This window comes from Hemicordylus capensis, chromosome 5 (genome assembly GCF_027244095.1).
Source record: "Hemicordylus capensis ecotype Gifberg chromosome 5, rHemCap1.1.pri, whole genome shotgun sequence".
NCBI classification, from domain to species: Eukaryota; Metazoa; Chordata; class Lepidosauria; order Squamata; family Cordylidae; genus Hemicordylus; species Hemicordylus capensis.
This window is the reverse complement of record NC_069661.1, coordinates 144,663,466-144,944,602: the sequence shown is the minus strand read 5'-3', so window position 1 is coordinate 144,944,602 and position 281,137 is coordinate 144,663,466. Positions and strand designations below refer to the sequence as shown.

The 281,137-nt window shown below is 43.0% G+C and overlaps 7 protein-coding genes across 21 annotated transcripts; 3 read left to right on the top strand and 4 right to left on the bottom strand.

Annotated features, from left to right (window-relative positions):
- Positions 1-10,871: 10,871 nt before the first annotated feature.
- On the bottom strand, positions 10,872-81,214 carry STK38L (serine/threonine kinase 38 like). 3 transcript variants are annotated; one of them, XM_053257106.1, is made up of 15 exons: positions 81,060-81,213; positions 44,901-44,942; positions 39,461-39,605; positions 35,113-35,164; positions 28,017-28,139; positions 27,472-27,555; positions 27,069-27,192; positions 26,562-26,716; positions 24,997-25,099; positions 23,097-23,158; positions 22,764-22,881; positions 22,439-22,562; positions 18,437-18,532; positions 12,837-12,928; positions 10,872-11,284 (listed from the first exon to the last, which is right to left on the bottom strand). In XM_053257106.1, exons 3-15 carry the CDS (start codon positions 39,592-39,594, stop codon positions 11,157-11,159), a joined length of 1,395 nt encoding a protein of 464 aa, XP_053113081.1. In that variant the 5' UTR covers positions 39,595-39,605; positions 44,901-44,942; positions 81,060-81,213; the 3' UTR covers positions 10,872-11,156. The 3 variants fall into 3 exon arrangements, with proteins under 3 accessions (XP_053113081.1, XP_053113080.1, XP_053113082.1); XM_053257105.1 differs by lacking the exon at positions 44,901-44,942 and having other exon boundaries at positions 81,060-81,214; XM_053257107.1 differs by lacking the exons at positions 39,461-39,605; positions 44,901-44,942; positions 81,060-81,213 and adding an exon at positions 29,414-29,516 and having other exon boundaries at positions 35,113-35,135.
- A 62,271-nt stretch (positions 81,215-143,485) lies between these two features.
- MED21 (mediator complex subunit 21) lies at positions 143,486-147,825 on the bottom strand. Its single transcript, XM_053253190.1, has 4 exons — positions 147,628-147,825; positions 146,476-146,590; positions 145,423-145,523; positions 143,486-144,051 (listed from the first exon to the last, which is right to left on the bottom strand). The coding sequence occupies exons 1-4, from the start codon at positions 147,667-147,669 to the stop codon at positions 143,878-143,880; spliced, it is 432 nt and encodes a 143-aa protein (XP_053109165.1). The 5' UTR covers positions 147,670-147,825; the 3' UTR covers positions 143,486-143,877.
- A 4,764-nt stretch (positions 147,826-152,589) lies between these two features.
- On the top strand, positions 152,590-187,774 carry TM7SF3 (transmembrane 7 superfamily member 3). Its single transcript, XM_053253185.1, has 12 exons — positions 152,590-152,901; positions 166,425-166,582; positions 170,134-170,284; positions 173,092-173,212; positions 173,911-174,082; positions 177,642-177,819; positions 179,129-179,215; positions 180,329-180,409; positions 181,422-181,574; positions 183,276-183,373; positions 184,071-184,233; positions 184,840-187,774. Exons 1-12 carry the CDS (start codon positions 152,829-152,831, stop codon positions 185,100-185,102), a joined length of 1,698 nt encoding a protein of 565 aa, XP_053109160.1. The 5' UTR covers positions 152,590-152,828; the 3' UTR covers positions 185,103-187,774.
- A 1,287-nt stretch (positions 187,775-189,061) lies between these two features.
- FGFR1OP2 (FGFR1 oncogene partner 2) lies at positions 189,062-204,039 on the bottom strand. Of its 3 annotated transcripts, none has more exons than XM_053253186.1 (6): positions 203,690-204,039; positions 199,298-199,434; positions 197,565-197,682; positions 195,859-196,028; positions 194,117-194,230; positions 189,062-192,288 (listed from the first exon to the last, which is right to left on the bottom strand). In XM_053253186.1, the coding sequence occupies exons 2-6, from the start codon at positions 199,430-199,432 to the stop codon at positions 192,154-192,156; spliced, it is 672 nt and encodes a 223-aa protein (XP_053109161.1). In that variant the 5' UTR covers positions 199,433-199,434; positions 203,690-204,039; the 3' UTR covers positions 189,062-192,153. The 3 variants fall into 3 exon arrangements, with proteins under 3 accessions (XP_053109161.1, XP_053109163.1, XP_053109162.1); XM_053253188.1 differs by having other exon boundaries at positions 194,117-194,227; positions 195,883-196,028; positions 203,690-204,029; XM_053253187.1 differs by lacking the exon at positions 203,690-204,039 and adding an exon at positions 203,487-203,531.
- Positions 204,040-204,174: 135 nt separating this feature from the next.
- On the top strand, positions 204,175-261,875 carry INTS13 (integrator complex subunit 13). 6 transcript variants are annotated; one of them, XM_053253180.1, is made up of 18 exons: positions 204,175-204,311; positions 207,324-207,555; positions 208,876-208,950; positions 212,149-212,351; positions 220,810-220,890; positions 223,368-223,458; positions 223,978-224,106; positions 224,248-224,271; positions 225,952-226,036; positions 234,373-234,462; positions 235,081-235,170; positions 237,183-237,361; positions 239,452-239,622; positions 241,837-241,991; positions 243,108-243,338; positions 244,440-244,579; positions 254,232-254,367; positions 261,626-261,875. In XM_053253180.1, the coding sequence occupies exons 2-18, from the start codon at positions 207,331-207,333 to the stop codon at positions 261,663-261,665; spliced, it is 2,145 nt and encodes a 714-aa protein (XP_053109155.1). In that variant the 5' UTR covers positions 204,175-204,311; positions 207,324-207,330; the 3' UTR covers positions 261,666-261,875. The 6 variants fall into 6 exon arrangements, with proteins under 6 accessions (XP_053109155.1, XP_053109154.1, XP_053109153.1 ...); XM_053253179.1 differs by having other exon boundaries at positions 204,271-204,426; XM_053253178.1 differs by lacking the exon at positions 204,175-204,311 and adding an exon at positions 204,318-204,599.
- Positions 246,102-250,459, top strand: LOC128326416 (uncharacterized). Its single transcript, XM_053253189.1, has 2 exons — positions 246,102-247,849; positions 249,376-250,459. The coding sequence occupies exons 1-2, from the start codon at positions 247,345-247,347 to the stop codon at positions 249,522-249,524; spliced, it is 654 nt and encodes a 217-aa protein (XP_053109164.1). The 5' UTR covers positions 246,102-247,344; the 3' UTR covers positions 249,525-250,459.
- LOC128326412 (dystroglycan 1-like) lies at positions 252,165-279,368 on the bottom strand. Of its 6 annotated transcripts, none has more exons than XM_053253177.1 (7): positions 279,243-279,368; positions 276,860-277,177; positions 275,873-276,141; positions 273,147-273,388; positions 270,047-272,235; positions 265,981-267,151; positions 252,165-253,830 (listed from the first exon to the last, which is right to left on the bottom strand). In XM_053253177.1, the coding sequence occupies exons 3-6, from the start codon at positions 276,128-276,130 to the stop codon at positions 266,010-266,012; spliced, it is 3,831 nt and encodes a 1,276-aa protein (XP_053109152.1). In that variant the 5' UTR covers positions 276,131-276,141; positions 276,860-277,177; positions 279,243-279,368; the 3' UTR covers positions 252,165-253,830; positions 265,981-266,009. The 6 variants fall into 6 exon arrangements, with proteins under 6 accessions (XP_053109152.1, XP_053109147.1, XP_053109146.1 ...); XM_053253172.1 differs by having other exon boundaries at positions 277,009-277,177; XM_053253171.1 differs by having other exon boundaries at positions 277,009-277,177; positions 279,266-279,360.
- Positions 279,369-281,137: the final 1,769 nt, after the last annotated feature.

The window sequence follows — 281,137 nt, the reverse complement described above, 5'->3', positions numbered from 1 at the left end:
GTGCCTGGCTCCCATAGGAGCATTGGCATTCTGCCCATGATTGATGCATAACCGCAGTGGTGCCATGGGTATTAGAGACTTGCTGGTAGGTTTGTGCTTTTCTGGGTTTTCTTACTGCTACTTCCCATCTTGTTCTAGAAGTGCAGAGGATCACCACTAAATTATACTGACATTACACTGGTGTTTCAGGGCCCATAGGAATCCTCTGCAAATAATTCCAATTTACACATGCTGAACAAGGGTAAAACACTTCCATTTTCTCTATAATGTAAGAATCTAATCGAAAAGTTCTGGTGACAAATGCAAAAGTCCCTATTTGTGCAAAAGGCAATGTGATACATTTTAGTCATTTTACAAGGTTCATTTGTAATACACAGGACGAGTGCCAGAAGTTAGCATAATTAGGCTACTGCCAGGGGTCTCCCTCCCTACGAACAAAAGGGCACAAAAGGGCAGTTGCTGAAGGCCCACTAAAAAACCTGGAGCTGGCCTTGCTAATATTTATTCGTTTTGCCTTTAGCTGCTGAGGCAACAAATGAAGATTGCATACTAAAATTATTAAAGCAAGCCTAGACAAGCGAACTTACTTTCTACCACAAACATGGATTATCAAATGTTTTTTCTCCACAGGGTTCATTTTTTTCAATGAAAGTGTCTTACGCTGAAAACATTCTTATTCTTATACAATCTCTTCACAGCTGGTGCCTGTTGTGTTTGGTTGCATTTTGCTCATTCTTTCTTTGCTGTCACAACTAAGAGGATCTCGGAGTGGGTGTGTTTTTTAAAGCAAAAAGCAAACTGTACAGTCATACAAAGGACTGTATATACTTACAGGCCATTCTGAATAGGTACGAGGTTTTTCAATCAATCTTTATTTTGGTTTTTGACCAGCATAAGATAAAACATAAAAACACCATCATTAAAAACAGTCTATGCCTGAGGAAAGCAGTGACTGTAAAGTTCGAACTAAGAACTATAGAATGTTATATAATTAAAATATGATAAAATGCATAAACATTAAGAAGTTTAAAACCATGAACATAAGACAAATCTATGATAAGCTATAAAAAAGTTAAGATTAGAAATAAAATTTGATTAAAATATGACAAAATGAAAACTGTAAGCTGGGTAGGAGAGGCAGCAGTGTAGGTATGAACTAGGTTGGGCCTAATTAGTTTTTGCCCGTGGTCAAATCCTGGCGGAATTTACACACCGCCATGCAGAACTTGGCAAAACTGTGTGTTGTAACAGAGCTGCAGTGAGAAAATAATAGGGAGACTCAGAACTAGCTTGTGCAGCCTGGCAGCCATGTAAGTAGCAGGAGGAGGAGGAGATTGGAGATGTGTCTATAAAATAGGCAATGTGCGAGGACTCGTTTGGTGGTTTCAACTTGCCCAGCATCGCAGGGCACAGAAGTTCTAGGAAGGGGATCTTCTTGTATCTTCCATCTACTACAGCTGAAGGGAGGGCACTGCAGCAAGCCAGGGTGAAGCCTCTCGTGTGGTTAGGGGACTCTAGCTGCATTAGATATGAGAAGGATAGTCTTAGCCAGAAGTTGAGTATCAACCATACTCTGACTTCCACTTTTCACCAGGCCTGCCTCCAGTCATAAACCAGCACTGAAGACACAGTGGGGTACCTGGAATACTGCTCTCCTGGCCAAGCTCCAGCAGTGTGATGTTGGATAGGGGGCCAGCTGGGCTCCATAGAGAAGTTGGCCCAGCAATTTAGCTTCAAAATAGTTTAAAGGCTGCAGGTATGCAATAGCTTTCTTTTGACCAAAAGAATTTTAAGATGGCAGCAGCGATCCTCCGGGTTTTGGGGGCAACATAACTGCCGTGGGCCTTCCTGGTGCCAAATGCTTGAAAGACCACCACGGGGGGGGCGGGATGAGCTGGGGGGGATGAGCCGGAGGGGGGGGGGATGAGCCTGTGACCACCCTTTCGGATGCCTAGAGGAGCCCACCCATGATTTCCAGGTGTGCTTCACCTGCCCTGCTCCTTCTCCCGCTCTTGACGGGCTTGTGCTGTGGCAGGTAGGATTCTCCTCCTCCGGGGACCAAGTCAAGGGTTCCTGTGTACCACCAAGGCTTCTTCCTGATGCTGCTTCTGCCACCACTGCGAATCCCTTCCTGTCGCTGCTGCCCCACCCACCCCTCTTGAAGGAGTATGGAGCATCACAAGCCTGTGATTATCTCCAGGCATCCGATAGGGCAATCACCGGCTCTCCCTTCCCACCCATGAGGTCCCTTGGTGGACAATGCTGCCTGCTGCCATCGAGGAGAAGGAGACCGTGTGTCCATGGCAGCTGACCAGTGGACAGGCCCACCAGCTGCTTTGCCTGCTGTTGTTGCCATCACCATGGGGGGAGGCCTGCGCTGCTCAGCTCACTCCCCTGGCTGTGCAAATGGTGGTGAATGGCAAACATTGGTATGGAGAAATGGGCATGGGGCAGTGGTGGGGCTCTAGGGAAGCCTTCCAGAACATTTGGAGGACCCCCCTGGTGACAGGCGGCCATGGACCAGATCGTCAAGGTCCATGGCTAAGAGCACCTCTGGAGTCCCCAGTGGTCTTCTAAGACCCATGGAAGTCCTAGAGAGAATTGCCGGCAGTGGTGGTGGGGATGAAAATACAAGTTGTTTAGGTGGCCCATATAGCATTTATGTAAAAGTTGAATAGAAGCAGAGCAAGTATACAACCTTGTTTGATGCCCTTACAAGTGGGGATGGTACTTGACAAATGACCTTGGGGGTTGCATCTGACTTTCAGGAACGTGCTGTCGTGAAGGTACAGATGAGAGATAGCAGATAACGATCAATCACTCAAAAAGGCTTCCAGTTTCCCCCACAATTTGGCTCAAGAGATGAATCAAAAGGTAAATCTTGCCTGACAAAGCTTTTGGAGTTCTTTGAGAGTGTCAACAAGTGTGTGGATCAAGGTGATCCAGTTGACATGGTATTGCTGGACTTCCAAAAAGCTTTCAACAAACTTCCTCAAAGACTCCTGAGAAAACTTAGCAGTCAAGGGATAAGGGGACAAGTACATGTGTGGATTGCTAACAGGTTGAAGGACAGGAAACAGAGGGTAGGGATAAATTGATAGTTTTCACAATGGAAGAAAGTAAGAAGTGGGGTCCCTCAGGGATCTGTACTGGGACCGGTGCTTTTTAATTTATTCATAAATGATCCAGAAGCAGAGGTAAGCAGTGAGGTGGCCAAATCTGCAGATGATACCAAACTCTTTTGGGTAGTGAAATCCAAAATAGATTGTGAGGAGTTCCAAAAGGATCTCTCCAAACTGGATGAGAGGGCAACAAAATGGCAAATGCGGTTCAGTGTTGGCAAGTGTAAAGTGATGCACATTGGGATGAAAAACCCCAACTTCAAGTATACGTTGATAGGATCCGAGCTGTCGGTGACGGACCGGGAGAGGGATCTTGGGGTTGTGGTGGACAGCTCTTTGAAAGTGTTGACTCAGTGTGCAGCTGCTGTGAGAAAGGCGAGTTCAATGCTAGGGATCATTAGAAAGGGGACTGAAAATAAAACTGCTAATATTATAATGTCCTTATACAAAACTATGGTGCGACCATACCTGGAGTACCGCATAAAATTCTGGTGATCACATCTAAAAAAGGACATTGTAGAACTGGAAAAGGTGCAGAAGAGGGCAACCAAGATGATCAGGGGCCTAGAGCACCTTTCTAATGAGGCAAGGCTACAACACCTGAGGCTATTTAGTTTTTTAAAAAAGATGACTGTGAGGAGACATGATAGAGGTTTATAAAATCATGCATGGTGTGGAGAAAGTGAATAGTGAGAAATTCTTCTCCCTCTAACATAACACTAGAACCAGGGGTCATCCTATGAAATTGATTGCCAGGAAATTTAGGACCAACAAACAGAAGTACTTTTTCACACAATGCATAATCAACTTGTGGAATTCTCTGCCACAAGATGTGGTGACAGCCAATGACCTGGGAGACTTTAAGAGGGGTTTGGATAACTTCATGGAGAAGAGGTCTATCAATGGCTACTAGTCAGAGGGCTATTGCAGGGGAGTAACAGCAGGATAGAGGGCATGCCCTCAACTTCTGCCTGTAGGCATCTGGTGGGCCACTGTGTGAAAAAGGATGGTGGACTATATGGGACTTGGTCCTGATCCAGCAGGGCTTTCGGCCAGGCAGAGTCCTATGTAGTTTGGCTTCCTGTCCAAGTGGTGTGTGAAGGGGAGTATATCTACTTCTGCGTTAGGTGGGTAGCACTGATAGGGTATCATATAGGGTATCATTGTCAAGGATTAGTCTGGCATTAAGATCGCTGCCTACTACTGTATTGAGCAAAGTAGAGAGAAGATCAGTTAGGTAGCTTTCCAGATCAGACCACAGTTCCCTAACCTGGGATTTCTGCCTTGGAGGTAGGTGGATGTTGATCACTGCAGGGTACAGTGTCTGAAGTGGATCATAGCAGCCATAGCATGTTGCTTAAATGAGAGTCTTACCGACATAGTAGAGACGATTACTCCCAAGCCATTTTTAGGTCTGCCCCTTCCCGCACTGGCTTCTGCTCCCAGTGAATATGAGCTGAAGTCGTTGAGTGAGAGATCCTTGGATGTCCAGGTTTCCTGCACCATTATGACATCAAATCAGGAGATGAAGTCTATAAAGACGACATCCCTGAAACTGGAGTGCCAACCTGCTACATTCCAGGTCAGGAGGGAGACCTCATGTTGGTCTTTCGAATGTCAGTCTGTGGTTACGTTGACAGATCTGTGACAAGGTTCCCAGTGGAGTGTCTTGAGGAACGGTAGCTGAATGCATCAAACTATGGAGTCCGAGAGAGAAGTCTCTTGGGAGATTTCTGGTGGAGTCAGCTCCAACGATCCTTCAAAGGGTGCAATGGCCAGCCTATTGTGGTTCTGAGAAATTTCCAGCTCTTGTGGCAATAATGACGATGGTGGGTATGTAGACAATTTCATAGGGGTTATTGGGGATACATGTGGTGACTGGAGCTCTTGAGATTCGATGGGTGATATAGGAGTCCCTACATTTGGAACAGTTGTATCTGTACCTTGAGTCAGTTAAGTTAATGTTAGATATGCATTCTCATTCCTTAGATCCTTGAGGCTTATGTGAGGCAACTGTGGCTCTTGAGGTGGTGTGGGCGCCCTTTTCTTTGGCAATGCAGTCACCATGTGGCCTGCTTGAGGCTCTGCAGCATTTAGAGGAAGCATGCAGAGAGGGATTGTGAACTGAGGTTGGGCAAGATCAGATAGCCCCATTCCCCCAGATATCTGGCTGTGAGGGAGAGATCTCAGTAATATATATTTTGCTGTTATCGACCTCTGTCACTGTTGGAGTCAGAATTAAAGGCAGTGAACTGAGAGTTTGTTTCTTGTTCTGGGTGGGGTCTTTGTGCTGGGATTGGTTGGGGCAGATATGCTATTATATCCTTCTGCTGTGACCTGTGGAGGGAGAGTGTCCATATCATTATCACTGTCTGTGCATTTAGTCTGAGCAGAAGAGTGTTGTCAGTGGCTGCTTTTGTGCTTGAACAGCCATGAATAGTTTTTCCAGTCTTTTTCCAGTCTGAATAGGTCTTTTTAGCAAAACCTAAGTATGGATTTATGGCTTTAACTCTTTCCAGGCCATGAAGCGTTAGTCTGCCGATTCTGGTTTGAGTGAAGCAGAGATGTTTCCAGGTTGTTTACTTAAGTCTAAGCTTGCTCCCCTGGAGACGTTATAATCAAGGACATTTGCAGAAGGCAGTTTTGCTTCTGAATTTCCCTGCTAGTAGTGGTTTTATTGTGCAGTCCTTGAACATTCTGATGGTCCTTATGTTGTAATTATGAGAGAGATGCCCCCCCCCCCCACCATTCTAACGAATCTGAGTGGGAGGGTTGAGCAATTGAAGGTTAGAAAATTTCTTTTGGCCTCTGGATGGATCTAAGTAAAAAGGTCTCTACATCTTCGGTGACAGTTTAAAAGCAGATTCAGAGAACTATGGCTGTGCAAAATGAACCCCCGGCCTACGTTACAAACTGAAGCAGCACCTGGGAAATTTGAAGTACCCATGATATATTAAATGAGTGGGGTTTGGGCTTGTGCAGAATTTTGGCAGAGTTGAGGGAGCTACATTGATATTGCTGAGTGCTGCATTCTGGATTTTATTTGGGCTTTTCTCCCCAGTTGTCTTGTGCTAAGAATGCATCAAAGGCATGCCTGAGCTTATATACCTTTGTTACTGTGTTTAGGCATTCCAAAATTGGAATTACAGTTTCAGTGGTTAAGAGGCAGGAGTTACCTAGGTATTCTAGTAGCAATTCACTGGGGTAGGGGGAGGTGAGGGGGACGTCTGGCCCTCTCATTTCCTATCTCTCTGCTGTGGGGGGTTTCCCTGGCCAGAGTTCTGAGATGGAGTAGGAGATGCCTGGTGTAATGCAGTCTTCCTTGCAGTAGACTCTTGGGGTGGTGATGTGAGGGAGGGTTTTCCGTGCCCAGGACTGCAAGTGTGTTTTTGGTAGAGAATGTGAAGGTTGTACTCATGGCTCCATTGGTGGGAAGGAAGGAGACTATCTCATCTTTTCCCCCTGACTTGTCTGGCTGTTCATTAGGGCAGTTTCCCCCCCCCTCCCCCTTTACTTGTCATGGTTAGGATTTGTGTGGTTTCTGCTTGAGAATTTCAGCTCCAACGAGAAGTCCAATTTTAAAGCAGATGCTCTTTTGAGTTGTGCTGATAGATCCTCTTGGAACCCCAATCGTTTTCAAGCTTCCTTCCCTCGGGAAGCCGAGCTTGTTTGCCAAAGAGTCAATTACAGGATTTTAGAGCTGGAATAAACACAGCTCTTCTAGTTCAATCCCCTGCTCATTGCAGGAAAATGTATAGAGCAGTACTGGCTCATGTTCAAATTATTGTCCACCTAGGTTCCTTTTCACAAGTATAGCTACCATTTAAAAACAAACCAACCCAAATGCAGAATTTTACATTTGTCTTTGTTGCACTTCATGTTGCTGGTTTCGACCCAATATGCAAGGTTGTCCAAGCCAGGTTAATCTTGATTTTCTTCTGCAGTGCTAGCTCTCCCTCTCCCCAGATTGGTGTCATCTGAACATTTGATAAGTATCATCTCTACTTCTCCAAATCATTTATGAGAATGTTGAAGCACAGGATCCAGGACAGTCCACTTGATACCTCCCTCCAGGATAAAGAGGAGCCATTAATGTGCACTTGGCTATGGTAGTTCAACCCACTGGGAATCCATTGAATATTAGCATGATCTAGCCTACATTTTACCAACTTGTCAACAAGGATGTCATGGGAATTTGCCAAATGCTTCTCTAAAATCAAGGCACTATGTTCACAACATCCCTCTGATCTACTAAGCTAGTGGCTCCATCAAAAGAGACTAGACTTACCTGGCATGACTTGTTCTTAACAAATCCATGCTGGCTCTTATTAAACCCCAGATTCTTTTCTAAGTGCTCACAGAAAGACTGCTTAATCATTTGTTCTAGGATCTTGCCAGGTATCAGTCTCAAGCTGACAGGGTCATCCTTTTTCTCCTTTTGGAAGATAAGGACATTTGCTCATCTCCAGTCTTGGCACCTCACTTGCTCTCCAGTTCTCAAAGATTACAGACACTAGGTCTGAGAATACACCTGCAAATTCCTTTAGTATCCAGGGATGTAGTTCATCTGGATGTGGAAACAAACTCGTTTAAAGTAGTTATGTGTTCTCTTACGATGTCTTTACTGAGGTGGCACATTTTGTACATCTGTTGCCCAGCTGGGCCAGACTAATATCCAAGAAATCATATCTTCCAGAAGGAGTGAAAGATTGCACTTTAAAATGCTCCCCCATGTAAAAAGTGTGTAGAAAGCTAACATGGCAGGAAGCAGGCTTGGCTAGATTTCTCTCTCTGGCATGCTAGCTTTCCATGGAAGTGCATATGTGAGTGAGGGAGTATTCAGTCCTATGATCCCTCAGTCTACATTTTGAAGTGGTACAGTGTTCAAAGGACTGCATCATGTGATACTATTGACCATCTAATTTGGTACTCTTTTCAGAACACTGCACCGCAACAGTTCAAGAGTGCCCATTTTAGAAAGAAAGAAAACAAAAACCCAACCGTGCTATTCTGGCAGCCCCAGGCTAAAAGACTATAGCAATTTCATCCACAGATCATTTCACTGTGCAAAATAGCAACTTTTGTTACATGCTGTGCTTCTGTATGGGGCTGGGAATGATGTACATTCACAAACTGAATGAGGATGTAAACCTATCAAGAAAAAGATAAAGCCCCATTAGAAGCTGATCCATCACAAGGAAAGGCCATTTGTGAACCCATTGAAAAATACTGATAATTTTAGAGCAAATGTCATATGCCTGCACTTCAAAGTACCTATTATGGTGGAAGAATTATTTTAACTGAATAGACAGTTGTTTGGGTGAAAGATCTTTGGAGGAATCCGGGAAAAGAAAGCTTCTAAAGCCTCACCATTCAACAAACCTCCCCCACTCACAGAGTGTTAACACATTTTACAAAAATACAATTTTACAAAAGAATGCCATGTTTATTTAATAGCTGTAAAAAGCGTTATATAAATCTTTATAATGCTTTCTATTGTAACTTTTCCCAAACCACTACTGAATCTGTCTATAAAAAAAGATAGATATTTGCCATTTCCATTCTTAAAGTGAACTTTTTAGATGCAATCAACATTAAACAAGGTCAAAGAACAGCTTGTTTAAGAGTTTATAAACATGAGTACTTTTGAAACCTTGACTATTTTACCGGGTAAGAACTGCTGCTGCCATGGACATTTTTTTTTTTTTAAGAGAGAGAAATAAATCCAAGACCAAAAACCAAGCCAGTCACAAGCTTTTCTGTATCCTAGAAAGATTCCAGGCTGTTTTGGATTCTAATCTTATAAAGCACACATGGTGAAATATTTCATCCTCATGTAACAGGGATCAGGAATCAGCACTTCTTGGACCAAACCAGTCCCCAGAATACACTTGCTAACTCAGAAGCAAGAGGGGTACAAAGCAGGAATGGCAGCTATAGGGATTTCCCAGCAGCTGTCCCTTTCCTCATATTTGCCTCCCAGTAAAACTAGTTGTTCAGAGTTCTAACACGTGCTTCAGCATTCTGGATTATGGACACTGTGCTAGATAGCTTATGAAACTGAAATAAAATGGATTTTAAAATTGGGTCCAAGCAGAGCACATAGCTTGTTCTCAGTTGTAACATTAACTAACATCACCTCCCTCATTTTGTATCCAGTTATTGTGGTTTTCAGTAACCCATCTGTAAAAAATAAAATTTACCTACTTTTCTAGCAAGGAAAATGAACAGTGCAATTGCTCTAGCTAAGGTATTAGATTCTGAATGCTGCCGACATTAGTTGAATCAGCATCCTTTGAACATATAAATCCTTGCCCATTATTTACTTTTTCAGGTCTTGTCAGATTGCACAACTTCAAAGGCTTGAGTGGGGAGGGGTTGTCCATGGAATCTTGGATGTTTGAGCATTCCTTCACATTCAAAACTCCTTGCCTTTAGAAAGCCAAGTCAGGGAGAAGGTTCTAGTCTTCTCTCCAGCATGCTGCTAAATGTCTATACACTGTATGTAAGAGCAGCACCCTTCCTTTTTTGTGGTTAGAAGACACAGCTTCTCAACCCTACATTCTGAAGAGGTACATTACCGAAGAACAGAACCGATTTATATTTCTGATTTTGCAGTTCAGCTCTAGGCCATGGTAAAACATGCTCCACATCCAGAAAGATGTCAACCCAACCACCATTGTATCCTGGCAATCCTCAGGATTTCAGTTCAGAAAAATTAACCCAATGCTTGTCAAAAACATGCGAGTAAAGGCTTTGGCCCATCTTAACATCCCACTTTGAACATAAGTGACCCACACAGATCTCTGGGGGAAAAGAGCTGCATAAGATTGCAATCAAGCCATTTCAGGATCTTTGGTACTCAGAGGAGAATAAAATGGCACAATGACAAACCATTACAGCAGAAGTGCTCAAACGTGGGTCCCCAGTAGTTTTTGGACTACAAATCTCATCATCCCTTGCCATAATGGCCAAAGGGATGACAGGAGTTGTAGTCCAACAACATCTGGGGACCCAAGTTTGAGAACCCCTACAGCAAAAGTAAATTAGGAGGATGAAACGAAATTCAAAAAGCAAAACATATGTTGCATTATTGATTTTGGAAAACATCTTCCGCTGTGCTGAGTGTATCATATTCCCATCTTCCCCGCCCCACCTTTCTGGAAATCCCCGCCACTATGAATCTGGAAGTCTAGTTTAATTACCTTTGATTTGACTACAGTGCCATTTGCCCCCTAAACATGAAGTACAACTCTCTCAGAGGCTCATTATGCTAAATTTACCATGCTACAGCTCCCACTGGTACACTAGACAGACTACCATCTGCAGTCTAACTTCTTTTTAGTGTTATATCTAGGAGCACTGAGCTGCACTCTTGAGCATAAGCTGTTAAGTGCAGAGAAAACCTTTCACAGAGTTAAGTTGGACCAGTGTGTTTTTTTTCTTTCTTTCAAAGTAAGTTCCCTGACAACTTTGTATGTTGCCACACTTCGACCCAAGGGCACCTATCCAACAGCATAACATAAAGTGGCTGATGGTTTTCCTGCTGTATATCTATCTAAAACCTGGCCCAGGTTACCAGCCAACACACATGATGGGGCAACATTCTTGAGAAACAGTTAATGTTGCTTCTTACATATGTGATATGTGTTTAACTACTGGGTGAATTAGACATACTATAGTACAAACAGAGCCACAGTACAAACAGAGGCATACTTAACCTTTACACACACACGCAGGCAGTGCAGATACAAAGATGATCCATTCCTTTTATTCCAGTACCTTTGTTATAATAAAGTTAACAAAAATATTCACTATTAAAAAAAAGAAAAGAAGAAGAAGCCAGCTGGCACTGCCAACTAATTCTTGTAGTAGTCTTAGAAATCCTAATCCGGTAGAATTTCCTAACTTCTGTGAAGTCGATGTGCACCAGTCTGTCTGTGTGAACATTTCAGTGTATCAAGATCTATGCCAAGCAGGTCTTGGTGATGCAGCAGCTACCTGAGTTCTTTTTGTTTTGTTTCTTGCTGTGTTTCATAACTTCCCTGCTTTCATATAAGAAGGGATGGAGCCACGTTGAGTGAGCCCTTCAAACCTCTTGTAGGTATAATTAAGAAAAACCCAGTCTTTGGACTTGTAATCGGGTTCTGTGGTGTTTGGCACTAGAATACAAAAATAAATGATGTTAGATACACACATGCACAATACAAAGTTCTAAGCACAGTCAAGTATGAAGTTGTATGATTGTTTTACATCCGATTTTAATGTTGAGTATCTTTTGATTGTAAAGCACCCCAAGGGTATTGTCAGTTGGGTGGTATACCAATTTAATACAAACATAACATTTCAATGCCAAGTCTCGAGTACTGCATTTGAAGACCAGCCATTTTTAAAAAGTTACACAGCATAGGACAGAGTTTTAGCTGGGATCGGAAGGTGAACTAATTGCAAAAATACATTGCCTCTTGTCCCTCTCTTCTCAGACCAACCTAGAAGCAAGAAACAGCTGGCACCTGTGGCAGAAATGGGCCGCATCTGTAGATCTTGCCCTTGATCTTTTATGCCTTCTTCTATGTTGCTCCATAGGCCTTGGAACAGCTTCTTCTTTCTAGCTACCCTCCTTTATGTTCTCCTCATAACACAATTCAACCACAATGCTTTTCTAAGAACACTGTTGTGTCAGCTTCACTGGGCAGTCTCCTAGTGGTTAAGTTCTCCTGTGCTCCTTTCTCCTTCATCTGTCTGTTACTTGGACCACAGCAGATATCGCTGTAATCTCATGACCAGACTGGGGTAAGTGGGGGCAGGGGGGCAGACAGGCTCATACCTGCCTCCTCGCAGACGATCAGAGGCTCTTCCTTGCTCTGCCAATTGCGTGCCCAAATAGCCGGCACAGCAGCAATCAGCAAAGCTGGGATCCAGAGGAGAAGTCCGTCAGTATCCCACAATGTGAGGAGTTTCATGCTGCCAGGCACTCTTTCCGCCTGGAAGCTCGGGATGCTGCTAGCCTAAGCTTCCACACGGCCAGAAAGTGAAGTAGGAGGGGGTGTGCTTGCTCTCCTACCCCACTTTTAGCTCAGGTACAAAACCTGGGCTACCCAGCAGAGGATCACCGGGATTGGTACTGATACGGGTGATTCTCATGACCCGCTCTATCTGGGCTAGCACTGCCCTACCCTTGGTAGGGCTGATCTGGACAACCACCTCACCATGTCAATTTAATGCAGGCACATAGCACACACCATTGGAGAAACTAGAAGCTTGTAGCCAGAGATCAACTTGAATCAGTATATGAAATTCAGGTTTCCTTGCTTCTGCAGCTCTCCCCCACAACTTCTTTCCTTCTCAGATTCCTCCCTTCCTCTGGAATAAATGCAATTATCTTTTCCTAAGCACCTCAGCTTCTTTCTTGACTAGGACTTGGTTCTCTTCCTTTCTTTATAGGATGTGTAGCCTCTGTGGATGTGCTCTGCAAATGGTGGGCAGAGCCCCTTTTGCCTGCAATGTCAGCCTGTGGAGTTAGGGCGGCTCAGCCACACTACATTTTCTGAGTCGCAAAGCATTTGAAATGAAGACCACTTTGGGTAGCTCACCAAACTACATGGTATGAAGCAACCATCAGGATAACAAAGCACAATTTTAAAAAGTAGAGAACTCCCTAACTCCTAGATTATGGGCAGGTTCAAAGAGGACTACAGCATTTTGTTCTCTCACCTGGCTGTAAAATATCGGATTCAGGGAATTCATCAAAATTGGAAGTGTCATCAATACTTTTAATTTCAATAGGGATAGCAGCCGGCCTCTCTCTGCAACAAAAGAAAAAGATCAGAGTAATTCACATAAGTAATAAGCAACTTTACCACCATTCAAGTATTATGCTTTTCTTTAAATATACAGTGGCACTGCTCTTTTATCGAGGGATGGATTAGGCATGCAACGTTATTGGCCAGCTCCAGAAGGGCCCTCCATTTCAATATTTCTTCTTTGTAAGGAAGTTCCTTGCAGCATTCCAGTGCTCCATTTTGAAGTGCTACATAGCACCTAACCCTCTTCCCATTCTACCTCATGCCTACCATCTCCCACTTAACTCTCCTGACCAGCAGCCTCTATATCCTTCACGTATCCATGGAATTATTTTACTGTAGAATTCCCTGTCTCACTGAAAATTTGCAACTAGGGGCCTCTTCCCAGTAATCCTCATTGGACAGGCAGCCAAGACCCTGTTCTCCCAGCAGCTCGGGATGCTGGGGGAACTCAGGAGCAGGGCAATTTCTCCGGCTGCTGTGGCCTCAGTTATGGAAGAGAGGGAGTTAAAATCACCCTTGCCACCCTCCTCCTTGTTGGGCCCCCTGATTCAGAGGAGAGCAAAGAAACATCTTTGCTTCTGAAAGAGAAATGAGTGAGATAGGCTGTTCCCATTCAAGCCAATGCAGCAAGCTGCACATGTGCTTAATGGGCCTTCTAGATCTCACAGAGAGGCTCAGTCTGGCTTCACTGCCATGAAAACATAGGCACTGTCAGCCTCAATGAATGACACTTTGGCATGTAAGTAACAGCTATATATTGAATTCCCTGGGGCTTCTTTTGCCCCACTGACCATTTGCAGGCTTATGTTCAGCCTCCAACAAGCTGGCAAGCAGAACAGCAGTGGTGAAATGGCTGATGGGCAGTAGAGAACAGTGTTCCCTCTAACAGGGATTCCCAGATGATGTTCACTATCCCTAGCTGCAATGGCCTTTGGCTGGGGATTGTGCGAGTTGTAGTCAACAATGTCTTGGAATCCCTGTTAGAGGGAACACTGGTGCAGAACCCAGACATTAAGTAGAATTATGCAACTAACTGTACATTTTATTTGCATAATTTTAAGAGCCCAGTATTAGAGTTTCCATGGCACAGAATTCACACTGCTCATATCCTTCTAAATCAAAACAAAATATGAATGAGAGCCAGTAGTAATCAATAGGTTTCTCTGTACGCATCCTTTTAAAGTATACTCAATATATTTTAAATAAATAAATATTTGCGGGGGTTCTGTTCTCCGCTACTATGGAAACAGTGAATACTGGGTTACTGGGGCAATTGGATTGTGGGGGTTAGGTTCCTGGAGCCCTAAAAATTAGTTTAGTGCATGGAGAGGGAAGGTTTTAAAGGGCAAAATAAAGTGCCCTACCAGTTCTGTTGGCCTCCGGCGATCCAGCAATGCACCCCCTGCCACCCGCCAAAGTAAAAAATAGTCCAATTTTGAGTTTTTAACCACGATTTTTTCCTGCGTAAACAAGCCATGAAATGGCTCCTGGAATTGACAGTATCACTTTAGAGGCTCTTAAAGCAAATATGACCTGGTGGATCCTGCTCCTCTCCTCTCTCTTCATGGCTATAGATGTAACAGCATTAATACCTAATGAGTGGAAAGTAGCTATAGTGGTCCCAATTTATAAAAAAGGACTTAGGAGCGATAAAAAAAAACTATCGTCCAATCAGCTTGCTAAGCATAATTAGCAAAATATATGCTAAACATCTGTACTTAAAGCTAAAAGATTGGCTTGAGGAACGGGATATCCTGGCTCTAGAGCAGGCGGGCTTTAGAGAGGGGAGATCCACTTTGGATCATGCCCTGGTTCTTCAATTTCTGTCGGCTAAGTATTCAACAAAGCCACGTAGAGGACTTTTTGCAGCCTTTGTTGATTTAAAATCAGCATTCGACCTTATCCCTCGAGAAAGACTCTGGAAAAGACTCTGGGATTTGGGCATCGAGAAAAGACTGCTTTTGTTAATTTTTACTTTATATTCTGGTTCCACTCTAAAGGTATGTTACAACCTCCAAGGGGCTTTGACCGCTGCAATCCCCTCAGATAGAGGGGTCCGCCAAGGATGTATACTGGCCCCTACACTATTTAACCTGTATATCAATTCTACAGTTTCTTTTATTTCCTCCCCTTCCACACATCCTCCCAAGATCGTGAATAGGCATATCTCCATTCTATTATATGTGGATGATATGGCAATTCTTTTGCTAACACCAATTGGCCTAAAGCGTGCTCTCCTTCTGTTAGATAAATACTGTACACAGGAGAACTTGGAGATCAATTATCAAGAGACAAAAGTCATGGTCTTTGCATCAGAGGGCATCAATGGTCAATAAGCTCACATAGGATAGAGCAGGTTAAGTCCTTTAGGTATTTAGGAGTTCTGTTTCATTCTTCCTGTTCACATAAACCTCACCTCGATTCGGCAATTTTAAAGGCTTATTATTACACTAAGGGTGCATCCTATGTTCCGGCTGTGGTCAAACTATTCTTGGCAAAGGTTTTGCCTCAACTTTTTTATGGAGCTCAGTTGGGCATAGTTAAAAATCTTGATCCGTTGGAGGCACTGCAGTCAAAAATTTTAAGAGCTGTACTGGCTGTTCCCAGATATGCCCCCATGGTGGCTCTTAGAAGAGAGGTCGCAATGATTAGGCTTCAGACATGCTTATGGAGAGTTATTATTCTTTACTGGTTAAAAATTTATTTTTTGCAGGAGGATTTGGTTGCTCTTATAAAACAGGATTCCTTTAAATTTAGATGGCATATTGAGGCCATTGATAAGTTGGCCCGCTGTGGATACTCCTTAGAGGCCATACAGGAGCTTGGTTACAACAGAGCTCGCATCCAAATTATTCAACGCCTAATGGATACTGAGTTGCAATATGAAATTTCCCAGATATCTAAAAGATCGTTCTTGAGTGACCAACTGACTGGATTTAATTTGGCCCTCTATCTCCAGGTAGTTACGATTCCTGAATATAGACGAGCCATGACGCTGGCCAGGTTGGATGTCCTTCTGTCTGCAGTTCTGTTTGGTAGATATGCAGGAATTCCCTTGGCGAATCGTGTATGTCCTTGTGATAAGGGCTGTGTCGAAACAATAGCACATGCCTTTTTACATTGTCGCTTTTATGATGAAGCCAGAGGAAAGCTACTTTCTCCCCTTCTGATAAATTTTAATGGAAGAGCAGATGATGTTTTATTGAGGTTTTTATTTTCTCTATGTGACGAAAATAAAATTAGAACTGTGGCTAAATCTTGTTATATTCTTTGTAAAATACGTGCAAATGTTTAGTTTATGTTTGTATGTCTGTATTTGTAATACTGCTGATCAAGGACCGAATAAATATTATGTATGTATGTAGTCCAATTTTGAGTTTTTAACCACGATTTTTTCCTAAGTAAACAAGCCATGAAATGGCTCCGATTCCCAAAATGGCAGGCAGAAATGACCTCTGCGGCCATTTCTGGCTGCCTCTGATTTGCAGATATGCAGAGATAATCCCCTTTTTTGCCATTTTTCATTCGCATATGCTGAGGTTGGATGTCAATCACCTGTGCGTAGATACACGAAACCACGGATGGCGAGTCCATAAATATGGGGGTCCTATTGTACATTTTCTTTTTACATCAAGACAGGCATAAAAAAGGAAGGAGGTATTTTTTTGCTGTGTTGTCAACTAAGTAGTTGTAAGTACAGTTTGGGGTGAACCTTACCCTCTGTCACCATAGGAATCGTTATCCATATGAAGCCAGAACTGGATCAGGGATTGATTCGATGGCTTAACCTATTGTTGCCATAATTGTAATGGGTTTTGTAATCTAAAAACCTATGATATTAATAAAATAAGCTCAGCTTTATACTTCAACCCTTTCAGATCCAATAGTGCAACATTTAATGCATACAACTGCATTTATTATTTTCCTCCCTTCCTTCCCCCAGCCTACCACAAACAGCAGCAATTTCTCCGTTTCCCTCATACTAACCAGAAGGCTGCATATTAGTTTGTGGAACCCATTTGTAACTTTCCCAAACTAGTCTTTCTCTGTCTCGAATGATGTGCAATGGTTTCTCCACACACAGACAGGGCCTTTTCACTTGTCACTTCACCCCTGCCCACAGATTGTGAACAGGCCTCAGATGCTTCTTTCCTGCCGGACACAACTGCAGAGGCCAAGCAGCTAGTAAATAGGCCCTTTCAAAATTATTCTTATTCATTCAATTTTTATACCACCTCACCTAGATGCTCTAAGCAGTTCACAAACATAAAAACCAAAATAACTCATTAAAAGCAGAAAATATTAAAACCAATTTAAAATCATTTCTGTAATCACTAAAGGCCAGGCTAAAAAGTTATGTTTTTAGGGCTCTTTTAAAGACTGCTAAAACTCTTAATATCCATAGGGAACACATTCCAGAGCGCAGGAGCAGCTACAGCGAAGGCCCGATTCCAAGTCACCACCAGGCGAGCTGGTGGCAGCTGCAGACAGATCTCTCCTGATGACCTTAATGTGTGGTGGGGATCATACTGAAGAAGGCAGCCTTCCCAGGTAAGTTGGTCCTAAGCCGTTTTGGGCTTCAAAGCTAGTTAACAGTACTTTGTATTTTGTCTGGAAACATATCAACAGCCAGTGGAACTGTTTTAGAACAGGCAAAATGTTATGGTCTCCCAGGGTTTTTAAACTATTTTAAATTGTTTTAACAGTTTTAAAACTGTTTTAATTGTTCTGATTTTATGGTTTTAAGTTTGATTTTTGAATCGTTATATTTTGTTTTGGTTTGTAAACTGCCCAGAGCCGTTGGATGAGGAGGTGTAGAAATGTAATTAATTCATTAAGTAATTTAAGTCTCTCCAGGAAACCCTGGAAACCAATTGGCTGCTGCATTTTGAACTAACTGAACTACATACAAACGCAGCCCCATGTAGAGCACATTGCAGTAGTCAAGCCTAGAGGTTAACAGTGAGTGCACCACGGTTCTGAGATTACATTCAAGGAACAGAAACAGCTGTTGTATCAACCGATACGACATGATAGAATGTGCCCCTGGACATAGCCTCCACTGGGGTGAGGCCTGGGTCCAGAAGCATTCCAAACTACATACCTGTTCCTTTAGGAGACTGTATGTCTTAAATGTTATGAGTTGTCCCCAACTGGGTGCCAAACAGTCACCCTGAAACTCATACCATCATTACTTTCCAATTACTTTCCCTAGGAAGAGGCTAAGCCTACAAAACTTTGGCTTTCAAAGCCAAATCATTTGCACCTGGTCCTGCATGGAAACAGCTGCCTCTCCCTGCTTACTTCCACATAGAGCAATCCATGCACAGCATTGAGAGGGGGTCAATTAAAGGAGTGAAGGTATGGGAAGCTTTAGTGATCTGGTGGAAGCTGTGCCGGCTGGCACATATGGAATGCTGTATAATGTAGTTTTTCTCAGTGCTTTCCCCACAGGCCTACTAGAGACCCACTTCCTTTTCCCCATAGCTGTATTTTCCATCTCTATACCTGATATGTCCCCAGTCAACAGCTTCAAAAAATGGGTGACTCTTAATTTCTTCCACTCCATTGCTACCAACTCTGCTTTCTGCATCAGTACAAAATCTAGAACAAAGGAAAGATGGGGGAAAAAGTTATAACCAAGATGAACAATGCAGGCAAACTAATCTTTGAAAAATACAAGGATGCCTTTGGTTTGTTTATTAGTTAGTTGTATATCCTGCTCTATCCCCCAGGCTCAAAGCAGCTTACAGCATTTGGGGAGTAATAATCCTGTCCCCAAGGGATTCACAATCATCTCTCTGTTTGTTTTTAAATGAAAGCTAAGGATCCACAAATCTGGCTGCCAATGGAAATGATTGTGTCAGCAACTGTCTATTCTGTTCTGCTCATGCCTAGCACAAAGATTCCCTCCCGAGCTCTCAGAAAATTAAGAGACTTGCACTGCTCCCAAGAGATAGTCCTGCATTCTCACACTCCAGGTGCAAGTAAGAAAAAGAACCATCCCTACCCTCAAGCCATTTAAATTCTAGAGAATGGAGGAAGAGGGTGGCAAAACACAAAGAAAATGCTTAGACCCCTGCCCAGAACATTTCTCCCATCACACCTTCAGAAAAAGTGCTACAAAAAATAGGTTCTGTTTTTTAGGCATTTATATCCCACCATAATTTGATGTCCAAGGCAGCTTACATCAAATAATATATTTTTTTTTTAAAAAAAATAAATTATAACAAAACAATTACTACTGGTATAAGCTTCCTACTAGAAAAAATTCTCTTGCCAAAAATTTCTAATGACAGGTTAATAATAAGATTCATAGGTGAACACTTAGCATCTACATTGTACATTTGATGTGGGCAATACTGAAAGGAAGGTTATAAATGCTCTCAATAAAATACACAAAAAATGCTCACCTAAGCCATCTAGTGGATCATGGCAGAAGCAATATCTGAATGGAGTTCACAGATCACACTTTTAGACTTGCAATGACTTACAAAGTGGGTGCTTTCTTCTTTGGAAAAAAGTAAGGAGATAAACCCCAGCAGTGCTGTGAAAAGTGTTTTGTTTTTAAAAACTCTCTATGGTCACAGAATGCATTTTGAATAACTCTTCCTCAGAGGAGACTACAAGACAAATTCAAATATAAAGTTAATGTAGTTTTCATGTACAAACATGAAAATATTGTTTGCATTCATCTTAGTGTTTGAACAGAGTTATTCAAAATGCATTAGGCACAGATTTGGTGTCTTTAAAAAGAATGACACTTATTTCTTAGTACTGTTTGTGTTTACCTCCTTGTCTGCACGCCCCCACCCCCATTTAACTGGCACTGCCCTTCCTTTGTCTGCATGTTTTTTCTCTTCCCCAATTCAATCATCAGGCTAGACAGGTATGGACCTGGTCAGAGATCATGGGAGACCACTGGGAGCCTCGTGTGGAGGAAGAATGGATTTCTTCCAGTCTATGGTACCTCCAATTCAAAAGTCCTAGCAACTGATAACTGCAACAGTCAGTCATCACAGACAGTACTGAACTAGGAAGACCCATGGTCTGATGACTTTGTATAAGGCAGCTGCAGAGCAGGCAAGTTCTTATATATTCCATTATATCTTGTTCTATTATTTTATTCACTCTAACAATGGAACTGAATTATACAAACACAAATAAGAGACTCAGAGTAGTAACACCCTGTAAATTTTCAACACAGAAGCAAACCCTCCCGCATAGAAGCATGAAGCAAGTCCAGACAGGTAATCCAGTAATCTAAGTAACGTTATGACAGACTATTCGAATGCAACAAGCAACTTGAACAACCTCTGCCAGCAGCATAATAAAAGCAGAGGTGAGGAAACATTTTTAAACAAGGCCAGCTCCTGAAGGTAGGCTACCCAGGCCTCCTGCTATTGGGACTTAGAATGACAGGTGAGCGGAGTCAAACAACAGTTTTTGGGAAAGAAGAGAAATTGACGTAAAGGGGTGCAGATAACTCTGAGCAAGGCAATGAAACTGTTCAGAGCAGTGCTTTTGGCCAAGCCCAGCCTGGAACAGAAGGATGGACGTTTCCTTCCAAGTTGTGCTGTGTCTTGACAGAGTGCTATTTCTTCCCTGCCCACATAAACTCTTAAGTCAAATATGGCCATGGATGTGCAACCATTTTCCATTTGCACTCCTGTTGTTGGGCAACTGAGGGGAAGACTAGCTAGCTCTACTACAAGACCATGTGTTGCAGTAAACTATAGCCACCACTATTAAAAACCACTTGTATTGTCATTAGTCATACACTTAATTCTGGCATGCCAGTTCCAGTGAAAAATAAGCAGTGACCTGTACAACACAGCCATTGCCAGAAAGATCCAGTGACTCATGCATGTATACAAGAGAACACGAGTAGCAATAAGCGAAATTAGCATTTGGAAATGCCGAACACATCTTCACTGGTGTTGCTAAATGTCAACAAGGAAGCAGAATTAGCTGCTGATCCTGTCGGACAAGTATACACTGGAAGGCTACTTAAGACATTATTTTCCTTCAAGCCCTTAGAATTACCTTTCCTGTAGAACTTCACTTCTGCATCTAATTTTACTGGTAATTTCACTTTCCGTTTTGACTCACCTTGCTTCAAGAATATGTTTTTACGATATACTAGAAGCACCTTCTGATGTTGCCCCAATATTATAGGAGCGGGTGCAAGGCAGATTGTGCTGAGGTAATGCTGGAAGCCAGAATTCATGGGGGAGGGCTACCAATCCAACAAGCTTTCACTATTGTCATTTTAGGAAGGAGTAAAGTTGTCATGCAAAGTAGCTGTGTTGGCAGCCCTTTTCAGAAGTATCTGGGATCCTAATACTTCAGAAGTGTACACAGATGAAACTACATAGCAGTGGCTCCCACAGCACTGGCATAACAAAGGGGTCCTAGATTACAATTTTAGCCAGTAATCTGAGCCATCAAAAGTCTGACTTCTGCTCTGGTTCAACAATATTTTTTAACTCTCCAATTCAATTCTGGTTCAGACACTAACTTATTTGATCATTGGTTCAGACTCCTTGAACCTGCTTTTGAATCTGTTTAGATGCATTTCATGCAGAATATAGAACTTTTTTTGCTTGGAATGCAACTCTATAAAATGAATATAACAGTCAATTCACTTGAGAAAAATTATGTTTAACTGGCTGGCGTCCAGACCTAGTGCTGTGCTAGCACAACAACAAAAGTTGTGCACACTTAAGTTTGGAGAGCTGCCCAGTTATGGTGCTCCGCTCCACTCCACCAGCATATTTCTCTGGGAAACATGCAAAGTTGCACAATGTGTTGTGCAATTTGTCTACATAGCGCAAGGATGCTCTAGGACATTCCTTTCTCTCTGCACAAAACTAGACTGGATGTTGCTAGCACAACACACCACTGTCTATTTTTGAAAGTTTTAAAGGTTCAAACACACACACCTCTAACTTCAATGGATGAAAAACCAGGAAAATACCCTGTTTACAATCAGTGGTAGAATGGCAACAAGGAGGACCTGCAGTATTACTTGAAACACAAGAAGCTTCAAGTCTTGGTTCAAGAATCCTCCACATTGCGGCCTTGTTGCTGAACAACATTTTGTGGGTGGGCAAGCCTCTCAGGAAGACTACCCGTCTGAGGCCTTACCATTCTCCTCTGCTCCTCCTCCTTTTCAGGTAGCTCACTGGGAAATATCGTTTATCCAAATATTGCTTGAGCATGCCCTTACCATGCTTCAAAATAATCTCCTGAATGCCCAGTTATTGAACTGTTCAGAACCGATTATCACTTTGTATTTTCAGACATTTGGTTAGGTTCAAGGCAACCAAGAGATTCTAGCTTAGAGTTTAGTTCTGGTTCACTGGGGCAGGGAGCCTATTTGAAGCAGTTTTTGTGTTTTTTTCCAATTCTCTGAATTTTAGCGCTAACAAAATGGTGCACTAATATGCTTGCTTCACATGCAGGAAATATCATTAAACAGAATTTCATTACATATTATCTACTCACTTGAGAATCAAGTCCTTGGATTTTTCTGAAATGGGCACTTCTGGAGGAAATACCAGAGTCTCTTTCCAGTTCATAACTTTCCGATACGTTTCCTGTGGTGTTTCAGAGCAGAAAGGGGGATACCCTGTATAAATGTGAGTAATTCAGAAGTCAGGAACTGTTTAAACATCAAGATTAGACTAAATTACAGCAACCTAATATTAACTCTGTAATTCTCTTTTATTCACTAGTAAAAATCCTCAGAAGAAAAAGATATTCTCTTTAAAACTATAGAGATGGAAATAAAATTTAAAAACATAATGAGAACAGGGCTAAGAATTCTTACCTATTAGCATTTCATACATAATAACTCCCAGAGACCACCAGTCACATAATTTATTGTACCCTGTCTGCATGAAAACTTCTGGAGCAATATAATCTGGAGTCCCAACAGTAGAGTAGGCCTGAAAACAATAAGTATTAGGTGAGATATTTAGTGAGCACCTGAAGCTTCTCCTACAATGCTGTAACCAGTACATAATCACTCACCCAACATCTAATTACAGCCTCTTTCATTTATTGCTTGGGACATGATAAAGTGAGTAGTATGGCTTTTATTCTGAAAATCTTTGCAGAAAGAACTCAGAAATTTAGCATAGCTGTCCAAAAGGGTACTTACCAGCTGTCGCCTATTCTTTTTCCATGTTTCTGCTTTTCTCTTTGAGTTCATATTCTGAAATGCTGATTCACAAAAACAAATATCAAAATGAATTCTTTTCAGCTTTAATAGCACAAGAACTATTTTTAATTTCAATTAATTTCAATTTTAATTATAGTTTAAATAATTCAATTAAGATCCAATTCCAATGTTACCTTTGCAGCATGGAGCCATTTTGGTGTAGTCTGTCTTCATACTGCTGTGGTAATGTGTAAACAAACATCGTGATTGTGGGAGGAGGAATTACTTGGTTACTTTTGCATGAGGATATGAAAAGTAACTTCATTATCTCCCTCCCCTGCCAAAACATGGCACCCACTTAGGTACATTATACAGCATGGAACCAGACACAAGCAGTCTTCATAGAAAGGTAACATCTGAATTGGATTTTTATAGAGATAAGCCATGAAGAATTCAAACAACTATTTCCAATGCTCTCAGAGTCAATTCTAAACAAATTCTGAACCACAATACTTTATTATGAACTCCGGTTCTAAAAGCTGACAACTGCACTTCATTTATTCCGATTCAAACAAGGTATGCAAGTTTATTTGTTATAATATTTGACCTGGTCTACACCTGCAGCAGAATGAGATGGTAAAATAGAGTGCACTAGATTGCAGGTGAGGTAGTGGTGATGTATTTTAAATGCTCTCTGTGTGTGAGTGAGTGAGTGAGTGTGTGTGAGAGAGAGAGAGAGAGGAACACGAATGAACTCCAGGGGAACAAAAGTTAGGATATTGTGGAGAAGAGTTCTAGCTCAGCCCACTCCTAATGATACTCGCTTTCCACCTGCAATTTCCCTCCGCCAAAAGATGGGATCCTTCCCTGAAGTCTGAAGTGGTCAAGTCAATTCTGCATCTGGGGAAGATTCTGCATCTTTGCTGGGGAAGATTCTCATCCACCAATGTTCCAAATAGTCAGCACGGCAAGAGAAGTTTTGAGGGGCTGCTGACTGATCATCCTGCACTGTCTTAGGGATGAGAGGACTGAGAAGCTCCTGCTACCATTGCCCTACATCAACCCAGTATCCTCAGCTATGGCTTAGTTTGAATGTATGAAATATTCAGGTATTTTAATTAAATATCTACACTTAGTTGTAATTAATTGCAACTAAAACCAGAGACGTTATGCTTCAGCTGAGACAAAGCCACTCTACTAGCTCATTGTTTTGTTGGACCCAGTACTATGTGTACTGAGCAAAGTCTCAATTCAAGGAAAGACCAGTGCATACAGAACAGAAAATATCTCATTCCTTTAACAGTTTCTGTAGACCAGGCCTGCTCAACTTCGGCTCCCCCAGCTGCTTTTGGACTACTACATTCCCAGCCACAGTGGTCAATATCCAAGGATTACGGGAGTTGTAGACCAACATCTGCAGGAGGACTGAAGTTGAGTAGCCCTGCTATAGAGAGAGTCCTCTTCACACAAATACTTCTGTGAACCTGAAGAAGAGAGCAGGACTGTACCCAGTGGCCCTTCTCCACTCAAATGTCTGCACATTTAACAGGCATGTGAAAGAGGCCGAATGTACATACAGCTGCACACACACACACTCACTCCTCCTCCTCCAGATAACTGGGAATGCCAACTGCATGGGGCTCTCAGATTGGAAGACGTGTGTGTGTGTGTGTATATAGAGTCTTTCACACTCTGGGTAAACCTACTGATGTTGGGGAGGCCAACAGGCATGGTCCCACTCTCCATTCAAACACATGGATCTGTTTGTGAGGAGAGAGTTTTGTTGTCAAACCCAGAGTTCTGACAAAACCCTTTATAATCTAGAGGCCTAAACTTGAAAGACCTAACAATCAAGAACAAAGAGTAACCTAACCCTTAAGCTAGAATATGCTACACTTACAGAAGTCACTTGGTGGATTGTGTGTAAGGTTTCTGTAGAATTCAGTTCTGTGAGCTTTCTTTAAACCTGTGCATAGTCCAAAATCAGAGAGTTTTACATGACCCTGCAAAGAGAAAACATTAATTGAGCTTTGAAATTATTTGAAAGTGTGCTAACTTTAACTAGTCATAGGAAGAAGTTGTTTGTTTTGTTTCAGATGTACAGGAAAGGAATGGACTAGGAAAAAGGAATCCATCAACAGTGCTTTCAGATGCAGATCAGTGCTTCCACAGATACAAAGGGGATTCCTTGATTTGCACTTTCAATGGCAGTGCTCAGTGCTGTGGCAGCTGCCACTCCATCCATCAGGAACAAATTTTCAAGGGATCATAGCGTGATGTGGAGGGAAGGGGAAAACCATGAGAAGTCTACATGTGGCACTTTGGATCCTGTTCAGAGGGTTTTTAATGGGCAAAGCAAGGCTGAAGTTGGCTCTGGGACAAAAAGTGAGGGTGGGCCCCTGCTCCCCCCATTCTTCAGAAAGGTGTGAAGGGGAGAGCAAAGAGTAAGTTATCACCCAGCCAGCAGGCCCCCCTCCCTCAGGGACATTTGTCCCCTTCCCTTGTTCAGTTATAGCTACAGCCCTGATGAGAGCACCTCACATGTGTTTAATCAACACCAATACCCACAGGTCATAATGGGATCTCCCTAATCCCCATAATGATCACTGGTTTATAAATATCTTGTCATGGAAACAATTTTCTTATGCACTAGGATATTTTTAGATTGTGAGCCCTTTGTGGACAGGGATCCATCTTCTTTGAATGGGAGACTGCATGTGAGCACTGTAAGATATTCCTTATGGGGCGCTCTGGGAAGAGCATCTAGGTTCCAGCTTCCCTCTCTGGCATCTCCAAGATAGGGCTGAGAGAAATTCCTGCCTGCAACCTTGGAGAAGTCACTGCCAGTCTGTGTAGACAATCCTGAGCTAGATGGATCAATGGTCTGACTACGGTATACGGCAGTTTCCTATGTTCCTGTGTTCTTTATTTGCTATTTCTCTATGTAAACCGCTTTGGAAACTTTTGTTGAAAAGCGGTATATAAATATTTGTAGTAGTAGTAGTAGTAATTTTCTTATGCACCAGGATATTTACTTTTATTCAAACAAAGGAACTAGAAAAATGGCAGCCAACATGGAACTGATACAAAAAACTTATGGAGTCAGCAATCTATCAGATTGTTCCATAAGAGCCAAACACCTGATGGTCAGGCAACAGGACAAGCTACAAGACCCTCCCAAGGCCCACTCTATGCATCTCCCCATCTTTTCAGGTGTCCCATTCCCCTTCTCTCTCTTCTCTCCAATTCCAGACTGAAAATAATGTCTATTAAAACCCACTGAGGTTTCCAACACCCCCAAAACTTTAATTATAGGAGCTTAGGAGGGGCTTTTACATTTTATTTTAATCATTTTCTTCAGCATTTTCCCTCCCCTCCCCTCAACCCCTTCATCCTCTGGTGCTGTTAACACCCAAGATCAGAATGAAGTTATAACACATCAGAAACCTAAAACCCATTTCTTACCTTTGCATCTAGCAGTAGATTATCTGGTTTAATATCTCTGTGAATAAAACCCAGCTGGTGAATGGCATCAATGGCTAGCACAGTTTCAGATATATAAAACTGTGTTTCTTCCTCTGATAAAGTATCCTTCTTCATAAGTAAGGTCATCATATCACCTGAATCAAAGAAAAGTGTACAACTGTAACATTTTACAATTCAATGAGAATCATCACTTCAAAAATGACAGAGTGCTAAGACCCTCCCATTGAGAGCAAGGGGAAAATATCCACTTCATGTAGTCCTTTTAGGCTGTCCCTGCTCTCTGACTTTTCCATCCTATTTAAATAGCTGGTTTGCCTATTGCTACATTATAGTGCAGAGTCAAGGCCAGCGCAATCATAGCATTTCCCACCCTTTAACAATTTTAAAGGGACTGACCCAAGAATTAAACCCACACTCCGCTCCCAATCTATCAGTCCAGACAGAATGATACTGATTTCAATAATCCAGTACAGAATATTTATTTACCTCCAGGTAGAAACTCCATGATCAGATAAAGATTTCGTTTGTCCTGAAAACTATAAAACATCTTCACCACCCAGGCACCATCTGCTTCTACTAGTATATCCCTTTCTGCTCGTATATGAGCCACCTATAATAAGAGTATTGAAAATCAACACAAAGTGCTTAGGTTAAGAGAAAGAACAATTGCTTACTTACTGAACTACCTTCCTCCATAAATAATCAGTTGGCCCATTTCTAGAAGCAATGAAAGAATTCATTACAGATAATTGTTGCTAAATGCTATAATCAGATACACAATTTCCCTCCCAAAACAGACTTCTAGTTCTTGTATATCACCCAGAGGAAGCACATACAAAAATTCAACATGATACATATTAGTCATCAAATACTTTTTAAAAAAGCATACCTGCTCTTTCTCCAGCATATCAGCTTTTCTTAGTATTTTCATTGCATAAATATGACCCGTATCTTTCTTCTGAACGAGGCGTACCTAGGGATTTAAAAAAAAAAAAATCTCAATTAGCATCAGGTTATTTCACTGTGGACAGCTGATGCTGACTATAAGAACAGAGAACAGTACTGAGCATAGTGGACTGAGAACAGTTATCGGTAATAATGTTTAGGGAGATTCTAGTCTTGTAACAGAGATTAGAGATGTCTCCTGCTAATTGAGCCAATAGGCACCTTTTTAAAGTGGGGATTCTCTTTACTGAGGAGGGGGAGAGCAACTGGCCTTATCCAGCCCCAGCACAGCATACCTCCAGTGGCTACTGCTGCTGTCTGTCTTATGTTTCTTTTTAGACTGTGAGCCCTTTGGGGACAGGGATCCACCTTTATTTATTTATTTTTATTTCTCTAAGTAAACCGCTTGGGAACTTTTGTTGAAAAGCAGTATATAAATATCCATTGTAGTAGTAGTAGTAATGGACAATCATAAGAAAAAGCACAAACCTCTCCAAATGCACCCCTTCCTATAACTTTCAAAGATTCAAAGTCATCCAGGCCTAGCCTCGTTCTCTTCAGCCGTAGAAATTCAGTTTCTTTGCGGGCATGCTGAGATCTTCGAAGCTTTTTCTGAAGGGAAGCATTATGTATTTAGACTGTGTGGAAAGCATAAAGTAACTAACTCTTAAACAAACAGTATGAATATGCAATACAACCAATAGACTATGAGACAGTTAATATATGATCATCACCACCACCACCACCACCACCACCACCACCACCACCACCACCACCACATATTCAGAAGAATGAGCTGTAGTTTCCTTGATCCTCCACAGAAGAGCAGGACCTAGGCACAGTCTATTCCCCAAAGATATGGATGTTTTCTTGACAGCTCCAAAGACATGTTCAGTTAATTCTACCAGCCATCTGTCAAGTTCTTGTGGACTTTTATAACAGGGAACTCAATTGGCTGCCCTCTCACGCTATCTAGACTCAACCATTTCCCTGGTACACTAGGAAGATGCAGGCAACAAGGCAGAAGCATCCATGGCTAGAAGACAAAGGAAGAAAAAAATGTGTTCATCCCAGAGAATATGGCCTGTTTGAAAGTCTAAGTTTATTCTCTGGCAGGGGTGGTAGCAACCCCCTGCCACACACACATTTTAACTCCACCACTATCCAACAAAAATTTGCTCAGTGGTGAGAGTAGTACAAACTAGCTCCCATCCATCTGAAGCTGAAAAACCCTTAACAGCATATTGCAGTAGTCACATTGATGACTTTATGAATAAAAGTTACTCCAGCCAGGATTCCATGTTGTGGGCAGTCTCCTCTTATTCAATAGTTCTGAATGAGTTTCAGTAGTAACAATTGGGGTGTGTGGCATCATTCAACCTACTATGTTCCTGCTTGATCCTTTTCCATGTTGATGGCTTGTGACAGGAAGTCACAAAATTTAGCTATAGCGATTCTGAATGTTTCTGCATAGAACGAAGTAGTGCAATCTATCCTTAAGGAAGCCACTGTAGGACTGTTACCAAAGAAATCTTCCTTCAACCCCTTATTATGAAGAACTGAGATCTGTTTCAAATACAAGGTTCCAGGCCATTACAGCTAAATGGGCATTGGTGTGAGGTTTCAGGCCAAGACAGCTCAATGGACCTCAGTGTATCAGTTCTGACATACCTCAGAAAGCTGTTGCCACTGCATATGCTGAAATATATAGGGCCTCTCCCTATCAAGGGCAGTTTCATATACCACTGTAATTTAAAGCCATTGTTTCATAACCAGCCTTGAGCAAATACGTGAATGTATTTTTGACATTCTGCAGGCTATGCACTGACTTGGAAAGACCACCAAATAATATTTTGCATCAAAAATACAGTGGTCCCTCGACTTACGTATTTAATCCATTCCGAACGCACGTTCGGAGGTCGAAATTTTCGTAAGTCGAAGAGCGCACCACGGAAGTCTGGAAACATTCGTAAATCGAGGAAACCGCATCTAAAAATTCATAGATCGAGTAAGCTGAATCTAAACCGGCAACTACTTCCGGTCTTTTTTGTCGCTCGTAACTCGAAAACATCGGATGTCGAGTAGTTCGTAGGTCGAGGGATTACTGTACTCTGAAGAGCTACTGCTGCCTACAGAAAAGAGCTTTTTCATTTAAAGCCACAAGAGGGCATTAGATACCAATTTATCTCTACAAAGAGATTTCTAGCTTTTGCCTGCTTCAGTGCAAAGGTTATTTTTTACATGCTGAGAGAGAGAGAGAGAGAGAGAGAGAGAGATCACAAGATGTCAGTTTAATGGCAAACAGATCATTGGGTACAATTCTGATGCCATTGGATATGAAGGGTAGAGACTACATCATCCCTTATTCAAAGAGGCCCATGGTGGTAAAATATTTTAAAGGCAGCAGCTTTTACAAACATGATGGCAATGTGTACTAACAATTGAGAAAATTATATTCCACATTTGTAAGAGCAATGGGATTGTCTATGATACTTTTTGCTAGTGGTGGCAAACCATTTTGTCCCGTTAACTAAGGAAAGAAGCACCTTTTTAAAGTGGCAATTCTCTTTATTTAGCAGAGGGAGAGCAACTGGCTCTATCCTTCCCAAACAGAGCATCTTTTCAGAGGCTGTTGCTACTATCTATCGTGTGTGTGTGTGTGTGTGTGTGTGTGTGTGTGTGTGTGTGTGTGTGTGTGTGTGTGTGTGTTTTCCAGCTCTTTGGGAACACGAAGCCATTTTATTTATGACTATGTAAACCATTTTGGGAACTTTTATTGAAAAGTGGTATATAAATATTCATTGTAATCATATTTTTGGCTGCCTGCCACACATATACTCTAAAGTATGAGACTGTGCCATTCCCGTGAACAGTATGGTATATAGGGAGCATCTGTATGCCTTGGTATGCTTTTACCTTTTCTCCACTAAACAGAGAAGCACCGCAGTGCAGACAAAGCTTGCTAGAGCAGAGGCAACTCTGCATGCCACAGCTGGACCCACGGCTGCCTGCCTCTCCCGCTTCTGTCAGGAAATGCCACCAACCCACAGTGCCTATGCAGTCCCAAGTCTAACGAAAAGGAATATTGTAACACAGATCCGTTACGTGGAGCAAGAATGCAATGGAAAGCAATTATTTTTCAAGATACCTGAAAGAACAGCTGTTAGACACAGAAAAAGGCAATGAAACCATACTAAGTTAATTGCTTATATATTACCTTGAGTACTTTGGCAGAAAGTAATTAACCAATTAATGTTGCAATCTTTTTTTTTAAGTGTACATAGATTATAGTCTTTCTTGGAGTAAGACTAAAGAAACACAGTGGGATTCACTTCTAGCTAGTCATGCATAGGACTGGGCTACATGTAGGTTTTTGTTCCCCATGGTCACAGAGATAAATTTTAAGACGTAATTGCCCAAATGCTAAGGAGGCAGAAATGAGGACACCCACCCACACACTCCTTATATTTGTTTGGAATCATGACTGTTGAAAAAAGCATATACTTAGGTTACAAACTACAAATAATGATAGTTGACATGTGCAGTGTAACCTGAGTGGTTCTGAGCGGCAACAGACAGCTAGAACACACACCAGGAGCCTTGGGCAAGAGCGCAAATATGTAAACTCACGCTATCATGCTTCCGTGATGGTATTTATTTCCAATATAAGTAGCATCAGAGAAGTGCAATCACACGCCAGTAGTCTTGAGCAAGAGTGCAAATATGTTAACTGTAGCATTGCAGAAGTGTGATCACACAGGTTTACTTATTTGCACTCTTGCCCAAGACTGCCAGCACTTTTTTTTAGATGCCCACATACATCTTATCTTAGAGAGTGCTTTCTTTGGTACGATATCCACCGCACATTAAGGTCATCTAAGGAGGTCCACCGTCTTCAGATGCCACTAACATGTCTGGTGGAGACTCAGAGGCGGGCCTTCTCTGTGGCAGCTCCTGGGCTGTGGAATGCACTCCTGGCAGAAATCTGTAATCTGAGTTCATTATTGGCCTTCTGGAGAGCCCTTAAGACCGATCTGTTTGGCCTGGCCTTCCAGGGTTTTTAAACTGTAAAGGTTTGGCCTGGCCTTCCAGGGTTCTAAAAACTATTTCAATTGTTTTAACAATGGTTTTATGTTGTTTTTACCATTTTTGATTTTAACAGTTAATTGGTTTTAGTGTTTTTAATGTAAACCGCCCTGAGCCATTTTTGGAAGGGTGGTATAGAAAAATCAATCAATTAATCAAATAAATAAATGATAGCCAGTTCAGAAAGGCTTGTCTGTGCAACAAGTCAGTACCTATATTTTACTATTCTTCAACGATTCTCCCACAATTAGAACAACTCACATGCAAGAGGAAGCTTAATGAATTGCTGGTTCCTGCTGCCACACCAGCGTGATGAGGCGGGGTTGTGCCCTCGTCACGAGGCAGGCATAGGCGCCATCTTGCCTCCCTCTCCACGTGGCAGGGATCGGCCAATGAGGGAAGGAGGCGAGCCGATTAGGTCCTGGCCACCTCCATCCTGTGCAGTTGCTCTGCCGCTTGGCACCAATGAGGATCACTGTGGCAGCTCTCTCATAGTGGCCACAGATGGGTTGGGACAGGACTGGCCATCACCAGCAGCATCGCAGCGGGGGCAACAATGGAGAGCGACGGCACCTTGGGGCCAGAGTTTCTCTGCGGCAGGAGCAGCAGCAAGAGGCAGAGAAGTGGTGGGGCTCACTGCCCCTTGGTGATTTCCCCTCCTTGCTCTTTTTAATCATCCAGGCCCCAGCCACAGCCACATACTCAGCCTACTAGGCACCAGGCACCAGCCTTGTGATCCCCTCAGGTGAGGCATCAGGCCCAAGCCGCAAACAAGGCCTATCACAGCCACGAATGTGGCTTACTAGGAACCAGGCCCCAGCTGCGAACAGGCCCCAGCTGCAAACGTGGCCTATTGCTACTTGGAGCCAGGCCCTGTGCAGTCTCGGTGGAATGGCTGCAGAGCCTTGCTTTGTGGGGGCATTGGGGTTTTAATTCGGCATTGTGTATTCTTTTCTCATTAATTTGGCTATACAATGAATCATTCTTTAAGCGGGGGGCATTCCTAGTTCATTCTGTTGCATTAATTGGGGTTGGCATTGATTTAATTCATTCAGCAGGGGGCATATTTCATTCACTGGGCTTTGCATTTATTTAATTTTAGTAACTAGGGGTACTCCTAGTTCATTAATTAGAGTAACTAGGAGTACTCCTAGTTCATTAATTAGAGTAACCAGGAGTACTCCTAGTTCATTAATTGGGCTTAACATTGATCTATTTCATTAAGTGGGAACCTTTCTTATTGCATTAATTGGGCACACAAGAAAGTGAACAGGGAGACTGGTAGAGCGGGTGATCTCACATCCTGGCATTCAGGTTCGGGACGCTTCGCTGTACGGAGGGGGGAGGGGAGGAGTACATTTGACTGATCGGAGGAATGAACTGTTCCTCTGGGACTTGCACCAAGGTGTTCAGGAACTGCTAGAGGGGCAGGGTAAGTGGGGCTTGCCCCGCTTTTGTGGCAGGAGAGTGCAGGTGTTGGGTAGGTAGATTGATTAACTATGTTTGGCAGGAGGGCCATTTGAGGTGAGGGCCCAAGCAACATCCTGTCAAGGTTTTGGTGGCCTGAAGGGTTGAAAATGGCCCCTGTGATTTCCGGGTGGTGCCTCACCTCACCAACTCAGAGTTTGGAGGCTTGAGTTGGGGTGTGTCAGGTTGGGTTGCCACCACCCCCAGCGGGAGAGCGCCTCAGCAGGGTGAGAGGCAGTCAGGACCACGCACCTAACTGAATCAATACCTGGTCCTTCACCCTGGTGTGGTGATGGCCCTCCCTAGGAGGCTGTCCCACATACGAGTACCACCTACACTCTGGTTAGTTAGGTACCTCATTGCAAGTCTTATTCTGCTGCACATTAATAAAGTGGCCTTATTTTACTCCAACTACGTGTATCCTGTCTTCATTGGGGCTGGGGGTGCAATATGCTATAACCTAGGCAGAATTACACATTATGAGGTAAAACACAGAGTTGCCAACCAATGTTTGTAATACTGATGCAGAAGTGGTACATTTGTACAGGATAATTGGCAGAGGGAAAGGGAGCGGTCTTTACTCCCCCTCCTCACCAGTTATTTCCTTCAAATGTCCTTTTCTCCAGTCAGACTCTGACTCAAAGTAAGCCCAACAGAAATGTATGCAGGCAGAATTCACAGGCACAAGGAGGATTAAACATCCTCCTCTGCTAATTCTCCTCTATGCATCCCCCATCCTACCATGACCGTTTCCTCAAACACAGGTCTGAGAACACCTTTATAAGTTCGCTTGATTTTTTTTCTGGCCAATTCACATGTTTCTGGTTACCAAGTTTCAACTTCATCTATTATTTCCATCTATTTCTATCTCTACACTAAATGTTTTATGTACTCAACAAAGGTGTGAATGTCTCTCAAGAGATTACATATTTGAATTCTACATTACAATGTGCTTTGGTGTTTAAACAATGCTGCTTGTTTAACATGTCAGTGGAACTACTAGATAACACCTAATTTACCACAAGAACCAGACAGGTGTGTACACATGCTAGATTCAACTAAAAACCCTGTACATTTCCCCCCATTAAGGGAAGGGCAGTTACTAGAAATCAGTTAACACCACTCATTTCTTGCTGCTGCTAATTCAATATGGATATTTACATGGCTTTTGTGCCTTTAATAGGAGCCAAAGGAACCACTGCCCACCATCAAACTCACACGTCACAAATTTTTGCTACATAACCTTAATCTGTACTGAATCTAGCAATCCTATTTCCCCCTCACAAGGAAGGTGGAGTTATTGCTTCCTGCATCCTCTTACTTCTGCTGGCTTTTTCTGGGCTATGTGATTTATTTATTTTTTTAATGATTCACGTACAGTCCTATGAATCATTATTTATTTATTTATTTATTTTATTTAGCACATTTTTATACTGCCCTAACCCAAGGTCTCAGGGCGGTTCACAACAAACAAATAGTAAAAAAAATTTAAAACAATTAATAAACAATCAAAAGTTTAAAAAATTAAAAAGCTAAAAAGCTTGGGTAAAAAGATAAGTCTTTAGACCCCTTTTAAAAGCCACTAGAGATGGGGAGACTCTTAATCCCACGGGAAGTGCGTTCCAAAGTCTGGGGGCGACAACAGAGAAGGCCCGTCTCTGGGTGGTCACCAAACGACATGAAGGTAGCCACAGACGAGCCTCCCCTGATGAACGTAGTGGACGATGGGGATCATGCAGAAGAAGACGCTCTCTTAAGTACCGTGGGCCTAAGCTGTTTAGGGCTTTATAGGTTATAACCAGCACTTTGTATTTTGCCCGGAAACCTATCGGCAGCCAGTGCAACTCCTGTAATATAGGAGTAATATGGTCTCTTCGAGATGACCCGGAGACCAACCTGGCTGCCGCATTTTGTACTAATTGTAGTTTCCGGACTACGTACAAAGGCAGCCCCACACAGAGAACATTGCAGTAAAGCATCAATCACAAACAATAATCAGAAAAGCATTCAACTTTAATTGCACACATATTACCTCTTCATCTGCTAAGCCTTCTTCCTCCATGGCCACTTCTAGTTTCTTCTGCCTATGTTGGTACATAAAAAGCACGTATTAGCACACAACCAACCTGCCCTTCCACGGCAAGATAAACTGTTTTCACTGTTCTTCATTGCATCAACAAGAGGAAACTTAATATGTAACTGCTGAACACAGTATACACGTTTATGACAGACTAAAAGCTGCTCGGCCAAGCGTTCTACTTCCTTCACAGACCCAGAAGACCCTTCATTCACTCCTGCTGAAATCCGTTTGTTGTTTCCCTAATTGGGGGCAGGGAGGAGGCAGTACCTGTAACTTGCTCGACAAAATCCCCAAAGCTTCTGGTTGCCAACCAAGACATGAGAGCATGGAGGCAACACTAGGATGGAACTTCTTCCCATCTTACATACCTCTTTTCTGTAAGGAATTACAGATATGCAAAGCTGCTACTAGGCAATAGCCTTTTATTGCCCTCTCCCATAAACAAGTGTGGCAATTATGCTAGCGGTGGGCTCTCCAGTGGCCTTTTTGGAGACTAGCAAGACTCTCCATACTATCTCAAGCTGTCTCCTCAAAGTGAACTTCTAGCAAACCTAGGTGCTACTCAAGCCCCTGGAGACTCTTCTGCTCCTAGTCAGCTCCCGCAGTGAAATGTGGGCGGTTCGGCATTGCCCATGCTGCTGCATGTGTCTAACACGCCGCCCATGCTGTTGTGGAACAGGGCTGTTCCACTGTGACTTAATTGCACAAGGCAGTTCCACAACGCTACCTCCGTTATTTCCAATGGAGATAGCATCACTCAACTGCTTTGTGCAGTTTTAAGTGACAGTGAAACAGCCATGCTCCGTAACAGCAAGGGCAATGTTTTAGATACATGCAGCGGCATGAGTGGTGCTGAACTGCCTGCACTTGGCTGTGCAGAATGTGAGCTCCTCTTTCTAACAATTTCACAAAAAAGTTGCCCTTGGTATAGCTAGGTATCTCTGTGCCGGCCTTATTTCCAGTTGTTCACTGAATGAAAAACTGCCCTAAAAGGTCCTGAAAAAGAAGGAAAAGGACAAAAGAGCTAACAGCCTGAGGAACTACTGGAGTCTTTTCAAGCCCCAATACAAAGAGCAACATGCATCACTGACAACAATTCTTATTTTTGTTTCAAAAGGGAGTCTCAAATGCAAGTCCATCCACTTCTGGGCCAGAAGGCTTCTTATTGGTACCTTGGCTGGCTCTCTCACTTCCATTCTCAGCTCAGCTTTTCACTGTTTTCCAGTTACTGCTCATATACTTAAGATGGTGAAACACACATTTTAAAAGGGTAATGGGGTGTGAGAGTGTGTGTGCATGCATATGTGCGAGCGAGTGAGAAATTCTTAGCTGAAGCTTAAGAGAGGCTGGATCTTTTTGAACAAGATAGCTCAGTTATTGTATTATAAAGTTCAGTTCAGATTCAGCCTATGACAGATGACTCTTATAGCTTCTGAGTTCCATTCGGACGTTATCAGGACTGTTAAAAGTGACTACAAAGCAGCATTTAGATCCACCATAGAAAAAAACTGAATGGTCATTACACAGAATGTTGTATTGTGGCAGGGGTTTTAATTAAGTAAGATACCACAGAATCGTCTTTCCTCAATAGTAGTCTGACAGACCTATAAATCGAAGGGCTGCAATCAATAATTTGTTATATTAAAATTAATTTTAACCCCTTTTAATCGACTAAAGCACTCCCAATTAATCTGAAAAGCCAATGAGCTTGTTCAGATATAACTCGGAGCCAGGAGTTCTGTACAATGTCCCTTTGCTTCACAAGTGTGCTCTCCACTCCCCTTCATGTAGGAGGGTTGGAAGACGTCTACTTCCAATTCTAGTTCAGAACAAGCCAGGAATTCTAGTTATGTCCAAAATAAGTAATCCTGTCTTATTCTAGCCAAAGCTTCAAACTAAATCAGGATTTGAAGCTGGATTGTGTTACAGCTTCAGAACCTGGTTTATTTGATACTCTGGCTAGAATAAGCCAGATTTGCTCAATTCAGATGCAACAGAAGAACAAGGCCTTTTCTAAACCAGAAGTAGAATTGTTCTGGGGTGGGTGGGTGTGCACGTGCACGCGTGCGCGCACGCACGCACACACACACACACACACACACACACGTGCCCAAAGCTATGGGATGTCACATGAAGACAGGATTTAATCATTGGTCCATGGCATGTCTGAACTGGCCCAACTTTAAGACGATTGTTTTTTCAAGTACCAATAAACTGCAGCTGGCAGTACCATTTGAGAACCAGCATTCCCCTTTCACTCTCACAGGAGGGCCAGCCTCTGCTAAGAAGATAGCTGGTGCATGCATGTGTCACAGAGGGTAACTACAAAGAAAAAATGTTTTCTTCAAAATTATTGTTTTAGTCTTATAAAAATCTAGTCCAGTAAAATTTGTTTGATTAATGACAAAGATGACACTTCCCCAGAAGGAACAGGCACAGAGCAGTTCAGCACCCAAACCTCTCTCTGGTTCTTCAGACGGTGGCAGTGGCCAGGGGTGCTTATCAGCTTCGGTTGATACTCCAGCTGTATCTGTTTCTGGTTGAGAGTAGTCTTAAAACAATAGTGCATATATTGGTAACCTCCAGGCTTGACTACTGCAATGCATTCTTATGCTGAACTGCCTCTGAATGTAGTCTGGAAACTGCAACCGGTGCAAAATGCAGCAACCAGGTTGGTTTCCGGGTAGCCCAAAGAGAACATATCACTCCCATCTTAGAAGAATTAAACTGGCTCCCAATGTGTTTCCTGGCAAAATATAAAGTGATGGTAATTACCTATAAAGCCCTAAACTGCTTAAATACCAGAGGTATTTAAGAAAAACATTTCCTTCCTCATGAGCCCCACCACTCATTACGATCATCTGGGGAGGTCCATCTACAGTTGCCACCAGAACATCAGGTGGCTACTCAAGGTCTGAGACTTTGGAATGCACTCCCTGTCGAAATAAGAACATCTCGAGCAGCCTTTAGAAAAATGTTCAAGATGCCCTATTTAACCAGGCTAGGTGTTAATTTAAGTAGTTTTAAAATACTTGCATTGTCTTAACTGCTGTATTTAAATATTTAAGGCCCTTGAATATTAACTTTTGTAAGCTACCTTGAGACGTGTGTGTGTGTATGTGTGTATACATGGTATATAAATACCATATGTCAAATAAAAATAAGATTTCTTGATTCTTGTGACATCACAAGTAAATGGAAATGATCGCACTGCTTCTTTGAACACTGCATGGGATGTATTCCATGCTGCTAGCTAAGCTGAACCACTTAAGAAGAACTGCCTCCATAATCTTGCTTCCCAGTTTAAGAAGCGTTTTCTTCACTGATTTTTCCTAAATAATTACCTCCAATTAGAATAAGGTAACTTTTGCAAGAACTGAACTGCTTGATGAAAGGAAACTTCTTTCAAGAGTTTAATTTCTCTGCATGTTAATTAATGTAATTCACATAAAACAAGTCTTGCCAACAGATAAATCCCAGAATAAGCAGTTGCAACATACAAGTTCTGCCAATACCTCTTTTGCAGAGGAATGGTATGGGCAAGCCAGTTTGGGCATGGGCCTCAGGAGTAGGACCCACACCTGCCTACCTGACCCCCTTGTAGATGGCAATAGTGGCAAGTGTTGACCACAGGCTTGTGCCCCCACCATCTTTGCCACTAGAAACTCCCTATGGCATTGGGAGAAGGAGAAGAGGCGTTGCTGTGAGAGACTCCACCTCTCCCACCAGCCCCTGAACATGGTCTTAAAGGCCCCTGCAAGGATGCCTTTGAAAGCAAGTCAATTGGCTCGTGGGACAGGGGGAGCTGCCAATAGCCGCTCAGTCAACTTGGGAATGAAGGCACTGACATTGCTTTTACTATTCATATAGAGCAGTGGTTCTTAACGTGGGATCCGCCAAATGTTGCTGAACTACAACTTCCAGCATAAATAAATCATGGCTCGGGATACTGGGAGTTGTAATTCAGCAACGTTTGGCGGACCCCACGTTAAGAACCACTGATGTCAGGAGGAGGAGGAGAAGGAGAAGGAGAGAGATTCCAAGAGCCCTTTGGTTGCCTCTCAGCCTGAATGGGAAACAGCAGGCAGAGCCAGTTCTGCTGAACACTCAGATCTTGCTCAAATCAAAAAGATCATTTCTATTAAGTTATTTGCCTGCCAGTGTTGTATAAATTTTCAATACAATATAATATGAATATCCCCCAACAATCTTGTCTGTGAAGCTAATTATCATTTTTATTTGAGTGAGTGAGTACTGTATACAAAACTTTCAAATTGCAAAGAATCCAATGCAGCAGTACCTGGTTTCTCTTTCCTCATGCTGTAAAATTAGGTTACTATAAAAGTTCTCCAGTGTGAGCTTGGCCACTGTCACTCTCTCCCGGGTGTGGTTGCTCATGGGAAAGGATGCTGGAGTCCCTGCAGTCATTGCCATAGTAACATGTACTGAAACAGAGTGCATACAATAATAAATTACTCAACAGAAGCAATTTTTTGTTTCTCCCACCAAAAAAATAGAACCATGATGAGGAACACAGAGTCCCATACAGTTTTAACTTTATCTGGAGTGGTTTAGTAATGGAGAATGTTGCACTACCCACCCATCTACAAACAATTAGTACAAATGAATACAGACTGAATCACATAGGAAAACAATTATGCTTGGGACAGGCAATTAAATGTGGATATTTTCAGGTTGCGTACTAAAGTACCATACACCCACTGCGATGCCTTCCTCCACCCAGAGAGGCAGCTCCACATCGTTTGGCCCCAAGACCTGCATGAGCAAGCTTGCTATGTGCTTCTCCTCTTTCAAAAATAATGGTTTATTCACGCACATTGGCAATGGTAACAGAACTTCCTCCCACAGGCTTATTCACTTCATGGCCAACTAATCCCACTCTCACATAAAGAACCAGCCATCCAGGGAGTGGATGGCTGCAGACCTGCCTTGCCCAGTCACCTATCATACCTTGGTTCTTTGCAGGGCTACCCCTGCATCTGCCTCAGCTGCCACCTGTCCCAGGTATGCCCACAGCCCACTCATGAGCTAAATGCCACCACCAGCCTCTGGCTCATAGCATCCCCTTGCCTACGAGGAGTCTGCTGACTGCTGTTGGCCTAGGCTCCTGGCTCCACTGACTTGCACCTGCTCCAAACTGGTTTAGTACGGATTATGCCCACCAATACCAAAAATGCAAGAACTACTGGGACAAACAATCCCTTAAAAGATGATCAGAGTGCATTTAAACACAGAAATTGTGAATATATTTAAATACATTCTGTATTTAACATACATTTAAATACAGAAATTGTATTCCACCTCAAGCATCATGCGAAATAGATGTAAAAGTAAAATGAAAAGTTACATTCTGATGCCTTTAAATGGCCGATTCTCATTCACAGTCACATACACCTGCTTATACTCTACATGTGGTAAGATATCACATGCTCCTTCACATACAGTCATGTGCATGTCGTGTACATGTGTATACAGAGTGTATATCTGCACACATCGTTCCACTGATCACTCACTCACTCAAAAAATAAACAGAGAGCGCGCAATGGGAATCAAGTCTATTGATCGCACACAGAAAGACACACACACACACACGTTTATTTATTTAGTCCTTTCTCTTAGGTGTTCCCATCACTAATCCCATGTGTGGCAGCTCTCATGAGAGTTCGCAAACTACCAGCAAGGGAAGAGGAAAGCGGCGGCACTGGAGGTGAGACGGGAAACAAAATGGAGGGGCGGGGGACAAAAATGTCAGTGGTGGGGAGCACGAGAGAAAGTGGCAAGGCGGGCAGGGGGGAAAAGTGGCAATGGCAGCAGCGGGCGGGCGGGGGAAGAAAGCAGCGACAGTGGCAGGCAGGCTGGGAAAGAAATCAGTGGCGGCAGGCAGGGAAAACTAGAGGCGCAGATACTCTGCACCCGGCCCAGCCATTAGGTATTAATTTGACTGGCGCAGAGCATCTGCATGCTAGTACCCCCATTCCCTCTTAATTACTCCCACACCTTGCCTTCCCCCTCTTCTTCAAATACTCTCTCCCTGTGCCAATCCCTTATCTGGTGAGGGGTCACTTCCCAGCTGAGACCACACCCCGCTCTCTCCAGCCCTTTCCCTTCTCCCCCCCAGGAGCATACTGGCTCATGGGGCCAGCGTGCCTAGAGAGGCAGCATCTCAGCCAGCCAGACCGTGGCTGCCCTCCTTCTCCCTGCTGCTCCTGGCTGCTGCCACCTCCTGTGCAAGCCCGACGAACACCCTCAGCCAGTCCTCCTTCTCCTTCCCACCTTGCTGCATCCGGCCCGCAGCGCCCACAACTGTTGCTTGGAGGCAAACACTGATGAGGTAGCGGAGAAGGTGGGCCATGGCAGTGGTGCTGACCCCAATCAAGATGATGACCCAGAAGAAGGGCCACCAGTTCTGGAGCCCTGCTGCCCTCGGGTCTTTCCTGCCTACTATGTCATGCTCAACCAGCAACGTTAGTACCAGTGTGGCAACTTCCGCTGCCCTTCTGTTCCTCCTCCTCCTAATCTCTGGCGATGGCTGCCCAATCAGAATCCTCCAGTTCCTTGGCCAAGATGCCCTCTTCGGCCACCACCATCTCTCTCGCCATACAAGCACTTAACACTGTGTGTGCGGGGCTTGCCACATACGACCTAAGCATTTGTGTATGCGTGCGCACGCTCTCTTTCTCTCTCTCTAGCCAGAGGATTAATGGAATGGGAAGTGTGCATGCTAGATGGAGATGAGTGACAACTGGTATCTTATCATACAATGGCACTTCATCTTTTTACTAGATAGTAAGCAACAGGCAGTGTGGGGCCTGTAGCATATGTCATGAAGGGGCCCCAAATTTTAAAAATGCACATAAATATTGAAACATAAATTATTTACTTGCATAGTAAAGTAATTCAATTTTTTCATTTGCCTAGTGCCCCCCCCCCCACTAACCACCCCATGCCTCCACTCAGCTGAGCCAGCCAGTCAACAAACTTTGCAAAACACACACACACTTACTTTTGTGACTCCTCACCATAGGTTTTCCTTTGGAGTTATTTTCACAAAGAGAAAGGGGGTGGGAAACAAAACTCTGAATGTTTAAATTAAAAGGTTCTCAGGAATTCTGTACTTTGAGAAATCTGAACCTATTAGCAATTTTGGCACACAACAGTGGATGTTTGATTCCAATGTGTGCAGAACATATTGGATCCCAGCAGCCATCACATTAAAAGGGCCATTTGACAATATTAAGAATATATTTTTAAGCGCTTGTGTAAGCCTGACAGGAAAGCAGATGTATATTTAAAATAGTTGATGCATTGCAAATGAATGTGATTATGATGAGGTGCATTAGCAACTTCCATGAAAACAGAAGTATCCAAAAGACAATCTTTTGGCAGAAGGCACAGCCTCTTTCAATCTAAATTACACTAACATGCTTAATATTAAGAGGAGGAAATGCACAAATCATTCAGTGCAACCCTAAGCATGTTTACTCAGAGGTAAGTCCCACTGAACTCAATGAGCCTTACTCTCTAGCAGGGTGGATTTGATTTAAATCAAACTGATTTAAATCACGATTTAAATCACTAGCAGGGTGGATAAAAATCAAAAAAATCCGATTTAAATTTAAAAAATCCGATTTTTTTGATTTAAATCGGATTTTTTTGATTTTTATCCACCCTGCTAGTGATTTAAATCGTGATTTAAATCAGTTTGATTTAAATCAAATCCACCCTGCTCTCTAGTAAGTATGTTTAGGTTTGCAGCCTCCGTTTATCTTTGGACAATTTCAACGGGCATCCCAATGTAAAGCTAATGAAGTTGGCAACGCAGCAGTAGTTATTTCAGTTCTAGAGGAGAGGAAAGGAGCTCACCTTAAATTTGGCAGTTCCTTGAAAAGCAATGATCACAAATTCCCTCCCAACAGCACTAAAGGAGGATATAAGTGACCTTACCCAACAAGACCATAATATAATCTCCCTCCAAGCTCCCCTCAATTGATCCACTAAACTTTGAGACTCCTCTGAGTTACTTCCAGCTTTCTTTTTCCTCTTAAAGGTACACATTCTCATTGTTTATTTTCACCCTCTCCCAATCAGTTGGAAAATGCTGGCAACTAGCATCTTCTTTAGCTTCCTTTCATTAATAGTTGATTGTTTTTTTAATCTAAACTGCTTTTATTTCTTTTACTCTCTCTGTGTATGTTTTTAAAAACTTTTACAGTTTAAACAAATAAGGACCAACTCCCTGGCAATTAAGTTATCTTAAAGAGCCCCTGGTGGATAGAGCCCCTGGTGACGCAGTGGTAAAACTGCCACCCTGCAACCAGAAGGTTACAAGTTCGATCCTGACCAAGGAGCTCAAGGTTGACTCAGCCTTCCATCCATCCTTCCAAGGTCGGTAAAATGAGTACCCAGAATGTTGGGGGCAATATGCTAAAATCATTGTAAACCGCTTAGAGAGCTTCCAGCTATAGAGCGGTATATAAATGTAAGTGCTATTGCTATTGCTATCTTTGAGACCCCTTTGCAAGCTATCTGTTCCTATTGTTGTTCTTACTACTCCCTCCCGTGCTGCTTAACATAATAGATAACCCAATCAACACCATGGTGCCAGGAAGACCTTGCTTAAATGCCTTTGAGCGAGGCGAGAGAATGGGCAGCAGCAGGCAATGAGGTGAGTCAGCAGAGAGCACCAAACAGAGAGCAAAAGAAGGGGCAGACATTCAAGTCAGGTGTGCGGGGCCCGTAGCAAATGCTACATTTGCTACTATGTTAATTCAGCCCTGGCAACAGGAGCTGCAATTAAATCCACACTCATTTGTATGCTTGCATCCTACTTTTCACTTTACTATGTGAAATTGTGGCAGACATCGCAATCTGGTGCCTGAACAATTTTGCAAGGAGACAACAGAACAATGAGAATCTCAATAAACCAAGATAAAGCCCAAGCAGAAATAGGTTGCAATCCAATTTAGAATGTTCAACTTTCTGGAGAATCTATACACTAGGCTGTAACTCAACATTTAAATTCAGTTTTGTATGATAGGGGGACAATTACAAATGGCTAGAAATGGGTATAAATACAAACTACACTGTGGAGTAATAAATACAGTTAAAATGCTATGCAAGTTGCTTATTGCAAACCTTACAGCAAAATGTTATGGAGAGGAGAGCTGGTCTTGTGGTAGCAAGCATGACTTGTCCCCATAGCTAAGCAGGGTCTGCCCTGGTTGCATATGAATGGGAGACTTGATGTGTGAGCACTGCAAGATATTCCCCTCAGGGGATGAAGCCACTATGGGAAGAGCAGAAGGTTTCAAGTTCCCTCTCTGGCTTCTCCAAGATAGGGCTGAAAGAGATTCCTGCCTGCGACCTTGGAGAAGCCGCTGCCAGTCTGTGAAGACAATACTGAGCTAGATAGACCAATGGTCTGACTCAGTATATGGCAGTTTCCTATGTTCCTAAGTTACCCATAAGTGAAGCAGCTGAGAGACTGTTGTGCATATATACAAGAGCAGCAAAACCCATCATTATTAATTTCTGCTATAATAATAACATGCTGCCTAAGTTTACTCCTGCAAGAATGTTATCCTCCATTTCTCAGCCATTACCAACATATACATTCAGAAATCATGGTTTATACTCTTGAAATCTTTATCACCTATTGCTTTTCAGTGGAAATTATAGTTTTGAGTTATTCAATTTGGTTTATAAGCTTCCAGACTCACATTAGCATGGAAGGGAAGCTGCTGCTGAGGCGATACAAGTACCTGTTAGGGAAGAGAACACACATCATGCCAGGAATCAGGAAAGCAAGTGCTCATTGGGCAGAGCCCCGAGGTTAGCATGGGACACATCACCACAAAACGGTCAGAATGACACTGTAAAGGTAAAGTGTGCCAAGTCGATTTCGTCTTTGGGCTCCCACAGAGCACGGTGGTTTTATTTGGTAGAATACAGGAGGGGATTACCATTGGCTCCTCCCGTGCAGTACCAGATTATGCCTTTCAGCATCTTCCTATATCACTGCTGCCCGATATAGTACCAGCAGGGATTCGAAACAGCAACCTTCTGCTTGTTAGTCAAGCATTTCCCCGCTGCACCACTTAAGGTGACAATGACACTGTAGGGACAGTATAAGTATTTAGGATCAGGATCAGTCTTTTGGTCCATTTCTGTATTGGACTGAAAACATCCTTGTACTTGAGTTTAAATGGCAAAATGCATGCAATTTAGGTGTGTGCATACAGGTTCAACTCAACATCGAGCCGGCCTCAAACCAAACCTGCCCCTGTTCGGCCCAATCTCAAGCCAAGCCAAACAACCCTGTTTGGGTTTGGGGGTTCAATTTAATTTTTTCAAATAGTCTGAAAACTCACCACCTCCCTCTCTGGGGGCTTCTCTGGGGCCACATGGAGTCTCCAGAGCATCACCCTCCTCCCACAAACCTCCAGTTTGTTACAAATACACCCCTTTGGGGTAGTTTTCAGCCCGTTCCAGGCCTGTCCTCCATGGTGGCCTTCAAAACGGCCACTGCCATGGAGGACAGGCCCAATATGGGCCAAAAACTGCCCAGGCATATTTATAACCAACTGAAGGTCAGTGGAGAGAAGGGGAAACACCTGAGATTCCCCACAGCCACAGAGAAGCCTCCGGAGTGGGAAGCGGTGAGTTTCATTCTTTAAAAAAAAGTTGGAAATTTTTAAAAAACTGAACCCCCAAACCCCAACTGAACCAGTAGTTGTTGGGGGATGCATAAAACTGAACATGCCCTGTCCGGTTTGGACTCGAACCAAACCAGGCAAACCAGTTTTGTGCATACCCCTAATGCAATTGTGAACAGTGGATGTATCTTTAAATGGGTAGCTTTCTCTGCCATAAGGATTGAAGCAGCAATTCAAAAAGGATTAGATCTTAGCTTCCATGCTTATTTCAGGGAGACCTACTTAAGATGTGCATGCACCACTAAATGCAGGTTTCATCATTTAAACTAGCCTTGTATTTAAGTACTTGTCTGGATGCCATAAGTGACCAAGATTTATATTTAGACAAAACCTGTTTTTAAAAAAAAAATGTGGGAAAGTGGTAGTGTCAAGCTGCCCTGCCCCCCATTTCTTTAACTTTCCAATGCAGCAGCCTCAGCAGTACTGATAATGTTCCTGTCAGCCTGCTCCTGCAGGTTGCCATTGTCCTCCCCACCATTTACATTCATGTACACCTGCAAATACTCTGCACATGATAAGATATCATATGGCCTTGCCCAAGGGCACACATTATGTATACAGGGTATATACTTGTATATCCACACAAATGGTTCTAGAGATCTCTCACTTGCTGTCAGAGAGAGAGGGGTGGGGTGGGGAGGAACCATGGGAATCAAGTGTATGTATATCACATGGAATGACAAATGTGTATGATGGAGGGCCCATGCTCCGCTAGAATCCACCAGGAAAATGACGCTACAATGTTACATACACTGTATTTCTGTGCATTCTGGGTTGGCAAGGGCGGTGGGGAGGCAATCAACAGGAGCTGCCTGTTGGAAATATTATTAGCACAACAAGCAGTGCTTGAGCCACTGGTGCTGACATGGAAATGGGGAAAAAGTTAAGGAACCCCGCCTGCCCGCCCCAGTGCTGTCAACAACAACTTTGATAAGTCCCACAAGAACTCCTTAGAAGTTCAAAGGGGTTATTTTCCTGATTAGACTTTCCCCTTTTACAGGGGCATAGCATGGTTGGAGTAGACTAGATTTGAAAGTGGGCCCCCCACAAACCATGTCCCAGCCCTGGCCATGACCTCGATGTGCCAGGCGTGGGGCTGGCTTCAAGGCACGGATGTGACACCCAACAGCCATTTGCCAGCAGAATGCTCTCCTTTTGAGCAAGGAAGAGAGTGAAGCACCGAACTGCAGATCACCTGGACATGCTGTACACCTGGACCTGAGGGAAATGCTCATCGGCAGGAAGAGGCAGATGGGTGGCACGTCAGAAGCATGCCAACATATTGGCATCTGCAGGCACTGGCGGCGTCAAGGCATAGATGTGCTGCCCATCTGCCTCTCCCAGTTGGCAAGCCCTTTGCATACCAGCTGGGTACCCTGGATGATCAGGTCTCCCCAAGCATTTATATACCACCACATTTGATATGCCACCCTATATAAGAGTCTCGGGGCAGTTGACAATCTGTACAAAGAACAACTAAAGCCTAAAAATCATATTAAATAAATTAGAATTACCATAAATAAAACACTAACTAAAAGCCTCATGGAACAGGTATGTTTTCAAAAGTCATTTAAAAACAACCAGAGAGGGGGAGATTCTGATTTCATTTAGGAGTGTGTTCCAAAGGCTCAGGGCAACCCTAGAAAAGGCCCGGTTGTGTGTCGCCACCAAGTGAGCCGCTGGCAACCACAACTGGACTTCCCCTGATGATCTTAAAAGATCATGAAGAAGGTGCTCCCTTAAATACCCCAGGCCAAAGCCATTCAGGGCTTTGTATTTTGTCCAGAAACTAATTGGCAGCCAGTGTCGTTCTTTTAGAATAGGAGTAATATGGTCTCTATGGGTGGCCCTGGATACCAACCAGGCTGCCGCATTCTGCACCAGTTTCCAAGCTACTTTTTTAATTAAAAAAAATACTCCACCGAGTGATGGGTTTTTGTAGAACTAGCCAAGTCTACTATTTGGCTGGGTAAAAAACAAGGATAATTTGTTTCCTTGTTATCTTGCCTATGTCCAGTGATGCAGACACCATCAAAAAGATACATACAAGATGCTGGGTTTTATTAAGCCTGGAAGGAGCAGATAAGAATTCTGGCACCAAACCATCAAGCTATAAATAGTGTGGGTGATTCCAACTCTAAACAAAGGAAAGTTACAGAGGAGTTCCCATCTGATGCAACAGGACATACAGCATTGCAAATTACATAAATGGTTATTGCCCCCACAAAAACTCCACTGGCCGCACTGCTGCTTTTCCTGCCCATTAATCTTCCAGTGCCAATTAACAGTGGGTTTCCAAGGACATCAAAACCCTCTGCTGGCTTAACTAATGAGAATGCCAAGGGAATGAGGAGATGATTTGGATTGGGGCCATGGTGTGTGGGGAGTGAACTCTTTAGCATGTGTCAATTTGGTAAGGAGAATTAAATCATCTCCTCCCAAAGCTGCTATTAGCCATGCAGGGAGAGTAGCTTCAGAAGAGTGTGGCATGGGCGGCAAAGCATTAAAACCCCAAAATCAACCAAATAAAGACCTGGCCAAAATAAAAATAATAAATGCTCCATGATCAGGGCAAAGGATCCAAACTCCACTCTCCCCTACACCACAAACCCAGTTCAAACTAGGCCCCACTACAACTGCTTTTTGAAAGAGAAAGATATCAGCAGCTCCGATTATGGAACTTCAACCTCATGTCTAGTTTGGCCTGGAGCTTCTGCTCCGAGGTTCATGCTTGTAAGCTAGATCCTGCTTTGGTTTTTTAAAAAAAAATTCCCAAAATACACACCATTCAGGCAACTATGCCTTTCTTTGTTGTACTGTTCACATTGTGCATGCATGCCTGTTTTATCCATAGAAATTTCATTAAAATATTCCCAAATGGGGTTTCTTTTATGACGTACTGCCATGATAAGTGTTTCCCTTCTATAATGGAGGATACACTCAGAAGTTTCCTCAGGACTGCATGAATGCATTCTTTTCACTTTCTATTCCTATCTCCTATCCCTTCCATTTATATCAAGATGACTCCTCACTCAGATCTACACCATCCCCCACCAATTAATCCATTGGCTGCCTTTGTCTTTGCACTTTTAGAGAGAGAGTATGTATGCGTTGCATGTACACCACCTGCAGAATAGCATTGATCAGGTCTATTGAATCTCATCCCCATATACTGCAGTGAACATGTTCATATAATATAATTAGAAGTTATGATTAATATTCATGATATCATTGACCTAGATTCTTTTTTAAAAAAATTTAAATTAAAGTCAGTTTTAAAATAAATTAGAATAAATTTGATTGATTCTAATCAAATCAATTCTGGGTTTTTAAAAAAACAAAAACTTGAGCATTTTTATAGTATAAGCATTATCTATATTATTATTTCTCCAAGACCTTGGGCCATGCATGGGGACAGGGTAGAAAGGAGGCGATTGGCTGACAGAGTTTGCAAGCAGAAGCACCTGAATGGGCAGTGGAGATTCCATATGTAGATAGGGAGAAGAAGCCTGTGAGAGCAGAAGCAACATGGTGATTGGGCAGTGGGGATTCCATATGCAGATAGGGAGGAGGAGCCTGTGGCACTGTGGTGATTGGGTAGTGGGGATTCCCTATGCAGATAAGGAGGAGGAGCCCAGTGAAATCTGACTCTGGGAGATCCGAGAGTGCTTGGAGGCGAATGCTAGCACCTGCTTGCAGCAGATTTACACGCTCCAGCAGAGGGGGGGAGCTAGTGAGCGAGCGAGCGAGGGGCGGCGAGCCAGCCAGCGCGCTGCAGGGGGATGCCACAGGCTCAGTGCACAATTGCACAGATGCTCTGTGCAGGGTCAGCTAGTACTCTTAATGTTTTACTCTTCAACTCAAGGTGCTTTGGCATGATATGGCAGGTCAAATACCTTAAATAATTAAAATAAAGTCCCAAGGCATGAAACTAAATCAGTGACTTGGTCGTTAATATCTCATTAATTCAGTGTTTGATTTCTAAGTAAAGCTGAGTAAACCATATTCCTAAGTTTCCATTACTTCTTTCCAAATGGTACCAGTTAACAACAACCACCACTACCACCACCAATATTTATATACTGCTCTTCAACCAAAGTTCTCAAAGTGGTTTTTACACACACACACACACACACACACACACACACACTGGTCACCTGTCCCCCAAAGGGCTCACAATTTTAAAAGAAACCTAAAATAGACACCAGCAACAGCCACTGGAGGAATGCTGGGCTGTGGTTGGATAGGACCAGTTGCCCTCCCCCTGCTAAATATAAGAGAAGTACCACTTTTAAAGGTTTTCTTTGCTCCATCAGCAAGGAGCAACCACACCTTTACACCATTAGGTGATCTGTTGCCACAGTGGAACACATTATGAGCAACATAAGCAACGGAAGTTGGAAAAATATTGCTGATGGGAGTTCCTATTCAGAATGTCATTTGAACACTCCACTCCCTCAACCCACTCTATTAGTTTTAAGTGTTTTGAAAAGGGGCCACCCATGTTTCTTGGAAATGCCCATAAAGGAGCCATTATCCCACCTCAAGATCTTGGCACCTGCATAATGGAATTATTCTGTCCTTGCAGCACTAGATGTATAAGTTTTTAAAACAGCATTTAACCAGTCAGTCTTATTTGGCTATAGCTTTCCCAACTGAGTACCACAGAGCCCAATCATGTACAAATTTTTCTTTTAATTCTGGAAAAAACCAAACATGGCTACAGATTTTAAATTTAGGCCAAAACTGCTTTACATTTGCTATTAGGAAATTATGAGATATTGTGTGTGGGGGGTGGGGGGAGTCTGTTCCCTTAGCATTAGGACCTTCTGCCCCCACCTTTGCAATTTGGAGAGAATACCAGTTTGCCTTTGTAAAGAGAGGGACTCATACACACATGCATACCTTAAACCACCCTTAAAGTAAATCAACTTATGAAGTCAGTTCAGTGGCAGATTATGTCAGATTCTATATTTTCCTAAAATAAGCTCTTCCATTAGTTAAAAATTCCAGTGAAATAGACATTCTTTGTACACTGCTGTGATACAATTTAGCCATTACAACAGCAAAAAAGGCTCTGCAACACACAACTGCACACACAACCGACCAAGAATATTGTGACATTCAGAAAAACTGTCAAAGTAAAACAGGAAAGGAACTGGGGTCTTGGGGATACGCCTGTATTCTGCTGTGGAAGCATCCTGTCCAGAGGCACGCTGGGAATACAACCCATTATCCTAGGATGGGCTCCAATTACGGTGGAAAACACTAATTTAACTCAACTATGGATTCTCTCAGTAACTCTGAGCCAAAAGGAGACATTTGGATGGATGGATCTCTCTCTCTCTCTTGGCGGCAGAAAGGCCTAACGCAAAGGGAACACGTGCTTGCTCAAAACCATCTAATAAGTTCACAGAAGATGACAACCACCACTCTATTTCCCAATGCAAAGCCATTCATCTAGAGTTAGAAAAGCTAAGAGGTGATGGTACTATAGGCATTGGCAGGACTAGGAAGCAATAGCATCTGATGCCCAGCTACCCAATGAGAGGAGGAAACACTCAATACTCTTTAAAAGAGGGAAACACTATGACAAAATATTGCCTATTATTATGTTCCAATCTCTACATTATACATTTCTACTTTATACAAGAGTACTAGAAAGAAAATCCCAAGTACTGGACAATCTGAGAGTTTTCGTTAGTTAGGAACATAGGAAGCTGCCATATACTGAGTCAGACCATAGGTCCATCTAGCTTAGTATCGTCTACCCAGACTGGCAGTGGCTTTTCCAAGGTTGCAGGCAGAAATAACTCTCAGCCTTCTCTTGGAGATGTCAGGGAGGGAACTTGGAACCTTCTTCTCTTCCCAGAGTAGCTCCATCCCCTAAGGGGAATATCTTACAGTGCTCATACATCAAGTCTCCCATTCATATGCAACTAGGGCAGACCCTGCTTAGCTAAGGGGACAAGTCATGCTTGCTACCACAAGACCAGCTACCCAAGTTATGATATACTTAAGAGATTCATAAATCAGATACGGAATATCAAAATATACCTTGCCAGGGATCGAGTGGGAAAGATGTTGCTTTTTTTGGCCCTTCAGCATGCATCCTTCTCCATTCTCACTTAAGCAACTACACCTATGTTCTTTATTGTAAGGCTTGGGGGGCAGTGGCAGCCTCCATTAATTCCAAGTGCAGCTGTGATTAACTGGTGCAGAACCACTTTTACGCAAATAGGGTTAGAACCTTGGAGAACTGTCAAATCATACAAATCCGTTAGAGACAGCTGAAGTTCAGTTAGCTGGGGATGGAGTCTGGTTAGGGACAGTCTCAAGGTGGAGATGTGCTGAGACTCAGTGCATGAGAGTGTCTAAAATAAAAGACTGGGTTATTAGGAATAAGGCAGTCTGAAACAACGACTGTGTGAGATACAATTCTGGGAATGAGCTCAAGTTTGCAAAGCTTTATGCACTGTGTGTGAAGTGCTGTGAGGAGTAAGAAGCAACAACTTTGTAATCAAGCAAAATTTTAGCTCTACTGGATAGTAGTGAAAACAAACCAACCTCAGGTATCAACTTAAATAGTCTTGTTTTGTTTTAAAGTGCATCTTAATTGAGTGATTTCTGTCAAACCCTCCTCACTTCTGCAAAGCTATGTTATCAAGCTAAAGGAACTATAAACATTACAGAAGCTTCATAATATCATTGGTAGGGATGTACAAGGACTGGTCCGTGCACTCCCAAGAGTTGGGTGGCCCCTAAGGAGCAGGGACGGTGCCCTTACCTACCCTACTGCTTCCCCACTGCTGGCACTCTTCCCCAAAATCATTGCCGCAAGACTACAGCAAACCTCCTTACTATACTGGTCAGCGTTGTACCAGAAATGGCCGACATACATGCATGCCATGCGCACATCAGCCATTCCTGGTTCGATGCTGACCGAGAGTGCCGGGGGGGGGCAGCAGGGCAGGTAAGGGCACCCTCTCTGCCTCTTAAAGGCACCCCCCCCCCAAATCATCTCCAACACTAGACTTCCAATCCGGTTCGGCACTCCAGAATAGGAGCGCCGAACCGGTTCGTGCACATCCCTAATCATTGGTGGCAACGGAGATAAAAGTACTGTATACATACTGTATGCCAGAGTAACAGTAAACAACAACAACAACAAAACATCAGATGTGAAAAACAACAAAAACCCTGAACAGCCATAGCAGCTCCCTGATGAATTTTTTATTGTGTCTCTGTGAAGGCTCTGCATAGCCCCCTGGCACCAAGCAGAGGCAACTGTTCCCACCGTGCAGTGCTGTGCCTTGCCCACTGCCAGTAAGGCTCCTTTAAAGGAAACCAAGCCCTCTTGAGAGCCCCTATCCCCACTTCTTCAGAGTGCTGGGAAGTGGGGAGTGCTTCAGAGAGGGCTCCATCTCTCCTAGTGCCTTCCCACTGCCAAAAAACAGTGAAGATCACTGAACTACACCATTTTAGGCATGGCACACACAGAGTATGTATCTAGATAAAGGCTGTGAGTGGGGTGAGGAGCAGGGTGAGCACGGCCAGCGAGGAAGTTGGAACTATGCTTACAAGAAAGCTTTACCATTTCCACAGCTCTACTATAAAAAATAAAATCTATTTTAATGGCTAGATAAGTAATTGGCACACAACTTTGATTATGAAATATCTGAAGCACAAGTGATATAGACTTCCGGTTTTGGTTGCTGAAGGGAGGGCAGCGTCCTTCCAAGCTCCTCTGAGCCTTGTTTTTAATTCTATTATTTTTCTTGTTTTAATCTTTTGAGGCTTTGTTTTTTCTCTCCCCTGCCCTTCATTACTTTTTACTGCTAACATTGAACCTGTCAGCAAGGTATTTCAAGGTCAGCACTTGGAGTAGGAGATACAAGTCCGAAGCTCCCATCTGCTTTCTATGTTTGCTGACTCAGTCTGAGTTAGACTTCAGCTGGTTACAATGGGAAGAAAGCGGTCAAGAAACAGCCCATGCAATTCGACCACGGAGCCCAATAAGCGTGCAAAGCAAGTTTCAAAGCAAGCTTCAAAGCAAGCTTCAATTCGTCATTACTTGCCAACTGCAGATACTGTAAGTTCTTTGGATTCAGGCTCTATCTACTAACTTGGTGGTGCAGGGTCACATGCAAATCTCAGGTGCACCAGAGCAAGACCTTATACAGCTTAGGCATACCATGGAGAGAAACGGAGCCTCCCAGAAGCTGTTATGCTTAGGGAATGACTTACTAACTTCAACAGAGCAGCCTACATCCAATGCTAAAGGGAGGAAACGGAGATCTCTTCAAGCAACTTCCCATAACTCCCAGAACTCTAACAGCAATGAGGGGATGGGTAAACTATCAGCCCCCAAAACTAAGATACCCCAAAAGCCTCAGCCTCAGCAGCCTACAGAACTTTCATCGTCGGCTAGTAGCTGAAATGCTCAAAGATGTGTTTGATAGACTCTCACTACTAGAGAGGAAAGTGGACATTGTTAAGACTCTTTTGTATGATCTCTCTAAAGGGCAGACTAAGGGGGGAAGTTTGATAATGATATCAGTGGGGAGAAGAAGCACGGCTGTGGCACTTATCAGACCTACCACAATTCCCATGTGATTCCAGGAGGAAGAAGCTCAGTTAATAGAATATTACAACCACACCGTATTTCTCTTGTAGTATACCTGAATAGGGTAAACTACAAGTGGTACAATGTCTATGCTATTAGATGCTCACTAAGCCAGCTCTTGAATTGTAGCCTGAGAGATGTAGACCTCAAACGATTTGAAAGGCTACCATCTAACCATTTCCAAAGTAGGTTTATGCTGGATTTTTATTCTTCCCGGATCCCGAATAGGATTTTCCAAAGAAAATCCTGGATTGAAGGTTTTGAGATATTCCCTAATCGCTGTTTTGCCAACACCATCTTGGAGCCTTTAATTTTAAAATCTCCCAGGAAAATACCAGAGCAGCCAGGTGAACAAGGGCACTGTAAACGTGCTGAGACAGAACCTAACGTGTCTAAATTATTTTCGCCCATGGAATCTCACTCAGTTAACTCTCTTTTCATGCAGTTTACAGAGGGAATTAACATTATAATCGATGAGCTGAACGATTCGGTAATTAGCATCTCTTCAATGATAGAAGATCCGACTGATATAAGTAACTAGCCTATCCGGAGACAGTCCGAGGAGCTGATGGATAATAAGGCAGACTTTTTTTCCTCCTCAACAGTTATGACTAGTGATCATATGCCTTCCTCACAGGGCCAGAAGGGGGCTGACTTGCAACATGAGCTGGAATTAATTAAGACCGACCTCCCACTTTTGGTACACCTTGCAGAGGTATTTAACCAGCCAGAAACTCCCCCTAAGAAAGATCGGTGGTTTAATTTGTTGGCTGATCCCCACGTTGCAGCTGCAGTTGCTATGCCACTTCTGAAGTCAGGCCAAGATTGTTTTAGAACTCCAGATTTTCTAACTAAAAGCATTACCTCTGAAAAACAAGTTGCTACAATGAACCCGAACACTCTTACTGCTCCATCGCAAACTCTAGCTTCTCACATAGATCCCAATCCAATGGTTCTGAAGGAAACACAAGAGAACTCCCCCCTGGAAACAAGTCAAGAGATATTGGCCCAGGAAACTCTCATGGGTAGAGAGGCTCCATTCAGCCACTGAAGGGAGGCAGATCAGCATGAGCTTGCTCTAGTGTCATGGAATGCGGGGGGATGGGAAGCTAGATCCAAGGACCCCTCATGTTTGAGCCTTTTGGACACATTTGACATCATATTGATGCAACAAACCTGGGTGCTCTCTGATCTGGTACTTAAAGAGCCCCTGGTGGCACAGTGGTAAAACTGCCGCCCTGTAACCAGAAGGTTACAAGTTCGATCCTGACCAGGGGCTCAAGGTTGACTCAGCCTTCCATCCTTCTGAGGTCGGTAAAATGAGTACCCAGAATGTTGGGGGCAATATGCTAAATCATTGTAAACTGCTTAGAGAGCTCCGGCTATAGAGTGGTATATAAATGTAAGTGCTATTGCTAACAGATTTTGTGTATTTTCCCTACAGGCCATTAAGAGTAAGAAAAAGGGCAGACCCAGTGGGGGCTTTTATCTCAACTAAGTTACGGGCATCATCAAAATGGGTTTCTTCTTTGGATAACATAGCACTGACTGTGGAAGTTGCTCATAATCAGACTGCAGTGCTGATAGTCAACGTATATCTCCCCCCGAAATGCAGGGCCCAGGAAATTAAGGAAATTTGGGGAAAGCTGGAAGGGTACATCGTTGCCCTCACAGAGGAATTTCCCAATGCAAGTATAATTCTGGGAGGCGACTTTTAATGCAAGAATGGGCCCCAGTGATGAATTTCTTTATGCCCGATATAAGAGAAGTCCCCTATTTGGGAAGAGTATGTGCTTCCATACATGCACCTCTCTAAGGACAACATCTCAAATTTGGGTGGATATTGTTTGGCCCAAATGACCTATGGCTTAGATTTATTTGTTTTAAATGGCTCATTGGACGATGACCACCCGGCAGAGCTGACATTTTGGGCGGGGAGGAGAGCGAGTGCCATTGACTATTTTATTATTTTGAGGTGCCTGGCCCAGTGCTCCCCAAGTCTGGAGGTGGTCCCACAAGTGGAAAGTGACCACCACCCAGTTACTCTGCTGCTGCAAAACCCGCTGGGCCCTAAACAGTATGAGTCAGTGCCTTCTATGAAGACAGAGGATAACTGCTGTTGTTTCAGATGGTCCTAGAGTTTGGCTGATAAAATCTCCACTCTTCTCCAGTCGCATCATCTACAGAAGTTGAGCCAAGATATGCTTGATCTCTCGGACCCGGTGCAACTCTTACAAGTCTATAACTCCATTACCTTGGAATTGCAAAAACATCTTATTTCTAAGCAGTGTGAATCCTCTAAAGGACAGTGGAGACCTTCCAAACCATGGTTTGACCAAGATTGTGTGGAGTGTAGACATCTTTTTTTGGACAGATTCCAAGCTTATAAGGTAGATCCCACTTCAACATCAGTCCAAGAACTATTGTTACAGAAAAAGCAATATAAACAGCTGATCAGACAGAAAAAGCGAGTCTATATGAAATCTTCTTAGGATTTGTTATTGTATTCAATCCGATCTAGACAACAGTCCCTTTTCTGGAGAACAGTGGCAGGGATTCCACTTGGAAGACATCTGACGCCCGATGCCCACATCCATCTGGAGCTTTGGGAGAGGCACTTTCGAAAGTTGTACTGGGAGGAAGGGACTTTGCCAGGCCCCTTTACATTCAATGAGGAGCCATTACCTGACTGGCCGCCTGTTACCACAGCAGAAGTTTCTGACCTAATACGCCAACTGAAGCCTGGCAAGGCCCCCGGCGCTGACTTGGTTCCACCGGAGTTGGTTTTGTCCAATGTGGACTGGTGGGCACTGGTGCTTCCATCATTGTTTACTGCTATTGATAGTTCAGAGTGCATACCGAAAGACTGGGGCCTGTCCATCATTGTACCTATCTATAAGAAGGGGTGCAGAAGTAAGCCAGGCAATTATAGGCCGATCAGTCTTCTGAGTACAGTTAGCAAACTTTACGCTAAACACTTTTATGGGAAGCTGAGGGACTGGATGGAACAGGATAACATTCTTGCAGAAGAGCAAGCGGGGTTCAGAGAACGGAGGTTTACTGTTGACCATTGTTTTGTTCCGCATCATATAGCACAGAAATATGCTCAGTCCTTGCATGTTGCCTTTGTAGATCTTAGGTTTGCCTTTGACTCAATCCCATGGGATAGGCTCTGGGATAAACTGAGAGCCTCCTCCATTGATTGGTGACTCTTAGCTCTAGTTAGAGCCCTACACGTATCGCCAACCATGAGGGTTAGGTGCAATCCACAGGGAGGATTAACCAGAGCTATTCTAATTGGAAAGGGGGTCCGTCAAGGATGTGTGCTGGCGCCCTTGCTGTTTAACTTTTTTGTTAATGATATGGTGACCCATCTGGATAGCTGTGATTTCTATCCTCCCAAGCTAGCTGGAAGAAGTATCTCGGTGTTGCTATATGCGGATGACGAGGCCATTCTGGCCAGAACCCCAGTCAGTCTAATGAGGGCCTTGGGGGCATTGGCTGTTTATTGTAAGAGAGAACGGCTGAGTATTAATTACCAGAAAACAAAGGTGCTCTCCTTTGCTAGGAGACCTAAGAGACGGGTATGGAAAATCGATGGACAAAGGATAGAGCAGGTCCAAAATTTTGTATACTTGGGGGCAGCTGTTCACTCATCGGGATCAAGACGGGCCCATGCCTCTCATGTGGCCCAGGCTGCCCAAAACAGTGCCCGAGCTATTTTGCGGTTCTATAGAACCAGGGGAGGGTATTTTATCCCCGCAGCCTTAAAACTTTTTCAAGTGAAATCATTGGCACAGTTACTGTATGGTGCCCAATTGGGTCCTTACCCAGATCTGTCCCCCTTAGAAGTGGTGCAGTCTAAATTCTTGAGAGCAATATTTCAGACACCCAAATGTACCTCTAATGCGAGGCTCAGATTGGAGGCGGGTCTCACTAGAGTTGAGGCCAGATGTTGGCAAATGGCGCTGTTTTATTGGCTGAGAATTTTTTCTTAGGACACAGGGCTGAGCCACTTAGTATTAGAGGATTCTTATCAGTCGACCTGGAAGTGTGCTCTGAACCAAAAGATGACCACTTTGGGCCTCGATCAGTCTGCCTTGCTTACGCAAAGTTTGGAGACAGCTAGGAAGCTCATCAAACAGAGAATTGAGGATATTGAGAGACAAACAGATATAGCAAGGGTTCCTGACTTTCAGAGCCAGGAATCAGTCAGATATAGTTTGGACCCAGCATCCTACCTCACTGTCTTGGAGGTGCCCCCACTTAGAAGAGTTTTTACCCTGGCAAGATGCAATGCCCTTCCTTCGGCCCTCTTAGAGGGCCGATATAGAGGGATTCCCTATGGGGAGAGGCTCTGCCCATGTGGTGAGGGTCAAGTGGAAACAGTCACCCATGTGCTAATGGAATGTTTGTTTTATAGAGACCTGCATCGGGATCTCATTTACCCTTTGATAGCTAAATGCCCAGGTCTTGATTCTCCTCAGATGATTGACAGGCTGTTGGAAGGAAGTAATTCCTGCGCCACCAGACAGGTAGCTAAATTTTGTAGTGCAGCCCTCTGTTTGCATGAGAGCCTAATAATGGGAAAATAGGTGATGGATTTAAGGCCAGAGCAACTTGTAGCTGTAATGTGGCGAGCTGCAGGTGGGCACGCAGGTACTGGTATCATCTGTATATCATCAGCAAATCTAACGACAATATTTTCCCAAGCTCCTGAATTGTTTCACCCCTCTCAGATTTAGGAGTTGAGAAGGCAACTGGTTGAGTTTTGATTTGTGTGTAATAGTCTCATAAGTATGAAATACTGCTGCCTCCTTTATTTTTAATTATTTTAGTAGTATTTTCGGTACCTTGATCTATGCTGAGGACTTTTAAAAATTTATTTGGTGTTATTGTTTTAATAAAAGTTTGATTGTCTTCTCTTCTACATTTGTTTTAACCTCATGCTGGTCGCTGACCGAAATAAAGAGATTATTATTATTATTATTATTATTACTTTCACAAGTGGACAACTTAATTTAAATCAATCCAGCCTGACCAACTGATTGCAATTAAGTCTGCAAAAGATGATATGACAAAATGGAAATTATATGATGCAGCCAGCTAGGCAACACAGCAAGAATGTCAAATTCCCATGTGCCCAAACCAAATTTTAGGAGCCTGTGCAGATGTCTTTTTTGGGCAGGGATTGTAAAAATGAACACCAACGCCAGCACCAATTTTTCAATGCTTGCATATTTCCCAGCAGATACTTGCCATGATTAATGAGCAAGACTTCACAAAACAAGACATTCATTGAGAATCTTCTGCTGGACACCACTTGTGCTATGGACACAAAGATGTGCCATCCCCTCCTCCCAGTTTTCTATGAATTGCAGAGAGCTTGAAAGCAGTAACGTTAGGAGCCAGAGGCAAGGTTGCAGAACTTCCAAAGCAAGGGAACTGCTGGTGGTGGTGGTGGTGGTGAGTACCGACAAATTATCACCAGATTTTACTAGCCTCCTATTAATTTTTACCAAACAAGTTGACGGTCTACTTCATATTATAAAATATAGATAACAAGAGTAGTTAAGACAGATTTTCTCCTACATCTTACAATCTTAATTAAAAACAGTCAAACTATATAAAACTAAACATAAAAAGTCAATGAGTATTTACAGAACATTTATTTTAGCCTCAACAATTACTTCCAAGCAGATGCTTAATGATAAAATGGCCAGAGTATAATCCAGCCAGACATTATTTATTACATTTATATACCACCCCATCCAGACAGTTCTGGAAGGTGCATAGCAACAAAAATAAAACCCACCAATTAGTCCTTCAAAAACTATCATTGCAAAACAATTTTAACATAGTATAAAACCATTAAAAATTAACACATTTAAAACAGTTTAAAAACCCTGGAAGGCCAGGCCAAACAGATAAATAAAACCCTGGAAGGCCTTTCAATTCCACGTAGGTTTAATTCCTATTGAATACAGTGGGATTTACTCCTAAGTAAGAGGAATGCAAACTACAGCTTTGGTTTCCTTAAGGTTTTTTACCCCCCAAATAGAAGGTTTAATATCAATCTCAAGTTTGCTTTTTAAATCTTCAGGATTCAGAAGTGCTTAACTTCAACTATAATGTTTAAACAAGAATCAGAAGCCCACAAAGCAGATTTTTTAAACTGTGAAAAACTTTGCTATTAAAACATGAGTTAGAAAACTCTTTCGCACAACGGCATACAATCCTAAAATTAATGCACACACCCCATAGTTCTCCTTATAACAAGCATTCCTAGTTTGAAAAGAAAAAAGGAGCACACAAATATTTTGGCCATTTAAAGTTATTCCGCTTTGTTCTATGGAATGCCCATTATGAGAGATCTACAAATAAAAGCAGATACAGTCACATAACTTGTCTAGTCATAACTCATAGCATACAAGAACAGGCTATGGGACTGTGAGAAAATATGCCCAAACTATTCACAGCATGGGAATAAGCCAGTGGATTGTCCTGTCAGTTAATGCAAACTTGATGGAATCAGAGAGACAGAACATTTTGAGGATACCAAGTCTGTAGTTCCTAAACTAAGATCTAAGACAGGACTGCACGACTTTGGCCCTCCTGTAGACTTTGGTGGACTACAATTTCCATCATCCCTACTGGACACTATAGCTGGGGCTGATGGGAGCTCAAGTCACTGTGCCTGATTTGCTTTACATTTTGCAAATAAAATCACTCATATCCGTTCTGACTTGGATGCCAAGATTTTTGCGGCACCAGAACTGGATGTTGCCAGCACACTGTTTGGTCTAGTTATATTGGATGGTTTTCAGACTATGTTGCCTGAGGAGGTGGGCAGACTGCTTGGAAGGTTGAGGCCTACCATGTGTGTCCTCGACTCTTGCCCTTCATGGTTGTTGAAGGCTTGTAGGGAGGGACTGGGTCCGTGGGTGGCGGGGGTAGTGAATGCCTCTTTGGAGCAGGGGGTGATCCTCCTTGCCTGAAGGAGGCAGTCATTAGGCCCCTGCTTAAAAGATGACTTAAATAACTTTCGACCAGTTTCAAACCTCCCCTTCTTGGGCAAGGTGTTGGAGAGCGTTGTGGCGTCTCAGCTCCAGACTGCTCTGGATGAATCTGATTACTTAGATCCTTCCCAGTCTGGCTTCCGACCTAGATATGGAACTGAAACTGCTTTGGTCGCCCTGGTGGATTACATACACCGGGAGATAGAGTGAGTGTGACTCTGTTAATCCTCCTGAACCTCTCAGCTGCTTCCGATACCATCGACCATGGTATCCTTCTGCGACGTCTCTTTGGGTTGGGGGCACAGTTATACGGTGGCTCTGTTCCTACATAGGGGGTCATACTCAGAAAGTGGTGCTGGGGGATGCCTGCTCTACCCCTTGGCCTTTGGCCTATGGGGTGCCACAAGGATCTATTCTGTCCCCCCTGCTGTTTAACATTTACATGAAGCCCCTGGAAGAGGCCATCCATAGGTGTGGGCTGTGGTGCCATCAATATGCTGATGACACCCAGCTCTACCTATCTTTTAAGTCAGCAGACACCAGGGAAGCAGTGGATACTCTGAACTGGGGCTTGGAAGCGGTTATGGACTGAATGGGGGCAGAAACTCAATCCAGAAAAGACGGAAGTGCTCTGAGTTGGTAGAACTGATCATCCGAGTAAGGAGGTAAATCTGGTCTTGGAAGGGGTCATGCTTCCTCTGAAAGACAAAGTCCGCAGCTTGGGGGTGCTTCTGGACCCAACACTGTCCTTGGAGGTGCAGGTGGCAGCGAAGTGCAGAAACGCCTTTTACCAACTACAGCTGGTATGCCAGCTGCAACTCTACTTGGATAAGTCGGACCTGACTTCAGTCACTCATGGATTGGTAACATCCAGATTGGACTACTGCAATGTGCTCTACGTGGGGCTGCCCTTGAAGACTGTTTGGAAGCTTCAGATGGTTCAGAACACTGCCACAAGGATGCTCGTGGGTATGAGTCCCTTCACGAGTATTATACCCATCCTGCATAAGCTTCATTGGCTACCCGTCCACTTCCAGGCTAGATTCAAGGTGTTTGTATTGACCTTTAAAGCCCTACATGGCTTGGGGCCAGGGTACCTGCCAGTCCGCATTCACCTATATGAATCTGCCAGGGCCCTCCGCTCATCATCTCAGGCCTGGCTCATGACCCCGCCACTAACAGAGATCCGGTTGGCAGGGACTAGAGACAGGGCCTTTTCGGTTGTGGCCCCTCGGCTTTGGAACGCCCTCCCTGAAGAGCTTTGCCATGCTCCCTCCCTCAGTGTTTTTAAAAAACATCTCAAAACGCACCTTTTAAGGAGGCTTTTTAAAGCTCCATTATTGTTTTGTTATAGCTGGAAGATTCTTTAGCTTTTTATAATTTTCAGTTTTAATTTGAACCTAATAATTGGGGTTTTTAATCTGACTTTTAAATTTTTTTAGTTAATTTTATTACTTTTATTGTATCTGTGTCTATCTTATTGTTGTGAGCCATCCCGAGTAGTAGTGCACTGGAGGGGCAGGGTATAAATATTTTAGTCCAACTACAGCTGGAGGGATGAAATTGTGCAAGCTTGGTCAAAGAGCTTTGGGCGTGAGGAGTAGTCCATGAAGTTAGTCCACAGCCGTCACTTGTCTTTTAAACACAGCCTTGCAAAGAAGTCCACAAAAATCATCAACCTACAAAAGATATTTATGACAGCTGTGAGGAAGGGGACTGAAAATAAAAATGCTAATATTATAATGCCCCTATACAAATCTATGGTGCGGCCACATCTGGAGTACTAAATATAGTTCTGGTCATTGTATCTTAAGGAGGACACTGTAGTACTGGGAAAAGGTGCAGAAGAGGGCAGTCAAGTTGATCAGGGGCCACGTTGTAGACTAACATCTGCAGGAGGGCTGAAGTTGAGCAGGCCTAATATATTGCATGAGCATAACTGTCAAACTTCAAGAGTAAAGTAAAACTATAATTAGCTGCATCTACTTAACCTGAGAAATATATCACAGCCACAGTGGCTCTTGTACTGCTATATTGTTTTAGGACCCATGTGGAGTGCTGGTCAGGCCAACAACCTTTATCACAAGCCATAAGAGGTAGCAGTGTGCCTTAGAACAAACCTAATGCTCCTCACATTACAGGGGAAGATCAGCAACAGTGAACAAGCTGTCATCCAGGAAAGCTTGTCCACCATACTGAACTTCCCACTGACCAACTCCTGATCAGCTTTCAGGGAACCTTGGGTTCCCCAAGACACAATTTGAAAAGCCACAATTCTAGCTAAAGGGGCATGGTTGCGACCTAGAAGTTAGCCTACAGCAGAGTCACCAAATTCTTTAAGCATTGTTTAAGATTGTTTAAGCATCATTTCAAGAGATCTTTCCAAGAAGTTCTGTGAAGACTCCCTCATATTAGGACTAAAATTGAGATGTGTCCCGTCACAAGCTAGACTGATACTGGTTACACACAGGAAACAGAATGAAGTGGGAATGAAATTGCAGTAGTCAGGTGGTAAAGTGGACTGTATTACTTCAGACTGTAGGTAGGAGAGGTTCACATTCTGTAATGCTGTTTTACACCATATGTGGGTGGTGGAGGACACTTTTTCTAAAAGTAGAAAAATTAGTATAGCAAAGAGATGACCAAGCTAGAATCCCTTTTCCTAATAGGTTAAGTTTCTACTTGCAGGGAGTTTTATACATGAGGTAAAATATTAAAAACAACGGTTGTGTTCTTATAATCAAAAGTGTAGCAGCAGAAATCCCAGTCGGAGGACTGGGAAGTGATCACATGTGAAGGGGAATTGTAGTTGGGCACTGCACTGAGTCACCATAGATCAGATCTAAGATTGGGAATGTCGGTTCGGTGTGGCGCCCAACTACAACCCCCTCACATGGGATCACTTCTCAGTCCTCCAACCAGAATTTCCACCACTACACTCGTGGTTTTCAGGAGCACTCATGGCTCTGAATCTTAGCTGGCTGCTCCTCAAAATAACTTTCTTGATTGTAAGGACGTGACCCAAAAATTGTTTTTCAAATGCTGTCTGAATTGCTGCAGACCATAAACTATTCTTTGGCATAACCTACCTCACAGAGTTACAAATAAAATAAAGATTATATGCACCACATCGAGCTTCTTAGAGGAAGGACAGAATAGAAGTGTGATGCAACAAATCCTAATGGCCACAATAATCCAGCAGAAGACATTAACAAATAAGATTCTCTCCAAATACAAAGCTGCTGTCACAGACCAGTGAAGACTGGTTTGCAGGCTGCCCATAATGTACTGTATTTTTATCTCCAAATTAAACAGCAGCAAGTAAGGATGCTACATGGGATGCCAAGCAAGTCTTTCAATCAACAAGTTTGTATCAAAGCTCATTTACCCAACAGGGTTACAAAAAATTTAACAGAGGATTATCTCAAGTTAATAACTTCAGCTTGGCTTCATTCATCGGAAGAGAGAATCCTGAATTTTCATTCACATTATTCTGCCAAACATCTTAGATCACTGTGCAATTACTATGAATGGCAAACACCATCTGATATTTTTAATACAGTCAGCTTATCAGAAGTTTTAAAAAGCCAGAAATGCCCCTGCTGATAATTAGCTATTTACTTTTTATGTTCCTTTAACTTCGGCCTTAGATCCCTTCATTGAATAAATGCATACCGTGAGTATGTTAAGGGGCTAGTCTAGAAACATGCAGTTATACAAAAGTCTTCAGAACTGTCAAAAGCAAATGATGGTTTTGAAACATGCTGTAACTCATATACAGGTTAAAGATGTTCTTGTTCTTTCAAGATATATTTATTCAGCTCAACTACCAGCTTTTAAAGTCGGCAGTTTCCTTTGCTAAGCTGCTGGCCAGAGATATTTTGCATACATCAAAAGTAACTTCAGAACATACAGGCTTTCCCTTATTCCCCTACATTGGCAGCACAAGTAGCCAGTAGTATCACCACCAAAATAAAACCATGAATGGAAATAAGCATATGCAAGAACAGCAATTGTACATGAACAGTGAATCATACGAGAGTGGCATGATTCCAAATGACTTTCTCATATAAGTCAGGTGCTTTGCTGACAATGATTAACATCCTTGAATACAAGGAAACTGCACCCAAACTACAATTTCAGTTTTTCCAGACATAAGCTTGCCTTCATCCAAGACAAATATGGAATTTACTTGGTACAGCCTACATATGCACAATATCTTGGCAGGATTATTTTATGGACTAAAGGACATGAAAGAAGCCCCTTAAAATAACCTCTCCAGTAAACCCAGCCCTGCCTTGGCTGCCAAAAAAGGCTGACAGCTATTGGCGTAAGTGTGATCAAGGAAAACACTATTTAAAGCTGAAGTCAATGAAGTCACCGTTGTAGGAAGATCAGGAAAACTCCTAGAGAAGAGGAAAAGACAGCCGCTAGAACTAAAAGGTACCTCCTCACATGTCCTTTAAAGCCCTCAACTGCTAGAATCTCCCAAAATGAGTTGTAGATATATAGACCCACTTGGTCACTTTCTGAGCGAAATAGTCAGAAATTGTTCCTAGATGAGCTATTACAAAACCAATAGCCATGCAACAGACATGGATGAGAGAGGCCTTGGGGAAGAAGTAGGAAGGGGAGAAGAGTACTAACTCCTTTCTATCTGTATTTATAAGTTAAATAAAACTGTTCACCCGATTCACTGATGTGCTCTGTAAACCATGGCAATACACACACACACACACACACACACACACACACACACACCTGCCAAAAGGGCTTATGAGCAAGGCTAAGACAAAAATGAAATTAAAGAGGAAGTGCTTCATAAGAAGCAATGCAGCTTCAATAGGAGAAAGTTAACTGGTAGCATGAAGTACAGGGGAAAATGGCAGTTACCCAAGAAGGGTTCTGCAGAGGAACAGAGTCCAGAAGGGCAACTACATCAGCTACCAGAAACCAGTAAATCAGCCTGGGAAGCTACAAAATATCTCCTACCTTCTACGTATTCCTGGTTCCCAAGTGGTTCTCATCATAGCTTCCTGGAAACATCTAGAGCAGATAATCTGAAGGCGAAGTCCCACTTGAACTTTGCTCTTCTAGTTTTTTTGTTTGTTTGTTTTAGACAGACCTCCTTTCATTCCACCTTGCATAACCTCCTGCATATCTACAAGGCTCAACTATTCCCAGGGTACCAACAATGGTGCCTGGAAATTTAAGTGTGGCACCTGAGCCAGGCAATGGGCAGATGCAACCAAGAACAGTGAGCAGTCAAGACAGGTACAGCTTACTCCCTCCTCTTCCTGGTTGCATCCATCAGATTCAGTAGGTGATGGACCAATGTGACCAGGAAAAGGAGGGAGTAACCTGCCCCGCTTTGCTCACACGTACACACTCCTCCTTCTGGTCACATCCATCCACTGCCTGCCTGAACCAGATGGATGTGACCAGGAAGAGTGAACAAGCAATGCAGAGAGCCCTCCCCTCCCCCCACCACCACATAGAATGGAGAGCATTGCCAGGGGCAAGTGATTCATCCACTCCTCCCACACCCCATGGAGAAGTCTGGCTCCTAAATTTTGGGGCTGGCTCCTAGAGCCAGAGAAAATTTGGTGAGCTCTGCACTACAGACTGCTTTTATGAACAGGAATGGTTAACCAATTTGACACAGCAATTGCCTTGCTTTTGCAATGGATGCTTGGATGGATCCTCCTGACCTGACAGCTTTGGGTCCACGGCTAGTGGGCTTCTGCCTGCTGGCCAGGCATCCAACCTAGTGGGAGATGGCATGATAAATAAGACTGGAGCAGTGCTTCACACAAGCAGTTTTATGTATCCCAACTATTTATAAAAAAATAAAAAACATAAAGTTTATTTTTAAAGATAAGTGTTTCAAAACTTGTTTTGTAGAAACAACAGTTCATATCATAGGAAGCTGCCATATACTGAATCAGATCGTTAGTCTATCTAGCTCAGTATTGTCTTTACGGACTGGCAGTGGCTTCTCCAAGGTTGCAGGCAGGAGTCTCCCTCTGCCTTATCTTGGAGATGCCAGGGAGGGAACTTGGAACCTTCTGCTCTTCCCAGGGCGGCTCCAGTCCCTGAGGGAAATACCTTACAGTGCTGCTCACACTCCTAGTCTCCTATTCATATGTAGCCAGGGTGGATCCTGCTTAGCTAAGGGGGCGAGTCATGCTTGCTTCCACAAGATCAGCTCTCCTCTCCTACACCTTCTAGACATAAAGACAGAATTACTTGATAGGATATGTTTTAATGGCTAGTCACAGGCAGCAGTTATACTTGTTCAAGCTTTGCAAAATGGTTTGACACTATACGGAGCAAAGGTAGCAACACAAAAGCTAGGACAGATAGACCAAGAAAGTCCCAAACTGGTGAAACCATCAACGAACATCCACCTGAAACTCTATCTCCCCAGCTGAACACACATTTTGAGGCAGCTACTGCAGACATGCAGTCAAAAAAATAAATAAACAGACTCTCATTCAGGAAATAATTTGTTTCTAGTACAAACATCTGCAAAGAAAGAACTGTAACCCCGGTCAGAGGAAGTCTGTGTTAACAATTAGCCCTCTAAAGAAACAGAAAAAAGAAAAAGAAAAAAGCCTGCCTATGGTGACAGACACTTGTTAGAAAGATGGTCATGGTAATCGGGATTAAAATACCTAAATTCCAAGTACAGAAGCTCTATACAAAATACAAGCTTTGATTTTGTTACCCCTTGAGAAGACTGAGCAATAGTTCTTTAAAATCCAATCCAGACATTATGTTGCATGCGCCCCCTGCTAAGTGAACAGAGAGGCACCCTTTAAAGTGATGATTCTCTTACATTTAGAGAAAATTGCTCCATCCAACCCCAGCATAGCATTTCTCCAGTGGTTGCTGATGGTGTCTACCTTATGTTTCTTTTTAAATGGTAAGCCTCTTGGGACAGGGAACCGTCTTATTTATTAAGGCATATAGACCGCTTTGAAGACTTTTGTTGAAAAGTGTTGAATAAATATTCGCAGTAGTTCAGGTGTGTGTGTGTGTGTGTGTGTGTGTGAGAGAGAGAGAATGAATAACTGCACATTTGTTCATTTTAAACGTGATCCTGGGTACAGGCCTTCTGAAATTCAGGATACAAGTAGGAACTATACTGCTAGATGTCATTTAAACCTAAGATGTGCATTACTGCATGTGTAGAGTTGTATGTGCAAACACTGTGTACAAACTGCTCCTGCTCTCAATATGCAAGGCATAAAGTCATATTTGACCCAATCCAATGTGACTCTTGACTGAATCAGAAGATACAACATGGTCACAGCACAGCAGTGCTAATCAGAGAGAATAAAAAGGTGTATACCAATGGACATTATTTGAATGGTCATGCCACTGTCAAAGCATACCCACCATGTTGTATTCAGGCATATTGCCTACCCAGGATTAAATTCAGGGGAAACTAATTCTGCCACTTGGCAGCAGAAGGCAGATGTTCACAGTACTGATTGGTAGCCAGTTGCACTCACCTCCCCTACAGAAAGATTTTGCAGTTAACTTTAAAATGAATTTCCTTTTAAAAAAGACAAATGGTAGCATCCAGACTAAGTCATTGGCCCTCAAACTATCAACACTGTGCAAATCGAGGACGGAAATAGCTGCAACCATCGTGGTTTTTGTGTTACTGTTTTATATAGTTTTTAAAGAATTTAAATAGAGATATATATTTTTATATTTAATATTTGTACTTTGTATTTTAATTGTAAAAGTAAAGGTAACGTGTGCCGTTGAGTCAGTTTCGACTGCTGGTTATCTCTGTAGAATACAGGAGGGTTTACCACTGCTTCATCTCGCGCAGTATGAGATGATGCCTTTCAGCATCTTCCTATATCGCTGCTGCCTGATATAGGTTTTTCCCAGACTATGGGAAATATACCAGTGGGGATTCAAACTGGCAACCTCTGGCTTGATAATCAAGTCATTTCCTCACTGCACCATGTTTTACTGCTTTGGGATTATTTTAATGAAAAGTGGTATAGAAACTAACGAATAAATAAGAGGCCAGAAATAGCATTATTTTCAGGTGACATGCTACTCTAAATCAACTTCTCTCTTCCTCTAAAAAATCACGTGTTAATGCTTCTACAGGAGATAACTCTCGATTTGGCAGTGAAGGGGGTAAACACTGATGTCTGAACACACTCAGTGAGGACTGCCAGGCTGCAACCTGGAGATTCTCTGTACCTTTACATTTATTTAACACATCTGTATACCACCCAAAACCCAAGTCCCTGGGCGTTTTGTTGCTGCTTTGGGAGACAAGAGAGCAGTGGCATCTTTTACCTGTTTTCTTTCTCAAGTTTTCCCATCTGCCCTCTATTGCTGTGCAGCACACCTAGAGGCCTCCTTGCTACAGAAAGATCAGCAGGCAGGAAGAAGTGAACAAGACAACTGGGGGCAAAACAGGCAAGAGCAGCCACAGTTATCTTGCCTTCCCAAGATAACAAAAGGCAAAAATATGCAGGAACTTCCCCAAACCTAGCAACACTAGACTCAGTTTCCTTGATTATTGAAGAGCAAGATCTTGCACCTCTCTCCCCTGTGGTACTTTTTATATTTAGTTTATTTACATCCTACCTTTCTGCCATCAAGAAGCTCAAGGTCCTGTGCCATCAAGGAGCTCAAGGTGTTCAAAGGGTTCCCAAATAGACTAGACTGACTAGAACCTTGCTTCAGCAAGGTTACTTTAAGAATGCCAAAGCTAAGACTTGGTGTACTTCAAAAGCAACTTCAAAGCTACTACAGAATATATGTTAAGAGTTCCATTCAACACTTGTACAATCTGTGTAAAGTGTACACAGATACAGATCTGTACACAAGTACAGTTATTCACTTTATGCTGAATGCATGCATAGCAATCAACTTTGTATCTATATCCTACACTTCATGGGGCCTGTAACACTTCAGGGTTCACCTTTAAAATGAACACATGTAAAGTCATTCACAAAAACATATGTATGTGTGTACAGATATCTCGATGCAGGTATAACTTGATGTCAGAATAGGGCTACAGGTACATGCTGAACTTGCACTTCCATAATAGCTTCCATACTTGTGTGCCAATGAGAATGTGCCACTGCACAGTTGTAAACTGGTGGCCTGAAACCAACTTAACAGTAACTGTATTATCTGAAAATAATGATAATGCCACCAACTGGTTCTAACAACCCAGGCTGACATCCTGACTAACCAAGTGCTTTGTGCCCCTCCAGAAACACAGGACTAACCCTCACGCTACACCCCAGGTCCTCTAGCAATGCATGTGTGCAATTGCAGAAGATGACTTAAGAGTCTGGAGGGATCCCCCACCTCATATGCTGCAGAACTGCGATGTATTTCAGATCTTCCAGAGTCATTCTGGAGTGTGCACTACTAGAGGACCCCAAAAGCAGTGTGGAGGCTAGTGCTGTATGCCTGCAGGGATTCAAAGCACACAAACTTCATTCGTCAAGATGTCAGAGACTGAGACAGTTCCTGCTAGGGATGTGCCGAAATGTGATTTGGCATTGTGGGCACATCCCTTTAAGATTGTGGGCTTACACAGCTCCTTTAAAGCACGAGGACAGCAGGTCCATAGCTGCTGCTCCTCCGATCACTGCCACTGCCATAATTCCAGTGCTTCCCCCCAACCTCGGTTTTGCCTCCATGTCATCAGAGAATCTCCCAGCTACCCCTGCGCGATGCCAACACACACGGTCTCTGTGCATGTGTGATGACCATGTGTGTGCCGGCATCACACGGGGCAGCTGGGAGATGCCCCACTAGCACGCCGGCTGGAACAGCTGGGAGGAGCACCAGGATTATGGCAAAGGTGGCAATTGGAGGAGCAGCAGGTATGGACCTGCTCTCCTCCACTTTAAAGGGGCTGCATAAGCCCTCGTTTTTAAAAGGATGAACCCGCAATTCAGATACTGAAACGCATTTAGAGAACATCCCTAGTTTTTGCCACTTCACATGACCATTTCCTATGCTGACATCACTTGTCATCACTTGTCACTTTAATTGTGTGTGCAAGAACACACAATTAAGAGTTTTCATTTTCTCTGCTTTCCTTACATGTGCATAAATGCTGTACATTCAGGTTTTCCACATGGACAACATATTCTTGTAGAAAGTTGTGGCTAAGTGGCTCTAAGTCTCTTCCACTTAGGAAAGCACAAAAATATAGAGTCATCCATAGAAATCATTGGTCAGTCTTCCAACTGTTCACAGCAATGCCGGGCTGTTGTACATATTATATCATGATGTTAGTTGATGCAATTATTTATTATTAAAGAAGCCTGAAGACAGAATTTAATGAGGATTTATTAAAAACTGTCATTCTCTAATTAAAGACTTCTTGTAGAGCTAATTCTCCTCCATGGTAGCTGCTGCAGAGAAGAACTTCAATATTAACACTGCAATGGCGCAGTGGGGAAATAACTTGACTAGCAAGCCAGAGGTTGCCGGTTCAATTCCCTGCTGGTATGAGCCCACTGTGGGAAACACCTATATTGGGCAGCAGCAATATAGGGAGATGCTGAAAGGTATCATCTCAAACTGCACAGGAGGCGGCAGTGGTAATCCCCTCCTGTATTCTACCAAAGACAACCACAGGGCTCTGTATCGCCAGGGGTTGACACTGACCCGATGGCACACTTAACCTTTATCTGTACAACAGCAATGAGATATATACCTCCACAAATAGGTCAATAGATAAGAAGTTCAATATCTCCTCAGTTTGATCCTTCCCTTCCTCCTTAACACCATCTTCTCTCATATAAACCCCTTCAAATGGTTTTTTTAAATGAAGAGACCCAATTTAGAGTGCCACAGCTTCAAAGGTTGGGTTGCCGCTTAATAATAGTGTTGTTTCAGTGGTGGCCCACCACCTGTGGAATTCCCAGGGCTGAGGAAATCTACTAGTCTACGAAGAGTGAAAAATGATGCCCAACAAGTGAAAAAAGCCTGGTGGATAATGTACCAACATAGGCCAAGGTCCGGCACCCTCTCCTGCTGCCCCTGCTCCTTTTGGTCTCCTTGGAGTGGCAACACTCAAGGCGCCCAAGGAATGGGAGCCGAAATAGCCATGATTAGCAGCTACTCCAGCAAATGGAACACGTGGAAGAAGCAAAGCAGCGGAGGGAGGAGCTGGAGGCAACTCCCCACTTCACAGGACGAGTTACAGCTGCTTGTTTTCCCAAGCTCTTGCACCGTTTTTGTGCTGGCTCTGGCAGGCAACAGTAAGTTTTGTCCTGGGCAGAAGTGCTCCCCCCGTTTTTCTTTTCTTTTTTTAATGGTGGTGGGTGCTGCCCTTGATCCCTTTACTGACTAGCCACCCAGCAACCAGAACAAGCAGGCTGACCCTGGCCAGCAAAGAAGAGCAGTAGCCAGCAGCTTCCAAGGGCATTTGTGAGTCCCCTCCTTTGAAATATGTTGGCTAATCAGCAATCTCAGCCTTGGTGTATTCACCAACTTCAGAAGGGCAAAGTGGAGCTAATGGCAGGTAGGCTAGGGCTGGAGAGCACGAGCTCCCTCCAGAACACCTATTAGCATATTCTGAAGTTTAAAAAGTAATATATTCCGCTAATTTAAGTGGCAGGATTGCCCGTGCAAAGCTTGGTATCTGCAACTCTGTGGGAAGCGTTTTATTTAGAATTTGTTTAGCGTACCTCTATAGCTCGAGGAACCATCTGACTAGTAAAATGTTTGTCCAGCTGGTGAACTGAGCCAACATTTCTTCACCCCGGGCATTCCCTTTCTAGCAAAGCTCATCAGGCCTGTTCTCCTTCATCTTACAGGAAGTCTGAAAGGACAGTTAAAACCCAACAGAGGCCAGCATGGTGTAGTGGTTAGAGTGCTGGACTAGGACTGGGGAGACACGAGTTCAAATCCCCATTCAGCCATGATAGTAGCTGGGTGACTCTGGGCCAGTCACTTCTCTCTCAGCCTAGCCTACTTCACAGGGCTGTTGTGAGGAGAAACTTAAGTATGTAGTACACCACTCTGGGCTCCTTGGAGGAAGAGTGGGATATAAAATGTAAAAATAATAAATAATAACTATTTCAGAAAGCTTTTGTAATGGCAGATTGAAGCAACAGCTGAAAGCTGTTCACGCATTGCCACCTTGCTGTGATTTTAGCTGGGTGAGGTGTTTTGCAGGTGGATTTGAGGGGGTTTTTTTTGCTTAATTTTACTGCGAATTTCAATCTGCTCTGCATGCATATGAGACCATAAACAAAGATGATAATAATAATCCCAGGCTACACTACAACTTGATATCGTCAACTAGTTCTTGAATACAAGATTGGGTTTTGAGTAAATGGAAGTTCTATGTCTTGCAATTAAAGTTTTACAGGAAGCTTTAGGATTAGGACAATAGAGTAACCAGTGTCTTTATGGCAATGCCCTCCAGGCTGCCAATTCTAATGATTTTCATTTCAAGATTTTAATTGTTTGCTTAAAAGCTAGTTATGTAAATGGGGAAGCTCTTTAGTTATACTTTGTTTAGTACTTCTTAAGACCTCCATTTTCAAGCTATTCCAAAGCAAATCATAAACCACAACAAGAATCCTAGTACCTATGAAATAAACCCTTACAAGCATGGCAGGAACATGGCATACAAATGCAAGGATAGGTGTGAGTGCTTCCACAATACTCTGCTGGCCTATCTAAGCTCTTGATTTCAGTTATTCTCAGAGTAAAGTGCCCTTTTATTCACTCCCCTTTGCAGATGGACCAACTGAGTATTTACCAAAAGGCATTCAGATACACATGGATACACAGATTTGTTAGCATGGCATGGATACACAGAATTGTTAGGCTGGGTCAGTCAGACTATTGAAACTGGTATTCTCTAATAGCTGAACTCCCCTTTGCATCTTCAAGCATCAGTCAGAAGTACACGGTTGCACCACCCTGCACATAGCTGAGGATCCATGCTTTAGATGTTGCGCTGAAACCTTGTGACTTTCAATATCTTCACTCCAATTTGATCATTGCTTGATGAAGATGCCTCAACATGCTTTTTCTTAAGTGGAATAAGATTGACAAACATTTCTATAACAATTAAACTTTACTTTGTTTGTTTACAGAACCCTTCCATTCTCTGAAGGAAGCAATAACGCAATTACTGGCAATAGAAGGTATCCTCTAAATGAACAGGGAGTGAGAGAAGATTAAGTGATTTTGTTTTCAATAGGATGTTTGATTCATGCAGCCATCATTATCCAAAAGATATGTAAAGTCTCCACTAGATGAACAAAACCAAACAATTTACTACATAATACCAGTTTACTCTTTGCATCCGAGTGATGAATATTGCATTTAAAGTAATTTTTTTAAATTGTCCTAACAGATGAGCATGCTAAAGATTTTTCACAGTATACTTCCAGATTAAGCTGCTTCACATTTGAATTATCTGCATCTGAGATAATATTGCCACTCAAAGTAGGATAGGAAGAAGTCTGGAACAATGTATTAAGCATGCACAAACTAAGTTAGACATGTAGTGTGTTGATCTATGCTTATAACAACTGTTTGCAGCTTATTACAAAGATAAAGCCAACCCAGAATTTTAATTCTATTTTAATTTGAATTTTATTGTAAACTATCCAGAGACATAAGTTTTGGGTGGTATACAAGTGTGTTAAATAAAATGAATGAATAAATAATGTGAATGGACTAAACAGAACTAGAACAAAGATCCCCAAGTTTCTCTGATTGCACCATATTTTCACTGATGTATGGTCGATGTTTTGTTCAATTTTACTTGCAGGGAAAATTTCTCTTCATCTCCATCTCATGGGGCAGTCACCCCTGAGAAAGTGAATCTATGGTCTCAGGCAGTGACTGGACTAGGAGGCAGTGAGTACAGGCACCCTGCCCTCCCCGCAATATTGCCTCACCTGCCTTCTACTGCCCTAGCTCGGTAATGCGCTCTCTGTGTGCCCCCCCCCGCTTTTCTGCTGGACCCACCTCCTTTGCCAGCCTCTTCCCTTCACCAGGCTGTCTCACTTCCCAGCAGTAGCAACTCAGCAAGGACAGGGCTTCTTGTATGTGACAGTGGCAGCCTCCCTCCCTCTCTCCCAGTGCACACGTTCCCCAATTTGAGGTGTTCGTGCATGCAGTGCGGAGAGGCTACTGCATGCATGAAGCTCAACCCTTTTCGAGTTGCTTCCACTGACCTGCAACTTAAAGCACCAGCACACCTGGAAGGTGAGGCAGCCCAAGAGAGGGGTGGGGAAAGAGAGGCAAAGCTGGCATCTGCACCAGGGTGGAGCCAGAAGCTGCTTGCCTTTCACTTCTGGCAGCAAGCTGGTTCTGTTCTCTCTCAATCTGGGTTTATGAGTGCCTAAGCATCTGCACTCCATAACTTAGTATCAGGGTTAATAAAAAGCAATGATTTTCATTAAAATAAAAAATCTGGTGTTGTTTTTTTAAAATTTAAATTGGATTCTTTGGATTTAAATTGATTTTTTAAAAATCATAAATAACCTAGATCAAAGATATCATCATGAATATTAATTATAAATTCTAGTTATACTAGCTGGGCCAGGCACAGAGCATCTGTGCCTCTAGCCAACTGCCCTGTCGCCGCCTACCCCACCCCCAACCACCACTGCCATTTCCCCCGTCGCTGTTTTCTCTCCCACCCACCCCCATCCAGCTTCTTCCTTCCCCTTCCTGCTGGGCCACACGATATCTTCCCCACCCACCATCACCACCCGTCTCCCAACGTTCTACTCGCCCGTCCTCCGTCGCACTGTCCCCCCCCCCACCGTTTTGTCCTGCTGCCCACTGCAGTTTTCTTTAGCCGCCACTGCCACCTTTCCTCTCTCACCCATCCCGTGGCTAGCCTATCCGGCAGCTCTCCAAACTCTTGCGAGACCTGCCACCCATGGGATTAGCCCTAGGTATGCCTTAGAGAATTAAATACAGGTGAAACTCGGAAAATTAGAGTATTGTGCAAAAGTCCATTAATTTCAGTAATGCAAATTAAAAGGTGAAACTGATATATGAGACAGACGCATTACATGCAAAGCGAGATAAGTCAAGCCTTAATTTGTTATAATTGTGATGATCATGGCGTACAGCTCACGAAAACCCCAAATCCACAATCTCAGAAAATTAGAATATTACATGGAACCAAGAAGACAAGGATTGAAGAATAGAACAATATCGGACCTCTGAAAAGTATAAGCATGCATATGTATTCAGTACTTGGTTTGGGCCCCTTTTGCAGCAATTACTGCCTCAGTGCGGCGTGGCATGGATGCTATCAGCCTGTGGCACTGATGAGGTGTTATGGAAGACCAGGATGCTTCATTAGCGGCCTTCAGCAATTCTGCATTGTTTGGTCTCATGTCTCTCATCCTTCTCTTGGCAATGCCCCATAGATTCTCTATGGGGTCAGGTCAGGCGAGTTTGCTGGCCAAATCAAACACAGTACACTGTATACTTTTCAGAGGTCTGATATTGTTCTATTCTTCAATCCTTGTCTTCTTGGTTCCATGTAATATTCTAATTTTCTGAGATTGTGGATTTGGGGTTTTCATGAGCTGTACGCCATGATCATCACAATTATAACAAATTAAGGCTTGACTTATCTCGCTTTGCATGTAATGCGTCTGTCTCATATATCAGTTTCACCTTTTAATTTGCATTACTGAAATTAATGGACTTTTGCACGATATTCTAATTTTCCGAGTTTCACCTGTATATAGAAGGAACATGTTAACAAAATTATATAGGGGATAAGATATAACAGCATACACACACACACACACACAGACACACACAGTCACGCACTTGCTCCCCGAAGGTCAATGAACGAATAGAAGATTTGGGAGGGGATAGAGTAGATCTGTGCAAGGAAGAGGAGTCTAGATATAAATGCACAGGGTGGGGAGGGGAATAGAAAGTGAAACCAAGAGTGAACAGAACATATTCATGCAATCCTGAGGAAACTTTTTCGGAGTCTATCCTTTGGGGAAGGGAAACATCTATGATGGCAGCAGGCAGTAAAAGAAACCTCATTTGGGAATATTTTAATGTAGTTCCTGTACAAGTGGATAAGAAAGACATGCTTGTGAAATGCAAACAGTGCAACAACAAAATGCAAGGCCTTAGTTGCCCAAATGAGACAGCATTATGAAAAGTGCATACCTACCTTCTAAAAATGAAACCTACATATCTAAATATGTATTAAGGTTATATCAGACAACAAGAACATACTTTTATAGAAAATGGTGATTAAATAGAATCTTCCTGACTAGTTATTTAACTCATGATTAAAACCAAATCAACCCTGCTTTGTATAATTTTATTATAGAATGAAACTGCATTTCAAGCACCAGAGTGGTCATCAAGAATATAGAAGCTGGCAATTTCTGACCTGGGGCACGGAAGTGGGTGTGTGCAGAAAAGATAAGCAGTTAGGAGGAATAGAATACGACAAAGAGTTTTTTCCTTCTCAGACAAAGGTGGTGTGTCACATTTATACTTTACCACTGAGGACAGGACAACATGTAGTGTCCTTCAGTAACAGACAGATTTATATCAAGTATTGGTAGAATGCAATTACTCCAAGAGCAATGTAGCTGTGTAACAAGCAGCCTATGGAAGTGGCAGAATCTCTTTCTTTCAAAAGCTGCCAAGAAAAGGTTGGACAAACCTATGCACATAAATCATTTCCAACAGGATGCCACATCTAATGGCGAAGGATGAAAAAAAAAAGTGATCTACCTATTTCCTCCTGATACTTACTCTAAATGCATGTCCCAGTTTCACAAAGTGTTTATTGCTGCCAGGAGGTCCTTGAACATGGGCCTCCAAGATTCATGTGCCATCCCAAAGGGGACAGAGCCTGCAAAGAGGCTGGTCTTACCTCCTCAAGACCAGGCTGCACTTCTTCAGCCCTTGCGCAGATGCTACAATTATCACACCTGACTATTGGCCACTGTAGCTAGGAATGATGGGAGTTGTAGTCCAAAAGAAACAGCTGGAGGGTCAAAGCTGCTGCAGCCTTGGATTAGACAAATTCATGGAAGATAGTTCTTAGCCACAACAACTAAATGCAAACCTTATGCTAGAGGCACTATGACTCTGAATGCTAGAGGACAAACCGCAGGGGAGGGCTGTTGCCTTCCTCTCTGCCTGTGGGATTCTCAGAAGCATCTGGCTAACTACTCTTGGAAACTGGATGCCAGACTAGATCCAACAAGGCTCTTAAATATATGCTACTGGAGTTTACTGGGGTCCCAACTCTGTTCAGACCTCCCTACTGAATAATGCAGAGGTCCCTGGGATTGTCCAAGTTCATGGAAATCAACAATACTTTGCTGATGTTTGGATTCTAGAAATATACCACCCACCTGCCCCAATATGTGTTTCACATTAGTAATATTTCTACTAAAGAAAGCAGTCATTAAGCAAGATTCAAAAGCCCAATGGACATCAACAAAATATCATATAAAGACAACATCATAAAAAGGAACCTCATAAAAATACACCAACATCAGCAGTGTAATATTTAATTTAGTATTAAGTTTACTAGTATGAGTGTGCATCATGCCTACAAACCAAAACATGTTCAAAGCTTCTGACATCATCAGTGTTTCCATTTTTAAGAAGTCTGGCCAAAGCTCATCAAGAAGTTAGTGAAAATAGCAATGAGTGTACAATATGCAGTGACTGCTTTAGCTTCTGATTAACTTCTATTTAGTGTTCTTTCTTTATGACTTTAGCAAAGGGAATATACTTAACAATATCCCCACTTTATCTTGCACACGAGGCATGATATTCATATATCTTCCTCACTAAGATATTTCTTCCCCACTCAGAAAGTGACTTTGCAGAACTGCAATCAGCATCACAGCAGCTAGAAAACACACACACAGAGCTTCGGACCTACTGATCTACACTTCTGTATGTAACAAGCACAAAAGGGAAGATGACATGAGCTCAACGTATGGTGGACAATGAAGTTGCTGAGTTATGTGGGATAAAAAGAGTATTTTTAAAAAAAATAACTCCTAAGAAAACAAAGACAGCCACCTATCACTGAAATTAATATTGTTTAAAAGGACTGACTTACTCTTATGAACTATTTTGTCCCATCTGTGTATTTGATGAGTCTGTTATAAAACAAGCAGCTTTACTTTTTTAAATGCATCAATTTCAAAAGCATCAAGTACAAAATTCTGACTTTTTATGCACTTTTAATTTTCATCTCCTAATCCATTATAAAAGGATACAGACCAAGCAGACTCTTAGATAAAGAAAATTGTAATGTTATCTTTACATCAGTTTCCATGAACTTTCAACATTACTTTACCCAAGTGTTAATTTGGTTTAAAGTGAATTATTTTTATCATTTCAAATTAACTAGGGTTTTTCCTTAATTTTAAAATCTATAAACAATATCTGAACCAAATATTCAAACCATCTAAAAATCCTATGAAATGACACACTCTCAAACATTTCTGTCAATGTGAGGTACCAAGAGTGGAGTGATCGTGGGGCAGCATGGGGGTGAAAAGGAGGAATGGAACATTTTACCTGGAAATCCCTCTTTAGTTACAAGTTGGAGATTCCTGCCCCCAAATATCTAGCACATGCTGATACTTCAACTTGTCAAAAGAAAAGTAAATCTGAGAGAATGCATTTCAGAAGCAGATCCTGACATCATTTACAATTTATCTGGGAATTCTATGTATGTCGAGCCTGCAACTTTTTCTGAACACACAGCTGCACCTGAAATCCAAAACCATCAAGTGTGCACATCCACGAGGTTTGGGGGGGGGGGGTGAAAGTGAAGGTGACATAGCGCATGCACCAATCATCCATCAACGTTTGGATGAGAAACAAATTATTTGCTTTGAGTTCACTTAATAACCCTTATACCCCATTAGGAAGGCACGGAAAGAGCCAATTCAAGGAGCAGAGCTAAATAATTTCACTCATATTGGGACACAGATATGAGAGTGGGTCCTTTAGCTGCTCCCTCTGTGAGAAAAGGCCCTTCTTGGCCACTTACATTCCCCAATAGGCTATACACAATGGGACCCCCATTCTTCCATTGCACCCCACATCTTATGCTTGCACCACGATGGAGAGCAAAGAGAGAAAGATATTTGGGGCAATAGAGGAGAAAAACCTATCATGTTTTACAGCAAGGATTGTGTATTAAAGACTACACACACCTTCCCAATCTCTACTCCTCACGAAACCTAAGCAGCTATTATTTAATTCTCCATAGTTATGGCCTCTACTGATGGTTGACGATGGTGATGGGGTGGGAGGGGGAGGAATTGGAGATTCCCCAAATGACCTCTCTAGGTGTGACAGTGCACCAAAGTGGAGCAAGTCTCCTTTCTCCCAACCTTTCTATCTTTTTTTTTTTTTAAAGAAGCCTTGCCTATTTGGGAGAGGGAAGCAGAATTTACGGGGGGGGGCTGTTTCACGGGGCGTCTCATGCGCACTCACCTCTGTATGCCTCAGCAAGCCGGCTTCCTTTGCTCTCGCAGCCCTGCCAGCCTGCAACCAGAGCGTCTGACCACTTCCCCCTCCTGAGCCTCTAATGGAGGGAGGGACGGCACAGCAGCAGCAGGAGCAAGAGGATCTATCTGTTTACTAGCCAGTTCTCGCGAGAAACAGGATCACCAGCACAAGAAAGGAAAGAGAGAACTGCGAGCTGTTGCTTATTGGCTCCTGGAGAAGCTGAAATCTGCTGAGTGGAAGGGTGGCCCACGTGTAGCTGCAGGAGTTCATAAGATTGGGAATCTGAGCACGATTTGCTAGGGAGTAAGTCGCGTTGAATTCCAAGGAACTTGACTCTGAATAAATATGCTTGGGATCGTGCAGAAAATCTCTGTTCGTACTGAAAACCATTCCGTGTTTTAGAGAGCTTTTATGGGTAGAAGAGAGACAAATTTTATTGGATTGTTGAGCTAATCTGACCTTGATCGTAAAATCTGTTTCTCCGGTTCCTTTTTACTATTTGTTTTTCCTGCTGCTGATTGTAGACGTGTAGACTACTAGAGTGTAGTGAGTGGTCCCAGCAAACAATCCACGTAATCCACGTAACATTTTCTGCAAAACTCAAATGCACAGATGCTGCCTAAATATTCTCACACTTTTCCTACAGAAGAAAAAATGAATGAGTTAGTTGGAATGCTCACACGAAACAATCTGTAGCTGTCTGCGGATAACCCACACACAGCAGAAAGGGATATTCTCACAAGTACATGGTTTCCCTCCCCCAGGGAAAAAATCATTTTCTTTCTTTACAACATACTATATACAATTGTTTTAAATCTGTATAATTTGTAAACTTGGGGGAAATCCACATACTTTGCATTTTACATTTACTGCAAATAATTTTTAAAAAATCAGGAAATTACAGCTTGCTTGCAGGAATATGACAGTCTAAACATCACAACACTGAGGAAGACTTATGATGATTAGCAGTTTGTGTTTACAGTACACAGTTGCATTTTTCCTAGTAAAACTGGTAAAGAAAAATCTTTCGCGCCAATTCTTATTTTATCACATGTTGATAATAGTGCTGCCAACTGAACAGAATTTCAGCTTCCGAGCCAGTTGCCAAAACACATTAACAGAATTACATGTTCCATATTTTAATCATTTCCCTTCTTTCAGTGTGTTTCTTGCTAACCATTAAAGGGAGCCTTCTATACATGCACAAGGGCAATCTTTCACTGATTGTCCTGTCCTTTGATTCCCATTCTGGCAAGTTGGAAAGGAACCCTGAACATGATCAGACTGGCCATGGGGTCCATTTGAGGGGATAAAGTACTTTGAGTACAGTGCGTACAATATTCATGCTTATTATTATTAATCCTTTTTAAAGGAATGCAAGTTTTGGTAGTGATTTTGATGAGCTCCCCATTGCATGGCTGGATCCTTCCTGCATTCAGCTCTGATCTCTGCAGAAAAGTGCCAAACTTCCAGAGCTGCAGGGGCGTAACTATAATAGGGCAAGGGGAGACAGTTGTCTGGGGGCCCACTGCCTTGGGGCCCCCCTAGAGGCAAGTCACATGACTGATTCCCCCAGCCATGCACCCGCCCGGGCTTCCTTCAGTTGTATTCATCCTCCGAAATTGATGTGAGTGTTAAGACCTGGAGCTACCAGAACAGCATGTCTTTCTCTAGTATCATTAAATGACTTGTATCTTCCACAATTTACAAAACCTTTTAAAAAATATTTTGGGATGATGTTCTATTGTGGCACATAGGTGTTTTTATATATATATATATATATATATATATATATATATATATATATATATGCTTTTTGTTACCACTATTCAGCCTCATTTAAGATGTCTTTACTTCATGAGCTGAGCTTAAGTGAGGAGGGGGTCCATTTTAAAATCTTGTCTCTGGGCATAGGGTTGTTGCCAGCAAGCCAGCTCAAGGAGGCAAGGCTTGTTGACAGGCTCCCACAGTCCCCTTGGGTGTTGGTTCTCTATCTAAGGTATGTTTGTGCCCTCGTACTGTATTTGCCTGAATCCAAGATTTAGGGTTTTTTTTCCAAGTTCTTTTGATATTAGAAAGTGGAGGGTCTTCTTAAATTCAGAGTCCTCTTCCTTTTGGGTAAATATGGGTATAACCTGTATTTAACCTCTGTTGTTTGAGGGGGTTGTCTTAAATTCAGGGTTGTCTTCTATTCGGATAAATATGGTACCTTACAGCTGCTGCACACTATGTGATAGTTGGCGTACACCAATATGTTTACAATAGAAGACTGTGGTGGAGCAAAGTTTGAAGGAGAGAAACCTTTGTAAGCATCATTGTTTTTGTAGGATTGCCATGTCCCGGAATTTAGGGTAGCCCCCAGATTTTGGCTCCTCCCCTCAGCTGCTAAATTCCACCTGGATTTGCACAGATTTCAAATGCGCTGCCCAGATTGCCCAGATTTTACTTTCGATCCGATCACATGGGAGGGAAGAGAAGGAGGGGAAAGTACACAAATCTGTCAAATAAATAAATAAACAAATTAGTTGCAGCTTAATTTGCATCATATGAAAATTAGGCCACCCAGATTTGGGAAGCGTGAATATGGCAACCCTATGTTCGTGGAAACATACCAGAAAGCCATAGTTAATGGCAATTCTGCAATGTGTTTGGGGACACATGGATCCTTTCACAATTTACACAATTTTCTACAATATTTATTATATGTATATAAAATAAAAATGTTTATTATATGCCTGGCCTCCATATAGCCAAGTATGGAATTTGCCTTTTCCATGTTGAGCTGACACTTTCAACAAACTGTCCACCACGACCCCAAGATCCCTCTCCTGGTCAGCACTGACAGCTCAGACTGCATAAGCGTATATGTGAAGTTAGGGGGTTTTGCCCCAATATGCATCACTTTACACTTGCTTACATTGAACCGCATTTGCCATTTTGTTGCCCACTCCCCTAGTTTGGAGAGATTCTTTTGGATTTCCTTGCAATCTCTTTTAGATTTCACTACCCTAAATAGTTTGGTGTCATCTGCAAATTTGGCCACCTTGCTGCTTACCCCAACTTCTAAATCATTTATGAATTAAAAAGCACTGACCCCAGAACCCCACTCTTTACTTCTCTCCATTTAGAGAGCTGCCCATTTATACATACCCTCTGTTTCCTGTCCTTCAACCAGTTGCCAATCCACACATTAACCTGTCCCCTTATCCCATGACTGTTAAGTTTTCTCAAGAGTCCTTGATGAGGAACTACTTTGTCAAAAGCTTTTTGAAAGTCCAAGTATATTAGTCCAGGTATACTATGTCAACTGGATCACCTTTATCCACACACCTGTTGACACTCTCAAAGAACTCCAAAAGGTTGGTGAGGCAAGATTTACCTTTGCAGAAGCCATGCTGGTTGTCCTTCAGCAGAGCCTGTTCTGTATGCTTGATAATTTTATTCTTGAGAATGCTTTCTACCAATTTGCCTGTAAAGATGTTAAGCAAACCAGCCAGTAATTTCCCAGCTTTCTTCTGGATCCCTTTTTGAAAATTGATATATCAGATGTAATTGGAAACTACATCTGATACAGAGCCTGATTGTAGGGATAAGTTATATATTTCTGCTGGGTGGTTGGCAGTTTCACAACTGAGTTCTTTAAGGACAATCAAATGGATGCCATCTGGCCCTGGCAATTTGTTAATTTTAAATTTTTACAGACAGTTTAGAATGTCATCTCTCATCACATGTATCCATATGCCAATATGGCTCTGTAGAGCTAAGCGATTCCTTCCTTTACAAAAAAAAGGTCAATAACCAGTGCATTATTTTTTACAATAAAACACAGAACCAACAGTGTAAAAGTGGCCTGACTGGTTTTTTTTTTACCTCTGGACCAGTTGCTGGAATCTTTTCTTTAGGAGAAAGAAGTTCCATCTGTTTGTCAATATACTTGAGTGAAACAGGAATTGGTGGAGTAAAAGTCAGCATCATCATTTTCACTTAGTGTGCACTCTTGAACTGTGTAGCCCTCAAATGTAGTCTAATAAAGGCCAGATTGCTCAGCTCAGGTCTGTTGTGGGGATTTCATTTTTTGTTTGAGGACTCAATGCACTACTTCACATGCTGCTGCCTAATGGCTTCCTCCTCAGCCAATCTCTCACAGATTCTGATAAGCTTAGAGAAACAAGCTGATTGGTGTAGTGGATGCGCAAACAGCAGTCACTCCTCTATGCTGCTCCGTCATTCCAGACCATATTCCAAGAATTGCATCCTTGGAAGACTACCATGGGTTTTTCAAAGGAAACATCAGTGGTGGTGGTGGACAATCTTCCTTGAAAGACAGCTTCCCCGCCTCTACTAGACTTCTACAATTGGCAGCCACAGGGGAGTATTGGCTGTATCTGAGGCACAGTTTCACATGCCCTCCACTTTGAATACAAAGAACACATTGTCTCCGGAAGACACCTAGACGCGAGTCTTTTATTTCATTGGGCTTAAGTGTACCATGATGAGGCCCTTCCATAGTTGATCTTGGGATCAAAGTTGATCCTGGGATCTGGCAGTACAGTTCATTTTTTCATTCATTCATTCATTCATTCATTCATTCATTCATTCATTTGATTTATATACTGCCCTTCTAAATTGGCTCAGGGCAGTTTACACTAAAATAAAAAAATACATAACAATTAAAATAAAAAACCAATTAAAAGCAGATCAAAATTACAATTAAAACTAGATAACATTAAAACTAAATATCATTAAAAGCCAGGCTAATAAGATAGATCTGTAAGGCTCTCCTGAAGGCCTCCAAGGAAGATTGTCCTGTCCTTTTATGTATTCTTTCTCATCTTCAGCTTTACTTTAGTCCCTTTTCCTTACCTCCTCCCAAGCACTGTGTTACTTTATGAGATATTTATGAGATATTTTTCATTTGGTGAACCAAACCAAAAAGTAGTATTAATGAATTGGAATAGCACTGCATTTCTCCATTCTGTGTCATTAGTAGGCGAAGCACGTTTAACACCACTTAAAGTTTGGATCTACTTCCTTTTCCTTCTCTCCCAAAGATGGTGATTCTGTTAATATGCACTTTAAAAGTATTAAGTATTATGGAAAGGTCCAGTTATATAATCAGTGATGTCTTTTGGCTTGATGTCAAAGAAAAGACAGATTTTGCAAATCTGCATATTTTTTCTTATTTCATGTTCATTTGTCTCCAAGTTTTATAGTTATGTATGTTATATATATTTTTAATTCTGCTTTTTCTAGCTAGTGGTGTGGCATCTAAGATACCAGCAGGCATTACCCACATACTTTCAAGCATATCTTGGTGTCCATTTGGGACTAGAAATGTGCTTTTAAAATGCTTTCTGGGATTCTCAGAAGGCTGAATTCAGCTCCTGGTGAAATACATTTGGTGCCTTTTCTGTGCTTCCCCCAGAAATGTAGCATATACTCAATTGTAGTAAAGAATGAGGAGCCCATTCTCATGACTTTTTAATGCTGCAGGCAGCCAATCTGCCAAATTATCAGGTTTCAGGCCTAGTTTAGTCACAGAAACTGCCTTGGTCGCCCAGTGGATGACTCATGCTAGAAGAAGAACAGGCAGAGGGTGATCCTGCTAATATTACTTAAAACAACTTTTCATTCCATCCACCATGCTGTCCTTCTGGATAGGTTGTCTGGTTTGGGAGCAGTATGCTGTAGTAGTTCTTCTCTTACTTGGATGGCTGATTCCAGAATGTGATTCTGGGAAACTACTGCTTGGCCATGTGTTATTTGTGCTAGGGATCCCACAGGGTTCCATCATGTCTCCTGTGCTCTTTAGCATCTACATGCAACCACTCAATGAGATCATCTGGAATTCTGTAGCGAGATCAAAACCTAACAAAGAATCCAAATTGATAACTGAATGCAAAAATTATTTGTAAAGAATTAAAATATATTGACAATCCAAAGAATTACACAAACATGTAGGAATATATAAGAAGTTTGTACAAAAAATCTACCCAATTCAAAATTGGGCAGATATCCATAATTTAGGCTCATTGTTGGCCTTTAAGAGAGGCCCTAAAAACTTATTTGTTTGGCCTGGCCTTCTAAGGTTTTAACATTGTTTTTAAGTATTTTCATTGGTTTTAAATGGTTCTGAACTGTTTTAAAATTGTTTTTATATTGTTCTAAGCAGTGTGTTTTTAAAATGGTGTTTGTTTTTATGTTTTTTTAAACTTCTTGTGCACTGCCCAGAGCCTTTGGATGGGGCGGTCTAGAAATGTAATACATAAATAAATAAATAATACAAAAATAATCAAATCCATAAGGGCAAATTTCCTAGATTGCCAAAGAAGGAGAATAACGTAAGCACCAAGATTGCTGCCAACGTCCAAATCAAACTGTTGTCAACTCCAAAAGGAGATGATCAAAAAAATCATATTCTTTAGTGAAATGCCATCAATAAGTTGCTGGCACCCAACTTTCATCAGATTCAGGTCATGTGGCTAAAGTGCTATATTATTGTCTCAGATCAGCAATCGTTGGTATGAGAACCAATATACTGAAACTCTGTCCAGAAAAGACCAAGGTTCTGTTGGTTCATCTGACCAGAGAGGTAGTATTCAACATGTTATGGACAGGGTCACTTTCTTCCTAAATAACCAAGTTCACAGTCTGGGAATGTTGACTGTTCCAGCTTTGTTACAGGAAGCACAAGCAACATCTGTGGCACACAGTGCCTTTCAGAAGCTGGGGCTGGTGCCCCAGCTGCAACAATTTCTGGGCAGAAAGACCCTGGTCTCAAATATCCAGCCTCTGATAGCCTCTAAAATGCAATGTGTTGTACATAATACCGCCTTTGAAGTGTTCTCGGCAATTCTAGTTAGTACAAAAATCAGTAATCCAAAACCCTTTGGTTTGAGATTTAAAATGCTTTAAATTTTCACTTGTGCTCGAAAAAGCATGGAAATTGCAAGTTAAGGTGTCTATCTTAACTTCTGTACTGTATCTGCTGTGGAGATGTCAAACCTATGCTGGCTTTCAAAATGAGGCTTCATGCACCCATGCTTTGCCTTGGCCTTTCAGCTCGACATTTTGCTGGAGAGAGATGCATCCAGGCATCTCATTCATCATGTGCAGCTTCCCCAATCACTTCAGCACACTCAAGGGGGAAAATCACTGATCTGGGTCCTTAGTTGAGTTTAATGGAGAATTCAGAGATGAATAACTCAAGAAATATAAAATAAAATAAAAATACATGGGATTATGCTTCAGCATATAGCTGAATTTTTAAAAGCACTTAAAGGGACATCAAAAATTATGTTGTATGACTGAGGGTGGGGGTGGGGGAGAATATAGCAAACAATTGCTTCCAGAGTGTTAAGATTCAATTTTTAAACTGCTGTATTTCAGCCATTTTACGGATCTGCACCAGATTTGAAGAGATGGTGCCACTTGTCATTTAGCTGCTGTCTAGGTGACAAGTGGTCTCTGCAAATATTCAGGCAGATTGGACAGACTGTTTCAATTGTATGGCTGTTCAGCTTGCAATGGTAGAATGTTGAAAAAACTCCTGAACTATAAACAGTACAGTAGTAGCAGCAGTATAATACAAGCTGCTAGACATTCAGGGAACATATCTCACCAGTGCTTAAACAGCTATTTTGACTACTGGTCTGCTTCCAGGCACAATTCCAAGTGCTGGTTGTTACCTATAAAGCCCTTAAGAGCTTGGGACCTGGTTACTGGAAGGACTGTCTTCTGCTTCATGAACCTGCTCTCATTCTTCATTGTAAACCCTCTTCTAGGTCTCCCCACCATGGGCAGTGACTGAGCAGGGAGAAGTCACCCTTGGTTGTGGTAACTCACATATGGAATGCCCTCCCTAGAGTAACTCACCTAACACCAGCCTTGATGTCTTTTTGGTACCAGGTGAAGATTTTTTATTTGCTCAAGTATTTCAGCTTGTTTCATAGCTGTTCATGCTTTTATAGTTTTGCTGGATTCATACTGCTTTTATGGTTGCTGCTGGTTCTGTGATTTATATTGATTTTTAAAAAGAGTTGTATGTATCTGTTTTTACTGTTTTAAATTGTTTTGTTTTACTTACTTCATCTTTCACATTGGTATCCTTCCACCAAGGAGCTCAGGGTGGCAGCATATATGGCTTGAGTTTATGAAACCTCACAAAAATCTCTGAGGCTGAATAACAGTGATTTGCTTAAGGCCACCAATGAACTTTGTCTGAGCAAAAATTTGAACAATGCCTGTGCCATCCAGGCCTGAAGAGTGCCTTAGCTTTTGACTGGTTGGAAGAGCAGTCTAGCCTCAGTTTGTCTGTTGTAACTCCATTGCATAGTACACTGTGAATTGCTTCTTGCTGAACTTTAATTAAGTTACCTATATTACACACACACTCTTCAAGGAGTATGGACCATCATGGGCACATTATATCCAGCCAAGCTCTTCCAAGTTGAGCCGTTTGCTCTAGCCTTTCCCGTCTCTACAAACACACAATAGACCTGTTCCTACATCCTGTACAAGCTGCCAAAGATGCCCACAGGTGATAAAGTTGCCCTCTCTTACTCTACACAATAAATTTCTATTTGTTATTTCTTTCCCATTCTGTTTGTATGAACATGTTCATCAGCATAGTTAGTAAGTACATGTAGAAGCCCATATGTTTATAAAAATGTTTTTACAAAATATGAAAAATTGAATTTCCATGTGTAAGAGATTATAAATAACAGTGACAGAAATACAAAAAACTATTGCAGGATTATTTTATAACAGGAATAAAAAGCCTAACTAATGCTTGAAGCAGAGCTAGTCATGCAAGAATGTGCTTGTCCCATGGCCAAGATTCATTTAAAGTTAACGGAATTTCTTTTTGACATTGTGTCCTAAATGGGGGACCAAAAAAATTGAATTAATGATGGTTTGGATCACTGAAAAATCATGTTTCTGTTACATAAGATGTTAATGAGTCCAATTAGGCAAAGGAATTATCCATTCAGTTGTCCTGAATTAGCTTGGCCCCCAGACCTTCCTGGCTAGTTTGATGGCCCCAGGGCTGTGGGCTCTTGCGACTGCAGAGATGCTTGTTCATTGTGCACTGCAAACTTCCAAGTGATACAACCGTTCCTGCTAAATTGTACACAACTCAAGTAAAACACACACACACACTACAGAGTGGACACAAGTTAACTGTGATGTAAGGCTGCAAACCTGCATATATTACTTGGGAGTATCATGCCCCACTGAATTTCATGGAGTTAATTTCCATGTGGATAGGATTATGTTACATGTCCCCTTGACTTAATTAGTCATGGCGAAGTGCTAAACTAGATGCAATAGTACTAGATTCAACTTTTAAATGTGCATTTGGTCAGCTAATATCTAGCATGAGTCTAGGAACCTTGTCTTAGTACAAAAGAGGTTTCTGAGTGAGTGGCACTGACCCTTCCCCTCATTCTGTTCCACCTGAACACTTCTTCTTTCAGCCAGGTTCAATACTACCCCAGGTGGAAGAAAACTGTCTGGAAGGAAGGGTTGTGGGAAGAGAAGTCTCGACAGAAGAGAGGGCTCGCTTTGCGCTTAAAACACACCACTTTCAGCCCAACTATATATATGATTGAAGCAGACCCATATTTAAAGATGTGAGCCTACTGCTATCATTTGCTTCCACTGGGATTTTGTTGCAAACAGCTTTATCTGGATTGTGTCCAGTATGCTCCATATAGGTGTCATCAGTGTAACAGATTTGACATCCATTCAAAAACTCTACATTTCAGACCAAATTTGTCAGTGTGGAATAAACTATATTGCAATAATTTACCTCAGCTAAAACCAGTTTTCTTGATAGGACTATAATTTATAATATTTTTGTAATCTTTTGTAAAACTGCCATATCATCAGGGCTGTCCTCTGTGCAGAATCCTATATAATAAAAGGCTAAGTGAGTGGCCGTGGCTTTGGAACGTTGGGGATCTGCGTCCCTGCCTCCCTGGGCTGTTCTGGGCCTGCGCGAAGCGCAGGCCCAGAAGAGCCCAAGGGACACAGGACCTCAGACACCAGTGTCCCACAGCCATGGGCGGCCATTAGCCGGTGTGTGGCGGCGGGGGAAAGTGGCCGAGGCGGCGGCAGAGCCGCCGCCTCGGCCATGAGCTGCGGCACGGCGAGAGGAGGCCGAGGCAACCAGAAGCGGCCGCCCTGAAAAAGGCGAGGGCAATGGCGACGGGGGAAGACCAAGACGGGGGACAGGGAAGCTGGGCGAGGTGGCGGCAAAGCCGCCAACGAGGCCCCCGCCCGCTCACAGCCGCTGCTGCCTGCTCACCCGCCCTCCCAGCTGCCCAAAATCACCTTCCCCGCTCCCCCCCCCAAAAAAGATTAAGGGCGAAAATGGCCCATGAGAAGGTCGCCGCCCCCGCCTATCGCCCTCCCAGCTGTCGAAGACCACCTTACCTGCTCCAGCCCGAGGGAAAAGAGAGGAGCTCACGAGCAGAGCTCCTCTCTGTGCTAGGTCACTGCTCAAACTGCCGCTATGGACGCAAAGGACGCCTATTGCGTCCATTGCGACAGTATGGGCAGCAGCTTAACACAGAGAGTAGCTCTGTTCCCGAGATCCTCTCTTCTCCTTCGGGCTGGAGCGGGTAAGGTGGGCTCCGGCAGCTGGGTGCGCGGGAGGGCGATAGGCGGGGGCGGCCACCTTCTCATGGGCCATTTTGGCCGTTATTCATCCACACACACACACCCCAAAAAAAGTAAAAGCAAAATAAGGAAGAACAAAAACAGAGACAACAACAAAACAAAAAACAAAAAGAGAGAGGGGACAAGGGGGGGAAAAAGAGACAGAAAGAGAGAGAGAGAGACAGAAAAGACGGGATAGAAAGCTAGCGCCCGTTATCATAACGGGCTTAAAAATACTAGTGAATGAATAAATGACTAATCTGAAACACCAACACAAAATTATGCAAACTGCATAAATAATCCATATTTACATATTTTGTTTATGCCACATACTTTTCTGGATTCTATTAGAAACTGGGATGAGCAACAACCTATACAGGGCACTGCAGTCCTGGCACCAGACCACTAGAAATCCAGGTGCTCCTTAGGCTTTTGAGCATTCACTTTCACATTTGCCTTTGCAGTCAGAAATGAAACTTTCCGGGGTTGTGGGGGTGGTGGTTCTAACATTTAATCAAGTGAATTGATTTTTAAAACTTTTGATTTATTAAAAAAAGCCCCTTGGTTAATCCAACAGTGAATTTTTGTTTTAAAAATTAGTATTATCAATACAGGACCTTGTTAAAACTGTAGGTGGCAAGTACCATCTTAGAAGAGTTTCACACATAAGGGGAGAATGCCTTTTCTAAGATGATGGCTGCTACTACGATGCATATGCATAGTCAATAAAAACAAAGAAAAAATAGCCTTTTTGTTTCAAAAAGATTATTTTTCTCATACGCAAATACAATCAATTCATTATTCAATAAAATGCATATGATTAATAGGATGTGTTCTACCTTTAAAAAAAAAAAGTAATAGAAGGCTGATTCTGCATCCACAATTGCATTTTGTGTTTTTGAGTATTTCTATGCACCAGGAGTCGAAATCGACTTGACAGCACACTTTACCTCTATATGCCCCAAGTTGTTTTGTTGCTGCCCAGCAATCATTTGAGGAATGTGTGTCATGGTAATGTGGGAAGCAACCACCAGTGGCTGAGGTAAGTGAGCCTGTTGTTTTGCCAGTCAGCCGAGATCTTTATTAAAAGGGTAATGCGTAAAGCTGGCTAAAGATTATTAGGGTGATAATACACCAGCACAATAGAACTGCACTTGATTATTGATTAACTAGCAACTAGGAAATGGTGGACTTTTGAAGTGTGAGGAATTTTGAACAGTTCCCAATTCCTTGTCCTGACTAAAAAAAAATCCTCACCATTGTTACCAAACCTAGTAAGTCCTGTGAAAATTTGGGGTTGCGGGGAGAGGATTTAGACCTAGCAAACAGAAATAGGGCTCAGATCTCTAGGTTGTATTTTGGTACAAGGGATCAGTCAGCAACAGTCAGACAAAGGCAGAGAGAACATAAGGGAGGTTACAAAGGGGTGAAGTTTTGTTTGCACTTTGCTGGTAATCCAATATTTATTAAAAGCAAGTGAAGCATTTCTTTTCCAGCACCATGCAAGCAGCTGGGAATTTCGGCCAATCGTTTTTCTTCTAACAGAACTCAACAGGTCAGATCTGGTTTTGCCTTGCAGAATACCCACCAGCCAGTGCGTTCCGTCTCAGCCACTTTAATGTTATGTTTATCCCTCAATAAAGAAATACAAATATTTCAAGTAGTTGAAATATTTCAAATAGTCTACCAAGACATCAACAGAATCACTGGCAGCACCAGCATTAAAACCTTCCAAGGCTTTTTGGAATCCTACTGGATCCAGCAGCTTTTTTGGGCGGACCATCCTGATCGGTTCACCATCCCTGCAAGGGTGGATTGTGGCTGAGAAACCAACCCTAACCAGGTAGTAGTCTGTCCATGACAATGGGGAAACCACTGGATCACCCACCCACGGAACACCCCCTGATCCGAACAAAAGACCAGATCGAGTGTATGGCCAGCAACACATTAGTTTTTGAGTTGGTTCGAAAACTAATTGGGATAGGCCCATAGTTGTCATGGATGCTATGAACTCCTGAGCCACATCAGACAAGCCAGCCCCAAATTGGATATTGAAGTCCCCCAACACCAATAGTCTGGGAGACTCCAACACCAACTCCACAACCAGCTCCGTCAGGGAGTCAGTTGGGCAGTGGGGTGGACGTTACACCAACAGAATCCCCAATCTGTCCCTAGTTCCCAGCCACACAGAGTATAAGTCAACTGTCTCACAGGGGCCCCGGTAAGGGAGATGGTATTCTTATGGACCACAACCACCCACTGCCCACTTTCCCCTAGCCTGCTACACAACAGAGTAGCCTGGTGGGAAAAGCTGAGCCCACACTGGATCACTAGCCTCCCCCAACCAGGTCTCAGTTATACATGCCAAGTCAGCTCCCTCATCCATGATCAATTGTACATGGACAATTTCGGTCTTATTCTGAACTGTCCAGGCATTGCAGAGGAGCAAGGCCAGACTCTGTGGGTAACTGGAGCTGCTCCCTGAGGCCTGAGAGTTGACAGGACAGCTAGAAGTGGAAACAGTAACTAAATTACTGATTCTCCTTCCCTGTAATGGCCAGCTGCTCTGCCAGTGCCAATTCTTCTATTCCCCACTACATACCTGCAGAGAGGCCTCATATTTAATATGATATAGTATTAACAAGTTCATTGTGATAAAATGTTTGTAAAAATAATGTCCATTAAGGTGTCCTATCACCTATTTATATCAGGATGCAAAGGCAAATGTTCGTATTGAAATCTTATCTGTTCAGACTTGTGCATATTTCAGAATTTGACCTGTCTGTCTACTAATTAATGTTGAAAGTTCAATTTTCAGGCCAATTAGTTTGCTTTTGTCCACTATGTAGATAAACAGTTCAATTGTTCATGGCAAATCAAACTATGCGGCTATGAGACTGTCAATAAATGTGGACAATTAAATAAATAATACTTGGTTTTCCTAGGAATAAAAGCTTGTGTTGCTTTGTTATAAAGGGCAAGCTTAATGGAAGATAGAGGCTGCAAGAAATGCAAGCACACACCAGCTGCAGACACCACAGCCTGAGAAGAGGCAAACATTGGTAATTTCAGACATTGCTAGACAGCTGGCTTGTGTGGCTGAAAGAGTCGGCGAGCTCAAGGAAACGCATCACTAGCTACCATAATAAGTAATCAACAAATAAATGCCAGATGGGACTTCTTAGGGGCAGACATCACCTTAATGGGTGCTCCAGACCAATGTATTCCATGCTGTGTAAGTGACATTTTGAAAATTTAGTTTGGCAGTGGAATAAATAGAACAAGGTGAAAAAGCAGCGCATTGGAGATGTCCTACAATTAGACATCAGTCGATTATATTTAGTGATCACACAAAGCCTCTTTTGATGGCATGAGATGTCTCCATCTGCGACAATCAATGGGCTGAGGGCTCAGCTGGTTTGAAATGGCATTCTGGCATTGACTTCAAAATTAGAAAGAAGCTCAAGGAAATGAAATATAGCATTTATCATCTGCTGCAAGGTCATGTTTACACAGGTTTTTAAAAACTGATCAAAAATCTGATAGCAAGAAAAACAACTTAACTTTAAGGCCAAATGGTATATACATGTACAGATTTGTATGTGCATGGATGCACAGGTAGATACATAGGGAAGTTTCCAATCATATTGTGTTTTAAGAAGAAACTGAGCAATGTGACTAAGGCATAATATGATACTGAGATCATCAGTCTGGGCTGAGTGTAGCAGAATGATAACAACAAATGCTGGTCAAACAAAAAGTTGTCCTCTTGTGGCATAATTCACCAGGAAGCTTTTCTTCACTCATCTGCATTGACATGTGTGGAAACACTACCATGCTCTTGTGCAGCTCCTACTCATTTCACAGGGGACTAACAGGAGATGTTCCCAGAGGATCATGCCAGTTATACTATACATGTATTGTCTGGAATGCCAACATCTGTCTGTATATCAGTCACCTCATTACTGACCATTTGACCTGCCTCTCTTACATATATGTCAGCTCAAGCCATCTATCCACTTTTCTACATCTCAGCTAAGTCCCATTAGTAAGTCAGATTACATGTATGTGCTCACATAAAATCTCCATGCCCTTTGTCTTTTTCTCATCAACCTTCTCCATTTCTCTATAGCACTTTTACCATGTTTGCACAGATGTGCGGTTACTGTCACACTATGCTTTTGGCTTAATTGGGTGCAAATATGTATATAGCAATAAAGTTGATCATGGGTAAAGGCAGGATCAGAGTTAAAATACTCAAAAGGGAGTAAAAGAATCAAGACAAGTTTCTTGAAAACAAAGAAGCCCACAAGATTAAAGTGGTAGTTGTCAGGCAGAGACGGAGATCTGGACTACAAGATGCTGATCCTTAAGCAGAGCATCAGGTTTCTAATGAATGCAAATTTGAGATGATCTTAGCACAGAGGGACAGGGAGAGACAGATGGGGTGATAGAGTTACAGTCTGTATACCTGTTCTAAAATCTGCACAGCTGGAGCTTCAGAAGTTGTTGTTGCCCTTCTCTGGATGGAATGAGGTGGATAGGCTGAACCTTGGGTTATGGTGGTGGCTGAGGGTTCTGGGCAGTTCAGAAACTCAAGTCTAGAACTCATGTTAACCCACATCAGGAAAACCTTAGTTATGATGATGGAAGTTGCAGGGAAGAGAGCTGCAGGCTGCAGCCAAGTCAGCCAGAATTCTGGTGCAGTGGAAAGGCAGCTTAGCCTAGGGCCACCAGTCCCCCACAATAGACCAGAGTCTGTGTGACTTGCAGTGCACAGGGGTGCCCAAGGGATAGGGGAAAATGGCAGGTACATGACGCAGATTGGCACACACATAGGAATCATGCTACATGTGGCACACACAGAGGAATCATGTTACATGAGAAAAGGGGGCAACTTTTATAGATTTTTCGTATTCCTGCCCTCAAGGTGAGGTTAGGTATGTATCCACACTGGAAATGATTTTTAATGGCCAAAGACAAAGGCTTGATTATACTGAAGCTTGGTGATGCTCCTTCGCTCTATTCAGGTGCCATACCTCACCCAGCTGGAGGTTTCAAAGCACAGAGGCATTCACTCTGGCTCGCTGTCATGGCCTCCCTTCAGCAGTGCTAGAAGGCCATTATAGAAGGACCCCATTTGCAGAGCGACTATGCCCCTGTGGCCTAGGGAAGATCAAAACTACAGAGCATGTTCTCCTCTACTGTTTCTTCTACAGAGACATATGCATCTCCCTTATCCTTCCATTGCTAAGCAAGTATCCAGGCAGGGTGTACCAAGGTTGGAGTGGGCCCAGATACAAGATTTTAAAATGGGCCCCTCGTTGCCTTCCTCTCCTTCTCCTAGCCCCATGTCTCCGCTGCAGAAAAACATTAAGGACATGTGTAATATAGTGTAGCAGATTAACAGAGGACAGGAGACTACAGTTACAAGGTGTAAACAACAGCAGAACCAAATAATACAACAGTATCAGCTTTGTGAAATACAAGAGGGCAATTCATGCTTGCTACCACAAGACCAGCTCTCCCCACCTTCTGTGGGCTCCAAAGGAAGTTTCTGTTCCAAGCTTAACCATTTTTGTCAGGGCTGTCACATGGTGGGATTTAATCTATATCTATCTCTATATCTATCTATATATTTTCATTTGGAAAAGGCAGGTGAAGGGATATCCAGGCAAACCAGTTTATAATTAGCAAACAATCAGGAAGAATGCTAGGCTAGTTCCACTTTTCCCCAACCCTCAAGTATTGTGGGCCATTCTGGGAGCAAGGAATATTTTGCTGAGAATTTGTTTGATTGAAAAACAATCCTCTATAATAAAAGGCTTGAGTGTGCGCCCGTGTCTTTTTCCAGCCCGTGTCTTTCTCGGCAGTTCTGGGCATGCGGCCGCGAAAGATACGGCCGTCCAGACACGGGCGGCCATGTTGGGTCCCGGTAAGCAGCGAGGGGAAGCACCAGCAGGAGGCGGCGGCGACTGGAGCCGATGCCGGCCGTGGCGGGATGCCAGGGACTGATGGCGGCGGTGGCTGCCGCGACGAGACAACGGGGCGGCGAGTGTGGCCCATGGCGGCGGCGGCCGCGAAGGGGTGACAGTTGGTGGTTGCGGGGCCGGCCCGGCAGTGGACTGGCAGCCCGCAGTGGGCCCTGAAACCAGGGGGTTAAGGTGGAAATGGGGGGAGCGGTGGCTGTCCGGCAGCCGGCCGCAACGAAGGACAAACGGCGGCAGCGGCCATGGCAGGCAGCGTGGTGTGGCGGGCCCGCCGCGGCCGGCATCGGACCCAGTCGCCGCCTCCTGCTGCTCCTTCCCCTCCCGGGCTGAGGAGAAGCGGAGATACCCACCACTGCGGCAGCGGGTGGCTCCCAGTTTGTTTAGGGGTTGGGAAAGGCGTCAAGAAGAGGACGACGTGCAGGAGAAATGCAACCTGCCCAGCGCTCCTTCCATCTCTTCTCGAGTCGCGGAGGAACTGCACGGCCTCACGCGCCTCCCTGCTGGCCAATGCTGTTGCATAAGGAGCGGAGAGGTGGCGGATGCTCCGGCCCCCGGTGGCTCATCCTCTCAGGCCACTGAGTCCGGCCGGTGCGTGAGGAATGCAGACTGGCGGCAGGCCAGCATAAGACCGGAGCAGCCCTCGCCTCTCCCCGGCCGCAGCTGACCGCCTTCGCTGCTTGCCGGCTGCGTTGGGTTCGGTCTGCTCCAAGCAGTTCCAAAAAGCCCTTATTAGGCAGAAGCTATTTAGTGTGGGCATGAGAAAGAACAAGCCCGCCCCGCAGCTGCAAGCTTAACTCGGGAACTTGAGCACTAATAGTAATAGACGAAAGTGGGTGAAAAAAAAGTGGGCAGGTGAAAAAAAAGTGCACTGAGAAAGTACAGATTAAAGTAAAAGGGCTTGAGGATGTCAGAACAGCCCTGCTGGATCAGGCCCAAGAAAATGTAAACTGTAAACTGTTTGCCGCCTGGGAGGAGGAGCAGAGGGCCAGTAAGATAAAAATTTAAAAATGCAGGGGGGGCAGGGGGAGGGGCAAGAGGGAGTGGGGCAGGGGGGAAGGGCAAGGGCAAGAGGGAGTGGGGCAGGGGGGAAGGGCAAGGGCAAGAGGGAGTGGGGCAGGGGGGAAGGGCAAGGGCAAGGGCAAGAGGGAGTGGGAGTGGGGTGGGGGAGGGGCAAGGGCAAGAAGGAGTGGGGCAGGGGGAGTGGCAAGAGGGAGTGGGCGAGGGGGAAGGACAAGAGGAAGTGAGGGAGGGGAAAAGGCAAGAGGGAGTGGGGCAGGGGGGAGGGGAAGGGCAAGAGGGAGTGGGGCAGGGGGAGGGGAAAGGGCAAGAGGGAGTGGGACACTCTTGGCAGCGGTGTAACTCTCCCCTACTAGCGCCCGTTATTTTAACGGGCTTGAAAACACTAGTTGAATATATTTTCAACAACCATGGCACCATCAAAGAACCAATCAATAAACCCCCTGCCACCACCCCCTCTTTCCTTTCCATAGAGAGGGAAACGATTCATTGCAATTTGGAAGAAGATCACTTCACTTGGGTCATCAGGACTTAGAGGAAAGAGTCCAATCATTTAAAAACATTTTCAAAAGTTAAAAATAGCTCAGGCACAATCTCTCTTTCTCTCTCCATAAATTTGGGAAGCAGGGGGAAAAAATCACACACCAAAAACACAGATAAGACTTTGACTTTCCTTTCCACTTGAACAGCTTTGTAGTTCGCAGTCTTAGCTCCATCCTAACTGCACTCAGTTGCCAAGTGGGGGAGGAGCTCAAAAAGCCTCACGGCTGCCGCTCTCCTCTGCTCTGAATGACAAAAGAGAAATCAGGAGTCACAGAGAACCTGCTTGGGGGGGTTGCAGCTCACACTCTTGGCAATGGGACTGGAGAGAGGGCAAGGACTGGCTTTGGGGGCCCCCTAAAGAGGGCCCCTCAGAGGCTGTGGGCCAGGAGACATTTGTCTCCCTTTGCCTTATTAACAGTGCGCCCATGGATTGTTCGAGCCAATTCTACAGCTCCTTGCTGCTCTCTGACTCTAAGCCTGCCATCACATATAGCATCGCCAGGTACTGTGCGGCTGCGATCAGCCTTCATTGGCAGATGGTAGGCAGTGAGTCCTATCAGCCTCAATCTGACGCTCGGTGACTCAGGGCGGGTTCTACAATTGCTCACTCAGTACTGATTCAATAGAAAGACTTACACTTCTCCCTTTTTTACTGCTCTTTATAGCCTTTAGTCTGGCTGTTATCCAGTTTTATTACTCAGGTTTTTATGTATTTCTGTCTTTTTAAAAAAACAAAACATTTTATATCTCACTCTTCCTCCAAGGAGCCCAGAGTGGTGTGCTACATACTTAGGTTTCTCCTCACAACAACCCTGTGAAGTAGGTTAGGCTGAGAGAGAAGTGACTGGCCCAGAGTCACCCAGCAAGTATCATGGCTGAATGGGGATTTGAACTCAGGTCTCCCAAGTCCTAGTCCAGCACTCTAATCACTATAACACGCTGGCTCTTCTCATGTCTTTTAACCTTTTTACATCCATTTTATCCCCCCCCCCTCCCAATTTATGCCTTTTATGCATTTTTATGACTCTTATTACTTTTCAGGCTTTTATGCTCTCATGCTTCTGATGTATTATCTACTACTTTTAGTATTTTTAGTATTAATATGTACTGTTCTATATGTAATAACTTTTTATCTACTCTCACTTTTAACATGTTATCTGTGAAGAGGGAGGATTTGGATTGACCTTGGCGGCTCCCCAATGACTTGCATTGTGCCAGATATGTTATTCCTTGGAGCAGAGAAGCTGATTCAGTACGGATATGCTTAGCAATATAGAGCTGCTCTCAGCCTTGTTATGGTAGCTGGCTATGCCTTCAGTCTGCTGCCACACTGGTATGGTCCCTCCTGACCCATTCTGATTCTCACTGTGTCTAGGGCACCAGGAATGCCAAATCAATGATACTGATTGCATTCCCATTTCTGGGAGCCAACTTTGGGAGCTACCCTCAGGAGTCGTAAGGGTAGAGAGATACCCTTGTGATTCAGTCTTGTGACTCTTCAACATTATCTCTGGCTGCCATTGGCTTGATTGTTCTGATATCACTGCAAACTGAATGCTAGTCTACAGACACTAAGGTGGTTTGGCAGTCACACCAGCTGATCAGGCCAATATAACATCACTTGAAGCCATGAATCATGCAAATCACTGGCATAACAAAGGGAAAGGGGCCCCATGTTCAGGCAGGTGTCCCTCATGACAGCAGCGACCCAGCCCCTCTGCCCCCTTGTGGTGGTGGCCCCTACCGACTGCTCGCTGCGTTCCCCATCCCATCCCTGGTGGAGTACCACACTCCACTTTCCCATTCCCATCACCATCCCCGGTTATGCTGCGCTCCTTCTGCCCGCTGCCACTTTCCTGACACTTGGGTCAGAAGTTAACCCCCAGCTGGCTGGGAAAAGAGAGTCCACATGCGCCCTCCATGCCCAGCCAGCTTGGTGTCAGAACCTGAGTGGAGGAGTGCAGCAGCATGTGGGTGGCAGAAGCACTGTGTGGCAGTGGGCAAGTGGCAAGAGCTTGGCAGTGGGCAGCAGTGGGCAGCAGAAGCACAGCACCACTGGGGGCACAGCAAGATGGATGTGGGCCTGCAATGGTGGCCTCAGGGGGGCCATATTCCTTGCCAATGCATATTCCTTGAATGCCCTAGAACAGAGTTTCTTAACCTTGGGCCCCCAGATGTTGTTGGACTACAACTCCCATCATCCTCAGCCACAAAGGCCATGTCTGGGGATGATGGGAGTTGTAGTCCAACAACTTCTGGGGGCCCAAGGTTAAGAAACCCTGCCCTAGGACACCATTAGCTCTGCCCCGATGCAAATATAATATAAATGATCTGAACACCATGAGGAAAGTATACCACACCAAATGATCATGGAATTTGGGAGGTAGATTTTTGAGGTGGAAAACAGAAGATCCAACATACCAGCCGCACTTGGGAGCACGGTTCCCTCTAACAGAGATTCCCACATGTTGTTCGCTACAACTCCCAGCATCCCGAGCTGCAATGGCCTTGGGAACCATTAAAAATTTGCATAATGGACCACATGAAAACCATCATACATGCATGGTAAGTGTAATGTCTAGACCAGTGTTTCTCAACCACCGGTCCCTGGACCGCTGCCGGTCCCCGAAGGGTTGAGTGCCGGTCCCTGACTGGGAGTCACCCCCCCCCAACTGAAATCAAGGCACTCACTTCCTCAGTTTTGCACATGGCACGGAAGAGGAAGAGTATCACGGAGGCATGGGACCCTTCTTGTGCCTTGCCTCCACATGCTGCTGAGATCTTCCTACAGCTATCTTATTCCCTATCTTTACAGCTTCAAACTGTATGCGGTGCGGGGGCATGGAGGAAAAAGTATGGCAGTGGGCGCCACTTGAAGGGCTGCTGGTTCTTGCATGCTCATTGTTTGCAGCCAAAGGTTGGTTGATTGAAACCGAGCTGCCTGTTGTAGTCGAGGCGCCTTGAGAGGGAACGCTGTTTCCCTCTTGCATCAGTGGGGTTTGCTTGTATGTTGTTTTCATTGGCCCCATGTAGCTTTTGAATTTTTCTAATGGCCCAACATCCCCTCTCCATTGAGTAATCACAAGCACCTCCACTCCAGACATACTGGAGACAAATTTGTTCACCCAGGCTTTTAGATTCAGGGGTTCTCAACCTTGGGTACCCAGACGTTGGTGGACTTCTACTCCCATAATCCCCAGCCATAATGGCCAAATGCCATTGTTGGGGATTATGGGAGTTTAACTGAGGGGCCCAAGGTTAAGAACCCCTAATATTCCATGTTTGCAAAAGATTCCACATTTAATTATTTTAATGCTTATATTATTTTCATTCTAAACTGCCCAGAGATGCAAGTTTTGGGCAGTATAGAAGTCTGATAGATAGATAGATAGATAGATAGATAGATAGATAGATAGATAGATAGACAGACAGACAGACTTGAAACCCCTTTACTAACTGCTGGTCCGGGAAACTGCGCATGAAGAATGTAGCGGTCCTTGAAACTCTGCACGAAGAATTTAGCGGTCCTTGACTCCAAAAAGTTTGAGAAACACTGGTCTAGACTGAACTTAAGTCTAGATACATAAGCTGAGAACCTACAAGGAAATGTTGATAGGAGATACCCCTTAGAATGCAATAGTGCTGACTGCTGAAGTTCAGGTCTGGGTGAGCAGGATGCTGCTCATCGAGCCCCAGACCTGAGCAGTTCAGTGCAGGGAGCAATAGATTGTTTACCTTCTTTCCCTATGCTGTACAGGACTGTATGCAATGGGTTCAAGTTTTGTTGGGAATTCTCTCTGGTAAGAAAAACCCCTTTTCATTATAACAGAGTGCACAGAGGTACAACACAGCGGAATTTAGTTAGGCATGCGTGTATGCTGAGTAGGGATGGGCCCGGACCAGTCCGGAGGCCATTAAAAAAGCCTCCGGACTGGTCCGGACCTGGGCGGTCCGGCTCGGGGGGGGGGGTACCTTGCAAAACGACTGCTGGGTTTTTTTGCAAGCAACGTCGGGGAAGGGGCAGCAGGGAGGTGTCCTGCTGCCCCAATTACTCTTAGGATTACGGCGCCAAGTGGGAAAGCGGCAGGAGGGGTAAGTAAACCCTCCCGCCGCTCTTAAAGGTATCCCCCCACCCCAGTGCCGGACCGCAGTTGGCGGTTCCGTGCACACCCCTAATGCTGAGAGTAAAGTAACTTGGAGTCAGTACATAGTTTCAAATCAATATATGTGGTATTTATTAGAGAACTCCATTCTAGATAGGAAAGTGAGGAGTTAGGATCTCTAATCTATCTATCTAACTGGATGCAGATGGATTCTGCATCTTCTCTGCACACATGGTGCAGGGGAGAGGAGCTTGCATGTTGCAAGGTAGAAGGAACAGGAAGAGAAGGGGGAGAGAGGAAGTGCAAAGCAGGAAGGAAGGAAGTTAGTCCCTAAGAGTGGCAATCTACATTCCAAAGGGATAGTGTCAGAGCAGTAGCGAAGGGGTGACCAGTGTCTTGACCCTCTAGACCTCTGACTCACTAGTCTGTCCTCTACTGTCTTTGAGACAAGAGACAGCGCAAAGTCCTTCACTTCCAACAAGTTTCATAGTAGCAGTACACACCCTCAGCTGTTTTTTCACCCCTCCATTTTTAACCTGCTGTTTTGCCCCCTTCAGACCTGTAAGAATGCAGGGGGTAGCAGTTAGGATTGGAGAAAGCCCTTTGAACATGCTCACATGGGGCAACTTTGAACTCGCAGTAAAGCCTCGCAGTAAAGGGACAGCCTGCTGTGTGAAAAACAACCTGGAAATGCCAGCGTTTGAACCTGGGACCCACTGCAAGGAAAGCAGGGGCTCTACTACTGAGCAGAGCCTTCTCTTCCTATGCTACGGACCCCCATATCCCTGTCCTTTTCCACACTGATGCTCAGTGAATCTGCACATGGGACACACACTTTGCCAAAAAGGGTAATGAAATGCCTGAATCACTTTTATATTTGTTTCCAACAAGCTTGCACAAAATTAACCTACACTACTGTGATTGAGCTTTTCATTTCCAGACAGATCACATCACTGCTGTAAATAACAACTATTTCTAAAAAAACCCACCCATCTAGACATTTTGTCATATCGGTTTTGTCTGCCAATACTTACAGATTGCACTCATACTTGCTTCAATTAATCATTAAGACAACAGAAACTCAAGCTAAGGTCATTGTACCCCCATGCAGAACACACCAGCAAAGGCATCATACAGATGATGATGATGATGTGGTAAAACCCTTCAAGGAAATGATTCACCACTTATTTTAACCGTGCTTTGAGATGCTCATTTGTGTCATATATAAAACGAGTGTATGATGAGTACACTTAATGCTTTGTGTGGCAGTAGTTAATGTGCTGTAACCTGAGGAGGAGGAGAATGAACAAGGAAGGGTAGTTGAAAATTAACTACTTGGAGTGATTTACACTTTAAGCCTCAGAATACCCATATAGTATAGGACCTACCAAGCACGAACCTGTTCAATATGAATTCTGGAATCTTTGCCAGTGGGATGTTAGGAAACTTACTAGGATCTTAAACACATGGTTGAAGGCTCAAAATGATGTTCTTGTAGTCTGACAGAAAAACAATGGATTTCAGGGGTCGAGGGGAAGTCTAATCTTTCAGTGTTGCCATTTAATAGTGTGTGCATGTAAGAGGACAGAGCTTGCAGCTGCTCTGTGCCTGAAAACTCTGCATATTCCCAGCAGGAAGGGAAAGGCACCCAAAGCCTGTGGTCTATGGTGAAGATTTAGCAGCTCCCTTGTGCTGGTGTTTGGTCCGGAGAGTCCAGGATTCCCCAACCACCCTGGCTTTTCCCCATCTGTATTGCCTCCAAATGGAACACTAATTCTGATTTAATGTGAACAATATGCATAAGGTATCGTGAAGGTGGGGAACTGGTACTGAAGAGGACTGAAGTCATACCTTATTTTATCAAGCTATAAAATGTGTCATGATCCCAGCCTGGAGTCTGGCCCTGAAGAGGGGAGATTAGTCGGGCTGGAGAAGCCAGTCCCAGTCTCTCCACTCTGACACCAGGCTGGCTGGAGTCTGAATCTGCCAGCTGGGAGACCCTGGAACTGAAGACCCCAGACTAGGGTTCCTTCTAACAGGGATTCCCAGATGTTGTTGACTACAACTCCCAGAATCCCCAAGCAAAGGCTATTGCAGCTGGGGATGCTGAGCTGTAGTCAACAACATCTGGGAATCCCTGTTAGAGGGAACACTGTCCCAGACCTGGAGACCCCAGGATCCCCACACTCAGAGGCTGAGCCCCCAATGAATCAACCTCTTATTGTAGCCTTATCCTCTCTGTTTGTTTTCCAATGACCACATACCAATCTCTAATTATCCTATTATTGTGCCAGGGTGCAGCTGAGATGTAAAAGGAGGAGTCATATTCTGGGAGGTTTTAAAAAAAAGATAATCTATGAGAAAACCCCACATACTCTGAGAGGGTAGCTCAGTTATCCAGGCAGATGCAAACAAAGAAATAAACTTTTAGTATGGGGAGCATGGGAAAAGACAGCTGCAGAAAGGCAATGCGACACAAACATACTCAAAATATAACTGGTATATCTGTTTCTTAATGGAATGTATTGCATTCATATAAACAGGGAAAATACAGAGCTGACCATGACATATTAATTTAAGAAAGATTACTAGGAGATCTATTTTAAAGGGTCTGTATGATGCCAGATGATGACAATTTATTGCTGAAAGTAAGCAGCTCTGACCTGCCTAGATGGAAGGTGTTCTAAAAGATTGCTATGGTTTCTCCCTGGGGGGAAAAAAGAATTAGTGCCACCCCAATAAAAGTGTTGGGCAATTGATTATCTTCCCTGAACTTCAGGGTCTCTTCCCCTTTGGAACTATACATAAGTCAGTGTAAACTCTTTACAGAAAGTTCAAAATTTTAAATTTTGTACACCACCTAGAGATGTGCATATCAGGCGGTATAGAAATATGATAGATAGATAGATAGATAGATAGATAGATAGATAGATAGATAGATAGATAGATAGATAGCCGCCCAGAGACATAAGTTTGGGCGGGGGTATAAATTTAATTTAGATAGATAGATAGATAGATAGATAGATAGATAGATAGATAGATAGATAGATAGAAGCAGTGGATGTAGGATGTATCATCTATCATCTTTGGGCAAAGGGACATCTTAGGTCCAATTAATACCAAAAATGTATGCATGCCCTCTGATACTGTGGTGTGTGTGTTTGTTTTATTGTGGTGCTTATGACAATTATCTTTGGTAAAAGAATGATTCACAGTCCACTTGCCACCATAAATGTTTCTGAAATGCCCATGATAATCAGAAGACTAGTGGTTTGCTATATACAGAATTCAATACATTAAAAAGTTACTTATCACATTTGCAGCCCACTCTTCCTACAAAGAACGCAGGGTAATGTATATGTATATGTATATGTATATGTATATGTATATGTATAAGTGTTACAAACACACTCAGACACATATATACATAGTACAAAAAGATGACTGACAACAGAGTATGAGAGGAGACCAAATTTTAGTTGAATGTTTCGGCTTATGCCTTCATCAGCAACAGATGGATATATATCAATCACACACAGAGAGCTCACAAGGTGGCAGTTATGAATTCTGTACTAGCAGAAAAAGTGTGTTTGCATGTGTATGGCCATTTTATCTTCATATTCTTTTTATCTTCATGATAAGCCTATACTAAAAGATACAGGGCCTGTTATTATGATCCATGTGATAGTAGTTAAAGGTGATATAGTGGCAATGAAATATGCATTATGACAAACCTGCAACAATACTCCTTAGAAGACCTTCTTTATTGCGCCTATATAAAAGGGAAATTATAAAAGGGAAATTAATCCAAAAGGTTTTTATAAAAGCAAGTGTTTCGACATTGTCATCATCAGTGCTTGATGTTTCACTGTTTGAACAGACATTCTTATATAGCGAGTTCTTCCAATCAAACCCCTGAAGTTAATACATAGCACGAGTTAAAGGGTTAACTATTATGGCAAAGCTGGGCATGCTCCCATGGAGTGCAACATAGGAACCCATGCTGTACTGGCCATCATAATCCCACCACCATAGTTATCTAGGATTAAACTACGATTGGCAACTATGATCTGATTGTAGTTGCCGATTGTAGTTTAATGTTAGTTAATTGCGGTGGTGGAACTACGATCGTACAGCACAAGTTCTCACATCATGCCTCCATGGGAGTACCGTTGGCTTGGCAATCATGGTTAACCCTTTAACTACTATTGTGCAGGTTGTAAGAACAGGCTCACTAACTTGCTTGAGGCTATCCTGTAAACTTCAGGTGATTTGAACCCTTGTTTGTTTATTTATTTAACACTGTTATTAACCGCCCAAAACATATGTTTCTGGGTACAGTAACTAGGTCTCTAGTTACCATACCAAAAGCATTATGATTGTGTTATTCACAGTTCTGAGACTCCAAATGATATATTTGTCATATTAAATGGCACAGATTCAACCAGTTTCATCACTGAAACTGTGATGACTGAAATGAAGAAAGCATGGAGCCATTCCTGTCTATCATTCTTAGAGCAATCCTGTGTCCCAGTTACATTAGAAGCCACGTATACCTGTGCAATGTCAGTGTAATTATCTGAAATTTTACACAGTCCCAGAACAAAATGGAAAGAAAAAACAACAGCATAAAGGGAAAGAAAAACCAGAAAGGTGTAGTTGCACCAGCTACTCCCATAGTGACTATGGCAACACTGCCAGCACATACCAATCACAGGGTGGCATATGGGCCAGGCATGGAAGGAGCAAATCTGTTGAAAGTAACACCCTCAGGATGTCAGCATACCTCCCTCACAAAACACAAAACCTGCCTGCTGCAGCATCTTCTACTGCATAAGCTCCTGTGGCATGAACAGCAACAGACAGCTATCAAGGCCTCAGGAGTAGGGTTTCCAGGTCCAGTTAGTGAAAAAAGTCCATATCCATCACCAAAAAAGTGAAAATAGAGGACACTTTTCACACACACAAAAAAAAAAGTCTTCAAAACGTCTCCACTTTGCACAAAATTTGCTTATGTTTATTGTGGGTGGGGAGGTCTGTGTGTGTACACATTTTGATAAAAATTGGATAATTTGGGAATAAATACAGCTCACCACTATGAAGCTGACGACCAGGTGACTGTGCATGTCTGCTCAATCTGTTGTCTAGGTGCTGAGTTCTCTAGGCCGCTGCTTCTTAACCATAAATTCATCTCTTGATTAGGTTTGCCACACACACTCTCCTCCTGCCCCATGGGTCACTTAGCCTGCTCTCCCCAGCCAGGCTAGCAACTTCACCAATTGGCTCAAGGCAGGGCAGCCTGCTAGCTACCAAGCCAGCCTCTTTGAATGCTAGCACAGCGGTACATGCATGGACTCCCGCTCGCTTGCCATTCTCTATGACTACAAACATTTTTATTTTATTTTATTTATTTATTTATTATTGTTAAATTTATATACCGCCTTTCATTAAAGCAATCCCAAGGCGGTTTACAGAAGAAGAAGAAATTAACACAAGATGGTAAAAAAGACACAATTAAAATATTAAGGGGGGGGATTAAACAAATCTGATTAAATAATTTAAAACAAAAGCATAAAAGCAATAAAAACTATAAAGAGCAGCAGCAGAGAATCAAATAAATGCCTGGGCAAAAAGCCAAGATTTTACACATTTTCTAAAAGCTGTGATGGAGACCAAGGAGCGAATAGCCACTGGGAGAGCATTCCAGAGTCTGGGGGCAGCAACAGAGAAGGCCCTGTTCCGTGTGCACAGCAACCGAGTCTCACTCATTGTTGGCACCCGGAGCAGAGCCCCCTCAGATGACCTTGTCAAGCTGGCAGCAACCCTTGGCAGCAGGCAGTCCCTCAGGTATCCCAGGCCCAAACCATTTAGGGCTTTAAAGGTCAAAACCAGCACCTTGAATTGGACCTGGAAACAAACTGGTAGCCAGTGCAGCTCTTTCAAAATGGGTGTGATGTGCTCCCACTGGGCAGCTCCAGATAAAACCCTAGCTGCTGCATTTTGCACTAGCTGCAGTTTCCAGATGTTCTTCAAGGGCAGTCCCACGTAGAGCACGTTACAGTAATCCAGCCGTGATGTGACTAAGGCATGAGGAGCTGTGGCTAGATCTGCCTTCTTGAGAAAGGGACTCAGCTGGTGCACTAGGCGAAGCCGTGCAAAGGTACCCCTGGCCACCGCCTCCACCTGAGCTTCCAAAAGCAGAGCTGGGTCCAGTAATACCCTCAAGCTGCGTACTTGCTCCTTCAAGGGGAGTGCAACCCCATCCAGAACCGGTAAAATCTCCTCATCCCGATTGGCTCTCCTACTGACCAACATTACCTCCGTTTTGTCTGGATTCAATTTCAGTTTATTAGCCCACATCCAACCCATCACGGCCTCCAGCCCCCGATTCAGGACATCCACCGCCTCCCTAGAATCAGGTGACAAGGAGAGATAGAGCAGAGTGTCATCCGCATATTGCTGACAACTCAGTCCAAATCTCCAGATGACCTCTCCCAGCGGTTTCATGTAGATGTTAAACAGCATGGGGGACAAGACTGAACTCTGCAGGACCCCACATGCAGAGGCGTAACTAGGGAAAATGGCGCCCGGGGCAAGCACTGAAATGGCGCCCCCCCCACCGTGCCCCCCCACCGCGCCCCCAACATACTACATTATACTTAGGTTTTTCCTCACAAGCGCCCGCCGCTGCCGCCAAGCCAGCCCACTGACTGGCTACCAGGCGCCAGCAAAGCAATGGGGGGGGCGCAGGCGGCGCGGAAGGGATCGCTCATGGGGAGGGGGGCACCGACACGCTCCCTTGACTGCTGCAGCGCTGCTGCATTGAGCAGGAAACATTTGTATTAACAAAAAATTTAAAAAAAAAATTAAAAAATTTGGTCATGGTGGTGCCCCCCCACGTGACCAGAAAAGATGGCGCCCGGGGCACGTGCCCCCCCTGCCCCCCCTATAGTTACGCCTCTGCCCACATGCCAACGGCCACGAAGCCAAGCAGTAGTCCCCCAGCACCACCTTCTGGACCCTCTCTCCAAGAAAGGGACTGGAACCACAGCAACACAGTACCTCCGATTCCCATACTCGAGAGGCGGCCCAGAAGGATAGCATGGTTGATGGTATTGAACGCCGCCAAGCGGTCCAGCAGAACCAACAGGGACGCACTCCCCCTGTCTAGTTCCTGGCATATATATTTATATACTGCTTCTCAACAGAATGTTTCACAGTGGTTTTCATAGAAATAATCATAATAAGATCTTCCCCTGTGCCCAAAGGGCTCACAATAAATGCACGGTAACACTAGCATCAGCCACTGAAGGAATGTTGTTCTGGGGTTGGATAGGGCCAGTTCCTCTTCCCATGATAAACAAGAGATTCACCACTTTAAAACTGATTCACCACTTTAAACAGAGTGCCCTTTTACTCAGTGAGTGGGGTAGCTGCTGAGTAAAGTTAGTTAACTAACTTCTCATGGCTGCCACTGCTGCTGCCACCACATGAAGGAAGCAAGCTGCTGGCCCCACCTATCCCTGCTCCTGCACCATGTGGTGGTTCTGCAACACACCACGGAAGCAGAACCTCCACTCTGGCTTCACCATTGGATGGGTGGTCAGTAGGAAGGGGAAGGAGACAGAGGAAGAGAAGCTGCTCATGAGAGTAAAGTGTTTTGAATGAACAAAATGTCCCAGCTGCTCCCCAGAACTTCAGACAGCACAAACCATGCCAAAAAATGTTGTCTGGTCCCCCATATAGTTGCATGTCCTCTATAAAAGTTTCTCGTTGGTAACCCTACTCAGGAGGGGTGGGTGGGTTGCAAGCTATTCAGACATACATGTATTACTAATAACTTCCTTTTTGACCACACAACGCAAAGAGAAAGAAGATTGTTCCCTTGGAAGGGGGCAGGCATGTGTAAGAAACAGACAGCTCTTCCAAAGCAAGGGTTAAGGTCCCTGTTGGGGGACAACATCACTACTTTGCAGGAACGCTTTCTTTTTTGGCCAGCAGAGCAACTGGGACAAGCCACAAGGGGACTTCTGGCTGCCCTCAGGCACACAAGAATCTTATTATTAATAATTAATTAATTAATTAATTATCTTTATAGCACTTTTCATCAAAAAGGTTCTCAAAGGTTGATATCTCATTGCACAGAGACTCAGGATGAAAACTGGACAATCCAGGGACAACCACTAAGTAAGACTGTGCTGCGAGAGCAGTCGTTCAGCTGAAGCTCCACAGAATATACCATATCTTTGTCTCTCTCCGGATTTTATAGCCTTGTGTTATGGGAAAGTAATGGAGGAATGGAGTCAGCAAAGAACAATGACTATAAATAATAAAATAGGGTGCGTTTTAATTTTCTTACACCAGGTTACTCTTCTGTTCAAATACCTTTATGAACATTTTGTAATTGTGTTCACATCACTTTGCAAGAAAATAAACACTCTCTCATTCATATATATATATATATATATATATATATATATATATATACACATACACATATATATACATATACATATATATCCTATCGCATATATCCTATTGTCCTGATACAGTTATCTGAGACCACTTAAGAAGAACTGCACAGCACATAGTAGTAGTAGTGGTCCATACAGGCAAAGCAGCTGGGTGGTAAATGAGCCGCAGTTACAGCTCATTCCCCCTTCCCTCTCCTCGGCTACTTCGTTCTGCCACGCTTCCCCTGCAGCTGCGTTAGCCCCAGGTGTGCAGGCTGGTCATTTGCCTGGTTCCCCAACCCAGGTAAATGAGCAGCTCACATGAACACAGCAGTGGAGAAGGCAAGGCAAAAGAAGGCAGCAGAGGAAGGGATAGGAGAGTGGGAATGGGCTGCACCTGTAGCTTGTTGAACACCAACCCCACTCTGCCTGTATGGGCCACTACTGGCAGGTAAACTATATTTTAAAACACTTATGTCATTCTGATTTCTGGTTTTGTAATTTTAGTCACAGAACTATTTCCTATTTTTGTGGGAAATGCCCTTTCTCCATAGATCCCTTCACCAAAGAGAACTTTGTGTGCTCTAGATGTACTCTAGTAACCCACTTGACTGGGCAAAGAGGCACCTTTCAGAGTGGTAAATCTATATGAAGCAAGGCAGAGCAATTGACATATTCGACCCCAACACAGTATTACCTTGAGAGGCTGTTGCTGGTGTCTCTCTTTTAGACTATGAGCCCTCTGGAAACAGGGAACCATCTCCTCATTCTTATTCTATGTAAACCACTTTGAGAATGTAATGATGATGAGGACAATGACTGGATGACATGAGAGCAGAGAGACATCATCTCATGTTATGCACGCTATCGTCCGAGTTAAGGTCAGTTTATACAGGTGAAACTTGGAAAATTAGAATATCGTGCAAAAGTCCATTAATTTCAGTAATGCAAATTAAAAGGTGAAACTGATATATGAGACAGACGCATTACATGCAAAGCGAGATAAGTCAAGCCTTAATTTGTTATAATTGTGATGATCATGGCATACAGCTCATGAAAACCCCAAATCCACAATCCCAGAAAATTAGAATATTACATGGAACCAAGAAGACAAGGATTGAAGAATAGAACAGTATCGGACCTCTGAAAAGTATAAGCATGCATATGTATTCAGTACTTGGTTTGGGCCCCTTTTGCAGCAATTACTGCCTCAATGCGGCGTGGCATGGATGCTATCAGCCTGCGGCACTGATGAGGTATTATGGAAGACCAGGATGCTTCATTAGCGGCCTTCAGCAATTCTGCATTGTTTGGTCTCATGTCTCTCATCCTTCTCTTGGCAATGCCCCATAGATTCTCTATGGGGTCAGGTCAGGCAAGTTTGCTGGCCAATCAAGCACAGTACACTGTATACTTTTCAGAGGTCCGATATTGTTCTATTCTTCAATCCTTGTCTTCTTGGTTCCATGTAATATTCTAATTTTCTGAGATTGTGGATTTGGGGTTTTCATGAGCTGTACGCCATGATCATCACAATTATAACAAATTAAGGCTTGACTTATCTCGCTTTGCATGTAATGCGTCTGTCTCATATATCAGTTTCACCTTTTAATTTGCATTACTGAAATTAATGGACTTTTGCACGATATTCTAATTTTCCGAGTTTCACCTGTACTGAGATGCTGGGTTTGGCTGCAGGGTTAGTCTGAACCCTATATTCTTAGCAAAGTGGGTGAAGTACAATGTGGGGTGGGGTGGGGTGGGGGTATCAGTATGTTTTTTGCTTCCATTTGTTTCAATGGTGCTTTTTGATTTACACCACCTCTGGAGATGACATGAGGTTATTCTAGCATCAGGGGCGAGTCCAGAGTCTGGAGAGGATATACAAGTTTCAATCAAGTAATATCTGCTGCCTTATTAATTGGGGGGACCCATTTAATTGAACAGAACATTTTTAATAATTTATTCTAGTAAATTAAATCAACTGAATGTTGCAGCTCACAATCTACTACTAGCAGGACACTAAGACAGGTGAGTAGTCAAAACATCAGTTGTCTGGAACAAACAATGCTATAAACAATATTTTAAAATAATAAATGCTGACCATTTATTGACAGTAATTGCATAAGATCATTAAATCTCTTCTTTGCACACGCTTTGGCATGCAAGCCAGACTACAGCTTTGTCTGCAAATGCACAACAGCAGTGATACATTTACATGGTAAACCTCCTTGGGATTGTTTTAATGAAAGGCGGTATATAAATTTAACAATAAAAATAAAATTTAACAATAAATGGTATTACACACTGGTGGGTCTGTTCCAGACATACATTATCGCAGTGGTCATGACACCGGTTAAAAAACAGTTTCCCCTTTGTTCTGCACTGTACAAAAGTTCAGTTGTAACACTGATGGGGTTTGGCATGAGTATAAGAAACCACCAGGTTTCAGTTCCTAAGGCCAGCTGCAGTTCGCAACCATGTAAACAAAGAAAATGCCTCAAAACAATAGATATAGCATTTAAATCTTCTCACAATATACAATATGTGTATCATATGATACTGTAGAACAAATGCACATTCTTGATTTGCAAATATCATTTGTACTCATAAAAGCATTCCAGAAGTTGCTATATGCTAAAAAATGTTGTTATAAGTAAGATAATACTAGGTTCCAATGGACCTGAATTTCTGTTCTCCCCCCCACCCAGTGCTTACCTGTCTGCATTTGGACATATTTTAAATAGAACTTCAGGGGTATACTCGTGAGTCAAATGGGCCGTAACCCAAAATTTGGCTTTAAAAAAGCCAAATCTGGCAACAGAGCGCCCAGAACCTGAATTGCAGTCAGGGAGACAGAGAGGAGGGGGAACTAGCTACCGGGCTTCCTCTTTCAAATGAAGGTGCTACTCTTACTCCTATTTGCTGGAACATGGGCAGATGTTGCTTCCATGTCTGTCTTGCTCCCAGATGTGGATGGTCCAGCAGCAGGACATCTCCCCTTGACTTGCAGATGTTGTGAAGGATGCAGCTAGCCACTATGACTTGTGGAACCAGCTCCTCCTCCACATCTAGCAAGCTGTAAAGGGCACACCAATGGGACTTCAGCCTCCCACAAGCCTGATCCACAATCATTCTCACACTGCTGTGGCAGAAGTTGAAGTTCCTCTCCATGGCATTCCAAGGTGGACGGTAGGGGGTGATGAGCCACTTCTGAAGGCTGTATCAATGGTCTGTCACAGGCTTGGCTGCAAGGCCATTGACAATGATGGGTAGGGTGTAGAAATGAAGGTCCCAGAGCTCAGTTTTGCTTCAAGAGAGGACATCCAGAAGATTGCTGTGTTGTGGCTTCTTCTGGACACTCCCATACACATTCCAGACACTTCACATACACATCCATGAAATGCCCTGTTGAGTCCATCAGAGCTTTCAGGGTCATGCTGCAGCCGTGCTTGCAGTTGTACCACCTGACATGGTGGTGAGAGAGTGCCAAAGTTTTGATATGTGCCATCTATATACCCTAGAAGGCCTGGAAAGCCCTTCTCCTGGAACCCTTCCATCACCTCCTGTGGGTTGCCCACCCGAATCATGTCCTCCAGGAACAACTCATTCATCAGGAGAACAATTTAAGTTTAAGTTTTTGTATATATTTTAACTTGTTTTATGCTATTGTTAACCACCCAGAGACGAAAGTTTGGGGCGGTGTACAAATGTAATAAACAAACAAACAAACAAACATAACGGAAAATCTACTGTGGACCTACCTGGACAGGCAGAGGAGGTGGTGGCTGGCATAGCTCCTTGTGTAAGGGGCCTGCTGCTCCCTAGTATGCTAGTCAGTTGTGCCATCTGGCTTGCCTTTTGCCTCTTCTCTTGGATGGGGTGTCCACACCCAGCCATACTCCCAGGCATATTGTCCTTCCTAACCAGGATGCCAGTTGGTCATAGTGCAGCATGGTCCTTGGTTCCACTCCTGACATCTTTATGTGGTTGGTCACCTCTTTGAATTTCTTCTTTAGATGCTGGAGTCTTTCCTTGCACTGTGCCCTGGTGTGCTGGAAGTCCTTCTGCACCGTCTGCCTAGAGATCCAGTTGAATATGGTCTTGTTTCTGAACTGCTGCTGCAATTGGGACTGGACATGGTCAGAAGCCCAGAGATACATGCCCCATCTCGGCCTCCATCCACAACTTTGCATGAAATTCCTTGCTTCCATCCACAGTCTGGCTGATTTTCATGGTGGTGCCACTGCCAATCATGGATGGAGAAGCTGTCATTGAACGCTGAGACTGCATGGCTGGTGGTGATTTCCCAAGCAGATGCTTAGAGGAGCAGGGTATGGGGCACTAACCTGGTCTCTTCAAATGAGGGGAAAGGAAGAGGGATGGGGCAACTGCCTTGTGCACGCAAAGCCAGCAGTCTGAAGGAGGGGTGTGGTCACCAACTATGTGCAAGCAAAGCAAGTGTTATGCGTATCCCAGTCCTCAATGTTACTACTTTCTTTCAATCATGTCAGCTTGAACACGGACATTCTTTGTATTCTTTTCTGTGAAGAGGGAAATCACATCAAGGGCATGAATAGCGAATATGCTGAATGGCCTTGCCAATGTTCATGAATGGTCTTGCCAATTCTAACAGTGGCTCTGAAAGCTAGATTACTAGTATCCTGAGTCCCACATTACTTTAATGTATTAGAGCCATAGCCTTGGGAAGAATTACAACAAATCTGCAAAATTTTGTTTCTGATAGTCGTAGCTGTATCACTCCTCCAAAGGCGTGGCATATGTCCCCTGTATGGTGAAATAATCTGGTTGTGAACCACCCCTCTCCCCTTACCCTCTTAAATCACCACTTTGAAGCATTAATAAAAGACTTGATGGCCATAGAGCTAGGAAAGGAAAACAATGGTGGTTTGACAGCTGATGTTTATAAATCAAACTTTTTGCTGCCTCTCCCTCTTTCTCCTCTTCCCTTTTCAACTTTGCCTTGCTAGGTGGACCTGCTTTGTGGATAGGTTGCAAGGATTAGTCTTTGTTTACCAGAACCCAACATTCATTGTAATTTTTGAAAGCTATTTCCTCAAGAAAATCTACAAAAAACACCCCTTGTCTGATTCCTTGTTTCCCCTCAGACATCCACTGGCCCAGCCCTCCCTGGTTGTGACATCCCAAGGCTGATCCTTGAGCTGTGACATCAGAGTGATTCCTTAGTCTATGGTTCAATAGCATGTCAACACTTTCGTACACTGGCACAGTGGCACATTGGTGAAGTTGCTCGAACCCCAAAGTCCTACAGTGCATAATACAAGTGGCATGGGATATGTGTGTGGATGGAAACCTCCAACATGAAAATAAAACTGCATGGAAGCCCTCGTTCTTCTTATGGAAGGATGTGGGAACTGAGGACGAATGAGATGTGTGTGGTCAGAAATATGTTCAATTACTTGTGTTATTAGGGCATAATGTCTTTGTGCACAAAGCACTCCCCTGCTGTCTCCATCTTGTTTTCCCATCCTTTTTTTTTGTTGAGGAACATGCAAGTTGCAAAACACACAGGGGAAAGTGGGCTTTCTCCAATGTGGTTCTGTCTCTTTAAATGCATAAACTCTAAGGATGTAGCATCTCTGTTCCCAAGCATTGGCAGGAGGAGTAAGGAGATGGCAGAGGGAAAAGCATCAGTTCCGAGAAGTGGCCATCAAGAAATGTGGCCACCCTAGAACTGATGCGTTTTTGGATTGCTCCAAGCTGACCTCTCTATGGTTGAGGGAGGAGCATGCACACAAAACCCGGACTATAGCAGCAGCAAAATTCAGATGAAACAATTGTGCCTTCGAACCTCAGGTTTCAGAAGCGAAACTCACTACCAAATGAGGTTCAAATTCAGGTTTGGAAGCTAAAACAGCTGTGGTTGGGTGATGAAACCATGGCTTCACGCATTCAGACAATCACCAACTCAAACCTCTGGTATGTTTACCTCTGGTTTGGCACTATGTCTGAATGCGGCCAATGTCAGGCTGAAGTCAATGGCCTGTCTGACTATTGTCCAGAATAGTGGGCAATGGTCAGACAGGGCAGATGCAGGCATACTGTTAGGTCAGGCAGAAATTAAGGTCTAGAGCAGTGAACAGAGAGAGATCAGAAGGACCTGAAGTAGGCAAGTAGGCAAGGTCATGTAGATGGTTTAGCTAAGTGCAGGACAAGGTAGGGCAGTATGGCTGCAATTTGTTGATGTTGAGGAACCAAGTCTGAAGAAACGGGTAGATAAACAGCCAAGCCATTATTTGCTCTCCACATCACTTGGTCTGGCTGGGATGATTAGTTGCAGTGCCCTTTCTGTCCTTTTTCTGAATTGGTGCTGCAGTGATGCAAAGAGCAATAGCTCCTTCTGCCTGAGAGGAGCCCCCTTGTGTCTTACCTAGATTTTGGTATTTTGTAGAATAGAATCCTAGTCTTCTGCAGCTGTGGGAACAGTTTTCTCTAGAGTTAAAAGTCAGTGTGGTGACAGTGGGCATGTTGGACTAGGAAGTGGGAAACCAGGGTCCAAATAGATTCTCAGCCGTGAAAATAACTTTGAGTACTATCTGTCAGCCTAACATTATCTGTAAGCCTAACCTGCCTCAGAAGGTTGTTGTGATGACAAAAGAGCATGTCCACATTCATTACCAAGAGCTCCTTGAAGGAATAGTATGCCAAAACTGTAACAAAGAACTATTTCAATTTATGGATTATTCAAATTTTGGTTTCTGGTGGTGCTGTTATCACTATCACGAAACCATTTTCAGATAACTATCAATGTTTCACATAACTATCAAGGTCTAATTTTACAACTAAACTGATCAAGGCAGTCCAATCAAGGCAGAGATACTGGGAAAGAAGAAATCCCACCATCACAGGGGAAAAACACTTACAGATTATCATTGCAGTATTCCATGGTCAAGACCTTTGAATCCAGGTTCATTAACTTCAAGGGAGATAAGTGGATAACATACATCCAATGGCCTTGGTTTTTACTGCATTTTACCATATCAATTGTTGAGTTGTTCCAATGGGATGGGAATAACAATCTTATATAAAGTAAAGTGTGCCGTCGAGTCGGTGTCAACTCCTGCCTATACAACACCAAGTAAAACAGGTTTCTGTAACAAGGATTGTTATCATCTATTTGACCACATCAACTTAAGTATGGTGCCTTCTATTGCATATACTGTAGCTTCTCAATTCCACATTGTCCTCAAAATAGCTGTCCATTGAAGCAGATATCTAAAGGTGAAGGTGTCCTATAGCATTTCTAATTCTCTTAATACTTCATTCTATTGATCCTTCCCCCCGTCCCCCGAAATACATTATATAGCAAGCTTTTTGAACAGTAATGAAATGTTATTTTACTCTGAAATTGCAAAGCTGTTTTTTGGGAATATCAATAACCAGGCCAATTATGTTATTTCCTTCCTTTTCCTTTTCTGAAAGACAAATAAATAAATAAATAAATAAAATATTTATGAGCTTCAGTAAGGTGGATTTCTAGATATTCTCCAGGGAAGAACTGAAGCTCTTGCATGCAGCTAGAATTTTATGCCACTGTAAAATTATTAATGCTTTTATGAAAATGAAAGGGTCTACTTGGTTGGTATACAGTGCCATGTTTTCCATGGCATATCAAATTATGGATAGAGAATTCATATAAAGCACAAAATCAAACCTACCTTCCTCCTCTCCTGATGTATCCTCTTCAAGAGAGGCACACTATAAGGCTCTCTCTGCCTCTCAGTCCCTTTGAATACATTTTGAAATTATTTCCTTTTGTATTCCCCCCTCCCTCCTCCTTCCCCCCAGCCAATGGGGGTACAGTTCCCCATGACAACACTTGATTTGTATGATAACAAGCCATCCAAGAAGCAAGGAGATCGGAAGCCCAGGGGCGTAACTATGATCGGGCAAGGGGAGGCAGCTGTCTAGGGGCCCTGGCCTCTGGGGGGGCCCTCCAGAGACATGTCACGTGCCTCCCCCCACCCAGCGCCTGCCGCAGCTCCTTCAATTTAAGGAGCGCCAAGGGGCTCATCTGTTTTTGGAGACAAGAAGCGTATCCTGCCAGTAATGTATGCAGTAGAAGCCGCCTTTCCGGTCAAGCGCCCCAGCAGTAGCAGCAGCAGCCCACACGCCTCACGTCTGAACTGGCCTCGCCCAGCATGGGGCGTGCTTGCCTGGCAACGCAGCAATTCTGCCCTCAGTGGCGGCGGCGACTCCCCCCTCAACGGTGGCCCAGGGCTCCCGCCCCTGGCTTCCTTCCGCTGCAGCCTGGGCTTGGAGGGATAAAAAACCCGTCAAGGGATGGACTTGCTCTCAGCACGCTTCAGCCCGCGAAGCCCAACATGAGGCGCGTGTGTCCTCGAGAGCCCTGCGCAGCTGCTCTGTGGCTGCCGCCGCCGCCGCTCCTCCTCTTCCTGATGTTGGCCGTGAGCAGTACTTTCCAGAGCAGTAAGGCTGCGAGCCCCACAGTGGACGAGGGACTGGGCGAGGAAGAAGCAAAGCCATCTTCAGCGGTGGGGAGTGCTCTCCCTGCCTGGCAGTTTTCTCTAGTAGCTGGAGGAGAGCTAGCTTTGTGGTAAAGTGTGCTATCAAATCAATTTCGACTCCTGGTGCCCACACAGAGCCTTGTGGGTTTGTGGGGTTTTTTTGTAGAATACCGGTGGGGTTGGCCATTGCCTCCTCTCGCACAGTGTGAGATGATGCTTTTCGCCATCTTCCTATATTGCTGCTGCCCAATAAATGAGTTTCCCATAGTCTGGGAAACATACTAGCAGGGATTTGAACTGGCAACTTTCTGCTTGTTGGGCATAACTCTAATAGGGCAAGGGTGTTGCCTGGTTGCCAGAACCTGAGGGGTATGCTCGTGAGTCAAATGGGCCGTAACCCAAAATTTGGCTTTAAAAAAGCCAAATCTGGCAACAGAGTCGGGGTGGCCAGAGGCAAGTCATGTGACGGACTCCCCCAGCCACACACCTGCCTGGGCTTCCTTCAGTCGTATTCATCCTCCGAAACTGATGTGAGTCTTAAGACCTGGAGCTACCAGAACAGCATGTCTTTCTCTAGTACCATTAAATGATTTGCATCGCCCACAATTTACAAAACCTTTTAAATAATAATTTAGGATGATGTTCTAGATTTCTTTACTTCATGATCTGAGCTTCAGTGGCGGGGGGGCATTTTAAAATCTTGTCTCTGGGCCCACTCCAACCTTGCTACGCCTCTGCGGAAGTCAATCAGAAGCCAGTGCCAGAAAATCAAAATAATTTCTATCAACACATTGTTTTTTAAAAGCTGAAGGCCTAACTAATGGAAATATTTCCTACAACAATGTGGGTATTATATAAATACTTATTGCAACTGGTCTGGTGTTTTGATTTAGGATTACACTCTTAGTGGCTTCAAATCAATCTGACTGGATTTTTTTAGAGGATTGTTCTCAATGCTAGTCAGTGCAGCGAATTTAAATGTGTACTTATATTTACATTAATTGACACATGCAAACAAACTGCAAATATTTTTTTTTGTCTACAGACTGCTTCTTCAAAAATTCAGAGACATAATCGGTCATAGCTATTCAAGTGCCGGTTAACATCTTGCTGCTTCTTTCGTGTAAACCTGTGGTATAGATTATTAGTATCTGCCTTATGCATTCTCTGGACCAGTATGAGTTGGATGAAATTACTGTAAGGTGTCCATCGTTCAAAAATTATGTTCCACCCAATGCTGCCCATCTGATGTAGTTAAGACTTGCCATTTATTGCAATCTGTGAGGGACGTGAGAAGGTGCTATGGGCACCACCATATCCGATTACCTTTCTTTGCCTGGCTTGCTGTTCAATAGAAAGAGATATCCAGCTTAAGATGAACTGAGATACAAAACCATAGATTTCTGGCATTCAGTTAGATGACCTAGCTATACGGTCACTATAACTTCGCCCAAGACTCATTGCAAAGACAACTTTCATAGCCAAATAACATAAATCATGATTGCAGAAAGGGCGCTTGACAAAGATAAAGCTGGCAAATGCCCAGTAAACTGTGAAAATACAATTGCTGCACCTCAATGCCAGATGTTATCTATAGGAGCTAACCACAAGTTCCCTGTACAAGCAGGGAACTGTTTACTATCTAAATTCAGTTTTTACTTCCTTTTAAAAAGAGAAGTAATTTTGCAGCTTCATTTCTGGCTTACGGATCCATTGTAAGAACTACACATGCAACTTTATTTGTTTTTAGTAGCTGATGATAAGAGAGTAGATTTGCAATATCTTACCGAAGGAACACATTTATTTTTCATGTGTATCCTATCCTTTTGTAAAGGAGGTCTTGGGCTTTCTCCAGTTTTATCCCCACAACAACTCTGTGCAGTAGAGAGATGACTAAGAGAAGGTGACAGGCCTTTGGTACCCAATTTGTTTCATGGCTGAATGGGGATGTGGACCCAAATGTCCCTGGTCCAACTCCAGCAGTCTGTCTTCTATGCCACACTCCCTCTGTAAATATAAGTTGGCCTGTGTTTCTTAGCCAGGTGCCCATGCCAGCTGCACATTTTTTAACCTTCAAACTCATTTTCTCCAACCGCTTCATTACAGCCACTTATAACAGGCTAATGATCTGCTCAGTGATATATCCTGAGTCATGATTAGGGATAATTGATATTGTAGACATGTCGGTCACAATAAATAAGTGGTACAAATAGGATGATTACATCTTGTACTGAGCTTTCACTATAGTATTTTGAGTTTCAATAATTGTGTAGTGAAAACAAATCTAGGGACAGGGACTAATTAAAAAAACACCACACAGTTGGCTCTCCACTGCTCTGAGCTTACTCCAAGGGGATACTCCTGGTAGTCAGTTGTAATAGGTGGTACCCTCTTATCTCCCATTGTTTCCTCTTAGGTTGATTAGAATTACAACCTCCCATTCAGTCTCATGCTGAGGATGGGGTGGGGGGGAACTTCAGATGCCTGAATCAGTGGGTGCAAAACAAGTTCATTAACTTCCAAATTCTCCAACACATGTTGAGCATAAATGTTCTTCAGGAGAAGCTACTTAATGTATATATTGCATTCAATTAGCATATAAATTCCCTAATTTTATTTTACTCCAAAGTAAGTTAGCAATTGTACAATTGATGAATAAGCAAGTCTGTGGGTTCTATGCAGGATTCATGACCTTGGAGAAAATGCTAGCAGTGCATGAAAAGCTTGCCTGGGTGGGTGCAGGAGGTGGTGAGGACAGCTGTAGCAACTACAGACGACCTCTTACTGCATATACTGCTGTAAACTATATAAAATAATTTAAGATATTTAAAAGTAGGAAAGTAATTTTTAACCAAAAAAAAGTGATTGGTGATTCCAGCAGACGCATCCTATAGAAAATATGAAGTATGCAAACTTGTCACACACCCACAGTGAGTAGGCAGCCCCACTGTGTAATTAATTAAGCAAACAGGGATACTATCTATCTATCTATCTATCTATCTAAGACATACTTGTGGCTAATCCTATGTGTGGCAGCTCTCGCGAGAGTTCATGGGCAGCTGTCGATTAACCATGGGGATGGGGGAGAAAATGGCGATAGTGGCAGCGGCCGATGGAGAGGGTGGTGAAGCCTCACTCTCCTGCCTGCCTGCCAGTCAAAAGGTAGGAGTGTCGGGGGGGATGGCAGCTGGCGGGTGGTGGAGAGGGTGCAGCCTCCCTCTCCAGCCCATCTGCCAGCCAAAAGGCAAGAGTACTGGGGGGTGGCAGCTCTGCCACCCACCGCCATTCCCCCCGCACTCCTGCCTTTTGGCCAGCAGGCAGGCTGGAGAGTGAGGCTGCACCACCCTCTCTGCCGGCCGCTGCCACCAAAGCTATTTTCTCCCCTGTCCCTGTGGCGAATAGACAGCTGTTCGTGAACTCTCGCAAAAGCTGCCAGACAGCTCTCTCTCCAGCCCGCCTGCTGGCCAAAAGGCAAGAACGTTGGGGGGAATGGTAGCTGGTGGGTGCATGGGCGGTGGAGAGGGCAGCACAGCCTCCCTCTCCAGCCTGCCTGCCGGCCAAAAGACAAGAACACCAGGGGGGAATGGCGGAAGGTGGGCGGCGGGGAGGGCAGCTTAGCCTCCGCCTGCCAGCCAAAAGACAGGAGCTTCAGCAGTGGGGGCAGGAGATGATGGTGGCAGAGAGGGCAGCTCAGCCTCCCTCTCTGGCCCATCTGCCGGCCACAAGGCAGGACGGTTGGGGGTAGGAGCGCTGGGTGGGGGTGGGGGGCAGCAAGGGCGGGGGAATGGGAGAGAACTAGAGGCGCAGATGCTCTGTGTCCAGTAGGGGTGTGCAATTCGGATTTTCGGGTGATTCGGCTCGGACCCGAGCCGAATCACCCCCGTTCTGTTTTGTGCCCGAATCTGGGTCACCCGAATCACCCTTGATTCGGTTCGGATTCGGATTTAATCTGAATCCGAATCCGAATCGATTCGGGGGGGTAAAAAGGGGCCCAGGGGCAAAATTTTGGGGTGGGGTGGTAGTGCCCAATGGGTAGAGTCTACCACCCCAATTTCAGGGGGATTGGGCAAAGTCCTGATTTTTTGTGAATTTTTAAAGTTTTAGTGACTTTGGGGCAGTTCGGGGGCATAGCATGGGATTTGGGCAAAAGGAGTGGGGTGGGGTGGTAGTGCCTAATGGGTGCAGGCTACCACCCCAATTTCAGGGGGATTGGGCAAAGGGCTGATTTTTGGTAAATTTCTGAAAATTTCATGTCTTTGGGGCAGATTGGGGCATATTGGGGCAGAAAGTGGGGGCTGGGGCAGAATAGTGGGGTGGGGTGGTAGTGCCTCATGGGTGCAGGCTACCACCCCAATTTCAGGGGGTTTGGACAAAGGGGTGATTTTTTGAGAATTTTTGAAGTTTTGGTGACTTTGGGGCAGTTTGGGGGCAGAAAGTGGATCTGCCCCAAAATAGTGGGGTGGGGTGGTAGTGCCTCATGGGTGGAGGCTACCACACCAATTTCAGGGGGATTGGGCAGAGGGCTGATTTTTTGAGAATTTTTGAAGTTTGGGTGTCTTTGGGGCAGATTGGGGGCAGAAAGTCGATCTGCCCCAAAGGAGTGGGGTGGGCTGGTAGATAGTGCCTGATGGCTGGAGGCTACCACCCATCCCCAATTTAAGAGTGATTGGGCAGAGGGGTGAATTATGGTGAATTTATTTGTATGAGGTTTGTCTTCATAAGGTGAAGTGTGCTAAATTGATTACTTCCTCATATTATTCATAGTAAAGGAAAGTGTGAAAAAGTGAAAGTGGGGTCATGAGAGTTGTTTAATTGAAAAAAATCTCATTTGCTATGATAGAATGAGAATTCACACCTCAGAAGTTTTTTCTGAGGTGTGAATTCTCATTCTATCATAGCAAATGAGATTTTTTTCAATTAAACAACTCTCATGACCCCACTTTCACTTTTTCACACTTTCCTTTACTATGAATAATATGAGGAAGTAATCAATTTAGCACACTTCACCTTATGAAGACAAACCTCATACAAATAAATTCACCATAATTCACCCCTCTGCCCAATCACTCTTAAATTGGGGATGGGTGGTAGCCTCCAGCCATCAGGCACTATCTACCAGCCCACCCCACTCCTTTGGGGCAGATCGACTTTCTGCCCCCAATCTGCCCCAAAGACACCCAAACTTCAAAAATTCTCAAAAAATCAGCCCTCTGCCCAATCCCCCTGAAATTGGTGTGGTAGCCTCCACCCATGAGGCACTACCACCCCACCCCACTATTTTGGGGCAGATCCACTTTCTGCCCCCAAACTGCCCCAAAGTCACCAAAACTTCAAAAATTCTCAAAAAATCACCCCTTTGTCCAAACCCCCTGAAATTGGGGTGGTAGCCTGCACCCATGAGGCACTACCACCCCACCCCACTATTCTGCCCCAGCCCCCACTTTCTGCCCCAATATGCCCCAATCTGCCCCAAAGACATGAAATTTTCAGAAATTTACCAAAAATCAGCCCTTTGCCCAATCCCCCTGAAATTGGGGTGGTAGCCTGCACCCATTAGGCACTACCACCCCACCCCACTCCTTTTGCCCAAATCCCATGCTATGCCCCCGAACTGCCCCAAAGTCACTAAAACTTTAAAAAATCGCCAAAAATCAACCATGAACCGAATCACCCGAATTTTTTGTGCCCGAAATTCGGGTGATTCGGCTCGTGCCTGAAAAAATTCAGGGGGCATCGGGGATGATTCGGTTCGGCCCCGAATCACCCGAAATTGTTCGTTTCGGGCACAGATCGTTCTGTGCCCGAAATTTTTTGCACATCCCTAGTGTCCAGCCCAGCTAGTTGATACAATTTCTTCACCAGGAAGAGAGAATGGGTTTCTGGTTGCTTTCAAAATAGAGTGATAAAGTTACTTCTCTACTGTCTTCTGCTCATTTACTCTATTTTGAGTTTTAAGAAAGCTGGGGAGTAGTGAGGAAGGCAGTCATAATTCTTCTGGTTTATTGTGTGTGATCCTTGCAATGGACAATTTCTGTCTGCTTGCACCTGCATGCTCACTAGCTGTTTCTATAAGACCTCCACATTCAAAGTTAACCTATTAATATACTGTTAACGATCACCATTATCTGTAGACATCATGGGGAGCTCCCTCTTGTACTCCTTCTCCTATTAGCCAGAATTCTGTTTCAAGCTCTCCAAATAAGAAGCCACTGGGTGTAGCTATAATTGAGCGAAAGGTTTCAAAGAACCTGGGCCTCCAGCTCCTGAGGGGCCCACAGTCCCACCCCTCCCTATTGTCTTCATTATCTCCCTCACTCTGAGGGGCCACCAGAGAGAGGGGTGAACATGGGCCCCCTCTCCCCTAGCTCTGGCCCTGAGGCCACTTTGTTCTCCGCAAATTGGCTCATTCACTCCTTGCCCCTGTGTTGCTCTAGGCACTGCCTCTCTCCAATGGAGTAGAGAGATCCTTTCAGTCAAAAGGCTGCTAATCTGAGTAAGCAGTGATAACAGACCTTAACTCCTGAACCCTCCAATCGAAAGCAAATTTTAAAATCACTAGTTATTGAAAAGGCATAATATCTTATTGGGTATTTCAATTAATTAAAAGCATTAGTCATAACACTGTGTGTCCTTAGGTTTGTGAGGGCTGGCCATCTCCAGTCAGATGTGTAGGACAATTTGTTTTGTCATGTGAAAGCCAGGTAATGTTTTCAGCAGTAATCTAAATTTATTATTGAAAAGTTGCAATATTAACAGAAGTTTAGTAATACAGTGTTGTATTGTGGTGACAGTATGAGTTTAAACTTAATAGCTAAAGCCGTAATAAAATTATGCTTTATTTTAAAGACCATTCACTGGAATGAAAAGTAACATGAATTGCTTTCATGTTCATTGTGCTTATTTAGATGTAATTTATATTTGAACCATATTTTGAAGTTACCCCACTGCTGTATATACAATGATACCAAATATACAAAAACATTTGTAGTTACTGTACATGTCTAGCTTTATACTATGGCACTATCCCACCGAAACAAATTTAGATCAGATTACTTTCTGTGCATTTTAGTTTGGTTAAATAGGGCTGTAATTTATTGCTGCAGAACCTATTATGGCTCAGAAATTGGTGTAATGCATGCCATTATGTTATGTTATTTTACTAATTTTGTACTGCAATGCAGTATAATATGATACATAATATATAAATGCTATATATTAAAATATTTCCAAAATTTACAAACTTATATGCAACACTAATATTGGTGAACGGTGCACATATAAATATATATTATATAATTAAAACTATTACTATCTTTAACAAACAAACATTCAGGCAAATGTTCATGAAGAAGAAAAGAACATGTTATTTTAAATGCTGCAAACCAAGGACTATCTGATCATTTTTGAAACAAAATTCAGATTGGGACACATTCCTTACCACATACTGTATTTTTACCTGAATCAAAGACCAGTTCCCCCCCCAAGTTATTTGAAATCAGGAGATTAGAAATCAGGAGATCATCTAAAATTCAGAGTCTTGTTCCTTTCGAGTAAATGCAGGTATAACCTGTATTTAACATTTATTTTTAAGGGGGCCATCTTAAATCCAGAATCTTCTTTGATTCGTGTAAATATTGTACTGCCTAAAAAACTGACATTGTTAGAAAAAAACAGGTTGCTCATCTGTAACTGATGATCTGGTAATGATCCATTGACATCCATTAGAACGGGTTCTGCGCCTGCATGGAAGCCTTTCAGTGTGGTGTACCACAGTTCCTCTCGGTGCTTGCGCCTCGCCCCATGTGACCACATGGCTATTTAAGGCAGAGGACACGCCAGCACTTCAGTTCCTTGGAGACCGCTGGAGCAGTTGAACATCATTGGAGCATTAGGTGAGTTCTACTACAAAGACTTGAGCACTACTGTGGTGGGGAGGTTCAGGAGGATCTAATGGATGTCAACAGATCACTACTAGATCATCAGTTACAGGTGAGCAACCTGTTTATGTAGGGTGTGATCCGTTGAATCCATTAGAATGGGTGTTTAGTTAGCTCCTTTAGGAGAAGGGAGCAGTAGTGTTACTGTAACACCCTTTTGAGAACACCTCTCCCAAAATTCACCTCCGCTGCAGAACACAAGTCAATGGCATAATGTTTCACGAAGGGCTGCTCAGAGGACCACGTGGCAGCCCTACAAATGTCCCCAAAAGAAATGCCAGACAGATGAGCTGCAGAGTCACCATAAGCTCTAGTTCAATGTGCCCTGGTAGACTTAGGTGGCTGTACCTTTTGCAAGTTATATGTCATTAAGATTGACTCTATGAGCCAGTGGGACAGCCTCTGTCTAGACAAGGCTTGTCTCATAGTCTTTCCTTTGTAAGATATGAATATATATATATAAACTTTCTAATTGCTTTTGTTTTTGATAGGTAGAATAAAAGGGCCCTCTGGACATCCAAGGAATGCAGGGCCTTTTCCAGAGGCATGCATGGAGAGCTGAAGAAGTTGGGTAGCCAGGGGCTTGGGGGAAGGAAGGAGAGACCAGCTTGGCCGGGGCACTGACTCTGCTATTTTTTGCCTCTGCCCCACCTTTCCCCAGGTGTGTGACATCATCTCTGGGGCTGTGCTGCTGCTGCTATATAGAGCAGGCTGAGCCAGGGGCACAAACCTCTTGGTGCGAGCCAAAGGGCTAGAGCACAAGGGCCCTTGTCCTTGTGGCTCTCAGCCGTGGGGCGAGCTGCCTGGGGCCCAGAAGACCTTCCTAATTCTGCCATCAAGAAGCCAGCATGAGAGCTTGAAGAGAGCATGAGTCCTGCTAATGAGTCCTTGTTTTTACTAAACGGAGGAGCTGTGTTTGGTTAGGCTGAAGGGATGTGTCTGGGAGAGCAGAAAAGTGGGGATGGAGTGGGGGTAGCAATATCACAGGTAGTGGGAAGAGGGAGGTATGGCGGTGGGAGTTGGGCAGGCCATTACAGGGGGAAATGGTCCAGGTAATTGAGGCCTGTTCCTTTTTCCGGCCCTTCTCCCAACCCTCTGACCCCAGCGAGCTCTGAGAACACTCCCTCGAGGATTAGGGTGCTGCTGCTGAATGCCAGGTCAGTTAACGCAAAAACATCTTTCATCCACGATTTGATTGTGGATGAGCATGCTGACCTGGTATGTGTGATGGAGACCTGGTTGGATGAGTTGGGCGGGGTTGGTCTCTCTCAGCTCTGTCCTCCAGATTTCCAGATCATGCAACAGCCCTGCCTTGAGGGTCGGGGAGGGGGTGTTGCAGTCATCTATAGAGAGATCTTCCCCATTTCCAGGTGCCAGGTCAGGCAATCTCAGAATTTCGAGTGTTTGTCCTTGAGGGTGGGTCTCCGAGATAGGCTGGGGATTCTGCTGGCGTACCAACCACCCCTCTGCACTTCATTCTCCCTAACTGAGCTGGCGGGGGTGGTCTTGGAAGTGGCCTTGGGTTCCCCCAAGCTTATTGTTTTGGGGGGATTTCAATGTCCACACTGAGGCCCCCCCCAGTGGGTGCAGCTCAAGATTTCATGGCCTCTATGGCAACCATGGGCCTGTCTCAGTTGGTATCTGGCCCTACCCACATGGCAGGACATACTCTGGATCTGGTTTTTGCCAACTGGGGAATAAATGATCTGGAGGTGGGGGAGTTTGAGACAACTCCCTTGTCATGGACAGATCACCATCTGGGGGAGTTTAGTTTGACTGCTCCGTCTACCCTCTGCAGGGGTGGCGGACCAATTAGGATGGTCTTCCCCCAGAGGCTTATGGATCCACTTGGATTCCAGATGGCTCTCGGGGAGTTTCCAGTGTCCAGAGCCAGTGACCCTGTCGAGGCCCTGGTTGATCTCTGGAATGAAGAGATGGCCCAGGCTGTTGACACAGTTGCTCCTAAATGCCCTCTCCGGCTTGGTGGAGCCTGATCTGCTCCTTGGTTTTCCTCGGAGCTTAGGGTGATGAAACAACTCGGGCAACGACTGGAACAACACTGGAGGAAGAGTCACGATGAATCCAAGCGAATACGGGCTAGAGCCCATTTTAGGGACTACTCCGTGGCAGTGGGGGTGGCAAATAAATTTTTTTTCTCCACCTCCATTACATCTGCTCAGTGGAGACAGGCAGAGCAGTTCCGTGTAGCAAAGACATTGCTGCACACATCCTCCCAGGTAATGGGGGAGGAATCATTTACAGCCTGCTGTGATCAGTTTGTGCATCATTTTGCGGATAAAGTCGCTCGCATCCATGCTGATTTGAACTCCAGAGTTTTGGCAGTTCTGGCAGACGTACCTCTGGTAGCATCTGGTCATATTGTGTTAGATTCTTTTCAGTTGGTGCGGCCTGAGGATATGGACAAAATCTTGGGCAGTGTGCAGGCGACATCGTGTGCTCTTGACCCTTGCCCTTCATGGCTAATAAAAGCCGCCAGGGAGGGTACAGGTAGATGGTTGGAGATGATTATTAATGCCTCATTAAGGGAGGGCAGGATGCCATCATGTCTCAAGGTGGCGGTAGTAAGACCATTATTAAAAAAGCCCTCCCTTCATCCCTCCAACTGGGACAACTATCGACCGGTCTCTAAACTGCCCTTTTTGGGCAAAGTGGTAGAGTGTGTGGTGGTATCCCAGCTGCAGAGGGTTTTGGATGACACGGATTATCTGGACCCTTTTAGATCTGGCTTCCGCCCCGGATATGGGACTGAGACTGGGTCACTCTAGTGGATGACCTACACCGGGAACTAGACAGGGGGAGTGCGTCCCTGTTGGTTTTGCTGGACCTCTTGGCAGCATTCAATACCATCAACCATGGTATCCTTCTGGGCCGCCTCTCGGGTATGGGAATCGGAGATACTGCGTCACAGTGGTTCCGGTCCTTTCTTAGGGGGAGGGTCCAGAAGGTGGTGCTGGGGGACTAATGCTCAGCTCTGTGGCCATTGGCCTGTGGGGTCCCACGGGGTTCGGTCTTGTCCCTCATGTGGGCTAATAAAATGAAATTTAATCCGGACAAGACGGAGGTAATGTTGGTCAGTAGGAAAGCTATTCGGGATGAGGAGATTTTACCGGTTCTGGATGGGGTTGCACTCCCCTTGAAGAAGAAAGTACACAGCTTGGGGGTACTACTGGACCCAGCTCTGCTTTGGGAAGCTCAGGTGGAGGCGGTGGCCAGGGGTACCTTTGCACGGCTTCGCCTAGTGCGCCAGCTGAGTCCCTTTCTCAAGAAGCCACCCCTCACCGTCCTGAGGGGCGGTGGCTCAGGTTCTTTGAACCAGGTTGTGCAGTGGTGGCTACGCCCCTGGCCATGGTAATATATTGATTAGCATGTTGAGCTTGGATTTGAGTTCAGAGTTCAAATCCCTCATCTGCCAAGAAGTAAACTAGATGGTTTTGGACAAATCTCTACCTCTCTGCCAGGTTTAGAAGCAAAAATTCCACACAGGGTAAGATATCAAGATATGCAACTTGACATCTGCTTGCATTTCTGAATATCTATCAGCAGCAAACTTTCAAGTATTTTAAGACCAACAAATGGAAATTATCATTCAAATTCCCATGTCTCTTGCACTGACTTGGATTGTATAGTGAGTATAATGAACTGACCCTCCAAATTCTTACATATGTCATCCCCCAGCTTGTTTAGATACAGGGACATAGCTGTAATTAAAGAAGGGGTAACAAATGTCCCTGGGCCCTTGAGGGAGAGGGGGCTCACTGACTGGGCAACAACTCCTCCCTCTCCCCCTGCCACCTCCCTGACTCACTGGCATGTTGTTGACTCCTGATTGGAGGACTCATCTGAGCTTCAAAAAAGGTGAGCACTCTCCAGGATGGATGTATGGATAGGGGTGGAGAGAAGAGCTGGTCTTGTGGTAGCAAGCATGACCTGTCCCCATAGCTAATCAGGGTCTGCCCTGGTTGCATATGAATGGGAGACTTGATGTGTGAGCACTGCAAGATATTTCCCTCAGGGGATGAAGCCGCTCTGGGAAGAGCAGTAGGTTTCAAGTTCCCTCCCTGGCTTCTCCAAGATAGGGCTGAGAGAGATTCCTGCCTGCAACCTTGGAGAAGTTGCTGCCAGTCTGTGAAGACAATACTGAGCTAGATAGACCAATGGTCTGACTCAGTAAATGGCAGTTTCCTATGTTCCTATGGGTGTGTGTGTGGTAGGTATATATGTAATATATATATAGTGTAAGGACATGGTATATGGCATACATATATATTTCCGAGCCAGGGGTATTAAGTATTAAGGGGTGTGTGTGTGTGTGTGTGTGTGTGTGTGAGAGAGAGAGAGAGAGAGAGAGAGAGAGAGAGAGAGAGAGAGAGAGAGAGAGAGAATGAATGTCTGTGAAGTGTGTGAGATTATTTGCAGGGCTCACTCCAACCTTGCATGCCCGTTAGGATAATATTTATACATATGAATATTTGTGAATGAAGAAGCATATACATGTGAAAATAAGTATCAATATTTTTAGCAACTTATGACATGCATGTTTCCTTTAAGACCAGAGCCTTTGAGACCAGTAAATCAGATAATTTGATCAACTGCTTGTATTTACACATGCTTTTGCAATTTATTTTATTTGCTGTGGGTTTCTGTAGATTTACTGCAGGGAATACATTTTCTCAGGATTCTACATCAATGGAATATGTTTTCCATCGTCATGCAGTGTGCTCTCTTTCATGTCTTTCACTGTGCAGTGTTGCATGTACAGCAACCACCAAAGTTTAATTGCTTGTTTTTCATTATTTGAGGATTTGCTTCCATTTATCCTGTCTTTTAAAATATATGGCCAGGGGCTTCTCTAATCTTAGTTACTGGGGAATGATTCAAGATACACTTTTAGCATAGTATCAACCTCAAATTCCTACTTTAACTCTAATCTTTTTCTTGGCACATTTACTTGCTTGCTGCCATTCCAAGGAATTGTTAATCTGCGACTATCTGTATCAAGATCTGTTAAATAATGCTTGGAAAATGGTATCTTCAGTCAATGTATAACTTAAAATTTTTCTGCCGAGATTTCAACTAATTAATATAAATATAAGCTTCCGTAATATTTTATCTATACTTTGTATAAATAACCCCCCTATGGTCTCCCTACCCTCCATCCACTCTCCTCCCACATGCCGCCATGGCTCCACGCCGCATACCACCACCTGCTGCCACCGATACCCAGCACTGAGAAGCAGGGAGGTCTAATTCTGTTCCTCTCTGGAGAGAGAAATGGAATGGGGAGCTCCCTGTTTCTCTGCATGGGATATCGGCAGTGGGTGGAGGGTGGCAGCCTGTAAGAGCAGTAGTGGTGGTGGGGTGGCCACCACTGCCATGGTAAAGAAAGAAGGTGCATGTCTTTAGCATACGCCCTGGCAAGAGAGAGGGCATACTCACTGCTGGGGAGAAGGCTGGGACAGGGGGCTGAATACAGGCCTCCACTGCCCGAGCTACATCAGTGAGTGAATGTTTGGCCTTTGGAAGAACCCATATCATCTGGAGCTATTAAGATCTTCTTAAGAACTATAATCTGTACTTACTATTGCCTTGGCTTTTCCACTCACCTTTTACCTGGTGCAAATGTTGATTTAAATGCTATGAAATTAAGTCGCTAATAATTTGCAGTTACTGAATATACAGTATTGCGAAAAGCAAAAGAAAAAAGCTGAGCAGCAAACTATGGTTTCATAATTTTCAGTGGTGAAGTGTTGGAATTGGTTTAGGGGTGGGGGATAAGGGAATCATTTTGACTCCCTCAAGATGTAGCGTGAATGAAACAGGTTTTGGCCAACTTTGTTTTTGCAATTGCATTAATTTAACCTAAATAAAAAGCATGCACCTTTTAGTTTTTGTGTGGCCTCACAATGGCCTATCCTATTTTCTTATGTTTGGGTATTGTATTTTAATGTTTTTGTTAGCTGCAACTGACACAGCAAGTCTTTCCGTGCGACGCTGTGGCAGCATCAGGTGTGTTGTCTCCTCCTGGAACTCAGCCCCAGCGGCAAGCAGTGCAGCTGTGGCAACAAGTGTGATGGCTCCTCCTGCACTCATGGCGGCAGCAATGAACATGGCAGCTCCTCTTGCCTCCAGCCATGGCAGCACTAATCCTGTGCTGCTCATTCTTGGTGTGGTTGCGGAAGTAGCAAGCAATGGGTGGCACAACTCCTGCTGTGCTGGCCAAGGTGTGCCAGTGGTGCGATGGCAGCAAGCAGCTCTGTCTGCACCTGTGCATTGTACGCGCAGCAGTGACAAGCATTTTGGTGCAATTCCATTCTGGATTGACTTTGCCCAGTACTCTCGGCCATTTCCCCAATTTCTATCAAAGTGTTGCATTTGCTGTATACATGTTGTTAGGTAGGATGGTAGCTTTATCAGCAGGATAGCTCTTAATATAAGAGACATAAGTTTTGGGAGGTATAAAAATATGTGCCAACAAATCTTCTGCTCCAGAACTCATAATAGTGCCTCAGAAGAAGGGCCCAGAAATGAAATTATTTGCTATCTCCCGACAATTCTACATGAAAGTGGAGGAAGGAAACAGTATGGGAAGACACTGAAAGGAGCTGAGCATAAGCAACCATAGAGTAAAGAGACCCTCTACAGTGAAGACTGTGTAATTACAGTCAGGTTGCAAGAAACTGTATTTTAATTCTTTTCCAGCTTTCTTGTTTTCTTCCTTCTTTTTACTGAGATTCCTTCTGAAATCACTGATTAAACTTTCTTCTGAGGAAAATTTAAAATTGAACCTTGAAAGATTAAATGTAGTCTAAAAGGTTGTTCTGCCTTATCTAAGAATCTAGAGATGTGGTTTGCTTTTCCAAAAGGTGATTTTCTCCTGCTTCACTATACTTAGGGTTGCGGGGGAAGTTCATACGTCTGAGGAATTTACAGGGAGTTCAGTATGGCGGCAACAGCAAGGTGTCATTCATACAGCCAGCAGCATTATTCAGCATTTTTCTTGACGATTGGCCCTTACTGTGTAGTACATATGTGTGATGATGGCCTGCATTTTTTAAAAATACCTTTAGTATATGTTAAAAAATTTCCAAAAAAAGTCCTATGTGGCTTGTTTCATGGTAGAACATGAAACCTTCTGGAATTCTAGCCCCCCACTCACCACAGATAATCATTTCACCCCCATGTGGAGGAATCTGCCTTTTGCCTTCATGAAAAAAAGAGAACAGAATCCCTTTTCCCGTCCTCTCAACTTTATGTTTCTGGAGTGGCTGGGCAGAAATCACTGAAACGCACAAAATATAGAACAGTGAGTGTTTTTGTTTTTAATAGGAAGGTGGAGAAGACATTTTCTTAATAAATAATAGCCTGGAATGCTATGTGTATGCCAGGAAGTGGGTGGGGGAGAGAAAACAGGATGCTAAGGTAAGATTCTAGACAGATACTAGTGACTTTCTAGTGGTGCTGCAGAGCCAAAAAGTGAATACTTTTGCAACAAGATCTTATTTTCTACCTTCTAACCAAACGGAGAGTCTGTACCAAACACTGAGAACCAAACGGAGAGTCAGGTATAGGATGCAGGGATACCTGGATGGTTGTACATAGATTACAAGGACTTCAGGATTGCTGTTGATCACAAGCTGAACACACAGCAATGTGATGCAGCTATAAAAAAGCTAACACAATTGTAGACAGCATTATCAGAACTATAGCCTCCAAGAAATGGGAAGTAATAGTTCCACTTTATTCTGCGGGGCTACTCTGTGGTGGCTTCTGGGCAGTGGAATGCACTCCTGGCAGAAATCCGTAATCCGAGTTCATTATTGGCCTTCTGGAGAGCCCTTGACCTATCTGTTTGGCCTGGCCTTCCAGAGTTTTTAAACCATAAATGTTTGGCCTGGTTTTCCAGGGTTTTAAAACCTGTTTTGTTTTAATAATGGTTTTATGTTTTTACTGTTTTCGATTTTAATAGTTAATTTATTTTAGAGTTTTTAATGTAAACCACTCTGAGCCATTTTTGGAAGGGTGGTATAGAAATAAAATAAAATAAAATAAATACATTGTAGACTGTGTTTCAAGTACCTTTCCTTTGTGAAGCCCGAGTCGTTTGCCCAAATTCTGTTAAATCTATTTGGTAAACATAGTGCCTGATTAGAGTGTGGACTACATGTCTGATTTGTAAGTATTCAAACCAAGAGACCCTGTCCATTACCATAATTTGGGTAATATGTGTACAGAGCCAGCGTGGTATAGTGGTTAGGGTGCTGGACCAGGGAGACCCGAGCAAATCCCCATTCAGCCATGATACTAGCTGGGTGACTCTGGGCCAGTCACTTCTCTCTTAGCATAGCCTACTTCACAAGGTTGTTGTGAAAGAGAAACTTAAGTATGTAGTACACGGCTCTGGGCTCCTTGGAGGAAGAGCGGGATATAAATGTAGTAATAATAATAATAACAACAACAGTTTCATGATGCCTTCTTGAATCAGATTATTTATGGCAATAAGATCATAATCTTCTCAAGTTTGTATATTACTTAGAAGATCCTTGTTTTCTAAGACTTTTTTACAATTAAAAAAAACAATTTCATGGGGAAAGTCTTCATCTAAGCTTATCTGAAAGCTTTCTTCAGATAAAATAAAGACTCTTTGTGCATAGGTCCCTTTTTAACTGAAAAATCCCTCTGAGCACAATGCCACAGCATTATTACTACTACTACTTCTACTTATATAACACTTTTTAAATAACACTTTTTGATGAAAAAGTTATCAAAGCAGTTTACATAGAAAAATTATAATTTAAAATGCACATACATATTTTAAAGGTGTTATTATAGCATCGAATGCCAGTGCTCTAGCTTGAGTGAACAAGATGTATTTATAAAACCTATACACATTTTATACATCTACTAGTGGGCCCGGGCACAGAGCATCTGTGCCTCAAGCGGGCCCGCTGCCGCCTCTGGCCTCCCCGCAGCCGGGCCGGGCCCGCTGCCGCGGCCTGGCCCGCTGCCTTGCCTCCGCAGCCAGGCCGGGCCGGCCAGCCGCTGCCTCGGCTCTGCCGGGGCCCACCGCCACCCGCGGCTCCGCCCGGGCCTGCTGCCGCCGCCGCCTCACCTCTGCGGCCAGGCCGGGCCCGCCAGCCACCGCCTCGGCTCTGCCGGGGCCCACCACCACCCGCGGCTCCGCCCGGGCCCGCCACCGCCGCCTCGGCTCCGCGGCCACCATGGCCGCCCACACTCCTGGCCCACCAGGACCAATCAGGCGCCCCCTGCAGCCCAACCAATCAGCTGGGCTGCCGGGACGCATTTCTCCTGGGCACACCCAGGAGAAATATATATATAGATACAGGGGAGGGTTGGACCACACCCCCATATTAGATGGTTTATATTGAACATTTTACTGAAGCTTACCAAAAGGTTTATGTGCTCAAATGTCAGCCATACTTGGAACCACTAAGTGAATATTCAAGAATAGAAGTCGAGGAAGGATTATCTATACTGTATTTAATGTTGCAGTTTTATCCATTTGGGATAGTTGCAGCAAAGATCATCTGACTAAATCACACACACCCATTATGATTGAAGGGTACTGCATTTTCTAAGTCTTCTGAAATCCAAGTTCCAAAGTACCTTACAGGGGTTTCTCTTCACAGTTTCGACAGAAGTGAGTTCAACTATCATGTAAATTGCAACCCAGCCGTTCTGACTAGCAACATAGTTCAACTCAGTCATTCTGACTAGCTAAAATTAATACTCTATCTCAAAACTGGAGCAAACACAACAGGATGACAGGAGCATGTGTATTTAATTTCAAGAAATTTGGTCAATCTGATGGTTTTAAATAATCCCCCCCACCTACTCCTGCCAGAGTGTTCTCTCTACCCAATCCATAGAGTATTTCACACTTACTGAAAGTGGAATAAACTGTTACATCCCACTAGCTTTGGATTGAACAGCGAGTACTGAGGACAAGACACAGAGATCTTGTCCTCTGTGACTTGTCCATGTGAACTTTTGCTAGAGGAATTCTCCTATGACTTCAACAGTGCCTATTTGTTGTTTTACATCATTAACTTGCGCTATGGGTTCAACAGCTGAAAGGAGGCCCTCTTCTAGCACCCCTTCATCATCCTTATCCTGCCTCCACACAAAGGAGATTTTATGGTACCCTCCAGGAAGACTGACAATAGCACCATCCCAAGTTTGTCCCAAGGTCAAAGTGGAAGATTATCCATTCTCCCGCCATTGGCTTGCCCCTCTTCTATCAGAGACATTAGACTGTTGAACTAAAGCGTGTAGCATTTTCCACAGCCTATGGCCCCACAAACCAAGGGGTCCAATATTCCCTAGATGTTGTTGGACTATAGCTTCAATCCTCCCCCCACATAATTGTGGCTGGGGATGAGGGGAATTGTAGTCCAACATCTGGGGATCCAAGGTTGGGAATAAATGGCATAGGCTTCAGATGATACTATAATAATTAGCATCTTCTATAATCCATAGTGTTCTCTTATACAAAGCTTCAGCTGGAGCACAGCGTACCGGAGGAGGACGATACACTGGTGGGTGAAGGGGGTCACACTATGCCCCAGGAAATAAGTCTTGCTCTAGCACTCCAAGGAGTTGAATACACCACCTGAGGCTTTAAGCTCCCTCAATGAATGATGTAACAGTTCAAGTTTGGAGCTGGGACTGCAACATAATGAGACTTGCTCTAGCAATATAGTAAAGCTCAGATACTTAATAAGGCAGGACAGTACCAGGACAACACGGGCCCTCTTTGCTGGTGCCAGGCAATCCATCCTCCTCATCTTGATTTGAGCCTCAAAGAGTAAAGAAAAGGGTGGGTGCATGGAAGACAAGTTGGAAGTGAGCACAATGTGTGACATTGCACAATGTCATTACTGAGATTGTGGCACATCTGTAAAGGCATTCACTTTAGGTTACAATTTCCTGTCTTTGTGGAGATTGAGCCAGCTTGAGAAAGCCTTAACTCTGGTTTTAACTAGCAGGTTTTATTACTTATGTTCAATACAGAAAAGCTCTCTTTTTCTTGTTAATATATTGTTTTAACATACCCATTAATGTTTTAGTACATGTTCATTTATATCCTTTACTGTATATAAATTGAGAAAAGAGCAGATCTTGTTTCTACCTTGCATACAGTACCAACAAAAGGGTGGAAGGAGAAGAGGAACATATAGTACATCCCCCAAAATGTACATAATGTACACCCCCCAAAAATGTACACCCCCCAAAAAAATTTGAAGCACTTAAATTTTTAGTTGGATGTTTAGCATACTAAATAGAGTTTTAAAGAGTACGACACCATCTTTACTGAAGGTTTAGCCCAGGGATTCTCAACGATGGGTCCCCAGATGTTATTGGACTTCAACTCCCATAATCCCCAACCAAAGGCCACTGGGGCTGAGGATTATGGGAGTTGAAGTCCAATAATATCTGGGGACCCAACGTTGAGAATCCCTGGTTTAGCCCAATGGCAACATGGTCTATATTAACTATGCTTGGTATGCTCAAACTGCCTTAGCTCAGATTATTTATTTATTTATTAGATTTATATACCGCCCTTCCGATACGGCTCAGAGAGGTTCACATTTGACATCCCAGTGAGACTGAGCTTCCAACAGTGCTTCTGTCACAAAGTCTGCAAATTAAGTTTGTTCATTTAGTCGATGTCAAAGCTGACAATCATGTAAAAAACAACAGAAGAGCTTCTAGTCTCCCTCTACCTTCTCTCTTCCTACATACTACCACCAACCAAGTCATCCTGTAATGGGCAGACAAATGTAAAGCGATCAGAAGGGACAAGATTTTCAACCCCAAGTGCAAATCCCTGTAAGCAAGATAGAGAGTGGACTGATGACACTTAGTAGGTTATCCGATTCTTACTAGAAAGCATTTATATTTATTAATTCAATTTTTATACCACCCTTCCAAAATTGGCTCAGGCTATATATGGCTCATATGTGAGCCATGTATAGACTGCAATGTGTACAAAGAACAATGACAGAAGTGCAGTGCTCGTACTTAAGAAGCACACTTAAATTAAGACATTTCAAGCGAGGAACCAAGATAGTGATGCAATAACAGCTTAGATAGTGAACTCTGGGATTGTTTGGTTCTTTATTCTCATTTCAACTTCCATTTTTGGAGTTTGGATTCTTATTTTTAATTTGTTTAGTTCTTCTGAACTGGATAATTACTCCACGAGTCATTTTAGTAATATCAGTTGAGTTATTTAATTGAAGACAAGGTTTGGGCTATCCTGGGAGAATGGGCTCTAAGAAACAGATGCATACTTCGCCAGAACAGCTGGGATCCAAGGTTAGGGAACAATTAAAAGTGGATCAATTTCTAATGGGTACAGATCTGAAGATAGTTTAACTTATCTGAAGATAGTTTTAATTAGTACTTTCCTACTAATAGATTTTTCTGTTGGATATGGAACCTCCTAGTATTTCTGATGAATGGGACAAGCATCCTTTTCTCTCCGTCAGCAGGGACTTCTGAAGGTTTTTCATGGAATAATGAGGAGCCACTGAATACAGGTACATTATATTATATTATCAAACACATTTTTAATGGTAGAGACAAAGGTAGCTTTATTTGAGAAGTTACATAAGATCTATGAGAAGCTTGACAGTGAAAAAAGTTATTGGTGTATTAGTGGAGGATTTAATCAGACAGTGGCCAGATTTGCAAGGCAGAATTAACCATCCCACAAGATTAATTGACTCCATTAACTATAATGAGACACTGAGTAACGTTCCAGTGGGAAATTGCTTTAAAAACTCTTCGCAGTCTACAGAGCACAAAGATAGCAATGTGTATTGGAAATAACAGGCTGAATTATAATCACTGGAATGATTGCAGAAAGATCCTGCTGTCCTTGAGTCAACTTCTTAACTAACATCTCTCAAGTTGATTTACGATATTTTTTGGCTACCAAATTTATTTTTTTTTATATATAATCAGATACGAGGTGTGTTTTTTCATCACTCAGAAACACCAGTTAAGTTTTTACATATGAGTGATATGATATTACATTTTTGTAATATTACATTTTTGTCACAAGTGTTTCTTCTTTGCTTTATGCCATAAAGGGGTGAAATTGAATTTTGGAGCATATGCAACTACACAATCTGACCTTGGAGAGAAAGTACCTAAGGCAACATCTCTACGTTGGCAGTCAACCAAGCCAAAACAGTTTACAGGCAGAATTAAGTGGTATTTAGTCAATTAGACCTGCTTCCAGTTTAGTCCAGAGTGATGATGGTTTACCATCCATTCAAAACTCTGAGAATTTATAGGAAGTGATACAGGCCTTTAAGGATATGAACAATCATGGTTTAAGATGCTGCAAAATTCATCCCTGCACTGGTGCATAAGGAGGAAGGAGTGTTAACCAATTTAGTTGACATGCAGAGGAGAAAATTACGATGATTAAAATAAAATTTCAATCTCAAGATTTTCAATCATTATTTGAATCTACCACATGTGTTTCCTTGGATAATACAAGTGTCCACAATAAAACTTCTACATGGTCCATTCTCTTCCTTGGAGGAATAGCAGGATATAAATGTAAACATAATAATAATAATAATTCTATCTAAGACCAGTTTGCTGTTTTCAAAACAAGATGTTTGTCTGTTGGAACAAGATGATTGGGTCTTTTTTAAAGATTCTCTATTTTCATATACTTCTGGAGGTAATTTATTACAGGTGTCTAGACCTTTGATTAGGTTTCCAGATAACAGCTCACAGAAAGTTTTACTCTCTCCAAGATCAGATAGTCACAATTCCTTGATTATTCATCCAATTGTTGTGGAGTCAGCTTATCAGGCACAGGCTCCCAGTGATACGATTTAAGTTTCTTCTGGGGCCTTGTCATCTAATTTTGAGATACCAGATTTACCAACTCCTCATTTACAGATAGACAAGGAGCCTGTAATATTGGATCTGGATTTATGATCCCACAGAAGTTTACCTGATGGTCAACGGGTTTCTACACTCGTTAAATAACAGGCATTGGAATTCCAGTAAGCTGGTTTTCATGAAATTGTTACTGACCTCCATAGTCTTGGGAGAGATCAACTAACAAGTGATGTCCAGTTGGGATTTTTCTATCTAATCCTATGCCACAAGCTTTGTCTTCCTTCTTGCTGACAACTCAGCAGGAAGAGCTGACAGATTGCCTGGTTCCTTCAGTTGGTGCCTTTTGCAACTATCTAGTTCAATCCCCAGCTAGGGATGAGGCTTGTGGAGCGTCCTCTGGCTGACAGTTACCTGGGTGATGCAATCTTTCTTTGGTCTCTTGGAATATAGCAGGATGGAGACCCAAAAGTTCAGCCCATTCTTGTATTAAGTTTATTTCTAGCTTTGATATATTGTTTTTACAAGAAACCTGGACACGTACCGAGATATAGATAATCACTATCCATATTTGAATGTTACACTTCCTAGTCAGAGGGGTGGAAGACCCAAGGGAGATCTTGGTTTATTTATATCTACTGATTTGCAAGCTAAACTATCATTCCATGCTGAGTGGGTTGTGGAGGCTTTATTAAGTTAAAAAAATAGTTCATTATGTATTAATGTTTATTTATCACCTCAAAGGCATTACACTCAGATTAGACAATTATGGAAAGAGCTGGAGCTATACACTGTGAACTGTGTAGCATTATAATCTTCTGCTTACATTATTTTGAGAGGGGATTTTAATGCAAGGATGAGCCCCAAGATCTGGCCCTTTATACTCAGTTCCATTCAGAATTCTCTGGACTCTGAAGATGTATCCTCTTTGCCTTCTCAGTTTCTGTTGATAATATAAGCAATTTAGCAGGATTATGTCTAGCTCAAATCTCAAGTAGGTTAGATTTAATTATCTTGAATGGTGTGGTAGCTGGTGATTGCCCTGGTCAATTTTCATTTTGTTAAGGACAGAAGCTTTCATCCATTGATTATATATTGACAACTTGTGATTTGACCAGCATACAATTGTACCAAGGCCTGAGCGTGACCATCTTTCGCTGTTATTGTTTTGCAATTTCACTAATGATTCCCTGAAGGGACAATGCCACCATAAACCAGATGCAGTTATTGAGGTTGGACCATCTAGGGTAAAATGGAATTGTCAAGTCAATAATGCAGTTACCAATTGGTATAACTCATCCGAGTGTATTTTAATATTCCTTCGTGCAAAAAATAAAAATAAAAAATTAACCCACTCCCATTAAAAATATTATGGAATTATATTATTTGCTTATCCAGAAATTGCAGATGTTTGTTAAGCCTGTAAAGAGCTCTACCAGTTCCAATTTTTATCCATATAAGAAAGGGTATGATCACAAATTGCTTCTTACACCAGTACAGCATCATACAGAACACCGAGGCTTGTGACAACAGGGACACTCCCCCACCATAGCACTTTAAGTCTTTCCACAGTATTAAAGCTCAACAGTGGTGTATAACTTGGGGGGTTCCCCCCCATACCCCCACTTATTCTCCAGAAGTTCAGGTTTCATAGTCAGATCTCGCCAGCTTCTCCTGTTAATCTGTAACAGGCTGGCTATGAGTACCACTTCTTGTCTTCAGTTGTGATTGAGCGATATCAGCTAAAGCACTCTGTATCTTTTCCAAGAGCATATCCCCTCGATAAACCACCTCTTCCAGGCGTACAGCAGCCTCATGGTTTTCTTCTTCCAAGCGATACAGACTAGCAGCCTGTATATAAAAGTATACATTCATTTAGTACATTTTGTTTAGTATTCTAACATTGAAGTTAATACACTTGGAGAAAAAATAGGCATACTAAGAGCTCCCCTTCCTTTTAACGTATATACATGAGGTCTTAGAATACTGTAATGGTAAAACAAACAAACTACCCCTTCTTTCTTCTATGGAAGACTTAGAGAGAAAACAGAGGAACTGTTTCTCTTCCTATTCCATACTCTGTGACAGCCCAAAAAGGCACACTTCCTTCCATTCTCCTTGTTCTCTTCATATGCCACAAGATGCAAAGAAGAGAGGAGTCAGTGGCAACCACAAATAATGAATTTGGCTACTAAGACAAGCCAAAAATGTGTGAAACCCTGAATGTAGAACAAAGAGTATACAATTAGTTGCTTGCTGTATCAGATGTTTGATGTTTGAAGCATCCATTTTGATCATTCCTGTCAGTTTCAACTACCTAACCAGCCAATATTGTACTGGATTGTCCTGAAATGCATCAGGCAGCTTGCTCATTGTGTGTAGCGTGGTGTAGTGGTTAGAGTGCTGGACTAGGTCCAGGGAGACCCAAGTTCAAATCCCCATTCAGCCATGATACTAGCTGGGTGACTCTGGGCCAGTCACTTCTCTCTCAGCTTAACCTACTTCACAGGGTTGTTGTGAGGATAAACTTAAGTGCTCTGGGCTCCTTGGAGGAAGAGCGGGATATTAATAATAATAATAATAATAATAAAATATTATGGGACTTCTGACTACAAACAGACAAACATCTGCCACACAATACACCAGATATAACTGTAGTCGAGAAGAAAGAAAAACAAGTGAAAATAATCGACATAGCAATACCAGGGGATAGCAGAATAGAAGAAAAAGAAATAGAAAAAACCACCAAATACAAAGATCTACAAATTGAAATTGAAAGGCTGTGGCAGAAAAAGACCAAAATAATCCCAGTGGTAATTGGCGCCCTGGGTGCAGTTCCAAAAGACCTTGAAGAGCACCTCAACACCATAGGGGCCACAGAAATCACCAATTACAAAAAGCAGCTTTACTGGGAACAGCCTATATTTTGCGATGATATCTATAATAACCAACAGCATTGATGATAAAATTCAGCCATGCCAGGTCCTTGGGAAGGACTCAATGTCTGGATAAAACAAACCAGTCAATAACACCTGTCTGACTGTGTAAACAAGAAAATAATAATAATAATAGCAGCAGCAGCAATGAATCAATTCACAGATGAAACTGTGTTCACAAGGCATTTTGTAGTGTGATAAAATGTTTATGTTGCCACACCCTTCAAGATGGAGCAAAACAAAGCATAATAAAGCATAAAGCAAGCTGTTTAAGTTTCACTCTAACCTGTAATGTAGCTGTAGATTCTTCACTGGGCAAGGAATCTATCAAAACATCGATATCCTTAGCAGTTCTTGCAATCAATGCAGCAAACAGCTGTGCATATTCTGTAAAAGTAATACAATTTAATTTGCACCATCTCTGTCAATAAAGAGAAAACTTGATTAAGTGTATTATAAATTCTATCACCCATTTACCAACATTATATTGTCCATTTACCAACATTTAGAAGAATGGGCAGCATCTAGACTAGTTAGTCATGACAGAGCACCACTGAAATAAATGAAAAAAGCTAGTCATGACTAAGTAAAGTTCAATTAATTTCACTGAGTCATAACTAACTTAGTCTGGATGCTGCCCAACTTATTGTCAATACACATGAGACTATTTAATAAGGTATGATTTTTCAGAAGATGGGCAAAATAGAAAAATAAAGTAGAAAACATTGTAGACAATATGCTACCCAGAGAGTGACTATGGCAAGGTTAAAATAGCAATACCAAAGTTTATCCTGCAAGTTATGAATATTTATGTCTGTTGAGTACCCCATTAAATGAACCACCAAAACACATACACCACACCCCTGTACCTTTTAGATTATGTATCTGCAAACCTGGCTTCTGTGGTTCTACAATGATAAGGGACATATATTCATATTCACCTTACACATGTACTCCACAAGGGGTCATAGGAACATAGGAAGCTGCCATATCCTGAGTCAGACCATTGATCTATCTAGCTCAGTATTGTCTACACAGACTGGCAGCGGCTTCTCCAAGGTTGCAGGCAGGAATCTCTCATCCCTATCTTAGAGATGCCAGGGAGAGAACTTGAAACCTGCTGCTCTTCCCAGAGTGGCTCCATCGCCTGAGGGGAATATATCACAGTGCTCACATGTGGTCTCCCATTCAAATACAACTAGGATGGACCCTGCATAGCTAAGGGGACAAGTCATGCTTGCAACCACAAGACCAGCTCTCCTCTCCTGTAAGTCTGTGATATTTATTCTACCTAAGACTATCAGAATATAGCTAGACAGGATAATAAAAGTTTACTTGCCTTCTGTAGGATTAGCTGGTTGATCTTTGTTTATTGCAGTTTGTATGTTGCTGAAGGATGCTGGTGGAGCACACTGCTGTAATACTCCAATAGCGTTACAGAACTGATCTGCAAGCTATAGACAAACACAAAGTGAATCACTTAAAAAACTGAAGATGTTTTTAGGACCTGACAAAGGTCTCTACTCTGCCAATTGTTCCATGCCATACAAAATTCAAAGGAAAGGAATCTTCAGCTAAGAACAGCATGTGATGAGCCCAACATTTCCTTGAACATAGCTATGAATATGCTTATTATTAGAGGACACATACTACTGCTCTCATAAAGAATTAATGCTAAAATGTCATTTTGCAAAAGTGTAAAAACAGACTCAGTTTTAAATAATGAAACTAACTCAAAATATGGAGCAATAGAGGGAGAAAGATAAGAAAAGGTTACAGAGAGAGAAAACAAACAGAGAAGCAGAACCAGAAACAAAAAAAGGGAACTGGCACAGTGATCTACACAAATCCTTGAACCTTCCATTAGTAGTAACTCCATAATCCAAATGGAAGGGAAGAGAAATAACCATTTTGCCCCCATAAATGGGGCAATGATCATGTGCCTCGAAAATTTTGCACTGTTATATCTAATAAGAAGTGACTGCAAGTAACCACAGAAAGCCCTCACAATTAGCCTTGCTCGGTAAATGGGAACTCTATATGTCTCTGGGCAGATATTGGGGATGTGGGGAGAGAAACAGCAGAGTATGGCCACCTTCATACACTTCTTGTGGGCTTCCCAGAAAACCACCCTAACCACTGCTAGATTCAGGGTGTTGCACAAGAATCCGATCCAATAAGATAATTCTTCAAGGGCGTTTTGACAGTAGGAGGAAAAAAAGAGAAAAAGTGTAATGGAGATCTAAAATCCCCCGCTCGATAAAACATTCGTCTGGGTTTCTCTCCCCTCTACTTTCGCCTGCTCTAAAACTGGGCAAGAGGAAGGAAAGAAAGACAGGAGACAAGGGGTTTAATGCACATCACGGATTTATGGGTGATATTTTTAATCCAAAAATCTCATACAGAGCCAGAGAAAGAGCCCAGCGCTTCCCTCAGGCCAAGGACACGAACCCTAACTACGCTCCTAACCCTCTGCCCGTTTTCAACGCACCGAATTCACCGCGTCCTGCAACTGCGTTAGACGGTCCGCCATTACTCCCGGCTTCCTACGGGAAACACTTTACTTCTTCTAGCTGCTCATAGGCCAACGCTCCCCGGAAGAGAAAAGGGCCAATAAAAGTGTTGGGTGTTGGCTGGTCACGCGAAGCCGCTGGAGTTGTGGTTACTAGGCAACGCTTTGGTATATTTCCTTTAACGTCTGAACCTGTATATTTTTGGAGAGGCTTCTGACTGCCTCCTGCTGGACGGGAGGGGTATTGCGGCTGTCCTTTCCATTAGAAGAGGGAATATAGATAAAGGCAGTGAGGGGAGAACAGGCGGAGCGGCTAGAGTTGCGCTCGTAGGTAGCTGCCTCTTGAGAATAAGTTCTCTTAAGTCTCTGGGAATGCTTTCAAAAAATTGTGAAAAAACTGCGAAGTGTGGTTTATCAGGAAGATCGACACATTCCCCCCGACCAGATTCCTGCTGCGTGGTTGGCAGAAATGCAACAAGTACCGTTTTCCTTAGTGTAGTTATGCATGCTGTGCAGCGATGGGGAAAGCAAGCTGAACCTACAGGAACATAGGAAACTGCCATATACTGAGTCAGACCATTGGTCTATCTAGTTCAGTGTTGTCTTCACAGACTGGCAGCGGCTTCTCCAAGGTTACAGGCAGGAATCTCTCTTTCGGGAGGCCTCCCAGTCTCCCCCTCAAGCCCCTCTCTAACGAATGAGGAAAAAGCTCTCCAATGTTTTCTGAGTGAGACTCTGGGTTTAGATGATAAGGCCTTGGCAGTATATAATGATTTGGATTTTTCCCCAATCCATCACGAAGAGAACTTTAAATCGCAGTATAGACATAAATTTAAAACCGGAGTCAAATTTACATATTAACACCCGAGATCAGCTAGCCGGCTAGATACTCTGGGCTCCCCCTTCTTTTGAAGTCTACAGGTGTGAACTAGTACTTACCCCATGGTCCGACCATGCGGCTGTGGGATTTATTTGTAATCTCTCTGAGGTAATTCCACATGGTAAGCCCTTGTGGCGATTACACCCAAAAATGTTAAGTGATTAATATCTCAAAGGTGTCCTTTTATCAGAACTGAGGCGACAGATCCCTCGGCTATTAGAGGCAGAAGATGATCTTTTGGGAGCCTGGGAGACACTTATAAAGAGGGTGGGCTGCCGTACTAGAGCAGTGACTAGCCGGACATATAAGAGAGGGGTCAAAAATTATCAGAAAGTGATCACCCAACATCTGAGGATTGTTGATAAGATGAACGGGGGAGAAGCCTTCGACGTGGAATCATGCCGCCTCTACAAAGAGACAATCAGGACATTTCAAAATGAGCTGCGGCACAGGCGTTTAGAAAATAAGCGGTATCGTTTCAAAGGGTCTGTAGTTGAAAAAGGGGAGTGGGCAAGACAAGATGCATGCATCTAGTTTGACATTCCAAGGCCTGTGATCGGGTGGAAGTAGCCCACTAATGGCCAACCCCCATGATATGTTAAAGATCATGGCCCAGTTTTATACAAACTTGTATTCATTGAAGGATATTTCTGTAAAGGACATTCAATCCTATCTAGATAGGTTCTGCAGTCTGAATGAATATGGTCTCGGCTATTCCCTCACTGAGGGGGAAGAAAGCTCTTTGACCCATCCTGTAACGATAGAAGAGGTCAGAGCAGTTATCTCAGCGGGAAAATACACATCGGCCCCGGGGCCTGATGGTCTGACATGGCCTTTCTATAAGTTTTATGCAGACCAGCTACTACCAGTTTTAGTAGTATTATTTAATTTTGTCCTAGACAATGGGCGTTTAAATAGGTCCTTTGGGGACGGCCTCTTGATTTTCCCCCCCAAGAAAGGTGACACCACTTTACCACAAAACTGGAGACCAATAACCCTCACAAATATTGATTACAGAATCTTTGCCAAAATCCTAAAAAAACAGATTGGCGAAAGTGGCCCCTAAATTGGTCCACAGCTTGCAGACAAGCGCTATCTCGGGAAAAAAGTTGACAGACTCATTGTGTCTGCTGAGAGAACTTTTTTACTCTATACAGAATGAAAGTTGGAAAGGTCACCTCCTCTTATTGGATCAAGTTAAAGCCTTTGACAAAGTGAACCACAATCATCTGTGGACATTGTTGAAAGCTAAAGGTATACCACCCCTATTCATTACTTGGATACAGCTGCTCTATACGAATGCAAAGGTGACACCACAGATTAATGGATGGCAGGGCGACCCGATCATTTTGCATTCGGGTGTCCGCCAAGGATGCCCACTGAGCCCATTACTTTATGTTTTTGCCCTGGATCCGATCCTGATCAGGATTCAGAGAGAACCCCATCTGCAAGGACCCTCGGTCTCTATCCCTCCACCCTGCGAGATCTTCCCGGGAGGGAGGAGGAGGGAGAGAGAGTGATGGGATAGCCGAACTACCTGTCCACTCAGAACCACACTCTGAGTTTAGGGTAAAATTTGTAGCTCATGCCGATGATGTTACATTACTGTTATCAAATGAAAATGAAATCTCTGTAATACTAGACCTCTTCTGGGAATATGGCAAGATCTCGGGCTCAGAATTAAATGCTGACAAAAGTGTATTTGTTAAAATGGACCCTGGACGCCAGCAACTCTTGTGCCTACCCATCTCTGAATGTAAAAGCGAAGGGGCCCCAGAGTCCAAACTGAAGTGGGTAGATACAGCAAACATTTTGGGGGTTGAATATGGGATTAAGGAAAAAGTCTGGGGGGGAAATTTGACAGATTGGGAAGAAAAAGTAATGCTTAAAATCACCATGTGGAAAAAATGGAGCCTTGCCATGTACCAGAAAGCGGTTTACATCCGGACTTACCTGATACCCCCGGTGCATAACCTGGCGGTAGTCTATCCTCCCCCGCTCGATCTCCTTCGGAGAGTTGAAAGCCAGATCTTTCATCTAGTATGGCACACAGCGTCCTTCCCTTTGGCCCGTGCGGTAGCATTTAAGGAGGTTGAGCGGGAAGGCCTAGCCCTACCTGCCCTGCAACCCTATTTTGTAACTGAATTCATGTCCTACAATTTTGGAAACTGGATTTTCATGAATGTCCATAATATGTCCAACCTCCTGCAAAAAACCTGGGTCTCGCTTTTCGCTCTGCGTTGGCGCAAGTCATCATGGGGCATAGCATGGTGGGGGAAAGGATCTTTCAATGGTAATATCACACAAGTATTAAAAAGGGAACACCTGGACTACTTGAGATTTGTTATTCACACTTAAAAAATGGAAGGTTGAACCGGATCTATTTAAAGGATCCTCCTCAGTTAAGCAGCTAAGGAAAACAATTTATGTAAGTGCTATTGCTATTCTAGAAGTGGGTTTCATAAAACCTGATTTAGAACGTAAACGCTACAAACACCGCACTTCACAGTACTTGTTGCAACCTGATCACCCTATTACTCTCTTTAAGGAGAAAAAAGTCCCTTTCCATTTATGGGAAACAAGGTGGCACTTATACCATCAAGTACTACTACTTAATGCGGCTAAGCCATGGCTCCCAGAGGACCAGCAAGAGTGCCCTAAAATCACCTGCAAACAGAAAGCTAGTGAGCTAGGTAAAACATTCAGGGAAACCCACTCACATTTCTTAAAAGAGTGTGTGGTAGCCAAAAGAGTGTGGCAGGGAGTAAGCAAGCTGTTAATTTGGAAAAAACAGACTTGGGAAGAACTAACCTTGGGTTTGAGCGACAGAACCTCCTTTCGAGGTCCCAGAAAGAAACCTTCAAGGAAACGGGACGGAACGGGTGCCCTCATACTAGGGAATTGGAACGTTCCCCTTCTTGTAATCAGGTTAGTAAACCTGTATGTCATTTATGCAATGCTCCTGCATAGGAATAGGGAGGGAAGACGCGACCAAGAGGTTCACACAGATGAGACAGTAAATCTCTTCTGGAAAAGTTTGTATGGTTATGTGCAAAAAGGCAAGAGTATCTCTTCTAAACAGCAATGGGACAAATTGTGGAAATGGACATTGGACGTAACCCCCCCCATTACCTGATGTACCTTGAAATCCCCCACCCCAAAGTTACAGTATTACCTGCATATACTTCATAACCTTGTGGGTTTCCAAATCCTTGTGTAGAAATCTTTGTAGATATATCATGTACAAACAACCACTTTGTATATAATTGTGCTTTGGCAATGTACTGTATGCTTTGGTAGTTTGTTGGTTCAATAAAAAAATCTTGTCCTATAAAAAATAAATAAATCTTGTCCTATCTTGGAGAAGCCAGGGAGGGAACTTGAAACCTTCTGCTCTTCCCAGAGCGGCTTCATCCCCTGAGGGGAATATCTTGCAGTGCTCACACATCAGGTCTCTCATTCATATGCAACCAGGGCAGCTATGGGGACAAATCATGCTTGCTACCACAAGACCAGCTCTCTAGTGCTATGCATGCAGTTCTTAAAAACACAAGACTCCTGTCCTAGCACAAAAAACCAAGGCAGCTGCAATCAATCTTATGCATATTTAGTTGGGAGTAAGTAACATTGAACTCCGTGGGGACTAGTAAGAGTAAGGACTCTTACTAGGAAGAAGGAAATCTTGAACTCAGCGGAATTTATTTCTGACTTCACAGGATTAGCCCTTTCCATCAAACGATAGGTCGCACGGAAAAGGCGTTTAATATTTAGTCTAATCCTACATTCCCAGACAGACACCCTCGGCTGAAATTTGAAGTGAAATTTTTCAAATTTGAAATGTTTCACTTCAGTGTATCTGAATGTTCACTCGTTTGAGGGTGGAGTGCAAATTCTAATTCATGTGAAAGAGAGAAAGAATCTTTGGGAATAAGCTTGCAATCCTCTGCACACACCTAGGAGTAAGTCTTTCTGAACTCTGGGGGCTACTTGCAGTAAACATGTAGAGAAGAGTGTGCCACTCGCGGAAGGACTCCGTGTCAGAGACTCTGAGCAGCCGTGGAAGGGGTTAATTCCCGGAAGTGCCTGCCTGCCTGCGGGCCTAGAGATGGAGGCGCGTCTGGGCTGGTCCTCTAATGAAGGGAGGCTTTTCGGGCAAGGCGTCGGGAGAAACGCGGCGTGCCTTTGATCAGCAATGAGGGCGTGCGCCTGCTGTCCGGGCTAAAGCCTGTTTCTGGGCCATTTTTGGCTCCTTTCTCCCGTCCCGTTTACGAGTGGAGCGGGAGACTTGTTTGCTGGCGTAATGCGGCTGCTTGGATTGTGCCTGGTGTTGGGGTTTGCTTACAGAAGCCAAGCTGTAGAGAACACCACAGCAGGTAGGGATCGCCTTGCATCGATGAGTGGGCTGGGCCGCTTCATTCCGCCTTTGGAAGCAGTTGTTCTCTATTGTATTGTGGTAGTCGGTGTAACTTTGCACTTCTGGAGGTGTAGGGTGAGATCTTTTCTTGCCGATGCCTCTTAATGTGGAGGGACTGGGGCCCAGGTATTAGTAAACTCAGAGCAGCTCCACAGGAAAGCCCTTGGATTCATTTGAGCTCTTGTACAACGTTCTTGTACAAACCCAATGGAGTGGGTTTTTGGGATTCCGTACAAAAATTGTTCTCTCCTGAACGTACTCCAGCTTCCATGGAAGTAAAAGGGTGTTATTTGGACCATTCAGTAAAATGGGGCTTTTCTACAAGTAACTTGAGTCAGTTTTATATGATGCATGAACCTTTATGATACATGTTTTCTGACACCTGTTTGACACACTCGTACTACACAGCTTTATGTGTGTGCTTTCACAAAATATTTTAGTTGACCACTTAAGTTAATGTGAAGAGGCTCTGTGAAGGTTTAGTTAGAACTGATGGGAATTTCATCATAGGGTTACGATAGTCTTCTGGTTCAGCATAGGAGCATGTGTGTGGGGGAATGACCTGTATTGTATTGTTTGGGGGGGGGGGGTTTGGCAGGGGTGTGTATAAAAATGATGTGGATTGATGTTTTCTTGAAATCATTTTGGACAGAAGAATATAGGCATGAGTTGTAGTTACTTCCCCCAAAGCAAGTATTTTCCAGAGGAAGCAAAGCAGTCATGGAACCGTGTAGGCCTTTGAAGAACTAGTCATGTGTCTTCATAGTTCTGATCATGTGTTTGGCGATTGTGAAGTGTTCTTAGTTCTCTTGGTTAATGAACAAGCATGTCCTTATCACTGAAGCAACTTTTGTGCTCTTTGATGTGGATAATGTAGAACCACCACCACCAGCTGCTGCTTCCTTTGGCTAAAATTTCATTAAATATGCAAGACCGGTTTTTGCAGACTTGTTGTGGCTTGTCCAAGAAAGTGCTTGCTCCAGTATCACGTGTACTTTAATAATGGTATAAGGACAATTTAATATTAGATATGAAGAGGATGTTGGGCATAAAGGAATGCTGCTGCTGTATTGCAGTGATATTTCTGAATCACTTGCCTGAGATTTTAGCCTGCTTTTCCCCATACTTTGAAAGACTTACTAGAACACAATGTTGAGATTGATATCAACTCAATATAAATCAAAGAAAAAGGTGTGTATGTTTTCACCAAGTTAGTTAAGTTAGAGTAGAATAGGTAGCCTTGCTGCTCTTGCATGTCTAAGTCAAGGAAGAGTAGGTGTAAGTAGGCTAGGGCCGCATACTGCTTAAAAGCTGTATAAAAGATCTTAGTCTATGGGCCAGAAAGGTTGATTGGTACATTTTGAATAAATGAACAGGGTAGTATTTTTTTTTAATTGTGTATGAGATTTTTTAATGATTGCTTATGCCTAGTAGACGTGAGTTTGGGCAGTATAGAAATATGTTAAATAAAAACAAATTAAATAGAATTATTAGCCATGAAGGTGTTTGGCAATGAGGAGCTTTCATCCCCCCCAAAAATTGTGTTAAAAATAGCTTTGAAATGCATAAGCAATGCAATGGTGACTGTGTGATGGCCAAACAACTGCACTAATCAACATTATCTGTCTGAAGTAAGACTGACATCTAAGAATTTTTATAAAAAATCCATGGCAATATTTATTTTATTAGTATTTTAAAAGCATGAATCTACAGAAAATGCTCAAAAATCACAGTATTTTGATAGAAATTGGTAGGAAACTGCAAAGTTTTCAAGTAAAGTTACTTTAGCTTATCCTAAAAGTCATTGTCATCATCTGCCTGTTTCAGTTCTCTTCTTCTTGGTCACAGCTTGGTTGTCACATTGCTCTACATGGCATATTGCTGTGCATGTCAAACCATTCTTCATACAAATACATATGAGTTTAGCACCAGACTGTGTGAATCTTCAGGGCAACAGTTTTATAACTGAATTGGAAGCTGGTTTCCCAGCTGTTCACTGAATAGTAAGTCCATCTACAAACCTTTTTGAACTGGGGATTTCTGGAAACTGGCTTGGGCAGGTTTTCCAAATAAACCTTGATAACTGACATGGCAAATGTGCTGTTGAGGGGAGTCACAACAAGGTGGCAGTTGATGCAATTCTACTACACCAAGGGTAGGCAGTCTTAGCTCGCCAGCTGTTGTCGAACTCTTGTTGTGGCTGAGGATGATGGGAGTTGCAGTTCAACACTGGAGTGCCAAGGTTGCCTACCCTGGACTAGACACTTTTTTGCACAGAAGTCTAGGTAGTGTAACTCATTTATGTCTATATTCTTAACAATATTATCGACAATATGTTGGGCTATGGGGTGGAGACTGCCTTAGTCGGCCTGATGGATGATCTCCGCTTGAGAATTGACAGAGAAAGTGTGACTCGGTTGGTCCTTTCGGACCTCTCAGCGGCTTTCGATACTATTGACCATCGTATCCTTCTGGAATGGCTGAGTATTGGAGGTGGGAGGCACTGTTTTACAGTGGTTCCACTCCTACTTCTCAGACAGATTCCAGATGGTGTCGATTGGAGACTGTAGTTCTTCGAAATCTGAGTTTATGTATGGTGTCTCTCAGGGCTCCATACTCTCTCCAGTGCTTTTAACATCTACATGAAACTGCTGGGAGAGATCGTCAGGGGATTTGGTGCGGGGTGTTATCAGTATGCTGATGGCACCCAGATCTATTTCTCCATGGCAACATCCTCAGGAGATGACATAACCTCCCAGCCTGGAAGCAGTAATGGGCTGGATGAGGGAGAATAAACTAAGACTGAATCCAGATAAGGCGGAGGTACTTATTGTGCAGGGTCAGTACTCTACAGACGATTTTGACCTGCCTGTTCTAGATGGGGTCACACTTCTCCAAAAGGAACAGGTTCACAGTCTGGGGTTATTTCTCGATCCACACCTCTCCCTGGTATCTCAGGTTGAGGTGGTGGCCAGAGGGGCTTTTTATCAGCTTTGGCTGATACGCCAGCTTTGTCTTTGTTGAGATGAACGGCCTCAAAACAGTGGTACATATGTTGGTAACCTCCACACTTGACTTCTGCAATGCTCTCTACATGGGGCTGCCTTTGTACATAGTCCGGAAACTCCTGTTGGTACAGAATGTAGCGGCCAGATTGGCCTCTGGGTCATCTCGGAGAGACCACATCACTCCTTTGCTGATAGAGCTACACTGGCTGCCAATAGGTTTCTGGGCAAAATACAAAGTGCTGGTTATGACCTATAAAGCCCTAAACGGCTTAGGCCCTGGTTATTTAAGAAAACATCTTCTTCATTATGAGCCCCACCACCGATTGAGGTCGTATGGAGAGGTCTGTCTCCAGTTGCAGCCAGTTCTGCTGGTGGCAACATGGGGATGGGCTTTCTCGGTTGCTGCTTTGAGACTGTGGAATGCACTCCCTACTGAAATACAATCCTCCCCATCTCTGACAATTTTTAAAAAGCATTGAAAACCCACCTCTTCACTCAAGCTTTTTCAGGTTTTTAAATTTTTAGGTTTTAATCTGTAATTGATTTTTAAATTGTTAAACTGTTCTCAGTTTTTGTATATGTTTTAACTTCTTTTAAACTATTGTTAACTGCCCAGAGACGAATGTTTGGGGCGGTGCACAAATTTGATCATGAATGAATGTAGCAACAATCTTGTGTCTGTTGCCTCATGATTTGATAGAAGTTCTGTGACCTTAACGTCATTTTGATTAATCTGTAGCACAAGACCTCTCATGCAATAAAATCAGTAAGATTTTACTCTGCAGCATCTCCCTATATTTTTTACTGCTTCCATTCTTCACACGGAAAGGCCTTTTTTAATTAGTTGAACATGGTAAGAATCCCTGCCATTGCTTTATCTTGTGGCCTCCTACTATGTTCTTAAATTGTTTACCCCCACCCCACCCCCGCCACATTTCCCCTGCCAGCGCACGTCTTGCTAGAAGCCCTTCGGGGCGGCAGCATACCCTCCCTGTTGCCCTGCTCCGACGTTACCCGTAAGTAGCAGCTGCGACTGCGTGCATTGCTCGCACGCGTGCACACATTGCATATGTCACGTGCACTCACTGAACGTGCGCATGAGCAATGCACACAGTCGCAGCCGCTACTTCTGGATAATGTCTGAGCGGGGTGGCAGGGAGGTATGCTGCCTTCTTGACGGGCTTCTAGCGAGATGTGCGCCAGCGGGGGAAATGAGGTGTGTGTGGGGGGGAGTGCATTCTCCCCCACTCTTAAAGCCACCAACCCCGCCATTGAACTGGCCCCTGCCAGTTCCATGCACATCTCTTCCCCACGCTTACCTGTCTGAATTCAGACATAGGCGCTGGCCTCTCTATAGTCTCTGAGACTGCAGAGTGGTGGGGGGAACTGGCTTCTGGGGTTCCTCCTTTGATTGATGGACAGCCTTGGCAGCCAAGCAGGCTGGAGAGAGTGAGGTGCTTCCTTTCCTCAACCCTGGTCCCAGGTAAGGCTGCCTCTATTATTTAATTTGGATGTAGTGGAGGCAGCCACAAACCAGAGGCCCCAGCAGTAACCCTCACATCAAGCCGAGGGTTATAGCTTATTGCTGCAATGCTAACATCGGTAAAAGATAAACTGAGACTTCAGCAGTAGGGCAGAATGATTGAAGAAATTAGTTCTTGCTGGTGGTCATGGCCCGGTGAATTCTGCATGCTGTCGTGCAGAACTTGTTCTGCTATGCTATGCAGAACGACATTGTATATTATAGATGGACTAGTGTTTTCAGGCCCGTTGTGATAACGGGCGCTAGTAGGGGAGAGTTCCCCCCCCGCCCCACTTCCTCTGGCCTTCCCCCCCCACCCCCCACGCCCTCCCAGCTGGCCGAGACTTCCTTACCCAAAGCAGCCCGCGACAGTCGGGCGATCTAAAATCCATTTTTTGCGAAGAAGAGAGGAGCTCCCGAACAGAGCTCCTCTCTGTGCTAAGCCAATGCCCAAACTGCTGCTATGGACGCAAAGGACGCCTATTGCCTATTGCGTCCTTTGCATCCATAGCAGCAGTTTGGGCATTGGCTTAGCACAGAGAGGAGCTCTGTTCGGGAGCTCCTCTCTTCTTCGCAAAAAATGGATTTTAGATCGCCCGACTGTCGCGGGCTGCTTTGGGTAAGGAAGTCTCGGCCAGCTGGGAGGGCGGTTGGCGGCCATGGCGGCGGCCACGGAGGCATTCTTCTGGGCCGTTTTGGCCCTTAATCATTTGCAGGGGGGAGCGGGGAAGGAGTATTTGGGCAGCTGGGAGGGCGGGAGAGTGGGCGGTGGCGGCGGCCGGGCGGACTCTGGGGGCGCCGCTGCCGGTCCGGTCCGCCCCCGCCTCACATTCCCGGCCGGTCTCCCCGGCCGGGCAAGGGCCCCAAGGACTCGCAGCCGCCTGGCTGCGGCAGCGGCGCCAGGCCTCGGTGGCGGCTCTGCCGCCACCTCGGCCGGCTTCCCCCGCCACCTCCTCCCCCCGCCCGGCTTCGGCGGCGCGGCTCCACCACCGCCTTGGCCGCGCCGCCGCTTCGGCCAGTCTCCTCCTTCCCCGCATTCCCGGCTTCTTCGGGGCGGCCGCTTCTGGCCGCCCAAGATGGCCACCGGTTGCTGGCCGTCGTGTCTCCCTTGCCCTGTTCTGCGCATGCGCAGAACAGGCCAGGGAGGCACGGACACACGCTTGGTGTCCGTCCACGGACGGACACCAAGCGTTTTATTAGAGAGGATTATAGTCTGAGAATAATAGGGAGACAATGGCTGAATTTGGACATAACGGGCAACCAGAGGCAGAGCAGCCAGAGGTCCCCAAACCTGAATGTCCAAATACAGGAAACTGCAGTTCAGACCGTAACTCAACCCAAGGGTTCTCACCAAACTCCAATATGAACCCTCGGTTTGATGTGAGGGTTACTGCTTGGGCTTCCAGTTTGCAGCTGCCTCCATTACTTCCAAATTCAGTACTGCCTCCATTACATCTGAATTAAATCCAAATTCAGTAATGGAGGTAGCCTTACCTGGGACCAGGGTTGAGGGAATTAAGTACCTCCCTCTCTCCATCCTGATTGACTGCCATGGCTGTCCATCAATTAAAGAAGGAAGCCCGGCAGCTAGTTCCCCCTCTCTCTGCAGTCTCCGAGACTGCAGAGAGGAGGCCAGTGCTTACATCTGAATTTGGACAGGTAAGTGCAGGGGCAGGGGGGAACTGCGGGCCCATTGGACCATTGGTTTTGTGTTAGATCTGAATTTGGCTATAGTATCAGCCTGGGCATCCTGCCAAGTAGTGGTAGAATAAGGGTGTTTTGTACATCTTTGTAGAACAGGAAGTGAAGGAGGACATGCTTAACAGTTTCAACTTGTCTCGAGTTGCAAGGGAACAGTTGTCCCTAATCCTAGCTGGCTATGACACAGTCAGTACTCTTGCTAGTCGTGGCAGGCGTTCTGCACTTAGGCTAGCACAGAATTTCATATGGCATTTGCACAACTTGGAAAGAGAGTAGATGCTCCATCAGAACTCTTTCAATGTTTTGAACATTTCACATGTCATTTGTATGGCTCTAAGAACACACCAGACATAAATGAGTTATGCTACCTAGACTTCTGTGCAAAAAAGTGTGTAAGCAACCTTGTCTCTCCAACTGCTGTTGAACTACAACCCCCATCATCCTCGGCCACATCAAGAGTTCAACAGCTGGAGAGCTAAGATGGCCTACCCCTGGTGTCGTAGAACTGCATCAACTGCCACCTTGTCATGACTCCCCGCAACAGCACATTTGCCATGTTAATTACCAAGGTTTATTTGGAAAACTTGCCCGATCCAGTTTCCAGAAATCCCCAGTCCAAAAAGGTTTGTAAGAGGGACTTACTATTCAGTGAATGGCTGGGAAACCAGCTCCCAATTCAGTTCTTGAACTATTGTTTTGCAGATGTACACAGTCTTGTGCTGTACTCACTTTGGTGTAGTGCTCAAAACAGATTACCTCTAGGCACTTCCTGCCTCAGTAAAGCTAAGCCACCTGTTTGGGAAAGCACCTCTTTCTATTTAAACTACTTCTATTTAAGTAGTTTAACTACTCTGTCTCAACTACTGTAGGTCACCTCCAGCCTAAGAGGCATGATGCCTTTGAATACCAATTGCTGGGGAGCAACAGCAAGAGGGAGGGCATGTCCCCACCTCTTGCCTGTGGGCTTCTCCGAAGCATCTGGTGAGCCTGATCCAGCAAAGCTGTTCTTATGTTCATACAGAATTGGTTCTGTATTTCAGCCTATCTACATGTTTAAACATTCTATTCCTCATGCCAAGAGGGAACACTGGGGTTATCTTATTTTATTTTATTGTTATTTATTTATTTAACATATTTTTATACCGCTCAAAACTTAGGTGTCTGGGCGGTTTACAACAAAATAAAAACATTAAACATTAGTTAAGAACAAAAACAAGAAATTTAAAATATGACAATTTAAAATTTTTAAAACGATATTATAAAACATTAAAAACAATCAAAACAGTATGAGTTAAAAGCCTGGGTGAACAGGTGCGTCTTTAAAGACTTTAAAAATTGTCAGAGATGGGGGGGGCTCTTATTTCACTAGGGAGCACATTCCAAAGCCTCGGGGCAGCAACAGAGGAGGCCCGTTCCTGAGTAGCCGCCGGACAAGCCAGTGGCAAAAGCAGACAGACCTCGCCTGATGATCTCAGTGGGCGGTGGGGCTCATAACGAAGAAGACGTTCTCTTAAATACCCAGGGCCCAAGCTGTTTAGAGCATTATAGGTTATAACTAACACCTTGTATTTTGCCTGGAAACATATCAGCAGCCAGTGTAACTCCCTCAATACGGGAGTAATATGGCCTCTCCTAGATGCCCCAGAGACCAGCTTGGCTGCCGCATTCTGAACCAACTGTAGTTTCTGGACTACGTACAAGGGCAGCCCCACATAGAGCACATTACAGTAATCCAGCAGATGTACCACTGTTTTGAGATCATCTGTCTCAAGAAACGGATGCAGCTGGCATATCAGCCAAAGCTGATAGAAGGCACCTCTGGCCACTGCCTCAACCAGGGAGAGACTTGGATCCAGAAGCACCCCCAGACTGCGTACCTGTTCCTTCTGGGGAAGTGTGACCCCATCCAAAACAGGCAAATCAAAATCGTCTCCTGAGTTTTGACCCCGCACAATGAGTACCTCCGTCTTATCTGGATTCAGTCTCAGTTTGTTATCCCTCATCCAGCCCATTACCAACTCCAGGCAGGCATTTAGGGAGGTTATGCCCTCTCCCGATCATGGAGAAATAGATTTGGGTGTCATCAGCATACTGATAGCACCCTGATGATCTCCTGATGATCTCTCCCAGCGGTTTCATGTAGATGTTAAATAACATCGGAGACAATACGGAGCCCTGAGGGACCATACACCATACACAGGGAATTGTCTGAAGATATAAGTTTAGCAGACTAATAAAGCTCCTTGTTTGGCCCTTAGTTTCCTATTGGTTTTGGAGTATAATAGCACATAAGGATATATAGTAAGGGTTAGAAGGAGTATTCTTTACAGGGGGTTGTAATGATCCCAGACATTTGACCAGAACCTTAACAGCCAAGTCTTGCTCCAAGGCCTTAGGTTATGTAACAGTTTGGGTCCTGGATTTCTGAAGGACTGCCTACTCCCAAAGGTTTCTGTCCGCTTTACAAGATCATTGGAGGGGGCTCTGTTCCGTGTGTGCTGATGGTGAGGGAGGCTCTGCTGTTGGCACGTGGGACAAGACCATTTTAATCATTGCCCCCAGGTGTTGGAATACTCTCCTGGCTGGCATCTGCTCCTCTGTCTCCATCACAGTTTTTAGGAAACAAGTTAAAACGTGGTTGTTCACCCAGGCTTATATATTAGAGAACTGAATTTGCTGTTGCTTTTTATGTGAGGGAACTGTTTTGCTGTTGCTGCTTTGTCATATATAGGTATTTAAACTTTTTTAAAAAGAGAGGAATATTAAGTTTTTATATTTAAACTTAATATTTGTTCTTTTAATTTTGCATTTTAATTATACCGTAACCGCCTTGGGATTATTTCAATGAAAAATAATAAATAAATAAAGGCTATCCAGAGGGAAGAAATGAATGAGAATATGTTACAACTGAAAAAATATACTCAAATTCTAAGGCATTTGAATCCTTCGATATTGTAGGACTCTTGTAAAATAGAAAATGGAAGGCAAAATGGTCTTTATGGCAGGAGAGAGGGCACGCCCTCAACTCCTGTCTGTGGCTTCCAGCGGCATCTGGTGGGCCACTGTGTGAAACAGGATGCTGGACTAGATGTGCCTTGGGCCTGATCCAGCAGGGCTGTTCTTATGTTCTTAATGTGGAAAGCACGCTGGGTAGATTACCAGTTCAGGTCAGATTCTAATAGTATCTCTTGTTCCTATATTAGCTGTGGAGAGTATAATGTCTGTACCAGACATAATGAGCTCAATCCAAAGTCAGTTGGGCATGCCTGTGGCTCATTGAAACAAACTGAGTTTAGGAGTTTGACTCGGTGTTAGAATCACATGGATTGCAATGGGGCTTAGGCATGCTGAACTCCTCTCAAGTTTGCATTCATTGTGTAAAGGTCCGTCTTGTACATGTGCATGACAACCATGGAAGGTCATTGAATGCTTTTTTGGTCATCCTGTACACAGTACCCACTTTGCACCAGATTTTGCTATGCTCTTGGATGGTGATGCAACACAGAAGAAAATAATTCTTTATACATGGCAAAGGCCTGTAGGCCAGGCTTACTTTCATGTGGAAATGAGTTGGCATCAGTAGCAATCTTTCTCTTTTCTTCCCCCTGCCTTCTTACACCTGATATGTGTGCAGTGTCCTCTGTCTGTATTTCACTCCACAGAGGTGCCTTTCAGTTCTTGTCTTTGTGTTTGTGGGGAAGAGGTGGTAAAACATCCCTGATTGCATGTTTCACAGTGGTATGTATGGGAATAATTGGAGCACTTATTTAAATCCTTCTATGAGATCGTGAAATAATCTAATCAAGAGAAAACAGTTGTTCTGTTTGCCAATGATATAAAAGGAGCTTACTTGTTCTGTGTCTACCTTTGCCCTGTTGACCCTGAAGCAACAGCAACAAATATTTTAACTTTCTTGTTGTGGCCTGCAGTCCAAATACTTGCCATTGAGTGTCATCTTAGCTGAAGTTGGATTATTGTTAGATATACTTCTTGGGTTGCTTTGTAAGTACTTTTTAAAGCTGGTTTTTGACTGATTAGTTTTATCTTCTATGTTTGTTTTCCCCCCCTTATGTCTTGTTATAGCCCATGGCCAAAACAAATAAACTGAAAGAGAACTAATTTGTATTTGTGGCTGAAGCAGACTACATAGAATGTTCAGTTTCCCGGGGTGGGGGAGGGGATTGCAGTACAGTTTCTGTGAGTGAAGGGAAAGTTGTTTGGTTTGGTTTGGTTGTGCTTAAAAATGCCAAATAGAGATGGAATCAGAAATTCATTCATTCATTCATTCATTCATCCATCCATCCATCCATTCATTCATTCATTCATTCAACATATTTTTATACTGCCCAAAACTTACGTCTCTGGGTGGTTTACAACCGGATAAAAACAAAGGTAGAACATTAGTTAAAAACAAAAACAAGGAATTTAAAAAACAGTAATTTTTTTAAAAAAATTAAAAACGATATTCTAAAAACCATATTAAAGCAATTAAAACAATATCAGTTAAAAGCCTGGGTGAACATATGTGTCTTTAAAGACTTTTTAAAAATTGTCAAAGATGGGGAGGCTCTTATTTCACTAGGGAGCGCATTCCAAAGCCTCGGGGCAGCAACAGAGAAAGCCCGTCCCTGAGTAGCCACCAGACAAGCCAGTGGCAAAAGCAGACAGACCTCTCCTGATGATTTCAATGGGCAGTGGGGTTCATGACTAATAAGACGTTCTCTTAAATACCCAGGGCCCAAGCTGTTTAGGGCTTTATAGGTTATGCAGCACCTTGTATTTTGCTCAGAAACATTTCAACAGCCAGTGTAACTCCCTCAATACAGGAGTAATATGGTCTCTCCTAGATGACCCAGAGACGAGCCTGGCTGCCGCATTCTGGACCAACTGTAGTTTCCGGACTACATATGAGGGCAGCCCCAGATAGAGCGCTTTGCAGTAATCCAGTCTGGAGGTTACCAGCAGATGTACTACTGTTTTGAGGTCATCTTATCTCAAGAAATGAGCACAGCTGGCATATCAGCCAAAGCTGATAGAAGGGATCTCTGGCCACTGCCTCAACCTGGAACATTGGGCTTGGATCCAGAAGCACCCCCAGACTGCGGACCTGTTCCTTCTGGGAAGTGTGACCCCATCCAGAACAGGCAGATCAAGATAGTCTCCTGAGTTTCGACCCCGCACAATAAGTAGCTCTGTCTTATCTGGATTCAGTCTCAGAAATGGACCAGGAGTACCCGAGTTTAAATCCCTGTCCAGCTCACTGGATGGCTCTGGGCCAGTTGCTTATCCCTTAACATAACCTACCTCACAGGGTTGTTGTGAGGATAAGCATTACCATGTACACCACTCTGAACCCCTTGGAGGAAGAGCAGTATATAAAAGTAAAAACAAACAAACAAGTTAGTAATAGACTGAGACAGGGCTTGACAAATCCCAGGAGCCATTGTGTCTAGAAATTTAACTGTGGTGATTAGACTAGGTATTCAGCGGTAGATGTTTAATAAAATATGTATTTGTCCTAGGTAGTCCTGTTTCTCTTCTAAATACATTACTTGTAAAGGGGACGAAGAGAAGCCCTTTTACTTTCTCTCCCACCGTCCCCAACATTGTCTGTCTCGAAGTCTGGTAATTTTGTCAAGTGTCCGTTGTTGGTCTCCTAGAGCCAATGGAAAAATTGTCAAGGCCTGGAGAGAGAGTAACCAGAAGGAAGGGGCAGGTGGAAAGTGAGGCTTGAGGAGAAAAGGACTAAGAACAGTAGAACTTGAGGCAAGAAGGGGCTGATTGGCAAGCTCTGAAGCATCACAGATGATAAGGAGGGAATATTCCTGTGGGAGAAGGGAAGAGAAGTGCTGTTGAGAGTAGTCAAGCATACAGTGGGACAAAGTAGGAACATGAGGAAACCATGCAAGGTGGATATACTAGCTTAATTCATGTATTTGTGCCAAAGCATGGCATGGAGATCAGGAGTACCCCTGTGGGCTTGCACATCCTCCCCCTCAGGTTCATGTGCTCCTTGGAGAGGAGAGCTGGTCTTGTGGTAGCAAGCATGATTTGTCCCCATAGCTAAGCAGGGTCTGCCCTGGTTGCATCTGAATGGGAGACTTGATGTGTGAGCACTGCAAGATATTCCCCTCAGGGGATGAAGCCACTCTGGGAAGAGCAGAAGGTTTCAAGTTCCCTTCCTGGCTTCTCCAAGATAGGGCTGAGAGAGATTCCTGCCTGCAACCTTGGAAAAGCCGCTGCCAGTCTGTGAAGACAATACTGAGCTAGGTAGACCAAGGGTCTGACTCAGTATATGGCAGCTTCCTATGTTCCTATGGATCATCTGTGATGACAGAGGTTTGCCATGACAAACTGGGTTTATTTAGGGTTACTGTTAACCCTAGTTTGTCTCCAATCTAGGGGTTGAAACCATAGTTTGCTGTATGTTCGTTGTGTGAGTGGGATGCAAACTAGGATAGATTAGATTTGCAGGATGGGCATGGGAACAAATTTAGTCCCTTAATTACACATTTGACTAACTGAGATTTTCTTCTTAAAAACACTTCATTTGGTAAAACTGAGTTGCATCCCTGTTTAGGATCTTGGCTGCTATAGAGGGGTGTGTGTGTGTATGTATGTAGCGGGGTGGGGAGCTGCTTCCTCTGTGGCATCTGTGTAACCTTTAAAGAGAAGCCATTGTAGCAGCAGTGTCTAAGAACTGATGGCATTCTCTCAGTGCTTTCAGTAGGTAACACTTCCATTAGGGAGAGCTGCCTGGAAGAGAGGAAGTGCTGCCATCTAGGGGCAAAAACATCCAGTGCTACTTGTTCACATTTCAGGGTAGCACACTTCTGGGGTTAGAGTTATTTCCATTCTGGGAAATCACACTTCTGGTGGGTGGAGAGGACCTTTGGTTGATTGATAGAGCTTATGCTTTGCAACAAACAAGTCTGGTGCATAATAGCCCCACTCAAGTAGAATTTTTGGACGATGCGTCTTATGATACTGAATTCTGCAAGGCCAAGGAACAAATAGCTGTGTTGGAAGATGGGGACATCAGCTGACTCTATGATGCAACAGCAAAGGTAGGCCAGTATTTAAGTGAGGGCATTCTAGTATTTGTGGAACATTTTGAGCAGTGTCCAATTTAGATCAAACATCATGTTGTGTCAAAATGTGCTTTTTGTACCTGAAGGTTATTTTGTGTTTTCATCTGCTCAAGACAACTAACCTATGCTTATCGTTTTATCCTTTTTTTTTTTCACACAGGTCTTCTCCTTGAGTTTTCTTTGGGGAAATTTATGAACTTATTGCTGAATAAAACCATTCCCGCTGAAGCACTGTTAAGGAATATTGCCACCAATGCGACTATCATTATCTTTCAGATCCATTCTCATAACAAGAATGTAACAATTTCTTTTGATAAGGTATTTGGCATACTGCTACTTCTGTTTAATGTTAATTTAACACCAGCAGTGTTCTAGACACTGTATAAATTAGATGTAGAACTTGATATTTGGTTTCTTGTGATACTGGACCTGTTGTACACACACTTTTTTTCTCTCTGCTATCAAGGGAGCCTTGGTTCACGTACACCTTCTCTCTATGGTTTTCTTTGGTTAAAATGTATGATCTAGTGCAATGTCTGGTTCACTTGTGTCTAGGCAGAATATTCCTGAACAGCCCTGTCTGCACCTGCCTGGTATGGGCAGCGGATTCAGATGGATGAGAACAGTATTGCACTGGAACACATGTTAGCTTCTACCAAGAGGGAGAAATAAGAGGGTATGTGCAAGCCTATGGCTGTGTTCCATACATCCTGCATAGAAAAATGTTTGTAGGAAGAAAGCTTAAAATAAGAAGAGAGAGAAATAACCTGTCTTTTGGAAACATAGACATTCTTTCAAGCTGCAGGAAAGAGTGATTGAAATCTGGTAAATAAAATCATATCTTTGCTCCATCCATTAATGAGAGAAATGACTTTTTTCAGAACTGCAGTCTACTTTGGGTTGTTGCTTTGACCAATTTGCTGCCTTCCGCAGAGTTTCACAGTGGGTGAAAACTAGGAAGCCAATGTGCATAACTTGGAGACTTGGTAAAGACAATTTTTGGAACTCTGTCAAGGCTGAGCAGAAAAGAAGACTGCAGAGATGGTAGGGGAGGGAGCACAGACTAGGAACTGTGGGGAATGGAGGAGAGAATGTTCTTGGATTGCTAGGACAGCCTTCCTGAGACTTTAGCAAGAGCTGACTGTTGCTGTGTTCAGGAATATTCTAGAGACAAGTAAGCTAGACCAATGTTTCTCAACCTTTTTGGAGTCAAGGACCGCTAAATTCGTCATGCAGAGTTTCAAGGACCGCTACATTTTTTGTGTGCAGTTTCTAGTCCCAGACCAGCAGTTAGCAAAGGGGTTTCAAGTTTATCTATTAGTACAGGCGTTCACAGGTGTTCACCACTCAAATGTCCTGATGAGCCCAAACTGACCATGACTTGGCTCATGGGGGCCGAGGTCAATTTTTAGGGTGCTGATTATTAAAATAACACTTAATCAATCAATTAAATCAAAGTGAAATTAATGAAAATGAATTTAATCAATATTTAACTTTTGAAGTTCTGGCTGAAAAGTGGGAGGGAGGAAAGGATGAGACATCATGGCTCCCTGGCACCTGAGATTTGTCCAGTCCAGATTTAACATTACCATATTTTAAAAATAGGTTGCAACCTTACACTCCATTCTTCCAATTCTGTCTTTTCTTACTCCTCATCTATCTATTTTGCATATAAACATGCAGGCAGGAACTTGTGTCAAGTTCCTGTATACATAATATCTTGCTTCTTAAATGCATAAAAATAGTAATTTAATATTGCTTTTAAAATAGTACTCTCTCTTACACACACACAGTACTCCCCCTCCAGCTTTCCTCCTCTCTTCATTTGGTAATCACTGCCCTTGCTCTCCTTAGCAAATGGGACAGTGCATGTTTGCTACCATAAAACCAGCTTATCAACTTAATTGATAGGAAGCTTAAAACATGACATCTCATATCATACTGGAAGTCTGTAACCAAACATCATCCAAAAAACCTCCCAGCAGTATACTCAGAACTAAAACACTCATTACCTTGAAAAGGTAATGTTATGGTAATGAACTTTACACATCAATATGGCATCCACATTAGGAAAGTAAACCACAGGGAATGGGATGGGAGATTTAACCCTTCATACCACACATTCATATATATCCAGGTTTTTACAACTGTAATGATTTTTAGGCAGAGGTTTAAGGGAGGGGGGGAGTACTATGTACTCACACATGAGTGGGAAGACTTTTAGTGGGTCTCTTCTTCATCCTTCTTTCCCTCCTTCTCTCTCCTCTATTCACCATTTCATACCTTGCTACACCCAGCCCCCACTCCATCCCCTTTCTCGTGATCTCTTTTTTCCACTGGTTTTCTCAGTTCACACACATTGCACTAGTTCTCTCTCCTGCCTGCATGTTTGCTTTTAAAAATCCCAGTTTATGTTAGCTTCATCCCCTTTTTGGTAAGTCAGAGCTCACCCTAGCCACCCCTTTCTTCATCTCCCTCATCTCTCCCCCCCCACACATTTTATTTCTCAGTTCACACAGATTGTACTTGTTCTCTCCTGTATGCTTGCTTTTAAAAATCCCATTTTATTTGATCTTCATCCCCTTTTGTTGAGTCAGTACATGATCAGCCCGCCCCTCACCCCCACCCCTTTCATTCTTCTTATCTTTCCCTTCTTTTTTCATTTGATCAGCACTGTTGCTTACTTCTGTTTTTCTTATCTTTTGCCTGCCTGCCTTCCTCTGTTCCTCCTCTGTAGTAGTTCAGAACAGAGTTTATGCCTGCAGCACTCCAGCCAAGCCAAGCACTCCCTCTCACTAGCCCTGCTACCTTCCTCCTGTGTGTGTTTCACCGGCTGCATACCAGTGATGTCACTTGCTCTCACTATCTCCTCTCATCAAAGAGACTGGAGAGATTAGCTGGGAATGAGAAAAGGCTGTCTGGGACTCCGGAGGAAGACAGAGCCCTGCAGCGAAGGCTGCCAGGTTAAAGATTAGCTCCAGGGAGCTAATATCCAGGGTGTTAAAGGACTGGCATGCTTGAAAAGGAGGGGGTGTTAAAGGACTTGCACTCAACCCCCTGGGGACCGGCAGCGGTCCGGGGACCTGCGGTTGAGAAACGGTGAGCTAGACAGTGCACTGGGCCATACATTTCTTTCTAATCAAAGAAATCAGAAGAGAGTGAGTGTTCAGGAACCCAAGTATAAGGCTCTTTCTTTGCTGCTGTGAGTGTCAGAAACACTTCAATGGTTGCTAGGATTTATTTTACTATTTGTGTGTGTTGAATCTTCAGTCTACCTCAAAGGTTAAGCTTGAAAGCAAACCTGGCTCATGTTGTTCTCCCTATGACATTAAGAATTGGTTAAAGTGTTGTTAAAATTGGCTAAGTGGTACGAAATTTACTGGTTCGAAATTCCAGATTCTTGAAAACTATGAATTTTAAAAACATTGATGCCTGAAATATGGTGAAGTTGGGTTTCCAGCTTCATTTCCAAAACTTCCTTGAAGCTGTGTTTGTAGAACTCTCAATATGCCTACAGTGAATATGAAGTAGCTTAAGGAATGGCTTAGGCATTTGTTTGTCATGACTTTCAAGGGGCCATCAGTCATTCATTCTAGCAAGTTGCAGAATGTGTTCGGTGTGTGTGCACACACTAACAAGCATAACAGTTTAGAGGCACACATTAATAAGAGCCTCCCCATCTCTAACAATTTTTAAGAAGTCTTTAAAAACGTATTTTTTTTCACCCAAACATTTTAATTAGACTTATTACTTTAAATTGTGTTGAGGTTTTTATGTCATAATTTTTTAAAATGTTGTTGTAATCCTCCCAGACATGGAAGTTTGGGGCGGTGTACAGATATAATAAATAAATAAATTCCGCTTCTCAGAAATCTTCTGCAAATAACTCTGGAACTGGAGTAGACAAAGGACTGGTTTCTATTCTTCGGCCTGAGCAGACCGTGTGTACATGGTATTTGCAAGCTGTTGATGCCAATCAGGTGTTGAGCACAGCTGTTTCTCTCCCTTATACTGAAAAAGGTAACTCCCCCCCCCCTTTCCTTGGAATCAATGTTGAAGTTACCCATAGCATTTTATAAATCTGTCCTGTATAAGTAACTTTTTTGTGTAATATAAATGCCATGCCTCCCATCCTTCTAAGTAACAATAGAGTAAAGGTTTCACTAGGAAATAAATTTGAGATACAAAATGAGAAGTTGGGCTTCATTCCTTACACACTGTGTGACCTTGCTCCCTGATCCCATCTTTCTGCCCTTCTCTCTCTGACTATGACCTTTGCCGCACTTTCCACCTCTACCACCCTTAGCTGCCCATACATTTCCTGCAGGTTTAAAGGTCTCAGTGCCTTTTTCTTTGTTGCCTCTTAGACTTAGAAAGTGGTTCTAAGAGGTGTGCTCTCTTTCACTCTGCTTTCTGGTGATAGACAGAGGTGTTATTTCAGCCCAATGAAGACACAATGATGGGTCCCTACAAACAGGGTTTTTGCAAATCGGACATCAACCTTAGGAATTCTTCTTCCTCTCTTCTGTAGCTTGTGCTGGAATACAGTGTGCACTCATGAACCTGCCGCCCAATTTTGTGAGTCGTGGCTTGCAGGGAGTCAGCATTGTGCCTTCACTGGCTTACATAACACCCCTACATGCCATTGAAGCCAGGACTGAAGAGGGTAAAATGAAGGCTGATGAGTGAAACATGCTGTAGATCGATTTCCAGGTTAAGACAAGCCCCACCTCCCCTTTTCTATTGGCCATTTTGCTGGAGGAGTGTGTGCTTGCCTTGAGTTACTGCACTTGCTGCCCTGTAGAGTATCCCAAGAAGAGGCAGAGGAGGATGAGGGCAGTCCAACCATGTCATTAAAAAGTGGTGGTGGGGGGGGGAGGTCTTCAATCACCCTCGCTTTTGCTGGTGCCAGGTGAGTGCTCCCCATGCTCTTGTGGAATCCAGCTCCACAAGCCTCTTTTCAGTGCTGCTGTGCTGGCAGGGACTCCACCTGGGACCTGCTGCCTCCATGGTCTCTCTCCAGCAAGATGAAGTAATTTCCAACCCGCCCTTTCTTTTCTGCACTTGCAGCATTGGCTTGAGACTCCTCCAATCACCTGGTGATTGTGAACTGCAGAGATGGGAGCCCCAGGAAGTGGGTGGAGGGAGAGCGCTTGGAAGTTCCCGGGGTGTGGTTGGTCTCCAGAGTGGGAGAGGGTAGGGGAAATAAAGGGTTCCTTCTTGTCCCTTGATGGCAGCCCCATCAAGACTTGCAGCAAATCTGGGGAGGCATCTGAATAATTAACAGTGGCAACAAAAGAGGGAGAGAAAGAGTTCTGCAAAACATCTTCCTGCTCAGAGAAGTTGGGTTTTGGCGTTTCCAACATTCTGGGATATTGGGAAAGCAAAGGGCTTGTGGGGGTGCAGTAGGGAAGGGAAGGCTGAAGAGTGGCTGGGAAGTGCCCAAGAAGCTGGGGCGTAACTAGGGAAAACAGCGCCCGGGGCAAGCATTGAAATTGCCCCCCCCCCCGCGCCCCCCCGACATACTACATTATACTTAGGTTTTTCCTCACAAGCGCCTGCCGCCGCCGCCAAGCCAGGCCACTGACTGGCCGCCAGGCGCCAGCAAAGCAATGGGGGGGGGGGCGCGGGCGGCGCAGAAGGGACCGCTCGTGGGGGAGGGGGCGCCGACGTGCTCCCTTGACTGCTGCAGCGCTGCTGCACTGAGCAGGAAACATTTGTATTAACAAAAAAATTTAAAAAAAAAATTTTTATTTTTTTTTGTCATGGCGGTGCCCCCCACGTGACCAGAAAAGATGGCGCCCAGGGCACGTGCCCCCCCTGCCCCCCCTATAGTTACGCCTCTGCCAAGAAGGGAGGGGGCAGGGGAAATGAAGGATTTCTTATTTCATCCTGGCATGCTCCATAAGGAGTTGCTTCTCCTATTCATAGCTTCATTTTTGCAGACCTGAGGGTGAGGGACTCTGAGCCCTAAAGAGCAGCAAACATAGGACTTGGCAAGATGAACAGACTTTGGAGGCTTTGTTCAGCTGCTGCTGGAGGCTAGAAGAGCCCTGCTCTCAGTGGATGCTGTGTGCAGGTAGATGCTGAGTGAGGAGGAGAGCAGGGAAGGGCAAATGCCAAGCTGAACTGAGGAGGAGAGGTGACTGAGGGGAAACTGTTCTGGTAGGGATGGGAGTGAAGCTGCATCTCTGGACTTACAGGCTGGTGTGTGCCTAAGAGGGAGAAGTTCCTTTCCTGTGATACGATGGGGTGGGGTAGAGAATCTGCCTCTGTGATATTGGAGCCTGCCATGTGCTTCATAGCACGTGAAGGAATTCTGTCAAACTAGGAAGCTATTCAGAGATTATGACTGTATTCATTCAATGTGGCAGGTTAGTATAGTGTCTTCCCCTACAGTGTGGTGTAGTGCTTAGAGTGCTGGACTAGGACCGGGGAGACCCGAGTTCAAATCCCCATTCAGCCATGATACTTGCTGGGTAACTCTGGGCCAGCCACTTCTCTCTCATCCTAACCTACTTCACAGGGTTGTTGTGAGGAGAAACCTAAGTATGTAGTACACCGCTCTGGGCTCCTTGGAGGAAGAGTGGGATATAAAATAAAATAAATAAAATAAAATACAACAAGCATGGACCCACATAGCTTGAGAAACCATCTGACCGATGTAAACATTTTCTGGCTGGTGACCTGAGCCAATGTTTTTTGACCCCTAACTGGAGCCTGTTAACAAAACCGGTGAACATAAGGTGGTGTCTGTCTCTCACAAGTAGCTGAAAGCTGTCATGATGTCAGACCTTCTACACAATCTGCTTTGTCTTTCTATCTAGATCCCATCCCTGGAGGTTGCAACCTAGAATTTAACTTGGAAATTGATCCCAATATTTATTTAGAATATAACTTGGTCATGACGCATATTAAATTTGCCCCAGCAAATCTGGGATACAGAAGGTACGTTCAGCTAGTCTTCATTTGTACATGAGGGTTATAAGAATTCTCACACTTGTACACTTCTGAACCAAAATTATATGAATGGGTCTCAGTCAAAATCGAAAGACACACTTGGTTTCTACAGTCTCAGAGCAAAGGAGAGAGGCAAGTTAAGGTGGTTTTTTGAAAAGGCTATCCCTTTTTGTCCAGAGGTGTGCAATGTAACTGAGCCTTAAGTCCTATTAGAGCAGCCCATAAAATTCTTGTTATAGTTTTAAGGGGGAGGAGGGATTTAGCCCTCACACTTGCAAACTCTGCATGCTAAATCTTATAGCCACTGTGTGTGCCTGCATGTAGTTGTGCACATGGTTTTACATCCCAGTATTTTAAATATATGTATTGTTTCTTTGGTTGCCAAGTATTTTTTTCTTAAATGGCTGCAATAACAGTTCTGCAACGTAACTAAGGTTGGATGGTGACTCACCAGTTGAAGACCTCTAGACTAAATGATCTGCAGCAAGGAACCCATCTTCACCCATCCATATTTGTTTGTACCTTCCCATTTATAAAATGTGACTTTTAAACACTTGGGTTAGGCTTTTTATGTGTGGGCAACAGGTAGCGTTTAGGAGGGAAACTAGCTAATGTTGAAAAGTCCAGAACATTAAAACAAAGTGGGGTTAACTCTCTTCACATGTGTTTTCCCTGCAATCTTTCAGAGGTGCAAACCCACCATCATGTGATTCTGAAACTAGTTCAGACTCTAGGTGGCGGCTCTACTATGATGTTTATCAGTACTTCCTACCAGAGAATGACCTGTCTGAAGCAGCATTTGTGAACCACATGAGGAAAATGTCTGAAGTGCACAGTATCAAGGCTAATGGTATTAAAGTAAGTTGGACAGTTCTGATGCTCTTTGTGTTGGGCCTGAAGGTGTGTCCTTTTTGTATGAACATTCCTCCTTTGGCTTAGACTCTTTTAAACTTTTTGTGATGTGCTTGAAGTAGTTTGATTGAAAGTGAGTCTATAGCTTTTGCTTCAGAAATGTATCTCTCTTATATTTTGAAGCGTTTGTGCAAGATAAAGTCATATTTCCCGATAACCTACACATGCCAGTTATTGCATACATATTCCTGCTGCTGAAATTAACTGAATGCACTACTTCTTATACCAGAATACGCTTGGTGAAAGTTTAATTCTTTTGGTATTTTTAGAAGAAATTCTGAATACTAGCTAATCCTGCACAGAGCATCTGTGCGGCAGTCCCCTCCCCCCAAGCCTTCTGCCCCAGCTTGCTCCCTCCTCCATTTCCCCCTCTTTCTCTCTCATTCGTGCTCCCCCCGCCTCCACTTTTTAGCCTTCTTGTGTTTTCCCCACTGGCCGTTGCCACCTCCTCCTTCCTCCAGTCCCTGGTGCGTCGAGCGGCCAAGTGTTCAGCCAGCAACTTCCTGCACGGCCCTCCCTCTAGCGAGCATCTTCCGAAGCGGCCAGCCGTTTGTCTCTGCCCAGCCAGGCTCCGCCGCTTTCTCTCCCCACAGCTTCCCCCCTCCCTTCTGCCCCAGTCCATTCAGTTCTCCTCTCCATTTGCCCGCTTTCCTTCCCTCCCCAAGCGGTCACTTCCCTACGTGGCCAACTGCTGCCCAGCCAATCCGGTGCCTCCACCGCCCAGCCAATCCGCTGGGTTGCCGGGATGCATCCCCACAGAGGCACGTCTACGAGAATTAATATAATAGATGGTCAGATTTGGACTGTTCTTGTTCTAAACAGATTAACGCTCAAGAATCAGATCAGTAATTCCAAAAGCACATAAAACCCAAGAGAAGCAGAAGATCTTGATCAGAATCAGATTTACTATGATACAAATTTACCATATATGGTCATTCTTCAATAAACTGAATAATGTTTGACCCTGCAATCCTATTTGTTTCAAAACTGTTTGTTTTTCTTCCTGTTTGCAAGTACATTAATTAAAAAAATCTATTTAATTTCTTGAACTTTCCTATAAGTGTAATCTACACAAATGACTTTGCCTGGTCAATGACAGGCCTCATCTACTTGTTATATATAAAACTGCATTGCATGGAGTTGGACTGTTGGTCCATGTAGCCCACCACTGTAACTTGGCAGTTTCCAAACTGTGAACCAAAGGAATAGTCTATTCTAATAAGTGTTCTTAAAATCATAGTACAATACATGCTACATAAAATTTAACTGACTTCTTAGACAAAGCTAAATGCTGTGTAAAAGATGTTTGGACCAACATATTGTCTAATATAGAAGGGGATGGGGGGAGTAATAATAATTTAATTAGCGGGACCCAGTGCCTAATCGTTCATGACCCAGTACGGCGCTGTGACCTGTGCTTTCAGAACCACTGCTGTAGCTGCTACAGAGAGCCTTTCTCCAGGCTTTACTTTAACTGAGGATTGAATGTAAGATCTGAACTACTGGGATCTTCCCCAAATTTTGCAGCAGTGATGATGATGATGATGATGTTGTTAACAAGAACACCAAAACTTTATCAGAATAACTTTTTTAGTAGCTGTTTATAGCATGTAGTTTACACTCCATAAATTTCATCTTTACAACATGCTAGTTAAACATGTGTGCATGCGCACACATGTGTGTGTTTTTAAAGGGTCCAGTTTTAGACATTGGAGAGGAGGGAGAATGCAGTATTGGTAACGTGTGTGGAAAGCATCACTCTTGGAACATAGACCATGGAATACCCACTGCAGCTTCCTAGGCAAATTCTGCTGACAAGTAGATGGTGCAGTTGGTGACACACTGTTAATTGCAATTTATAGCAATATTAGTTTTTTCAGCTCTTATTTGTCTCTGACTGGTTGTCCAGGCATTTTTTGTTGCAGAGTTGGCAGTCCTAGGAATACCCTTAAAACCTGCAGCTTCCTAGGCAAAAACACTGCAGCTTCCTAGGCAAATTCTGCTGACAAGTAGATGGTGCAGTTGGTGACACACTGTTAATTGCAATTTATAGCAATATTAGTTTTTTCAGCTCTTATTTGTCTCTGACTGGTTGTCCAGGCATTTTTTGTTGCAGAGTTGGCAGTCCTAGGAATACCCTTAAAACCTGACCCCAGCAAGCAGTGACTCATGCTTCAGAGTAAATTAATTTCACCCATCTAACTTGCTGATCACTGGCCATTTTAACTGGGATGGGGGTACCCCCTTGTATCTCAAAACCTTGGAGATCTAGTCCAAAGGGCAAGATATGCTGGCATCTGGGACATGGCTCAACATGTATAAGCAAATGTTTTCTAGAGAGTTGGGTCTACAAATCTAGTTCCCAGTGGTGACCACTCTTCCCTCACTAGTAACTGGCTGTAAGGCATCCAACACAAAGATCCCCTCCTGCCCCTCCCCATGTTTTGCATAAATTGAGGGGAATGTAGTGTTCTGTAAGTTTTAGATAAACTAATTATGTATTAAATAACACAAAATTACCATGGTAGCTGTCTTTTGTTGTGTCAGGTGTGAGGACTGAATAACCTCTCCTGTTCTTGGTGTGTTCCAGAGTACTTGGGAAGGGGAGGGTTCATTGGCAGCTGCAAATAATGGCTGACTACCAAAACTTGTAGACCCCTGAACCAGGGAAATCTGGGTTGAAATCCTTGCTCACATCAAACTTACTGGGTAAGCTTGGACAAGTTACTGTCCCTTGGTTTCTACTTCCTCAAAGCAGTGTGTGAAGGTAAAACGGGATAATTTCCATGTATGTTGCCTCAGCTCCTTTGAAAAATGCACCACTGAGCCCTGCTGGCTCTCCTAAATGGGAGTCTCTTTCTGTGACTGTTTTAGTCGCCTAGCCACAATGGTTGGTTTCAACAATGTCCACAAACCATAATTGTTTCGAAATGCAGCTCCCAGGATATTGACTGGTACAGACCACTTGCATCAGATAGCATCAATTTTGCAGTCAGCTCTTAGCTTCTGAGCCCAAGTTTTAAAGTGCTGACCTTGAAAGCTCTAAATGGTCTGAGTCCAAGATACTTTAAAGGTTCCTCCCCATCTCTGTAATTGTCTTCCTGAAGCCTTGCTTTGTATTTCCCAACAAGTGAAGTAACAGCATAATGGGGCAAGGCTTGCCTTGTGATGGCACGAAAGGTGTGGAACTCCATCCACCCCCACCCCGCCAAAGATTGGCTCTTAGGTGGCTGGGGCTTCTAGGGTTCCTCTTCTGGGGACTTCTAGGAATCCTTGTGTGTATTTATATGATGCATGATTTTTGTATTGTTGACTGCCTTGGAGATTTTTTAGTTGCAAGGTGAGTTATAAATATTTAAAGTAATCCTGTGTGTTGAGAGGAAATTGAATACTAGGTTCTAAACTAAACTGGAGTGCAGGAAGAAATGTGGGAAGGAGGAATTTGCTGCTTTAATTGAATGACCCATCTTGTCTGTTCCCTTCCACTATTTTTATTCCCTCACAGTTAATGACCCTAAGCAGTCAAGTCAAAACTGACCTTTACTTCTCCTCCCTTCCTGGACAAGGAGTGATCTTTAACATCATTGTGAGAGATCCCCTATGGAACACCTCAGCTGCATATGTACCTGTTCACACATATGCCTGTAGCTTCACTGATGAGGAAAATAACTGTTCATCACTTGGTAAGTCAACTGAACATATATTGATAATGCTTCAACTTGATGTACTTAAAGGGTCATGGTGACAAAGAGGCTAGTCTTTGAGTTTGTTTTTTCAGATTCTGTGGGGAGGAAGTAGAAGGTTATCTCACCTGGTGCTGTATTACTCCTCAAATGGAATTGACTCACTGGATTGGGAGTCGAAAGTCCTAGTTCTGGCAGTAGCCAAATGACATGATTTTGCTTCTGTGTTGTGCTTCTCTAGTATCAATAGAACAGAGAAGAACATGTGAGATGGGCAAATTCCCATATAACAAGCTTGTAAAAGACACTTCCTCACTAGTAGGACTTGGTTCCGTTTGCTGACAAAAGACAGTTCTCTCATGACCAGAACTGACTGAAAAGGGCAACTGCTTGAATTGTGATCCAGTTTATGGTGCAATATGGCCTAAATGTGTCTTTGCTGTAAAATCTCTAACTCAGATAGATAGATACTTTATTTACGGCCAATGGCCAAAACAAAAATCTCTTAACAAATTTGCCATATCCCTTTGAGAGAGGTCAATCTTGTCATTCCAGTTTTTGCATAATGTGAGTAGAGGTTGAGAGGAAAGGAGAAACCTGTGGCTAGTGATGAATTGGAGCTGGCCCCTCCTGTGCTGACTGGAGCAGAATTATAGTTTTTATTACAGTTGCTGCTATTATAAAAGGGTGAGGTGATAGCAAATTTTAGGAGGAGGATAGCTAATGGTTTGCTGAAAGAAAAAACTGTGATTGTCAGAAAAATGTCATGGACTGAATGGAAAACTAGAGTCAGGTGCTTGAAGTGATCAAGAAACTGTTGTTTTCCATAGAACTTCACCAATTGTTGACTGAGTTGTAAATCTTAATGATACCTGTGCAGGAGCTTTGAAAGACTTTGAGAGGGCTAGGGGCTAATTAGCCATGGGAGATTCCCCTTCTTTTCCCCTTAGCTGGAGGGTACTGTTTGCCAGGGTTGGTGAGGCCCAGGATAATCCCACTCCCCACATCACCTCTGTCCAAAAATGGATCTACGTCTGTCCTTTTCATGTTTTATGTAGTTTCAATACTGTGGTGTTTTCTTCACTTGCAGTGATTAAAAAATATGTGTCTATGCTTTTTGATGGTGGTCTCTTTAGTAATTTGTCAGGCTGCAGACTGTAGAAAGCTGTTTGGCATGAACAACTATTCTTAGCGTTAACTCCAATTGTGTCTTGGTCATGTCTAGATGAAAAAAGTATTGTATTGGAGTTGATGGCCAGTTGTGAGATGTGCAGGCTCATTCTCCTCCTCCTCATGTTTTCTTCTCTAGGAAACCTCTCCACCAAAATATTTTTCACTGCACTTGCTGTCCTTGGCCTCTTCATTTGTTTTCTTGGACACCGATTCTGGAAAACAGGTACAGGCAGAGACTAGAACGGTGGAATATACCCAATTCTGATCCTTCAGAGTAGTTTTATTGGTCAACTTGATTGCAAAACCTTGGAACACTTTGGTCAGAACTTGGACTGCTGAGGACCAGGCTAGAAAATGCACCAGTTATGTGACTGGGCCTTTATTTTATTTTTATTTTTTTAAACAATTTAATAGCTGTGTAAGATCCTGGTGCAAATTTGAGATCCAAATATGGATCTTTTCTGTTCATACCAGCAACACACTGGTACCAATGGAAGCTTCCTCTCAAGGCAAATAGTGGGAGCTCGGTCATGTCCCTGGTAGGGGCAAAGGGTTAAAGCCTCCCCTCTTTTTGCCCCAAGTGACTGCTATTTACATTTAAAAAAACAAATATGCAGGCTCCAATCGCATCTAGGTTGGTTTACACATGCACTCTTTTCTGGGTTAAAATTAGAAACCTACTTAGAACTGAAAAAATGTAAGGGTCTGAGGAAAATTGTCTTCCCCTGTATGAGTTACCTGTGTGCCTCTTGATCGGAATGAGGCAAATCCAAAATGGTTACTATTATAGAGACCTAAACAGGAGCCATTTTTGATGACTGGCAGGTCTGTGTCCCTGTTTCAGGAGTGATTAAATGACCGTGTAGTGATTTGGGTGAAGTCTGTCCCCTCCCCTCAGGACAACTGATAAGAGGCATGCCCAAAGGAGTGAATCATGCAGATATGCAGTGGGTAGCATTCTCTGGGTGGGTACTCTGGGTCCATTGAAGCCTTTATTTCTGGTAGTGTGCTGTGCGCCCAGGAATGCAGTTTGTGAACTGCTGCCCTAGAAACAGATCGGAAGTATTTGCGTAACAGCAGCTGCTGCTTCAAAGTTGACCCCCGAAAAGAGGCGTTGACTGTGGTTTTTATGGGATTTTGTGTTCTCCAGTAGCTCTGGAGTGACAATGGAGATAGTCTTGTTATGGCAGGGAGGTTTGTGGATCATGTGGGGTGCTGACCTTGTAAAGCCCACTTCTAAAACCAAACAGACACTCTCCTGACGTTCACCATTGCATCATAATAAACTTTCTGACAAATACTATTTTTAATCAAAGTTTCTAACTTCTTTTCTCAGATTTATTCTTTATGGGCTTCATCTTCATGGCATTCTTTTTTTACATAATTATTGCTAGAACAGCTGCTCTCAATTATAATGGTAAGTAGAGATATGTGTATGTGATACTTCTGGGCCCTGGAAATGTTCCTTTGAAGCCCAGTACTAGAAAATGGGTGCTCTTGATGGTAATAGCAGACGGACTTGATGCTGTGTACCTCTTTGATGCAGCTGTTGCATCTCCTTCCTCAACTACTGAATAGTTACTAAGGAAACCACTCCAGGTGGCCCCCGTCAGCTCCTCACTTAAGCTGTGTGCAGACCATATAATATGACCAGGATGCATTAAAATCCACAGAGCTGGGGACAAGGTGTGTTTTGTGCAAGTCAGTATTAATATGAGCAGGAAGGAAATGTCACGCTGCATTATGTGATCTTTCATAATTTACTCCAAGGTTGGTAATTCTGGGATTCGAACAAATCCATGGTTGCAGGATGTAGCCTTTCATTTTTTAATCCTTTAGGATAAATTTGACTTTGGCTTCATTTTAAAAAGCAAGTTTTAAGTAGACTTTTCTCATCACTATTCCAAGGCGTGTTACAACAGACATATTTTTACTGTGTAATCATAAAATCCAATCAAAATCTTCCATCAACCCGCATGCCCAGTATTTGGGTAGTACAACAAAGGAGAAAAGCCCATCATCTAGCATAAAATAACCCACAAGAACTGCTTCCCATACTGCATAATCATTCATTCAATTTCTATACCACCCTTCCAAAAATGGCTCAGGGTGGTTTACACAGAGAAATAACAAATATATAAGATGGCTCCCTGTCCCCAAAGGGCTCACAATCTAAAAGGAAACATGATAGACACCAGCAACAGTCACTGGAGGTACTGTGTTGGGGGTGGATAGGGCCAGGTACTCTCCCCCTGCTAAATGGTGCCTCTTTGCTAAGTTAACAGGGGTTATTAGCAAGTAATTTAAGTGAAATACCAAAATGTTAGCTTGCAAGAGTAAGTGATGTTGGAGAAATGCTGCCTGATGACTTTGGTACTGTTATAACCCCACTTCTCCCCCCACTTCTCCCCCCACCATTGTCTTTCCAGTCAATCTTGGTCTTACAGCAATAGCTGGAGGAGTTGGTGGCCTCCTCTTGGTGGCTTACTGGTGGCGATTTGGTTTTGTGCTCCTCTGTATGTTGATCGTAGGACTAGTGCTGGGATTCCTCGTTGCATCTGCAGTTTTCTTCACTCCATTAGGTACAGTATTTTGCTTATTAATCTGTCTTGTGATCTTGCTGACCTACACAGAAATGTGAATACTTAACTTTGTTCTGTGGAGCTTTTCATTGGGACAACCCCTTTGATATTTCCAGTGATTAGGTCCCAAGAATCAAGAGAAGATGCTGCCAGTTGCATTGTCAAGAATAAAAATACTGTAGTAGTGAAAGTGAGATAATTGTCTAAAGGAGCATTGGTTACTTACTTTGAAGGCTGCTTCTTGCTGTTGGATTTGAGGACATCTTATGTGGGAAGGATTAACCCACACAAGATGTCCTCATTCAGGAGAGCTGATCTTGTGGTGGCAAGCATGAATTGTTACCTTTTGTTAAGCAGGATCCACCCTGGTTTGTGTTTGAGTGGGAGACTACATGTGAGCCTGTAAAAACATTCCCCTTAGGGGATGGGGCTGCTCTGGGAAGAGCTTTTGAATGCCGAAGGTTCCAAGATCCCTCTCTGACATCTCCAAGACAGGACTAAGAGAGACTTCTGTCTGCAACCTTGAGGAAGCTGCTACCAGTCTATGTAGACAATACTGAGCTAGGTGGACCAGTGGTCTGACTCGGTATAAGGCAGCTTCCTGTATTCCTATCAGCAGAGAGTGCCATATTTTGGAATACAGGCAAAACCTGATTCATCTTGAATAACTTACTTTATAAAGTTGAAACACACTTCAGCAAATGCTGTATTTGGCATATACAGGTGAAACTCGGAAAATTAGAATATCGTGCAAAAGTCCATTAATTTCAGTAATGCAAATTAAAAGGTGAAACTGATATATGAGACAGACGCATTACATGCAAAGCGAGATAAGTCAAGCCTTAATTTGTTATAATTGTGTTGATCATGGCGTACAGCTCATGAAAACCCCAAATCCACAATCTCAGAAAATTAGAATATTACATGGAACCAAGAAGACAAGGATTGAAGAATAGAACAATATCGGACCTCTGAAAAGTATACAGTGTACTGTGCTTGATTGGCCAGCAAACTCGCCTGACCTGACGCCATAGAGAATCTATGGGGCATTGCCAAGAGAAGGATGAGAGACATGAGACCAAACAATGCAGAATTGCTGAAGGCCGCTAATGAAGCATCCTGGTCTTCCATAATACCTCATCAGTGCCACAGGCTGATAGCATCCATGCCACGCTGCATTGAGGCAGTAATTGCTGCAAAAGGGGCCCAAACCAAGTACTGAATACATATGCATGCTTATACTTTTCAGAGGTCCGATATTCTTCAATCCTTGTCTTCTTGGTTCCATGTAGTATTCTAATTTTCTGAGATTGTGGATTTGGGGTTTTCATGAGCTGTACGCCATGATCATCACAATTATAACAAATTAAGGCTTGACTTATCTCGCTTTGCATGTAATGCGTCTGTCTCATATATCAGTTTCACCTTTTAATTTGCATTACTGAAATTAATGGACTTTTGCACGATATTCTAATTTTCCGAGTTTCACCTGTACTTGGGTACAGAGTCAACACTCCACTAACCCATTTGCTCCACAAAGGTATTCCTTTTAAATTCAATTGAACTTCTCTTAAGTTGCTGGATTGCAAATTGTGGTGTAGGTGCACTAAATTAGCCTATTGTAAGAAACTTCCTTGTCTGAAATTGGTTTTTAACTTGGATAAATGTTAGGAGACTCATGCTATGAATCTATCTATACAGGAAACTATGCAATTTTTCAGGATGATGCTGTGTTCTGGGTGACCTTTTGCTGCCTTGCCTTGATGGTCCCAGTAATATTTGTTGGCTGCCCTAGAGTTGTAAGTATTTTAGCTAAACACATTTCAACTTAATTTCTGGTTCATTTTGGAATAGTTGTGGATAGAATGTTGTGCTTGGTTTTTCTTGTCATTTTCTCTCTCTTCCATTTGCTTCCCTCCACCTCCCCGCCCAGCACTTAAGATACCTTGTATTCAAGAATTTAGAACTGTGGGCACTGAGCCACAATTGTGGTGCCACCACTGAAAAGTCATCTATATCCAGGGAGACTTGCCTAGATATTTCCTCTCTTAATTTTAGGAGGCAAGCTCTGTGTAAATTCTAGTTCCATTCTGGGTCCCACCCCCCCTTCCATTGGCCACTGTTCCATATTTATATCCTGATAGAAGGGTGGCTACTTTAAACATGAAACAAGCCCATTCTCAGTTAAATACATCAATCAAGTCAGGCTTCATTTGTCTCTGATTACCTGTTTTATCTGAAATTCATAACATCTTGTTTTGTACATATACTCCTATGTGAGTTGCAGTGCACTCAAAAGTAGCATTCTCACTAGTTTTAGTCAAACATTAACTAATGAATAAAAAATAGGAATGATAAAAGTTATTGAAACCCAATAGCCACAATTTCTTTGGACATATGACACAGCTGAGAGGCTTAAAAACCTCTGCCTGTCTACATGCTATATTCAGTGAACTCTAATTTCAAAGCTATTAATGATCTGTTCTTTCTCCTCAGCTGAACATCTTGGCCTGTGGCATAATAGGATCTTACACTATAATCTTGGCTACAGCTTGTTATTTGTATACAAGTCTTTCTTACATTGGGTTGAACCTGATCCACAGGATTCTAAATAATGCTTCCAGAAGAGCCTACACTAGTGTGCCCTTTCAGCCTAATGGTGAGTATGACCTGATGTTGTCTCGGAATGAAGGAAAAGGCTGTTGTTATCTTGACTGGAGGCTTGCACTAAAGAACCTCTAGAGATAATTTGTGGTGATCCTTACTTGAAAGCACTTGCAAGCTCAACTCAGACCAGAAGAAAGAGAAGAGAGAGGAGAGGTATGCCTTATCAATAACATTTGACTGGAGTTGCCTTGGATGTTCCAAAGGAGGATGAATGACTTTGATGCATTCCATGATGATAGGTCCTGTGCAGAGAGGAAGGAGAGGTGTCTGTGTGTTGCTGTTGCTGACCACTCTGTTTTCACTGGGAAATGCGTTTCCCCCTTTAAAACAAAACAAAAGCAAAAGTAGGAGTACACGTGCCATTTTCTTGGAACCTCTCAGGTCATCTTGGTGACTGTGTTTAGTGAGCACATAGCAGTTTAAGGCCTTTGGAAGGAACTAGATGTAGAGAAACTGGCAACATGAGAGTTATAGATGTAAGAAGTTGCGAGGATGATCTGTGTGATAGGAAAATATGACACCTTGGTCTGGCTTCCTAAAAATGGGGGAGGGATTGCGTCACTGAAATGACCTATTGAATGTCTTTTTCATCCTGTAGATATCATCCTCTTGGCAGTATGGGTAATGCTGGCGATTGGTGGAATAACGGTCCAGCTGCGCAGAGAGAGACGGGAGGTGCCTTTCCCACCACATCCATATCGGATATGGAAGCGTGAGAGAGAGCGCAGAATAACAAACATCCTGGATCCCAGTCATCACGTCCCTCCCTTAAGAGAGAGGATTTATAGCAAGCTCTCTCAGATCAAAGACTTCTTCAGAAAAGAGCAGCCAGCAGGGGAAAGAACACCACTACTTTTGTAAACTGTCGTGTAGTTGGGAAGACTCCAGAAATGTGGCTAAAGATTTTCAAGAACTACTAGGCATTCAGTTGTGCTAAGGACTCCCTCATTTATCCTGCTCAACAAAAGCTAGAATGGGTTGGACAAAGATCAATACTGGTCATCTAGGAGAAACCCTACACTCTGCTTCATGACCTGTGGTCCGGGCTGTAACACAAGGTACCTGTGTTGGTATCTGTAGCAAGGATGGAGTACACTTATGCACAATATGTGGAAGTGTTGAAGGAGGGGGCAGGATGGGTAGGAAAGCTTACTGGTGAGGGGTGCAACTTAAGAGCTTCAAAACCCCGAGAGAAGGAAACTGGTCACTTTTTAAGCTAAGGCATGCATAGATAGTTGGTGGTTCATTTTCTCAAATGCCGGAGAAGAAACAATCCTTTTCCATGGGTTTAGGTTCTGAGCTGAATGTACAAAGACAGGTAAAGTAGCTGGAGATAGACTACATATGGAAAAACAGCTTCCTGCTGGCCTTGGCACAGATAAAGCTATTGGTAGAAGTACAAAATTGGTTTATCCCTGCTACTCAGCAGCAACTTCTTAAGCTGTCAAGCTGTACTAAAACTTGTATTAAGTACCTGCATGTGTGGGCGCAAGACGAGCAGTTGTGAAAAATGCAGGAGGGGGGAAAACTTGTTCAGATTTTAGGACATAATTAGCGGACTATTAATCTGGACCTAGTGAGTGGTATCTTGTAAGACTAGAAAAGAGAATGGTGTCTCTTGAGCAGTCTAACAATTTCTTAATTGGGAAGGAAAAACAGAATACTTAAGAACAAGCACCAAAGCGATTCATTTTTGTTTTTATGGCAGCCCGTCATGTTGCTTCACATCCTCTTATTGGAGTACTGTTTTGGCTGCAAGACTAACGGTCACTTAAACGTGTTTCCTGTTTTTTATATTTGAAAAGTTAAACAGGTTTACAGGTGCCTGGCGTACTGTTTAAGACAGTTGGCTTCCTCAGCCTATGGGGAACAGAGTTGGACTTCCCTTAGCTAAGTACTTCAGAGGCCATAACAAGCCATTCCTGCACTGCCATTGCGAAGTTCTGAGCGCAGATTTCCTCAAGTATCCAAACAGGCCACCTCACTCAGAGCAGAAGGGTAGTTTCAACCATTGCTGAATATTTTTAGCTTTCGTTTCCACCTACCCTGAGCCTGGTAGTGCACTTTACAGGCTTGGTGGACACTCTGTACAGATAAAGTCCATGGGGGAAAGGGCTAATGTAGCTGAATGTTGTCTGTCACCAAATGGCCATCTCCCAGGAGAAACCCTCCTAGATTAGGAAGGTGTAAATATAAAATGTGACAAGGAAGTATTGTCACATACTACATTAAAGTACTATATCCTGCATTTGAAAGATGACTTGTGTATCTTCAGTGGGCAAAAAAGTGACTAAAGCAGGATAACTATACAGATTAAAATAACAGACGGCACAAGCATCTCAGTTAAAATATTCCCCAGACTTAAGTTGTGTTCCTGGAGCCTGTTGTGTGGGGGGAGAGAAAGCTTAGACCATTGACTTGATTGGAATTTTGAGGTACCTCCCATTTGTGTGAATGAAGTCTCAGGTGCTTTCAATTGGTACATACAAAGGAAAACTGCAGCAGGGGAGTTTCTCCTTTAGAACTACAACAGTAGAACCTACACCTGGAAAAGCATGTAACTATTCAAAAATGTAAGCTCCATCCAGAGTCTGGCACTACTTTTTAGTAGCTTTCTTTCTAGTGTAATATTAAGAATACAATACTTCTCCCCTTTGAGTCAAATATTGATCCTTGGCTTGTGGGTAAAAGAATCTGATTCATTCCAGCTTTCTTGAGCTGTGAGCAATGTATGTCACTTCGTATATTTTAGTAGTATGAAGAGGAAGCAGGCTTCTTTGCACTGTCCTCTCAAATGAGGAAAGCTGTTGTGGTACTGCACTTTAAATGAGAAAACTGCTTGCAGTGCACACATCTAAACTTACAGTTTTAAGCATAACATTTAAAACTGGGTATCACACACTTAGGGTTGCCAGGTAAAACCTAGAGAGATGCACTATACCTCTACATTATTGATGCAGCAGGAGAAGAGGCTTTTTCACTGGTCCTGCTTATCCTCTCCTCTGCCTCGTGTAATAAAATTCAGTGTGTTGCATAGTAGGAGTACAGGGCAGATGTTAAAGCTGGGCCCAAGACAGCTGTATTGGGGAATCTAAAAGGCACAGTCAGGATCTGCAAGTTGCTCCCCATAAACACTACACAGGCTCAAATGATTAATTTGCTTAATGTTCTCTAACACTTTGAAGAGCTGCATGGCATTCATGTTAAATATAAACCATTTTAAATGTCTGCTTGCTTGCAAGGTAGTAGACTTGATAAAAAGATGGAAGAGTCCATAATTATTGGCAGAGATCTTTAAAGTTGAAAGGAATAGATAAAATAGTGTCCCTTCTTACCAACTGCAGCCCCATTGTGTTGGCTGTCTAGCCACTTCTCTTAGTACTGAGATTAACTACCACTTCTGATGGTCAAAGCAGCTACTGTGTGGGTATAATCCTAGTCATTATTGCTAACTCTTAACTGCCATGATTTACAGTGCTAAAAACTTAATGCATTTTCTATTTTTTTGTAATAAAGATGTGCTCAAAACTGAAGCTATTGTGAGATTCTATATTTAAGCATCAACCTATTCAGTTGTCCATTTCTCTAGGTGGGAGTAGAGCCATTATTGTCCAAATGAAGTATAGAGCAAAGAGGCACCTTTTAACAGGGTGATTATGTAGCAGAGGGAGAGCAACTGGCCCTATCCATTCCCAGCACAGCATCCCTCCAGTGGCTGTTGCATCTCTTGTTTATTTTTTAGATTGTGAGCCCTTTGGGGAGAGGAAGCCATTTTATTTATATCTATGTAAACTGCTTTGGGGACTCTTGTTGAAAAAAATGGTATATGAATAAGAGAAGGAATTGTGTGCATTGTAAAGGAAATGAACATGCAAAGTTTACCACATAGAAACACCGCTACAGATTGATCTGTTTTGGCTTTTGTCTGGGAATCAAATTGGCAGAAATGAGTTTAGCTGCACTGTACTTGTTTAAAGGCTGCTTCCTTTCATGGCTATGTGTAGTAAATGTTACTGTATAAATACCCTGAAATGTAGGTATTTGCCACACATCCTCCAGGGTGCTCACAACTGGGTCCAAGCCGTATGAAAAAGTTTCATATTAAGTGGCCTAAAGCTGTGCCTTTTGAGTCATTGTCTACTCTTGGTGACCACAGAGCCATGTGGTTTTCTTTGGTAGAACACAGGAGGGATTTACCATCGCTATCTCCCACACAATATGAGATGCCTTTTAACATCTTCCTATGTCCCTTCTGCCCAATATAGGTATTTCCCATATTCTGGAAAATACATCAGCAGGAATTTGAACTGGCAACCTCTTGCTTGCTAGGCAAGTCATTTCCCCACTGTGCTATTAGGTGGCTTGCTTACATACTGAGTAAGTGCTATTACAAGTGAGGGTCATGTAACCTTCAGGTCTCTTCTGATTTTTCTGCCTACACTCTAGGCAGAACTTTAGTATGGAACAAGACTACATTAAATAAGCCAGTAGTTAGAGACAAAATTGGATTCCTTTTTTTAGAGCTCACCTGTTTGTTAACCAGTACACTGGAAATGCAGGCACAACTCTCATGCATTTTCCTCTAACACCCACTCACTATACTTTCTGTAAGTAAAAAAATGATTAGCTTTCTGTAATGTTGGTAAGCAAGAATACTGTGTTTAGTTAATCTAAACAACCTGAACCTAGTGGCGATTAAATCATTAAGGCTCTTGTAAAGTTGCTACTTCATGGAAGGCTACGAAGACATACCATTTAATATCCGCTCTGCCATATTTAACAAACCAGAGTTTTTGTTGGAAAAACACTAGCCCAGCCAGTTTACTGATAAAAATAAGTTTACTGTACAGGATGCATTCCCATCTGTAAGTTCATTTCAAGCATCTGCATTACAAAAGACATCAAAACGACTCATGCTGTAGAAAGGGAAAATAGTTTTAAATTATGCTGCTTTGGGCAAGGAACAAGGATGATACTTGAGCCACCAAAATACTTGAACTAGAAAGTCACAATTTACACTTACAAATCAACAGTCAAGCTTTTCTTTTCATAATGAATTACTAATGAGTTAACTACATCTACCACACAACTTTGGATTCCACCTTTACAAAATAAAACTTCTAGGGAAGACACTCTCTTTAGACAGTATTGTATCAAATACAAGAGGGATTGTTCTGACCCTACACTTTAAATATAGAGAAAATAAGTTTTAGTAAAACTATTTACAAAAATATTTGATGTACAAAGGGATAAGCTTCCAGAAATTCTACTCATCCCCAAGGGAAAAGTTATACAAAACTTTGTGCTTAAACTAATTTTTTATCTACATGGTTTGGGAAAGTCAGATTACCAATTTCCAAGCACAAAATTATAAACTATGCATTCTTATCCCATGGAGTGTACACTGAATTATTCACCAATAAGCAAATAGATTTTTTTCAATTATTCTTTGACATTCTTTAGTTCCTAACACAATTATGTGCACTACAGCAAATTATGGTTCCAGACTACATTGTACCGAGGCAAAAGGAAGTTTAATTAATGAAAACTAGTCCTACACTTAGCAGGTTTGTCTTATAAAACCCTACTTTGTTATTTCCCCAGCATTATAAACCAATGCAAATATTTGGGACTGAAATAGCAGTTTGAATTGACTAATGTCTGCACATATGCTTGGTGAAGGTATAGTGCCAACAGAGGATAGTTGGCACTATCCAACTACCCTTTTCCTGATAATGGAGATTAAGACCTCTTTTGTTAATGATACAAGCAAGTTTCATTTTTGAATGTACTACCACAAGAGACTTATCCCATGTTTGTGTTTTACCAAAACACTATTGTATACATTCCTGCAGTAAGATTTCCACTTGCTCAGTACAAGGTTGCAAGAAGAACTTACAATGAAGCACAACTTGCATTATGCAAAACTAAAGTCCAACTTTTCAGCCAGGCTGCCTCAACTGTTGAGTAAAATCTTCTACTTTCCCAAACTTTTAAGTTGGTATCTGTTCAGGAACATACTAGATCAAGTGTATTCTCCCATACTGCTATAACTCAGCAGCAATCGTTTGTTAGGCTACAGTTCCTGCTGTATAGAAACAATTCCAATGAACTTTTTGTTGTTCTTTTACTATTTAAACTGAAATCTGAACTTATTTAATACATGAGAAGTCTCTATATTTAAGATTAGATCCAAATTGTCCCATGCATAGGCTGGGATCTAGAGAGCTACTTAAACACACCCATGGGCTTTGGCATGTCCAGTAGAACATTCAACTTCTTCCTTTGGAGTGTCAAATCTCCATGCATATCAAACTTTCCTCAATTTCAAAGTAAGTTTGCCATGCAGTATGGGGGCATTATAGTTCAGGAAACAAGTCTCCCTTGAGCACACAACTAGTTACATGGTTCCTTGGATCCAGGCCATTGAATACAAGTCACTGTGGAAGGGGTCAGCTCATCCCACCGCACCTTTGCACACAATTCTGGAGTTCTCAGAACTGGCTTTTCAGGGGCATCCAAGGGTCTGCACCAGTGTTCCCTCTAACAGGGTTTCCCAGATGTTATTGACTACAACTCACAGAATCTCCAGCTGCAATGGCTTTTTGCTGGGATTTTGAGAGTTGTAGTGAACATCTGGGAAGCCCTGTTAGAGGGAACACTGGTCTGCATTGAGGGAGGGGGTACAAAAGCCCCCTAAATGGATAGGAAACCACAGTTCTTGAGATCTGAGCCTCTTATTTAAGATGGAGAAAAATTGAATGCTTCACATGTACCTACTGAAAATAAGCATTTCATAGGTTTCTCTGAACAAATGCACAGGAGCGCACTTAGAACCTCAAATACATCCATTGATTTGGTGTATTAGTAAGTCTGTGGTTGTATATTTCAATTTATTTTAGGTAAATTTTAAAAAGCAAGCCACATGTTTTTAAACCAATTATTTGGTGTAATACAAAATGAAATCTGTAGTTTCACAGAAGTACAAACAACTTTCACTGCAAGTTACTATCAGCAGTTCCTTTTTGAAAGGCCACTAATATGAGAAAGTGCACTGGATGTGCCAGAGTTCTATCTGGTGTCAGCTACAGACTGATCTGAGACCCAATTAAATAAGGATGAACACAGATATACCTGCTAACCAACACTGCAGTTTATTCTACTGACAGGGCAACCCCAGCTCCTCTCCACCTTTACCAGCTCTACAAGTTTTGCTGAAGAGCTGGCTATTTATGACAGTGACTGCTGGCTGGTAGCTGTCACCTACCCCTTCCATGCCTGCTCATAGGGTTAGAATCTTATAAACTGACAGTGCTTGGAAAAAAGAGATGACCTATGAACATGTATGCATTATCAGTTTACTTGCCACCTTAAAAAACAAACAAACCATAATCTATGTACAAACTTAGGTAAAACTGCTCAGGGAGAGTGAGAAGGAACTACATGGTGTCAGCCAATCAGTGTTGTGCAAGTCCATTCTGCTACAAAACTGATTTTCCCTAAGAGTTAAATCCTGGAGGGGAATATGTTTGTGTCAACAATGCAGTAAATGAACTCTAGATGCAGCAATGTCTGCTTATGTATATTTGTACACCACCTGCCTAAGCAGTACTTTGAACCTTCTAAACATCAGCTTTGTTCATCAGTCTTTCTGAACAGTTTCATACAAAACATCCATATTATTAGCCAGTTTTCTACAGAAATTGTCTATGGCAATTAGCTAGCATTGGACACTGATGATTTTAAATAAGTCATTTTTAATGTACTGTACATGTATAAAAAGTATCAAACCCATTTATTTAGGATGCATTTACTTGTCAATACCCCACTGGCAAACAGCTGCTTGACAAGTGAACCCTGGTACTTGAAACTATTATATGTGCAGTGGTCATACAAAGTCTCCACAGAACCTTCAACTCTTCCTCAGGCTCAGGTCGCTGTTTGTTACCAGTGCCGACAAAGACGTACTTTCTGATGCATCGTCTTTGAGATTCAGGAATGATTCTCTGGTTATCTGCAGGATCTCTCTAAGACCTTTGTTTTCTTGCTGTAACCAAAACAACATTACTTTTAAAGTAGCAAAGAATATTTGCAAAGAGAGGCAAGGAAAGTAGTTGAGTATATTTACATAACATTCTTCAATAGATATTTCCAGGGCAATTCATATAATTGAAAAAGGAAATAATTCAGAAGAGATAGCAAAGTCTCCAGACCCAAGCTGCCTCAAGATCTACTATGGAATATGCTTTAAAACAGGACTATTCTTTGCTGTAAAATGTTCTCCCAAAGATAAGCATCTTTTATTAGAATCAAAATACAAGTGGACAATTTTTTCATAGGCTCTGCAGAGTGAAAAGGGTGTGCAGGAGTGGGGTGGAGATGCTTAAAGTGAGAGTACATTATATCAAGATGAAGTAATTAAACATTAGCTTTAAATAGACACATACTAAGAATTTTCTATCTGGATACACTCAAGGGAGAGATGAGACAGCAAGACCCCCTCCATCAGGGGCCAAATGCCGTCTGGCTTCTGCACTGAGAAACGGCTACCACATCCAAGGAAGGTAGCAGGCACACGCATGCACACCCAAAACCACCCACAAGATAAAAACAAAACGTAATACACATCATAAGTAAGTTGAGATACCAATCAACTGACCTATTATAATATAACATTTAAAATGCCCTAGACTAGTAAGTGGCAACCTACCTTTTTATCATCATAACATGTTATAAATTTGATAGCCAAAGTGAAGGTCCCTTGTTTTCCATCCCCCCTCCCCCAGCAGTCAGAGCAGCACCCTCTCATTTAGAGGAAATTGCATCTTGGCCTGAAATTCCTTCCTCTCCCTTCTCAGTTAAGCTACATGATTCATTTATTCATTCAATACCACCTAACTCCAAAGGCTCGAGGCAGTTCACAAAAATAAACACAACAATAGCAAAATAAGAAACTGTTAAAGCACTTTAAAACATTCAAATATTACTAAAAGCCTGGCTAAAATATGTGTCTGAAGGGCTCTCTTAAAGGCTGAACTTCTACTGGCTATATCCTGTAAGTGCAGGCATCTCCAAACAGGAACATGGGCCACAAATACATACAGTATACAGATGCTTAAACCCACAATCTCTGAAGCAGGTGGCGGTGAATTCTGGCTAGTTACTCAACCCTGGAAGTAACATGCTGTCAATTCAATGCAAGGGAATTTGTGAAGTGATCGTAAGGGGGGGGGGGGGGGGCGCGGAAATGCCTGTGAGCATATATAAGTGCAGTGATCAGCCTTTTAAAATCCAAAGTGACAGCAGAGACATACATTCTATTTCTTCATTGCTGAATGAACACTCAGTGGGTTGAACTCATCTGAAAATATGGGCAAGTAAGAATGTAAATGTTTCCTTAATGCAGACACTGAGTTGTTTCTCAGCATAGGCCACAGAGTGCAGTTAGCTACGCCCCAGCTGCCAATTATAGACCTAGAAGTTAGCTGTAGCAGCTCAAGTCATTACAACTAACAGATCAAGGTTCTAACATTTCTAAATTTTCTTCTATATTTTACTATTTTGTTAGACATAAAAGGACCAACCTGGCAGGTATGAAAACTAATAATGTCATTTAGAATGCACTTTAAAATTCCCTATGAAAAATATTTGCCTTTAGCTAAGTAGCCATTGTCTTTCAAACACAAAAATGAATCCCAAAGCCTTTTGACATTAAAATTGATTATAATTTATACTTTTCAGTGTCTAGCTTGATACATGGCAGAAGTCATTCATTTTTAGTGCTTGAAAATTCTTCAGTAGTTATTAATTTTATGTTTAGCAGGTTTTTTCTACAGGAGTTAAAAAAACTTTACACGAGTAGGTTTGATACATACTTCAAGCTGAAAAATACGTTCCTGTTCTTTGCAACCCTGCTGCTCATCTAGTTCAATGGCTTTTCGCATTACTGCTGCCATTTCTGTGATTTGGTCCACATGCACTTGTAGCTCCTAAAGCAAGTTAAAAACACAGGTTTCAAAGTTAAAATTGTATATTCTTAGATCAACAACAAAAGCTTACAATTAAGGAAAAAAACAGATATAAACCCTTCGAATCTTTCCAACATCATTAACCAATGTTCTATATTGAACAATAGTAATTTCACAAAAAGATTGTTTTTTGGGGGGGGAAACTGTTTGTTTTGCCCAGGTTTAAGATTAAATCTGTGCACTGTCAAAAGTACAAGATCTCTTAATCTCATAATATGTACTCATATTATGATACAATAATATGAGTCCAGTGACTCCTGCTTCATTTTCAGGCTTTCATTGAGCCATCTTCAGAGGGACACAGGTACCTGCAGACCTTCTTACATGACACTCTTCACTGCCCTCAATGACAATGTAGTGTGCAAATCTCCTGCTCTCTGAGAAATGAGAGCAGAAATTTCATCTCAGCATATTAGTATGTCCCATTTAATCTACCTCATCTAACAGGAAACATGTAATACCAATTCAGAAGGAACTCTCTGAAATCATTTTGCATGTTTTCAGCCTCTTCGGATATCAGCACTCAAGGAAAACAATTCAGTTTTGGGCATAGAGGATGAATTTGTATGTTCTTGAGACACAATAGAGTGTTTATGGCATACTTTCCAAAATACTCCTGCTTTAACCAAAATGCAACAAGGGAAAAAGCACCATACACATAAAAGCCTAACATGACTTTGCTGTCTTGGAGTAATTCAGCACCTTCACACATAGTATTTTGTATATATGTATTCATTTGAAACCAGGGTCTTGCTTGTTATCCGAATACTGTGTGTGTTTGTTAGCAAACATTTTTTGGCCAATGTTTGTTGGATATTTTTCTATCCAATGAAGTAGGTTTCTACCTTCATCTTCAAAAGAAATTAAAGTTTCAATTCAAATTGCTAGGTCTGTGCAAAGGTTCAGCTTTGAAGTGCTGAAATGGAATCATTCGCATATTGGCCTTAGGATCACAGGTGGGACAGCTGCTCTTGTGCAGGGCTATCAGTTTACCTTGCTGGGCAGTGTTTATTTCACCATCAACCAACACAATGCTTCTCTCTCCTTCTCTCCACCCCCTGCCATTTACCTCCATGCAGAGCGGTCCACTCATGGCACCCTTAAGGGGAAATGAAGCTCTGGAAAGGACTAGTGATGTTGTGGAAGACACATGAGGAATGTTGGGAAATGTAGTCCTTTCCCCATAGAACCCTGTGGGGAAAGCACCAGGAAGGACATTTCTCAGCATTCCACATCATCAGTGGGGCTTCCCACAGCTCCACTTCCCTTTAAGGGTCCTCCCAGGTGCTGTGCATAGACTGCTCTGTGAAGAGGTCAGTGGTGGTGGCGGGGGGCAGGGGAGAGTAGCTGCCTCCACATGGGGCCAAGTGCAAATGTTTCAATCTCTACACATGAAAGCTGAATCTTTGCACTAAGTTACCCTCTTCCTAATGCACTTTCGTAGTGCATAAAGAGTGGCCATTGTTTGGAAATAAGGCTTTTTAATGTAACATGTACTTCTGGCCTTAGTCATCAGTTAAAACCAGAAACAAGAACAGCATCAACCAGTATAAAGCAGAAAGTGATTAAAAATATATACTGAGAATTACAGATTTTTTTTTTAAAAGAGTTACTGCCTTGGAGTGCTGCTCTTTTAACTTCATTATTATACTTGGATCATCCTTTTTGCTAGCCATGAGCAGTCTGAACATCTGCTCTCTGTATTTGCTCATTATTAGCTCCAATGCAGACTGATGTTCTTCAAGAGAAGTACGTAATTCTGTATTTAAAAAAGAGAGAGAGGTTATAACAAACAGTAAATGCTATCTACCAGTAAATATAAGAGGAGCTTCTGCTTTGACAGCACTGGTTATAAGAGAGCCATCAATATCATCACAATTATTTTAGAATTAAGTAATTGGGGGAATTTAGATATGAGAAATTAACAAAGGTTTCTGATAGCAGCTGACATGCCATGCAGGCTTACAGAGATAGAGTGAGGATACTAACAGCAGATGAGGCTTGCCTTGCAACACAGCACATGGAGAGGGGAAAGCAATTTTTGCTTCGCTCCCCTCACTGCAAAAGCCCCTTTTGCATCCAGAAATATGTCAGTGAGGGCTGTACATCCCTTACAGATGCATTTCAGTATGCAAAAAATGAGTTTTGCAAGGAGGGGAGAGAAGCAAAAAATTGCTTCCCCCTCCTCAGGACAAGTGAGGCAAGACAAGCCTCACATACAGTTAGCTTCCTGACTGCTTGCAAGGGCAGAGCTCTTGCTTTGTCCTTATAAGTCTGCCACTGCTCATTTTCAACTGCTCAGTGTGAAATGGGCAATTCCTAGCACCACAAGAAAATCTAGTATGTAAGTATATCATTAAGAGAAGTGTTCCCAACTGCCATTTCATTAACCCCTTCCTAAAACTAAATTAAAAGAAAAAGTGCTTAGTGAAACTTCAAAGTATGTATTTATTCATATTTAGGAACATAACAGCCCTGCTGGTTCAAGCCAAGGCCCATCTAGTCCAGCATCCTGTTTGACACACAGTGGCCCACTAGATTTGAATACCTTCTTTAGAATTCAAAGGCCAATGGCCAATCATCATCCCTCACAATCCATCACCCCCAATTCCTAACCCATTTATGTGGAAGCAGATTCCATTGACCCTGTTAGAACTTACTTCTGAGTGACTATATTGGTATATGATGTAAGCTTTTTTTTTTTAACTTTTATTAGTAATTTTTGAAGTTGTCATATTAAACAACTTTAAAGGAAATCAGATCCTGAATTTATTTTTCTGCACTCTTCTAGAAAGAATCCAAGTATTAAGCTGTCAGCATTACAAGCAGGATCCCATAACAAGAATAAACCACGAAAACCCTTTTACCCATTCTATCCAAGCAGTGACTTATATTAAGCTACTACTACTTCCTTCTCTTCAATAACCTCTGCCTGCTTTTAACTCTGGTAGTCATCCCCTTTGCACAAGACTCTAGCAATCCAATCCTGAGCTAAACCCTGGTATACTTTGCTCATATCCTTATGTCCAGTCAGGTTCCCATCTAGTTTTCTTCCACAACAGCACCCACCTCCTGCTTCTGATGCTTTCGTAGCTTAACAGTTCATCTGCATGGCAATGGGTCTGTGTCTTCAGCATTATTGTTAGCACGTACATGACTAGCTCTACTCACAAAATGTTTCACATTAAGGGAGAACGATTGGGATTTAATCACTGGGGCTTGCTCAAGCCAGCAACTTGATAAATTATGCAAATGATGCCAAATGAGGCCCTTTTGAGAACAAGTATTTTCTCACCTTTATTTTCTTGTTGCAGTTCCCTGATCTGCCTGTTTTCCTGCTGGATACCCAGTACCAAAGAAGAGCGGGGTCTATGTCTTGCCACTTCATTAAGTTCTTGGATTTCTTCCTGGTACTATAATTAAGTAGATGCATTAAACACAATAGAAACTTAGAGAATGGCAAAAAGGGGGACAGATCTCTGGATTAATAGCAACATTGAAAAACAGCACAAGTTCCACATGCCCAAGTAAAAAAAGTTAAGTTTAAAACTGAGTAGGCTCTACTTTTAACAATGAAACTTAATTCAGACACAACGGAGCTGTTAATCACAGTGGGTTCAGTGGATCTAGGAGGTAGAAGACTTGACTAGATGAGCTTGCAATCTTCCCACTTTGGGGGCTCTCTTGTATACAGCACTACAGCTGGATCTATAGGTAGTGGCTGTGTCCATGAGTACCTTTTGTCTGCTTAGGCTGGTACACCAGCCTCGAGGAAATAAAGATCTGGCCATTATCACCAAGGCCTTAGAAACATCCAGATTAGACTGCTACAACACAGCAGACTACACAGTGTGCGTGGATGCCTTTAAAAAAGTTTGGAAACTGGTGCATTATGCAGCAGTGTCCTGAGGCAGTCCACATACTGCATTACCCCAATTTCATATCAACTTCTGTCGTCCAGTTTGCTTATGGGACATTAAATCCTCACATGGTCAGGACATAAAGGACCACCTTCCCCCATATGAACTACCCACTCGCTCAAAATGTCACCTGAGGCTCTGCCCTGTATCTTCCCCATCACCATCTGATTTGGGGCAGGTGGCTACATGAGACCAGGCTTTCTCAGTGGTAATGCCAAAACTGTGCAACTGCCTTCCAAGGGAGACTCACCAGGATTCTTCATTAATGCAGTTTAAACTCTTGCTGTTTCAAAGGGCTTTGGGGATAATGATTAGTTAATAATCCTTAGCCCTAATTGTTTTTCTGCTGCTGTAGGTTTTTGTGATATTGTTGCTTTTAAATAATATTATTTTTATTTTGTGAGTAAAGCCATCTTGTGGATAGATGGAAAAGTGGGGTTAAAGTATTTTGAACAAACAAATAACAAAGCATATTAACAGAAGGAAACCACATGGAGAGTGAGCTTTTGTGTAAGTCCCAGTCCACTGCAAACCAGACTGGTTTGAGTGGTTCAATCAGTCGGGTTCATCGACCCAACCGGCCCATCTGGTGGGTTCAACCAAACCAGTTAGAATTTGAACCAGACTGTGGCTAGGTGCATGCACATCCCTACATAAGAGTTTATCAAAGCGAATAAAAACATATTGTGTTTTATATTTACACAGTCGTGTGTAAGAAGTCCTACTCTGCCAAAAGGGTAGGATTTTCATGTTACACTAGTTTTGTAAATATTACAAGGAAAAAAGCATTATGCACACAGCACTATAAATAAATAACTGGTCAGAACTGATTGACCTACTGCAAGAGAAATCTCAGGCTTGCGTGTGCATGCATAAGAGTTTGCAGTATTACACAATACTATACTACTTTAACTGTTATGTTTAAAAGGTTCATAAGCAACTTAAGCGACTTTTCAATCACACATAGCCAATACAGCTACTAGCCCAGAGTCCCTAGCAAGTAGTACACTGGTTGTATGTATTTTACTCCTTAGACCTATGTAAACAATGTTTAAATGGCTATATTGTAGTACTGTCAGTTCCTGACAAGGAAAGTGAAGCTACAAACCTGCTTCATTGCTTCCACTCGTTTGTTAAGAGCTGTAGTTTGTTCAATTAGAGCTTCTGCTGCATTGTCATGTTCTCTCAGTCGCTCAACTAGTGCTTTGGCATCAGCTAGAGCTTTCTCAATTGTGCAACTCATTTCTAAAAATAAGGGAGACAAGTGGTTTATTACATAATACCAACACTGTTCTGTCACTCCTGAGATGTGGTGTGTGCATTTCCAGACTGAAACAAACATATTTCATATCCCTTCTCAACCAGAGGGAACATTCTAAACTATCTTGACTCCCTGATCCACAGCATTAGAATGGATTTCTTGTAAATCTCCACTTATCTTGCTGTTGAAAAAACTGACATGCAGGATCCAGGTGGGGAAAACATAGGAAACTGCCATATACTGAGTCAGACCATTGGTCCATCTAGCTCAGTATTGTCTACACAGACTGGTAGTGGCTTGGTAGTTCTCCAAGGTTGCAGGCAGGAATCTCTCTCAGCCCTATCTTGGAGAAGCCAGTGAGGGAACTTGGAACCTTCAGCTCTTCCCAGAGCGGCTCCATCGCCTGTCCAGAAGATCTTACAGTGCTCATATTTGGTCTCCCATTCATAGGCAACCAGGGTGGACCCTGCTTAGCTAAGGAGACATGTCATGCTTGCTACTACAAGACCACTTCTCCTCTCAGACCAGCTCTCCTCTCCTTAAAAAATTGGGTTCTCCATCAGACTAGCAGCCAATAGAACTGGCAACAAGCTGACTAGTGAAAAATCCTTATGGTGCATATTGAAATTGTGAAGCAATATGCAAAATTAATACACATTATTCCCCACTTAAAAACAAAGATAGTCACAAATTACTGCTTGACATTTTCATTCTTTATACAAAACTCTAACATCTAATCTTATGGAGAATAAAAGCCCACTGGGGCAATACAAAGCAGATCAGTGCATTGATATTACTTCTGGAATGTCTGAATTTGAGCATATAAGATGCGCCTGTAAATACTATGTATGATGTTTTCTTGACTCCCACATCTGGATATCCATAAAAATGTGAATTGGATTTTAAAAATCCAATTAAAAGAAATGTGCAAAGTAGCAATATGACTTCATGCACAGAATTCCTCAAAAATACCACTACAAAGCTATTTATATAAATTCCTGTTTTATAATAGGCTTGAGTAGGTTGCAAAATCACTCCACTCGCTGTCAAGCACCATCATCACAAAAACATGCTAGAAATTTAGTGACAGTAGCAATCCATTCCTGCTTGAAAATGTATCACAAGCCAAACAGCTATGGAGTAAGTTGTTGTCTTCCCAATTATACTGTTATTTATTGCACATTTCCTCTGACACATCAGTTAGTAACCTGATTTTCCATCACAGACAGGCCACCATAAAGGTAAAGTGTGCCATCAAGTCGGTGTCGACTCCTGGTGACCACAGAGCCCTGGGGTTGTCTTTGGTAGAATACAGCAGGGGTTTACCACTGCCATCTCCCGTGCAATATGAGATGATGCCTTTCTGCATCTTCCTATATCGCTGCTGCCCGATATAGGTGCTTCCCATAGTCTGGGAAACATACCAGCAGGGATTCAAACTGGCAACCTCTGGCTTGCGAGTCAAGTCATTTCCCGCTGCGCCATTATCAGCACCATACAAGACTGATACACTCTGATTGAGGAGATGTTGCAGCTCAATGGTAGATAACATGCCTTTCAAGAAGAAAATGACAGGTTCAATACCTGCCATTTCCAGATAGGACTGGGAAAGACCCTTGTTTGAAACCCTAGGCAGCCATTGCCAGTCACTGTAGGCAGTATTGACTTCAATAGAGACGTGGTCTGATCTCATATAAAATAAGCTTCTTATATTCACACATATTTCATTCATTAATAGAGACTCAACACAAGAAAGTAAAATTTAACAATGTTTTCTCTCCTTTCTTTAATCTGAAGGACAAAATCTCATGAGGAACATGGCAACCCTCAGATTAAGAGAAAACTAGATACAGAAGATGCTGTTTTCTGAAGGTTCATAAGTAATGTGGCCAAGGACACAAATTACCACAGCAACAACATACACAAAGTGCAACTCAAATTTGCTCTGTTGCTCAATAGAATTACAAGAACTTCAGTTTCCAATTACATCTCAAAACACTCCAGGTTTATACCATAGCAAAGCAACAAAGTTTTCCAAATGCTAAAATACTTGGATTGTAAAGTCCCTGTGCAATAATACCTGCATCACTTTTATGTTCTGGGCAGCATTTTGGGCATTAAATAGGCTTTAATAAGTGTCATCAGTGAAACTTTTTTTTTTTTAAAGGCCAGAGGCTGAAGAACTAAGAAAACAAATGAAGAGAAAAGAAGTTCAAAACTGGCAACGCTGGAAGTTACTGGTAGGGATGTGCACGAACCGGTTCGGAGGCCATGTTGGAGGCCTCCGAACCGGTTCGGAAACGGACCGGTCCGGCACTGAGGGGGGGTCTACCTTTAAGGGTGTGTGTGGGGGGGTAGAACTTACCCCTCCCGCCGCTCTTCCCCCTCCGGCGCTGTGTTTTAAATTGAAGTTTTCGGGGCAGCAGCGTTCCTCCCTGCCCCCGTCGTTGCCTGGAAGAAGCAGTAATACAAGCACGCATGCATGCGTTGCGGCGCGCGTGTGCCTGTTGCTGGCGCGTGCGACGCGCGCATGCGTGCTTGTTTTACTGCTTCTTCCGGGCAACGACGGGGGCAGGGAGGAATGCTGCCGCCCCAAAAACTTCAATTTAAAACACAGCGCCGGAGGGGGAAGAGCAGCGGGAGGGGTAAGTTCTACCCCCCGCCCTTAAAGGTAGACCCCCCCCAGTGCTGGACCACGCCGCGTGGTTCCGTGCACACCACTGGTTACTGGTTTGTTTGTTAGATTAATTAAATCTGGGTGGTTGGCTGCCCAGAGACAGAAGTTTGGATGGGGCATAAAATAAATAAATAAATAAATAAAATAAGATTAGACAACAACAATAAAAGATGTAAAGCATAGATCAGCTGTTAGTGACAATCACAAATTGGAAAGCACATTGCAAATCTCCCAAAGGTGGGAGTTAATGTCGGAAACATTGAACCACAAATGGGGATCTGCACGAAATGGATTTTGTTTCGAGCTCAAAATAAAACACAAGTGGCCGAAACTTTCATTGAAACAGTGGGTGACCCGTTTCAACGAAACAAAACTCGAAACGTTTCAAGCATTTTGGCAATAGGGAACAATGGGGAAACTCAAAACACCCCATTGTTCCCCATGGGTAGCTCGTAGGGACACAAAAGTGGGTTAGGTGGTAGGGCATGATGGGTGCATGCTACCTAGCACCCAGCCCACAGAAGGAATGGGCAAGCAGGCAATTTCTTAATAATTTTTCAACCTTTCCCTCAAACCCCCAAATTAAAAACATTTCAAATCAAAACAGGGTTGTTTTGTTACAAGCTCAAAACAAGCCCTTTATTTAAAGAGTGTTTTGTTTTGAGTTTGAAACACTCAAAACAGCCCATTTCGAGCCAAAATGTTTTGACGTGGAAAATTTTATGTATTTTGCCACATTTACTACAAAGTTTCCAATTTCCCACATGTGGGAGGACAGTGTGTGAGGAAGGCAGTATGTTAACTCTTCAGGATGTCAGTGGCCTTTTATGATTTCCACCCGCAAGAGTGAAACAATGTGAGTGGGGGAGAGAAGAGAGTGGCAGCATTCTAGACTCAGGGGTAATGATGCCACTTCACATTTTCATGTTTTTCAAATATAGGTCTATAAATGATAGAAGATTACATTTTAGAATGTAACATGCTAAATGTGACCTATGTGTATTCGCACACATTGTCAACAGGAAGCCATAGTCAGTCCTGGCTTGCTGATGAGCACAAACTTGGTAGCAAACTCAAATGAAATGTAACCGGCCCTCTCCAACAGAAGCCCGGTCGTCCTATGCATCGTGGCCCCAGCTGTCAGGCCCGCCAAGGATTTTGAAGTGGACGGGGCGATTCCCCCATGGAGTACTCGCCCCAGTCCACGATCCCTGAGAAAGAGGACAGGAGGAGACCAGCTCCCTCCCCGACCTCTTCCACACGGTCTTTTGGGCCAGTTTCTCCTCCTCGCTTCGCATCTAGCCCTGTCGCATTTCAGAAGGGAGGAGATGTGGCGAAGGGAGACGGCTGAGCACGAACCTGTCAACCTCAGTCTCTACAGAGCGCCGTTCAACTGAAGGCGCTGAAGTGACAGCCGAGCGCGACCCAGCCAGCGCGGGGGTGGGGGGGGGGAGAGGCAAAAGGGAATCTGCTCTTTCTCGCGCGCGCCGGGGGTGCCTCCCCACGAGCCTCTCGCAGTGCAGCGCAGCAGCCCCTCACTCTCCCCATCCACACACACTCACCGATGGTAACCACTCATTCCTCTCCAGCCAGCGCACAGAGCTGGCGGGGTGGGATCTGGCGAGGCCCCCGCAATCCTGCTTCGTCGTCCGTCTGCTCCGTCGCCTTCCTAAACAGCGACAGCTCCATGGAAAGGAGAAGGAGGCGGCGACCCACCAAACGAACCCATGAGGAAACTACGAGGCAGGCAAGAAAAGTGGGGAAAGACCGGGACTAGCTCCAGCAGCAGCCGGCTAAAAAATAATCCAAGCTTCACACAATTGGGTTATCGCGAGAGTTCGCCTTGCACATCGTTCTTAGTCTTCTACTGCGCGTCGTTTGCTCCTAAGCATCGCGAGACATGTTCCTTCACCTGAGCATTACCTCAGCTTCCACCAAGCTAGGAGAGGCGGGGAGGGAAATACTGTATATCTAAGTATCACGAGACTAACAACTCTCGTTCCGCCCACTCTATCTTTCAACCGCTAAGAAGGCGGCGAGAAGGGAAGGGAAACCTCCACAACAACTTGAAGCCGTTCGCTTAGAAACATCGCGAGAGTGTCAATGCTGTTTCTCTCACGAGACGTAGAGCGAGGCTATCGTAGACTTGGAGGCTGCTCCCCGCGGATCTCGCGATATTATAATGCAAGTGCGGTTGCGGTGGCTGAGACGCCAGCCGGACTTAATGGGCAGGTTTTAAATGGGTTAATAGAGAGTGGTTGGTTCATTTGCCCCCTTAAATTTTCTTTAGCGGGGAGAGGTGAGTTCGAGATTTGCCTGGAGGAAATGGAGGCTGGTGGGGCCCCCACCGGGCTTTCTCACTCTGTGCAATAGCTTTTCCTCTCTCGGCACAGCAGCCGGGCCTGAGCTGAGGGGGCTCTAGAACTGCCGCTGGTGTCAGAAACCGCTTCCTGAGAGAAGAAACGGCCTACAGTAAGAGACTCTGCCCGCGTCCGCCCTTCCTCTCGTTTGCACCACAGAGCGCTGTAGGACCGCAACACTCTCCCCTGAGCCTGGCCCTCCACCCCCACGCTTCCCATAGAAATGTCCCCTTCCCCATATCCAGCTCCATAGAAACCTTTTGGAAGACGTCGTAGCTAGAGGTCTTTCTATCAAGGGTGCGTGTGGGGGTGGGCACTCCTCTCTCTTTGCTTCGTTTCAGTCCCGGGACAGTTACATAGGGACCGTCCCTGCTCCAGAGCAGTCATAAAGCTCCATTTCACTACAAACCCAGAAAACCAATCCCAACTTTTCTTCTCTTAAGACCCACATGAAACAAAGTATAAATAATGTTGTTTCACAGAAGCTGGCTCCCTTGAGTCTAAAGAAAGAACATCACTCTTTCCCCCTGGCTCGACTGAGCAGCTTTTTCAGAATTCAACAGAGACAGAGGAGTAATCGTATTTTTAACACTGGCTGGCGCCATATAGACCCAAGTGACAGATATGCAACTGTCTGCAAGTTCCATAAAGCAAGCACCCATGCAATTCCTAGCTGCATGCTAAAAAATGGTTTAAAACTTGTTGAGTAACTCAAAGCATCTACAAAAGAGGGAAGGTGGGCTCAGTCCCAGAAAAGGAGTTGTCCAGAAGGCTACATACAAGGAACTAATTCTGACATTTTCTGCTGGGTATCCTTTCAGAGTTTGGGGGCGGTTGATGAATGAAACAAGAGCACACATATATAAGCAGTCACAGTGTCTTTGTAAGCAAAAGGGCATCAGTAATAGTATATAATGTTGAAGTGTTTTTAGTTTATATACCCATTTGCCAAAGACACCATCAGAACTTGAGAATAAGGAGGTATAGCTAGGGTTCAGTGCAATCATAAGCACATTTCAAAAGTAAGTCCCACTGCACTTTATTGAGCTTACTCTCTGGTATGTGCACATGAGATTGCAGGCTTAGTCTTCCTTTCTTTCACACACTGCTGTTCAGATATGAAACATTAATCTGTATATATTTTGATTGACTGACAGTATTGGACAAAATTGAGATTCATAAGAATTCGAAAAACAGCTTCTGGTGACAATAGTGTTTTGTGGAATAGAATTGCTGATCTTGGCATATGAAAAGCTTGTGCTTGAGAAAGATCTGTTTTATCAAAATATGGTAGTGAACAATCCACTGAGAGGGAGGGACTGAAGTTTTAGTGGTGGTGACCATTATTAATGATGTGGGGAAATTGTGTTGATTGCCCTTTAGAATAAAAATAACAACAAGAACGTTATTTTATAAAGGCTTACTGTACAATTGCTTAGTGTGTATGTTTGCTTGTTACTATGTATTTCATTTTCATCCTGTCATTTCTCTAAGGAGCTCTGGGCAGTATATTGGTCTCCATTCCCTTATTTTATTTGCAATGACCTTGTAATGTGGGTTAGACTGAGAGGTAGTGACAGGCCCGTTGGCACTTAGTAAGCTTCATGGTTGAATGGAAATTTGAGCCCAAGTCTCACCTAGTCCAACACTCAAACTCCACACTGTTTTCCTCTTGTTGCTAGTAAATAATCAAACAATGTAATCACAGTTGCTCACTGAGGTTGAGTTATAACATCTTCAATGTTATTGAAAGAGGTCTTCACACAGGCCTCTTTGCATTAACATTTTAGAAAATGTTCTTCTTAAGAAGAATAATAAATTCAGATAAATATGCACACTACTTATCCCTCAAAAGTGAGAAAATATATAGAAAAAAGGGCTAGTGGAATGAGCTTATGTCTTGCAGGAAGACAAAATGTGGTTGTCCTAGAAACAGGGTGGATTTGATTTAAATCAAATTGATTTAAATCACAATTTAAATCTCTAGTCAGTAAGACTAGATTTAAATCAAAGTTTTTTACATAAAGACTCATTCTTGCTGGTATAATCTTAATATTTACAACCAGATGAAGGTTTCATTTTTGGCCCTCTTCTAGATAGAAAAATTGCCCAAAATAATCTTACAGAAACCTCTGGAAGAGCATGACATTGTGAATGGATTAATGGAATTCATTTACCAAAAAAATTAAACATTGCACATATACAGCCTCATGCTACATAATTAAAAACTAATCCTTATTTCATGATGAATACCTTTGGACTATAATGTATCTTCAATAGAAAACTATCTTTAGATAGATGTTTCCCCCTCAAAAAGCATTTTATTTAAAAAATCTGATTCAAATAAAAAAATCTGATTTAAATTTTAAAAATCTGATTTTTTTTATTTTTTAAAAAAAACATTGATTTTAATCCACCCTGCCTAGAAAGGTGCCACCTTCAGTATTTAGGCAAAATGCATCCCTCATTTGACAGAGCCTCATCTGCTGATCATTAATGTGGAACATGGAAGGGAAGACAGTGTAGAGCTAATGGGAGCAAGCTTCACAATGAGACAGTAGTGAAAAAACTGTTTAATATGTTAGTTGGAACTTTTTAAAAGAACCTAATGCATACTTCTGTGCTTTCTCTGCGTATTTTTATGTGCATGCCATTTACTGCAATGAAAATATTTTCATTCCCTAAAGTATTATTTGTAGGTTTATTATATAATATGCAGAGGAGCTTAAACATTTAACAAGATCCTTGCAAATTGCAGCATTGTTTCTAGTTACATCAGGTGTTTTCATTCTAATTCGCATTCTATTTTTTTCCTAATTCTGGCACTTTGTTGTAGAAAGAAAATGAAACTTTTTTCAGAGTCGCACAAAACAGTCTTTGTGGTGGATCACTGCCCTTATATGGCAGAATCTTGCCGACAACATGTTGAGTTTGATATGTTAATAAAGAATCGGACCCAAGGAATCATACCTCTCGCACCCATATCAAGATCACTATGGACCTGTTCAGTGGAATCTTCCATGGAATACTGTAGAATAATGTATGATATATTTCCTTTTAAAAAACTAGTAAGTAGTTATTAATTCTCTTTTGTAGGTGGGGGTCTGCAAATTCTACACTAAAATTTCCTAAAGCTTGCAATTATAATCTCTGGACAGCATGCACAATCTGTTCTTGGTTTTTAATTTGCCCAGTTTTGTAAGAAACAGGTGTGTCTATTTTCATTTTTGAGCTGGAGTTGATGAGAAAGAGGGACAGGGCAGACCTTCCATGAAGCAAGGTGAGGTGGCCACCTCAGGCAGGAGATTATTGAGGTACCAGCAAGGTGGCAGGATGCCCTTCTGCCCACTGCTTTAAAAAAATGAAGGGGAGAAGGATGCAAGGGGGACTTAAGGTGCCACTGAAGAAAGAGAAATATGAAGTGGTAAATGAGCCTGCACAGGAATGGAAATAGGGATCCCATTGTGACAAATTGGAAACTGCACTGAACTATACAGTTCATTTCATGGGCACTGGAATTTTCATTCAGGTACTTGTTTTAGTAGATACTGGCAACAAATTGTGGCTAAAAACTTGCTTTTTAAAAAAGGTAATAGGGGTCTGTACTAGCTACTGAATTTTGCACTGGAGACTGCATTCCTGTATACACTTATAAGAAAAGTTAGAATTTTCAAAAACTGTTGATATGCAATTAAGAGACTATGTTACTCATGTACACTTCTCAATTATTGTGCTAATTAGTTCTTAGTTATTTGTTCAATTATCTTCTTAGATAATAATCTTAGATGCAGGGTTTGGTGTATGAGAAAGGCAATGCACTTCTACATTCTCCAGAAATCTGGTGTTGTGCCTTTGCCAACAAAATAATATGTTCTAAATTAGAAGAATTAATTCTTGATTGTTTGCTATAACCCTGAAATCACTTGATGCATGCAAACGCAGTTGCACATTGTAATTAATGGGACTGCACTTTATCATGTTTTTCATTGTGTGCATTAGGCTTCAGAATTTCAGTCTGTTCTGCTGATGCAAATCACATTTATTTAACTAGTGTTTGTCAGCACATCATCTGAATGAATGGAAAGGTCACTGTGAACAAATTTTTATGAAATAGAGCTGTCATAAGAAAATCTCAGTGACTAACAATGTAATAACACAAGTGTTTGTTCCAAGTGTTCTATGGATCTCCGTTCATCCTGTCTTTGAGGTGCTGGTTTACACTTCTTGGAAATCACATATGGTTACAACTTCTTGGAAGGAACTTGAAGGTTAAATATGTGTTCAGATGATGTTTAATTTTCTTGACCTCATGAAAATCGTCATCTAAGCAATCTTGATTGTTAAAGAATATTTTCAAAGTCTTCTTAAACTATGTTTTTTAAACTTAGGTTAACTTCATTGTAAGTGATTCTGGACCTCATGTCTTAAACTCTTGGAACCAAGAAGATCAAAATTTGCAGGAGGTACCCTTAAATATTTGAGGATTGATAAAGCTGTATTTAATTCCTAATACAATGGGGTTTGTTCTGTCAATATTAGGAAATCATGACTTAACATTATAGTACCTTTTTTCTTTATGAAATGTTTTGTGAAACATATGCAAAACTGTCAGTTTGGGGGAACCAGAGTACTCAAAGCATGGGAGGGCTCTCCCTATATTGATGCAAGAGGTAAATTCTATCTTTCCCCCCACAGCCTGCATTCATTTTCTGCATAAATGCTGTGTAACTTGGTTAGGTGGCAAAGAATACATCCTCTTCAAAACTCTCAATTACTATTACTCAGTAGCCAACATTCTGCACAGCGGAATGCCAGCATTAGGAATTCTCTGCAATGTGAAAGGCAGTCCCAGTGGTGTTTCACAACAGGGCAGTTGCACAACTTTACTTCCACTGGAAACAATTGAAGTAGTGCTGCACAACTAACCAGAAGCTGTTTTAAGCTGCACAATTGCCCTGTCACAAAACACTGTTGGGGCTGCCTTGCACATTGTGCAGCTGTCCCAGCAGGTCCCCAGTACCAGCATTCTACTGTGTGCTTCTCTGCTTTTGTTGATTGATAGTGTTGTGAGGCAAAAGAAGAATTGCCATTTGATGAATAATGGAGAGAAGTGTTTGGTTTCCCTGGGAATCTTGAGAGTGCCATGGCCCCATTAAGTCCTATTTTGTTCTTTCCCCCACTTCAGTTGGTTTGACTGACAGAATGAACTTTGCTGGCCAAGATATTTCTTATATTATACATACACACACTTAACTATGAGGTTACTGCAGATCACTGAGTTGAATTTGAATTAATTTGTAGGTGGCCTGTAGTGTTTACAATGAAATCATTTGGCATTTAGTCTAGATGGCAGCCAATTTTTGCACTTATTTGGTTCATGCTGACCTATTTGAAAAAGGACTGTTTCTTCTGCTAACATTTACCACAGCATGAAGTCTTTGGAACAGAATTTTAATGTTAACCTCCATACTCTATCTCAGTGTCTGAAGTGTGAGGCCCAGCTCTGCATTTTTTATATTGCTGTTTTCCATTCCCTTTGGCAATAAAGGTGATTAGTTTTCCACCTTATTTTGTGGGAGTGTTCACAAGACTGGTCATTCTCTTCACCCAGTGGTGAGGAATGGGAACGTCAACTGACCATAGCTCTAAAAAAGCTTCACAAGGTGGCTGCTAGGGATGTGCACAAATTGATTTGGCAGGGAGCAGTACCTTTAAGCATGAATAAAGCAGGTCCTTACCTGCTCCTCCGCTGTCCCCAGAAAAACTGCAGGGCAGTGGAGGAGCAGGTCATGCTTAAAGGTCATGCTTAAAACTCATGCTTAAAGGTACCGCTCTCCACCTTGCCAAATCATTCGCGCACTTCCCTAGTGGTTGCATCAGCTCTGTCTGTCCCCTCAGAGGACAAAGGCCCAGACCACGGCCAGCTTGATCTTCAGTGACATTTCATCTTTGCGGCGGGGCAGGGGCTATGATGTGTCACCTGGGTTCTAAATCCCCTTCCCCACCTGTCCTTGAAAAGGAAACTGCTCACCCAGATTTCATGAGGTGGCTTAAAGCCCCTTTGGCTATCATTTCACAAAAGCAGGCAAAATCAAACCCTGCTCACAGTTACGCCTCTTCTCCGCACTGCTTCCATTCCAGCCGAAACAATGGCTCTTCTAGGTGCCATTCTTTGTGCTCCAGCTTGTGCAGCAGGTCAGACAGCTGCCACAAATGCAGCAGTACTCTTCCCATTCTGAAGAGCACAGGTGTGATGATGAGGCAAGCTCACACTTCCTCCATTGATGTTGCTCAAGGGGAAGATCTAGGAGCCAAGCTAGTTCTTCCCATCGCCCTCTCCTCCACTCCTACCAAGTGCACATTGGGGATATTATTATTATTATTACTACATTTATATCTCGCTCTTCCTCCAAGGAGCCCAGAGCAGTGTACTACATACTTGAGTTTCTCCTCACAACAACTCTGTGAAGTAGGTTAGGCTGAGAGAGAAGTGACTGGCCCAGAGTCACCCAGCTAGTATCATGGCTGAATGGGGATTTGAACTCGGGTCTCCCCGGTCCTAGTCCAGCACTCTAACCACTACACCATGCTGGCTCCAGGGATATTTCTCCTTCATCCATGCCACTTAAAGCTATTTTGGTTTTCAAGGATAGCTCTTCCCTTAAAAGGGAATGGACCCTCAACAGACATAAAATATTGTCACTCATTTGCTCTTGTCTTTTCTATCAAATGACATGATGCTGCAGTTAAAGAGATAGCATTCTTACCTTCATGGAATATTGACTACAGTATAGTCAGTTACTAGGCAATAAGTTGGCTTCTTCATGGGCAATATTTTGCTAGTCAAATTATTGTTATCCCAATCCTGTTCAAAATTGTGTTATTTCTTTGAGATTTTTTATAAGCTGTGACAAAGAACCAGTCTTTCAGACATATTCTGCACATATATATTAAGCAGAGGAAGGAAGTTACATCAACAAAGCCTAGGAATAGCCTGTCATTGGTAGGAAAATCAAAATTTATCTTTGATAGTATTTAAAAGAGTAGAAGTCAAGAAGGTGATAGAAGGCAACTCTGCACAAATAAGAATGAGAGTAATCTATTTAAAAGGATTTTTAAAAGAACAGAATAGTGTTTATTTGTAACAGAGCACAGTTTTAACTGCAAACTAATTTATGCATATTGGTGATTGTGGGTTTTTGTTGTGTTTGCATCTTGCATTTTTACTTTTATTAGCTAAGTGATTAAACTAAGCTAAATTCCTGGTGTCCTAAATTCAAAGAAAGACCGTGTTTGCAGACATACCAATTTACGGTGTAAGAAGTAAATGATCTATCGTGCTTGTTACTTGAACATTTAGCAATGGAAATGGCCTTCTAGTATTAGCTTTAATAATATCACTTTATCTGCTATCTTAGCATACAGTTTTTTTAAACATGTGACAGTGTTATAAAATAGCATTTGTATAATTCTTTAGGACATTATAATTCTAGGTACTGTCTATTATTACAATACAGAAAACCTTTGAAACTGTCTTCTCTCTCTCCCCTACCAGTGTTTTTGCATATGTGGAATAACTTGTTAGATACGTTTTAAAAAAGTAACTCTGGTTGTTAAAATATTGACTGTAACAACTTAAGGTATTTTTCTTTCTGAATTAGTTAATGGCGGCATTAGCTGCTGTTGGACCTCCCAATCCTCGTGCAGACCCTGAATGCTGCAGTATACTTCATGGCTTAGTTGCTGCTGTAGAAGCACTCTGCAAAATTACTGAATACCAGCACGATGCCCGAACCATGTTAATGGAGAATGCTGACCGTGTTGGAAACAGAGGACGAATAATCTGTATTACTAATGCAAAGAGGTATATTGTCACATCTGCAGTATTAATGTACTAATTCTACAACAGAGCAAACCCCTCTGGGTTCTGATTTGCCTGTAAGATTTCATGTGCATGAAATTGGTAGACTAGAGCTGGCAAGTTTACTCTTTTCAGAGTGTGTTGAGGGCCATTCATTTTTGAGATCCTGCAGGAGTGGGTAGGGAAAGGTTTATGTAGGAGACAGCTTGTTCTCAGGGCCCATAGTAAGAAAAGTGCGATGGATACGTACTGCCTGCTTCTCTTGTAGCTATCTTGTAGAGTACAGAAATGCACTTGCATTCTGCAAACCTAAACTGTAGAGGAATTTGGAGATGATTGTAGTCCCCAGTCTATGTCACAGGTCCTTAATTTTCTTCATGAACTGGAAGTAAATTAAGGACCTGTTGCCTCTTTCATCTTCAGTCTTTCTTGCATCTATGGACATGGGTCCTAAATAGTTCCCTGATTTAAAAAAAGATGAGAATTTTTACTTTTCTTCCTGTACTGGTTTTGTCATCATTAGATGGGGAGAACCTTTAAGAGAAATAAGCAACATAACTCCTCTCCTGTTTAGGCAAAAAAGAAAGAACTGCAGACTTACTTCTGTCCACTAGAGGCGAATGGTGGTCAGGTGTATTATGACTCCTGTATTTATATCTAGTTCTGGCATGCTGGATATTTGGATATTCTGGCAAACAGAACTAGTAGAGTTCTGGGATCAAAGGCAAAGTACTACTGTTGCAGATTACAGCTGCCTTGAAATTTTTACAAAAGAAAGATGGGATTTAAATATGCTGTATGTGATAGATAGATCTTTATTACGGAACTTGAACATTTAACAGCAATTACAGTTCATAGCCTACAGTCAGTACAATCAGTGAGAGCCAGCGTGGTGTAGTGGTTAGAGTGCTGGACTAGGACCGGGGAGACCTGAGTTCAAATCCCCATTCAGCCATGATACTAGCTGGGTGACTCTGGGCCAGTCACTTCTCTCTCAGCCTAGCCTACTTCACAGGGTTGTTGTGAAAGAGAAACTTAAGTATGTAGTACACTGCTCTGGGCTCCTTGGAGGAAGAGCGGGATATAAATGTAATAATAATAATAATAATAATAATAATAATATCACATTAACCCCATTTAGATAAGAAAAAAATCACCTCCTAAGGTGAACATCATTACCTAACTGACTGAGGGAGCCTTAACCATTACTTGGCCAAATTTTATATGCAATAGCACAAAATTTGGTAGCACAAATACATTCTTATCTGCAAAAAGATATGTTTCATAAAATTCCATAAATCTTGGCAAGCCTGTTAAAAGGGGTAAAATCAATTTACTTTGTGGCGTGCTGTAAAGCTCAGTTAAGTAAAATATGCACCACATTTTCTACTTCCTCTGAGTTACAAGGGCACCTGTGCAGATGATAGGGTATCTTATATATCTGCCCTCCAACCATGCCAACTGGAAAAGGTTAAAATGAGCCAAGGTAAAAGCTCTCTGATGTGTTGTGCATGTCACATTATAAAGGTAACTAGCTGAGGATTGAGGACAGGTAACTCACCAGTTCTTAATGCAGTTGGGAAGTTTACTTCTCTCCTCGTGCATCTCAACATCCAAGATGTGCTGCTCCATCATTCTAATGGCCTGTTCATACCCCTTAGCAATTAAAAGGAGACTCCAAATGTAACAAGTTTTCTCTTCAGCTTTAATAACCACTTAGAGTGGAACTGGTCCTCCAAAACTAGGGGGGCCAACCCGCTTGGGCAAAATTTGAGTTTTAACCAGTATTTAAATACTGCCATCCACACACTGGTCTCCACCTTGTTCACCCCAGCCTCCAACCTAAGGCCAGAATTAGATACACCTTTTGACACCTGGAGGACTTTGCTCAAAAATTTAGTTTGAACAGCTTCTAATGGAGCAAAGTTAGTATATGGTCCTAACTGAGCTCCAAAAAGCAGCCGAGCCATTGATTTAGCCTGAAACAGCTTAATGGTTGCAGGCACAAAATTTCCCATCCCACACCCCGACCAGTAAAATATCAGAATCACAGCAGTACTTCACTGTGCTCTTTGCATTATATAATCCAGATGTGTATTTCTCCCCCACCCAAAGCCTGAAACACTGCCCCCAAATACTTAAAGCATTTAACCTGTTCAGTCGTGTTACCATTAATTTTCCAATTGTATAAGAAACACCATTACTTTGGTTTTCTGATAATTTATTAGTAAACAGTCTTCTGAGTAAAACTGGGTAAGCTCAGTGCTCCCTTAGGACCAATGGGTGATAAAGATAAAATGACTGCATTGTCTGCATAAAGGAGTATTTCATCTGATTTGACTTAAGGACTGCACCCAGCTTTGAGTACAGCTGTTCTGTTAATTTTAATCTAATTATCCTAAAATCCAAATTATGCAGCGCACCAGCTACTAGGGAAACCTGATGGTGGCGTTCCAAGGGATTCAGAGAGAGAACCACCAGCAGGTGATCACTATCTAAACAGCAATCTACATTCAAATGCTCCACATCAGTTATTGTGTTGTGGGAGACTAAGATATAATCAATTGTTGATGTTTTCCCCAAGGTGGACCAAAAGGTAAACTCTCCTGGCCAATCCTTATCTGTTTCCCCATTCAGAACATATAGATCTAAGTGGTTTGCCAACTGAGTAAGACAAAGCCCAGCAAAATTGCTGATCTTATTCTTACATTGTTGAATTGCTAAACATACACCCTCATCCCAATCTGGAGGGCAGCAATGAAAATGTGCATACAACTCAAAATAATTCACATCTAACCTATCATTTAAATCTCCACCCACAATTACTTGGGGTGAAGGGAAAAGGTTTATTAAACTGTTGATATAACTTTCCAATTCCTGCCAAAGCATTTTAATCTGAGAGTACAGGGGTAAATATATATTTATAAGGAGGAAATTAATTTGAAAAGCTATCAAATGCACAATCAACTGCCATTACACAGTTCTGAAAAGCCGGACGCTTCTTGATTCCTGTTCTTACATTTTCAAAAATTAAGACTGCTACTCCTCCCTGAGATCTACCCTTCCTTTCACTTGGGAGAGCGGCAAGCGAAAAAGAATGATATCTATGAAGTGTCACTTTCCCAAAATACCAAATCTCCTGTAAGAAAATTATATCAAATTTAGTTAAATGATTCACAAGGGATATGTCTGCACTTTTAGTTTTCCAGCCTGCGATATTCCAGGAGACTAGAGAGTGTGTCAGCCAGGGGCACAGTTATCCAAGGGCACTAGGTGTTAAGTCAGTCGCCTGAGTTGTAAAAGTTTCAGGTCTAGGGAGATTAGAGCATAAAGTGCTTTCAGTAAGGTTCTGAATACCCCGCACCAAAAATTCGCTCCCCACATTCCTCTGCCACATTAGGAACAATTGGAGAATTGTCAAGATTAAGTGAGTCTGCCTGTCCCTGTGCGCCAGTTGCATTTTCCTTTTCAGAAAGATCCAGTAGAGTTATCTGCGTTGCTTTGCCAGGCCTTAGCCACTTGGGTGATATCTGCAGCTGTAAGCTTCATCACGGCTGGCTCTAAAGACTTATTGAAGATTAATTCTCCTCCTCAGGAATAGATAAGTCAATCAGTTGTCAATGGCTCCTCCAAAGCATTTAAGATCTCCTGGTCCAGCTGTATCATGACATCTTCCCAATCTGGACCACATACCTTTTTGGGGGAACTGATTTTAATTTTGTTATGTGTAACAAGGCTCAGCATTGTAAATTATGGACAGTTTCATACGGCAACCAAAAAGTAAGTAGGAGAGAACTAGAGGTACCTCTGCCCCATGTCAGCTGAAGCCACCAATGTCAGGTTCCCTCTTTCACCCGATATTCTCTTCCCAACTTCAACTCTTGGTTACAGATGTCAGGCAAATGCTGGGCAGCAGAGGGAACCCGAGATTCTTCACTTGACATTGGCAGCTTCAGACAACATAGAAAGGGGTGAAAGTACCTCCAGCTTACGCCAGGAGTGCTTACTCACCAGGAACCTCTGGATCTTTGAGGTGATCCATGTTCCCTCACAACCTGGGTTCTGCACCTGCACAGTAGCTCACCATGGAAGAATTCCAAGCTCTTTGATGCACTCTTCGGCTCCACCAAATCATCCGCATCCATTATTTTTCCAGGATAGTGCCATTTTCCTCAGTTGCTTCTTGACTGCTGCACTGCTCGCATCAGGAAGGATTTGCTCTGCTCTTCAGCTTCTTTTGTTTTTTTGGCTTCACTTTGGACTGCCTTTTTTTTTTTTTAAACTATTCTTCTGCTAAACTCTCCGGCTGGTTCCTCTGGTGATTTTTGGCTTGACCCGGACTGGTTATCAGCTGAATCTTCTGCCTCTCCCTCTGGATTCGGTGTCTCGGTGGTCTTCGAACTCAGTCTGTTTTTTTCCTTGTCTTGCCCCTTCTGTTCTAATGGATTCTCAGAAAACTTTTTAAACGTGTACCTCTTGAGGGTGTACCCTAACCCTTGTCAGATAAACATGGGTGTTTGATTTGTTTGGGCAAGGGCCATAACGTTAAGGCCTGTAAAATCTGCTTGGCCTTTTCTTGCCAAACCAAAAAGAGTCAAGCAAGAACTTTGTCTTTGAGCTGCTTTTTATGAAACTGCACTTCAACTTCCAACACCGATGCCGAGCTACCTGGGACCATCAGTGTCAGCTGACCTGCGCTCATCTGAATCAAGAGCATTGTCTTCTTCTGTGGATCACCCTTCAGGCACTAGACTGTCATTGGCTTTGACATCTTTTTCCACCCCTAGAGCTCCTTCTCATAAGGACCATGGGGATTCTGCTTTCAAGAAGCCTATGGCTGTCGACATTGTTGTTCAACGTCTGCGCCATTAAAAACATAAGCATGATTGTTCTGGGTCTCTGGGATAGTAGAGCCCTAAGTGTCACAAGAAGTGACAAGAGATGATGTTCTAAACTGTCTGGAAAAACTGAAAACTAGCAAATCACCAGGGCCGGATGGCATCCATCCAAGAGTCCTCAAAGAACTCAAATGTGAAATTGGTGGCCTCCTTGCCAAAATATATTACTTATCCCTGCAATCAAGCTCTGTAACGGAGGACTGGAAAATAGCAAATGTAACACTGATGTTCAAAAAGGGATCCAGGGGCAAACTGGGAAATTACAGGCCAGTTAGCTTAATGTCCATTCCAGGCAAATTGATGGAAAGCATCCTCAAGGATAAAATTGTAAAGCATGTAGAAGAACAGGCCCTGCTGGGAGAGAAACAGCATGGCTTCCGCAAAGGTAAATCTTGCCTCACAAACCTTTTGGAGTTCTTTGAGAGTATCAACAAGTGTGTGGATCAAGGTGATCCAGTTGACATAGTATACCTGGACTTCCAAAAAGCTTTTGACAATGTTCCTCATCAAAGACTCCTGAGGAAACTTAGCGGTCATGGGATAAGCGGACAAGTACATGTGTGGATTGCTAACTGGTTGAAAGACAGGAAACAGAGGGTAGGTATTAATGGAGAGTTTTCACAATGGAGGGAAGAAAGGGTCCCCCAGGGATCTATACTGGTACCGGTGCTTTTTAATCTATTCATAAATTATCTAGAAGCAGGGGTAAGCAGTGATGTGGCCAAATTTGCAGATGGTACAAAACTCTTTCGGGTAGTGAAATCCAAAACAGATTGTGAGGAGCTCCAAAAGGATCTCTCCAAACTGGGAGAGTGGGCGACAAAGTGGCAGATGCGGTTCAATGTTGGCAATTGTAAAGTGATGCACATTGGGACAAAAAACCCCAACTTCAAGTATACGCTGATGAGATCTGGGCTGTCGGTGACTGACCAGGAGAGGGATCTTGGGGTTGTGGTGGACAGCTCGTTGAAAGTGTCGACTCAGTGTGCTGTAGCTGTGAAAAAGGCCAATTCCATGCTAGGGATCATTAGGAAGGGGATTGAAAATAAAACGGATAATATTATAATGCCCTTATAGAAGACTATGGTGCGACCACTCTTGGAGTACTGCGTACAGTTCTGGTCACCACATCTAAAAAAGGACATTGTAGAACTGGAAAAGGTGCAGAAGAGGGCAACCAAGATGATCAGGGGCCTAAAGCACCTTTCTTATGAGGCAAGGCTACACCTGGGGCTTTTGAGTTTAGAAAAAAGACAACTGCGGGGAGACATGATAGAGGTCTATAAAATCATGCATGGTGTGAAGAAAGTGAAAAGAGAGAAATTCTTCTCTCACACACATAACCAGAGGTCATCCTATGAAATTGATTGCCAGGAAATCTAGGACCAGCAAACGGAAGTACTTTTTCACACAATGCATAATCAACTTGTGGAATTCTCTGCCACAAGATGTGGTGACAGCCAACAACCTGGATAGCTTTAAGAGGGGTTTGGATAACTTTATGGAGGAGAGGTCTATCATCTGCTACTAGTTGGAGGGCTATAGGCCACCTCCAGCCTCAAAGGCAGGATGCCTCTGAGTACCAGTTGCAGGGGAGTAACAGCAGGAGAGAGAGCATGCCCTCAACCCCTGCCTGTAGGCTTCCAGCGGCATCTGGTGGGCCACTGTGCAAAACAGGATGCTGGACTAGATTGGCCTTGGGCCTGATTCAGCAGGGCTGTTCTTATGTTCTTATGTTCTGCTACAGGGCAGGATTGGGCCCGAACTCAATATGGGATGCTTTTCTGATGCCGTGGATGAAGCATCTCTATAATATCTTCCTTCTATTCCCCCTTCTGTCAAGTGTCCTGGCCAATATCCTTGAAGAACGTACCCACTGCATGCTTCTCATCCTGTGGTGGCCATGGCAACCATGGTTTCTGATCCTCCTCAGGTTGTCGCGAGGCATCCACTAACACCTCCCTCCTCGATAGAACCTTTTGTCTCAGCACGGGGTTCGTGTCCTCCATCCCAACCTCTGTCTGTTCAAACTGACCACCTAGCTCAATTATTAGATACCATCCTACTGAACTAATAGAAAGAATCCACATGGAGAAACTACATCTGTAAGTGAAGACGTTTTGATGCCAATGCCAAAGTCAAGGGCTTTGATCCTTTCACTTCTATTATTGGGATCAGGCAAATTCGTCTCTACTTAACAGGCTTCAAACACTCTGGTCTCTCTAATACTTCTTTCAAGGTACATCTGGTGGCTCTTTCTGCGAGACAACCTGGCTGGGATAGACAGTCAGTCAGTTTCCCCCCACCCAGATTCCAAATGCTTCTTCAAGGGTGTAAACAACCTCTTCCCTCCTATTCAAGATCCTGTTGGAGCTTCTCCCTGGTCCTCTCTTCTCTCACTGAATTTCCCTTCAAACCACTCCTTCCTGCTAGCCTTGTTCTTAAAAGTTGCTTTTCTTGTTGCCATAACTTTGGCATGCCGTGTTGGTGAGCTGACAGCTCTCCAGGCTGACTCTCCATACACTAAATTCTACATAGACAAAGTCGTTCTTCGAACAGATCCCTCTTTCACTCCTAAAGTTGTTTCTGATTTTCATCTCAATCAGGACATCATATTGCCTGCCTTCTTCCAGAACCCTTCCACCTTACTGGATAAGTCAATGTATTATCTCAATGTTCGAGTCCTTCTCTACTACCTTAACCAGATGAAACCTTTCCAGAGACCCAAGAAACTTCGTTTCATATAAAGGGGAGAACAAGGGTCACCCTGTTTCTCATCAAAGACTCTCCCATTGGCTTGTTGAACTCATTTTCATATGTTACTATCAACAAGGTGTTCAGTTCCCTTCAAAGATCAAGGCACACTCCACTCAGCCCATGGCCACGTCAGAGGCTCACATGTCTGGCATCAGTATGAGGGACATCTGCAAGGCAGCCACATGGTTTTTGGACTTACCTTTTGTAAAGCACTACACTGTGGACATCTCAATGTTGGAGGCCAACTTTGGTCGGGTGGTCCTCAAGAAAGTTCTGTGAATGGAATCCTGGCTCCCACATTCTTCTTGGTGAGCTAGTTAATCACCCAGGTTATGAGGGATCATGGATCATCTCAAAGATAAACAGGTTTCTTACCTGTAACAGGTGATATTTCTGGTGGTCCATATTCATTCATAACACCCGTCCGGCCTCCCCACTGCTAGGATTCCTCCATAGTTGTACTAAGTTAACTGTCTTACTTGCCTTTATCTACGGACATTCCTCTTTGCTCATCGCAGCGGCTGACCAGGAACTAAGAATGGTGCTCTCCCGCTAAAAATAACCATCATGCACACATGCAATTTGGCAGAACCTGCTCTTATGGGTCCCTTTTCCCTTATGATCTGTGTCTGGGGACAGTGAAGAGAGACAAATGGAGAGAAAATATTGCTTACATATGTACCTGTCATAAACTAATAAATGCTGGAAACCAGCTCAGTACTTTTAATATACACACATTACTGGTATTTTCTCACATTGTATTGATTTTCAATATATTTTTCTAAGATTTTGCATTTTTTCCCTAGTGATAGCCATGTACGAATGCTTGAGGACTTTGTCCAAGAAACTATACATGAACATAACAAGCTAGCAGCTAATTCAGATCAGTAAGTATGCAAGCCTGTAGCATTGTGAATGTTTCCTTCAATTTGAATACATCATTGTTTTGAAATCTGGAGAGCATCCGTAATTTCTTTTTGTCTGAAGTAGTAGCTGCAGTCTGGAACAGTAGTAGCTGCAGCCTTAGCCCAGAGTAAGTACTCCTGTTCCAGACAAAAGGAAACTGAGTGTTAGCCCTTATATTTGCATGGCTGAAACTGAATCAGCTGAGACCATTTGATAGTGGGACAGGAAAGCGATGAGGATGGGTTTGGTGGAGTTGGTTCCCTTTTCATCACTATCCTCTATAATAAAGAGCTAAAGTGTGCGCCCGTGTCTCTGCTCCTGTGTCTTTCTCGGGCGTTCTGGGCATGCGCGGAGCGCATGCTCAGAGCGCCCGAGAAAGATACGGCCGCAGAGACACGGCGGCCATGTTGTCTCCCAGGTCAAAAGAAGAAGAAGTGGGGAAGGAGAACAAGTGGGAACTTGGGTGGGCAGAGGCGGCAGCGGCGAGGGAGAGCAAGCGGGAACCGGGATAACGGAGAACAAGCAGGAACCAGGGAGAACTCTTGGCGACAGAGGCAGTGGAACTCTCCGCCCGGCCGCCCACAGCGACGGTGGCACTCTCGGCCCAGCCACCCAGCCGCCCGCGGTGCTGGCGGGACTCTCGGGCCCGGCCGCCCGCCCGCCCGCGGCGGCGGCACTCTTTGCGGCAGAACTCTCCGCCTGGCCGCCCACAGCGATGGCAGCACTCTCGAAAAGAGAAAGAAAACAGAAAAGAGGGAGAGGGAGAGGGAGATAGAAGGAAGGAAGGAAAAGAAAGAGAGGAAGAGGGAGAGAAAAGGAAGGAATGAAAGTGGGGGGGGGAGAGGAAGGAAAGGAGGGCGAGAGAGAGGGAGAAGGAAAAAAGGAAACCAAAAAGTCAAGTCAAGTTTTATTTACGGTCCTAGACCAAACAATCCATGCATGCAAACAGCAGAACAATTTATAGAAAACTCTATAGGTTCTCATTATACATCTTAAAAGCAATATAACAAAATTTGGCTACGGAGTTAAAATTTAAAACATTTTCATCAGAAAGTAAGAATTTAACAAGTTGTTCAGCAGATCGATCTGTCTGTTTACAGACCAGAGGTAAAATTAAGTGCTCCCTTGGTTGCCTATGTAATTTACAGGAAACCAAAAATAAGAAAAGAGGTTCTAGCGCTCGTTATTTTAACGGGCTAAAAAATACTAGTATTTTTTAGTTGCACATACACATGATGGGAAGCTACTAGCAGCTGCGGTCTCTCAGCACATGGGGAAAAGACACATGACCATTCTTCACACTTCTCAAAAACGGTGTGCACTGTTAGCAAGTAAACTTTACTGTGTTAAAACCAACCTTTAAACATTTTGGTAACAAAGATTCATTTTACTAGTAGAAGGTGAAACTGCTTTTGTGTCTGTTTTTCTTCAAGGTAAAAGTGGCTGAAGAACACTCCATTTTTGTTTCAGAATTTATTTTTGGCTCCAGAGTTGTTAAAACCAGTGTTTAATACACTTTAATGAAATGTGTAGTTTAGTCAATGAAATGCCACTGAGCGGCTCTTTCTCAGGGCTGACTTGTTAGCTCCAAGTCCAAGCCCTCCAACCTGCTGCCACTCTCCTCATCTTCCCTGGTCTGGTCACCAGGGTTGTTGGAAATCCTGCACCTAGCACTACAGGGAAATTCCTTAAGTTCTCATGAGAGCTCAGTGTGAAGGCCAACAAGTGACCAATGCCACAATTGGTGTCCATCCCAGATTGCTTCCTTGCTCCTATTTGCATGGTTAGCAGAGGTGGGGGATTAGATTCGATGATTCGATTTCCAAGCACCATGAAAAGCTGGCACCTGGTGTTTATCAGTGCCTGTATGAAATATATCTGAAAGTAGTGGGACAAGAAAAGCCCAAAATATACTATTTAATATGTGGGGGTTAACCTTCTCTGTTAAAAAACTGTATCAGGTTTGGAATCTGTTCTGAACGTTAAGGTCATAATGCCACACCCTCTTGACAGTAGAGGGAAGGGACTACATCAGAAGCAACAGAGGTGCTTGAAGAAGGTCATAATTTTAAATCGTGTTTCACATTCCTTGAGTGTAATTTGAGCCACTTTTGGTGGGTCTTGGTTTAGACAAGAAAAATGGACTGGGCCATTATCATGATTTGTTATTTCCTGGGATTTCTATAAACCTTTGTAGTCCACAGATGTCAGATTATTCTATCTTCAGTGCCACAGTCTGAACTTTTAGTTTCAAAGTTTGGAATCTTAACGTTTCAACTATTAATTGTGCTATAACAAATGGAAGCCTGACCCTTACAGTATATCAAGAAATTGAAAAGCTCACTGTTTCAATCATGCTTTATGCTCCAGAAATCAGTTGAAGTTTCCCTGGAAAGTAGGGATTAGGCAATTGATGTTACATTATTGGATTTGTAACAGGACTGTTTGCTTTCTTTAGTCTTATGCAGATTCAAAAATGTGAACTGGTCTTAATTCATACCTATCCTTCTGGGGAGGAAAGCCTTGTGTCAGATCGTCTAAAAAAAGAGGTAATGCTGTTACTGCATAGCCTTACTTTGGCAAATTGTCTCTTAAGATGTTATCTTAGTGTCATCTAAGCATTTATGCCTCATACGTGAGAGGTAGATTCACTGTTAACGGGGAAAGACTTTGGTAATAAAGATGGATTTTAGAGAATCCCAGATCACTGGATTTAATTGCATGCTGTCATGCTACCTACTAGAGACCCTTCATTGCTAAAGAGTCTGGTGACACATTGGTACACCCCGAGAGCGAGAGCCCTGAATGAGGATGGGTGGGTGGGTTTGTGTGTCCGAGTCCTGGAAATGAGAGTGGATACAGAGATAATATTGCACAAAAGAAACCCAGTCCAATTTTAAAGGGCTTATGTGTGTGCATAATATAGATCTAAAAAAGTAGTCGCTAGCTTAATTCAGAACCTTCAGAACTATTCTAGATCATCTTGCTGTTTATATGCTTTTATACTATAACGTGCCATTGCTGAGTATACTGGCTGTGTATTTGTCCCCCTCTCTTTTTTTTTAAAGCTCTCTTCTGTCTTAACCAGTGAAGTACATAGTGTTCGGGCTGGACGGCCTCTGGCTACCAGACTGAATGTTTTAGTACAGCAACATTTTGATCTGGCTTCAACGACTATTACTAACATCCCTATGAAGGTAAGATTGTGCCAACAGTTTTGTAGCTGAACTAGCTGTACTGTTTCTTTCAAATTTGTTCAATAGTTTTAATATTTATTTTAATGGAATTTTACATTGTTTTTTTTCTCTCCATATCATATTTTTTTCTGTTTTTATTAGCCCACATTCAATGTCTGTGACCAGGTTAGTAAATTTTATGAAGGAGAAAAAAAGGATCACAGAAAAAGCAGCCATAATGGCTTTTCAACAAATCATTCAATTATGAAAGTATTGTTTGTTTTTTCTTATTTTGTGTAAATCTAGCCTAGTTTATTTAAATTACTTTGTCTGTGATTCTTTTGTTTTTATATACATGTATTAGAAATTTCTGCCCCCTTGTGCATTTTAGTGGCATAGTGAGCCTTTCATTCCTCTGTGTCATTTCCATGCCCTCCCAACATAAAGGTGTTTGTAACAAATAGAAAACAATGGGAGTAAAAAATGAAATTTATTTTTCCAAGTGATTTAGTGCTATTTCAACAAGAAGAGCAGGAAAGGGAAAGCAATTTTGATGAGACATATTAAATGTGGCTTTTTCACTGTAGAAGGAAGCGTGACATTCTCCCTACTAATACTTAATGGGTTTTCCCCTTTATTATTGGTCTTCTTTCTCACTGTGGTGGCCATCAGAGAAACCAAAGGTTCTAATTAGCCTTAAGCTTCTGTTCTGCGATTGGGCACTAGTATGAAATAAGAGCATTTTCATTATCTCTAAAAAGAAAGAAGGAAAGAATGCACAAAAGGAAAAATGTTATCACTAATAGCCAGTGCTCTGTGCTATATATTAATTGAACTGCCTGGGTTGTTTAAGCTAAAGTGGCAGTTAAATCCTTTTGTTATAGATGTGCTTTGGCCATTTTAATGAAACTTTTTACGGACCATTGCATACAACTTTTTAGGTTTGCAGATACCTTGTTTGCAACTTACTGACCTGTGTGCTGCTGGTATGCTCTTTCTTCTTGCCTTTTGTTCTTTCTAGTAATAGTATATATGTTGGATTCCCTGTGTATATTACTCATTCAAAACAAAGTCCTAAGGTGAATTTTTGCTAATCTGCCATACATGATGTCTGCTAGTCTGCCTCAGCTATTTAAAGATGCTGTTTCCTTTTGCTTTTATCCTTATGCATGCAGTTTGAACCACAGTAGCTGCTAGTCTTCAGCTGTGGAAGACAGATAAGATTGTGTGTGGTTTCTCTTGTTAACCTGAAGTAAAAGAAGAAATTCACATAAAATGGAAAATGGCTACATTGGCTTCTGGTGTTGTTATAATCATAATCACTGTTTATTGCTTAGGAAATGAACGAACGTTCCTATTGGATGGAACTTGTCTCTGGATGAAAGTGGGTGCTAGTTCTGTTCTTGTATTGTGTGTGTCCCTGTTACATTTTATGTACAGAAATGAGGGCAGATCTAGAATGAATTCACATATTGGATTTGGCATTTGCTTTTGCACAGGTTCATTCACCATCATTTTTAAATGTAACTTTATAGTTGGCTAGAAATTGCCAGCATACATACACTTACCTGGAGTAGGCCCTATTAGACACAGTGGGACTTCTTTCATTATATGATGGTGCTGCACATGAGTATAAGCTACTGCATCTTTAAGTAGGTCAGTGAATAAGCAAGTTCTTAGCATTCCAACCTATTTATGTTGTCTGCTCTTGTTTTTTTCCCCTTTTGGGGAGTATGTTTTTCCCTTTTGGCATTTTATTGAAAGGCAAAATGTAGAATTATCCATGGATCAGTTTTTAAAACCCTCTAAATTTATTTTTAAAGATTATATATTTATATATTTTTATTATATACTTTTCTTTAAAAGGAAGAACAGCATGCCAATACCTCTGCCAATTATGATGTGGAACTGCTTCATCACAAGGAAGCACATGTAGACTTTTTAAAAAGTGGTGAGTAGGGCAAACAATACAGAATTGTTGCATTAGAGATGTAACAGGAAGATAACTCATCATAGTTCCACAACTATATATTTGTGGAATGAATCACTCTCTCTCTCTCTCCCCCCACACACATATAAAGTATATATATATTTTTGCAAAGTAATTTTATGTGCATATTAAAACTTTCTCAGAATAACTGGCTCAAAAAGTTCTTGTGGGCTCAGATTTCTGCCAGTTTCTCCAGCTACTATCTTCCTGCACTGCATCTCACATTATGCCAGGGATTCCCCCTACTGCAAGGAGCTACAGTGGGAAGGAGAGATGGGAGCCCAATGACTCTGATTCCAAGCCATTGTTAATACATATAAAAGAACGTTAAAGATGGACTAATGTAATAAAAAGGAAACATCAAACAGCAGTGGCTTTTATCCAGATTATTGGTGCCTGCTATAGCATTATGTTCACTTTGTCACATTCTTCCGTCATGCTAGTTCAAGGGGCTAAATGATACCAGTTATATTAAACTCATATAGGGGGACATCCAGCCCAAGTTAAGTTTAACCTAATGTCATATAGGTAACATTGTTCTGTGTTAGAGGCTAGCAGAGCATCCAGGATGTAGGAAAGCATTAGTTCTATCCTATAAAACATTTGATGTAGTTTATATCATACAGATCAAATAACACAAACAAGTATAACTATTCCTATTTCATAAGTTCAAGTCTTGGGTGCCTGTCTGCCTTAATATCATAGTGTAAACACAATAAAGTGAAACAGAAACAATTTTGTCTCTTTCATCTTCACTTGGATTTAGTTTGGCACAATTCATGTGCCTGTAATTATGTCTTTGTATGTTCCTATCTTATTTTATGTATTTAAAACGCCTCTAAGTGTTCTGTTTCACATAGCACTTATTGAATTTGTATTCACAGCAGTTTGTAAGTGCTACCCCTATTTGTACTACTTCCTTAATATCAAGGCAGTAGTACAAGTGTACAGTGTACACAGGTACAGTCGTTCACATTATGTTGAATGCAGGTACAAACGTACACTTCCTATCTACCACACCTTTGAAGGACCTGTATCCAGGTTCACCTTTAAAATTAACACAGGCACAGTCATTCACACAAACACATGTACGAGTGAATAGACACCTGTATACTCGTACAGTATAGTGTCTGAATCAGGCTAAAGAGTTAGAGGGAACAGGGATTCCTTCCACAGTATTTCAGTAATGTATCTTCTTCGACGTGGTCTCTGTCTTCTACACAAATGGACTATCTGCCTGCGCAGAGACCACATCGGAACTTAACAAGTTCAATTTCTCCTGCTTTTGGAGGTAACCCTGCCCCCAGCCATTATATACAGCTGCGCCACTCCTCATCCCCTCAGTCTTTCTTTGTCTGCGCTTCAGCGAGCATTGTGAGTTTTTCAGCTCAACAATCTGTTGGATTAGGCCTATCCTGGTTGTTTTTCTCCTTTCTTTCTTTTTTATTTTCAGTTCGTGCAGTGGTATTTTTCTTTGCATTGCATTTCTTTTCCTCGGTCTTCTTTTTAAGCTCTCCTCCGGCTGAAACGGAGTGTGTTGGCTGGCCAGCCTTCGGCATGCATGCCAGACACAAAGCTTCAAAAAGTGCACAACTTGTGGAGCGAAGCTCCCCTCGCCAGACATACACTCGGAGTGCCTCCTGTGCTTAGGGGGATCCCACATAGTCGAGACCTGCTTGCATTGCCAGAAGTTTACTAAGCAGGCTCGTCATAATAGGGCCTCTCGCTTGCACGCAGCCCTGTGAGATTTGGCTCTCCTTTCTTCGGAAGCCTTGCAACTTAAACGGTCCTTCGGAATGGCTGCCTCAGTATCGGCAGACCAATCGGCTACCTCTGCTATCTCTCCCCTTTGGTGGATGCTGAGCATGCGTATAACTCTTGGCGCTCAGACTCCGACTCGTATGACCATTGCCAATCAGACGGCATGTTGGACTATGCAGGCTGGCCAGAGAGGGCCACTCCTTCGCACTCGGCGGGCCGTCCACGTTCCCGTTCTCCACATTGTCCCCCTCAGGATCGAGAGGAGGATGAAGCACTAACTTTATCCACGTCGACAGAGCACTGTAAGTTGGTTCCGGTCTCGGAGCCTAGCCCCTCCCGGGATCGGCCCCTGCGACCCAGGAGTTGGCTGTTCCTTTGCAACCCACATCAGACAGTAAGGACAGCTCCTCAGGTTCTGAGGATGTCTCCCTGGGATCGTTGCCCCTCGATATCCACTCGGATTCAAAGCCGGTCTCCCCCTCGGAGGACCTAAAACTCTATACAGCCTATGTGACTCTAGGGATGTGCACGGAACCACAGAAGCATGGTCCAGCACTGGGGGGAGTGTTTCTTTAAGGGGGGGGCGGTAGTACATAACCCCCCCCCCCGCCACTCTTCCCCCTCCGGTGCTGGAGTTGCCAAAAACGTTCTTGGGGTGGCAGAGTTCCTCCCTGCCACCCCTGCCCCTGTCGTTGTCTGTAAGGGTTAAACTAGAAAGAGCTGGCGGTGCGCATGCCAGGAGGGAGCTCCCTATTCAGACAGACCTGTTATCGCAGGAACAGGGACGGGTGTTACACCGAGACATTGGGTCCCTCCACTTGACTGCATGGTGGGTCCTCCCAACTTCCCCTTGAGGCTACAAGAGGTATTGGTAGCGGCTAGGAAGCCGTCCACATGGAAGTCCTGTGACCACAAGTGGACATGGTTCAGGTCTTTTGCTGACCTGCAGGGGTTTGATGTGGACAATTCGTCTGTTCAAGACATTTGTAATTATCTTCTGTCTCTTAAGGAGTCTGGGTTGAAGCTTGCTTCCATTAAGGTATATTTGGCTGCCATTGTGGCACATTCTCCCTTGGACTGGGCCTCTTGATTCAAAGAGCCGATGGTTAAAAGTTTCCTGAAGGGTCTGACACACTTGTTTTCAGGTGAGCCTCTTATGGCCCCGGCCTGGGATCTGTCTGTAGTTCTGGCTGGTCTTCTCAGGCCACCCTTTGAGCCTCTGGCTTCTATTGACCCTCATCTATTGACTTGGAAGGTCAGTTACCTCCGCCAGGAGGGTTAGTGAGTTGGGGGACCTGCAGGCTGACCAAACGTACTTGCAGTTCCATAAGGACAAGGTTGTCCTCAGGACAGATGTCAAGTTCCTGCCTAAAGTGGTGTCCATGTTTCACCGTTCGTCCCCACTCACTTTATCTGTGTTCTTTCCAAATCCTTCATCAGATGCGGAGAGGTGGTTACACTGTTTGGATGTGCATAGGGCTCTATGCTTTTACGTGTGGAGATCTGCTGAATGGAGAAAGTGTCCCTCCTTGTTTATTCTGTATGATGGGCCTCGAAAGGGACTTCAGGTATCGGCCCAGTCCATGTCCAGGTGGATAGTCTCCCCTATTGAGTTGTGTTACCATTTGGCACATAAGCAGTTGCCTTCTACTGTAAAGGCCCACTCTGTTCGGTCTGTTGAGGCCTCTGTGGCCTTTGATCAGGCGGTCCCGTTGGATGCTATTTGTCAGGCAGCTACTTGGGCTTCACCACATTCGTTTTTGCAGCTTTATGCTATTGATGTTAGAGCTTGTAATGATGCTGTATTTGGCAGGAGTGTCCTGCAGTCCATTTTCGGTTAATATGCTTATCCTGAAATAAAGATTTTTCTCCCCCCCCCCATTACCTTTGTTTCCCCTCCTCCTTGGGTGCTTGCTTGTTATGTGCCCATTTGTGTAGAAGACAGAGACCACATCGAAGAACTACAGGTTACTCACCTGTAATTTTGGTTCTTCTAGTGTTCATCTGTACTTCTACATGCCCTCCCATCCTCCCTGCTTGGGTCGCTGAAGCTTGACTCTGTAACTGAGAGGATGAGGAGTGGTATAGCCGTATATAGCAGCTGGGGGCGGGGTTACCGCCAAAAGCAGGAGAAATCGAGCTTCTTAGATTCTAATGTGGTTTCTGTGCAGGCGCATAGCCCATTTGTGTAGAAGTACAGATGACCACTAGAAGAACCAACGTTACAGGTGAGTAACCTGTAGTTAGGCTTGAATCTGAATGATCTAACTGATTAAGAATGCTTCCAGTAACACATCAGAATTGAGAGAGATATCCATTAGAAATAACACTGCTTACAAGTCAGTGTAGGGCAGTAAGGTTATCTTTCCAACAGAACTGTTTCGTTTTTGCAACAGGGTGAGAGGCTTCTTGGATAGATGCCTTTGTCAATTCAGGAGTGAAAGACAACAGTGAAAGAGGGGGAAAGGAAACAGCAAGGGGTAACATTAAGCATGCTGTTGTGCATCTTCATAATTACAGGTATAGAAGATATGTAGCATGTAAAGGAATGTTAAAGATGAGAGGGATGATGCTTAGGGGAACTACTTACAGCAAGATAGAATGGTCAAAACATCTGAGAACTGAGAGCAAACTCCTCAAGTCGGGATATAGTATAAAGAAGGCAGGGTATTGTCTTGACCTTGTTGGAAAGAATTTATTAAAGCTGCACTTGTCATAGAAATTCATACTTAACAACTTTTTCCAGTTGACAGACATTGTAGTTGTCTGTAATAGTGTGTGTGTGTGTGTGTGTGTGTGTGTGTGTGTGTGTGTGTGTGTGTGTAAAAATTTATGATTGGATTGGATTGGATTTGTATATGTATACCTCCCTTCCAAAATGGCTCAGGGCAGTTTACAATTAAAACAAACCACTAAAACAGTAAAGAGCTAAAACCAATTTAAAAACAATATAACAATTAACAATTTAAAAACATATTAAAACAACAATTAAACAATTACAGTGGTTAAAATTCCAAAATCGGGTTTTTAAATTTTAAAATAAAATAGATATTAAAACCCCCCAAATATAGGAAGCTGAGAAAGCTTGGGTGAAAGGATGGGTTTTCAGGTATTTTTTGAAAATTGCCAGAGATGGGGAGGATAGTATCTCAACAGGGAGCGCATTCCGCAATCTCAGGGCAGCGACCGAAAAGGCCCGTCTGTGTAGCCACCAAATGAGCTGGCGGTAACTGGAGATGGACCTCCTCAGATGACCTCAATGGGCGGTGGGGCTCATAATGAAGAAGATGCTCTCTTAGATACTCAGGGCCTAAGCCGTTTAGGGCTTTATAAGTTATAACTAGCACTTTGTATTTTGTCCGGAAACCTATTGGCAGCCAGTGTAACTCCATCAGTAAAGGAGTAACATGGTCTCTCCGAGATGACCCAGAGACCAGCCTGGCTGCCGCATTCTGAACCAACTGAAGTTTCCGGACTATGTACAAAGGCATCCCATGTAGAGCGCATTACAAAAGTCAAGTCTGGAGGTCAACAACAGATGTACCACTCTTTTGAGGTCATTGATCTCGAGAAGCGGGCGCAGCTGGCGTATCAGCCGAAGCTGATAGAAAGCACCCCTGGCCACCGCCTCAACCTGAGAAACCAGGGAGAGGTGTGAATCCAGAAGTACTCCCAGACTGCGAACCTGTTCCTTTTGGGGAAGTGTGACCTCATCTAGAACAGGCAGATCAAAATTGTCTCTGACCCCGCACAATAAGTACCTCTGTCTTATCTGGATTCAGCTTCAGTTTATTCTCCCTCATCCAGCCCATTACTGCTTCCAGACAGGCATTTAGGGAGGATATGCCAGCTCCTCAAGAAGTTGACATGGAGAAGTAGATCTTGGTGTCATCAGTGTACTGATAACACCCAGCTCCAAATCCCCTGATGATCTCTCCCAGCGGTTTCATGTAGATGTTAAAAATAATTGGAGAAAGTATGGAGCCTTGAGGATACCATACTTAAGCTCAGATTTTGAAGAGCAACAGTCTCCAATCAACACCATCTGGAATCTATCCAAGAGGTAGGAGCGGAACCACTGTAAAACAGTGCCTCCCACCCACAACCCCCTCAGACGTTCCAGAAGGATATTATGGTCAATAGTATCGAAAGCCGCCGAGAGATCCAAAAGGATCAACAGAGTCACACTTCCTCTGTCAATTGCCAATTGGAGATCATCCATCAGGCCGACCAAAGCAGTCTCCACCCCATAGCCTGCCTGAAAACCAGTTTGAAATGGGTCTAGATAATCAGTTTCCTCCAAGATGGTCTGGAGCTGAGAGGCCACCACCCTCTCAATTACCCTGCCCAGCCATGGGAGGTTGGAAACAGGCCTATAATTGCTCAGCTCTGAGAGATCTAATGCAGGCTTCTTTAGAAGAGGTCTAATGATTGCCTCCTTAAGACAAGGAGGTATCTTGCCCTCCCTCAGAGAAGCATTTATGATTTCCACCAGGCTGTTTACAACAACCTCCCTGCTAGATCGAACAAGCCATGTAGGACAAGGGTCAAGAGAACAAGTGGTAGGCCTCACCATTCCAAGCAGCTTGTCCACATCCTCAGGAGTCACAAACTGAAACCGATCCAGTCAAACCACATAAGGGGAGTCGTTGGGCACCTCCAGCTCAGACATCAAATTAATTGGAGTTTCCATCTAGGTCGGCCCGAATCCGAGAGATTTTATCTGCGAAAAGCTCTTTAAACACATCACAGCGGGTAACTGATGACTCCAAATTCTGGTTCAAGGGGGAGGCAGATACAAATCCCCTGAACAACTCCGCTGGATGTGAATTCACAGAGGCAATATGGACAGAAAAGAACCACCTCTTTGCCGCACATATTGCCTGAGCATAGATCTTTCGATGTGCTCTATGTCGCAGTCTGTCAGATTCAAGTCAAGTCTTCCTCCACTTGCGCTCCAGTTGCCTGCCTTGCTGCTTCAGCCCCCGTAGATCTTCCATATACCAAGGGGCCAAATTTGAAGCGGGTCGGAGGGGACCCTTGGTAGCAATCGTGTCTACTGCCCTGGTGAGCAAGTTGTTCCAATTCTCAATCAGGGCATCAACAGGATCACCAGCAAAGCCAGCATTAAATCCCTCCAAGGCTTCTTGGAATTTTAGTGGATCTAATAACCTCTTCGGGCGGACCATTATAATGGGCTCCTCGCCCCTGCAGAGGTGGGAAGTGGTTGTAAGTCCAGCCTTAACCAGATGGTGGTCCGTCCATGACAATGGGGAAATCACAGGAGTCCCCACCCACAGAACACCACCCTGATCAAAGTAAAACAGCAAATCAAGCGTGTGACCTGCAGTATGCGTCGGTCCAGAGACCACTTGGGATAGGCCCATAGTTGTCATGGCCGCTATGAACTCCTGAGCTACCCCGGACAGATTGGTCCCGAAATGAACATTGAAGTCCCCCAGCACCAAGAGTCTGGGAGACTCCAACGCTAGTTCTGCAACCAAGTCCGTGAGCTCAGTAAGGGATTCCGCTGGGCAGCAGGGCGATCGGTACACCAACAGAAGTCCCAATCTATCCCTGGTCCCCAAACTCAAGTACACACATTCAATGTGGTCCGATACCCTGACAGGGACCCTGGTAAGGGAGATGTTATCCTTATAGACCACAGCCTCCCCACCTCCCCGCCCACGTCCCCTTATCTGCTCATCTACAGAATGTCCTGGAGGGAGAAGCTGGGACCAAACTGGACCACTAGCCTCCCCCAACCAAGTCTCGGTAATACATACCAGGTCGGCCCCTTCATCCATGATCAAATCATGGATGAGTTCAGATTTATTTTGGACCGACCTGGCATTACAGAGGAGCAGGGAAAGGCTATGTGAGTTGTTGGCAGTGCTCCCCGAGGTCAGAGAGCTGGCAGAACAGCCGGAAGGGGAGACAGCTATTAAATTTCTGACTACCCTTCCCCTGGAACAGCCCGCTGACCTGCCAATGTTACTTCTTCTATTCCCCACCACCACCGGGATAGCTGCCCCATAGTCAACGAAGGCGCCCCCTGTCCCCCCATCTCCAGACGAACCCAAACAAAAGACGAACCCGAAGTTGGGTTGGCAACTTCAACCCAAGTCTAAAACAGCTTAAAAAATGTAATTAACCAGAAGCCCCCTAGCCCTCGCCCTCATTCTCTCCCGAAGTAGCCCTCCCAAAGGAAGCCGCCACAAGGAGCCTTCCTATAAAGCCAAAAACTGAACAGGTGACCCAAGGAACAGCTGAGTCACTCAGGGGCTGGTCCCAATCCTGCCCACACTTCCTGCAGATGTTAACCTGAGGCTGCAGCCCCACATGGGAAGAAAAGGCAGGCAGGCAACAGCAGAAGGAACCCCAGCACCCACCTGGTCTCTTACTCCAGGCACCACTGGGTGGGAGGTAGATGGACTCTCCCTTTCCTTCTCTGCTGGGCTTCTGCTGGATATTGATCTTTTATTTTTTATGTGTCACCAATGATTTACATATATTTATCTCTATTGATGTTGCAGGTGATAATCATATGGGCAGCAGTAGCAAAGAGGGCACATTTAAAGAAACCGTAACTTTAAAATGGTGTACACCGAGAACAAACAGCGTTGGTAGGTGTTTTCTTTGCCCCTATGTTGCTGCATAATGCTATGTAATGCTATTTCTTCTTTTCCTTCAGCTTGCCAGTGTTTGCTGAACATGCATAGCAGACAGTCAAGAGACTTTTGCAGCATTCATTCGTTTCATATATGGTAGTCTAGTTGCTTTTTTCCATTATTATAAACTCTTTCTGTAATATGTGAACTCTTCATTGTATTTAAGAGTTTCTCCTGTGAGAGCCTGAGAATCTCTTAGAAACACTTAACATACATATATAAGTTGTGGTTAAAGCATATTGAATGGAAAATGTGCACGTTTACATAAAGGCAAGAATAAATAGGGAATTTTGAACATTGTCAGATAGTACACGTAATCGCCAAGTGTTGTTGGAGAACGCACAAATTGACAGCATAAACATTTGGAGGCTATGTATACTTGTGAACATACGATGCCCTAGATTTTTGTTTACATTTTGTGTGTGCACATTCATATCATTTCAATTCAGCTGGTACTAACTGAATTACATTGCTAATTGATTTGCAATCATTATTTCATTCACTTGCATATGTTATGAAATCAGTTTGCTGTTTTTGTCCTGCAACTAAAATCTTTCCTCCCCTTTTCCTCAGAACTGCATTATTGCACTGGAGCATACAGAATATCACCTGTAGATGTAAATAGTCGACCTTCCTCTTGCCTTACAAACTTTCTTCTTAATGGTAAAATATTTTCTGGCTAACCGTTTAAATGAAAAATGCATTGTATCTTAATGTCAGGGATTCTCGAGCTGGAAGCAGGAACCCGTACGTATTGAGGCTGGACCCAGGAACATAACTTAGTGAGCTACTTGGGGCTGTGTGCACTCAGGCCTTATTCCCCATTTGAGACACAGAAAGAAATAATGTTATGCAACATTGAGTTCTGCAATTGGCAGGCAGTGTGTCTTTCAGGCTTGGTATAAATATTGGAAGCTTGACCTCCTGCCTTTGCCTGCTCAGCAAAATGGTACTTTCTGCTTGCTGTACTTGAGTCTCTTGTTTCAGGCTACTGTCCTTGGGGACCCTGAGTTGTGGCACACAAAGGTCTAGATTTGGATAGAGCCACCCATGGCCCTGCCCTGGTCCTGATATTAATCCTGGAAATGGAGCATTTTTATTCAGATCTTATTTGCTCAGTCATATATCTGGGCATCCAGTTGCTGATACTGATTTTCGAAAGGATATTCACTTTAATACTGTAGTTACAGTATTTAACTTTTTAAGATTCAATAATAAAGATACTTTTTCAAAGGCTTAAAAAATCCAAATACATTATAAGTAAATTATTATAATTAAATTACTGATATGTATATGCTTATTTAAACTCTTGACAGATGCTTATACCATGATGTGTAACTTCTTGCTGTGAAATCCATAGGCTTGTTCCCGCACAATGCCTTTGGAATTATTTCCATAAATACTTGAAAATATCTTAATGGAATGGAGGGTGTGTGTGTGTGTGTGCGCGCGTGTGCGCGCTGCTCATGGCATTGACCTAGTAAAGTTTATGTGGCTGATTCATTTCAGCATGTTTTCATACATATGCTTCCATAGGAGTCATTCTTGAAATACTCAAGTGGAGTCAGATATTTGAAAGTGTTAATAATTCTGGTCACACTTCCAAGAATATGTGCAGGAAAAGTCTGCATATGTAGTGGGGGTTGTGACTCTTTTTCTTTTCTTTTTCCTGACAGCATTCTTTCTTTCTACCTCTACCCCAGGCAAATAGCAAGTGGCTTTGAATTTGAAGCTATGCTAACATACTCATACTCCCTTTAGAATCGTGCCACAAGCTAAAAAGCAGACTCTAAATATGCTAAGTAAATAGTATACCAGCTTACAAAAATGCTTCAGAGACAGTTGTCAAAATGATGGGACAATGAACCTGACTAATACAAGAAAATAGATGGAAATGATTCCTCAGAATAGAGGTCACAGTCCAAAGGGCCCCATTAGTCACACTTAAGGACATAGATATATGCAGCATGACTGCTGAATGGCATCCCCTTGCTATTTTTTGTAATGGAGATAAACTGTTTAAGAGAAAATTTTAGAAGCCTTACATACACTTTTCAACAGGTAGTTAATATAAATGTAATTTTGAATAGCCTGACTTAATAGCTTTCTCTAGTTCAAGGTGATTTTTGCTGTCTTTTTAGACATAGGGCACTGCTCTTTGAAATACAGATCTCAGAGGACATTCCTATACCAATTTCCTGGTATAGCATCAAATAACCCCTTTTAAGAATGTACCAGTGGAGATCAGTTTGAGAAAGTAGGCCAACACTATTGCATTAATAATGCACACATAACAAGTCCATTTATACACACATTGCAGTTAGTTTTAAAGTCCTAGAGGAATACTCTTGCTGTTGACAACTTTATGCAGTGCACTATTGACACGTGGTTGCATTCTTCATTGTAAATTACAAAGGTATATTTGCATGAGAAAGATTGTGTAAATGCTCCTTCACAGTGACAGGGGGAAACAGTCTTGTTCTGAGCTGCATTTTCTAGAAATGAAATAATCAAATTTATTTTGTATTGACTGACTTTAGATATTTATTAGTAAAGAGCTGTAGATCTTTTCTTTTGAGTTGGTTAGCGATCTACATTTGATTAATAATTGGGAACTAGAGGAACGACTAAGCAGAATTGTTAAGCTTGAAAACTTGTGACTTTTCTTTCAATAGGCCGTTCTGTGTTGCTGGAACAACCACGGAAGTCTGGCTCTAAAGTAATTAGTCATATGCTTAGTAGCCACGGAGGAGAAATTTTTCTGCATGTATTAAGCAGTTCTCGATCCATTCTGGAAGATCCTCCTTCAATTAGTGAAGGTTGTGGTGGTAGAGTCACAGACTACAGAATTACAGTAAGGTTCTTTTATGTTTGTCTTTTAAGCCACGATTATCACTGTGGCTAGATGGAGCCCTTGTGGTAATGTCATAGAGAGGAGTTTGCTATTGTCCAGGATCATGATCACTTCCTATCCTAGGGGAGGGGGGACCTTTCCAGACAACATACCTGCTATACCATTACCTGCAGAACTGGAAAGGAAGAAAGGTTGGTCTTTTAGCCAAATAGTTGCAGGATGGAACACCTCAGCAAGCTGGCTGGGAGCAGCGTGACCCAGTTACTACTGCAGTGGCATTAACAGCCCTGCTGCCTAAAGGGCCAGAAACCTCATAAAGGCTCAGACATCTCTCATAAGAGATTATTCTGTTGTTCCATGCTTGTGAGGCTTTCTACACTATATATGGAGGGAGAGGTGAAATCGCCAAGGTGAAGATGTAGGAGTAGATGGCACCTGGGAGAGGAATGAACTGAGGGAGCTGTCATAGAAGAGAATGGCCCAGGTGCTTGTTAGCTGCCTCCTCCTTCCCTCCCATTTGAGTCATTAAGGCGGCCAAAAGGGAAGAAATACAGAGCAACCCTTAGGCAGGGGCTAAAGCAAACAGGCAGTGCTGGAAGATATGAAGACCAATGCAGCAACTGTAAAGGTGCCACTAAACAAAACGCGTCTGGGTGGTGGGGAGGTGAGAGTGGAAAGGGAAAGATGAGGTCAGGGTATTGTGGAAGCAGGGTGACAATGGGAAGAGGAAGGAATGTCTCAGAGAGCCAAATGTATTGGTAAAGGGTGAACATAGTAAGCTGCCTTATACCAAAGTCAGACCCTTGGTCCATCTAGCTCAGTATTGTCTACACAGACTGGGAGCAGCTTCTCCAAGGTTGCAGGTAAGAGTCTCTCTCAGCCCTATCTTGGAGATGCCAAGGAGAGAACTTGGAACCTTTTGCTCTTCCCAGAGCGGCCCACCCCCTAAGGGGAATATCTTACATTGCTTACACATGTAGTCTCCCATTCAAGTGCAACCAGGGTGGACACTGCTTAGGAAAAGAGGCACTTCATGCTTGTGACTACAAGACCAGCTCTCCTTTGAGTGTAATAATATCCTATAAATACTTGCATATAGTGTAGCGAAATTCAAGGTTAAACTCAATTGCAAAAGGAAATGGAAACATTAAAAAGCAAGAATCAGCAACACAGTAACATTGTTATCCTTGATAGCTAGCAGAATAGCTTTAACTTGGAAAGTTTTGATTAAGCAGTTAGGGCCACTAATAGGCTTTTGCAGAACCTGAAGCAAGTAATGAATTGTTTGCTTTAAACTATTGGAGCCCGTGATGTGAGATTTAAGCTGACTTTGATCCACATCAATCTTAATTATATTGTGAGTCAAGATGTTGCTTGGAGCTTGAACAACTCTTGAACCCTTGTGGGGAAATGTCTGCAATTGTTTCATGTAAAAATAACTTTTCTGTGGTTGACATCCTGGCTAAAAATGTGTGCACCCTTGGAAAGACTGCAGGGATGTAACGGGAGCTTTCATGCCACTCCTTCCTTCTTGCATGCATACTGTTGCTTAAGAGCAGTTAGAAGCCAGTTAGAAAGCAGTTAGAAACCAGCACTCCCTGTTCTTCAACGTGGTCTCTGTGCTTTACACGAATGGGCACAAAGCCCATTCGTGTAAGAGCACAGATGACCACTAGAAGAACCCAAGTCACAGGTAAGCAACCTGTCATTCTCCAGAAGGACTCTGCAAGGTCAGAGGCACGTTGCTCACTCTGATGGCTCTTGTGCAACTGTGTGCAAGCCGGGAAAAAGGGGGAGTTGCATGAAGGCTCCTGTTGCACCCCCCACAGTCCCTTGAAATGTGCACACTTCGTTTAGGATACCAGCCAGAGTCTCTAAAACTGAATTCAAAATATGAAAATGGACTTTGCCTATTTGTAATAATTATCTGACTTGACAATGATGTTGAACAGTATCAAAATCTGTTTTAAAATGAACCGCATTTATTAGTAAAGAAAATATGACATTCATTGGGGATACTTTACTTGAGCCCTATTATAACATTTTAATTTAGAAAGAAAATTTCTAATTTTATCTTATTTTGCTACTAGGATTTTGGTGAATTTATGCGGGAAAACAGACTAACTCCTTTTCTAGAACCCAGATATAAGAATGATGAAAGTCTTGAAATACCTTTGGAACGAGCGAAAGATCAACTAGAAAAGCATACTCGATACTGGCCTATGATTATTTCACAGACTACTATATTCAACATGCAAGCGGTACGTGACCATGGATTGCTTTTAGATCCCAGTCTTAATCACATTTACTTGGAAAGAGGCAATGCTCAATCTCATTGAAACTGGATGCTTTCAAGCCGGCATGGTTAGGATTTGTTTGTTTTTTGTTTGTTGGTTGGTTTGTTTGTTGGTTTGTTGGTTTGTTGGTTGGTTTGATGTATATGCCATGCTTCCTAACATGGCTCAGGGTGGTTTACACTAAAATAAAAAAATCTATATAACAATTAAAATCAAAAACTTTTTAAAATCAGATTAAAATTAAAACAAGATGTCATTAAAAGCCAAGCTAAAAAGATAGGTCTTTAAGGCTCTCCTGAAGGCCTCCAAAAAAGATAATCCTCTCATATCCACGGGGAGCACATTCCACAGCCCAGGAGTAATAACAGAGAAATCCCTATCCCAAGTCACCACCAGATGAACCAGTAGCACCCGAAGACAGATCCCTTCTGATGAGCTCAATGAGCCATGGGGATCTTGTAGAGAAATGTGCTCTCCCTCAGGTAACCCAGACGTAAGCCATTAAGGGCTTTAAAGATAATAACCAGTACTTTGTACCTTGCCCGGAAACAAATCAGCAGCCAATGCAGCTGTTTAAGAACAGCCATAATGTGGTCTCTCCAGGGTACCCCAGAGACCAATCTGGCTGCCACTTTTTGAACTAACTGAAGTTTCCAAACTATGTACAAAGGCAGCCCTACATAGAACACATTGCAGTAGTCTAAACTGGAGATTACAAGCTGGTGTACCACTGTTTTCAGGTCATTCTCCTCAAGAAATGGACGGAGTTGTTGAATCAATCGCAGCTGGTAACAAGTGCTTGTGGCCACAGCCTCAACCTGAGGCACCAGGGTGAGACTCAGGTCCAATAGCACTCCCAGGCTAAAGAACCTGTTCTTTCTGGGGGACTGTAACCTGTCCAGAACAGAAAGTTCCATCCTGTATTGCAGATTACGACCCTCAACAGTGCTCATCTGTCTTGCTTAGATTCAGCTTCAGCTTATTATCCCTCACCCACCCCATTACTGTCTGTAGGCAGGCATTTAAGGGGCTAAAACCATATTCTGATGTTGATGACAACGAGAAATAGATTTGGGTGTCATCAGCTTATTGATAACACCCAGCACCTCACCCAGTGGTTTCATGTAGATGTTAAAAAGCATTGGTGACAGAATGGAGTCCTGGGGCACTTCATATAGTAGCTCCCATTTTGAAGAGCAACTATCAACAAGCACCACCATCTGAAATCTACTCGAGACATAGGAGCGGAACCACTGTTAGAAGTGCCTCCAATCCCCAAATCTCTCAGGTGATCCAGAAGGATACCATGGTCGATGATATTGAAAGCTGTTGAGAGATCCAAAAGAACCAGCAGTCACATTCCCTCTGTAAATTCCCTGGTGAAGGTAACTTATCAGGCCAACCAAGTCTATCTCAACCCCGTAGCCCACTTTAAAACTGGTTTGAAATGGGTCTTTGAAATAGAATTGTATCTTTTGTTTGTTTTATTTCTATATTTTTGGTAAGTGGCTGAGATCCGGACTAAGTATTTACATAATGAGCAAAGTTGCACTCAAAACAAGGATTCGCACAATTGTATAGAAGTTCCCTTTAAAATAAGTGAGCCACAGTTATGCAAGCGCAAGCATTTTTGCAGTAGTGCAACACTACTCTGGAATGCAAGCTCCACAAATACCTAGCAGAGCAGCTTTGTCCTAGCGCAATGTCCTTCTAAAAGTGCTTCTTTAGTCAGGATCTCAGGCAGTGTTTTTAATGCAATAAAGCCAATTTGCGGGTTCTACATCACGGGCAAGTTTACTGTTCATAAATTAAGTTTGCATTATGTCTTGATTTCATATTTTGATTTTGTTCTACATTTTATCATAGAAGTCCTTCTGTACTAAATATAGTGTAATGTAAACCGCCCTGAGCCTTTTGGAAGGTATAAAAATTTGATAATAAATATAATGTGAAATTTGATAAAATTTAGCAAAATTATGGTAGTTATGAATATCGTATGCTAGAATCTTACAGGCTGAATTTCTGTGCCTACTTACTTGGGAGAAAGTTTCATTGAACACAATGTGACTTCACCATACATTTTCATAAGATTGTTCTGCATGACTCATCAATGCATCTGAGTGTCTCAACCACCAAAGTAATGAAAGACATCTGTTCATTTTTTTGTTTGTTTTGCAGGTAGTGCCATTAGCCAGCGTTATTGTAAAGGAAGCACTAACGGATGAAGATGTGCTGAATTGTCAAAAAACAATTTACAACTTAGTGGACATGGAAAGGAAAAATGATCCTCTGCCAATATCAACAGTTGGAACAAGAGGAAAGGGTCCTAAAAGGTAACAGTTATTTTTCTGTAGATGTAAACTCAAATTATATTTCTGAGATATAGGCTAACATCCACCCTCTTTATTTACTTTTTCTTTATTTTACTTTGAAAAGCACTGTATGATGCCCAGTGGGAAAAAAATCTTTATTTGAGCCAGAAGAAAAAAAGGTGGAGCCAAACTCAGACCACTACCTTCATTAATCCTGCCTCCAGACACAAAGCAACACTAGGCACAGGGATGTGCCATCTTATCCAGAACAGGCTGCACACTGAATTTCAGATCATTGGAGTGCTCAATCAACAGTGCCTCTGTCTTGTCTGGATCAAGTCTCAGTTTATTTTTTTATTTATAGTTATATTTATATATTGCCTTTCATTAAATGTTTCCCAAAGTGGTGCGCCATCCATCCAATTCTGGCACCAAATACTGGTTTAGGACTTCCAAACACTCCATGTGATTATGGAAATGAGAGAGAGCAAGAGCTGAGTAATGTCTGCATAGTGATGGCTGCTGAGCCAAACTCTGTAGCTTTATGAATAGATTTATTGCGATTGCCAAACTCTGTAGCTGTTAGACAGCATGGGAAATGAGATGGATGCTTATGGCACCATATAGACCATTGGGCATAGAGTAGAGTAGCAGTCTTACCAGCTTCACCTTCTGAGATCACACTTTGAGGAAAAACCATTCTCACTGCAAAATGGTGCTTCTTTAGATAGTTCAGGAGGATATCATGGTTGATGGTACCGAGTGCTGATGAGAGATTCAGTAGAATCAACAAGTTGTACTCTCTCTGTCTGGCAATCCAGGCCTTATCCATCTCTGATCCAGGGCAAAAGCCGGCTTAAAAAGGATTCAAATGATGTCATTTGGAATTGGACCACCACATCATACTCAGCACTTTCCCCAGATATAGCAAATTTGGCCATTGGAAGCTGGATTAATATAGTGGCAATAGTATAACAACTTCACTTCTCTTCAGAGTTCTAGCCATCCCAGAATATGCTGTTAAAATGGATCTGGCAATCTGAGACAGAAATGTAGCAAGAAGATATTTGAGACATTTTTAATCTTTGTTAACGGGAGAACTGTGTGTATAAGAATAAACATTTTTGTTTATTACAGAGATGAACAGTACAGGATTATGTGGAATGAACTGGAGACCCTTGTTAGAGCACACATAGTAAACTCGGATAAGCATCAACGAGTCTTGGAGTGTCTTCTGGCTTGTAGAAGCAAACCACCTGAAGAAGAGGAGCGTAAGAAACGAGGGAGGAAGAGGGAAGAAAAAGAAGACAAATCAGACAAAGCAGGAAAAGACTATGAACCAGAAAAGTCTTGGCAGGAATCAGAAAGGTGCCTTTTCAGCATTGGCAGAACTTTTTTTAGTATTTGTATAAAATGGCATGAATGAGGCACAAGGTTCAGTTCTAGAAATGCTAATACACACATTGGAGCTTGTTCGTTCTGCATCTTAGGCCTCCATAGGTATGGTGTGATGATCAAAACCAGGGTTCCACATTTCCACTCACAACCATCACCATGGCAAGAGTCCCAGCTGCTCTCCAGCTTGAAGTTTTAGAGGGGGCAGGTTTTTCTCTGCAGTTGCACTGACCTTTGGAGGGACAGTGCAACTGTAGATAATAGTTACAAACTGGAGAGAAAGACTGAGGTTGATGGGTGTGGCACTATGACTGCTTCACCCATCTGGCACCAAAGAAAATGTGTCATTACTCCATCTTTCCCATCCAACACTAAAATGAGCACCGGCCTCCAAAGTGGGAAATTGAAATTGGCCATTCTGAGACTGGTTAGCAAGGGTGCCTAAAGTGTTTTGGCACTTGAGTGGACAAGGAAATCTCTTGCTCCCCTTCCAGCTCCAATTTTGAAGGTGGTTGGGCAGGATGTTCCTTGTAGTTGCAGTGGGCTTTGCACAAATGCAACTGCAGGGTACATCCCTGGCCACCTCCAGACTTGGAGTCGGGAGGACATGAAGTTTAAAGTACTGGAATAAGAGCAAAACCATCAAATAATAGCCTTTGAAGTCCCTGTGACTGTCAGGAAAGGGTGCCACAGACTACATTCGCTCTTTCTTTCCCTTGTTATCTGGGGCTCATGCTGTCTTCCAAAATCAAGAGATGCTTGAGTATGTACTCTGAGGTTGCCTAGCAAGCATAATATGCTTAGCTTCATTCCAAGGAAGTGGCAGGGGTGCATGCTGGAAGCAGATGATTTAAAGTTTTAAAAGGTTAACATTAAATGATACAAATGAAGTAAATTAATCATGCTTTAGGAGTAGCAGCTCTGTAGTGACTATTGTCTTGATACATAATGACCTATTTGCTGCAGATTCCTCCAGCTTTTGGGGCTCCAGGAAATACTACTGTATTATAACTTACAAATTATTGTTGTTGATTTCACAATAGCAGCGATCATTCTTTTTCTTTATCTCTGAAGACTAAAAGGCTTATTGGATCGTGAAAAAGAGGAACTGGCAGAAGCAGAAATAATCAAAGATTCACCCGATTCTCCAGAACCACCGAACAAAAAGCCGCTTGTTACATTGGATGAAATACCACCCACTGAAAAAACCAAAGGTACATTCAAAATAATTGCCAGATTAAAAAACAAACCACTAAACGTAGTGATGATTTGAGATTTATTATCTGTAACCTTATATTATGCATTTGGTGGGAGAAAAGTCTGATCTTGGAGGTACAAAATCATATATAATGTTTAAAAGTTAGACTGACTGCTGTACAGTGTGCAACTAACCATGCTTGCTTGGGATAGGAGAGGAGGAGTCAGGATTATCTTGTATGGTCACACAGTCCAGTATATAGTTGCACAGGCATAAATCACACTTATTTCAGGAAGACATAAGTCTGTGTAATTCTGTGCTGGATTGTAGCCAATGTGGTTTAATAAAACTGAATGAGAGAATCCTACATCTGGGGACACAGAATGCAAAATATGCTTACAGGATGTGGCAGATTGCCTTGGGAAGAAATGACTCATAAAAGGTCTTAAATGTCATTGTAAATAACCACTGCGCTACAGCAAGTAGGTAGAGCGGAAATTATATTTTCACTTCTACACAGTATTGGCAAATTGCTTTTTAAGTGCCTCCATATAAGAGAGATGGGGCCATAGCTCAGTGGTAAGAGCACGTACTTCAATCCCTGGAATTTCCAGATAGAGCTGGGAAAGACCCCTGTCTGAAATCCTAGAGAGTCACTGCCAGTCAGAATACATAATACTGAGCTAGTTGGACCAAGGGATCAACCCGGTATAAGGCAGCTTTCTGTGTACCTAAAGAGTTTGACATTCACAAAAATTGGTTCATGGTCTGGAGAACTGGCCTTCCTAGAAAATGTGTGCATTGTTGTGAAGAAACACAAGAGTGAATAGATAGGTTTTAATGAATACAGCTGTTAATTGCAAATCTAATCAGAATGAGGTTTAGCTTCTTGACAGCAAGGATGATTGTTTATCTTTTTCATCAGCACAAAAATATACAGGTAGTAAAAACAATAACATTGTTATTGGCTAGGTGAGGCCCACATCAGTCTTCATGTCAAGGTACTATATTAGGGCCTGGCAACTGGCAAGCTCAGTCCTAGAGGAATGCCATCTGTTCCCTCATTCTGCTAATATACATCCTGTCTCTAGTCCAGTGTTTCTCAACTGCCGGTCCACGAGGCATTGGGTATCGGTCCATGAGGCATCACTAATAACCCCCCCCCCCAAAAAAACACCACAATTTTGGGCTGGCAGAGGTCACCAGGAGCTCTCCAGATAGCTCTTGCTGCTGAATAATGTTCATTTCGAGGAAGCAAAATTAACATTATCCAGCAGCAAGGGCTGCCTGCCTAGAAATGAGCTCTGGAGAGCTCGTCTGGACTCCGTGGATCCCGGACCCTGCCCCCTTTGCCCATGACATCACATAAGAACAGCCCTGCTGGATCAGGCACAAGGCCCATCTAGTCCAGCAGCCTGTTTCACACAGTGGCCCACCAAATGCCTTTGAGGAGCCCACAGGCAAGAGGTATGTGCGTGCCATCTCTCCTGCTGTTGCTCCCCTGCAACTGGTATTGAGAGGCAGCGTGCCATTGATAGACCTGTCCTCCATGAATTTGTCTAAGCCCCTTTTAAAGTCATCCAGGCTGGTGGCCATCACCACATCCTATGGCAAGGAATTCCATAGATTAATTATGCGCTATGTGAAAAAGTACTTCCGCTTGTCGGTCCTAAATTTCCTAACCTTCAGTTTCATGGGGTGACCGCTGGTTCTAGTATTGTGAGATAGGGAGAAAAATTTCTCTCTCTCCATCCTGTCTACTCCATGCATAATTTTATACACTTCGATCATGTCTCCCTTTAGTCACCTCTTTTCCAAGGTAAAGAGCCCCAGATGCTGTAGCCTAGCCTTATAAGGAAGGTGCTCCAGGCCACTGATCATTTGGGTTGCCATCTTCTGCACCTTTTCCAGTTCTACAATATCCTCCTTAAGATACACTGACCAACACTGTACGCAGTACTCCAGATGCGGTTGCACCATAGATTTGTATAAGGGCATTATAATATTAGCATTTTTATTTTCAATTTCCCTGCTAATGATTCCTAGCATGGAATTAGCTTTTTTCACAGCTGCCGCACACTGAGACGACACTTTCAAGGAGCTGTCCACCATGACCCCAAGATCTCTCTCCTGGTCCATCACCAACAGTTCAGATCCCCTCAGCGTATATGTTAAGTTGGTGTTTTTTGCCCCAATGTGCATCACTTTACATTTGCTTACATTGAACTGCATTTGCCATTTTTTCGCCCACTCCCCCTGTTTGGAGAGATCTTTTTGGAGTTCATCACAATCTGTTGTGGATTTCACTACCCTAAATAGTTTAGTGTCATCTGCAAATTTGGCCACTTCGCTTGTCACCCCAACTTCTAGATCGTTTATTAACAAGTTAAAGAGCACTGGTCCCAGTACCGATTAAGTCCAAGTATACTATGTCAACTGGATCACCTTTATCCACATGCCTGTTGATACTCTCAAAGAACTCCAAAAGCTTAGTGAGGCTAGACTTGCCCTTGCAGAAGCCATGCTGGTTCTCCTTCAACAAGGCCTGTTCTTCTACATGCTTAACAATTTTGTCCTTAAGTATGCTTTCCATCAATTTACCCAGCACTGAAGTTAAGCTGACTGGCCGGTAATTTCTCGGATCCCCCCTGGATCCCTTCTTGAAAATTGGAGTCACATTGGCTACTTAAAGTAGCCTACTTTCCAGTCCTCTGGTTGGGGGTAAATATGTTCCAGCTGCCATGAAGGCTTTTCAAGCCAAGGATATTCCCCAGCTTCTTTATGGCTATCAGATCTGTATATACAATGATTTCCATCCACTTGAGAGCATCCAGTCTAAATTCCTTAGGGCCATCTTGCTGTGTGTCAAATGCTAAGTTGCGTTTGGCAGTGGGTTTGTCAAGATTGGAGTCCTGTGCCTGGATTTATATGTTCAACTTTTGGTTGAATTTGATTTATTCCCCTTCTGACCTAGCTCCCCTAATTTTTAAGGATGAACACCCTTCTGATTGGATGCATCTAATAACTGAAAAGCTGAAATCATATGGGCTGTCAATGGAATATCTTCTCCCTCTGGGCTATGATAACACTATGGTGATCCGTAAGAGGTGTATTATTGATATGGAATGCCAGACAGATTTAAGCCAGGCACCAAGCCTCATAAGACTTGGAGCCACCAAGCCCTCACAAAAAGCAGCTAAATACCTGTATGACCTGATGTATCCAGGACACAGAAGAGCCATGACATTGGCTCGGCTGGATGTGCTGCCCTCTTCAGTACTAGAGGGTAGGTATAGGAGAGTTCCTTATTTGGAGAGACTGTGCCCTTGTGGAACTGGGAATATTGAGACGGTTGGCCATATGCTTCTGTATTGTTCTTTCCGACGTGAGCTGCATTCCAGATATATTGCTCCTCTCATTTTTAGATACCCTGACAATTCAGCTGAATTTTATATGAGCTTATTTCTTTCTGATAAACACACTTATGCCTCGCATTCAGTAGCCAAATTCTTTACGGCTGCGATTAAAATTTGCTCGTGGTGTGTCAGAAACTGTCAATTTTAATCTTTCCTCTTTTTTTCTTTTTAATTTTGTTTTATCTTATATATTTTTATCACAATCGTCTATGTAATTGATTTTTTATACGCATGTATATGTTTATATTGATATCTACCCTCAGGGTAGATTTATTTGATCAAAGATCGCAATAAACTGAATTGAACTGAACGGTCCTCTGGTACAGAGCCTGATTGTAGGGATAAGTTATATATTTTTGCTAGGTGATTGGCAATTTTGCATTTGAGTTCCTTCAGAACTCTGGGTGGATGCCATCTGGCCCTGGTGATTTGTTAATTTTTAGCTTTTTCAAGACAGTTTAGAACATCTCTTGTCACCTCAAATTCATCTAGTTCCTCAGCTGCTGAACCTGAAAAACTCAATTCTGGAGAGGGTATATGGTCAGTATCCTCTGTTGTGAAGACAGATGCAAAGAACTCATTCAGCTTCTCTGCAATCTCCTTATCCTTCTTAATAATCCCTTTCACACTCTCATCATCTAAGGGTCCAGCTGCCTCCCTGGCAAGTTTTCTACTTCTGATCTACTTAAAGAAGTTTTTGTTGTTCCCCTAGCTATATGCTTCTCAAACTCTCTCTTTGCATCCCTTATTGTGTCCTTGCATTTCTTTTGCCAGAGTTTATGTTCCTTCCTGTTCTCTTCATTTGGGCAGGACTTCCATTTTCTGAAGGAAGTCTTCATCCCTTTTATAGCTTCCCTGACTCTACTTGTTAGCCATGCTTGCATCCTCCTGAACTTGGTGGTACCTTTCCTCCTTATTGGTTTGCATTCCAACTGTGCTTCTGGTACTGTGGTTTTAAATAAGTCCCATGCTTTCTGGAGTGATTTGACCCTGCTGACTTTCCCTTTCAGCTTCCTTCTTACCAGTCTCCTCATTTTTGAGAAGTTCCTCTTCTGAAGTCCAACACATCTATGTTGGACTTCCTTGACAATTCTCTGCTTGCATATATGCTGAAATGGATCACACTATGGTCACTGCTACTCAATGGTTCTGCAGCTCTGACATCTCACACCAGGTCCTGGGCACCACACAGGATTAAATCCAAAGTCGCCATCCCTCTGGTTGGTTCTGTGACTAACCATTCTAAGGCACAGTCATTTAGCACATCTAGAAATTTGTACTCTCTGTCATTACCTGAATGTGAATTCACCCAGTCTATGTGTGGGTAGTTGAAGTCACCCATTATTACTGCCCTGTCTCTCTTTGACGCCTCTCTTGTTTGTTTCTCCAACTCCAGGTCATTCTCAGCGCTTTGATCCGGAGAGCGATAGCACGTACCTAGTAACACATTTCCTTTCAGTCCTCATAATGTTACCCATAATGATTCTGTGGAGGACTCTGGTCCACCTAGGTCTTCTAGCTTTTTGGAATTTATCCCTTCTTTGATATACAGTGCCACTCCTCCCCCAGCCCAGTCCCTTCTATAGAGTTTATATCCAGGAATAATAATGTCCTACTGGTTATCACCATTCCACCAGGTTTCTGTTACACTATATCTATGTTTTCATTAGTAACCAAGTACTCTAGCTCACCCATCTTGGCTCAGCTTCTGACATTCGCCAGGTCCCTCACCTGGTGTTGGCATGTGCTATCCCCCTTACCATCATTTGACCTATTTGGCAAGCTGTCCTGTGTTTCCTTCTGCTCAACTCTTGGCTCTACTCTGCCCTGTTCTGGTTTATCCAAAACATGTTCACCCTCACACCTTAGGGGATTTTGCCAGCCGAAGCAGATACTGCCCTGTTCCCACCAGCAATCCCCCAGGCGTCATTTTAAAAGATGCTCTGCAACCTTCTTGATTTTTATTGCCAGCGGTCTGGTTCCTTTTTGGTTCAAGTGGAGCCCGTCCCATTTGTACAGGCTTCGCTTTCCTCAAAATGTATCCCAGTGCCTAATGAATCTAAACTCCTCCTCCCATCACCACCGTCTCATCCACACACTGAGACGCCTCAGCAACGCCTGTCTCGCTGTCCCTGCACATAGAACAGGTAGCACTTTAGAGAACGCTACTCTGGGGGTCCTGGACTTAAGTATGCTACCTAGCAGCATAAATTTGGCTTCCAGGACCTCCTGACTGCATTTCCCAACATCTTTGGTGCTAACATGCATCACTGCAGCTGACTACTCCCCAGCACTGCCTAACAGCCTACCTAGATGCAGCATGACGTCCTCACCCTTCTCACCAGGCAGGCAAGTATCCATGCACTCTACACCTGGGTCACAGACCCATCTCTCTATGCCCCTAATGATCAAATCACCCACGACTAAGAGGCCCCCACCCCCTCGAGATCCTCTGTGCGAGATGATATGGGTGCATCACCCAAGGAAGGGGTCCCAGCTAATGGAGTGTTTCCCTCAGACTGATGTCCTCCTTCCCTGAGACCCTCATTCTCCATGACAGCAGAAGTGCCGTCAGCATGGGAGTGAGATGCCTCTACCACATCCCTGAGGGTCTCATCCACACACCCCTCTGCCTCCCTGAGCTTCTCCAGATCTCCAAACCTTGGCTTCAAGGGAGTGGACCTGTTCCCTGAGAGCCCGGAGCTCTTTACACTGAGTGCACATCCACAACTTCTGCCCCTCAGGCAGATAGTCATACATGCAGCATTCTGTGCAATATACTGGGAAGCAGCCCCTCCCCTGCTGGCATTATATCTTTATAACTAGTTTTATTGGCTATTTAGAGTATATGGGGTTTGAAGCTAGGTACTGGGTACAGTTATCAGCTAATTGGTGGTTTTTGTTTTGTCTTCCAAGAAAATTAAAAGGTTGGGTAGTATTCACCTTATTCTTGCCTTGTGTGTCTTCCCACAGCTTTTCCCGCCAATCTCCCACTAAATTCCTGCAAAACTCCTTTGTTATCTGTTTGCAAAGCTCTTGGGAGTAAAGCTTCTCTGGTCCGAGCTTTGTATTCAACACCAGCAGTCAAACTGACTCAGCTCAGGAATGTGGGGCCTCCCACGAGCTGGGACCCTCACCTAGAATGAATGAATCCCCCACTCAGGCATCTCCTCTGGCAAAGACACAAACATGGCCAGCCGGCCAGCAATCCAACCCAAGGAGAGTCTCAGCCCTAGCAGACCTAGCTTCACCTTCCGCTCTTGTTTTCTTGGTGATTTATTTATTTATTTTATATCCTTGCTGTGGAAATGTTGCTACAAGCTTGTTGCTTCCTTCCTCCTCAAGACCAGCACACTCAGATGAGTGGGGCGCGGGATCCACGGAGCCCAGGTGAGCTCTGTGAAGCTCATTTCCAGACAGACAGCCCTCGCTGCTGGATAATGTTCATTTCGCTTCCTCGAAATGACCGTTATCCAGCAGTGAAGGCTGCCTGGAAATGAGCTCCAGGGAGCTCCTGGTGGCAGAGGTCCCCGCCAGCCCTAAATTGTTCTTTTTTTGGGGGGGTGAGGTGACGGTTGTGACCCCTTTACTGGTCCGGGAAACTGCGCACAAAGAATGTGCTGGTCCGTGACTCCAAAAATGTTGAGAAACACTGCTCTAGGCTATGCTTAGGAGAAGGAGGATACAGAGATGTAGCTATGGCAGAGAATGGATGGAAAGAATCCTGTAATTTTAATGCTTCGCGCTCGGTCTCTGCACTTGAACTTATGGACTATTTCTGTCTTGGAAATACAAGAGGGGATATGGATGAAGGCTACATAGAATAACAGCATAGTGCTTTGTATAGCTCTTACAAGTGTTTAAGTGTTTCACATTCCTTACAGGATTATTGTAAAGATTACAAGATAAGGTATGATCCCCATGTTGCAGATGGGGAAGCAGAGGGCTGAAGCCAAGAAAAAAATGGCACTGGGCCACCTGATGAGTTGATAGCAGAGGCAAGATTCAAACCAGGGAGATCTCTTTGTTTCAGGTTCTTCTTTCTCCATCTTTTCAAATCACCTTCTACTTAAAAAGTCAAAAGTGGGAGAATAATGGTAGGTTCAAGAGGGGAACTAGTCCCCTCCGCAATATATATGAAGCTGTCTGATACCGAGTGAGACCAATTGGTCTATCTAGCGTAGTATTATCTTCTCACTGACAGTAGCTTTCCAAGCTCAAAGGCAGGATTTTCCTACCTGTGCTATAAAAGATCCCTTTAACTGAAGGTGGCAGGGTTGGACTTGGGAGATTTTCTTCATGCAAAGCATATGCTCTACCACTTGGACCCTTCCATTCTCCTCAGGTGCCCAGCTAAGGAAAAAAAAAAAAAAAACAGGAAGAGACAGAAGAATGCACAAGATATAGATCTTTCTCATTCACACCCCTTTTACATACACGCACGTGTACACACACACACACACACTCTCTCTCTCTCTCAGCATAGGTGACTGGGGAGAATATTTATTTTATTTATATTATTTAGTACATTTATATACTGCCCCATACAAAAAAGTCCCTGGGCGGTTCACAATATAATAAAACAATTAAAAGATTAACATAATTAAAACAATTTAAAATACAATAAAAACTCAAAAACCAAAGCTTTAAAACTATAAACTAAAAGCCTGACTAAACAGGTATGTTTTTAGGTCCTTAAAAACATTCAGAGATGGGGAAACTAATTCCATTAGAAAGCGCGTTCCAGAGTCCCTGGGCAACTCTAGAAAAGGCCCAGTTTGGAGTAGCCACCAACCGTGCTGGTGGCAACCGCAACTGGACTTCCCCAGATGATCTTAAGATGCAGTGGGGTTGATGAAGAAGAAGGTAAAGGTAACGTGTGCCATTGAATCGGTGTTGACTCCTGGCGACCACAGAGTCCTGTGGTTGTCATTGGTAGAATATAGGAGGGGTTTACCATTGCCATCTCCCACGCAGTATGAGATGATGCCTTTCAGCATCTTCCTATATCGCTGAATAGCTGGTAGACGAAGAAAAGAACTCTTCCTTGCTCATGTTTTTGTTTCTCGAGCCTCTTCTAGCTGTTTCCCAGCTTGGAGAGATAAAAGGGAGTGTTGGGGATGGGGTGAATTAGAATATTTTCTTCTATGTCTCTTCCCCCACCCCCCGCACAAACACTTTTATATAGAAAGGGCAATGAAGGATGAACTTGCCAGCAAGATATTGCAAGGGCTTAGACCCCTCATTTTATTTGGACATAACATGAATAATCAAGATAGGGAGATTTTAAAAAACCCCAAAATTATTCAACAGCCAAGAGAGTATAAATCCAAATTTATCCCAAGACTAGCAGACCATCACACTCAAAACAGTGAAAATGAAATACTAAACAACAGGCATACTGAGAGCCTAGTAAACAAAACATCTTCAACAGATAGTGAAAAGCATAAACAGAAGGGACAAAGAGCACCACCTTAGGTATGTAGCTTCAAAGTTTGCACAGTGCTACTGAGAAGACTCTTATCCCTTGTCCCTCCCTATCAGCTGGCGAGAGATCCTCAAGAGGGCCTCCTCAGCTGATCAGAACTATATGGATGGAGACAATTGTTTAGATATCCTGGTCAAAATCATTTAAGGCTTTAAAAGCGATAACCAGAAAAGAACTGGTAGCAGTACAGTCACATGCACCATAAACTTGGTTCTGGATGACAACCTTGCAGCCTTGGTCTTGATATAACTAAGACATGTCTCTATAGCCAACTCTATTTTTACCAAGTACAGACACAGTTGTCCTTTCTCTCCTCAGTTCAGTGTTCCACTAGTATGATCAGTTTCTGACCAGAAGATTACACTGAAAGAAATACAATAAATTGTTTATTCAGAAAATAAGACTAGGGCACTTATTTACTTAAATGAAAACATATAATTGTCACAGCTACTTCACTTTCAGATGTCAAAAAGTAAATCTGCAACTTTGCAAACAAACAAACAAACAAACAAAAACCAACCAAAAAAACCCACCTGCTGTGAAACATCTTGTTTGCTGTAAATAGAGATGCTATTTACTTCGATTCCATTGTAAAGAATAGGAGTCAGGTAAAAGTATGAACATGGAAAAGGATGCAGTCCCAGTCAGAAGCATGCTTTATTTTAACATGCATGCTTATTTTGCATGTTTCCATAGTCTTAACTAGACTTTGTGAATGCAAACTAATCAATGCACTAGACTTATATTTGCACTTTCTCCCCCAGGCCCAATGTCTCTGCTATCTCTGTGGAGCAACAGAATTAACACTGCAAATTCTAGGAAACATCAAGAATTTGTTGGTCGCTTGAACTCTGTCAACAACAAAGCTGAACTTTATCAACATCTTAAAGAGGAGAATGGGTTTGTATTACTAAATAACTAATAAAATATTGATTGGTGTGATTTGTAAACATTATGATCTGGTTCGAGATCCATAAGAGTGGATACTGCGCATGTGCAGGACCCTCGCAGTAAAATGCCGCAGCTCCTCAGGGTGATCGAGGCCTGCCTCCACGCCTTCAGCGTGCTATTTAAAGGCAGGCTGGGCACCCTGTTCTTCAGTTCTTTTCCAACCACCGATGCGTTCAGACCTCGGGATGTCGCTCCTTGTCGCAGAAGTTCTTCATTGCGAGTTCATACGTTTAAAAAAAAAAAATAGGACTGTTGTTTTCGGAAATTATTGACGTTGGAATGGCATCTGAACTTCGTTAGTGTTACTTTGACCTTGGAATGGACTTTGACTGTGATTATTGGACAACCCTGAAATGGCTCAGGAGAAACTGTGTTTTAAGAGGTGCGAGAGCTGTAATGCCAAGCTTCCTTCAAAGGACCTCCATGATCTATGTCTCATTTGTCTGGGTGAGGAGCACAACATCTCCTCCTACAAGATATGTTTATTTTTTTCAAAACAGACATGCAAGAATCGGGCTCTGTGGCTTCATGCCGCCAGTTATGATGAAGGATTGAGCCCGTTGACGTTGGGTGAACTCCATCCTTTGCCTTCAACATCTAAAGACTCTGCATCGACATTGAAGCATTCCCCCTCAAGACTGTCAAAGCCTTCGGCATAGATCTTGGTGTAGGCTACCTTCAAAAGCCCGAAGTCCCCCTCGGTTGCATGAAACTTCAACATCGGGTCCTTCGAAGTTTAAGGAAAAGCAGTCAAGATAAGATGACCCTTCATTGTCTCTGCAACCGAAGAAAGCTAAGACTGTGGACTTGATGGGGGAGAAGACACCATCTCCACCTGGTCAGCAGTGCCTTCCGTCGAAATCTATGAGGTCGGCAACCCCGCTCAATGCCGACCATCACTCGACGTCAAGACCTTCTACACTGAGGAATGGGACAAGGAGATATCAGGGCAGGAGGAACCGTTTGATGTTGACCACCCTTCGACACTGAGACTTTCGACGTCGAGGGTACAGTCCCTGTCCCCAGCCTCCAGTTGCTGCCTTGGAGTCGTCAACACCACCTGATCAACACCACGATGCTCTGTCAATGCCAACACAACCTCCCATCAATGCCAAAGGCATCTGCCCCAGTTTCAACTTTGAATACGCTGGTGTTGTCAGCTTCGAGGCAGGTGATCCCTTGATACCAGCTCCTGATACCAACGTTTGATGTCAAGGAGGCCTCAGAAAGAAACGCCGGTTTAGATCCTGCTGCCGCCCGTACCTTGTCGATTCTCCAATTTGAGCACCCCATCAACATCCAGATTCAAAGGTTGTCTTCCACAAGCTACTGACGAGGGAACTCCTAGGAGATCTGTTGCTGACCATCTGTTTGTCCAATGTACTCTGGTGCCATACACCCTGACTGCTGCCCATTTGGTGGGCTCTTCTCCATGGCATTCATAGGAGTTTTCTCATTCATCAGCTGCGGGTGCAACACTTGCTTCTGCAGTTGTGGGGACCATCTCCTCAGGCTTCCCTTACAACTTCCAGGAAGAGCAGCCATGGAGATCCGCGCTATCTAAACGGTATTTTTCGCTGTCTTCCATTGTGACTCCAGTATGGTCTATACATGCCCTGGCTGGTAGTGATGGCCCTGCCCAGGCAGTTAGACCTGCTGTGTGGAGTATTTCTGTTGCTATGCAGATGCTTGCTTTGTCATCTGGAAAGACGTTGGTGAATGTAGCCACTCAAACTACTCCTCTGGCACTAAGACCTTCAGGTGTAGATATTGGGACACAAGCTCAGCCCACACTTCCACCACCGGTCAAGATTACCAGTGAGACACAGATGTATGTCCCCCCCTTCGCCAGCTTGCTCACCGTCTAATCATCATGATTCCTCAGATTTTGAATCAGATCCATATGATCCAGATAACCTTGCTGACCCTCCAACTGACGTACCTCCAGTCACCCACATCTCTCCTTATGAAAAAAATGAAGGCTTATTGTTGCCATCACATTCGAGAAATGGCTGCGGCTCTGGGTCTGGACCTTAAATCTGAACTTGCCCCAATAGAAGATCCCGTCTATAATTTTATGGTCAAATCTCAGTCTTTTTAGCCTGTGGCTCTTCCGGTAATATCCAGGGCTGCTAAGTGTGCATGGGAGGTGAGTCATACTTGGAGCCCCACTTCCAGACGTTTAGAAAGTTTATATCATATTCAGGAAAAGGACAATGAATACCTTTTGAAACATCCTGCTCCCAATTCTCTGGTTATTGTTTGTGCCACTTCCTCTAAGACGGGTCATCGCCACACTACCGCTGATGACAGAGAGGGGAGAAAGTTGGATATTCTGGGGAGAAAGATCTACTCCACCTCATGTCTGTCTGTTAAGATAGCAGATTTTTTGTCTTGCACAGCTAAATATAACCATGGCATATGGGAGGATCTACAAAATGATTTGGATGTTCCATCTCCAGAGGAATTTAAAAAGAAGTTCCAACAAACATTAAATAGATTAGCTGCGCTTACTCGCCAACAGTTGAGCATGGCGAAACATATAGCCCAGGGATTCTCAACATTGGGGTCTCCCGATGTTATTGGACTTCAACTCCCAATATCCCCAACCAAAGGCCACTGGGGCTGGGGATTATGGGAGCTGAAGTCCAATAACATCTGGGGACCCAGTGTTGAGAATCTCTGATCTAGCCGAATCAGAATCACGTTCACTGACTGCTGCAGTCTCCTTGCGGAGACACGCCTGGCTTCACTCTACTAATTTACAGGGCAACATGAAAGAAAAGATTGAAGGCTTACCTTTGGATGGTAAGGGCCTCTTCAGTGAGGAAACCGAATCCACTATGGAGAAATTAAAAAAATCAAAGTTTACTGCAAAAGCTTTCACCACTTCTGTGCCAACCTCTTCTTACGGGTCCAAGTATTGCTCTTATTCGAGGTAAAAGCCAGCATTCAGGCAGCAGGACCATCATGACTTTAAAAAACAATACCACCCCTACCATAAGCAAAGGGAAAGTCAACCAGTCTCAACGTACAAAACTGGCAGAAACTCAAAAACATCTTTGAAGTTCAGGACCGCCCACCGTCACCGCTGCACTCCCCCCACTACCAGGGACATTAACATCTTGGTGTGTGAAAGACACCAGATTCACAATCCCAGTGCTTGCACCAGCATCCAACATCAAGCTGGCATGCCATGCCCCCCATGGCACCACATAATATTGGACCACTGGGTCCTGAAGATCATATCATTGGGATACATCATAGAGTTCAAGACAACCCCAAGATTTTTGGGGATGAAGCGCACTCAATCCTCCCAGGTGTTACTGGAAGAGGTGAAGGAGCTGTTCGCAAAGGGGACAGTCACCCCAGTGCAGTGGGCGCACAGACGGGAGGGTTTTTACTCCTACTACGTTCTGATACTGAAGAGGGATCCTGGGATCCGGCGTATCATGGATCTACGCCACCTGAACATGTTTGTCAATGTGCAAAGATCCCACATGATAGCATTGCAAGAGATCTTGCCTCTTCTATATCAGGAGAACTGGCTTGTAATGCTGGATCTCAAAGACGCATATTTTCACATTGGCATCAGAAAACAACACAGAAAATATCTGAGATTTGCAGTTGGAAATCAGGTGTACCAATACACCGTCTTACCCTTCGGACTTTCTATACCTCCCCCAGGGTATTTACCAAGTGCATGGCTGAGGTGGTGGCTTACTTTAGGGTATTCAGGAATTCAGGGTATATCGGTCTACCTGTATCTGGGCGACTGGCTCTTGATTTCCAAAGATGGAGAGTTGCGTTCTCAGACATCATACGGCTTGTCTCTTCTCCAAGACTTGAGGATCCAGGTCAATTGGAAGAATTCCCATCTGGAGCCAGTTTGTGTCATCAGTTATATTGGAGCAGTCTTAAACATGGTAACCAGGACATATTTAATTTGGGAACACTTCAAGTGTGTCAGGGATCTGGTTCTCCACTTCAACATCATCTCTCTGAGCTGGCTCAACTCATTCAAAGATTCCTAGGGCTCATGGCATCCTGCAACACAGTGGTGCGATATGCCTGGCTGAAAAAGCACAAGCTAAGGTGGTGTCTGACTTCCATCTCAACCAAGATATTGTTCTCCCCACTTTCTTCAGGGACCCATCCACGCCTTTAGAACATGCAGTGCATTCTTTGGATGTACGAAGGGCGCTTTTGTATTACTTAGATCATACTAAGGACTTCTGATCCATGAAACACGTCTTCGTGGCTTACAAGGACCCTGCTAGAGGTTCCTGCATCTCCAGGCAAAGAATGTCTAGCTGGCTGGTTGAACTCATTGTAATGGCCTACAAGTTACAGATCGTGGAGCTGCCTCCAGCCATCAAGGCCCATTCTACTCGTGCTTATGCTTCATCCATGGCACACTTATCGAGGGTAACCTTCCTGGACATCTGTAAAGCAGCAACTTGGTCCACTGAATTACCTTTCATCAAGCATTACGCCATAGATGTGTGCTCTGCTGCTGAGGTGAGCTTTGGGAGAAGCGTTTTAAAGCAGGTGTTACAATAGCTACTACTGCACCTACCTCCAATGGGAGCTAGCCAAACACCCATTCTTATGGATCTCAAACCAGATAAACAGGTTGCTCATCTGTAACTTATGATCGAGCCACCCTTCTGCAGTAGTGTGCGTATTGAGTGTTCCTGCTATTCTCTTCCGCTGATGAACTCACCTGATTCTGGATTATCATCCTCCATGGCGGTTGAACAAGAATTGAAGAACAGGGCACCCGGCCCGCCTTCAGCACACTGAAGGTGTGGAGGTGGGGCTCAGTCATCCCGAGGAGCTGCGGCATTCTACCGCGAGGGTACTGTGCCTGCACAGTACCCATTTTTATGGCTGTCAACAGATCTTTACCAGATTATAAATTACAGGTGAGCAGTCTGTTTTGTATAAGTAAAAATGATAGTGGATAGCAGGTATTTGGATGTGGAGCCTTTCCATTATTCATGTTTCTCTGCTGTCTCCTAAAAATGATAAGTAAGGCAATTTCACGGAATGGGTCTTCTCCTTTCTCCTGTCAGTCATAGAATATGCTTGGCTGTATGGGCTCTTACTGGGAATTACTAAAGAAGGGGTAAGAAATAAGTTTCTGTTTAGCCTTCATCAGGTTCATAAGGCTTCTTCACTCAAGGTCTTGCTTAATTTGTGGAGAATAAGTATGTGGCTTCATCTTCTCTTCTTTCTCCTAAAGAGAACGTTTATGTGGATATTCTCCAGCAACTATTTAAAACCATGAGATTAGGAACAGGTTCTTCCTTATTAATTTTTGTGTGTAGGACATTATTATAGTTGTAAATCACTCTGAGTATTTTCAATAAGGTAAAGTTAATAAATAAATAAATTTAAAGTTGTCATCTGTTTTGGCAGATGATGAGAGGATGAGCTTGAGCAGGGAGAGCAGAGTTCATCTAATAAGGGAAGCCAAAATCTAAGGCCGGTTTATCCTTCTCTTTCCACCTCAGTGTGTACATCTAGGGCAGGGGTTCTCAACGTTGAGTCCCCAGATGTTGTTGGACTTCAACTCCCATAATCCCCAACCAAAGGCCACTGGGGCTGGGGATTATGGGAGTTGAAGTCCCATGAAGTTTAAAACCTTGTAAGAAACTTCTGAACATTTAAAAAAGAATCTGAGTTTTCCAGTTGATTTTATATTTCAGTAATGAATGTCATAAGTTGAAAGGCTGAATATATAGGACAGTAATATGACAGACGTCTTGTGTGGATATGGTAGTTACCTTTTACACCAGGGTGCACAACTCAAGTATGTACCTGGGCTATAAGTGATGTTGGCCAGAGCTTGGAGGGCTGGTCCCCATGCGTGCTTGTGTGCTTTATTTATTTAAAATATGTATACTCTGCTCCTCCAGCACACTACTGCTCGAGGTGGCTCACAACATTAATAAAAGAGATATAATAAATAAAACAATAATAAAATTAAACAAATTAAAAGACCAAGCTAAACCCATATTTAAAAGTTACAAGTTTCAAATTAAAAGTTATAAGCAAAAAGCTAAAAACTAAGAACTAGAAAACCTACCAAATATAAGCAGCTGATAAAACATTTAAAAGAGTCTCTAAAAAGATATGTCTCCAATTGTCACTGAGCAAGGGAGCATGACAAAGCTCTTCTGGGAGGCCGTTCCAGTGCTCTGGAAAGCATGTCACACCAAATTATTGCTAGGAAGTATGAAGTGCCATACATTGCACGGCACATCAAATTTTTTGCCATTGTTTTGAGAGCAGGAAGGCAAAAGATAGAGAGATGGGCAAAGAGGCAAGAGAGACTAATTCTGGGCAGTAACCAGCAGCAAAGGCAAGCAGGCACTCTTTCTCCAACCTCTTCATCAGGCTTCTTTACCCTCTTCCCCTTGTCCCATACCCCTTGCTTGTGTCTTGCATACCCCAGGGGTATGTGTAAAACACAGTGAGAAACAATGGTTTAAACCAGAGCTCTGCAGCTAATCCAAAGCGGGCTGTGGTTTAACTGTGTTTTACAAACCAGGATTTGAAGTGGAGCTCTAATCTGACATTTCAAATCCTGATTTGTAAACCATAGTGAAACCACAGATCCAGAGGAGTTGCCCAGCTGAGAGTCAAACAAACCAGGATTGAAACATAGTAATGTTTAGGTGATCAACATGTGGGAGCTGAGGAGGTAAGGGGAGAAGGGTGCGGCAATGCATTTGTGTACTGAACCAGCCCCTAGTGTATACCTATCTTTATCCTGTGTTGTGGATTAATGAAACAGACACAATAAATCCCAGTTACCATATTGCTAAAAACTAGTGGAACCTCACATTTATAAGTTTTATCCAATAAATGAAAATGTAAAGGAAAGCATACTAAATAATTTGTGTTGTGAGCGAATTAAAATTATTAAAATTCAGAGATTGGTATGCTCTGGTCATTCTCAAAAGCTCTTGCTTAAGTAGATGAGAGAATGAAGCACAAGTCTTTATGGACTTATTCATCACCATGAACTGGTTTGGTTATTATCTCCTATAGAGACCCTTTAAGCTACCATTTTAGGACATTCAAATACTGCAAAGACTAGTTTGTATAAATTGCCAGCTTCATTTTTAATGATTTTGAGCAAATTACAAGTGCACTCCAAATTGATGTTCATTGATTTTTTTTTTTGTTGTTTCAGAATGGAAACAAGTGAAAATGGCAAGGCCAGCCGGCAGTGAATACTGGATCGAAGTACTATGTGCTGGATAATTATTTTGCGGTTGATTCAATACCTGTTATTCTAAGATTGTATTTAACTTGTTTTGATTTAGTTTTTACATTTTTCTAATTTTAGCCATTTTATATAAAAATGTAAACTCTAAATGTTACATTAAAGTTGTCATTCTCTTTTTGGTCTACGATTGAATAAAGCAAGACTTTTCCAGCTAGTAGGCGTATTTCTAAAAATTGCTTTACAGCCTATTACAGAAAACACAATGTTTTCTATGAGTTTTTGTTTTCAGTTATATTCCACTTTTTCAGATATACAAACATCTTTTTGGGAGGCCATCATTTCTGAAGAATGATGATACATAAAAATACAGTTTTGGACTCAGGAGTCCTGGGTTCAAATCTCAAGTCAGCCATAGGCTCACTTTTCATCTTATGAAAAATGGAGGAGTTGAGGGTGACCTGACACACAGAACTGTTGTTTGTGGACAAATACAAGATGAGTAAGGTAGTCCTTTTCCAACTAGTTTTAGTTTGTGTGTGCAACTTTTCAAGGTGTACTGCTGCAGACTCTATTTGGTTCTCCAAACAATGCTTCTTGTGCACAGGATCACGTGCAGAAACCTCGAGGCACACAGTGTTTTTCTGTTTGTAGAAATGTCTATCTCTGTGTGTAACCAGTTCACATTAAGGAGTGAACTGCTGGCTCTCTGTAGTCCTGCAGAGAAAGTACTGCATAGAGAGTGTTTGCTTAGAAATATAGGAAGCTGCCATATACTGAGTCAGACCATAGGTCCATCTAGCTCAGTATTATCTACCCAGACTGGCAGCAGCTTCTCCAAGGTTGCAGGCAGGAATCTCTCTCAGCCCTATCTATGCCAGGGAGGGAACTTGAAACCTTCTTCTCTTCCCAGGGCAGCTCCATCCCCAAGGAGAATATCTTACAGTGCTCACACATCATGTTTCCCATTAATATACAACCAGGGCAGACCCTGCTTAGCTAAGGGGATAAGTCAAGCTTGCTACCACAACACCAGCTCTCCTCATACCAGCTTGTATGAGTTAGTGCTTTGAAGTTTGACACATACCCTTAGCAACATGTGTTGAAAATCTAAAAGATATTTTGCTGAATCTCTATCACGGTGCATTTCTGAAATTGAGCGTTATAAGTCAGAACAGCAATTGTAGAAAGAAAGCAGCCTGATATCACAAGCCTAAATATTTAGGCTAGTGTCCCTACAATGCTGTTGCAGTATAACTACAAAGCCAGCTGTAATTTGCTATTTGTGGTGTTACCAGATATATCTGGTAGAGTGAAGCTTTAACATACTTCATGTAAAATAAACTTGCTCTTTAAGGGAAATATCACAAGTAGTAAACCAAACTCTTTTAATTGCTTTTTATCTCTGAATTAACAAAACCAACCCCCTGTTGTTTCAGCTACATTTTTGCTAATTGTTTAAAGCTCCTTATCCAGCCAAAACCACCACTCTGGCTCCTTCCTGGATTTTGAGATCAGAGACTAATCCCCTTCTGAATTTGGCAGCATATTTAAGTTGTTGGCTAGCAGCCACTGTAAAATGCCAAACTAGAGTTTTCATTCTTCAGGCATGGGCTATGGTTTCATGTATATAGAACAAGCTTCTTGGATTATCAATTCTTGGGGAATCTGTTCTAATCCCAAGGTAGTCTCTTCCCCACCCCCGCCCAATGAGGGACTTGACAATGAACATGTCTAAACATTTTCATACATTTCCCTATGTATGGTACATCACTAGGCTTTTAACCTGGTGTTTGTGCATGTGTGTTTGTTTTGGGAAGTGGGGTATAATAATGTGATAGAGCTCAGTATCTTCAATATTCAAGACACTCAGAAATATATCTAACTTCAGTAGGCTGAACAATCCCACAGAATTAGTTGCTTAAAGTTTGGATGTGTAATGCTGAATTGGTGTTCCACTGTTAGCTATCCTGTGCAGGAGATACCTTTAGATTGTTTTTATTAAATTACCACAGTCAGAAATCACATTTGATGCCAGGAAGAGAAGTCATAGGAAGTTGTGCTTGCAAGTCAGGTCAGTTTCTAAACTTCCAACATAAATCCAACTAGTTTTTTTCCCCTTTTTGAGCAGGAATGTGACCTCCCTTCTGAACCAACAAGTTTTTGAGCTTTCCTCTGCAACAAGATGAGCTAAAATTAGTCTTCCAAAGTTATACTCTCCATGCCAACTTCCATGTGCCATACTCCATTTTTTAAAAGTCATCTTTTTGGAGGGTTACCTTAAAAACATGTATCTTGAAGTACTGTGAAAATAATAGAATATATCTTTACACAACTGTAATGAAATTGTCTTTACAAGTGACTGTTGTAGGGGAAAAAATCAAAAAAATATTTGGATTGTCAACCCACTAACACAAAAATCAGCTATAAATACTATGCAATGTACATTATACTTTTCTAGTGGTTTCATGAATTGTGTTTCTTCCACTTTAATCTGTGTTTTATAACTCACCTTGTTTTATTATGCCTTATAATAAACATTATGAGCATAAATAAAACAGAAAGATGGAAAGATGGCTTTCTGTTTAAAGATGGATCTCTTACGACCCCTCCCTCCTGCCACTATTTTTTTCCTGAAAAGCTCTAATTCTTTTGAAACACAACACAGTAAAACATTAATTCCTGCAACTTGTTGCTGTCCTTCAGAAGCCTCAAACACCTAATGGACTAGGAATTCAGATGAGAATTATTTCAAGTCTTGAGCAACCTGTAGAAATTATTTTCAATTTTAAAAAGTTAAATGATGCACATCCTGAACATCTAAAATAATACCTATAAGATGTTATACACCATTTATTTTGGGTCTGTGATGGTTAAAACATGAGAAGACTATTATGTTCCTTGAAAAGCAATTTGATTTGCAGAAATATGCAGCTAAAGCCTTTCATGGCGTGGAGATGAGCATTACCATCTACTAATAGGTAGGGATGTGCACAAACTGGTTCATGCACTCTCGGGAGGCGGGGTGTATATGTTTCTTTAAGGGGCAAGGAGGGTGTACTTACCTGCTCTGCCACATTTTCCCCGCCAGTGCTCTCCCCAAAAGTGTTAGTGCGGTGCTGCAGCATACCACCCTGAAGCCCCGGTAAGCGTTGTACCAGAAATGGCTGACGCATGTGTGCATGCACGTCGGCCATTTCCAGTACAACGCTTACCGGGGCTGCAGGGAGGTATGCTTCAGCCCCGCACCAACACCTTTGGGGAGAGCGCCAGCAGGAGAAATGCGGTGGGACAGGTTCAAGCTGGTTCCGAGGTAGGGGTTTTTTTTAAGGGGCAGGGAGGGTGCCCTTACCATAGTACATTTTGACAAAGTCAAAAAAGCAGTGACAGTTTCATCTATGCAGTAGCTTTCCTTTTTAAAGACATAATTTCTAACTAGTTTTTCTGTTTTTCTTTCATGTTTTGTGGATAAATGGTTTCCAGGGTTGCCAACATTTTACCAGTCCCTATTCCTGTTTAGCAGCTTGATCTGTAGATCACCTATCAGTAAGGATGTGCACGAACCAGTTCAGCACTCCTTTTCTGGAGCGCCAAACCAGTTTGGAAGTCCAGCGTTTATCCACAAAACATGAAAGAAAAACAGAAAAACTATAGTTAGAAATTATGTCTTTAAAAAGGAAAGCTACTGCATAGATGAAACTGTCCCGGCTTTTTTGACGTTGTCAAAATCAGATAGAAGCAATTAATAAGGAAAGACTGTAACTCCTTTCAGAAGATCCCAGTTTCAATCCCTGGCATCTCCAGGTAGGGCTGGGGAAGACTCTTGCACAAAGCCCAGCCCACAATGAATACATGCACCTTGTGCCCTCCTTAATCCAACCTGTGCTTGGCATACCCCCCAAACACACCCACAAGGCTTTAAAGTAGTCACAGGGGTCCATGTGCCCCAATTGAACATCCCTGTGTTGGATATAATTTTTATAATTAATGTTGAGTATAATTTTTATTGTCCCAGAGCATACGGGAGACAAAACAGATATAAATTGAAATGTATTGTTTTATTACTTGATGTCCTTACCCGTATTATAGCCAGAGATTTTCTAAGCTCTCGGTGCATGGCAAGTGTGTGTGTTTATGGTAAATACATTGCCTCATGTAGTATGATTTTGTACATAAATCTGTTTGGCTTAGCACTATGTTAGCTATAGTGTTATGTTGTCGTTAAATAATTACCAGCATATCCACATTCATGCTTAATGGAAATTTCAAAAAAGTCAGTTTATTTGAATTTAAAAAAATAACTATGTTAGGAGCAATTTTACCTTTTCTTCATTTCTGTTTTTTGTAAAATCTAGCTTTGATAAGAATTCCTGTGGTCATGACAAGTCTGACTCAGTTCTATTTCATAAGATGGTGGAAGTCGATATTTTGGTGGTGGGGGTAGCCTTGAGGCAACAAGTCTTCTGTTTGGTCTGAAAAGGTGTTGTTGGGAAGGTCTTGGCACAGATAACCATGACTGAACTGCCCGAGGAACCTCTTGTTCAAAGATAGGTGGCTTGCGAGATTTCAACATACTCATTTCCAAGTCAACATAGCTAAAGCAGGGTCTCTCATTAAAACATATAGATTGTGATCCAGATACTTTCTTGAGGTATTTACAGTAGTGAAAAATAATGATCAGAATCACCATAAATGCAGTACCTAAGCTGATTAGCAAGGCAGGTATGATGTTTCTTAGCCAAGGATGGCTGTCCTGAAATGTAGCTAACGTCCTGTTTGTAGTCAGAGATTCATTTAATGGCTTTGCAAAAGATGAACAGATTCCACCATATGCAAAATCCTCAATTTGGTCTATTTTGTAGTCGGGCAACATTGCTTCGACAAAATCTGGATTAACATTTCCACCAGGCACTCCTAATTTGATCAGTGTTCTCTGGATTTCATCTCTTGCGCATCTGTTGGTCCTTGTGCAAAAATGACTGTTGTACCATGTGACCACAGTCGAGCCAGGCCTGAGGCGAAGCAGTGTCAGGTTTCCAGGACTGGCCATACTCAAATATTTGGATAGCTTCTCAAAAAACAAGCTAACTCGTTGCCTGTTTCTCAGGAATGAGTGATAACTATTTTTTGTTCTTACGGTATAAATGTGACATGGAATAATACTTGGCCTGAGTAGTTCTATTGTGAGGGTATCTGAAGTCTTTAGTCCTCCTGAATCAGTGGCAAAGAGAAAAAAATCCTGAGGTGAATACTGCAAATCACTATCAAGCGGGTAGCCGTGCATGGTTTGATAATGCAAATTAAACTGTAACCAGCTTTCCTGACCGGATGGAGAACCATCAGCTGGATTTATTCCAAGTGTCAGCTGTGTTGTATTTCCATCCTCTTGGTCATAAAATGTGTCTGGAGGTATTGAAAAGGAGAACTTGTGTCCAATTGTTGCTGTTATCCACTTAACGGCATTAACAATTCTTGGGGAAGTATTTATCTGACCTATGTAGAAATGAAGCAATGGAGGAGAGAGAAATAAACAGAAAACTACGTTTTGACTGTCAGGCACTGTATGACAAAAATAACTTGTAAAATGTAGGACAATATTTATTTACTGTACAGAATTTTGATGTAACTTTCCAATTCATCCAGGCAATGGGATTCTCACAAGTATTAGTAATGGAGCGTTCAGTAGGGGGCTCCACCACAGCCTGTCTCAGACAAATTCTGTCCACAGCTGAACATTTCCCCTGTCAGTGTGGGTCAACCCAGGTGCAATTCTAACTCAGCTTCCCTATTCATAAATCCCTGGCACTTAGGAGATAACAGGGAGAGGAAGAGACTGAGTTAGAATTCTGCTGCTGAGAAGGAAGTGAGTAATGTGCAAAAGGTATGCTTGCTCTTCTGGGCTCAATTCTTACCCTGCCCCAGACATTAATGGGAGAGTTATCAGAGTTCCTACCTAAGATCCCAAGATGTCACTGCTGTGCCAATCCATCTGAGTGCAGGTACCGGGCATAAGAGGGAGGAGGCTTGAGTAAAATTCTGAACATAAGCGCACATGGCACACAAGCTCCTAAAACATAGATATAGCACTTCTAGTGATCTTGTGAGGGAGAGGTTTTACACACAATCTTCTATCTTTCCTTTTGTTTTGAGTCCTTTTATCACTGGAACATAGGAAGCGGCCATATACTGAGTGAGACCGTTGGTATATCTAGCTCAGTATTGTCTTCAGACTGGCAGCGGCTTCTCCAAGGTTGCAGGCAGGAATTTCTCTCAGTCCTATCTTGGAGAAGCCAGGGAAGGAACTTGAAACCACCTGCTCTTCCCAGAGTGGCAGCTCCATCCCCTGAGGGAAATATCTTACCATGCTCACACTTCTAGAGGCTATTCTCACAGTCTGACAAAATTGGGCTAAGGGAGCCTAGCCCGATTTTGCCAGACTGTGAGAACGTGAGGAGAACCGTGAGGTTTCTCCTAAATGTGTCACCCACTTAACTACCCCTCCCTAAGCCCAGGTTAGTGAAGTGAGTGCTCCGCTAACCCGGGCTTTTGGATCGTGTGTTGCTTCAGCGCGGCTCCGCCGCAACAACTCACAAGGAGACCCCCAACCAGGAGGCTAAAAAGCAGGCTCGGGGGTCTCTCCAGCATGTTCTGCGCACTTGCCCAGAGCATGCTGGAACTTCCAGGGGCCATGCGGCCCCAATCCCCGCAGCCCCTACCAGCTCCGTGATGGAGCCAGCAGTCATGTGGACGGCCGATCCGGCCGCCCAGGGCTGCAGAAGGGATCGTCTGTGGGGAGAGCAGACTAAGCCCACTCTCCCTGCGAACCCCATTATGGCAGGTCTCACCGATTGTGAGACCCGCCTCCTAGTCTCCCAGGGCACACCCTGCTTAGCTAAGGGGACAAGTCATGCTTGCTACCACAAGACCAGATCTCCTCTCCTCTCCGCTTTGAAACTCATATTGCATCCCGTATGCTGTTTGTTGTACCAATTTCACCATTCCAGGCCCAGCTGAACATTCCAGATGCTGGAGAAGGCAATTCATAGTTGTATTCTGGAATCAGTAATTCTGAACATTTTAAAAAAGGGTTGTCTACCAATGGCAGCCTGAGAACATAGATCAGATTGAGCAAAGGGGGCCTCCTCTGTTTCTTTGTTGTTTTTTTACACTTTCATTGTAGTAAATCAGGTTGAAGGAAAAGGTTCAGAGTCTAAGGAAGCAAAAAATTCAAATTGGATCTGGGACAAACTACACAAACACCAAATAGCTTTTCTTATTACTAGCCGACCCCGCATAGAGCATCTGTGCGCTCTTTGGGGCCAGCGGTTACCTCTTCCCCCCCACCTTCTCTCCCAGTCTCCACTTCTGGGCCCAGCCGCCTCTCCTCTCCCCCACCACTTCTGCCCCCCCCCCACTTTCTTTCCCCCCTCCTAGACTCTGCCTCTGCGTCTGGGCCGGGCCCACCGCCATCTCTGGCATCCGCGGCCAGGCCCGCTGCCGGCACGGCAACCAATCCTCCTGGGTGTGCCTCAGCCAATCAGGTGCGTCCGCTGCCCAGCCAATCAGCTGGGTACTGGGACGCACATTCCAAGGCACACCCAGGAGAATTATATATATAGATTATATATATAGATATCTACTGATATTAACCATTTCTCCTCCTATCCCCATTGTAATAACTCATACTATGTATGTCTCAATGTGCTTATATATTTGAGCAAATATAAAAAAGCAGCCACACCAAAATGCACCTTTTTCTTCTTCTCAACAGTCTGGGCTATCCTTAAAAAATTCTTGTATGGATAAAAATTTGTTCAGTGGTAAACGACAATATTATCTCCAGATTAAAAGATACAGTGTCAGTTTCTACAAGGAGCAGAATTATTACTCCAGAACAGTATGAAAATTTGCCAACATGAAATCTGTTAATTGCCACTGGCTTACATGGCATGGGACTAGATAATTTAATGGTCTGATAAATAGGTATGGCAATGCTACTAGCCATGATAGCAAAATGGAACCTCCATGTTCAAAGGTGGTATACTTTTGAATAACAAATTCTAGGGACAAGCAGTGGAGGATGGCTATTGCTGTTGAATTTGGCTTATAGGATTCCTAGAGGCATCCGGCTAACCACTTTTGAAAACAGGATGCTGGATTAGATGAACTCTTGATCCAGCTGTTATTATGAGAACCTTTACTGGTGTTTCCCAACAGGGGTTAAAATGTTCTTTGTGGAGAACATGTAATGATGGTTGTCTCTCTTCTAGCTAATCATGCTCACTGTGATACAAATGGATGAGGACACAGTTGTAGTTGTCCCATAAAATGAAATCTTAGTTGCTCATATTGGGTCAAAGTTAACATAGTAATTAATTCACAGCTTACCTTGTACTCCTTGGTAGGTAGAAGTGTGATAGAATCTGGTCTGTACTGATATTTCTTTATGGGAGGTAATAGCTGATGTTGCCATCAGTTCTGAAGTAAACTCTCTGCTGATTTGAAAGGGGGCTTTGGTTCCAAATGAGCTGTTCAAGCTTAAATCACTCATGTCCAGGTGTATAGAATCAGGATGCACCACAGGAGTTTTAACAGCACTGCTGTCATAAAAGTCAACATCCTTTGTAGATAAACATGACTTGGGGATGCCAGCACATTCAAGCCAGGAAAGCAGTACAGCATTAGAAGAATACCACTCCAAAGAAAAACTCATTTCATGAGACAGGCTGTCTTCACCAAGGAACCTGCTGCTTAAAACAATTGCACTGGATGTTGTGACGAAAATTAACTGTGATTGTTTATTCCACAAGGGAGTGTCCATGCGGGCAGCAGTAAAAGCTGAGATTTCATCTTTTGTAAATAAATGCCCATATGTCTGTGGAACAGGCTTAAAAGATTCTGATATATGTTCATAGTTCATGAATATCTCTGGGCTAACCTGTTTCCTTTCAGACAATAATTCTTCCACTGATAATGTATTACTAAGTCCACCTGACACTGTCAATTCCACTGACATTGATAATGGCAGTAAAGGAAACTTTGCAGGGATACTGCTTGTTCTAGATAGTATTTCAAATTCTAGGAACTGGGCAGACAGGGACATGCTGAATTCCTGAGTGCTGTACATTGCCAAGCCTGGAGTATTGTCACTGTAATACAACTGAACTGTTACCCTTGCATCAGGAGGCAATCCAAGCTTGTGAATTGAAACACTGCTTATAGCTGAAGAATCAGATGTGGATGTAATACCAAGCACATTGGTGTTAATATTCCAGCTGCTTACTTCAGTGTGGGTTGTAGTTAGTGGTGAAGAACATTCTTCTGTAAACGGAGATTGGTCAATCTGTGCAAATGACAAATATAACTCTGAGTCATACTTGTATTTGCTAAATAGGTCTTGATTCTGAAAGCTGCTATCTGACAAAAGCAAAGACATGACAACTCTAGAAAATTCAGACCCAGTTGATGCTGTCTGATTCATCAGTGCCGATATTAGAGGTACAGGAAGCTTTGCTGTAGAAATTCTCTCTCCAGATAGTAATCCAGATGCTGTTATCAGTGGACGATAAACTGGACTTATTACTGTTTCTTTTGATAAGTGTGTTAAAGGAATTCTTTTAGAAGGAGTTAGAACATAAGTGTCCATTATAAGGTGAATGGGTCCTGAGAACTGGGTTTTGCTGGTTGGCAAAGAAAGGTTTAAATGAGAGAATATGAAATGATGCTTTGGCTCAGATTTCTTAGGTGCAGAGTACATATCTTTCTGTGGCACTTGAGATGGTAGTTGCTCAGATATTGGCGGTGTTCTGGAAGCCACATTCTCAAGTTCTGTTGATGCTGTCATCAGAGAAGGTGAAAGTTCAAGAAAAGCAGAAGATAGATCCTGAAAAATGGAAGATGTTGGTGTTTTCGTTTGAACATCCATGAATGTTTGCTTATCTGAAGTCCCTAAATCCTTTTGGCTTACAGAATGTAAAAAGTTATCAGTGTTTGTGGGGACAATTGTCCTGGTGACTTCATACAAAAATACCGAACTCTCACTAGGTCTTGCAACAGATTTTGTATGCAGCAGAGTGCCTGACAAAATTGTGAAGTCTGCTGTTTTGACTGGTCTCAGTGCAGGCCTTGGGGTGGCCATTAATTGCCTCCTGTGCCGTTTCCCTGTATGTTTTGTTGCAATGTCTTCTTTTTTTAGTATTCTCCATCCAGCAATTTTATATCCCAGTAGTTGTGAGAGATTGTTTGACTCAACATTGTGTTGTAGTACTTGTACTAATTCATAGAGCATAGCAAACACCCCAAACCCAACAGGCCAGTAGAGTCCTACAAAATGACTTTTCACTGTGCTGATGTATCTAATATCTTCAGCTAGTACAGTTAGATTCCACAAGTATTTATTAAATGAGTCTTCAAGTGGAGTAAGTGTCAACAGGGAAGGATCCAAGTGGAGATACTCTGCCATGGTGCAAATGAGATACAGTCGCTCTTGCGTTGCTAGAGAGTTAGCTGGGTGGTGGATTATTATCCCAGCAAAGGTGACAGAAATTTCCCTTGTACACATTCCTCCAGAACAGATACTGAAAGCCCAAAACATATGCTATTAAATGACTTTGGTGGTGGTGTTTTTTAAGATTATAAGGTAAGCTAAAACCTATCTTACATTACAGCCCAATCCTATCCATGTTTTCTCAAAAATAAGTATCAATTCTAAAGAAGTATGCTTAGGATTGCAACCTTAAAGCTCATGGTTCACAAAGTCTATAAATGATGAGGAAAAGCTTAGCCTCATATCCACAACTATTACCTGAACAAATGCTTGCGCATTTTCCATTTAGAAGTCTTTGAGGAATACTTGGACCTTTTTGTGGCTGATATTGCCTCTAAAGGTAAAGTTGTGCCATCGAGTCAGTGTCGACTCCTGGCAACCACAGAGCAATGTGGTTTTCTTTGGCAGAATACAGGAGGGGTTTACCATTGCCATCTCCTGTGCAGTATGAGATGATGCCTTTCAGCATCTTCCTATATCACTGCTGCCCGATATAGGTGTTCCCATAGTCAGGGAAACATACAAGCAGGGATTCGAACCAGCGACCTCTTTCTCCCTAGGCAAGTTACTTCCCCGCTGCGCCATTAGGTGGCTTATGATATTGCCTCTAGAAAGTATTAAACGTTTTTTTGAAATAGGACATATTGGCAAAACATATTGGTCAGTTGCATTTTAGTCAATAAACGTTCCTCTCTTTAAGAGAACCCTAAAAACTTAACTGTTTGGCCTGGCTTTCCAAGGTTTTTAAATTGTTTTTAAATATTTTAATTGGTTTTAAATGTCTCTGAATTGTTTAAAAAGTATTTTTATTATTGTTTTAAGCAATGTGTTTTTAAATTGGTGTTTCTGTATTTTTTAAATTTGTTGTGCACTGCCCAGAGCCATTGGATGGGGCGGTCTAGAAATGCAATAAATAAAATAATTTTTTTAAAAAAAACTTACACATCGTCCATAGTCTTCTTCTTTGGGCCCTCTTCCTTTTCGTGGATGAAAACACTGTCTTGAACAAGAAGTGTGAAAGTAACATCAGCAGTTGGTATATTCAAGCCACATGCCTCTCCATATGCAACTACAGTTAGATGGTATTCTCCACTCTCCTGCAGCATTGGCAGCCCTTGAAGGGTACTTGTATTAGGATTATATTCCAACCATTTTGGCAAGGCTGAACCACTAGCCAGAGTTACCTGTTTAATGTTAAGGCAGAGAGAGAAAAATGCAGTTCAGCATGCAACATATTAGACAGATATTGCTGTTCCTTCCAAAGTAATAACATATGATATCATTATTGTTGGTACTCTCTTAATTTGCCTTATATCTTTTTCCTAGAATCTTAAGGAGTAGGACATAGTGTTAAAAAGGAGAATGTCGCTTATTCACTTGGTGGAAGTTTCCAGTATATCAAGGGAGCTAATACTAATCATGAGTCTTAGTGCGGGTGACAATGGTGTCATTCTGGTGGACAATGCTATTCATCCTTGTTAGTGGCATCAAATATCATTTGATATTTCTACTGTGATTTAAAAACAAAAAAATCTGCCATCAATATTTAAGATTTCATGTTTAAATAAAATTGGAAGAAAGAGAGAAATCCCTATTTAAATGGAAATTAACATATCATCTGCTTCTATTACTATTACGTGTGAGTATGCGTGTGTGTATAAAGGTTGACATGATGCACAATCCTAATGGTGACCATGGGAATTGCAGCATTGCTGCCGTAGACCCAGAAACTGCTGCGTCACTGTAGAGAACTGGGGTTGCTCTGGCAGCATTACCGTATTGATCCCCACTGTCATGAATAGGAAAACCTGCAGTAATGTTGCTAGCACAACAGCCAGTTCTCTGCAGTGGTGCTGCTGCTTCTGGGGCTGCAGCAGCAGCACTGTTAGTCCTACCATCTCCATTAGGATTGTGTATCAGAGCTGTATTAAAGGAGTCATATGTTGAATCCTTGTTTGGGAGGTCCAGGTCTACTGGCATGCAAACACAAATGAGTACACTGGGTTAGTTCACACAGATGACCCTAGGGAGTGGCTTTATACTGTCACACTATAAGTCTGTCTCATTAAGTATTATCTACACTGGGTGGCAGTGACTCTCCAGGGTTCAGACAGAGATCTTTGCCAGTTCTACCTGGAGATACCAGAGATTTAACCTAGGGCCTTCTACATGCAATGCATGTGCTCTGCAGCTGAGCTATGACTCCTCCCTTTTATTACATTTGTACTCCACCTTTCGTCCACTGAATTCCAGGCAGCATTTTATTTATTTATTTATATGATTAATTGATTGATTGATTGATTTCTATACAGACCTTCCAAAAATGGCCCAGGGCAGTTTACACAGAGAAATAATAAATAAATAAGTTGGATCACTGTCCCCAAAAGGCACACAATTTTAAAAGAAACATAAGATAGACACCAGCAACAGTCACTGGAGGGATGCAGTCGTGGGGGTGGATAGGGCCAGTTACTCTCCCCCTGCTAAATAAAGAAAATCACCATGTTAAAAGGTGCCTCTTTACCAAGTTAGCCGGGGCAACCATATACATATGGTTCCCAGGTTGTCTCCCATCCATGCACTTGACTAGACATGTGTTTAGCTAAGTTGTTGCATTACATGTCTTCCGACTACACCCTATCGTGGTGACTGAAACAACAAGCAAGGGTTTGCATGTGTGAATGGGTCCTCACAAATAAAACAGTACAGAAAGAACATTCCTTTCACCTCACATCAGTTCCAATGCAAAGCTTTTAAACCAAGTTAGTTCACACAGTTCCTGTGTCCATTAAAATAGAAAAATCAAGCAATGTATATTCATGTGTGAACCAGGCTATGCTCTCCTTCTCTCCTGTATTCCCCATCTGTGTTAAACAAACAAACAAACCACACACTCCAAAAACCTGTGGAGGCAATCTTGCTGTTCTTCCATTGGCCAGGCTTCCATTATTCTAACATTTCCTTCAAGTGGGAGCTTGTCCATTATTTATTTGCTTTATGATTGGAGAATAGCTAGTTATTCTCACACTAAGCGGCAGGAAAAAGTGAACAAATAAATGCATTTCAAGGAGTATTATCCAACTGCAAATATCTTGATAATTACACCACACCAGGGCCACAGACCACTTAGAAAAATGGTTACTCCAGCCCTGACTGGCATCAGGAACTAGCAGTTAAGTTTACCAGTATGCAACAAGAGATCTGGTGTTGGTGGCCACGTGTCTTCAAAGGAGGATCATGACTGGGCAGTTGTAAATTGGGCTGCCATTTCAATTTTCAGCACAGGGGAGGTAAAGAACTCAGACAGGTTTAAAAGGCCACTCTTCAATATATTCAAAATTAAACTGAAAACATGAAGTGATTTCAAAACCATCTGTTGTGCTTTTAAAAAAACATATTCCATAATAACTATAGCAATGTTATCAACACAGATCAAAGAGTCATTTTGAACAATAGTCATCAGTTGCAAGTTGGCCAGAAATATAGGCACTCCTAAAGAATCACTATGTGTCTTGAAATACAGGAGGAAATGCCCTCCCTTTCCTCCCTAAGTGGCAACCCTGCTGATTTCCAGCAGCATCTTACAAGTGAACAAAAACAACGTCAGCAGTGTAGTGTGGCTGATTACCTGACAGAATTCTTATGAGGATCTTGTAGACAACCATTACCTTGTAGTGAGTGATGTTTCCCTGAAAAGCAAATGGTGATATTGGATAAGAGAATATTTTCCCTGCACGTGTCCTTGCGTCTTGAACTCCTTGAAGGATCTGTATTTCTTTACATGTTTTATGTGACTCCTTGGCAACAGCTGCAGGCCTGATGGTGGCAAGAGGTACCAGTATGAAGACCAAGAACAATGCTGTCAAAATTTGCCTCTGTAATGGCAAAATAGCACAGGTCGCAATGTGGCTGGCTGGGGCATCCATTCTTAGAGAGTCTGTAAAAAAGTAAGGGAAGATATCTGTGGTAGCATCATCCTAGGTCAGAACTTTAGGATAACAACAACAACAACAACAATAACAACAACAATAATAAAATAACTTTATTTGTTAACCCCATAACAAATTGATCTCTGGGTGGCTCACAATGCAACATTAAAACATGTTTTAAAAACACATAAAACACATCAAATCGCAACACACACACACACCAATTTAAAAACTTGTTTGTTTTTTAAAAAACCAAATTTTAAAAGCCTGAGTGAACAGGAAGGTCTTCACCTGCTGTCTAAAAGAACAAAGTGATGGTGCCAGCCAAACCTCACTGGGGAGACTGTTCCATAAACGGAATGCAACCACTGAAAAGGCCCTTTCCCTAGAAGCCATCTGCCTTACTTTGTTTGGCAGGGGCCTTTGGAGCAGGGCTTCCAAAGAAGATCTTAAGGTCTAATTTGGGACATATGGGGCAAGGCACTCTCTCAGGTAACCCGGTCCCAAGCCATTTGGGGCTTTAAAGGATAACACTAGCACTTTGAATTGAGCCCGGAAACAGACTGGGACACGGTGCAGCTGATGAAGCATTGGAGTAATAGGATCAAAATATCCAGCCCCAGTTAATAATCTTGCAGCCCTATTTTGTACCTGCTGCCGTGTTCATGCCATTTTCAAAGCTAGCCCCACATACAATGCATTGCAGTAATCTAAGCGAGAGGTTACCAGAGCATGGGTAAGTGTAGCCAAGCTATCTCTATCCAGGTATGATTGTAGTTGTCTTATCAACCAAAGCTGATAAAAGGTGCTCCAAGCCACAGAGGCCACTTGAGCATCTAGTGGTAGTGCTGGATGTTTGCCCCCAGACTGCAAACCTGATCCTTCATGGGGAGTGCAGCTGCCGAACATCATTCATCTGGGCAGAGGAACCACCAACCAACAGTACTTCTGTCTTGTCTGTATTGAGTTTCAACTTGTTCACACTCATCCAGTCCATTACTGCATCCAGGCACTGACTCAGGACAGTCACCGCCTCACCTGCATCTGATGAAAAAGAGAGATACAACTGTCATCCACATACTGATGACACCTCAGGACAAATACCTCTCCCCATAGTTTCACATAGATGTTAAACAGCATAGGGGAAAAAATGGAACCCTGCGGAACCTCAAAGTACAACTGCCAAGTAATCCCCCAGCACCTTTTGGAAACGGGCCTTGAGGTAGGAGTGGGACAACCTCCAAGCAGTGCCTCCCACTCCCAACTGGGCAAGCCTATCCAAAATGAAACCATGGTCAATTGTATCAAATGCCACTGAGAGGTCCAAGAGAATTAACAAGGTTGCACTCCCACTAACTCTCTCTCTCTACATAGGTCATCTCACAGGGCAACCAAAGCAGTTTCTGTTCCAAAGCCAGGCCTGAAAGCTGATAGAAATGGATCTAGGTCAGAGATTCTCACCGTTGGGTCCCCAGATGTTATTGGACTTCAACTCCCATAATCCCTAACCAAAGGCCACTGGGGCTGGGGATTATGGGAGTTGAAGTCCAATAACATCAGGGGACCCTACGTTGAGAATCCCTGATCTAGGTAATCCATTTCCTCCAAGAGGGTCTGGAGCTGGTCAGTCACTACACGTTCAAGCACCTTGCCCAGGAAGGGAATACTGGCCACAGGCCTATAGTCGTTTACATCCTCTTGGTCCAGACTGTTTCTTTAGGAGTGATTGAATGATCACTTTCTTCAACAAAACTGGGACAGCTCCCTCTCTCAATGAAGCATTTAGAACCTGCTGGACCCAGATAAAGATTCCATTTCTACTAGATTTAATAAGCCATGAAGGGCAAGTGTCAAGCATGCACATGGTTGGCCAAACTCGACTGAACACCTTGTCCACTCCTCAGCCACCAATAATTGAAACTCTTCCAGCAAAACTGGACCAGGTGGTACTCTGGACACCTCTACCAATGACACTGCATCAGCTGAAGAGTCTAATTCCTGGCGAATGCAAGTGACTTTACCCTCAAATGCATCACAGCGTGCTACCAAGGGTTGTAACACATCTTGCTCAGGGCCAGATTTCATGAGGCCCCACACCACCCAGAAAAGCTCCATTGGATGACACTAAGAGGATGCAATGGTGGACAGGGTGGGTGGGGTGGACACATTCATTTTGTTCCATCACTGCCACAGAATAGGCTCGATAATGAGCTCTAACCTGTGTTCACTCACATTCACCCCGAGATTTCCTCCACTTGTGTTCCAGCAGTCTCCCAGCTTGCTTCATCGCCCCCAGCTCAGGTGTATACCAAGGCGCTGCATGGGCTCTGCTTTGTGGGAGAGGGCATTTGGGAGTTATCATGTCAACTGCCTGAACTATCTCTCCATTCCAGAGAGCAACCAGAGCAGGGGTTCTCAACCTTGGGACCTCAGATGATGTTGGACTACAGCTCCTGTCTTCCCCAGCCACAATGGCCAAAGGCCACTGGGAGTTGTAGTCCTCCAAGAACATGTAGGAACCCAAGGTTGAGATCACCTGAACTAGAACTTGGACATAAGCGCTTGCCATACCAGCTGGAAAATCCCGCAGAGCCCTCAGGAATCTTTTGGAATCCACCAGTCTCTGGGGGTGGACAATTTTAATAGGCCTCCCACCCTTGCAGAGAGGTATAGCCCCTGAAACTCTAAACCTCAGAAGGAAGTGATCTGACCATGACAAGGGCATGGATGGCACATCCCCCACTTTCAAATCACTATTCTCCTGCCATTGAAAATATTTGATCCAGAGTATGCCCACATGCTGCCCCAGACAAGGCAGCCTCAGCATGGATACTGAAGTCACCCAGAACAATCATTCTGGGAGTCATCAACACCACATCCGAGACCACCTCTGTGAGCTCAGGAAGAGAGACAGCTGGGCAGCAGGGTGACCAACAGAATACCTGCTCTGTCCCAAGATCCCAATACCAGGTACCAAAAGCAAACATATTTAACATCAACTCAGCAGGAAAGCTTGGAAAGCTGTACAAGTCTTTAAAATTATATTACTGAGTATACATGTGTTTAATTTCAGGCAAGTACAATGACTGATTTACACAATTATAGCTACCTTAAAATAAGACAGAAACTCACTGTTTGATGTAGATAAGGCTTCTTGACTTGAAAATCATCCTAATCTATTTCCTTTAGAGATTATGACAGTGTTCCCTGGTTCCTCTCTGTTGTCATGATAAAGAAGGCCACTTTGGTCTCTAGGAGATGAAATACTACACTAGGGCTCCTTGAGGGGGGTCTTCAACTAACAGCTTTATAAAAGAAATGCCAAGTCAACTGCGTTTTAAGACCGCTGGGTGGGCGGCAGCTATGAGATTCACAGATATGAGACCAGAAACAAAAATTTAACTGAGCAATCAAAATATTTCACCTAATCATCCCCCTAAGTTGCAACAGAGAAAGAATGAGTATGATGTGACCCACACTTCCTTTCCTGCTGCTGCTGGGTCTTTGGGAAACTAAGAAATTTGCTCGGCTGTGGGGGTGGGGGAGTCGAACTGCCTAGGACACCAAAATCCCTAGGGCTGTGGTGAATGCAGACAACCATTTACCAAGTAGTAACTATGCAGAGTGTGCTTGTAACCCCTTGGGATCCTACCAATAATTACAGACAATTTATCACTCCCCTACTTCCTCAGATTTCTGGTGCAGAAGCATGGTGGAATTCTTGTCCCTAAATGGCTGGATAAGATAGACAATTGGCTTGCCAAATGCCTGGGAATTTACTGCTTGGTTCCCTATGCCCAATCTGTGTAGCATCCATCCAGTGACAGCCCCAAACCTCAGTATGCCTGAGGCAGAGTGCTGAACACCCGGCCTCACAACTCATTTTCTGTTTGGTTCACTAGACAAATACATGGAACATATCTCCTGTACACTACTGTCTGTCCATCATTTCCTCTTCCATTTCCTTCCCCTTTCCACTACAATCCTGGTGCTTGGAGGTAGGAGGAGGGCGCATGCCGGGCGAGGAGGAGGATGTCCTGGTGGCAGCAGCAGCAGCGGACCATCTCAATGTGGCTTTTTGCTGAGTGATGGTTGTGTCCAGAGGTGGACCTAGGTAATGGTGGATCTAGGACCAAAAGGCCTTTGGAGCCCCCTCCTCCCGCTGCAAGTTAAACATCATCCCCCTACACACACACGTACACACCGTGACACACAGAGTATTTTTAACTCATGGGTTCTTGAGGGCACAAACAGCAACTGAATTCACAAAAATGTAAGAATGTAAGAATATAAAACAGGCATAATTATGCAAATATTCATTAGCAGAAACATGTTAACACATAACTTAACATATACCCATCCCACATATTTCCCCCCCACTCCCCCCTCTGTCTCTAAAGCCGTAGGCACCCTTGGCCACCCGGTGCAGGTCACAGTCATGATTGGCCATCTGGTGCAGTGCGGGCAGCGGTGTGGTGTGGCAACCACACCACCCAGGACAGACTAAAGAGGATTTGGGACGCCCCAGGAGGTGTGGAGCCCCTGGAACTTGGGGTAAGTGTGCCTTAGGTTGTGTCACTGCTCAATGAAAAGCAGCTCCAATGGAGGTGGAGGGCAAGGGGGGGAGATCTTACCAACCTGCTGGAGCCCCCCCAATCCACCTCTTGAGGAAACCACCTCATCTTGTCTCATGAAAGGGCCACCCCTGTATCCACATATGCAGTGAGGAGAACTTTAATTGGTTCACTTTCTTAATTTTTCTGATCTAGTGAGGATGTTGTAAAATTAGGTGGATGGATATAACAGATAATAATAATAATAATAATAATAATAATAATAATAATAATAATAATAATACTCATCTCATAATGAAAGACCCAGCAAAAGGTGCAGTTCCAAGTAATTATAGACCGATAACCTGCCTGCCAACCATGTTCAAATTATTAACTGGAATAACAGCAGATGAAGTGATGCAACACTTATTAACTAACAAACAACTTCCAG

Bases quoted from the DNA above. Each gene is read 5' to 3' on its own strand.
- STK38L (XM_053257105.1), bottom strand. From the start codon at position 39,594: ATGGCAATGACTGCAGGGACTCCAGCATCCTTTCCCATGAGCAACCAC. The intron at 28,140-35,112 runs GTAATATGTGTG...GCTTCCCTTCAG, and splicing joins AAGGCTTAGCAGATGAAGAG to AAAAAGCTTCGAAGATCTCA. The intron at 25,100-26,561 runs GTAAGAAATGGG...TTCTCTTTGCAG, and splicing joins ATCTACTGCTAGATGCAAAG to GGTCATGTAAAACTCTCTGA.
- MED21 (XM_053253190.1), bottom strand. From the start codon at position 147,669: ATGGCGGACCGTCTAACGCAGTTGCAGGACGCGGTGAATTCG. The intron at 146,591-147,627 runs GTGCGTTGAAAA...GTTTGTCTATAG, and splicing joins TGCAGGACGCGGTGAATTCG to CTTGCAGATCAGTTCTGTAA. The intron at 144,052-145,422 runs GTTAGAGTGAAA...TTTTATATACAG, and splicing joins AATCTACAGCTACATTACAG to GCTGCTAGTCTGTATCGCTT.
- TM7SF3 (XM_053253185.1), top strand. From the start codon at position 152,829: ATGCGGCTGCTTGGATTGTGCCTGGTGTTGGGGTTTGCTTACAGAAGC. The intron at 166,583-170,133 runs GTATTTGGCATA...TCCGCTTCTCAG, and splicing joins TAACAATTTCTTTTGATAAG to AAATCTTCTGCAAATAACTC. The intron at 174,083-177,641 runs GTAAGTTGGACA...ATTCCCTCACAG, and splicing joins TCAAGGCTAATGGTATTAAA to TTAATGACCCTAAGCAGTCA.
- FGFR1OP2 (XM_053253186.1), bottom strand. From the start codon at position 199,432: ATGAGTTGCACAATTGAGAAAGCTCTAGCTGATGCCAAAGCACTAGTT. The intron at 194,231-195,858 runs GTAATTCTCAGT...AACTTGCTTTAG, and splicing joins CTCTTTTAAAAAAAAAATCT to GAGCTACAAGTGCATGTGGA. The intron at 192,289-194,116 runs GTATGTATCAAA...TTTTGGTTACAG, and splicing joins AACGTATTTTTCAGCTTGAA to CAAGAAAACAAAGGTCTTAG.
- INTS13 (XM_053253180.1), top strand. From the start codon at position 207,331: ATGAAACTTTTTTCAGAGTCGCACAAAACAGTCTTTGTGGTGGATCAC. The intron at 220,891-223,367 runs GTAAGTATGCAA...TGCTTTCTTTAG, and splicing joins CTAGCAGCTAATTCAGATCA to TCTTATGCAGATTCAAAAAT. The intron at 243,339-244,439 runs GTGCCTTTTCAG...TTATCTCTGAAG, and splicing joins TCTTGGCAGGAATCAGAAAG to ACTAAAAGGCTTATTGGATC.
- LOC128326416 (XM_053253189.1), top strand. From the start codon at position 247,345: ATGGCTATCAGATCTGTATATACAATGATTTCCATCCACTTGAGAGCA. The intron at 247,850-249,375 runs GTAGGTATAGGA...CTCCAACTCCAG, and splicing joins GCCCTCTTCAGTACTAGAGG to GTCATTCTCAGCGCTTTGAT.
- LOC128326412 (XM_053253172.1), bottom strand. From the start codon at position 277,045: ATGATGTTCGGCAGCTGCACTCCCCATGAAGGATCAG. The intron at 273,389-275,872 runs GTAATGGTTGTC...AACATTAAACAG, and splicing joins GAAACATCACTCACTACAAG to GTAACTCTGGCTAGTGGTTC. The intron at 267,152-270,046 runs GTAAGCTGTGAA...ATTTCTACATAG, and splicing joins TACCTACCAAGGAGTACAAG to GTCAGATAAATACTTCCCCA.